General features: G+C 45.6%; 2 long non-coding RNA genes across 2 annotated transcripts; one reads left to right on the forward strand and one right to left on the reverse strand.

Annotated features, from left to right (window-relative positions):
- Window positions 1-14,073: 14,073 nt before the first annotated feature.
- LOC144824144 (uncharacterized) lies at window positions 14,074-188,070 on the reverse strand. Its single transcript, XR_013608909.1, has 3 exons — window positions 187,815-188,070; window positions 185,823-185,932; window positions 14,074-14,303 (listed from the first exon to the last, which is right to left on the reverse strand). It is a non-coding gene; the product is annotated as an uncharacterized LOC144824144 (long non-coding RNA).
- Window positions 188,071-250,647: 62,577 nt separating this feature from the next.
- LOC144825278 (uncharacterized) lies at window positions 250,648-255,333 on the forward strand. The gene is made up of 3 exons (XR_013609374.1): window positions 250,648-250,963; window positions 254,747-254,808; window positions 254,949-255,333. It is a non-coding gene; the product is annotated as an uncharacterized LOC144825278 (long non-coding RNA).
- The last annotated feature ends 33,025 nt before the right edge of the window (window positions 255,334-288,358 follow it).

Consider the following 288,358-nt stretch of genomic DNA (forward strand, 5'->3'; position numbering starts at 1 on the left):
ATACTAATTTCTTTTGTATGCTTCCTAACAACATAAGCAATATAAATATTAAGCCAAATGTACTACACATATTAATATTACCTTAATGTAAATATATAAAACACAGAAACAAATTATTATTTTACATACTACAGGTAGAAGATACAAAAACTATCTTTGTGAATGGACAAGACACAAAGATCAGAAGCATTACAATTAATGATACTACAGACTCAGTCAAAATTAGTCTCTGGAGAGAAGCCACTGACTTTACTACGGACATAGGAAGATACATACAGTTAACACACTTGTCTGTACACAAGTTCAATGGAGAAAAAATATTAAACACAACTAGACATACTACAATACAAGTAAGTAAAAATTATTTAAACAGCTATTATACTGCAAAAAAAAAAGAAATTAGTATTAAAACACTCTCTCTACAGGAAAAACAACCACCTATCGAAGACATTAACATCACATTATTTGGACTTGAAAAAACACATGAAGAAAAAAGCACAATGGCAGTGCAAATAGAAGGAAGTGACCATATCCAATCAATAGATATAAACAATACAACTTTAATGGAATTTTTAGGTATTGAAACAGATACTGAAGACTTCGAAAAAGCATTAATGCCAAATTTACCTATATCATTGAATGTATTATTTTGTAATGGATGCATTACAGATATAATTAAGCAACTGTAATGGCATTAAAATTTTTTTTACTGCACTACAAACTGTGTTTACAAAAACAAAAGAAAAAAATTATTTTATTGCATTTTCAGATACTGCTTTGCATCTGCACGTTTTATATCATAATGTTTATGCACAATTGTTTATGTTTTACTATACATTACTTTATTTGCATTGTCTACTTTTATACAAGTATTTCTGTTACAATTTATTCAAATTTTGGACATGCTTAACAAAAAGTATATTACCAAAAATAATTGCCATGTTTTATGTAAAACTAAAAATGTATTGCCTTATATCATATACATTTTTCTTCCATATTTGTTCCAAACAATTATAACTTCCTTACCATATGCATCCTACTTCTCAACAAATATTGAACAACTAAACATTAGTATTTAGCAAAAGTGCATTAACATTGTTTGTAACTTTAAAAATTGCACAATAATGCCAATTCAACAGAACTACGTATATATAGATTTCCTTACTTCATTTAAATGTATAATGTTGTAACAGGAATAATTCCAATGCTTATATATACAAATGTAACATATGCTGAACACAATATATTCTATTACTGTACATACACTTACAAATAAAAAAGTTGTTAAACTATCATTGATTTTGCCTTATATTTCCAAAAAAACATAAGCCTTGTTCCTTTCTTTGACTGTTATAAAAATACTTGCTAACTTTAATTAACTTTCAGCCATGTACAACATTAACCTTCTTATCAACAATAACAAATTCAAAACATGTTTCCTATTCTACTTTGCCTGTACACAATAAATAACACTTCTTACACATACATTTTTATGTCAGCCTTTTCATAACTACTAATAATTGCAAGACACCCTTTGCAAAAATTCACAAACTAGACAACAACTTCAATATGCATATTTTATTTACAAAAGTTGCCATTGTAAATAACACAGCTATTACTTTAAGTATTTAAAAAAAAAACATAAATAAAACATTCATCATTTACAATGCCAATTGCTCTAACTTTACTAATGCGAGACCTATTGCATTGCAAATGCTTGTTAATGAATGTAATGTATTTGCTTGCCATTAAAAACAATGTACTTATCGAACATAATAAGTCATTATATTGGTTATAGCTTTAGAAACGTTTATGATTCTTTATGTATTTATTGTCTAATTCTCCTACTTTTGTCTTGGGATGTTCCCTATTTATTTAAAGGGGAAGAAGTGAGAGGCTTGGCATCACACACAGTTGTCCACACGCAGGGGGGCAATCCGTGTCTGGTAGTTGCCGAGGTGAGATGCCGCTGGTGGGATGTGCCGGCTTAATTACCAAACTAAAATTACAATAAACAAATACTACTGCCTCGGTCTTTTTATTTATTTATTTTAAATCGTTTTTTATTTTCAAACGTTATTTTTACGTGCCTTGTTGAAAGTACTGGGTTATTGCTTTGTGACATTGAACTGTTCTTTTTTATTTTAAAGTTGAATACAAGCACTTAAATGCCACCGGGTGCTTCGGCGCTATTTCAGAAACTGAAATAGATAAATACAATGTTATCAAACAGACTTTCTCTCTCTTCAAATCGCTAGGTAGGAACAGAGAAGGCCGAGTGTTGCCAAGTTTCAATGCCGCTCCTGTGCCCTGTCCTTGATGTGCTGGTGGTTCTAGTTATTAAGACGCAGGCTGTGCTGTGCGTGCAGGATGTTCGGTTGCAGAGTCTAAGGCGCTTCAGAAGCCGAGGGCCCGTATCAGCCACTTCAGCGCGTGCTTGGCTCAATTAATCATCGTGGGATCTTTCTGGGAGCCTGCTGTGTCATTTCCTGTCCAATCTCTATGAGTCATAGCTCACTGGAGAGCTCCTTAGCTTTAGCAGCGCTGCCTTCTAATCCCAGGAGTGCACTAGTCCTGTACACATGCTCCAGTGCAGGAGGATGCAATGGAATGGGCTGGTGAGGGGTGGCAGTGTGGAATTTTTGTTGATACCTATTTTGAAGTCTGAGAGGACACAAGCTAGTAGACTCATCTTAAAAATATTCCACAGCTAGTTTTTAAATGTCTAATTTGAAAGTGTTGGCCCTTTGGAGGACTGGGAATGCACTCTCTATTCCAAATACCTCATTTGGAAATCAAATTGTAACTCAAATTTGGAGTGGTTTCAGGCAGAGGTTGTGAGCTATTTGCAGGGCCAAACTAGGAAGGAAGCCCACCCTGGCAAAAATGTTCAAAGTGCTACCTTGCACCGTACAAGTGAGAGTAGAGCCAACTTGGCCCTCTACAATGGGTTTTGTGCAGGGGTATGTCTCCAAAGAATACTTCACAAACAATGGGTCCAAGTGGTGCATGTTCATATTGGCTAAAAAGCCACTAATTCACAAGCAGTTCTGAAATTTTACTCCATTGAAACATTGAACCACCCCCCCTCAAGCAGGAAATCATGTGTGTGCCTAGGAACATGTGTGTGACTTTTACAAAAAAAGTGGATTCAAAGTAGGCACATTTTTGTGCCACAGTGGTGCCAACTGATCCAGAATGCCCTGCCATGGAGTATTCTATGCCGAGAAGATTGCCACACGTTTTCAAGTTTGCCAATGATGTGTGGATGCTCAGGTTGGCAGGCCCTGGCACCAATGAAAGCTATTTAATGCATGGGCATGTTCAGATCTTCCACATTAGAGGGGCGCATTATGTGATCGCTCCTGCCATAATATCAATGCCAGACTGTCCCTGTATGAAACACAAACAAAGAATATAGCAGTTTCCATACAACTCATGTGAAGCAGCATTGACATGTTGGTAAACCCTATGTTGTGGCAATGTAAAGCTCCACTGTGAAGCACCTTAAGTAAAACTCTTTTGTCCCTCCAGAATGCACATAGTCTAAGGCACAACTGTAATGCAGGATTCTTTATTGGTCTTGTGTACCACAGCAATGGCACAATCTGCATTCCACCCCTTTCTCTCCTCTCCTTACATTCCTGCTCACAGAGCCCCAGTCACCCTGGCGATTGAGCGCTAAAGCGACTGTAAAGGCGTAGGGGCAGTGGAGATACATTCAGGATCTTTAATGTTTAACAATATTAAATACTTCCCTTGTAGCATGGAGAGCAGTTACAATTTTATTAGCAAAATAGATTTAGTTGTAATTACTAGTTTTTTGTGACCCTTAAGGGCTGACTCCAGCATGGCTTTATGAGGGGGTCATACTACTGATGCTGTTGGCGCTCCAGTTTCTTCAGGGTTTGCTCATTTCAGTCCTGCATTGTACCATAGGAAAGAGGGGCGCGTTCTGCTTGATAGAGGACAGTGGTAGAGCACGACGTAGGCCGTGGAACCCAAATCATTCTATTTGGCCATATCACACTCTAAGGAAGGGCTATCTGAAATGCTCTTAAGGGAGGTGCTAAGGGAAGACGTCCCCTCAACCAGTAGAGCCTTTAAGAACTTTAGTCATGAAAGTCTGGACCAAACTCTTCAGTTTCACCTTCCAGAGTATTGATTAAAGGCAGTCTTGTTTCTGGAAGGACTATGCAGGGAGAAAGGAACTAAGAAGTGCTCAGTCCAAGCCTGCGGCACAGGTTGCACGCAGGCAATTAAATTATTGGGCTGGATATAAGATCTAAACAATGGCCTGCCACATGAATGTGGATTGCTGTAGGTTGAATCTGGCCAGTGAGAAAAGTATCAAGGAACTGTGGCAGTGCTTAATTTGAACTGGTGGTTTCCTGTGCTCAGCACTTAATTTACAACACTAGAGCTTGTGACAGTCGGCCACAAGGTGGTGCTGTGTGGCTAATCTAGAGAGAACTACAACAACAGTTATTTATTAATTCAATATACATAAAAATGCTATTATCTGCCGCCCAAGCCAATCTTATTGTGTTGGGTGCCTGAAATAGTCCGAATTGTCACATTTGTAGGAGTCTGATGGTTAGTAGGTGTGTTTTTACTATATATTCAGTAGTATGTGTGGAACAAGCAGCTATGGCCTCCTGAAGAGAGCCCTGGCACCTATTTCTTTGCAAATTTAGCATTGACAGTGGCGTTGCCTGACATCCAGTGCACACCTTGAAGTCACCTAGGGCTAATAATGCTTTATAGTTTAAATCAGAAGAGCAGAAAAACAACTAGCAGAATTAAGTCAAGGTAGCAGGGCACAAAAACAGAGAACCCCAACATGATAATGGTAGGGAACCAACAAATGGAGAAGCCCATTAAGTCACCGGAAAGGGTATAAGGTCTTTGCGGAAAGCTTAATGGCCTCATTGTAAATATTTAGAACCCTGGCCCTGTGTGTTAGGAAGTGGTACATGCTTAATTGTAATATCGGGTATGAAGGCAGCACTTCTATGTTCCAACGGAGTGTTAATTCATGCATCTCTAGGGGTGGGTCTGTTACTGGGCTGGCATTTGTAAATGTAAATGTAGTTGAGCTTATATAGCGCACAGCTACCCGCAGTGGGTTTCCCGGCGCTTGCTTAGGGAACCCGTCCTGATATTCCCCTGTGAGATAGCAGGGTATCCACAAGGTGAAAGTCAGGCATCCCGCCGCGAGGGGCCGTTGTGGAGATTAAGCAAGCTATTGCCCAGAGTCGCAGAGTGTGAACCCGTGAGTCGAGGAGGCACCGGGGCGAGAATTATCGAGTCCGTGGAATTTTGAGCCCAAGACCCGCCGAGGCGGGGAATTGAACCCTGGTCCAGGACCGATCTCAGCTTCCGGTCTGCTGCCTCTAACCCCTGAGCCACACTTCTCCATTTGTCACTGTGGCTTTCACAGAATGTCTCGTTGTAATTGGAGAGGTATTCATTTGTAAACTGAAAGAACTCAAGCTGGTACCTTTATATGAGGAGTTAGAGGAAGGCAGGAAGGAGTCCTACACAGAGGAATAGAAATCTCAGGAATAAATGATTCTGTGTTGTCTGTTTGCAGAGGTGCCTCACAGGAAACAAATGGGCAGAGTGGCTCGCGCTGATAGCACAGGTGTTTCTGATGGGCCTGTCCTTGGTGCTCAGGCTGCCTACAGCCACTGCACGTACACCCAGCAGCCTTCTCTTCAAACTGGCACAACAAAGTAGCAGACACTACAAGCCAGTAGAGCAGAGGTCTTCAAATTATGGGGGGGCACTCCCTGGGGGTCCGTGGTTGCATTTGCAAGAGCCACACCTGCCTCAGCAATGCTGCGATATGATGATGGCCTGGAAGCTCAAGCTTGTTTATTTATCGTGTTTCCATGTTGTCTTCATTTACCTGCAGGGTCAAAGTGCATAAAAAAGGTAGCCGTGGGAGCTAGGTCAGAGTTTGGTGACAGGATCAAAGACATGGCTATTAATCTGTAAGTTTTTTTTGTTAAATTACACACCTTCAATGAAAAATAAATCCATATTAAACAAATCTGTGGGAAATGCACTCTTTTATCTTTGAAACCTAAGTTGGTTAATGTGAGCACTGCAGATTTCTGAGTGTGTGACTAGAGGGTCACGTAATTGGATTCTGGGTGGTGCAGTGGGAAATAATGGCTTGTGTATTTGTAGTGCTATGAGGTCCCAGCCTGTGATAGAAAACACTGTGAATATGTAAGTCATTATTTTACAATAGTGTTACACACAGTATAAGGCAGGCTGCTGTGAGATGATTAGTGCTTAAGATAAAAACAAGTGCTTTAAAATATATATATATGTATATATATATAATACAATGTTTAAGATAAAATAAGTGCCTTCAAAATATATACTTTAGCAATGCTCAGACTAGTGTAAATTTTATACGAGTGTCCATTAAAAACCACACACTCCAGAACTCAGCTGGTAGCACACTTACTTAACCTCTCAAAAAGAATAAACCTTTGTCACCATACAGCTTCAAGTGACTCCGTCAGTTAAAGCCTATACTGGCTCCCAAGCAGCCTACACATTTGCTTCTTAACCAATTGCACTTATTTACATTTCTCTCAGGTAGCAGATACCCTGGTGAGAAAGCTTATCCCTTCTTTAGTTCTCCCTCCTTCCCTTGACTTCACAGCCAAGTACCCCATCCTCTCTTCAAGGTCAGCATTAACTGGCCAGCCACAGTTCTTCTTTAGCATAAGGTATGGAAACTGTTCTTATAAAACTTAAAAACCAATTAGAGTGCTGTTCCCTTAAGATCCCACTGTCTTCATTCTCTGTTTGAATGCAGTTGTCCTTTCAGGTGAATGGAGGCGGTGGCAGGGAGGAGGCCAACAGGGTCACATTCAGATACAAAGCCCTGTAGAAAAGAGCAGTAACTATGGGTAGCATCAAACAGATGGCACAGAGAAGGGATGCTATGTGGGGGCAAATTTGGACAGAGACATCTTCCTCAGAGAGGTGCTCCATGAAAGCGGACAAGATATGGGGGCTCATTGATTATTATCATTTTTTTTAAAATAGGCCATCACTTGTGTTATTGCTGCAGGCGCTATGTCACTGAGCATTGTTGCAAGGGGCCACTGCACTCCAAACACGACTGACTTACTACCAAAAAGGTGTGTGGGAGCCTATTTTCCTTGCGAGCATTAGGATTCAGGCCACCCTTGGTGAACAGGGAGAAGGTCCCAAGCAACAGGGCGTGAGATTTGGGGCTTTTTTTTCACACAAAGTGACAGGCAGTCTGCTTCAGCATGATAGCCCAGAGTGGTGGACAGAAGAGACAGCTTGCTTTGTAGGGCAATAGCTATCACAGATGCTGCAAGTGCGGTGACACTGGGGCTCAAGAGTGTGAGGGACCAGCTAAACTCCAATTATGACTGTTTTACTGTCCTTCCTTGCATTAGGCCCAAGTGGATCCTTGCTGCGCCAGTGTTGCCAGTACACAAGTAACCCAGGGCTGGTTTCAAAATGGGTCCCATGCTCACTGTGTGATAGAAACCAAGCTGTACCCAGCTGATAAGCCCATACCTAGGGTGAAACCAGTCCTGGGTTCCAGTTCAGGGAGGGCCTGGTTTGGTAGTTTAGGCTGGGTCACAGCTGATTTGCATATGGCTGGGTCCAGACTGATGTGGCATGATGAGCAAAAGAACAATGGGTGGGATACTACTTGAGCTATTGCCAGTGGTTAGACAAATTGCAAGCATTCCTCCCATCGCCTTTTGTGTTTTTCATGTACCGCCCTAAGTGACATGGGTACTGGAACCAAGCTGTACCTGGCTGATGGCCCCACAACTAACACAAAACCGGCCCTTGGTTGCTTGTGTTCTGGTTTAAGGAGCACATGGCTTGGCAGTTTGGGCTGTACTACCCCTCTGAGGAACATGGTCAAGACTGATTTGTATGTGGCTGGGTCTAAACTGAGGTGGCATGGAGAGCAAAAGAACAATAGGTTGGGATGCTATCCTGAGGGATTGCCAGGGGCTAGAGAAATTGCCAGCATTTTTCATATTACCTTTTGTGTGTTTAACTTTTTCATAGTACCCTTTAAGCATTTTAATATCAGTTGTGGCAGGTAAGTTTTGGAGGGAGGGGGGCAGACGAGCCACACTCTAACGCACACATAACACTCAAAGCAATGTGATCCCACACATACATGCACACAAACACATCCATTCACAACACTCTTCACCAAACATTCATACACACACGCACACATGCACACACATGCATCCATTCACAACATTCTTTACCAAACATTCATACATTCATGCACGCCCGCACACAAGCACATCCATTCAGGACACTCTTCACCAAACATTCATACATACACACAGGCCCTCACCAAACAGTTTCAAAGAAAAGAATCACTTACCTGCTGCCAGCTCTGCCTCTGAGGTTCCAGGAGGCTTGGGCCTGCTGCCTTCCCTCATTGGATGACCTAAGGTCAGCCAATGAGGGAAGGCAGCAGTTCCAACATCATCACAGAGTGGGATGGGGTCAGTGAGACTGCTGACCCCATCCCACTCTGTGATGAAGGGTCACTGATTGCCACTCGACCCTGGGCACTTCAGGGCATAATACTGAAGCGCCCAGGTGCGAGGCAATCAGTGACGCTACCTCTCGTCACTGAGGGGAGGGCCTCAGGGACCTTTGTTGAGCTGAGAATATCACGCCCACAGGAGCTGTGACTTTCTCAGCCCAGCAAAGTTCAGCCCAGGCAGCCAGAAGTTGCGCTAAATGTGCATGTCTGTCTCCTGGCTGCTTGAACTGAAAGGGAACAGTGTCTGTCAGGCTGACCTCTGTGCAGCCTGACAGACACTGTTCATGAGGGTCTAAAGGTGGAGGGGCGTGGCCCTTCAGCCCCAATGGACCAGCCGCTCCTGCTTAATATGAAGATATAAACTCTAGTGTACTAACAAAAAAGGTTGTGCTCCCGGTGCCATCCACAAAGAGGAAAAATAGAGGTGCTGGGCTGATCAGTACTCCTACATCTTTTCAGAAACCCAGGAAGCACAGTGCACGTGCAGTAGTCTTTAGGAATATGGTAACAAGAAACTAACCCCGAGCCTAACTAAAGAAATAAAACAAAGTGAATGTGGTCATCAAAATAGAAGAACATGACAAGGCGATAGAGCCATTTCTTACCTATATAAATTCACATAAAAGTTTATGTATAATCAGGTATAAAAATGTGATGGATAAACAGCAACAGAAATTGAAATACTACTCAAGGTCTGTTTAGCTTTTTTGACAATGATTAGTTTGGGTGCCGTTGTGTTCATTAAGCTTCACATATATTTTATTGAGAAATCTGGGTGCATATTATCAAGCCCAATTTTGCCACTATAGCAGACGTTTTCAGCCAAAAAGCGGCGATTTAAATATCGCTCTATTATCAAGGACACGCTAACGCGTGTTTCCCTGAGTTAGCAGCCGTCTTTTCTCCACTTTGTATGTCAGAAATTATTATCACTAAAGACATGCAAAGTGGGCGTTCCTCAAAGAACAACATGGGTAAACATCGCTAAAACTGCATTGTGATATTTACACATGGATGCCTCAGACCCGCGAATCGATGATCAAAGTCGCTCTAAGGCCTCTTTATCGCAGGATTTTAACCAGGCGCGCAACACCCATTGGGCTCACGGGGCTTCAGCCCCCCACCCCCGTCATGTGTGTCAGCCCGGGCTGACACAGCTTCGTGGGCTGGCGACGTCTAATTGCAGCCGCACCCGAGTACTTCACACGTCTGTTAAAGGCCATTTACTTGTAAATGAGGCTTTTATTATGTTTTCACCCCATCTTACAGCCACTCTGGTTACGGCTGGAAGAATTAGCCCCCCAAAATCTTTTTCAGCCCCCCCTCCCGAAATTTGGCTCTAGTTGCCTGCCTGATTTTAACTCCTGTTATTAATCCGATTTAGCCATCTGTAACATGGGAGGTGGATCTCAGGGCTAAGTCCACACCTGCCTATTATCAAGGTTTACATTATAGCAGGTCATTTTTTGCTGCTTTTCTCACGCTAATGTATGTTATCACCCTCTATCGCTGAATTTCACATCACCTGGGTGAAAAGCGTTAATAATACGTCGCTTACTCGGCGCTGAAATCCAGCGATAGATGGCGATAATGAAAATTGTGCATAATTATCGCATGTGCTTGATAATGTGCCCCTTAGACATTTCTGCAATCTGTGGCAGAGTGTCACAAGTGTGAATCAGAAGAAGTGCGATGAATGCAGTTTCAGGTATAAGATGCAGGTATGATTTGCAGAAGAAAGTTACAAGTGGCGCTTGGGAAGGCTCAAACCAGCAAATAGTCAGGACGTGAATGTTGAACTGATATTCATGATCGCCTTGTGCTTGCCCTTTATTGTGCCACCCTGAGGAGTGAATAGAAGGGCTTATTGGCATGATGAGACCAGCGGTGATTGCACATCAGTGGAGGCGGGCGTAGTAAAGGTGAGGTGTACCCTTCGCACATACTGGCTTTAGGGCATCAACATCGGAAGGGTTTAGAGGGGAACTCCTTACCAATGAGCAGCAGTTGAAGAGAAGAAAGACACTTGAGTAGCAATACAAGCAAAAGTAGACTGTTAAGTGCTATGTTAATAGGATATGCTGTCAAAGTGCAGAGGACATTTTTACATCTGTTGTGAACACTTGGCCAAGAGCAATGACATTATCAGCCTACTCTAGAAAGACTCTGACATGATACTTGGAGAATAACAGTGTTGTACCCCCACCATAGGCTGAGCCACACCCATCGAACTGAAAGAAGAGCTAAACCTAAACCATTATCTTTTCTTATCAGACTCAATTGGCTAAATGGTAACATTGGTCACCTGTATACTATTTATGCAATTTTGTAAAAGTCATCCATTCTTTTAAAGCAAAAATACATTATTAACTAATCCTAGACAGTTTCAAGTTACAAATGAATTTCCTTAAATATTTCTCTAATCTTTGAAAAGCGTTTTTGGCCAATGGAGTGTAGGTGTCCTGTGATAGGTGCTATTGAATATTTGTAAATCACTCCAACCATTAATTGCTGATCATTTTCGGTCACCTTTCCTTGCATAAATTGTCTAGACTGCTCTTGATTCATAACTTTTTATTCGTCATATTTTTTTACGTTTTAATATTAATTTGGTTTAGATGATGTAGTTTTGTGTGTTGATGAAAGGGAGAGGTGTCCCGGCGCTGGGGGCCATCGGGAAGATTAAGCGAGCTATTGCCCAGAGTCACACGGTACTGGGCTAACCCGCCGCTGGCGCCGAGGATCGAACCTTGAACCCCGTGGTCAAGCACCCTGGCCGCTGCGCCACACCTCTTCCACCTCTTGATGTTTTGAGATTCGTGCACAAGAGATACATTCCTCTCTTATTATCCCTCTATTTAAAAATGTGAAAACTATAAAGCATTTGTTCTGAAAGTAACGATGTTCACAAGCCCGTGTGCACATTCATCTCCTTGGGAACTTCTGTCATGTAGTCCTCCCCAGGTCTGACGAATTTCATTTGTAGACAAGAGGCAGAAAGGGAAGTTTTTTCCTAATTGCTGACAAATGAAAGGCACGAAGCAATGTTCTTTTGAGATGCATTTGTCTTAATGCCAGGACTGGATGTGACATGAGCTGTAATCTAATTTCATTTATTGGCAGTGCTTTTAGTAAAGAGTGCGCAGACTACTAGTTACTGCAATTAGGCACAATGCAAAGTGGGAGCCATGCCATACCGCTATGGTGACCTAGAACTTTCGGTGGGGGGAGATCTGTTTTGATGCATGCATGGGTAATATATGTGTGGAAAATCAGCCACATCTGTTTCTCATTTATCCAAGTCCCAGACACCAGCACAGAGGGTTTCCCATGAGTATGATTTTGGTGATGATGTCCAGGTGCTTTTTTTCTGTAACCTCGTGGGCCCCTGGGGTGTTTTCGTAGCTTTGCAATTTGCAAAACTGCTTATTTTGTTGCTGCACCCAGTATTCTCGGAATATAACTGCTGTAAAAAGTCAGCACGCAGGAATGTTTTTAGTTGGGTGGAAAATAGTTTAATATGATTGTGGGTGTATATATTATTGAGTTGGCCCAAAGGCCTGTTTTTCTAATTTGAAGCTCCAGAAAACCTGCTCTTTCTCTTCCCATGTTTACAGTAATTTGAATTAACATGTTTACTTCTGGGTTTTCCATAGTACAAACAACATATCTAGTTGCGAGTCTCCAGAGAGCTTTACAAAGGTTAGCTTGAGGAAGAGTTGGCATTGAAGGTGTAGATTTTTCTGAAGGAGACAGTGTAAGGAGACGCATTGACAAGAGCAAGAGCAAGACCAATGCCAATGGGCACTGTTGGCAGGGAATTAGGGTACCAAATTCCAGTTAATGCTTTATACAGCAGTGCATTGGTAAAGGTTACTGATTCTCATAGTACATTAGTAGAAAATGTTTGGCAAACTGCCGCATTCCAAGCATGCACTTTTTTATTGTATTGGTGTTTGAACATTACTTTCTTACTCCTTGCTAAGCTTACTTTAATTCTAGGTGGCCCTATGACATTATTTACATAGCACATCATATGCCCTAGCCTAGTCATGATGCACTCTGATTTCCCTCGGGTTTATGGCTCCATTCAGAGGCCATGATTGGAAGAATGTAGTGTGACTTATATGGACAATTGTCTGGCAATTGTGTGTCGTTTTCATGCCATTGTGAAAGCACGGTGTGTCAAATATTAACACACACAAGCATGAATTGTTAAGGAGAGTGAGAGAACAGAGGCAGTAGCGCATGCAGATTCTTACCATCTTTAGGGATGGACAGTATCATATGTAGAAAACACTGTTGATGTTCACCTGTGGGGTCCACTAAGGTACATGAAGTCAGGACAGCAGCCTCAGTAGACCCAACCCACTAGAGGCACTGTTGAACCTCCATGGAGTCCTATGCGGAGTCAACCCAGGAGTGATAGAGGGCTGACCCTACTGCTGACAAGCTGAAAGCATCACAGAATATTAAACACAGTCAACCCCGAGCAGCAGTGGACAACCTTTTGCATTGTGATTCACATGGTAATTATGCACTTGTTTGTCTTTGGTTTGGAATGTGTGATTATGGAATGCAGAGTACAAACCTTTTGAACTTTGGCTGTCTTCCTGTGAAGATTTGTTTGAGTGCTGCTAAGATTAAATTTATCATCTTACTCTCGGATGGATTCCTTTCCAACAAATGGCGACAGTGGCATAAGGATGCAGCACAGGAGCGGATTTGCCTCTGAGAACTTATTTCTTCAACTTACTTTGTGATGACGGATCAGCCCCTGAACTGTGGGCCCTTCAGCATTCAACCAATTGTACCACATTCTCCTTCAGGGAGTGTTTTGATTTTTTTGGGGAGGGCGAGCACTTGCCTTTCATGCTTCCCCTGGGGTTCAGTATTGGGAATAGAGCATGTGACTGCTCAACCCTGCCTCGCACTTCCCAGAGCATGACCCAGCATCTACAACAACTCTTAGCTCACGTCGTCGAGTCATCCTGGAAGTGGTTGCACTGGCCACATAATTCCTTCACTGCTTCAAACAGGTCCCGTGCAGTCTGCATGAGCCATAGAAAGCGCACCACACAGCATGATATAACAGAGATTTCACCCACGCGAGTTGTTGGATTTTGCATAGAGTGACACTAAAAGGATGTCACATGAGCAGTTTTTCTTTGACTTTTGCCCCGCTTGCACACACCTGGAATCAGTGGTGTAACAAAAGCCCCCGCAGCCCTTGCATTTTAGGGGGGGGGGAGATTCATGGGGCCCCATCAACTCAGTACCCTGGCCTGAGAGCTTCTGTGTAAGTACGAAAGGGGGGCCTCCATGTACTTTGCAGGGGGGCCTTTCTGTGAAAGCTGGCCTGTACACCAGGTTATGTGTATATTTCCTTAAATAACATCACACATTGTTACCTAATAGATTGACTAACACCATAGTATGTGAATTTATAAAACTTTTTTTAATTATCTTTTTCTCATAAATATAGTATAGTTTTTTTCTTTTACAGTTTGTATACTTTTTTTTAACAATAATTCATAAAATTCAAAATATATATATACAACCAGTCTATATGGCTTCTTATTTTCAATGATACATATTCTAGTACATATATCAGCAAATGATTATCATCTCCAAATACAAAACCGAATCCAACGCGTTTCGGCGAGTAGCCTTCGTCAGGAGTTCTGTATTTTCACTTCATGATTAAGTACTATAATAATAGAAAATTCTCAATTAATTTTTTTTGAAAACAAAACAATCTATATTTAACAACATGTGACATTCATTATCTATATATTTTGCTAGCATTTTTGTCTATGTAGGTTATTCATAGACACCCTCTCCTAGTGCCGACAGTTCTCTACCCTAGAAACCGTCAAACTTTATCTGTACATATTTCTATATATCACTATCTGCATATTTACATTCTACATCTACATATATTTACAGTTTTGTCTCATCTAATTCAACATTCACTCTATATACATTTCTTTCATTTTTATCACAGTTATCTTATCGAAGTCTTTATCTAATGTGGATTCAAATGTCTGTAGATTGAGTCCAAAAATGGACACCATTATATATAGCCGCTGGTCTAAATCAAGGAGAAAAAATAAAGTCTCCTCAATGATATACTGGGCAATGAAGGCCATAGTTTTATGAAGCATACCTTAAGTGTCTTGGTAGTATTTTTATCAGGGGGGCCTCCTCAAGTTTTGTTACGCCAATGATTGGAGTTAGTGTATCATGTCAGCCATCTTAATTTGGGGAAAACATAATTTAACTACATTGATCTGCATACGAAAGATTCTTTTGATTGGTTCATTCCCCTGCCTTTAAGTGAATGGTACATCGTATCACATTTTACAGCGTATTGGTTTGTATGTCCTTGATTTCGCTCTGTTGGTTGAGCAGTCCAGGAAGTGAAGGAAAATAAAGCATTTGGAGCTGTCTGTTCTGGTCAGTATCTCATTTTGATATTTATGTGGAAAGAGTACCTAATAAAGATACAATGCAGTTTGATCCTCAAACAAACATTTTATAATAATAAAATGAGAACCTACTATACCTTGGATGATGAGGTAAGAAGAATGTATCACATACATGATGGCTATTGTGGATGGTTAAGGAGACACTGATGTATGTGAGGAATCATTACTGAGAATGGAATATAGGTTTTAATTCATGACCAACATTGCTCTCAATAGGTTCAAATTCTACACAAGGGCTCAAATGGTGGAGAATTTTTTGATGAGGTTTTGACAGCTTTTTGAGAGCCAGACCCGTATCAATGACATGTAATTTTGGTCCTGTGACTGATGAAATGAATAGGGACCAAATCACGTTTATGTGAAAGACAAAAAAACTCAGGAATAATTGTGAGTCATGGGGGGATCCTACGTTGCAGGATGCCATTTCTATGTTATGTTAAAATTGTTTATATAGCGCAACGTACACAGGGTAGGTTTCTTGGCGCTTGAGGGGCAGAGCGCTACAGGATGGGATGAGTTAGTTGGAATAGGCAGACGAGAATAGCCAAGTTTTAAGCTGTTTCCTGAATTGAAGATGATTATCGATGAGTCGTATAAAAAGAGGGAGAGTGTTCCAAATTCGTTTGAATCTTGGAATGCTCGAAAGATGGTGGCCGGATGACCGGAGGATGCGGGAGGGATTATATTTCCTGATCTTATTAGATATGAACTCAGGACCGGTGTCCTGCAGAGCTTTGTGTACGATGCAGCCTAATTTGAATGCGCTGCGTTGGCTCACAGGGAGCCAGTGGAGTTGTTGCAGCAGGGGTTTGACATGATGGCGGGTGGAAAGTAGAAAAATAAGCCTAGCTGCGTGATTCTGTATCAATTGCAGGAGTTGCACTTGGTAGGCTGGGATACCGGCGTAAAGTGAGTTTGCGTAATCAAGTCTGGAAATGATTAACGCCTGGACCACCAAGATGAATGCATCCTTTGAGAGAAATCTTTTTATCTTCCTTATTTTCTTTAAAATAAAGAAGCAAACAGAAACCACTGAGTTGATTTGTGGATACATAGATAAGTCCTTACTTATCGTTATCCCCAAGCTCTTCGCCGTTGCTGCAGGAACAGGCGGAGATCCCAGTTAGGTGGGCCAAAAATTGGAGTTCCTGGGGTTGGTGTTGCCGCCTGTCAGGATCAGCTCAGTTTTGTTTGGGGTTAATTTGAGCTGGTTCAAGTTCATCCAGTTACTGATGTAGTTCATAGTATCACGCAAGTTGGTTTCTGATGAACTGGTGGGATAAAGGTTGAAGATTAATTGCAGGTCGTCTGCATAATTAGACACCAAAACATTCATCTCCCTCAGAGCAGTGATCAGAGGTTGCATGTAAAGATTGAAAAGGAGGGGGGATAAGGAGGAACCCTGTGGAACTCCACAGGGGAGTCTGCCTTTCGTCGAGCAGTAATGGCTCAGACGGACGGATTGAAACCTGTCTGACAAGAACGACTGAAGTCAAGATGTTATGGTCGACCGTGTCAAATGCGACCGACAGGTCAAGAAGAATTAGAGCCTGAGCAGTATTTTGATCTGCTCCTTTATGAAGTTCATCCATGACCGACAGAATGACCGTTTCGGTCAAATGAGCAGGTCGAAAGCCGGCCTGGTTGGTGGCTAGGTGAGAGGATGCTTCAACAAAGGAGCTCAGACATCCTGCTACATGAGCCTCCAAGATCTTGCTAAGATATGGTAGGAGGGAAATTGGACGGTAATTGCTCATTACCTGAGGGTTTGCGCCAGGTTTCTTCAGTATAGCAAGGATCTCTGCAACTTTAAAGGACTCTGGGACCGAGCCACTGCTAAGTGAAGAGTTGAGAAGGGATATAGGGGGGTTCCGGGCAGGCTGTGAAAGCTTCGCACAAAATGTGGGGGGGACCGCTGTCGAGGGGAGAGCCTGACTTGAATTTGATCATTAGTTCAGAAAAGGAGTCCAAAGTGATAGAAGAAAATTGGTTGAGAGCCATGGGGGTTTAGCTGATCGGAAAGAGTGTACTGGGAATATGAGGGATGCTCGCTTTTATTACAGTAATTTTTTCAAAAAAATAGTGATTTAATGAGTCACAGAGCTGCTGAGATTGCTCAGGCTGTGCAAACACTCTAGCCCATCCCGTGATTTCCTCTACAATTGAGAAGATCTCTTTTGATTTATTGGCTGAGTTCGTTATTTTTGCGGAGATCTCCTCAGTTTTGCATGAGAGAATAGAAGATTTATATTCTCTAAGGAGAAGTAGGTACATTAGTTTAAGTGCAGGATTGTAGTGTCTTCTCCATTTCCGTTCGGGTTGTCGGAGTTTTAATTTGGTTTCTTTCAGCTCTGGGGAAAACCACTTTTGGGCATCATGAGGTCTTCGTGATTTGATCATTTCTAGAGGGGCGTCTATATCGCATGCATTCTCTAGCCATAAGGTGAGGTTTATAGATTGGCTGGAGGTTGCGCTATCTTGAGTCTGGGGCACTGTGTTGGCTAATATAGTATGACATTTCTCAATGTTTGCTTGATTCCAGTCCCTGGCTTTCATACTGCCAGGCTTGGAAGTGACAACTGCGGTGGCACCCGAAATCGTAAATGTGATCAAATAGTGGTCGGACCACACGCAGGGAAGAATTGTTCTGGGTGAGATAACTAGGTTCTGAGTCCACACTTGATCTAAGATGTGTCCCTTGTTATGCGTGGCTGTGTGTATGTGCTGAGTGCAGTTTAGGCTGGCCAGAGTTTCAGTAAATTCCCGAGATGTCGAGTCTTCCTTGCTGTCCTCCGGCCAATAATTAAAATCGAAGACTATCAAGACCCTAGTGTGGTTAATCACAAGTTGCGCAGTCAGATTCCCAAATACTTGGGGAAATGAGGGCATGGATTGGGGTGGGCGGTACACGACCATGCATACTAAAGAAAACTGGTATGATTCCAGTTTTATTGTTAGAATTTCTGTGTGCGGAACTTGAGTGGTAAATGGCAAAAGCTTTAGAACTATCAAAAAAATAGATGTAATCTGTGAAGAATAGTAGTATGCAAGTGGGCTGTGCTGAGGATATATGTGTAGTTAATTGTCCAGATGAGTGCCGCATGAAAGTGTGCAATGTAGGAGGTCCTCGTTCAAATTATGCTAATGTGTCTAAGAAAACAGAAACATGTGGTGCATGCGACAGGTGTGGTAGCAACACACACATTGCTTCTTGTGCTTGGTGTCCTGCCTTAAGTAACGAATGCAAAAAATGTCGTTGAGTGGGACATTTTGCATGCGTTTGCATGGAGGACAAAAAGGGTACCATGCAAATGCATGGTAAAATGTCATGTTCTACAGAAGTGAAGGAAACAAAGTCCTTTTGTGAGTGTGTTAAGGTTACAGTGAATGGAAGGGGAATCATGTTGTCCATTGAGGAGAATGGGAAATGTGAATCATACCAAATGGTAAAAAGGCCACCTAAGTGTGTGGTTCATATAGTGGGTATTGAGCTGGAACTTATCGCTGATTCTGGCTCCCCGTGCACCATTATTACCAGCACAGAACGCTAAAAGGTGCATGCCTGTGCGGCCGCTCATCTTCATTCTTGATGCTGCGCAGAGATAGATTTACAGCCCGTACATTTTTCATGTAGCAGATCAGGGCTCAAGTCGGGGTACCACGCGGGTGGACGGCGACCCCCCACTTATTTTACCGGGTGGACGTCGTCCCCCCTGACAAACAGCTGGACATCACTCTTTGGCCTCTCTGGGACAAGATCGGAGCTCACAGCACGCTGCTCACACGCTGACTTCTCAGATGCAATCGCATCTAAGGGGTGAGCGAAGGGAGGCAATGAGCCCGATGGTGCAAGCCACCTTTTGTGACGTCACTTCCCGTCGTGATGTCACTTCCGGGGACAGCGTCTCCCCACTTCTGTTTTTTAGGACTTGTGCCCTGTAGCAGATGACTGATAAATGCTTCTTTATCAACATACTGTCATTTGTTTATGCGAGCTGGTAAACGGTTGCATTTTAGGCTAGCTTTCCTTTTATTGAAACTGTAAAGGTTTCAAAGGTCAGAAAGGGAAAGCAGCATGTCTAGTTTCTAACAACATGCAAAATCACGTTTTTATTTTTAAATGCACCAGTTAGATTTCGGCTTTTTCTTTGGAATGGTGATATTTCTCATTAAATAAGCTTCTCTTTAACACAAATATACATTCTCGTGTCTTCCTTTCTAGACAGAAGCATTGCTCTGTCCTTTTTAATGTTTTAAATAAAGTTATTTCAGCTTTTCAAAATAAACTGAAGAAATTGGTTGCTGATAAGAACAGACCCTTTGGCATTTTTTTTTGCTTCGGGTAAACAGACAGACAGATAGATGGATATAATAGTACAATATCCAAAATAAGATGGTTGTAACTAAGTTTGTGCTAAGTACTGCTGAAGACTCTTCGCTGCTACGTCTGTGTGGACCTGCAGCAAATCCATATTTCCCGGCACAAAAACATATGCTTTTCTGCCAATGTATCTCCGTACTGACCAGGAGGACATCTCAATCCTGACTATTGTCACACAGGCACAGACACATAGTATACTAAGAGAAGTTTTAGAACTTGATACTGGGGTCAGACTCAGCTCTCTTCTGTAGGAAAAGTATACTTAATACATTTCCATGTCAAATTTAACTCCTCATGTCTGTGATTGTCAATGTCTAGGAACTTGTTCTTTAGATGACATGGTAACTTAGATGCAGTGATGTAAAATGACTTGCCTGGGATCACACATTTCGGCGAAGAGGAGAATGTAAAACAGAAATAGTCAATTATTGAAGGCGGAAGAGTGAATATTGGTGCATCATGGCAATTAGGTATGGCTTTTAGCATTTCACTCATTTGTGTATTTTTTTCTCTACTATTTTTACTTTAATCTTCAACCATTTGTACAACACCTGCTATATTTAGGCTATGAGGTGCCTAACAAACGATAGCATTAAAAATTATGTATGTGTATTAGTGTTTTTCATGTGTGCATCAATAGGTGTTTTTGGGAAGCGCTGTGCTAATTGTGCTAGGTATGTCTACAGGCCCGATATGGCAATACCTAAACGGACTGAGGCAGCAGAAAAAATATAAATCCATGTCTCTCAACCTAGACGAGATGCTTGCTGTTTATACTGCCCAAATTTATTTCAAGAATGCTGATATGTAAAAGGGATATAAATCCACATTGTGATAAGTGATTTCAGTGGAAGAGAGCAAGAGAGACCTGAAAGAGGAAGACGATTGTAACAGTAGGATACAGAAGAGGCAGAGGAACCTAAGGTAAGGAATACAAGGCACAAAGAATAAAGAATGGGTGACAGAGAAAGAAAGGAGGGAAAGACTTAGAGAGATAAAAGGGAAATTGAGAGAGGGAAAGCCGGCAAACTGCTAAATTAGGTGAAGCAGACACAACAAGTGAGTCTATATATGAGATTTAAAGAATATAACATCTGTGCCACTATACATGGCTCACAGATTTTGCAATGAACTAATGGGAATTTATCGTAAACCATTTACTTTATAGAAAGTCCTCAAATCACTCTACAGAGTGCATTTTAAAATCCTTTCTATTGTTGGCCAATATTTATAGCACCCTATTATTTCTTTGCATCGTTTTTAATAATAGTACACCCCTTCAAGGACATGTTGACCCTGTCCTATCAAAAGGTGGTCTGCTGAGAAGTGTTAGTACTATGAAAAGTATACAAGGGCTCTTCAGCAGTGCTGCTTCCAATATGAGTTAATTTCATCTAGGCAACAGCCTTACACTGTGGAGCCTTATCCATCTAATGACCTTTAGTTTACTATAATAAATTCTCAGCGTAAATAAGCGTGAGAGAGAAAATATGTCTATTTGTATGTGCAACCAAGGTTAGCTACATGCTGAAGAGAAGGTGGTGGGTCTTCTACTAGATGTTTGGACCTTTATCACCATTTCAATTGCTATGCACTGTGCCTACTCTGCCAAATGGTATGTGCAGCGCTGGAGGAGAAGGACAAACTACAATGAACAGGTAGGCTAGAAAATAACTTCTAGATCTCTGTCAGTACTTGCTTGCATCTGTTTTTTATGATTTGAGATGAAGACAGTGCTCCCACCCTGAGCACAGTCATCCCCAAGCCACCTTTCACAAATCCTAGTGGTCTAGCCCTACTGTGACCATTTGTCATGCTGCTAGCAGTCTTTTCTAGACCTCATTGTGCAGTCCTTCCTGCAAGGACTGCTGACAGTATGAGGCAGTCCTGCCCCCATCTCTATCCATTTGTTTAGAGCTGCCTTCTAAATCTCCATTCAGTTCCAGTGGAAAATCCATATTTTCCCATAAGCTTTGCTCCACTGTAAGCTGTGCTTATTTGTGCTGATGGTTGCAGGAGTGGCCCACCAGCACTTTTGTTTGGGGACCAAAACATATTTTTAATTATCAGAATTATCAAAATAGTACAAAAGGGAGAAAGAAGGGCTGAAAAACAACATTGAATAGGGAGATAAACAGATGGGGAGAGTACTGTGGTGTATGAAGTAAGCATTAGGTCAATCAAGAGAAGAGAAACTTTGTATTCGGCAACCCCGACATTCAAAAGTGGCACTGGTGGGCTTCTGAGGAAAAGGTGGGCATAGCCCTTGTTCTTTCACAAATGAAGTAGTACTTATGAGGTAACATTGTAGCCATATAAGATCAGTGTTACCAGCTAAATATCCAATTTGTATTTCAACAATGGTCTCAGAAATAGTCCCATAACCAATGTGAAGTCCCACTGTAATTTTTCACAATAGTCACTGATCAAATATACTTCAAAACATAACTCTTATTTTCCCCAAGACCCCAGAAAGTCTCTGTAAAGTTCTTCTTAAATCTCATTAGGTTTGACCAAGGGTCATTCCTGTGTGCTTTTGCTAGTATGATTGCCAAAGATGTCCTAATTACAATGTCCAAATTCCAAGAGGAACAAACTCTATAAAGTTCTATCTAGGTTTAACCAATATTATTTCCCACTGTAATTTCAAGTAAAGGATATTAATAATAAAAAGTAACACCAGAAATATGTTTGCTTTAAAATGTTACAATTCTGTGCCACTTTATATTGTACTGATGGGAAACCCAGTCCCTGTCCCTCTCTGTGGTAACATCTGGGGACCATACACCTCAAAGCAGGTATTTATGTTACAATCTTGATTCCATACACAGTTGAATGAAGTGCGCTCACAAACACTTTGCTTCAGCACAAAAACAAAAATAATTTGAGGGAACATTGATTACCAGAGAATTATATTTCCTTGAAAAGTTTGGTGGTATGATGGACAATAAATGTTGAAAGCCTTGACAGCTCTACCATCGATATAGAAGAATATGTGAGCGTTGTATTGGAATCCAAGAGTAGGCACGCCCAGATTAAACTGTATGTGGCTGTAAGAGCTGTAAGAGCTGTAAATGTTCTAGGGTGGAGAGATCAGTGGAAGTTGGGGACAATATTAAATCCCCAAAGTAGTGAGCCTGTGTTACTGCTTGCAAGGGAAGTGATGAACAGGTACTATGCATTGACGAAGGAAATGAGGAAAAAAAAATCATGGAACAATTTCCAAATGGTTTCAGTAAGTAATTGAGTAAATTAAGAGACAGAAGATACAAATAAAGAGAACTGCAGTACCTGAGAAACATAAACTAAGGGGGTACCAATAAATATCACAGAGGAGTTAAGGGAAGAGTTGAATGAGTTGATTAGGAATGGTATAATTGAAAACGTCGAGTCATCTGAGTGGGTCCCTCCAATAGTTTGGGCTCGTGAAGGAGCTCAAATGTTAAGATTGTGTGTGGATTTGAGGGCCTTACATGCTAATATTTTAGTTGATTGCCACCCATTGCCCAATATCAACAAAGTGGTATCTATGTTAGAAGGTGCCAACATTTTCTCTCCTTCAGATATGAGGTTGGCGTACCATCAGATTGAGCTCACTGATGTTTATAAGCAATTGATAGCATTCATTACACCACAAGGATTATACCAGTTCAACAGAATGGCCTTTGGATTAGCCTCAGCAGCCTGTGTGTTTCAGAGGGCAATGTTTCATATTGTCAGGGATATTGATGGTTATGTAAAATGTTTCCAGGATTGCAGGAGATATCCTAATATTTTCAAGGAATGAAAAGTAACACCTTCATCACATTTTCTAAGTATACAGTAGGCGGGAAAAACATATGTTGACCCTTAAAGGATCAAAATACAATATGTTTATAAATTCGGTAGAGGACCTTGTTTGGTGATGGAGTGGTGCCCAAGAAATCTAATGTAGATGCTATTGTAAAAGAATCAGCACTACCAACAAGGAACAACTTTTGTCTTTGGCTGGAGTGTGTGAATATTAATGTAAATTCATTAAGGACTTTGCCACAAAAATGGAGCCAAAAATATGTCATCAATATGTCGATCACCAAGAACCTACTAGTGTCTGGATATAATGCTTGTACTTACTGCCTGATTGTTTTGTGCCTTGATTTCTTTAGAATAAAAAATCATTTTAAAAAAACGGAACCAATAAGATAGCTATTGAGGCAGAGAGTTGAGTTTGTTTGGTCTGCGAGACAGCAGCTGGCATTCAATAGCATTAAACAAGACATTGTGAGAACCCTCATGTTGAAACCTTTCTGCATGAAAAAGGAATGGGTAATCACAGTGAATAAGCAGTATGTACCGAATAGGTGGGTTTTTAACTCAGTGGTGTGGGAAAGAGCAATGAATTGTTGCTTTTGCTTAAGGTACCTTGAATGACAGTGAAAGACGGTATACCCTGACTGAGAGAGAGTTATTGATGTGTGTCTGGGTGATGGAACATTTCAGAAATTATGTGTCGGTAGCAAGTTTTTCTTGAGGAGTGGTTACTAATGGTGGAGGGTGGAACTCAAAAGCACATATTGCTTGACTTACCTCAAGATTGCAGGAGTATGCTTTCAAAGCATGCTTTGTTCTGGGGAAGAAAATGTTACAGCTGACTGTTTATCGCATTTGCCATGTCAGCAAACTGATGGAGCTGGTGCGGTAAATGATTTTGCTATTACTAACACTAACACTATTAAGGACATTGTGAAACCTGAGCTTGAGGAGATTCCTGAAGAATACTGGAATGAGTGTGAAATGAGGGGTGGGTTGTGGCAGACAGCCAAGAAATGTGTGTTAGAGGGTTGTCCCCAAAAAATGGGAGGTCAGACCTGAGTTGCTGCCATTGTATAAGGTAGCTGTTGAGTTGGAAATTAAAGGGGAACTTTCATTTAAAGAGGGAAAGTGCATTTTTCCGAGTGATATACAAGAGGTTATTTTGAAACTAGCTTATAAACAACATCCTGGGATGTCTGCAATTAAATATTTAGTGTAGACATACTTGGATAGACAAGATGGTGGACAGAACAGTGAGAGATGTGTAGTAGTGAGAAAATGTTGAAGGGCAGTCCCGTGACGTTGAAGCCTGTAACGTGGCCTGAGTTTTTCTTGGGAAATAGTAGGTTTATACATATCAGGACCGTTCAAGTTTCTTTGCAACATGACCCTACTGCAAGCAGTGTTCAACCACCAGGGAGTATTATATAGAGTCAACATAGGAATGACAGAGGACCATCCTCCCTGGAAGCACTATGAAGGAAGTATTATATAAAGTCCATTTAGAAGCAGCAGGGAACTGCCCTACTTCAGGCCCATGTAAACCAGGAATTAATTAAGTGAGTCAATCCAGAAGCAACAAAAGACCGACCTCACTGCAAGCACAGTTAAGTCATCAGGTTTACTGTATAGAGTCAGTCCACTATGTAGCGTCTTCCCAGCCTGGGTACCCACCAATGACCATGCAACACACGGAGCTTTGTATTACATGACTTTATTCTGCCTTTATTCTGCTGCGTGTAACTGCAAACTAAACATTCTAAAACTACCTTTCATGGCATTGCGCTTAGACACCTACGTCACAGCTCTACGGAATCCATTAGTAGGCAAAAGTTCACGTCATAAAATATTGCAAGACGCTACATCTCCCTCTCTGTTAAATAAAAAAATAAAAAAATGTATAAGTCAACTATATATATATATATGTATATATATATATATATATATATATATTTTTTTTTTTATTTTTTTTTTTGCAGCAAGCAAAAATAAATGATGACACAAAATCACAAATGATGACATCAAGGCCATAAATATACATAGTTGGCGAAAGGCTTTATATGGAAACTCGATAAAGGTTTTTTAGACAAAGCTAAAAGTAAACTACCCCTCCCACAATGCCTCCTAACTGGTTACATGGGTTTGAGGGTATATATAATAGAATCTAACAACGGACTTGTAACTACCGTGATCAGGAACATTTACTGTTCGAAACGCGTAGGTGAAGGAAGTTTGTTTGAGCTGGAATAAATCGCTTGAAAACAACCGAGAAGAGTGCGGCGTACTTATTTTTTGCTTGAAATATATATATATATATATATATATATATATATATATATATATATATATATATATATACACAATCACATTTCTTCAATCAACCTTCCCAGCGCTTTAATTATTCAACCTGATCTGGTTACTGGAAGCTATCATCTTCATCATCAGATATCTTTGAAGAGGGAGAAGAAGCAACATCAGTCACTGGGGTTTTGGGTTCAGTCTTTCTTTCAACATCTTGGTCAAAAGACCGATTACTCAAAAGTGAGAAGCGTCTAGGGTAATAGACTTCCCAGGACACTTGACAGTCATCATATGTCCCTTGGTGGATACAAAGTGGAAAGGTGCAGCATTATATGGAGCATCAGATTTTCTCCTTCACCGTTGGAGGGTGATCCCTACTCATGCCTTAAAACTCAATGTTCTTTGCATGTCACTTCATGTCAGCATAGGCTTTCATCTTTTTCTTGTTAATCAATATTTTCATTTGAGTTGTATTCTTGCCTCCTTCTCCTTGTTAATCAATATTTTCATTTGAGTTGTATTCTTGCCTCCTTCTCTTTTGTTGGTCCATTGAGGTCACTTGGTTGTCATTAGTCTCCCGAACATCAAAGTCACAGGACATTTGCCTGTTGTTGAGTGAAGTGTTGAACAATATGCTTGCCAGGTGGAATTCAACACCGTTTGCAAATTCAGCCTCTCAAGAGATGCACACTGTATAACTTTCTTTAGCGTATGCATAAAATACTCAACAAGTCAATTGACATGCAGCCACGAAGGAGTACTCTTCTGATGCTTTACATTCACATGCTCCACATAATCCTTGAATTCTCGACTGTTGAACAATGGGGTATTATCAGATATCAAACTGGCTGAAACGCCTATGTTGTGAAAATGCAAAAATGCCTCTCAATGACTCACTCATAAATTGTGGATGAGAGATCCTCCATTAATAGAACTCAAGAGTACTTTTCCACAATTACCTTCAGATGATGTCCATTGTCGAGTGGACAAAAGAAGCTGATGGCTATTCTCATCCATGCATGCTTAGGGAGTTCTGACATTGTAAGAGTATGTTGATCAATGACTGTGGAGAGGCACTTACATAGATGACAGGCCTTGAGTTAATTTTCAACCCCCTCATCTAAATGTGGAAACCAAACTCGATCTCAGAGAGCTCTCTTGGTGCCAACAATTCCACAATGTCCTTCGTGAGCCACTTCAATTATTTTCTGTCTTAAACTCCACGGAATTAGGATTCTCAACCCTCACAGTATAACTCCTTCCTGAGTTATAGACAATTCATCTTTGATGTTTTTTGTTCTTTTGGTATTCCACGACTGATGTGTAATTATATCTTTCAACTTCAGCATCTCACTATGATGGCTCATGGTAGTGATGGTATGGGCTAACGATATGGCAGCTGGCGTATTTGACTGTACAATAAAATTAATGAAGGCGTCAGTCGTCTTGAATAGAGTATCTTGACCCAATTTAGGCACTCTGGAAAAGTAGTCAGCAGGGTTTTGATCTATCCCTGGACGATGTACAATGGCGTAATTATACTTTTGTAACCGGATTCCCTACCGTTCAATGCAAGGAGGCATCTTGGCTTTTGGATTGCCAAAGATAGTCAATAAAGCTTGATGATTAGTTGCGATCATAACAGGCCTTCCATACAGGAATACATGGAAATGTTTACAAGCCCATAAAACAGTTAAACTTTCTTTCTCCAGTTGAGAGTTAGCACGGTCTATCTGGGACAAACTTCTGCAGGCATATGTCAGAATATGCCTTCGAGCACGGGGGGTCCATTGTGCTGTACAGGATAGTGCCTAGCCCAACAGGGCTAGCGCCAACAAACTTTGCACGATTTAATTGCGTTATCATGTCAGCAATGTGTGGATCTCGATGTTCTCATTCGATTGCCTTGTTTGCTTGGTGCATATCAATGCATATGCATACAGCTCCTTCAGTATCCTTTTTGGGAACTACAACTATGGGAAAATCCATGGCATTGGACCAGTTGAACACTCAATAATGCCATGCTTAAATAATAATTCAAGTTATTTTTTAATAGCTTCTTGTAAATGTAGAGCAACTTGTCTATGTCTCTGAGAAACAGGGACATCGTCATTAATGTGTAACTTTACTTTCATAATCTTTAGCTTTCCCAAACCGTGAAACAATTAAGGAAATTGACTCACTCTTTTGTGATGAGCATTCATATTGTAATTCACAAAACTCAGTCCCGCATCAGCAGCTGTACTGAAACTAAGCAGACAGACATTTGCAGCTGTACCTTGAAGCGCATGGATGGGTGCCTATACTTTAGTTTTCTTGTGTTTCAATGTCACTACAAAGGAAACTTCACGTTTTATAGGCATCAATGTAGTCTGAGTATACACTTTGGTTTTCAATGGTGGAAGTTGAGGCAATGGAAACAATTAATTGTTTTTCTCTTCAGGCAATATTTTTATTGATGTGCCACTGTCGATAATGAAAGGTACCGATCTTTCATTTATTTTCAATGTAATTTTTGGATAATGTTTGAATGACTTTGGTGCTTTGGCATGTCAACTTTTCTTTGACTGATATTTGTCCTCGCAAACAGCCATTTCGACATGTGCACTTTTCTCTGGGGTAAACATTGACTGGGCGCAACCGTCTTTCTCACATTCAAAGAATACGAGGTGGATCAACTGTTTGACAATGATTTTGATGACAACTGACTACGTTCTGTGTCAATTTGCCTCAACTGATGTTGCCGATTGGCCTTGTGGGGATGCCTTGAACGCTGATTCTGGAATGTTCTAGTGGCCATGACACACTTGCTTTTTTCTTCACTTTACAAGCCATCACAAAATAGTTTTCTTTCCCACAGCCTTTGCATATCTGTCCAAAGGTGAGAAATTTACCTTCATGTGTAAATGAAAATCCACATCTTAAACTTAACTTCTTTTTACTTGTAGACAGCACCTTATATCCTTCAGTCTTTTGTTTTGGCTCACTTTTTATGCTCAAGACTGATTTACTCTGGGCACCCCGGCCTCCATGTCAGCAGCTAGTCTTTCAGCATGCTCCTCAGCTCTGGCAGCCATCAACACTTGCTCCAGAATTATGGCAGATTTACAACCCCCCTGTGCCACCATAACATCACTTTTTGTGATGTACTGGAGGCGCATTTCTCTTCTCCATATTTACAAGGAGAGGAAAATCCACCCTGCGTGAATTTTCCTCTCCTTGTAAATAAGGCTCTTTCACACACATCACTTTGCGTGGAAGGGGCGTTCCATGGGTGTTGCTGTGGGTGTTCCCACGCAACACCCATTGAACAAGACACATTTCCAGATTCACGAGCAATCATAAATCTGGAAATGTGTGTCAATGCTACGCCTTCCCAGGGGAGGCGTAGCGAGGCGCAACAAGAAGAAATGTTTTCATTTCTCCTAGTTTTTTCCTCTTTCAATACCTACTGCATTCTACAGCAAGCAAAGAGAAAAATGCTTGTAGTGATTTTTCTGTGCAGGAAGGTGCCCCTTCCTGCACAAAAAAATCTTGGGTGCCTGCACCGGCGCATTGCTTGCATTTTGTGCGCCAGCACAGGGGAGAGCACAGGAATGCGACATATTATTATAAATATGTTGCATTCCTGTGCTTCGGAAGTGCTGCAGCATGATGCAGCCAAAGGGCTTGCGTTGCTGCGCTGCAGCACTTCCTTGTAGATCTGCCCCTACGAGTTTCTCTCAGCATTCGTTGTCTGAATGATTCTGACAAGCAACCATCAATAACTCTAAGTCACATAGCTTTCTCTTAATTAAATTTACAGTGTTTGATAAGCATATCAAGTTTCTCCACAAATTCATCAATGTTTTCACCAACTTTTTAGTGTTTTTGAATGAAAATGTATCTTTCGTAATCATCGTTTGGTACTGGTTTGAATTTGAGATTCAGCTTTACTTTGATCTGACAATGTGTAATTTCTTCGTCAGTTCGCTGCATTTTCTTTATGACTTCTTTCTCACCATCATCAGCAAGACTTTTGAGATACTTGATAATTATTTTTATCAGTCTCTTCAAGTGCTTCAATGAAATCATCAAATGTCTCTATCCATGCAGACTATCTATAGCCAATATTTAGTTTTTTTGGGCGTATCGAAAGGTGCTGGTGGTTTCAAGGATATAGCAGCGTTGTAGACCAGTGTGGAACTTACTGACACCTCAGGTGGATCCCTGGCACTGGGTGTCTGCAACTCATCTGTGAGACCTTGTGCTGTCCTGGCCTCTGAGTAATCTCTTATGAGAGCTAGAAACGTGACTTTCTGTGCAACCATCTGAAACATTTCACTATTCTGAGAGTCGTTCTCTGCTCCTTATTTTTTGACGACCTGTGAAGTTGTTCTGAGCCCCACTCGGCAACTTTTTGAATGGGTCGGTTCAAATATGGACGGCTCCATAAGCACAACTCAGAACGTGTCCCTTGAGCCAACTTCACTGAGTGCAGTAGTATGATGACCCCTTCAGGTCAGTAAGTCATTTACTTCTTTTTGTCTAAGTGTCAATTTGCATCTTGTAACAGCTGGTTGATCTCCACCTTGCAATGCTTCTGTTCACAGCATTATTTAGTAAATGATGATTATCGACGGCTGTGCTTCATAAACCAGGTTGAATCGGCTTTCAACATTAACACTCCATATATTGTACAATTTTATCTTGTGTGTCAGTGAAGTACATTTATGTATGAGTTGACCAGAAGGTTCATGACCATTAATCTTTAAATCCTTTGCAATGCTTCTGTTGTCTTTATTTGCTTTATAGCGGCTGGTGTTGTGCTTTGACTCCACGTGCATGAAGCAAGCAACCCCTTTCTCCTCTGTTTTTTCCATATGTTACCCAGCCACCATGTTTCCTGGCCTACAGCACTAACAACCTGCGGATAGGTAATTTACCCACAAAAAGAAGATATCTTGTCTAGCATGCCTGACACAGTGGATCCACCATCATGCCAACAAGCAGCTGCTGCAATTGACGTCACATTAGAGTGTCCAGGGAGGCTTAGTCTACTGGGCCATCTCTTCGATGCCAGAGAACAGAGTGGGTAATCAGAGTGCGGCACAATGAGTATTCACCCCTCAGTGACATACAGCTAAGTTCTTGAATATCTCCTGCATGGATGTGAGGAAAATTGAATTTTGCCTTGCCATGTGTGCCTACGTGTTCCCCATCCTATGTTATATGTACATGATCGATATGCATATATCCCCCTATGATCGATTAAAGACGCAATTATAGTTGTGTCCAACGTTAGTATGCCAGTTTCCAGTTCCTGTGAAAGCAACGAGTATTAGGCCTATGTTGCCAACGTTTTACATTGTGCACGTTATTCTATTGAATTGTCCCCGTTACTAGGCCTCAAAGGGCCCGGACACCAGATTCAAGCTCCAGTCTCCTGAACCCACTCCGAGGAGCGATGCAGCCCCCACCTGCATCCCTGACCCTTCACTTACTTCCTGCCGCGCAGCGCGGTGCCCGGCCTGGCTCTGCCTGCCTGTCTGCCAAGAATATGTTATGCCTCTAGTTATCAGTTCAGCTCTCCGTCTTCACATTCCTAAGCTAACGAACCACATAAACAGTTTCAGCTATAGTCTAGTCTTTCTGTCTCCATGCAAGAGAATTACTGTATTAATATTCATGGAAGATTCATAGCACACGCAATACATGTAGAATATATGCATGCTCCCGCCTTAGTGTCAAGTAGCCTTTGCCCTGATAACTTTTAGATTCTATCAACATGTACTCCAAACACCAGATACCAGATATGCTATAGGTACATGTCGTCCTGACACCGCAGACTTTAGTCTCCTCTTCTAGTGCAGAAGTCATAGCCCCCAGTTCTCCCCTAGTAACACGTCATTGTCCGTTTGCGCGCATCACTAGGTTAAAGGTTCCAGCTGCTCAGGTAGCCCCCTCTATGTATCCGCCCATTTTATGACACTTCTGTGACGTTCTCATCACATGTCTACGTGCACGCCTTCTTTTCACGCCCATGTGTTCTTATCTTACGCTTGTCACCAGTTACGCCTACTGTATGTAATGTAATTGCGATGTTTTACTATATATACCTTGTACTGTTGATGAAACGTTGCAGCTGCCTTCCTTGCCATTCTATTTCAGGCTGTTCTGATCCTGTCCCTTCCCTTATGCCTGAATAAAGCCCGTTCGACTCAGATTCCTCGGATCCTGCCTCTTATTTATTGAGCTATCTGTTTTATTAATGTATTCAAAAATAGTACCGGTAATTAATTATTTATTTACCACATAATGGCGCCCGAACAGGGACGAGCCCCTTCCTCACGCGCCGGCAATGTAACGCAGGCCCCCTGACCCTTCTACAGCCGTGACGGAACTCTACCGTGCACGTGCAGATATTTCTGCTTCAAGTCTCCCTCAGGCCCACGGAGGAGACGGAAACTGCGGTCCGGCATCCAGACGAGGCGGTGTGGAATGCGGTTCGTCCCGACCAGAGCCCAAGCCGAGAGAGCAAGGTCCGAGGTATCCGGAGGCCCACCTGTTCCTGAAGTCCGAAGTTCGTAGTCCGTCCGACGTCGTAGCAGTCCAGTCCAGTCCGAGGCCTTCCAGTTTCTCCTTCCCGGTGAGTACCGTTGCGGGGGAAGTATCTAGACAGGTTCATTAGGTTGTTCCTGGTCCGATGGGTTTGGGTACACAGATCCAGTCCGACGTGTCCATCTAGGTGGATACGGTATGACGTGTCTCTTTATGAGACCGGTATGTTCTGTACTGTTTTAGCAGTGCATCCAGTAATTCTAGTAAGTCCGTGCTCGAGAAATTCAAGTGTTATGTTTTCAGTGTATCAGGTAGTATTCTGTTCGAACTGTTATTTAATGTATTTCTATGTCGTGGTATGAGTGATTTGTTTGCCATTTCATTACTGTGATTATTGTGTATTGTGTTCGCAAGTATAATTCAGCCATGCCTCTGTTCTCGAAATTACGTCAGATCAGAACCAGAAAAGGGTTACTCGAAGAATCAGTTCCTGTCCCTCCTAGGGACAGTCCTGGACATTTTATGTATCACAAGCATGGTTTAAATGCCATATTATATCTAGACTTATGGGTGGATTACACAAAGGATCTTGAAGAGAAATATAGATGGCCTGTATCAGGTACCTGGGATGCCGAGTGCATCATACGAGTAGAAGAAGCATTATGGAAAAAGAAAGCCAGACAATCCCAGAAAGATGCCATCGAGTTATGGCGCAAAGAATCTCATAGAAGAACCGAAAAAGAATTCAGAAAAGCAGAGTTAAGTAGGGAATCCGCAGAAAAAGCCCAAGAAAGGGAATTAATTGAAGAAGGTGAACGAGTTAGAGCAGAACAGTCCGATAGGCAGAGAAATGCCCTTATTAAAGATATGTATCCTCTTCTTGCCGAGGGCTTGCCGAGAGCAACCCCGGAAGCACCCTGTAATTTACCGCCACCATTGGTCCCGATTAAGCTACGTCATAAACCGACTGCAGCTGAAATTTTTCTTTCGTCCTACTTGGACGACACAGTCCCAGAATATGCAAATCGTATTCCGCCTGCTCACGCTCAGCATCCTGTAAATAATGTAATTCCTGTTCCTCCAGCCACTGGTCCCGGGGACTCTGTTAATGTGCCCGTGCCCCCGGACCAGCCCACATTAAATGTACCCGTTTTGCCAGTCACTCTGCCAACACGTACAGTATTAACTGACGATTCCAGTTCAGGAGGTGCGGGGGGAGGTGCTCCTATCACCCCGCCTCAAATAAGATGACTGACGCCGCGAGACGCAGCGTTACAGCGTACGCCAAAAGTGGCTACATACGCAGACCTCAAGAGACTTCTTACCGACTGTATATATGATCCAGTCCCAGGCGAAGATCACATGGTATTATATTCAGTACGATTAAGACGGGTTGCCAATTTTTTGGTCACCCTGCCCGACATGAAGGAACATCTAGACAGAATATATCGTTTTGTCCGTACAGGAGAGAATCCAGGAAGTATTCACGAAGCTATGGCACAAAGGAAAGCCGAGATTCAACATATGATTTTACAGTTCTTGATTAACTGTTTAATAAGAGAACAAGATTATCCTGATAAAGATCAAGACGAGATGAAAGGCCTGACTAGGTGGAGTGACAATATAGCCGAGGGAAAACACAAGACACTAGGTAGTATAGAAAGTATGTACAAGAAAATTCGTAAAGAAATTATAAGTATACACCAGAAAGAGGAAGCAAAAAGAGCAACCGAGAAAGAGAATGACTCTTCCAGTGAAGAGGTAGACAGCGAGAATCCCTCCAGGATAGCGTATGTAGGTAGAACTAGACTTTCCGACCGACATTCACGTCTAGATTACAAGAAAGTTTTTCCTCCTCCCGTACCAGAACAGTGTTCTCTTGAACAAGTATTCCAGGCCACCGACCAAATTCTGAAATCACGAATAGGTTATAGCGAGCTTAGTACCATGCATGAACAAGAACTAGCCCGATCAGCAGTACGATGGACTAGTGATTCCACCACGTTTCCAGATGAAATAGTGGTCCAAACGTTTCTGAAACTGCCCCCAGCCGAGCAGCGTCTGGTGGGTACGTACATGATCCAGCACCTCATTACACTGTATGAGGATCAGCATTCTGATCCAGGTCCTTTACATGATGTACTGAACGAGTTACTCTTAAACAGATGGAAAGGTCTAGGTACCGATTTAATTAGTGTCATACTAGAACAGCGCCACAAATACAGAACGTTCTTGAATCCACATTTTGTTCCTGTCCCACCTCCAGTAAGAAAATCATTCTACATAGACAGACAGAATCCGTTAAGAGAAGTACATCCAGTTAAGGGAGAGGGGGTGGTCTAGAACGAGTGTTTGTTTACACCCCTATCACGAAAATAGAACTTCTGGAAATGAAAAAGTTAATACCCTGTCACGATAAAGATCCAGCAGGGTTCCACCGTGAATTAAAGGAAATGCACCGTATGGGAGAATACACGTATCCCGATATCATTAAAATGTTAAAGGTCCTGTTGCCTGCGGGCATATATGAAAAACTCAAAGAAAAAGAATGGGAGGTGGGAGAGAAAAAGATAGATTGGACCGCATTAGAAACTGAAGATAATACACGAGTTCCAGGTACCGGTCTTGGGGATAAAGCTAAAGCATTGCCCGAGTTACTGATACAAGTCTTGCCAAGATTACTAGCCACGAAAAAGGAAGATTGGGATGCCATCTCAGCCTGTAAACAGAAACAAGATGAAGACACTAGTGATTTTTATTCTAGATTTGAGAAATGTTTCATTATTAATAGTGGTCTGAAAACAAGTAGTGAATCGTATCCACATCTTTTTGTTACCAAGCTAGTCGAGAATTCAAGTCCACAAGTTAAGAATCGAGTACTGAAAGTCGAAAGTACCTGGCAAGCTAATACTCCGTCACAAATGCTCCAGATGCTCCAGTATCACCAGAACAGAATTAGGGAGGAGCAGGAACATGAAAGGAGACGTATGAAAGACACGAAAATGAAAGTACTAGTTGCACAGTCCGTTCCGCAAGACAGTCAGAAGAGGGGTCCGAATCAAGCCAGTCACCCTGCAACTCCCGTTAAAGGGACATGCAATTACTGTAAACAGCCAGGTCATTATATAAACGAATGTGCAGTTCTGAAACACAACATAGCTACTGGTAAGACAAAAGAGAGACCACGTCCGCCTAGACAAGAACAAGTTTCACAGACTTCCCAACCGCAGAATGCACCACAGACAGTTACAGTACCGCAGCCTATAGCTGCGACGCAACACGTTACACAGCAGATGTACCAGTACGCACAGTCAGAGTATCCAGACTATCAGCCGTATTCATGAAACAGCCTAGAGAGGGAGGTTGGCTTGCCTCTCATCGAGATACCTGTAGATCAAGAAGGTCCCTATGTAAATAGTCAAGTATTAGGGAAAGACAGAAAGTTTCTGATTGATACAGGGGCAAGTAGGACTACCATCAGTCATGACGAGGTTCCAGGGGCTCCGCTCTCAGGCTCTAGAAATGTTTCCCTTGGATTTTCAGGAAAGCCTATTGTTAATGAAATATCGAAACCAGTTACTCTAGAAGTTGGTCCATTGTCCCGAACTACAGACTTGTTACTAACGAAATCCTGTCCAGAGAACTTACTTGGTATAAAGACTCTGAAAGAATTAGGAGCAGTTATATGCTGCTCCCCAGCAGGAGTACGATTGTTTTTGCGCGATTTTAAAGGTAATTATGTATTACGTGATTTTGATCCACGATTATTGAATGTACCGCAGCATTTATGGGCGCAAGGTCTAACTGATGTAGGTTGTATGCACATTACACCCCATCGTGTTACCCTGAAGAAAGGTGTTGTATTACCACGAATCCGACAGTACAAATTACCATCTGAGGCTGTAGCAGCCTTATCCAAAATTATTGACGAGCTCATTGCTCAAGGAGTAGTTGTAGAAACTGACTCCAATGTATGTAATTCTCCTATCATTCCGATTCTGAAACGTACTGATCCCAATGCACCTCCAGTTTATCGATTAGTGATTGACCTTCGAGAACTTAATAAATGTATCATACCCCAGTACCCAGTGGTCCCAGATATTTCTTCCCTATTGACAGCCATTGATTCTGAAGCTACGTTCTTCACTGTTATCGATCTCAAGAACGCATTCTTTAGTGTCCCCATTCATCCAGATAGCCAGTTTCTTTTCGGATTCTGTTTAAATGGAAGAAGCTATAAATTCACACGAGCTCCTCAAGGCTTCACAGAAAGTCCTAGTATTTATAGTCAAGCACTTAAAAGACAACTAGACGATATTCACATGCCAACTGATACTGCTCTGCTCCAGTATGTCGATGATCTACTGATCACAGCCCGTTCTGAACGTGACTGCGAACGTGCGTCACTTACGGTCTTGTATTTCCTGGCCGAGATGGGGCACAAGGTATCCCCTTCCAAATTGCAATTCTGTGTCCAGCAAGTGGTCTACCTAGGACACTTACTGTCCAAGAGGGGTAGGCAGTTGACACCTGACCGTATCCAGTTAATAGCACATCTTCCACAGCCCAAGACTCAGAAGGAGGTACGAGCTTTTATCGGCCTCACTTCTTATTGCAGACAATGGATTCCTCAGTATGCATATCTAGCCAAGCCACTGATACAGTTAACGACACAGGAGGCAGCCGTATCGACTGTCCTCCCTTGGACCCAAGAACACACACTTGTTTTCAATGAGTTAAAGAAAGCCTTATGCCAAGCACCTGTTCTAGCAACACCGAACTACAGTAAGCCTTTTACACTTTTTGTCACTGAACGTGATGGTACTGCATTATCCGTTCTCACACAAGATCAAGCAGGACAATACAAGCCCTGTGCTTATTTTTCTAGCACATTAGATCCAGTGGCCCAGGCTCTGCCTGCGTGCCTCAAGTCAGTTGCAGCCACAGCTCTAGCTATCAGACAAAGTGATTCCATAGTGTTAGGACACTCCCTGACAGTACAAGTTCCACACTCCGTGGAAGTTCTTTTAAACCGAACACAGACTCAGCACTTGACAATTGCACGTTTAACAGGTTATGAACTGACACTGTTTCAGCCACACATAGAAATCAGACGCTGCAACATTTTAAATCCAGCTACACTGTTACCGTCAGTTACTTCAAATCCTGCCACACATGACTGTGTGGAAGTTGTTAACACCATGACAAAACCAAGACAAGACTTGACAGACATTGCATTACCTAATCCCGACCTGACACTTTATGTAGATGGTTCATGTATGAGAACAAGTACAGGAGAACTAGTAGCCGCGTATGCAGTGACTACTGAAACTGAAGTTATAGAAACACATCGTATTGACACCCTGTCTGCTCAAGCAGCAGAGCTCATCGCTCTGACCCAAGCCTGTATACGAGCCAAGAACCTGAAAGTAAACATATACACAGATTCACGTTATGCATTCGGAGTCGTACACGACTTTGGAGTGCTCTGGCAAGAAAGAGGTTTTATGACTTCTCATGGAACCAAGATTCAGCATGGCCCCCTCATTCAAGCTCTGTTAGATGCAATACATTTACCGACAGCTATCGCTATAATGAAGTGCAAGGCACATACGAAAGTCACTGACATCATTTCCCAGGGTAACGACCTAGCAGATCGAACAGCCAAGCTTACAGCTCAGACTCCAGACATTCCAGTTGACACGACACAGACAGACATTCCCGATCAGACTACTTGTATGACAGTTAAGGACCCTACACAAGACGTACTAGATATGCAGTTACATGCTACCCCAGAGGAAATCAAGAAATGGTCTGAACAAGGAGGGGTCCAGACAGATCAAGGATGGTTGACGAAGGGAAAAGCCACATGGTTCCTCCCCGACTCTATGGTTCAAGTCATTATTAACACCGCACATAGTCCGGCACATTTAGGAGAAAAAGCCATGTTAGACAGTATTCAGAACCTCTGGTTTAACAAGCATTTACGAGCAGCAGCCAAACAGAAAGTGCGTACCTGCATGATCTGTTGTCAGTTCAATCCAGGTAAAAGTGTCCCGGTGGAACAAGGTGGATTCCATCCTCCTTACCACCCTTTTGAAGTCCTCCAGATGGATTATATTCAGATGGAGCGATGTCGAGGTTTCAAGTATGTCCTCGTAGTTGTATGCGCTTTGTCCAGATGGACAGAAGCATATCCAGTCCCAGATTACACAGCTGCGACCACTGCCAGGCAGTTGGTTCGTGAGTTTTTCCCCCGCTATGGATTACCTAGGGTCGTGTATTCAGATAACGGCCAGCCATTCTCATCCGAGCTTATGAAACAAGTATCCCTTCTGTTAGGGTACCAGTGGAAATTCCATTGTGTACGACATCCTGAAGCAGCCGGTCTCGTAGAGAGACATAACCAGACTCTGAAAATCCGCATTGCCAAAGTATGCGCAGAGAAAGGCGTAGATTGGATAGTAGCACTGCCAGTTGCTCTTTTCTATATGAGAATGGTCGCTCACTCCCGTTCAGGTCTGTCCCCTTACGAGGTAGTGTTCGGTCGTCCCCCAAACATGTGGGGTACACCTAGACCACGTAAAATTACAGATGTTGACAGTAATATGCTGACAGATTACCTGGCCTCCTTGATGTCTGCACTACAATCTTGTCGTTCACAGGTTGCCGCTGCTTTTCCAGACAACACCGAAGTGAAACCGCATGAGGTCATACCAGGCGACTTCGTTTTGATTCGTAACTTTGATCGTTCAAGTCCGCTGGAGCCCCGCTGGAAGGAGCCCTGACTTGTACTACTAACAACAAGGACCGCCGTCAAGATTGAAGGAAGAAAAGGGTGGTTGCACTCCAGTCATGTAAAGAGATTTCATGGACTCTCTCCAAAGACTGTTTTCAAGGACTGCCCCGTTCTCAAGGACTGCCCAGACACTGAATCTAAACTTCCCCTGTTAGAGAAAACTCCGCAGCAGGAGTATAAAGATAAGCTACGGTCTAGTAAGTCAGCCAGTTTAATTGTCTAAGTCCCTCTCGGGTGAAACGGTTAGACAGGTTCCTGACATGTATGAGATAGACCCACACAGTGAGAGAGTTAGTCAAAACTCTAAGAGAATACGTTATCAAAAGAATCTTCGAAGTAGATGTATTATTACTCTATCTTTCATGCTATTTCTGAGTCTTATGGTTACTTGCATAAGTTATGCCTTACATTTATATTCACATGTACATATGTTTTCTAATATTACAGTAGAGCACACTTTTAGTGACCTGCCTCCTCACGAGTTATCCTATCGTCTTGCCATGCGCAATAATAAATGTATCCGAATGTTACACTATTCACACCAGACCAGCAATGCCACTAATTGTTGGGTGTGTGGTCGACTCCCCCCTTTCCAGACACCGAAGGGAGTTCTGCCACTCTTTCCTTATCCGTTTTCACATAATGGTTCGTGTGGAGCATGGTCCACGTTAACGTCATCCTCAAATGATATGTCCCTTCTGAATAGAACATGTTTCCCAGACAAGGAAGGTCTTTCCCATAGAACAGGGTTAGATCTAGAAAATGAAGTGTATGATCTAGGTAATTATTCCTCGAATTTCATGGTTTTGAATGTTCAGTCCGAAACTACTCCAGATTTGCCTGCTATTTCAGTTCTACCAGTGAAAGGCGAATTATGTGTCAGAAAGAATGGTTCCGCACATGTAGGTCATAGTGATTGTACTACTATGGTCGAGTATAGTGACAGTGGGAAATCTATTTTCAAAGCCTCACGTCATTCTTATTTTGTATGTGGTCAGACCGCATATGTTCGTCTGCCCCTAGATTGGGATGGAACATGTTACATTGCCTTCCTACTGCCACCAGTTTTTCTAGCCCCATCTGATTATCACAGAAACACGCATCTAGTACACGTTAGACATAGAAGGGAGATCGAGTCCCCAATTGTCGATCAAACTGAAACTTCCTTAGAACAGTATCAAGACTTCAATAAAGGTTTCTTTTTCTTCATAGGTCCTGTCCAGAATAGTAAGTTAATACGTAGGCTAACCAGAACCCTTGAAGCAGTAGTGAATGAGACTACTTCCGCTCTAGGTAACTTAACCGAGGAACAATCTGCTATGAGATTTGTCGTGCTCCAAAATCGTCTCGTCCTTGACGTCATACTGGCCGATAGGGGAGGAGCTTGTAGAGTCATCGGATCTAGTTGCTGCATTTTCATTCCTAATAACGCACCGTCTGTTTATTCAGCTATAACCAGACTTCATAAAATTGCCCATCAGTTACACCAGAATCCAGGCACCTGGACATGGTCCGGTTGGCTCTGGAGTATAGTATCTGCCTGGGGATGGAAAGTATTGTCATTCCTGGGTATAGCAGTAATGATCATATTCAGTTGCTGCCTCTGTTTACAATGTGGCCCTGCGATTTGCGGCTTGTGTGCTACCTCTTGTATTCCTAGTCCTAAGTCTCGTACCCAGACAATTCGAGACGAGCAAATGATGCTCTATGAACAGATAGATGGTATCATGAATATTGATGTTTCCTGATGGAAACGTAGGGCACAAGGAGGGAATGAGGAAAATTGAATTTTGCCTTGCCATGTGTGCCTACCTGTTCCCCATCCTATGTTATATGTACATGATCGATATGCATATATCCCCCTATGATCGATTAAAGACGCAATTATAGTTGTGTCCAACGTTAGTATGCCAGTTTCCAGTTCCTGTGAAAGCAACGAGTATTAGGCCTATGTTGCCAACGTTTTACATTGTGCACGTTATTCTATTGAATTGTCCCCGTTACTAGGCCTCAAAGGGCCCGGACACCAGATTCAAGCTCCAGTCTCCTGAACCCACTCCGAGGAGCGATGCAGCCCCCACCTGCATCCCTGACCCTTCACTTACTTCCTGCCGCGCAGCGCGGTGCCCGGCCTGGCTCTGCCTGCCTGTCTGCCAAGAATATGTTATGCCTCTAGTTATCAGTTCAGCTCTCCGTCTTCACATTCCTAAGCTAACGAACCACATAAACAGTTTCAGCTATAGTCTAGTCTTTCTGTCTCCATGCAAGAGAATTACTGTATTAATATTCATGGAAGATTCATAGCACACGCAATACATGTAGAATATATGCATGCTCCCGCCTTAGTGTCAAGTAGCCTTTGCCCTGATAACTTTTAGATTCTATCAACATGTACTCCAAACACCAGATACCAGATATGCTATAGGTACATGTCGTCCTGACACCGCAGACTTTAGTCTCCTCTTCTAGTGCAGAAGTCATAGCCCCCAGTTCTCCCCTAGTAACACGTCATTGTCCGTTTGCGCGCATCACTAGGTTAAAGGTTCCAGCTGCTCAGGTAGCCCCCTCTATGTATCCGCCCATTTTATGACACTTCTGTGACGTTCTCATCACATGTCTACGTGCACGCCTTCTTTTCACGCCCATGTGTTCTTATCTTACGCTTGTCACCAGTTACGCCTACTGTATGTAATGTAATTGCGATGTTTTACTATATAGTCAAGTCAAGAAATTTGTATAGCGCACTACATACCCAGAGGGTTTCAAGGCGCTTAGGAGGGGAGGAGGATTACTTGTCAAATATCCACGTTTTAAGTTGCTTCCTGAATGCTAGGTGGTTCTGGGTGAGGCGAAGGTAAGCGGGGAGTGAGTTCCATGTTTTGGCAGCTAGGTACGAAAAGGATCTGCCTCCCATGGTGGTCTTGTTGATGCGAGGTACAGTGGCGAGCGCTTGGCTGGAAGAGCGTAGTTATATACCTTGTACTGTTGATGAAACGTTGCAGCTGCCTTCCTTGCCATTCTATTTCAGGCTGTTCTGATCCTGTCCCTTCCCTTATGCCTGAATAAAGCCCGTTCGACTCAGATTCCTCGGATCCTGCCTCTTATTTATTGAGCTATCTGTTTTATTAATGTATTCAAAAATAGTACCGGTAATTAATTATTTATTTACCACAGATGCTTACTTAGAGAGTAGCATAGGCTGTGTTTGCAAAAAAAAAATAAAAAAATTGGCGGGTAAAGAATGTGTTCAATGGAATGTTTCAAGTTTGGAAAAATAGGAAGAATAAAGAGAAATGTAAAAAATCCAAATTACGGGGCTCATTAGGATGGCGGACGGACTTGCGTCCGTCCGCCACCCTAGAGTAGGAGGGACCGTCCGCATGGGCTGCGGCGGTCCCTCCGTGCAAATTAGGATGTGACCGCCACCCTGGCGGTCACATCCTGGATATTTAACATTGCGGCGGGTGCAGCTTCAAGCTGCACCCGCTGCAATGTTAAAAAAGCATACATTGCATATGTATGCAGCAAGCAGCAGGCACCGCGCGGTGCCTGCCGCTTGCTGCATACATATGCAGGGGGGTACCATAGGTACCCCCCATGTGCACCCCCCAAACCCCCCTTCACCCAGGGGGCCCGCAACGGGCCCCGCAGTGAAGCTCCGTATGCTTTTACACGGCGGAATATCCGCCGTGTAAAAGCATTTCTTTCTGTGCATCCTAATATGGTGGACGGTGTCTGAGAGACACCGTCACCATATCAGAGCTTTTCGGCCGCGGTTGTAAGCCAACCGCGGCGGAAAAGCTGCGGACGGAAACCAGGACCCACCAGCCATCCTAATGTGGCGGTGGGTCTTTGGTGGGTCCGCTGCGGTTTTTCCGCATCCTCCGGGCCGGCGGTGGATTCCGCCGGCCCAGAGGATGCGGAAAAACTGCCATCCTAATGAGCCCCTACATTTCGACTACATACTCGTGTTTGAACGCAATGATAATATGATATAAATGAATTTAAATTATTATTGATTAGACCTACTGATGCACATTATATTGGAATTAGCTTGGAAAGTGGTCACATGTTGACCCAAGTGGGGTTGTGGAAGTAGCAGACACTGTAATGATTGCACCTGTAGTGGAAACTTGAGAAACGCATTCATGGATGGACAATGGGTTGAACATTGAGTGCGGGTATATGGGAACATTAGCTGCTATTTTGAATTGTTTAGGGAGTAGCATAAGTTTGCTATTGTTCTGCACCCTCACCCACGCAGGCAGTCAGGGAATGTGCCAGAGACAGTCAAGCAAGTGAGAAACACTCTAGAAACACAGGGAGAAGCACTCTAGAAACACAGGCTTAGGTAATTGTAAAGTCAGTGATCTGTCTCCACCGGGAGACACACTCCAGAGTGCAGTTGCACCCATTACTAGCACAGTGCAACAAATGCACAGATACCCACATTACAAGATGGAACAATTCTACAGTAAGCTTCTCTTGATTTCTGCAGTAAAGGAAACTCCCATTTCATTCAAATAGAAATAGGATCAGAGGTCAAACGTAAACCACATTGATTTGTCGACGCAGCATAAATTAGTCCCTCATTGCAAAATTAATTAAATGTGCGAAGCATCTGTTTAATTAAGATCAAGGTTACCTGGTTCAAATATCTGTGAGTAACAACAATGGCTTGAGTAGCCATCGTGGCTGTTGCTCAGTAGTGCCCAAACACTTTCCTTATACATTTTACAGTCTCTGAAAGCTGATGAAATGTTATACTTATCTAATAAATATTGTTTCTGGGTTGCCTTCATAGCTGCAAAACAGTGTAAAACCATTTTAAAGGCAATATACATAATAAGAATTTGAAAATCATAGTATGTATCAGTTTACCATATAATGAAAGTTTATGGATGAACTATGCATGCTCACATCACTGTGAACATATAGGGTCTGTGTAGCATTATACATATTGTATATTGCTGTGCAACTCAAACTGTTTAATAAAGATGGAACACTCATATTTTTCACTAGCTTTCATATTTCACAACCCCAGTTCAGTTTGGTATTTAGAAAATGTACCTCTGCATTTGTTACTGGTTTTGAAATATTAAATGTCCCAGACTGATAGTCTCTCAAACAGATCAATGCAGTAATGCTTAGAAGCCTCATGTGCTCGTTCACAGTAGGGGGAACTCGAAGATCATTCAGAAGAATGATGAGGAGTTTGTCTCACTTATCTATCATCCTGTGTGTGTGTTCCTGCCCCATTCAGTCTCCCTGACCTATTTGCCTTCCCTTTCTTTGAGTCCCTTTACCATTTCCTTTCCCTTGGCTCTCCATCGTCCTCCAGGGCAGAAAACGAGTCCTCGCACCAGGTCTCGAGATTCTCCTCCTCGAACTCTGGGTATTCTCCTTGAAGACAGAATCTGCATTCCACACTGCTGGTCACCTCCTTTGCTCCAACATGTCCAAGCTGGAGCTTCTCTCCACGAGTCCCGGTTCACTCTCTGACGGTCCTGTGTCTTCTTCCATCCTGCTCGACTTCTTTTCTGGTCCAAAAACCTCCATTTTGTCCCCTAAATCTCCTACTGATTGGCCCCTTCATGCTGGAGCTCCACCTCCCTGCTTAAAGAAACATCTCTCCTTTTGAGTTCTCGCTGGTGCCGGTCTCGGAGATTTAACCCTTTCCTTTTCCTTTTGACAGTGTTCCTGAGATTGACAGGGTTCATGGCAAGGAAGGTGTGGCAAGCTGCAGGTAAAGAGGGGATTAATGGGGCTTGACATCTCACACACTTTACAAAAAATTAGTGGGGTAATGCTACATGCACTGCATTAGTCCATATATGCATTGATTACACTTGTTTTGGCATTTTTGTGCTTCAGGATATGTGAAGTTGCTTACAAACATGTGTCACTGACATGCGTACACATCTGTGCCACATACTTTACTGGCAGGGTTCTCGCTTCAAGGATGATGTGCCTTACTCCTCCTCCAGACTCCTAAGATCTCATGAAAAGGTCTTGCTTAAAGTTCCCAGGCTCAGAAAGACCAGGTCAGGTCTCAGATCGTTCTTGCCACTGTCCATTGTCCTGGCTTTACGCCGAGATATCCCTCTGGGGGGTGATTTGAGCGCTTAATAAATTAAACTAACATGACATAACATGTAGTTGAGACTGTAATGTTGGGCCTCAGGCCCACATTATGCTAATGATGGACACAGACACCAGACAAGGTAGTGCAGTAACTACCCACGAGCCCGTGCACTCCGGCTCTTTTATTGGCCGGGGCCACGTCACTTGTGACACCCGTGATGGATGCGTGTGAGGGTGTCAGTGTGCAGCCCTCAAGGGAGTGGCTGGGAGTACAGCTTCCGGCGGAGCGCTAGAACGTATCCCACAGGACACTACATTCCTCCCCAACTTTATTGAAGAACAAACAAAAACGTTAGTCCAACCTGTGGGGACAAACAAACAATTAACTAAACACCACAGGGTCCATCAGTCTTCTGAGACAGGTGGCAGGAAGACGTCAGACATGGGCTGATGACTCTGCCTGCAGCAGGACCTTCTTGGCTGGCACTCGTAGTTTAACCTGAAGGTTTCAGGACACGACCGCTGGCTTGGAGACGTCCGCTGCATACCGTCAGTTTACTTGTGACGACATGTCTTGCATGGCTTCCCCTTCGTTGACGTCGGTGATGGTCTGTGGTGAATTCTAACAGTTCTTCCAATGGGATGTGTCATGAGCATGGATGGAGTTCATGGTGACGGTTCGTGGGGGTGTTGCCTGATCAATTTTCACTGTGGAACCTTTTGGCTGCAACCGATGACCTGTCGGTGGGGCAAAGTCTCTTTCGACTCTCCCGCCTGGGGAGGCCCGTTGTCTGGGTGACTGCGGGACTGCAGGAGAGCTACGCTGGGGCCGCTTGTGTGCTGACTGGAGGCAGCTGTAGGAGCACGGAAGAGCAGTTACTTAGTCGCACGCACAACCCTCTAGGGTGGAGGTGTCTTGGCCAATACTTGCTCTCGCTGCCGCAGTTCAGGGGTATGCCCGGTTTACAGGTAGCCTCTGGCCTCTTTTCTCGGATGGTGTGGTAACAGCGTGGGACTCTATTCCATTGATACTCTGGGAGTGGTGTTTGACGCATGTGCTGATGGCTGGCGTGATGGCGGTTGCCAGCCAGGTGGTGACTCGGGATGACAGGTGGTGGTGACTTGCTGGAAGAGTTGGATGTCAGGAGGGACTTGGCAGCCATGTGACTCTGCCTTGCTGAGGTTGAGTTTCAGTGGCGGCGTGACACGTAGAGTGTGTGGATCCTCTCTTGCCTGGCTTGGGGCCACTGCCGACTTCATCTTGAGGCGGTGTGAGGAAAAACACTCGGTGTTGATCTTCACCCATGGCATCTGCAGTAAGGAGCATGGATGTCGTTTGCCTTAGACAGCTGACACTCTGGGATGTATGTTCACCTGCAAAGCGTTGTGCTGAGACTCTGTTTGCAGTTGCTGCGGCTTATGTTCGGTTCTCCCATGAGGCTATATCCAGGGACGCCGGTTGCCGTTCACCTGGGGAAGCATTGGGATGAGACTCGGTTTGCGCTTGCTACGGCTTATGTTCGGTTCTCCCGTGAGGCTATATACAGGGACGCCGGTTGAAGCTCACCTGGGGAAGCGTTGGGATAAGACTCTGTTTGCGCTTGCTGCAGCTTATGTTCGGTTCTCCCGTGAGGCTATGTCCAGGGATGCTGGTTGATGCTCACCTGGGGAAGCGTTGGTATGAGACTCGGTTTGCTCTTGCTACGGCTTATATTCGGTTCTCCCGTGAGGCTGTATCCAGGGACGCCGGTCCGCCTTGGTGGCTGTCTGGTGAGTCAGGGTGCACTCTTGGATTGCTGTGCGAGTCCTCGGTCTTCTGCCTTTGTTGATTTGTTCAGCACACATATGTTCATCCGGTTTTTGGGGTGACAGGTCTGTCACTCTTTTCTTTCTTCAAAGGCATTGTGCTTGGACCTCGAGGTGGTGCTGTTGTGGCGTCGGCTTCTGTCTTCATTCCGGCATGCTTGTCCGGACTGGTCAGTTGGGGTGACGTGCTCCTTGCTAGCTGGGCGACGTGACGTCCAGGCACGTGTTGCCAGATGCCGGAGCGCCTCCCACTGTGGCAGCCTGCCACATGGAGTGTAGGACTCCTCCCTTACCTGTCACGGGTCACTGCCGACTCCGTCCTGAGGCGGTGCGAGGGAGGACACTCTGTGTTGCTTCAGTCCACTGCGGGGCTTCGCTGAGGTGGTGGAGGTGTGGATGCTCTCCTACCTTCGTTCAACAGTGCTTCTTTGTAGAGATGTCTCTGTCTTCTGGGTGCTTGCTCGTGCGTCAGGTTCACTGGAGCTACCTTCTGCACGCTTCTGACGTGGTGCCCTCCGTCTTCTTCTGGGACGTTTTCTTCTGGCACGTGGTGTGCCTGGGGTGTAGTTTGTGGTGATGTCTGTACCCCGGGGAAAGCAGATCACGTGATTACCTCTTCTGCGGTGGCGTTGGGCTGTCACGTGTGGTGCGTGCTCTCTGCCCCAGTAGTTCTTTTCCTTGCGGCAGGAATGGCCACCGTGAGACATTGGTATCTCGTGGATCTTCTATCCTTGCTGGTGGTAGTACAATTACGCCTGGCACGGACCTACTGCTTTGCCTGCTGACATAGGTTGTGGCAGGCAGTCAGTGTGCTTGACTATGTTTGGATGTGTCAGTGTGGAGCCTCCTGCTAGGATCCCTTTGCACCTTCTGCTTGCTGATCCTGCCTTTCCCAGCAGGGTAGTGGTGCACCAGGGCCTATCTTCCGGCCTACCTTGCTGCTTGGGAAAATGGGCATGGGGTACAGCTGGCTATCTGCTCTAGCCACGCCGTACGTCCGTTCTCCAGCGTGCTCCTCCTGGTAGGCTACCTGGTAGTCCTGCAGTCATTTTGGTGGCTTGCCCTGAATGCTTCTGGTTTTGGGTGCTGGTGCAGGACTCTGTGCGGTGATGACACGTGGGGCAGCTTGTGTGCACGCGGAAATGGATTTAGCTTGCAGCGTAACCCGCCAGGTGGCGCTAATGAAAATGCCGGTAGCAGCGGCAGCGTTACCTTTGTGTGGTGGTCTTGTGCATGGGTGCGCACCGTGTTAACCAGGTTGCTTGGGGCTTCTCTGGGTTAGTGCCTCTCTGGGCTTCTGGGCGCTGGGGACTTTCCACTAAAGCCTGTGTCTAATGCCTGCATTGGTTCTCTTGATGCGGTGCAAGCACGTGCCCGCTAGGGGGTGCTGCCGGCGTCTGCAGCGTGTAGTGTAGCAGCTCTCCCTCGAAAGGCAGGCCACACGGGTCCAGCGATGCCGGCAGGAGCTTGCCTAGCAAGTGTAGGTGAGGGGCCGGGACCCTTGTGGGGAGCTGGTGGTCGCTAGCAGCTTTGGCGGAGGAAGCTATTTACCGGCAGGTAGGGACCCAGTCATATTTGCGGAGTGGGTCACAGGGCTAATTGGCTGCGGAGGCGGCCGCTAGATGGCGCTGCCTGCAGGTTTAGTCTCTTTGCCTGGTGCGGCGGCCTCCTTCAAGCTCATGGGATGATGATGCACGCCACCCGCAACCGGTACGGGGCCTTTCCTTGCGGTGGCACCGCTACGCTGGGCAGCCGCCAGTGTGGCAGGATTGTCCGCTGCTTTGGGACTGTATGGCAATAGGGAGCGGGATGGCTCCACAAGTGTTTCTCTACCACTGCCTGTTGGTGGTCAGCGCACCTTGCACTTGTGGAGGCAGCCACCTCGGTGCAGCTGTAGGCACCTTACGATCGTTGCGGGGGTTTGGCGCTCCCCCGGGACTCGGGCGGTTGCTGGGAACAGTCCCCCCACTATTTGCTTTTAGTGCAGACACAGCAGGAGCTTCGGGGCTTGCGGAGAGTTCGACAAACACAGTTGTCAGGCAGTCCGGCACTGGGGCTGCAGCATCAGCAGTGTGTTGGCACGCCATGTCTTCCTTCGTCTACAGCGGGGCCGCGGCCGGCATGCTGGCAAGGGGCCATGTGTGTGTCACTGTGTAAGCGACGCCGATCCTCCCTCTGGCCAGGACGCGTGACTGGGTGACTGGGGTACACTTCCCACCTCTGTCACAGGTGGCGTGAAAGAGGGCACCGGGGGTGTTACCTGCCATGCTCCTCTCCTCCCCCACGTGAATCGATGCAGGGCAGGCCAGTAGGCATGGGGGGTTATCGGTCCGCCTCATTGCCAGTGTAATGTTGGGCCTCAGACCCACATTATGCTAATGATGGACACAGACACCAGACGAGGTAGTGCAGTAACTAGCCACAAGCACGTGCCCCCGGGCCCTTCACTGACACCCGTGATGGATGTGTGTGGGTGTGTCAGTGTCCAGCCCTCAAGTGAGTGGCTGGGAGAACAGCTTCCTGTGGAGCACTAGAACGTGTCCCACTTATTTCAGAATTTCGAGGCTGCCAGCCTCTCTTTCTGTCTCCACATCTGCTAGGATGTTTGGCACTCTTCAGGCATGCACTGCATCATCAAGAAGCCTGGTGTGTCTTCTAGCACCCTAGATAGTTCTTCACATACACACAATAGATTTCTGTAACCCCTCACTCTTTTATTCCCATCCCATTCATGGCTGCACTTGTGCAGAAGACTAGAACAGTGGGACCTCATAGATGGCTGATGTGATATCCTTAAAGGACACATGGACATCCAGGGATAACTAAGCACCCTATGTGGATCATGCTACCTGCTCATTTCAGACAAGAGCTGCACAGGTGTGTTTCCAGCACACTAAAAGCAAAACCCCTGCTGCACCACTTCTCTGCTATATTCAAGTATGAGACCCTTGGTCTGTGTACCAACCTTTGATCTTTCGTCTTCTCTGCCTGGTTAACAGAGCTGTCATCCTGACACATAGCACTCATGTTCAGGGAAAGTCTCACAATAGGTAATCCTGCCCTTATACTTTCAACTTCGCTGGGCTGGTATGAGTCACAACAAACATCAATTAGATCACTGTCTGAATCAGCCCTAATTATGTTAATATTTAACTTAATTATATGCTTGCTTTATAATGATAGTATGCGTACACAATTATCTCACACATCGCAGTGTATGCCAACATTTCATTTGAGCCCTTCGCATCTTATTCTGACAGCCAATGTTGTGTCTGATTTGGAGTTGCTACAGTTCTGTTACCGCATTACCATTTCTCGTGTCAGTTCTCACTGTAGCAGGTGTGTCCACATCCCTCTAAGGCAGAGTTCTTCAATCTGTGGGGCGCGCCCCCCTTGGGGGGCACAACACCATCTCAGGGGGGGCGCGCACTCCACTGTAATCTGACCCTCGTTCCCTTGGAGAACTCCGGTATGGCTGGAGGGAGGAGGGAGGCGGGAGGGGAAATCGACGGGGCACTTTTGTTATGTTAACCCTCCCAGGAGGGGGTTAAGAAACGCTTCAGCTAAAGTGGGAGGCAGAATGACTCCTCTGCTAAAACTGAAAGCAAACCAACAGACAGCTTTAAGCATTTCAGCTCTTATGAATTAACCCCCTCCTGGGAGAGTTAGCTCTTCACAGAGAGGAGACAAAGTTTCCAGGGAAGTTTAAAGGCATGGGCGAGGTGGGCTCTAGGCAAGGTGGGCTCTGGCCCAGGGCCCCAGCCTTTCAAAGGGGGAGGGGTGGGTTTGGGGGGATGACTGAAAGAGCAGGCTCTGTTCTACAGAGTCTTGCCCTCATGACCTTGACATTTGTTTAAACACAATGTTGTAAATAGCGTTTTTCTATCATTCATTTTTAATGTGTAAGAGTCTATTACAATCATTTTGCAGACAAAATGTGTTTATGCATCATGCAACATCCATATAAAAAGTTTATTTCAGATCAATACAGGACCTCACATATGAGAAATGGGAGGGTGTGACAGATATCACTTGCAGTAATATTAGTGAACTGCTGTTGTGTTACATACTGAAAACACACATCACTATCCCTGAATATCAGATATACACACATTTAGTATTTGACCAAAGAAGGCATGAAAGAGCTGAGACTGGATGATAAAATCAAAGCTGGTCCAAACGTCCATGAAAGTTTCTTTTAAAATTACACAGGAAGGCTCGCAAAATGCCAACCAGCCATGTGTTGTTTAAACAGCCTGCAAATTGCCTGTCTTGACACTAAATAGTATGTATTCATGGCCGGCTTTAACGTTGGTGTCGCCTGGTGCGAGAATCGTTTTTGGTGCCCTCACACCCCATGACTGCCTCCTCAGATTCTCTCACTACCACCAGGCATATGTGCCATTCATAAGTTATTGCTAAAACAGCGCCTCCCCATGAGGTTGGCGCCCCCTCCATAGGTCAGCGCCCAGTGCGGCCGCACCTGTTGCACTGCCCTAAAGCTGGCAGCTGGCCCTGCATGTATTCATTTGAAATGTGACTTTTCTGTCTTTGTTCCCTTTTTTTATCAGTCATGGATCATTCAGGCAGCTCTAGAAAACAATTAAAAGTTATTTCTATTTATATGACTGTGCGCAGTATCAGCGATTATTGGTCATTTAGGAAGCTGATCAAAACCTGGCTTTTTTCTGTCTAGTCTCCAGCCTCCTACTTTTCGCCCCGCTAGCACTGGGACGCCCTATTGCTGGGGCAGCCATGCGCTTTACAAATTGCATAACATAACATATATTTGCTGTTCAAAGTATGCACAGACAAGTGCTGAAAATTCAGCTTTAGGTGACTGCTTATTTTTATACCATCTGTGACATCAAAATAATAAGCTGGCAACCCTAATCGTAAGATTGGAAGTTTGTTGAGGGATGAGCACATTATTTTCTTCCACCACCCTGATCCCTGGTTACTGCCATAATAGCAATAGTTTAACGCATTTGAAACCCTACACTGCCGTCAATAACATGCTGAGTTATTTCAAGTGTCTGGGATTGCACCTTGCATTCAGACAACTCACTCCTCATTCTCGCCCTTCACTTTCACCCTCACCCTGCACTTACACTGATCCTGAGACACACACCATTCTACCACTTACCCTCCATTCACAGTGATCACTCTGCACTCACAGCGATCACAATGCGCTCACACTGATCACAATGCACTCACACCATTCACCCACTTACCCTCCACTCACAGTGATCACTCTGCACTCACCCTGTACCTCACCCTGCAGTCACACGAGCACTCTACTCAACCTGCACTCGTGACACTTCACTCACCAGTCCCCTTCACTGCTCAATCTGCAATCTCACTCAAATAAGCTCACCACTAACCATACATTCATTAGTCCCACTCTGCACTAAAACGCACACCCAAATTCATATGGTCACCTCACTCACCCCTGTACACAAGTATGGGAATGTCCTGCCCCATCAAGGTGTTCATCCTAAATTACAAAAGGAGACATCTAAATGCACTTCAATCCAGCCTTCCAGGGGCCCCTTGATAGAGACAGTTCTGATTTTGCCCTGATGGCCTGGAATAATTCCTAAACAGATTCTTGCAAATACTGTTTTGTTTAATTTCTTTTTTATGTGATTGATGTGAGGGAGTCTATTACTATTTGCAGAGAAATGTGTTTGTTTCATGCAACAACCATAAAAAAGTTAACTGTAAAAAAGTTAGATCCAAGCGGGACCTCACATATGAGAAATTGGGGGATATAACAGATATTATTATCTGTAAAATTAGTGGGCTGCTGCTTTGTTACAACAGTGAAAACACATCACTAGCTCTGAATAACAGATGTAAACGCTTTTAGAATTTCGACTACAGCGCCTGTGCACCTTTAGTAGCCTGGCTAAATAGGGTATGACAGAGCTAAAAGTAAATCCTTTAAACTCAAATCTGTACTGAACAGGGGCCCTCAAAATAGTTTTTGCCCAGGGCACCCAAAATCCCTAACATGTCCATGCCATCACAAAGTATGTCAGACGACATTGCTCTGAAGTAAAATAGACAACATCATTAATTTATTATTAGTTTTATTTTTTTATACATAAGCCTGACGGGCCCTAAACCCCCATTGCTTCAGGCAAGCAACTTATCGTACCCCTTAGGAATTCTCAATTAGGTGTTCGTTCAGCGCCCTCTCTGCGGACTTTCAACTGTCTTCGGATCCATAACTGGTTGGTGGGCAATTATCCCATTATAATGCTGCCTTTACATTTGTTAATGATTTCTAGAGAAGATTTGTTTCTTGTGTATCAGCTCTGAGCTAGGGAGTGCTTGAAAAATCTTACAACACTGTCTCCCTTACAGTCCCTGTCTTGGCTGAAAATGTCTTCAGAATATTCAGCTTTGGGAGAAACTGCTATCAAAACTCTCTTGCCTTTCAGCTCGTCCTATTTATGTGAGATTGGGCTATCAGCACTTGCAATATTAAAGGCTAAGTACGGTTCAAGACTGGATGTGGAGCACAACCTGAGGATGGCTGTAGCAAAAATCCATCCACAGATTGACCATCTCTGAAAAACAGGCACACCTGTCACATTTATGTTGGTGGTGTTATTATCATTCTAGTCAAAACAATTTGCGCACATTTTATCTTGGAAAGTGGTGTTTTGAGCTGTGTAATAAGCCTCTGTCATTTCACAACACCCACTCACAAACCTGCAGTTTACTAAACACTCTTATTGTATTGAACATTATTTGCTGGATATGCCCGGAATATGCACGTGGGCGATTCCAGAAATTTCCGTCAGGTGGTTCAGCCTACAAAAGTTTGAAGACCTCTGCTCTAAGGTATCATGTGACCTTGATAAAGAAATCCACTCTCCCCTCCTCCGCTGTCGGCTACACCAAGTCCCGCCTACTGCTAGGGACTATGAAAGGAGAGGGGCACACAGGGCTGGCGGGTTTGTGTTTGCTCTTACAGTCAATTACATCCGTTCCTGGCAGGGCTGAACCCATTTTATATCTGCCTAGCTTTTATGTTTGTTACTCAGCTAAGCTTACTTGGGTGGAGAGTGGGGCTCTCTGATGCTGACCTGGGTGACCTGGGCTACCTGGTCTGTCTTTAATTTTGCTGCTTCCCACTCAGGTGATGGTCTTGGGGAAGCACCCAGACACCAATGCATTCCAGGCTCTTGTAGTCTGGTGCCATGGACAGGGTTGGATTGGGATTAAAAATCGGCACGGGCACGATAAAAAAAAAGTGGCCTTCATTTGCATATTGCCTTTGCAAATCACTGCTTCGGCGAAGTCTAATTAAAAAGGGGGTAATTAAAAAGAAAAATGAACAGATTAGTTTATACTGGTGAAGTACACCTGAAAACAAGTGAGGCCACTTCTGCTCAGGCCCGCTGCCCCGCTCAGTGTGCACACATTTGGCGGTCCAGCGAGAGAAAGGGAGTGACACCTCTGCCCTTTGATAAAAGGGAGTGATACCTCCGCCCATCTGCCCCCTGAAAGGTCACTCAGGCCCCACTGGGCTGCTGGGGGTATCCAAACAACGCAGAAACCACCCAAATCACTCCCCTAGACTGCTCAAAAAAGTAGCCCACAGCTGGAACTAGACAATGGCCCCTTGGGCATTGCCTGAGTGCCTGCGTTACGAATCCGACCCTGGTCATGGACCATGCTGGCCTTGCTTTCGCTTTGCAGGTCAAGTCGGGATAAAGGCCACTGTTGTGAGTCTCTCATGGTATTTGTGGCTTGGGTTTTTTTTTCTCCCTTTGAGGAATTATGGTTTAGTCTGATAGTTACGTTTTCCTGTGTCTGCTTGCTGATCTTTTTATTCTCTACATCTTTTCGTGTGCTTCCCTCCCGTACCTGTGCTTCCTCTGAGACCGCCTCTGATGGCCTGCTGGTTTTGGTCTCAGGCTTGCTGTGTAGGACAGCTGACTTGGATTTGGGTGGGTCTCATGGCTGCCATTATGTCACTGCTCTGTGGGTTTGTTCTCGTTGCCTTTTGGTTCCTTCGCTTTCCCTTCTGACTGTTTTGGTAGATAATTCTCCTCTGGTCCTGCCCACTTGTAGGAGGTTGAGGTGGGCTGTTAGTCTGTCTTGGTATGCCTCCTGTGTTTGATGTCCTATTTTCTCTTGGCAGGGAATCTCTGGACCGTTAGTTCAGGTACTTGTGACTCTTCTTTTTGGCTGTTTCCTCCTATGTCGATTTACCGCTGGTTCTTCGGGCATCTTACTCAGGGTTTTGTGTTGATTGCTGGGATCAGGTTATGAGCTTACTGCACTGATATATCCTTATACAGAAAGGCCTGGAATGAAAAAGGGCTGAGAAGGTCAATTATTGATTACCTAGAGGTAATCTTTATGATTTCTATTACCACTACTGGCCCCCTTCTTACAGCTCTCTCACCCTAGGCATTGTCATGACCTCTTGTGCTTGTGGGCCTCAGGTAGGGCTGTGTATCTCGTCCCCTTTTATTATTCCTGTTGTTGCGCGGTTTGAGAGGAAAGACAGAGTAGGAGTGTAGGGTGGTTTTATGTCTCTTAGCTAGGGTGTGGAAAACACCTCATATGTTAAGTACTGAGATAAGGAAGGGTAATCAATTAATAACAAATGGTAAAATAGTAAGTAATCAGCACATTCATGCACATGGTACTGAGAATGGATATATCTGAGTTCCTGCACGCATGGCCATCATTTGTGGCCAATTATTCCTGAGTGATTTACTAATTTGTGAGTGTGTAATTTGGTTGACTTCTCCTTCCCTGAAATTCATTGACAATCCAGTTTTGCAAATGTAACTTCGTTCATTTTCATGACTTACCCTTCACCCTAAAAAATGCACATTCAGAAATTAAGATTGTGCTAATATCAGTCATGCAGACATTCTGCATCCATACGTTTTTACATACTCTACTATATGAATCTGTTATCTTCGTGTACCAAATCGCTGATAGTACAGAGCTGTGTCCATGTATTTGTTGGGTTTATTTGTGGGCTTGCCTCAATTTTTTTTTTAGCGCAGACTGCAGTTAACTTGCGGTTTACAACTACTGGAAATCAGAAGGCACTTTTTATTTAGAGAAGTAACATAGAAGAGTGTCCATTCAAACTAAATGGAGCTTAAAATATATATTTAAAGTAAAAACTTAATTGAAGAATTTCAGCCTTAATGGGTAAGAACAATGTGAGTTGAGATGCCCAGCTTTCCGAGAATGTAACTAATTTAGACTGTGCTTTCAAAATGGATATTGTTATCCACTCAGAAACATCTCTCTAGTCCATTACACAACCCTTGGCATACTTAATCTCTCGGTGGCATATTTAAGCCATCAAGCATTTGCTGCCATTTGCAGTCGAAGTGTTTCTTGCTGAGAGTTTTCACAGGCAGATTAGGATGTATTGAAATTTGTGGAACAGAGATTATGTCCTAAAGTCACCAGTATAAACATTAAGAGTCTCATACCGAAATGCAGATTGAAAAGGGTGTGTAGTGGTCATTTCTTCCTTATTGCGAGATGATATGCTACGTATTGATGGTTTGAGGACTTTATTTCAGTCACATTGATCTGTGTCCTGACTTCCAAGCTGGGGTGATAACTGGTTTGCAAATGGAAGGAATCCCCTTTGTATCCTTTCCAGTTTGGAAATCAGAGGGCATCTAATTCGGTCCTGCCTTGGACCTTGTTCATGGGTGCAAAACAAGTCCCTCTTTTATTAAATAACAGTGACCACTTTCAAAACGACCAGGCTGGGTAAAAGAAATTATAAGTATTACCCATTGGAGGGATGGAAATATGATTGAGGAGTTCTAAGCCCAGCATGCATTGTTGCAAACAAAAACTAAATGGATAAATACAAATATCTGTGGTCACTAAAAATGAAAGAAGGACTTGTTTTGCATCCTTAATCAAGGTCCAAGGCAGGAAAAAACCGCATAGGATTTACTAACGCTTGTGCGAATTACAAAAAAACACTGAAGGCCATCTGCAAAGAGAGTGCATCTTCTTTTTCTCACTGCCAGTGGCGACATTTGGTGCATGTTAATGTGGTGTGGTTTTGCCACATGAGTTTGTACCACCACAACAAAGCGCGTGCTATCACGCCCAGAGAGGACCACCGTTTTGTGATGTTTAACTGGGCGAAAGATGCCGCCTCCGACTGGACATAGAGGTCAGTGGGACCTGCCTGCATTGAAAGGCATGCAGCATGGACCATTTACAACTGTTAAGATTTGTTTTATTGGCACAAAGTATGCGGCAGTTAAGAGCGCTGGACCATGGGAGAGCTGTAATTTAACACAATGCTATTCCTCACAATTGAATTAAATAACAGTGACCACTTTTAAAACGACATGACTGGTTAAAAGACTTTGGAAGCCATTGGAGGGATGGAAATGTGATTGAGGACTTCCAAGTTCAGCATGCATGGTTTCAAGCAACAACTAAATGGATAAATACAGACATATAAGCGGTCACAAAAAATTAAAGAAAGACTTATTTTGCATCCATGAACAAGGCAGGACCGAAACACGTAGGGTATACTACTGCTTTTGAAATTACAATAAAACACAGAAGGCCATCTGCAACGAGAGTGAGTCTCCTTTTGTGTCACTGCCAGTGGGGCTGTTTGGTGTATGTTAAAGTGGCGTGGTCTTGCCAAACGAGATTTCACCATCACACGCTATCACGCCTACAGAGGAACACATTTATTTAGTAAATTGTTGTTTATGGTAACTTTTTTGTCTTGTTTAAAAAAAATATTTATTTTGGTTCTTTTCCTTTGTGGATGAAAATGTGGTTAGATGTAAGGCTGCGGAAATAATGATTATGTTATTGGTTTTCATGGGTGGCTATAGAGTAATGCATTCATGCGCCATGCGCCATGAAGCCCACGGGCGTACGAGCGCTTTATAAATTGATTTTAACATAACATAACATAACATTCAATTACCTTTTTAATGTTGTTTTATCAAAGGTGTGGTGAGGGATGGCTGTGTGATTTTCTATAGTGGGCTTTCAGTAGAGATTTATCTTTTGTAAAAAAAACACAAAAACAGTGTTAAAAATCAATTTACGTAATTTTACCTGGCACAAAGCTTTATAAAATGTATCATTCTGTTACATTTTCTTCTGTTATCTGCGTATCTTTAAATTTCTGTGGAAAATCGAATTTAGACTTTTTTTCATATTTAACCAATAATCTTCGTATTTACGGATGGTTACTGTAAACCAGGGGCTAGATGTAGGTCATTCCCATTTACGGACTCTTAAATACCGAATTGTACCGATTCGGTATTTAAGAGTCTGTAAATGGGAAGGGGGTAGATTTAGGTAATTCCGAATTCAGGAATACCGAATCTGTAAGATTCGGTATTTACCGATTCGGTAAATACCGAATCAGTATTGCCCATTGATTCCTATGGGCCTTGAAGCCCATAGGAATCAATGGGCAATACCGATTCGGTATTTACCGAATCGGTAAATACCGAATCCTGCAAGGGTGCAGGGGGTGTCACTTTGACACCCTCTAGCACCCCAAGTACGGGCTTGTGTGACATGTGGCACACATACATGCCCTAAGGGCATGTCTGTGTGTCACATGGCACAGGTGTGCATGCACAGATGTGCATGCACACCTGAATTCGGTATTTTACCACACAATGGTATTGTGTGGTAAAATACCATACGGATTTACCGATTTAACAGTGTTAAAAATCAATTTACGTAATTTTACCTGGCACAAAGCTTTATAAAATGTATCATTCTGTTACATTTTCTTCTGTTATCTGCGTATCTTTAAATTTCTGTGGAAAATCGAATTTAGACTTTTTTCATATTTAACCAATAATCTTCGTATTTACGGATGGTTACTGTAAACCAGGGGCTAGATGTAGGTCATTCCCATTTACGGACTCTTAAATACCGAATTGTACCGATTCGGTATTTAAGAGTCTGTAAATGGGAAGGGGGTAGATTTAGGTAATTCCGAATTCAGGAATACCGAATCTGTAAGATTCGGTATTTACCGATTCGGTAAATACCGAATCAGTATTGCCCATTGATTCCTATGGGCCTTGAAGCCCATAGGAATCAATGGGCAATACCGATTCGGTATTTACCGAATCGGTAAATACCGAATCCTGCAAGGGTGCAGGGGGTGTCACTTTGACACCCTCTAGCACCCCAAGTACGGGCTTGTGTGACATGTGGCACACATACATGCCCTAAGGGCATGTCTGTGTGTCACATGGCACAGGTGTGCATGCACAGATGTGCATGCACACCTGAATTCGGTATTTTACCACACAATGGTATTGTGTGGTAAAATACCATATGGATTTACCGATTCGGTAAATATACCCATTCGGTATTTAATGAATCAGTATATTTACCGAATCGGTAAAATTACCAATTCTTAAAATAACATGCCCCTACATCTGAAAACCCTAATAACGCTCGGAACGTCCGAAATCGGCCGTTTTCGACCGGTATTAGGGCTCCTACATCTGGCCCCAGGTGACCAATTAGTTATTTTGTATAGCTCATGTTTCTTTTTTCTAACAGGGCGCTGCCAATTATTAGTAATAATTTAAATGAAAAGAATACATCTAATAATAATAGTATTGGTTATTGATTTAGTTAAAACAGCGCTATCACTTGTTTTAAGTAGAGGGCAGTCTTCTTTCTCTCTCTTGTTTGTGCGGTATTAAAAAGTGTGTGGTCACTTCAGAGGTTAGCATACCACTGAGCATGTGCGTTTCTTGCAAGAAATGCGCATGCGTAGGCGTGCCCACATGCGCAGTTTTCCCAAGGATCACCAATACGGCGAGGAAGAGGAGGAGGGCAGCCCGGGGAAGCCACATTACAGTTAAGTGGTTTTTAAATTATTTTTAATTAATGTTGAATTACTTGTTAATGGGCGGGGGAGGCGGAAGCTGGCCAACTCTGCTCCGTTGCGGAGTGTGCAGAGATCTGCCTTCTCCGCAGAACGCGGAAAAGGCACATCTCCGCACACTCTGCGGGGGGAGCTGAGTTCTCCACCCGGGATTAGTAAAAACATGCGTTGTAAAATGCAGTCGTGTTGTTAGCATATATATTTGCATAGTCTAAGGCATGAGCGGTAAAGGCATGTGTTGCATAGGCAATTTTTTTATGTTAGACTATATACTACAGTGATAAAGGCATACACTGTAAAATACACATGGTAAAGGCATGCATTGTAAAGGAATGCGTTCTAATGATATACAAACATTAAAACAAGTACATATGAAAGAATACTATTGCATAATGTAGAAAAAACAGCAATGGACCGCACACCGCTAGCCCCTCCTCCGGGTCGCCCCAAAGCACTGTGGTATGTGCACTGCCTGAAGTTCGAAGAATTACTGAAAGTTCGTAAGTGGTTCACCTATGTAGGTGCAAGTAGATACTTGTTGTTCCCCCGATCTCTAGACCCGGGACATGGCCCGGGTTTCGGGATATCTTCCCTCATCAGTAGAGAAAGTCAATAGGGGTGGAAGAGAACGCCGCCTCGTAACCGTCACAGGCCTCGTTGCCCAGCACGCAGGTGCGTCGTCCAGAAGCTCGTCAGCTTGGGAGGCTCAAGGGAGCCCTTATGTAGAAAAAACAGCAATGGACCGCACACCGCTAGCCCCTCCTCCGGGTCGCCGGGTAAGCACTCTGGTATGTGCAGTGCCTTCATATACCAGAGTGCTCAGGGGCGATCCGGAGGAGAGGCTAGGGGTGTGCGATCCATCGTACATTTCTGTTGAAGGGCTCCCATGAGCCCATAAGCTGACGAGCTTTTGGAGATGCACCTGCGCGCCGGAGAGGCATTGAGGCCTGTGACGGTTACTTGGCGGCCTTCTCATCCACCCCAAATCCTGTCTCTACTGATGAGGGAAACTATCCTGAAACCCGGGCCATGCCCCGGGTCTAGAGATCCTGGGAACCACAAGTACTTACTTGCACCAACTTTGGTGAACCACTCATGAACTTTTGTTTCAACTCTTCAAACTACATGCACTTCATATACCAGAGTGCTCAGGGGCGATCCGGAGGAGAGGCTAGCGGTGTGCGATCCATCGTAGATTTCTGTTAAAGGGCTCCCATGAGCCCATAAGCTGACAAGCTTTTGGAGACGCAACTGCGCGCCGGAGAGGCATCGAGGCCTGTGACGGTTACTTGGCGGGCTTCTCATCCACCCCAAATCCTGTCTCTACTGATGAGGGAAACTATCCCGAAACCCGGGCCATGCCCTGGGTCTAGAGATCCTGGGAACCACAAGTACTTACTTGCACCAACTTTGGTGAACCACTCATGAACTTTTGTTTCAACTCTTCAAACTACATGCACTTCATATACCAGAGTGCTCAGGGGCGATCCGGAGGAGAGGCTAGCGGTGTGCGATCCATCGTAGATTTCTGTTAAAGGGCTCCCATGAGCCCATAAGCTGACGAGCTTTTGGAGACGCAACTGCACGCCGGAGAGGCATCGAGGCCTGTGACGGTTACTTGGCGGCCTTCTCATCCACCCCAAATCCTGTTGATAGGTTTCAGTTTTCCATGCCCCCCCCCACTGCATATATTACGCTTATGAGTTAGCAGAATGTGTCTAACTAATGATATATTCACTTATGCATTTACGTTTATATTCCTTTATTAGTTATTCATTTATGAGTGTGACATTATTTCAGTTCCCTTAGCTTAACCTGTGTGCCACCATTTTGGAGCGCTTCTCTCTGCGTGCAAGTTGCACTTGCTCACCCCCTCCCATAGGAATAGGAATATTCCACATGTCAGCAGTTTTGTTTCTTGGCTTACTGTGACCGAAACTAATAGCAAAACCCCTTATCAAACTGTTCTCATGTGCTGGAGATGCTGAGGCTCGGCTCCGTGGCCTTGGGGGTAAATAAGAAATGTTGCTACTGCAGGTGTGGATGCCTCTTGTATGAGACCATTGTTCGCCCTCTCTGGGGTCCAGTATTTTTCCAGTATGGGCGTGTTTTACTCTGCTGCACCATGTTATAATGTATTGCTGTGATGACATGGGTCAGTCCTCTCGGCGCACTCTTAGGGGTGAGGTCAGACGGGGCCCTCTCATATGGGAGTTTGTGGCCTAATAAAATTGCTTTGCTTATTCTTCTCCACTGTCCGGCTGACTTATTATTGGGTAACTATAGGTGAGTGAGGTAAGTCACTCGGGTGGATTTGAGCCATGCTTATCAGATGGCGCCCGAATAGGGACTCCGCGATAAGGATCTTTCTCACCCGTAAGTGGGTAGTAGAAGGCCGGGGACCCTCTGGTCGGCACGGTAGGTCTGGGTACCAACTTTGATGCCGAGCTTGGTTCTCGCAGCGCTGCCCCACCCTGCTGATCGGGAGTGGTCCCGGTCCATGATCCTGCACCGGAGTCCGGAAGGCGGAACTTTGGAGCTGACCGTGTTGGTCCTGGCAGCCGGAGGTGGAGAACGGTAGAGGTCGGTACCGCGTACAGAAGGTGAGTGGTCCAACTGTTGATTGAGGGAGCCGGAGTGCTCCAAGAGACTGGTGTGTCTCTAGTGATTGGAGGAGCTGGTGTGCTCCTGGGGCTACTGTGCTCCGGGGAACTCAGAGTGCGAGTGGCGCTCTGACAGACTTGAGATTGGGTGGTCGTTGGTTTGTAATCATCCGACCGGGTGGTACTGAGGTCGAGGTGTGGTTCGCTGCGGAAGGATTCTGGAACTTACCCGAACCCCTAGGGTGGCGGTTCACGGGGACTGAGTCCCGGATCTCACGCGGTGTAGTGCGCAATGGCCTGTAGTGTCGCCCGGGAGGCGGATGTGTTTCCCAATCTCGGAACGGCGGATGTGCTGTTCGGTCTGCGGTAGAGTCCAGGTTCCCCAGGACTTGGTCGACGGGCCTTGTCCCATTCTGGTAACACGTGTTTTGGCAGGGATTTGATGCATAGGGAGTGTGAACATAGGTGTGTGTCTTTAGTAGTGATTGTGTGATCTGTTGGGAGTGAGTGGGTGAGTGCGAGTTTTTGTGTTGGTGTGTGATTGTGTGAGCGGAGATGCCATGTTTCAGTAAATTACGGTGTCTCGGGTGCTGTTGCGGTGCCTCGGACACTAGATTGGCCGAGAGCCAACCCGCCCCGGTGGAGGGCTCTCCGAATTTCGAGATGTATGTTAAACATGGCTTGCCTCCGATCTTGTTTAGTACTTTGTGGCATAAATATACAAAGGGAAATGTGGATTTGCAGTGGCTTTTGACTGGTTCTTTTGATGGAGCAAAATTAGACTATTTACAAGACAGATTGTTTGCCAGGCGCAGTCGTCAGAGTATGTTCGATTCTTTGAGGATGTGGCAGAAGGAGGTAAAGGAACGACAGCTGAGGGAGGAAAAGGTGGCTCAGAAGAGGGCGGCACAGACCATGGCGCAGAAGGCGAGAGAACACACTAAGAAAGAGAATGAGCAGCAGATTGAGCGCGCAGATAGACTTTTCAGATTACAGGATAATAAAAGTTATGTAGTGAGAGAAGAGGACCAAGATGAGAGTCATTTTACCCCATGTTGACGGATTCCGCCTCCCCGGCGGTGGTTTCAGTTCCCCAAATGGGTGCTCCTCCCTTGTCTGGCACCCCCGCTTCCTCTGTTGTTGAACAGGCTCCGTTTTCTGTCACCGCACCCTTGCTCTCTCTCTTTGCGATGAGCTCACCTGCCCCTTCTGTGCTTTCCCCTGCACTTCCCACTGTTTCTGCCAGTACTACCCCCCTAGGGCGCATTACTGACCCCGACTCGAGGTACGGGAAGTGGGCTGTTTACTCAGGTACGGAAGTTGCTTACGCGTTCTGCTGTTGGGTTGGATGAAAAGACGGTGGTGGCTAATCAAGCCTGTCAGTGGGCCAGGAATAATATTTACTCACTCGAAGACATTTGGTCCACAATGAAAGATTATGAGCCTCTGATGCAGCAGCATGCTTTATGGCATATGTCGATGACATTGATAGCGTTGTGGGAACAGGGATATGGTGGAGAGGCACCAGCGATTCTTCATGACATTAAGAACAGAGCCTATAGGGCTAACACTGGAATGAAGGATGTGTTGCGCAGTCTGAGGTCCTTGTTGGAGTATAGAAATGAGTTACCGTCAGCGGGAGAGCCCCGTTTTCCTGGGGTGCATCCAATGCGGGAGGTACATCCTATTTTCCATCCCGAAGTGCCTGAAGTGTTAGACCCGATAACGAATAATGTCACCCGAGCTCGTGTCGACGCTCATTTCCAAGAACAATGGGTATATACGCCTTGGAAGAGGAGCGAAGTATTAGCACTAAAGGCTCAGTTGCCCGACTCGAGAAAAAACCCCACTGCTTATTACAAAGAGTTAACGGAAGCAGCTTCCTCGACAGTTATGACTTTAGCAGATATAGAGTTGTTTTTTGGGTTACTAGTTCCGGTGGATGTATGGAGACAAGTAAAGGGTTCAGATCATGCAGAAGAGCTGGGTGGTACTTGGGAGGAACTTAGGGATTGGGACAAGGAGCGAAAGCCAGGGGAGAAGCCGAAGGCTGAGATTTTAGCGTTACCAGGACGTATAATAAAATATATGCACTCCCTTATCCCTCCTAAGAAGGTGGATTGGGATAAGCTGACTGCATGTAGACAGAAAAAGGATGAGGCGGTTTCAGATTTTTTCACTCGTTTTGAAGAGACCTTTATGGATTTCAGTGGTCAGGATATCTCCCAAGATGGAGGCCTGCGACTTTTCGTTAATAGATTTGTAACGAATCTGTTACTGGAAATATCAGCTCGCTTGCAGGCGTCAGAGAGTACGTGGACGACATCCACTTCTTCTGGTATTCTGAGTATGGCTCAGTATTAGGAACATAGGGAGAATCAGAATAAGGACAGACAAGAAAAGAAGGCCAAGGATTTAAAGACAAGAGTGTTATTGCAGCAGGTGGCAAGGGGTCGGGGACGTGGGGCCCCACCCATGGTAGCTGGTCGAGGAGGAAGTAGTTACGGAAGGGGAGAGAAGAGAGAACGTTTGGGACAGAATCAGTGTGCCAACTGTAAAAAGGAGGGGCACTGGTGGAGAGATTGTCCGGAACTTCGGTCCACTGCCGGACAAGGCAGGGGACGAGGTCGGGGTGAATTTCGCAGGGATGATAGACAGTCTGACGAAGGTAGGCGACCGGGAGGGAATTACTTTGATGGAGACAGGGATCGACAACACTTTCAGAGAGAGGGTGACAATGGTAGAGACAGACAGTACTACAACGATGCATATACTATGGACGACCTGACTGGATTTTCTCATAACTAGGACAGCGTAGGACAGAGCATGGGACCGGTTTCTGTGGATATTGATCAACGTGGGCCTTACGTGACTGCAGATTTGTCGGGGTCCCCTCAGAAATCTTTGGTGGATACGGGTGCTATGAAAAGTTCGGTGGCACGTTCTCAGGTCCCAGGGGCGGCTCTGTCTGGCAAGAATAATATCTCCGTAGGGTTCTCAGGTACTCCGGTGATTAGCCCCATTTCTAAACCTCTTGCTCTTACGATTGGTCCTTTCACTGTTGATTCTCCTTTCCTTTTGACTTCGAATTGTGGCGAGAATTTGCTGGGTTTCGATTTGCTGAAAAGATTGAATGCTACCATTTACTGTTCTCCAGACGGTGTGTACCTCACGTTGGGTCCTACTGTCGCGCGTGCGCAGCAGTGCTTTTCAAAAGATGAGACCCTCCCGGCTGAGTTTGAGGGGATCCCCGAGAGTCTGTGGGCTAGTAGTGACACTGATGTGGGAAAAATGGATATTGCCCCTGTGTCAATAAAGGTTACGGTGGGAGCCCGACTGCCTCGGATACCCCAGTACAAGATATCTAGGGATGGATCTAGGGATCTAGGGATGGCTTTGTTGCAAATAATACAGGACTTGATCCGGTCAGGGCTGGTGGAGGAGACGGACTCTAATAGTTGTAATAGTCCCATTCTTCCGATCCTTAAGAGACCCTCCACCGATGCCAGTGATGGTACACCTGATGTCTACCGATTTGTGACTGATTTACGCCACATTAACAAGGTGGTTGAGCCCCAATATCCGGTGGTCTCCGATATTACCACGATCTTGACAATGATCCCTCCCTCTGCCAAATATTTCTCTGTACTGGATCTGAAGAATGCATTCTTTAGTATCCCTGTGCACTCGGCTAGCCGTTACCTATTCGGATTCTCATTGGCTGGCCAAAGTTTTAGATTTTGTAGAATTCCCCAAGGTTATACGGAAAGTCCCAGCATTTATAGTCAAGCTTTGAAGGCGCAATTGGATGATTTGGAACTCCTGAAGGGTAATGTTTTATTGCAATATGTGGATGATATTCTCATAGCATCAGACACTGAGGAAGGGTGTCGAGAGTCCACTGTTAAATTGTTGCACCATTTGGCTCACAAAGGACACAAGGTGTCACTTCCTAAATTCCAATACTGCCGACAGGAGGTTACCTACTTAGGTCATCTCCTATCGAAGGAGGGGAGGAGGCTGACACCGGAGCGCATTAAGGCGATAACTAACATGGCTGTACCTAACACGCAGCGAGAGGTGCGTGCGTTTTTGGGCATAACCTCGTATTGTCGCCAGTGGATACCTAATTACGCCTTACTAACAAAACCCCTTCTGTATCTGACTACTAAAGAAGTGCGCGAACCCCTACCTTGGACTCCAGCATGTCAAGAAGCGTTTGAGTTACTAAAAACTGCTTTATGTTCTGCACCTGTTTTGGGAACACCTGATTACCAGAAGCCTTTTGTTCTTTATGTGCACGAGGCGGAAGGTTGCGCGCTGTCTGTCCTAACTCAATGTTTTGGGGGGAAACAGAGACCTTGCGCTTATTTTTCCGCTATGCTTGACAATGTGGCGAGAGCATTGCCGAGCTGTCTAAGGGCTACAGTGGCTGCTGCGGTTTCAATTAGGCAATCGGCAGGGCTCGTATTGGGTTCAGCTCTCACAGTAATGGTACCGCATGCTGTGGACATTTTATTGAACAGGACGCAGACGCAGCATTTAACTAGTGCTCGTCTTACTGGTTATGAGATGACATTATTTGCACCCCATGTTATGATCAAAAGATGTGCCACTTTGAACCCGGCTACGTTACTACCCATCCCTTCAGATGAAAAGGACGATGAAGTCCATGATTGTTTGTTTCGGACAGAGGAGGAGACGAAGGGAACCCCCCTTGATGATCCCGACGGGGAGCTGTATGTTGATGGTTCCTGTTTTAAACTTGCAGATGGCACCTCAACTGCAGCATACGCAGTCACAACATTGAAAACAGTGGTGGAGACTTCTAGGGTCCCGTACCACTCAGCCCAAGCTGCAGAAATAATAGCATTGATGTGAGCGTGTGAACTGAGTGGAGGATTGGATGTGAATATTTACACCGACAGCCAATACGCCTTTGGCGTTTCCCATAGCTATGGGCGACTGTGGGCAGAACGGGGATTTTTTACATCACACGGACAGAAGGTTCAGAATGGCCCATTGATATTACGAATATTGACAGCTTTGACACTTCCTAAACGACTGGCTGTGATCAAGTGTAGTGCACACAAGGCGGTGGTAGATGATGTAGGACGGGGAAATGCCTTTGCAGACCAAACAGCTAAAGAAACGGCTAGGACAAAACTCCCACGAATGTTTGTGGCAGGACCAGCTAGGTGGGTACCGGATGTTAATATGTTCGCGAACACTGAACAGAGTGTGCGGAACATACAAGAAAAAGTGACTGAGGATGAGTTGAAAACATGGAAGGATGGTGGGGGGCGGTTGGACTCAGATGAGTGTTGGACGGATGTGTCAGATAAAAGACGATGGCTACTCCCGAATGCATATGTCCTTCCAGTGGTGACAATGGCCCACGGGCCAGCTCATATTAGTGCAAGGGGGATACGCAAATTACTAGACCCAGTATGGAGCAATAAGAACATTTCCAAGGTGGCAACACATTTAGTGCAGCAGTGCATGGTTTGTTTAAGGCATAATCCTGGGAAGGGAACACCTGTTCCAGTTGGTAATTTTGCTCCTCCATCTTTTCCTTTTGAAGTAATACAGATGGACTATTTTGAGATGGAGAGGGTTAATAACCTCAAATACGTCCTAGTGGTGGTATGCTCATTTAGTAGATGGGTGGAGGCTTTTCCAACTAAAGATTGTACAGCCATCTCGACAGCTAAGATGCTGATTAAAGAGTACTTTTCGAGGTATGGCTTGCCCCGGGTGATCTGGAGTGACAACGGCATGTCTTTCAATGCTGAACTAATGAAGCAGATCTGTAAAGGGTTGCAAATCTCTCAAAAATTCCACGCAGCCCAACACCCCCAGGCTACGGGTCTGGTTGAGAGATTCAATGGCACTTTGAAACTCAAGATGGTCAAGATACAGGAGAGTACAGGGTTGCGCTGGCCAGATGCCCTTCCCCTGGCTTTGCTTTCCACTAGAGTGACAGTTAATTCCAGGACAGGTGTTTCCCCCCACGAAGTTATATTCGGCAGGCCTGCTAATGTCTGGGGTGTCCCTAGACCTAAATGTATCTCGGAAATTGAATATCCTTTGTTGATAGATTACCTGTCTGCTTTGACTAAAGATCTCCGTTCTATTCATCAGCAGGTAGCAGACACCCTGAAGCCGTTGCCGGAGGGGCCCGGACACAGCATCAAACCCGGAGATTGGTTTGTTGTAAAGAAGTACCAACGGAAGTCCTGCTTGGAACCCAGGTGGTCGGAGCCAAGACAAGTGCTCCTGACCACCCGCACCGCACTTCGGGTTGAAGGCCGGAAGGCATGGACCCATGCCTCACACGTCAAAAGAGTTCCATTACCACTGCCTTATGACGAATGGGTGAGAGGTGGTGTTGCTGATCACGAGTGTGAAACAATACCTCGTTACATTGCCTTCTCGGATGCTTCATTGAGGGGTGAGGAGCCAAATGAGAGTGAAAAGAGGCCGGCTCTGACTGCCAGTGGTGAGGCCTCTCCTGATCACAGTGAACAAACATCGGAGGCTGCATCTCCTGCTATTGATCTCCCCATTCTGTTCACAGATCCTGAAGTGCGAAGGAGCACTTGTTATAATCTGCGGCCCAGAAAAGAGAGGAGGAAGAACTGAGCACTGGAAGAAGGGCTGAGTTAGGGAATAGGCGTGGACAATGCTGAACAGGTTAGCTTAACCACTTGGATGCTAAGGTGTTTTATGGCTTCCCATGTAATTTCCATTGAAATCAATGGAAACTCCATGACGAGCTGGGCTCGTCATGAGCGTCGAAGGGGTTAATGGTAGGGATGGACTGCTGGTAAGAGCCCTGGTGCACTATCGAGACATTGTTGAATGAGACACTAGGATTGCGTCTGGGCCCAGGTTTAGTGCTCCTGAGTTGCTGCAGTTGTGCGACTCCGTCGAGGGATTAGGGAATAAAGGATTGAAAGCCTACCTGTGAGGCTTTAACGGGCACAGGGAGAAGATCCCTTTTGAGGGTGAACAAACCCTCTGGCCGGTTTCGGAGTGACTGGAACTTTTTAGAATATTCCCTTAGTTTAGTTTTGGACTTTTAGCTAGGTGATATGTATCCTTTTGGCCGTCCTATCCCAGAGGAAGAGCAGCCTTTTGCTGCTCCTCGCAGACCAGAACCAGATTCACCATGGCATACTCTGCCCCCGAAAAGGAAAAATTGTGGTTATTGTGATATTCATTATTATTTTTTTGATAATTCTTGGGATACTGTTCTTCCTAGATGAAGCCTACCCCGTTCATCAGTTTATCCCTACACCTTCTGTCCTACCCGAACATAATATGGTCACTGTTGATTATGGGGAACAATGTATGCGTAAGGGATATCGAGACAATGTTTTTATTAAGACGCTCCACCATGCTCATGCTGTGTATAATGTGACGGATTGTTGGGTTTGTGGGTTGCTCCCTTCAGCCGCCTGAGAGAGCGCCATTTGCAGAGAAAATTGTAGGGGTGCATCATATGTACAAGTAGTCAGCACCCAAATGTATAGAGGACTTTTAATCATGTTTAAATGCAATATGAGATAGAATATTAGAGTAATTGGTATCAGAAAACGTGCAGAATCAATGTTACAAGGTGTAAATCCACATTTGTTACTTATCTGAGAGATGGCGTTAGAATGGTATATTTCACCAATGAGAAGTGCGTTTAAATGAACACTATTGTGCATTTAGATTTGCTTATTGAAATTTACTGTGCCTTTTATAATCGATAACTAGCTTAAAGTAGAAAATGTATTTGCTGTTAAGATTGGAGGCCTAGTGAACCAAGAGAACTGCTCATGTACGATGATGGGCCTATAAATCCAGCGGAGGCCTAGTTCATAGAAAATGGTGTAGGCCTATTTCAAAATGTCTTGCTTAACATTTAAACTGTAGAAATGCTTATGAAAGAGGCTTTTAGAAAATGTTGCAACATTATTAGACTGTGAGTCTATTTGCGTATATTCTTTTGCAGGTGCATCACCAAGTAGATTGTAGAGTAGAAGGGCCCATTGTGTATGACATTTAGTAATGCTAGACTCAGACATGGAGGAGTAGACCAGGAATTTGAAGATGCAACTAGAAGCGATGAAGAGTTGGGATCCAAGGACGTCTGCACGAACAAGAATGGACCGGTGCCATACTGGAAAATTTTGTAGTTAACACCTTCGAGAGGGGTGTACCGGAAGGCGTGTCGTTCGCATTGTGGGGTTTTGTATTAGGGTCAGCGCCCCGAGGGTGGAGGCAGAGCAGATGGGCTGAGGAGCTAGAGAGAGCGGTTGGATGGTCAAGGAGCTTAGCTGCGAAGAAGGAGTCTCTAGTTAAGAGAGAATGTGGGCGAGCTTCTTTGAGAAGTCACCACAGCTGACACCTTTTGGTTAGGTTGGGCTATTGCTGAGTAGGGATGTCACTTAGCATAGTGTAGGGACAGACTAATGTGAATGAATGCCTATTAGTCCGATGAGTACCAGAACTCAGGTTATAGCTATTCTGTTCAGTCTGATGATTCTGGAATTGATTCTAGTATTATTCATTAGTCGCTTGAGACTTTTCCATAGGATTATGTTTGTATTAGTGCCTGTGTATCTTCTGAACCTCCTGCTGAGGTGTTTGTACCTGCAGTTATTTTTGGTTATGTAATAAACCTTCAAACTTAGTTTAGTCAGTGGTTCTTTGGGGGAAAGCATTTGGGAACGAATGGAATTAATTTGATATTTGTGAACAGGTTGCCTAAATCACTCTATGACAGGTAAAAAGGTCTAGTCGACCTGTGACGGGATTCTGGAGAATGGTAAGCAGACTCTAGAGCTAAAAAAAAAATCCCGCCTTTCCAGTTGGTAGCAGTGTAGGATGGTTTACCTTCTGGAGTGAGGGTAATCTAGAAGTAAGTTGAGAATTCCCCGAGGCCCATAGAGAACCAATGAAGAGAGTCCAGAAAACTGCGGATGGATGGCGCTCCATGGAAACTGACGGAGAGTGACAGAGAAAGCAGCAGGTCGAAGGAGAGTGAGTATGAAAAGGGTCTTGCGTTGCTAGATTTCGGTGTTATGTTGTATTGTCTTGCGGAGTTGAGTGCCTGTAGTGCGAAAGAGAAACAGGTTGTGAGCGCGCGCAACCAGTGAAAATCTTGGGCTCAAGGGGAGTCTAAGTGGTTCGGGTGTATCGAACACCCATAGTAATTGTCGACCAGGGTTAAGGGGGTCATGAGGTACCATTGATCGCCCGCAGGACCGAGATAGGGGGAACGGATGTGTGAGTGTGTGGGTAACGGACGCTGGTCGGAAGTTGCCGTGAGTTTGTAACCTATCAGTGAGGCGATTGTCTGGTCGTTCGCGGACAGACAGTTGCCAGTTTGGTGACAATTACAGTTAGACTGTGGCCGTACAGTCAGGGAAGTGGTTGCTTGGTCGGAAGTAATCATTTCCAGTGTATGAGTGGGACGCATGCGAGACCGCGAGAAGAACAGAGAGAGGAGGGGAACTGCTGCGAAATGGAGGCGAGTGACGTCAGAATCCGCGCTGGGATTGGTCGGCTAGAGTGGAGCCGCGCTGAGATAGGGCGGTTAGCGAGAAGCCGCGCTGAGATTGGTGGATTGTCATCAGGAAGTAAACGAGTGCAGTAAACAAGGAAAACGTTGTGGATTTTAATCATGAAAAGTTTGAAAGTATTGCGGAAATGTTTCAAGGGTGAAAACAGAATAGAACCTCGGGAAGGGGAGGAGGCTCCACCCGAGGATACTCCAGCTTATTATATGGCAACGAATGTTGGGTTACACACCATATTGTGGCTTGGTACTTGGTGTAAGATGACGGACGGAAACGAAGAACTGACGTTTCCTAAATATGGAACGTTTAGACTAGAGGTGTTGTATCAGTTGAAAGCGATTATGGCTGCGTTGCGACCCTTGCCCAGACCAACACAGTTTGAAGCACTAAATGCATGGATCAGGGCAGCCCATGAGCGGAACAGAGATAGGAGACAGGAAAGAGTGAAACGATCAGTTAGGGCGGTCCGAAATGCAAGATGGGATGCCCTCGCCAAGAGATGGAGGGTACAGACCATTGAAGGGGATAGGTTGTACCCGCTGCTGGAAAATACAGGCGATGCACAGAGGAAAAGTACGGAGGATGAGGACAGTGAGACAGACGATAGCCTGATAGAGAGGCTGTTGTCAGAAAGACCACCTCCATACAATCCCGTGTTGGGGGGCACGCCAACATCTGCCAAGGACTGGGAAGTTTCAGGAGGGGATGGTGGGGTTCAAACGGTGAGTGGTTTGAGTACCTCAGAGGAAAAGTTTTGCCAGGTGGAGGGAGAAAAGGCACCTTCACCTTCCCCAGTGACGAGAGTAGTGGGAAGGTTCACAGTACAGAAAGTCCGGGTGGAAGAGGGTGTCCACTCAAAGAAATTGCCAGATGCTCTTACGGTACCAGTTACCATAGGTCCCATAGTATCAGTGTACAACCCAGAACAGAAACAAGGCGAGAGTCCGCTGCAAATGGGGAGTGAGAGGTGTGCCAGCGAAGACAGGAGTAATGGGATGGAAGGGTGGAGACAGATGCCAAAACCTGTAGAAAGATTCACTCCTTTAGCGGCATCGGCAGACTCCTCAGAAGAGCAGATGGGTTGGAGGGGACCAATGGATCTGAGGGGACCGAGGCCGAGGTCGATGAGAGAATTGAGGCCAGACTTGAGGACATAGGAAACCATCGTGGACACTCAGAGTGATAGATCGAGGAATGTCTTTGGGTCAGAGAGTCAGGAAAATAGGATGGGGTCTCACTGCGTGCCTAGTGAAAGCCGGCAGGAATGGGAACGAGAAGGGGTGGGGAATAGGGGGGCGTCCCACCACACCTCTAACGACAGTAGACAGGAGTGGGTTCGAGAAGGCTGGGAGAACAGGAGGGTTCCCCCTAACACACCTGAAGAAAACAGACGAGAATGTCAAGACAGTAGCGGGAGGAACTCGAATGGAACTGCTAGTCAAGGTACATTGAAGGCTGCGATCAAAGCAAGAAGGTTAGACGTGCTGAGATTAAAGACAGAAGTGGAGGAGATAGTGGAAGGTACATTGCCAATAGAAAGGATCGAGCTTTACGAACCCGATGAGCTATTGTTTGTGGCGAAGGATGTTACACAGAGGGCTAGGACAGCTCATGAGAAACTCTCTGAATTGGCAAATAAGTATTCGGTAGACTTGACAAAAACAAAAGCACTGCAGAGTGGCCACCGGTTACAATATTCAGATCAAGATTTAGACGAAAAGAGGGTGATCGGATTGAAAACTCACATCAGGGAACTGATTGTGGGAATCCGAACGTGGACCCCATTGGAGAAATGGGAGGAGAGGTGGTCAAAAAGAAAGAGCGTTAGACGGAGTGTTATTGAGACACCCCCGGGGGGAGGGTTGATGCATACAGAAGCGTATCCCTTGAGGGAGGTGGCTCATGGGGGATATGTACATGTACCATGGAGTAGGGGAGACTTGGCTGCCTTTACGAACACCTTTCCAAAATTGCGTGAGAGTCCAGTGGAATGGTACAAACAGGTAGAGAGGTTTGTTAAAATCTCAAAGGTACTGTGGATTGATTTGAACACGCTGTTTGACATTGTGGTTCCAGGTGATTTGTGGATAGCATGCAAGGTTAGCGTTGAATGGCCCACAGCGGAGCCAGAGCGAGATGCTCCCACGAATGGACCATCACCCAGGGTGATGGCAAAGTACGAGCAAGCGATCACGTGGCTAAAGACCAAGGTACCACCACAGGACATTGATTGGGTGAAAATAGACCGGACTAGGCAGGAACCAAAGGAGACAGTGCATGAATATTACGAGAGGCTATTGCAGATATTTAAGCAGTATAGTGGGTTAGATGTGATGGACCCAAAGGACATGGGACAGTTCGTATCCAAATTTGTTCTGGGACTAAGGCCTGATATTTGCCTTATGATACAGCAACATTTAATCTGTTGGCAGAACAAGCCTCTGGATGAGATCTTGAGGTACGCAAGGTACTGCAGTGATGAGATAGACTCGAAGACAAGGAAGCTTAAGGACAAATTGATGTTAGTACAGATGCAATCGGGAGGACAGGGTCAGTCAGGAAATGGCACCTTGGGGAGGAAATCAGGGGGACAGAAGAGGGACAACGAGGAAGGTCCGAGACCAAGGATAGATATAGCAACCCTGAAAAAGACGACCAAGTGTCATCAATGTCATGAGGTCGGGCATTGGAGGCGCGAGTGCCCCCATAACCCAGACAATCAGGTACAGGAGGAGGAGGAGGAAGTTCAAGCCCCTCCGGTACGGAAGGTGACAGTGACCAAGTTCCAGACGACAAAAGGGGGGACGTCAGCCCCTAGGGCTCCGGTTCCCCAGCCGCCGAAGATTTCAACAGGGAACAAGGTATACGAGCAGATGCCTTTCATAGTGGAAGGGGATGAGTGTTACCAATTTGACCCAGTGACCGGACGGTACGTGGATGGGGAGAAGGGCTGTACTCTTGGAGCAGTATTGGAGGTAGATCAGAGAGGACCGTTTGTAGAGGCAGATGTCGATGGACATCCCACCACCTTTCTGGTTGACACTGGTGCCTCTCGCTCCACTGTGCGGTCTGCGGTAGTCCCAAACTTACCCCTTTCAGGACAGACCATACAGGTTATAGGAGTAGCAAACAGAAGAATGACAAACCCCCTGACTGAGCCAGTTCCGGTGAAGATCGGAAGTTTCAGAGACAGACACCAGTTCGTGGTGTGTGATTCTAGTCCTGTGTGCCTGTTAGGAAGAGACCTTTTGTGTAAACTCAATTGCACCATCTATTGTACCCCAAAGGGAGTTGAGTTACAGACAAACGACGACGATGCAGACTTTAAGATTGCAAATACGCATGTATGCATTGAATTGTACCCCGCTATAACAGTGGAGGAACTCCCCTGGGATTTGAGAGACTCTGTCTCTCCGGAGGTTTGGGACTTTACAGGGGAGGACATTGGATTGATCAAAGGAGTAGAGCCAGTCAGAATCCAAGTGAGACCGAATGCTGAATTTCCAAGAACGCCTCAGTACAAGTTGACCCCGGAGACAGTTGCAGGGATAAAACCCGTGATTGAGTCCATGATCAGACAGGGAATTCTGAAGGAGGTTATGGGCAGTCCCTGTAACTCTCCGATAATGGGGCTGCAGAAGCCAAGTGGGAAGTTTAGGATTGTGCAGGATTTACGAAAGGTTAACAACATAGTTGTTCCATGCTGTCCAGTGGTACCGAATCCGTCAGTGATACTGTTTCAGATACCGTTCCAAGCTGAATGGTTTTCTGTGATTGATTTGTGTCAGGCTTTCTTTTCCATCCCATTGCACGAGGACAGCCAATTTCTTTTCGCATTCAAAATAGAGAACCGCGTCTTAACATGGTGTCGTATCCCCCAAGGGTATACAGAGAGCCCATCGATCTTTAATCAGTTGCTGAAAAGAAATCTTGAGAGTCTGGTACTGCCGCAGAACTCTGTTCTTGTGCAGTACATAGACGACCTCCTTGTTGCGTCAGACACAGAAGATGCTTGCAGGATTGACACCATTGCCTTGCTGAACCATTTGGGAGAGAATGGACACAAGGTATCCCCAGCAAGTTACAGTACTGCCTGCAAGAAGTGCAGTATCTGGGTCACATAATAGAGAAAGGGAAGAGAAAAGTGTCGCCTGACAGGATTGAGACGATCATGAGGATGACTGTGCCCTCGACTCAAAGAGAGGTTAGGATGTTTCTAGGCATGGTTGGCTATTGCCGACAGTGGATTGCCAACTTTTCCCTGAAGGGGAAGCCATTGCAGAAACTGACGCACAAGGACGTAAGTGATCCGGTACCATGGGACACAGATTGTATGATGGCTTTTCTCGAGCTGCGAGAGGACCTGTGTCGCGCTCCAGCTCTGGGAATGCCCGATTACACCAAATCATTTGCATTGTTCTGCTGCGAGAGGGAAGGGTGTACATTGGCAGTCTTAGTGCAAGACCATGGAGGAGTCCGTAGACCAGTTGCATACTTCTCGGCTACTTTAGATCCAGTAGCTGCAGCGTTGCCCGGATGTCTCAAATCCGTTGCCGCAACAGGTGTCAGCATTGAAAGATGTGAAAGTATAGTGATGGGATATCCACTGACAGTGCATGTACCTCATTCTGTGGAATTGTTGATGACCCGGACCAAGACGCAGCACTTGACCAACAACAGACTCACACGCTACGAGCAAGTTATACTTGCTGCGGAGAATGTGACTCTCAGGAGGTGCTCTGTCTTGAATCCTGCTACTTTGTTGCCATTACCACATGATATAGAAGATGATTGGGAAGACCATGATTGTCTTGATGTGACCGAATTATGCACCAAACCTAGACCGGATATTGTTGATGTGCCATTGACAGACCCTGATGAAATTTACTTTGTGGATGGCTCATGTGTAAGAGACAATACTGGTCAGTTGAGAGCAGCGTTTGCTGTCTGTACTATTTCGGGAATAATTGAAGCAGCTTGCCTGTAAGGAGTACACTCCGCGCAGGTGGCTGAGATAATTGCGTTGACGCGTGCCTGTTTGGCAGCCAACGGGATTCGGATCACCATATTCACTGACAGCCAATATGGATATGGGGTGGTTCATGACTTCGGCCAGTTGTGGTCACAGAGGGGTTACATGACATCATCGGGCTCCCCAATCAGAAATGGCGAATTTATCAGGTTATTGCTGGAGGCCTTGCAAAGTCCTGCGGAAATAGCTGTGGTAAAGTGCACCGCCCATACTAGAGGCACAGATTTTGTGACAATGGGGAATCGCTATGCTGATGAAGTTGCACGATATTGTGCGGAACAAGGATACTCCTTTACTGAACAAACAATTGAGGGACCAAGGGAAAGAACCGAACTAAGCATGATGCTTGAGGTGGCAGACACATGGGAAGAGTTGAGAGACATGCAGGGACAAGCGTCTGATTATGAAAAAAGAGTGTGGGAGTCGGCAGGTTGTGTCAAAGGAGATTTGGACATGTGGGTTTCGGCTGATGGAAGAGCTGTATTGCCGAATGAGCTGGTGAGTGCAATGGCACGACAGATACATGGTCCTGTGCATCTGGGAAGGGATGCGATGATGCGTGTGTTCAGGCAAACGTGGTACAATCCGAAGTTTAGACAGGCTGCGGAAGCAGTATGTCAGAGATGTGTAACGTGTCAACAGATAAATGTTGGGAAAAGAACGCCAGTTACATTGAGTCACATTGGAAGGTCCGGCGGACCTTTTTACAGGATGCAGATAGATTTCATTGAAATGCCGAGGTGCAATCGCCTCAGGTATGTCTTGGTGATTGTGTGTGTGTTCTCAAGATGGGTTGAGGCATATCCCACTCGTAGTTGCGATACACTCACAGTAGCAAAGCTGTTGTTGAGGGAACTGGTGCCACGATTCGGGGTTCCGACATCTTTGGAATCGGACAGAGGGAAGCACTTTAATAGCGAAATTGTGAAGATGCTCTGCTCTGCCCTGAACATTGACCAGAGACTGCATTGTAGCTACGGTCCAGAGGCTTCTGGCATAGTGGAGCAAATAAACGGAACGCTTAAAGCCCGAATGGCAAAAGTGTGCTTATCCACATCCCTGAAGTGGCCCGATGCATTGCCATTGGTACTAATGAGTATGCGTAGTACCCCAGACAGGAGGACAGGGCTCTCACCTCATGAAGTGCTGATGGGGAGGGCTATGAGACTGCCATCTATTCCTACAACTGCGTTGCTGAATATCACTGATGACGTGATTCTTGATTACTGCAGGGGACTTTCTGATGTCATCCGTTCTGTGTCTCTTCAGGTGCAGGCTGCTGAAATCCCGGCTTCTAGCGACCTTTGTTACGACCTGTGCCCTGGTGATTGGGTCCTGGTGCGGAAGCATGTGCGGAAGAGCTGCCTGGATGTGCGTTGGAGAGGACCTTTCCAAGTGATTCTAGTCACTACTACTGCTGTGAAGTGCGGTGGATTGCCAAACTGGATCCATGCTTCTCACACCCGACGAGTCCCAGCACCCTTGGAGGGAACAGTTCCTCTCGTAGATGAAAACAATAATGAAGAAGAGGATTCATCAGAGGTGATAAGTCAAGCTGTGGGGGTGCCGGTGGAAGTTGGGGACTCCCCTGATCAGGCAGGAAACGACCACGACGACAGTGACACGGAATCTGCCTCAGAAGGAGGAAGTGGCGGAGAAGGTGATCTGAGTGCAGAGGAGGTCGACAGTGGAGACGAACAGGGTGTCCAAACGAGGAGCAGGAGAGCAAGAAGTGCAGAGGCTCATTGGCCGAGAGACGGAGGCGAATGAATGTGAGATTGGCTTCTGAAAGAGATCTTGCCCCTGTGTCCGAAGAATCAGATCTGGAAGGGGGAGAACAAGGAGCTGAGCAGAGGGGTCCGAGAAGGTCAAGGAGGGTGAGAGTACCTTGCCAAAGATACGCCACTCCACAGTGGACCTACCCTTTCACAAATGCCAGGTGTACTGAGGTCCGGGAGGGTGAGGTCAGTGGCGGTGACCAGTACGATCCCAAATGTTAAGCTGAAAGTGATACTGTTGGTGCCTGGACTTGAAATTGAAGGCGTACTGACACTCACAATTCCTAATCCCCCTCTCCTGAGCAAAATCCGCGATCTACTCCTAGATAGACTGCTTTTCTTACATTTACACTGGATACACTATCTTATGATGCAGTTGTGCTCCGCATGGAACTTTTAGACTATGTGTTGCAGGCAATTGGACCAAGTATCATCATTGATTATTAGAGACTTGTAAGAACTTTGAATAGACTTTTGTAAATAGCTGTTGAACTTAACCTAGAGCCGAGTGGAAGAAGAACAAATTTAGGGACTTTCCACAGAGGACGGAGAAGGGTTAGGGCTGTCTATTATTGCAGCAAAAGAAGAACTGAAACGGGGATTTCCGCTTTCCGAAGTGGTTCGAGAGACTCAAATAACGAAGAAAGAGACTTTGGGTGCTTTCCGAAAACGAACTACTTTGTGCTGAGACCAATGGCGCCTGGAAACCCGAATCGTAGAGCCAAGTGCATAGTAGGCACTCTTTTAGGAGGTGTGATACTCCTTATAGCTATAGTAGTTTTAGTTTCATACTTTGCACCACACGAACAGGTAGGAAATGCTGTGGGGACACCTTCACCTACTACCCCTATCCAGAAAGAAGACAGAGAGCGAAGAGAAAAAGCTTTGCTGGCTGCAGAAAGTCGTAGGTTACATACAGACTTGTCTAAAGGAAATTTTGGACAGAATGCGTATGCAAAGCTGTTGTATGAATACATTGAGGCGATGGATGCGAAAGATTGTTATGTGTGTATGCAATTGCCAGCTTCAGTAGATGAGGGCATTAGATACCATCACCTTCCATTGACATATGGAATATCCTGTAGTTTGCTAATTAGTATACTTTATGGGCGAAATCATTTTGAGTATTTCTTTTCGAATTATGATGCTGTGTTACCTGAAGTCCCGAATTACAAGCACTTGAACAAGTGGGACTATTATAAGTCAGAGGACAGACTCGGATATTTTTTCATTCCCACTGAAGAGCTAGACACCCCGTATGCACACCGACACAACTTGACCTGCTCATTATCTGATATAGAGAAGAGGTTCATTGAACAGGTGGAGGATAGGTACACGAAACAGAAAAAGTTGCGAGATTCAGGGCAAGGCAAGGTAGATTGGACCGAAGAAGAAAAGCAGCACAAGTCAAGAGGGAGTTATGGTCCGATAGCTCTAGATGAAGTGCAGAAAGGGAAGTTGTGCCTTCACCGACCACAGACGTACTATGAGAATGTGTATGTGGGTCATACTACGTGTGAACACACCTTCACATTGGAGTATTACACCAAAGATTTCTTGAAGAGCGTGGTGCAGGTGATTCCTACTGTGTATTTTGTTTGCGGAAGGAATGCGTATGTGAGATTGCCGGAGAAGTGGTATGGAACTTGCTATCTAGCAATTATCTTTCCCAAGATTTATCATACTGAAGATTTTGCACTCTTAGAGGGAGGACCTCAAAGGAGGGTGAAGCGAGGGGAAAGTGCTGGAGCAATTGTGGGAGATGTGTTTGGAGCAGCGATACCTATGTTGGGGGTCATTTTAAATGACATAAAAATACGGAGGTTGGCAACTGTAGTGGATGAATTGTCAATGAATACAGCTAAGTCATTAGTGCTGGTTGAGGGTGAGATGTTGTCGATCAGGACAATGGTTTTACAGAACCGTCTTGCCCTAGACGTCATTCTAGCAAAAGAGGGCGGGGTCTGTAAACGTTTGAAGGTTCAAGAATGTTGCACTTATATACCAGACAACTCTAAGGATCTGGTGAAATATATAAGCAACATTACTGCAATTCATTATGAAATTGAGGATTTGACCCAAGAGAATGCGTGGGAAACGGTTGGCAAAGGATTTGGGAAAGTTGGGAACTGGTTTGCCAATTTGGGAAAGAGTTTCCTTGGGTATGTACTGAAACCCCTTATCATAGCGGTGGCATGTGTGTTTGGACTGTGGGGTTTAGTGAGATTGTACAAGTGGTACAAGTCCACTAGATTGGCGAGGTTGATGAGAGCGCAAGAGATACGAATGGAGAGACTGCAGGACAGTCAATACCGCAGCTTGAGGGCGTTGGAAATGCTCAAGCGAGGGAAAATGGCCACAAGCTCAGTTTAGATTGGTTCTTACCCTGAGGGTGATGTAAGGGTGATGATGACACGGGTCATCAAAGGGGGGAACTGAGAGAGCGCCATTTGCAGAGAAAATTGTAGGGGTGCATCATATGTACAAGTAGTCAGCACCCGAATGTATAGAGGACTTTTAATCATGTTTAAATGCAATATGAGATAGAATATTAGAGTAATTGGTATCAGAAAACGTGCAGAATCAATGTTCCAAGGTGTAAATCCGCATTTGTTACTTATCTGAGAGATGGCGTTAGAATGGTATATTTCACCAATGAGAAGTGCGTTTAAACGAACACTATTGTGCATTTAGATTTGCTTATTGAAATTTACTGTGCCTTTTATAATCGATAACTAGCTTAAAGTAGAAAATGTATTTGCTGTTAAGATTGGAGGCCTAGTGAACCAAGAGAACTACTCATGTACGATGATGGGCCTATAAATCCAGCGGAGGCCTAGTTCATAGAAAATGGTGTAGGCCTATTTGAAAATGTCTTGCTTAACATTTAAACTGTAGAAATGCTTATGAAAGAGGCTTTTAGAAAATGTTGCAACATTATTAGACTGTGAGTCTATTTGTGTATATTCTTTTGCAGGTGCATCACCAAGTAGATTGTAGAGTAGAAGGGCCCATTGTGTATGACATTTAGTAATGCTAGACTCAGACATGGAGGAGTAGACCAGGAATTTGAAGATGCAACTAGAAGCGATGAAGAGTCTGGGATCCAAGGACGTCTGCACGAACAAGAATGGAACGGTGCCATACTGGAAAATTTTGTAGTTAACACCTTCGAGAGGGGCGTACCGGAAGGCGTGTCGTTCGCATTGTGGGGTTTTGTATTAGGGTCAGCGCCCCGAGGGTGGAGGCAGAGCAGATGGGCTGAGGAGCTAGAGAGAGCGGTTGGATGGTCAAGGAGCTTAGCTGCGAAGAAGGAGTCTCTAGTTAAGAGAGAATGTGGGCGAGCTTCTTTGAGAAGTCACCACAGCTGACACCTTTTGGTTAGGTTGGGCTATTGCTGAGTAGGGATGTCACTTAGCATAGTGTAGGGACAGACTAATCTGAATTAATGCCTATTAGTCCGATGAGTACCAGAAATTTATAGAGACATGTTCGAGGAAAGTGGGACGATTCATGACACCTAATGACACTGATAAAGTGAGGGAGAGTTTCCTTCAGTTGAACTCCTCTCTGACTTATAGACATCCTCCTCCGACAAATAGTAGTGGTCATTCCTTGGTACCCTTGGCGGTTGTTGGGCCTTCGCCATTTTTCTGTATTCAGGGGAGAGGTCCCATAAAGGTTGGAAAAAGTATATAATACGCCTACCCCTTAGTGCTTCCTTAGTTACTCCTCCGAACATCTACTTTGTGTGTGGGACACTGGATATCTGTGGTTGCCTGAGGGATGGGGTGGGGCTTGCTATTTGGCTTATTTACTTCCTTCTGTTTATGTAGCACCCTCGGACTATCATAAGACTCATCGACGATTTGCTATAATGCCTGGGCAGCGTAAAAGGAGGGCTCTCCAAGTTGAAGACGTAGATCAAACGGACACTTCCTTACAGCAATGGACAGACTTCTCAAAGGGTTTACTGCCGTTCAGGGGACCTACCTTTAACAGTAGAGCCATTCGGAGACTGTCAAGGGTGATGGAAAAGGTAGTGAATACGGAGGCTGATATTGCAGCCAATATGACGATTGAGATGCAGGCTATGAGATTATTTACAATTCAGAACAGGATGGTGCTTGACGTCATCCTTGCAGATAGGGGTGGAGCCTGTCGCGTCATCGGGACGCCGTGTTGTGTATACATCCCTGACTCCGCCCGACGGTTAATTTAGCTGTGCAGAAACTCCATAGGTTAGCGGCCGAACTCCATCAGGACACCGGCACTTGGTCACTACAGACATGGTTGTGGGGCATTTTCTCTTCCTGGGGTTGGAAGATTTTGATGGGGATTGTAGGGATTGTTGGTGTATTACTGACTTGCTGCCTCTGTGTTTATTGCCTTCCCCCTTGTTGTTCCATGTGTGCCAGCAATATACCAGTTTCTAAAAGACCAACACGACAATATCCTGTTTCCAATGATGTTGAGCTCCATGATATACACTGGTTGATGCTTATTGATGATGATATTTTTGATTAGTGTAGTGTTCCGTCCCTTAGCATTTTGTGTAAAGACTCTCCTTTTAGTTAATAAAGGCTGCACTCATGTTAGCCACATCCTGCTAAAAGGAGGGTCTGATAGGTTTCAGTTTTCCATGCCCCGCCCACTGCATATATTACGCTCATGAGTTAGCAGAATGTGTCTAACCAATGATATAATCACTTATGCATTTACGTTTATATTCATTTATTAGTTATTCATTTATGCGTGTGACATTATTTCAGTTCCCTTAGCTTAGCCTGTGTGCCACCATTTTTGAGCGCTTCTCTCTGCGTGCGAGTTGCACTTGCTCACCCCCCGTAGGAATAGGAATATTCCACATGTCAGCAGTTTTGTTTCTTGGCTTACTGTGACCGAAACTAATAGCAAAACCCCTTATCAAACTGTTCTCATGTGCTGGAGATGCTGAGGCTCGGCTCCGTGGCCTTGGGGGTAGATAAGAAATGTTGCTACTGCAGGTGTGGATGCCTCTTGTATGAGACCATTGTTCGCCCTCTCTGGGGTCCAGTATTTTTCCAGTATGGGCGTGTTTTACTCTGCTGCACCATGTTATAATGTATTGCTGTGATGAGATGGGTCAGTCCTCTCGGCGCACTCTTAGGGGTGAGGTCGGACGGGGCCCTCTCATATGGGAGTTTGTGGCCTAATAAAATTGCTTTGCTTATTCTTCTCCACTGTCCGGCTGACTTATTATTGGGTAACTATAGGTGAGTGAGGTAAGTCACTCAGGTGGATTTGAGCCACGCTTATCACTGTCTCTACTGATGAGGGAAACTATCCCGAAACCCGGGCCATGCCCCGGGTCTAGAGATCCTGGGAACCACAAGTACTTACTTGCACCAACTTTGGTGAACCACTCATGAACTTTTGTTTCAACTCTTCAAACTACATGCACTTCATATACCAGAGTGCTGAGGGACGATTCGGGGGAGAGGCTAGCGGTGTGCGATCCATTGTAGATTTCTGTTAAAGGGCTCCCATGAGCCCATAAGCTGACGAGCTTTTGGAGACGCACCTGCGCGCCGGAGAGGCATCAAGGCCTGTGACGCTTACTTGGCGGCCTTCTCATCCACCCCAAATCCTGTCTCTACTGATGAGGGAAACTATCCTGAAACCCGGGCCATGCCCCGGGTCTAGAGATCCTGGGAACCACAAGTACTTACTTGCACCAACTTTGGTGAACCACTTATGAACTTTTGTTTCAACTCTTCAACCTACATGCACTTCATATACCAGAGTGCTCAGGGGCGATCCGGAGGAGAGGCTAGCGGTGTGCAATCCATCGTAGATTTCTGTTAAAGGGCTCCCATGAGCCCATAAGCTGACGAGCTTTTGGAGACGCACCTGCGTGCTGGAGAGGCATCGAGGCCTGTGACGGTTACTTGGCGGCCTTCTCATCCACCCCAAATCCTGTCTCTACTGATGAGGGAAACTATCCCGAAACACGGGCCATGCCCCGGGTCTAGAGATCCTGGGAACCACAAGTACTTACTTGCACCAACTTTGGTGAACCACTCATGAACTTTTGTTTCAACTCTTCAAACTACATTCACTTCATATACCAGAGTGCTCAGGGGCGATCCGGAGGAGAGGCTAGCGGTGTGCGATCCATCGTAGATTTCTTTTAAAGGGCTCCCATGAGCCCATAAGCTGAAGAGCTTTTGGAGACGCACCTGCGCGCCGGAGAGGCATCGAGTACTGTGACGGTTACTTGGCGGCCTTCTCATCCACCCCAAATCCTGTCTCTACTGATGAGGGAAACTATCCCGAAACCCGGGCCACGAGCCGGGTCTAGAGATCCTGGGAACCACAAGTACTTACTTGCACCAACTTTGGTGAACCACTCATGAACTTTTGTTTCAACTCTTCAAACTACATGCACTTCATATACCAGAGTGCTCAGGGGCGATCCGGAGGAGAGGCTAGCGGTGTGCGATCCATCGTAGATTCTCTTAAAGGGCTCCCATGAGCCCATAAGCTGACGAGCTTTTGGAGACACACCTGTGCGCCGGAGAGGCATCGAGGCCTGTGACGGTTACTTGGCGGCCTTCTCATCCACCCCAAATCCTGTCTCTACTGATGAGGGAAACTATCCCGAAACCCGGGCCATGCCCCGGGTCTAGAGATCCTGGGAACCACAAGTACTTACTTGCACCAACTTTGGTGAACCACTCATGAACTTTTGTTTCAACTCTTCAAACTACATGCACTTCATATAGCAGAGTGCTCAGGGGCGATCCGGAGGAGAGGCTAGCGGTGTGCGATCCATCGTTGATTTCTGTTAAATGGCTCCCATGAGCCCATAAGCTGACGAGCTTTTGGAGACGCACCTGCGCACCGGAGAGGCATCGAGGCCTGTGACGGTTACTTGGCGGCCTTCTCAACCACCCCAAATCCTGTCTCTACTGATGAGGGAAACTATCCCGAAACCCGGGCCATGCCCCGGGTCTGGAGATCCTGGGAACCGCAAGTACTTACTTGCACCAACTTTGGTGAACCACTCATGAACTTTTGTTTCAACTCTTCAAACTACATGCACTTCATATACCAGAGTGCTCAGGGGCGATCCGGAGGAGCGGCTAGCGGTGTGCGATCCATCGTAGATTTCTGTTAAAGGGCGCCCATGAGCCCATAAGCTGACGAGCTTTTGGAGACGCACCTGCGCGCCGGAGAGGCATCGAGGCCTGTGACAGTTACTTGGCGGCCTTCTCATCCACCCCAAATCCTGTCTCTACTGATGAGGGAAACTATCCCGAAACCCGGGCCATGCCCCGGGTCTAGAGATCCTGGGAACCACAAGTACTCACTTGCACCAACATTGGTGAACCACTCATGAACTTTTGTTTCAACTTTCTAACTACATGCACTTCATATACCAGAGTGCTCAGGGGAGATCCGGAGGAGAGGCTAGTGGTGTGCGATCCATCGTAGATTTCTGTTAAAGGGCTCCCATGAGCCCATAAGCTGACGAGCTTTTGGAGACGCACCTCCGCGCCGGAGAGGCATCGAGGCCTGTGACGGTTACTTGGCGGCCTTCTCATCCACCCCAAATCCTGTCTCTACTGATGAGGGAAACTATCCCGAAACCCGGGCCATGCCCCGGGTCTAGAGATCCTGGGAACCACAAGTACTTACTTGCACCAACTTTGGTGAACCACTCATGAACTTTTGTTTCAACTCTTCAAACTACATACACTTCATATACCAGAGTGCTCAGGGGCGATCCGGTGGAGAAGCTAGCTGTGTGCGATCCATCGTAGATTTCTGTTAAAGGGCTCCATGAGCCCATAAGCTTACGAGCTTTTGGAGACGCACCTGCGCGCCGGAGAGGCATCAAGGCCTGTGACGGTTACTTGGCGGCCTTCTCATCCTTCCCAAATCCTGTCTCTACTGATGAGGGAAACTATCCCGAAACCCGGGCCATGCCCCGGGTCTAGAGATCCTGGGAACCACAAGTACTTACTTGCACCAACTTTGGTGAACCACTCATGAACTTTTGTTTCAACTCTTCAAACTACATGCACTTCATATACCAGAGTGCTCAGGGGCGATCCGGAGGAGAGGCTAGCAGTGTGCGATCCATCGTAGATTTCTGTTAAAGGGCTCCCATGAGCCCATAAGCTGACGAGCTTTTGGAGACGCACCTGCGCGCCGGAGAGGCATCGAGGCCTGTGACGGTTACTTGGCGGCCTTCTCATCCACCCCAAATGCTGTCTCTACTGATGAGGGAAACTATCCCGAAACCCGGGCCATGCCCCGGGTCTAGAGATCCTGGGAACCACAAGTACTTACTTGCACTAACTTTGGAGAACCACTCATGAACTTTTGTTTCAACTCTTCAAACTACATGCACTTCATATACCAGAGTGCTCAGGGGCGATCCGGAGGAGAGGCTAGCGGTGTGCGATGCATCGTAGATTTCTACTATTGCATAATATCTGCATATGTTCAAAGTGTAACATGCTATTTATTAAATTTTGTTGAGTGTGGGGAAGGGGCATAACTCACAACGGCGAATCCTCGAGGAAGTCATGATGCCACTTCCCTCTCTCAATAATATACATGTAATATGTACGTATTATATATTCCCCTTACAAAAAACAGACTCAACTACCTGACTAATTGCACATGTAATCAGGAGTCTAAGAGTGCAAACTATATCTGTAATGTATTTGCAAGCTACCTCTAGTCAGGTGTGTGTGTGTGCGTGTGTGCGTGTACGTGTGTGTGTGTGTGGAGGTAATAGTGTGGCAAGCATTTAACATGTCTTTACATAACTATGCAGGCTTTAATTAAGAGTGAGTGTGTAGTTGGCATGAATGTGTGGAATGAGTCATGAGTGTGTACTGAGTGTATTTGGGAGTATGTATAGCCAAGAGTGTGTGGGTGAGATTGTGTAAGGACTTGAGAGTGAAGTGCATTCAGGAGAGTGCGTGGAATGAGTCAGGAGTGTGTTTTTGGGAGTGTGTGTGGCCAGCAGTGTGTAGATGAGAGTGTTGAAGGAGTTAGGAGTATGTAGTTAATACACTTTCGAAAGTGTGAGGAACATATGAGATTTTTATAAACTTTATTTCTGTGTGTAATCTTTCAAAAGATTGGCTTTCAGTGACTGTGAACTTCACCAGGAACGTGCTAACTTGTGCGCATGCACAGCAACCAGCCACCAACAACACCAGTTGCTAACAATATATACATTATTTGAAAATGCATTTTGACAGTCACATTTTGCCTTATTTTGCCTTGCCTTATGCCTTTGCTGCAGTGCAATAATAATTTGTTGACAATCAATTAACCGATTTCAGCGTATGCATGGAGAAATGTTATCTAAGGAAAATCCCAACCTAAGGATGAGAGAAAAACAATTTTGAGATCTTCTTTATAACTTTTTAAGAGCTTGGCCAATTGGTACCAAATTTGACACCCTGAAATACATCTTTAGAAACATCTGACTTTATGTGAAGTGAGGTATCAACCTGAAGTACAGAGACACACGCGTGACTCTCCTTAGCCATTGAATTTTGATTGTGCCTGCGTCACTAGGGTGTCTCAGAGTCTTTTTTTAATAATTAGTAATATGCAGTTACATGTTCTCATCACGATACAATTAAACTCTTCCATGTTTATATATCTTACAATAGCGTTAAAACAGTAAACCTTCTGAAAGTATGTCTGGTTAGTGAGGATAATTTAAAAAGCGAATTCACATTTAAAGATACCATGATTAACCTATAGGTTTATCATATAATTCAAAATATTTATGACATATCCAGTTTCATCCTGTTTAAAACGTCCAATCTATTTCTTCTCGAGTACATGGCCTTCGCCATTATTGCCAGTTTAGGGATTCACTCGTCCATTTATGTTGACTTGGCCCTTCTGGCAGGTTCACCCATGAACTTTTTGCTGTTTGTATGTGATCAGGGGATGGTGATTCTTGGTTTCTGCGCACTTTCACTCTGTCCCAGTGGAAAGTGCATGCGCACTCTGAGTCCGTGTGGTGAGATAGGCCTGCCCTCCCATAGGAATGCATGGGGAATGTATGTGTCCCTGGTAGTTCCTGATGCGTGGGGCGTGCAGGCTCGAGTCTGGTATGTGCGGACTCGTGTGATTGAATGATGCGCAATGATGTGTGCAGCGTGTTTGTGTCTAATATGGAAGTGCCACTTCTAGAAGTGTGCCTGTCTGTGCAGTGAATGTGCTGGCTTGTGATTGGCTGGAGCTGGCTGGTGTGCCAGGCTCCATGAGTCATGATGGGTCTGCCCCGGTGGTGAGTGTTGAGATTAGCATGTGTGATGTGAGGGAGTGGTGCACCTGGGACCTGAATAGGGCTGGGCTTTCCCCACACAATGCTGGCTCCGCCCCCTGTGGTGTGCGTCTAATGTCCCTAGCCTGGCCAGTGAAAGGAAAGGGTGGTTGAGCACATCACAGTGCTCCAAAACCAGCTGCGACTGGTTTTTCCCCCACCCTGCACCCTGAGACAAAGGAATTCACTGTATAAAAAGGGCTGTGTCCCCTTACAAAATTTTCTTGTTTCTGACTGGAATCCACCAGGGGCGTGCTGCTGCTTGGGCCCAGGGGAAGGCTTGCCTCCCTGGGCCCTGCCCAGCCCCAGGATGCCTTGAATTGCTGGAGGAGTTCCTGTGACCCCTCTGCCTTGCCTGGGGGACTGAAAGACTTTTTATTGCCCTAGGACTGTTCCTGTGCTGTTCTTTCCCTTTGGGCTGGGGTTTCTATGCACCTCTGGCACCTGGGAGCGCTGTGCTCCTTTCTCTGGTGTCCCCCTTTGCGAGGGAATCCCCTGGGGAGGGATTCTCCCGTGACTCCTGCCCCGCTTATTAATTATTTTAATCGCAGGAGCCTACCCTGCCTTATGCCCGTATTTATATTTGATTAATTACGGGTGCCACCCCGTTTATTTGTTTTTTTTGGACTTCGAGGGTGCGCACCCCTCATTTATGCCCCGAGTTTTCACCGCCGCGGCCCTCGCGCCGCAAACAGGAAGTCAGGCACTATGGTGCCTGACGCGGGCGGGACTTCCAGTTTTGGAGGGAAGTCCCGCCCGCCGCCGCGCCACGATTGGCTGCCCGCTGCCACCGGGAAAAAGGAAAGAGAAGCGGCCGAGTAATGGCCTCCCCGCGGCCCGGGGCCCCCATGAGTTGGGGAGAGCCCCGGGGTCGCCAACAGGAAACCGCCCGAGTGTTGCGGGGCTCCCATGTGCTGGAGGGAGCCACGGAAGTGAAATCCTGCCCCCTTGCGCCGCGAAGGAGAACGCGCCCGAGCCTCGAGGGCTCGCCTCTTAGTCCTGGTCCCGAGATGGGGGACCGTGTGAACCAGGGAACTGTCGGGCGGGGATCTCATAAGCCGGGAGAGCCCCCGTGGGCCCCACCGTGCTGGAGGCATATTTCCCTTTCAAGAGCCTATGTGTGGCCTTTTTCCCAGGCACAATATTGATTTCAAGGGCCAGAGGAGCCCGTGCTGAGCCCCGTGGCTCCAACGATGGGTGCAGTTATTTCGACGGAGCCAGAGTGCTCCCATGCACACCATTATTTCCAGAGCCAGATGGCTTCCAAGTGTGGCACATGTTGTTTCAGGGCTACTGAGAGCCCATGCCCATTTGAATGATTCCCAGCTGCCCAGCAATTAGTGGGCAGCTGCACCGTTTAGGTTTTCTTTTTAGGAAACTTGTTCTTTGGACTCAGGAGTGAGTCGCACTCCTTCACCCCTACCCTTGGCCTTCCCCAGCTGCGCAGCACTTAGTGCCAGCTGCAGCGTTTAGGCCCTGTTCTGTCCCCCAGCTGCCCAGCAAGTAGTGGGCAGCTGCTACGTTTAGGTTTTGGCGCAGTGGCGCGACCTGGACTTTGATGTGAGTTATGTGCTACATGTGATTTCTGCGCTAAATGTGATTTATGTGATATCATGATTCCTGCGCGAATGCTTTGGGGGGTTAGGAAATGTACTGTGTAGTATGTTTTGCGCACCCAGTGTCCTGATACCTCTAGATATGATTTTATGCATATGAGGTTGTTTTACCCGTTTAGGTGATGTTAGGGAGATTGTACTTCCCGGTGTGATCTACGCCCCTAGTGTAAGGTTTTACTTAGGTGGTGAGGGTCTAATGTAGTTAGACTGATGGTATACTGTGTGTGATGGATTTCATGGCGCAGGCTGTTGCAAAAGTACAGCAAGCCTCAGCCAGCCGGAAATCCCATTTCTAACAATTTATCTATTCTTATATGTCTTTTACGTTTCCATTTCCTTAAAATAGGTTTCTTAGCAGTCATTAAGGACATTCTGAATCCGCATTCGGTTTTACCTGAAACTTCATTAAAAATTAACATGTTTATATTAGATGCAACGTTTCTCCTGTGGTTAAAATAATTTTTTCTTCAGGTAATTTCCAAAACTGTGCAATATTAGCACAAAATACTATCATATTATGTAGCTTTGCAAACTACTTCTAGTCAGGATATCAATTTGTGTAGATTGCAACTCCAATATGACACCTCCAGCATATGCTGGATTTTAACAGTGTTGTCCTTATCGCCTGTTTTTGTTTCGCTTCACAGATCTGGGAGTTCGTTGTGAATGTGGTGTTGTGCATTTTTCGTGTGTTTTTGCATGGGAACGCCCACTCTGCATCTCATTAGCGTTACGCAACAAATGCAGAGATAGATTTAACACCCCATTCACATGCTGGTGCAAACTGCAGACATCGCCAGTATTCCCGTGATAACTGCCCCAAAATGTATCCCCACGGTGGACACCACCAACTAACCCTAATGAGATGCAGAGTCGGTGGGGATAATTTGGAGTTGTGTCCTTGTGAATATCCCCCTACGGAGTTGTGAACTAGCTCTGAATAAAGAAAGCATACCGTACCTAGTGAAATAGCGCCTTCGAAGAATCTATTACCAGTAGCGCTAGCTGTGTTTCTACTCTTCTATCCTTAGGAAATCCACTGTCTCCATCTTTAGTGATCTATATCTTTCTGTTTCAAAGGACCGAATACAGAAATATCTCACCTGCTGTAGTGGGGAATGGGTCCTTGGGCAAAGAAAAATGAAGGCACACTTACCTGAAAGATTTTTGATCTAGGAGGAGTCGTTAACCCTGTCTTATAGAGACAGAAAAGAACAGAGTTGTGGACGGTAGCACAAGGATGTATACCCGCTCAACAGGGCCGTGTTAATAGCATGATAGGCCCCTCGGACAAAGCAGTGCACTGGGCCCTGCCTACACAACCACTCACAGGAATTAAAATGTTTAACGGAAACTGTGTGTTAAATTCTGGTCTGCCTGGGCCCCTATGCTTGTGGGCCTCCCGGGCAGCTGCCCAGCGTGGCCAGGCATTAAGATGGCACTGCTGCTCCTCACCCTTGGTGTAGTGTCTGGCCCAGTAACTCACGCAGACACAGGGTAGTAATTCAAGACCTTCTTTATTCTTGGTCCTTCCTCTGCCAAGGCTAACGGCTAACTAACCCTTTGGTCCCCGGGCTCCTCCCTTTCCGCCCGCCCTCGTCCCTCACTCGGGCCGGTCCTAGTGCCTGACCAGTTCGGTCACCAAGCACTTTACATTGACATCATTACATCTTCCCCCTCTGTGAATAAAGAAACAAAATAATATACACCACAGGAAAATAGCAAACGGTCTCTCTTTAAGGTTCTTCGATAAGGCGAGACGGTTTCGTGATCACACGTCTGGGGCGTGGCTGGCTGTTGGGCGTGTCGCGCTCATTCTCATCAGCAGTCTCCATCAATGACTGACTGTGAGTTGGCAGTGTCTCTGGGTCTCTCTGCTCCAGTTTCGGTTCAGTCAGTAGCTCTTGAACATTGGATCCGCACTTTTTGAAGTACGTCACGTTCCTGGTGAGTCTTCTTCCATCAGACTCTGCAGTGATCATAGTTCCTTTTTGTTGTATCACTTTGAGCGGAATCTCATGGTACCTGCAGTCAGTCTTCCGGTGCTGCTCTCGTCGTGCCAGCACCCAGTCTCCCTCTTTGATTTGAGGGGGAGTAGCATGACGTCGCTCATCGGCGTAGTCCTTCATTTTTTCCTTCTTCATTTTGTCTCTGGCCGCGATCTCCTCATGGTCAGAGTCGGGATATTGTTTGTTCGCTGCCGGATTCATCATTGGTAGTCTGGTGCGCACTTGGCGTCCCAGCATGAGAGTGGCAGGGCATTTGCCTGTGGTCGAATGAGGCGTATTTCGGTATGCTCGCAATACCTCATTGAGTGATGCCTGAAAGCTCTTTCCGGTGAGTTCTGCTTGTTGAAAGGCCTTCTTGATCGTGCCCATGAAACGTTCGATCATTCCGTTGGCCTGCGGCCATAATGGTGTGATCTTGCGGTGTGTGAAGTTGAAGTGCTGAGCAAAATCAGCAAAGTCATGGCTGTTGAATGGAGGCCCATTGTCTGACTTCACCACTAGGGGAATGCCCCATGCGGCAAAGACCTCCTCTAGGATCGGTATGGCACACGATGCTTTCGTGGATGCGCACAGTTGTGCATTCGGGAATCTGGAGTATTCATCCATGATGGCCAGGATGTATTGGCCCGATTTGATTGGCCCAAAGAAATCAATGGCAATGTGTTGCCAGACGCCCTCCGGTAGTGGAGACATTTGTAGTGGTGCAGGTGGATCCGGACGGCTCACCAGTTGACATTGCAGGCAGTCCTTCAGGGTTGTCTCCACCATCAGGTCTAGTGTTGGGAACCAGACTCTTTCACGGAGTGCTCTTTTTGTGGCTACTATGCCCCGGTGTCCCTCATGTGCCAAATTGATGACACCTTGTCTGAGTCGTCGTGGGATCACTATTCTGGTGTCTCGTAGGATGACGCCATTGGCTGCTATCGACAGTTCCTCGTGGACATGTTTGAATGCCACCATCTCTTGGTCGTTTTGTTCACTGCTTTGCGTGTGTCTCCAGCTGTTAGTTTGGATCAGACATTTCACCTCTTGCAGGGTGGCATCAGTTTGTGTCGCTTCACAAATGGCCTCCAGTGGAACAGCCGGAGGCCTCGCTTGGTCTATTACGAAGTGAATGTATTCGTCGGCAATTGATTGTTCTGATTTGTTAGACCTGGTGGGGTGCCGGGACATGTAGTCTGCGGGGTTTGCATCTTTTCCTGGCTTGTGAATTATGGTGTAGGTGTATTCTTGGATCTGGAGGAATGCGCCTCGGGTGGGGATCGTCTATGTCCTTGTCGAGACTGCATTCTGAATACTTGTTCCCGTCTCTCACCTTTCCCGGTTTCTATTTTCTTCGCATGTTCGTCAGCTTGTTCATCTACTCTCGTCATCTCTACGATCTCTTCCAACGCGTAGCTTCGCTTGAGCAGCTTGCGTCTCAGTGGCTCGGAGAGACAACCTTCTATGACTCTTAGTCGCAGGGCGTCCTCAGTTGAGAACTTGTCGAAATCACAGTACTTCGCCAGTCGTCTCAGACGTGTTACGAATGCCCCCATTTGTTCACCTTTCTCTTGCGCGGCCCGGTTGAAGTGTACCGCTCGAAGTCGATGTTCCTTTTGTGTAGGAACTTGCCGTCTAGTGCTTCGCGTACTTTCTTGTAGGAATCAGAGGACTCTGCTGGCAGTTCTTTTATTAGTCGTCCACCTTCCCTGCCAATCAGGTTCTTGAGAGCAAACAGTTGCTCTTTGAGGTCTGTCACCTTTGATGCTTTCATGAAGTCCTCAAAATCTTCTATCCATTCTTGCCATCGCGGGCCCATACTCCCGCTGGATTCAAGAACGAGGGGTTCGGGGCAGCGCAGGAAAGATGCTCTCATCATGCTTGCGGGGGCTGAGTCGGGCATTGTACGCCTGTGGTTCCTGACTGCTTTTACAGTCCTAATTCACTCTCTGTTCTGTTCTGTTGCACTCGCCAGTGCTTGTTTGTTGTCTTTGTTGCCCTCGCCCGTGCTTGTTTGCTGTCTTTATTGCACTCGCCAGTGCTTGTTTGTTGCTTCCGTTGCACTCGCCAGTGCTTGTTTGTTGCTTCCGTTGCACTCCCAAGTACTTGTTTGTTGTCTTTGTTGCACTCGCCAGTGCTTGTTTGCTGTCTTTGTTGCATTCGCCAGTGCTTGTTTGTTGCTTCCGTTGCACTCGCCAGTGCTTGTTTGTTAGTCCTCTTACCTTTGCCAATGCTTGTTTGTCACTCGCCAATGTTTGTTTGCTGTTTCAGTCTCTTTGCCTGACTTCAAAATGGCCTCTGACGGTCCTTTGCAGGGGATTGGCCAGTGCTGCCTGACCCTAAGATGGCCGCCCAGGAATCTCGTTTTCGGCGAGATTTCAGTCGTTTTGCTCGTTCATTCTGCCTGAGCCACTTAATTACTCGGCGCTTCCACTCCCCACTCACCTCTTGTCGGTTGCAGCCGCGATCCACTGCCTGTCAGGTCCGTGTGTCCTCAGGATCGTACGATGCTCAATGGGTTCCACCTCTAGACAGCCCCTAGGTCTGATTTACCACAGACTCAAAGGAGTGGTCCAGTGAGGGAAAAACAGGGGAGGGTAGGATGGGGAAGGCGGGGAGAGAGAGCTGTAACGAGAACAAGGCACTATAAGTCAAGCACATACAACGTGGTCCCCTTATACATAAAATACAAATGGCACACTCTAATCTTCTGTATATAAACACATATGCAGCAATACCTGTAAGGTATAATAAGTGTGCTTTGCCTGGCTATCTGGATATACTGTGAACGTCACAAGGTCTAAAATGCAAAGAACAACAGGTTAAATGTCTATCAACAAATCAGTGACATAACACCACAAACGACATTTGCAAAACACGTACCAAATGAGAATTGCAAATAGGCTTCAACAGGGGGCAATGGAAAACAGCCAGCCAGGCGAAGCTCATTAACTCCTGTTGCAAAGAAACAAAAGAATGCGCAACGAATAAGTCTTTGATCCAACTCTGGCGATTGCGCTTTGGGTTAATATCACCCTGAAGTATGCCACATGACATTAACCACTTGGATGCTAAGGCATGTTCCATGATTTACACTAAATTTCCATTGAAATCAATGGAAACTCCATGACGAGCTGGGCTCGTCATGAGCGTCGAAGGGGTTAACATCCATTGATCCGAATCAGAGACAGTTCCCAGTACTGGTTATCGAATGGACACCCAAAAGAGTCAATATGTGCTGAACTTGCACACAACAAAACAAATGAAATAATACTTCAGCTTGAAGCTCCGGCTTGGTGTTGACAACAAGGATATTGCCAAGAACAGTAAAGAAACAAAGTCATAAGAAAAACCCTGTAACGTCCCAACTCCAAGGACGACTTGTCCGGGAAGGGGGTGGGGGGGGAGGAGGACGTTACAAATGTCAAGGATACTCTCCTAAAGAAGAGAGTCACTGGAATGTTATTTCCTCAGTGCCCGAAGGCGAGCATGGTACACAAAGTCACGAGTACCCTCTACTGACGAGAGTCACACCATAAGCATAGGGAGTAAGACTCCCAACCATCACTTGTTGAAAGGAACACCTATCCGAAGTGAATCGGTGTTAAACGAAACTCAGAGAACGAACCGCTAGAGCCAGATAACTCACAGCGGAACCAAAGGCGAAACCAAATCAAGGAACAGGACTAATAGGAGCTACTAAACGGCTCTCTGAAAAGGATACGCAGGAACAGGTGCAAAACACCCCTACCGTGAACTTCACGAAGAATGCAGAATCAACGGCGGCGCTCCACAGTTCCCAGATTCCTCTTGAGACGTTGCGTGATGACGTCACCTGCTTCTTCCGCCACGCGCTTCTCCTAGGAGCCTGGGAAATGTAGTTCTGCCTGCAAAACAGGTCTCAAGGCAGTGTTCGAGCCTGCACTCCGTCATGGGACACAACAGTACATCCCATCCCCGAAGAACACTGACAGAGACATGGTTTGAGCGGGAACCTGTTATGGAATTGTCTTACATACCTGGGAGCATGTACACCAGCTGCAGGCTCCCATGAGTTCTCCTCATTGCCATACTCCTTCCAAGCCACCAAATACCACAATCTGGTGCGGTATATTTTCGAATCCACAATACCCCTTACTTCATGTTCTTCTTCTCCGTCTATCGTGACCGATGCAGGGCTGATTCTCTTATTAGAACGTGTGGGTTTGACCAGAGACACATGAAAAGCAGGGTGTATCCGCAAAGTGGAGGGGATGTCCAACTTGACCACCACAGGGTTGACAAGCTTGACTATTTTATAGGGACCTATGTATTTTGGGTTGAAGATGCTGTATCGTTTGAAACGTATGTTCTTGGTCGAGAGCCAAACATAATCCCCCTTTTTATACACCGGAGCCGGTTGTCTGTGCTTGTCAACATAGGCCTTGTACCCCGTTTTGGCTTGTCTCAGATTATCCCGGACCTTCTTCCATGTATCCTGGATAGCCTGTACCCTTTCCTGTACTTCTGGTACTGGTGTTGCCGACGCAGGGTGTTTGAAAGGTGTGAAATTGGGATGGAAACCATACGTGCTATAAAAAGGGGCATGTTTGGTGGAACTATGCACTGCGCTATTATAAGCTATTTCAGCTAACCACAACCTGTCCACCCAATCCTCCTTCGCAACATCCACATAGCATCTAAGATACTGTTTTAATGTTTGATTAACTCGTTCAGTTTGACAGTCTGATTGGGGGTGGAAGCTGGTGGAAGTGTTCGATATTATTCCTAGGGCCTTGCACCAGGTCTTCCAAAATCTAGCAGTAAATTGACTGCCCCTATCAGAGACTATCACCCTGGGTAATCCATGTAACCTCACTATGTGTGATAGAATTAAACGAGCCAATAAACTAGCAGAAGGAACCTGTTTGCATGCTACGAAGTGAGCCATTTTTGTTAAATAGTCGACAACTACCAGGATTGCAGTACACCCTTGATCGACAGGCATGCCCACCACGAAATCCATAGAGATGTTTTCCCAGGGAACCTCAGGAGTAGGAAGGGGCTGCAATAGTCCAGATTGTTTGGTATGTAGATTCTTCATTTGACTACATATATGACACTCAGCTACCCAGGCAGCAACATCTTTCTTCATATTAGGCCACCAGAATTGTCTCTGTATTCTTTCCGTTGTCTTAACTGTCCCGTTATGTCCTGCACATGGAGCACTGTGACACCACTGAACCGCTTGTTTCCTTAGCGCCTGGATGGGCAGTAGAAGTTGTTTCTGGCGCATAGGGAGTCCCTGGACCACCTTCCACTCTGTATTTTCCTTTAGCCATTTCTTCCATCCTTCCTGCAAAATGTTTCTGGCGACACTACGCAGAAACGTCTGGGTACATGTTATACCGATGACCCTATCCGGGCTGATGATAGAGTCTTCGTGTACATCTTTGAGTTTGGACAGGGTTGACTGTCTAGTCAAGGCATCGGCTTTTTTGTTCTCCTTCCCTGGTCGATATGTCACTATTAAATCGTATTCTGCAAAGAACATCAACCATCTCATCTGCCTTGGTGTTAAGTGGCGGGCCGCGGCCATGAATTGCAGGTTTCGATGGTCTGTATACACCGTTACAGTGTGTCGGGCTCCCATGAGATGATGTCTCCATTCCAAGAATGCAATTCGTATCGCCAGCAATTCCTTTTCTGAAATGATGTAATTCTGCTCCGCCTGGTTCAATTTTCTGGATAAATATGCAACGGGATGCAACTGGCCAGTATCACTATGGCGTTGAGAGAGGACTGCACTTACTGCTGAGTCGGAAGCATCAGCTTCCACTATGTATGGTTTGTCTGGGTCCGCATGCACCAAAACGGGTGCTGACACAAAGGCCTCCTTTAGATTCTCAAAACTTCTTTGGGCTTCTTCTGACCAGACAAAAGGCACCTTCTTTTTTAACAGCCTAGTTATAGGGGTAGCCAATGCTGAGAAGTTCTCAATAAACCGGCGATAAAAATTCGCAAAGCCAATGAAACACTGGATATCCCGGACTGTTTTAGGAGTTGGCCAATTCTTCACTGCCGTGATCTTCCTTTCGGACATCTCTTGACCCTTTGGGGTGAGCATGACCCCTAGAAATTCAACGGAGGTGGTATTGAACTCACACTTGCTGAGTTTGCAATAAAGTCGATGTTCCAGTAATGTTCGAAGGACGGTTTTCACGTGCTCTGAGTGTTGCTCCCTTGTGGATGAATAGACCAAAATGTCGTCTATATACACTACGACAAAACGCTCCAAATATTTTTTGAGCACGTCATCCAAGAAGAATTGAAAAGCAGCTGGCGCGTTACATAGCCCGAAGGGCATTACTAAGTACTCGTAGAGCCCGAAGCGGGTTTTGAAGGCCGTCTTCCACTCATCCCCGGGTCGCATTCTGACTATGTGGTAGGCTCCCTTCAGATCTAAACGAGTGAATATGACAGCCTTCTTCACTTGCTCCAGTAGCACGTTGATAAGGGGGAGCGGATATCTGTTTTTTATAGTGATCGCGTTCAACGCTCTATAATCCGCACAAGCACGAAGTTCTCCATTAGCCTTGGGAATAAAAAACAGAGGCGAGGCCGCCGGGGACTTGGATTCTCTGATGAACCCTAACTCCAATAACTTGTCCAAATACAACCGAAGGTGTAAAGTTTCCGGCTCAGTAAGCGCATAAACTCGCCCTGCTGGAATCTTCGCCCCTGGAATCAAATCAATTTGACAATCGTAGGGCCTGTGTGGCGGTAACACTTCAGCCATAGCCTCACTAAAGACTTCCGCTATCTCCTGATACTCAGATGGAAGCTCCACGTCCTGTTCTACAGCAGTTGCTATATGATGTATACAGGCTAGACCAGAAGCGGGACTGGGTCTAGGAGGGTAGCAGTTTTTCTGACAGTAGTCCGATGTGAATTGAAGGGTTTGGCCTTCCCAATCCACCGTGGGATTGTGTTTTCGTAACCACGGAAGCCCCAAGATCACCCCATACCGGGGGGCATGAATAATGTTAAAAAATAAGATTTCTTGATGTTCCGTACCCATGGTCATACTGAGGTCCCCTGTTTGTAACCTTATGGGTCCATCCACTGCAAATACTGCTTCTGGTACTTCCTTTGCCTGCAATAAGAGCCCTAAGTTGGTAGCCTTGGATTTGTCCATAAAACAACCCGTGGCTCCGGAATCCAACATAGCACGGATCATCAACCATTCATTCCGTACTTTCAGCTGAATGTCTACATAGAAATGTAGTCCTTCCTTTATCAATTCTCCGTCCAATGAAGGGATGAATAAACAACTTGAAGGGGTCCCTTCGTCCTCCTTCAAGTTCTCTCGTTTCCCGTCACATGGTCTGAAGCTAGAACAGACACCTTTTTATACTCGTATTTGGGCCTTGATCTCGAAGGGCATTCCCTGATAAAATGTCCCTTCTTTCCACAGTATATGCACAGTCCCTTCTTCCTTCTATATTCCCTTTCCTCGGTGGTTAAAGGAGATCTCATCGCTCCTATTTCCATGGGTTCTGCCTTTGACACGGTATTTCTCTCGGGTACTCGGGACGGTTCGTAACGTGGTGGGAGTCTTTCCTTTCTCCTGTTCTCCCCCTTCCTGTCGCTAAGGCGGTGATCCAACCTGATTACCAGGCTAATCATTTCTTCACAAGTGCTGGGCTGTGGATCAATCTGTGCCAATATGTCCTTCATCTCCTCCTTCAAACCCTTGTAAAAGACAGCAAGGCGTTTCTCTTCTGGCCATTCGGATTCGGCGATGAGCCTTCAGAAATCATTGAGATAAGCTATCAGATCTCGACTACCCTGTTTCAGCTCTAGCAGATCCCTATCGGCTGACAGAGTGGCAGCTCGACGGTTGAAAGTCTTTTCAAAGTCTAGAAGAAAAGCCTCCCAATCCCACAATATGGGGTCATCTCTCTTTACCAAAGGTACTGCCCATTGGACCGCATCCCCTGCCAAGTAAGATATAAGAAAGGCCACTCTGGAATGATTGGTGTTGAAGACCTTAGGCTTACAGGAGAAGTGGAGCAAAACCTGAGTGAGGAAAACCTGTACCTTACTGCTATCGCCATAGTATCTCTCCGGGGGGGCTAATGGTATCGGAGCGGGAACCTCCACTACCACTGAAGAAGCGTGTGGTGTACCTGCATCAAAGGGATTACGGGATATCCTATCCACCTGAGCTTGTAACGCAGCTGTCTCAGCCCTATAAGCCTGCAACTCTGATTGCACTAACGCTAGAGCTGCCATAACATCCTCTATGGTGGACATGGTATTGTGCGATCGGGAGGACTATAATTCTTGGGCCGTTGATTCTGTCAGGTCCGTGTGTACTCAGGATCGTACGATGCTCAATGGGTTCCACCTCTAGACAGCCCCTAGGTCTGAATTACCACAGACTCAAAGGAGTGGTCCAGTGAGGGAAAAACAGGGGAGGGTAGGATGGGGACGGCGGGGAGAGAGAGCTGTAACGAGAACAAGGCACTATAAGTCAAGCACATACAATGTGGTCCCCTTATACATAAGATACAAATGGCACACTCTAATCTTCTGTATATAAACACATATGCAGCAATACCTGTAAGGTATAATAAGTGTGCTTTGCCTGGCTATCTGGATATACTGTGAACGTCACAAGGTCTAAAATGCAAAGAACAACAGGTTAAATGTCTATCAACAAATCAGTGACATAACACCACAAACGACATTTACAAAACACGTACCAAATGAGAATTGCAAATAGGCTTCAACAGGGGGCAATGGAAAACAGCCAGCCAGGCGAAGCTCATTAACCCCTGTTGCAAAGAAACAAAAGAATGCGCAACGAATAAGTCTTTGATCCAACTCTGGTGATTGCGCTTTGTGTTAATATCACCCTGAAGTATGCCACATGACATTAACATCCATTGATCCGAATCAGAGACAGTTCCCAGTACTGGTTATCGAATGGACACCCAAAAGAGTCAATATGTGCTGAACTTGCACACAACAAAACAAATGAAATAATACTTCAGCTTGAAGCTCCGGCTTGGTGTTGACAACAAGGATATTGCCAAGAACAGTAAAGAAACAAAGTCATAAGAAAAACCCTGTAACGTCCCAACTCCAAGGACGACTTGTCCGGGGGGGGAGGAGGACGTTACAAATGTCAAGGATACTCTCCTAAAGAAGAGAGTCACTGGAATGTTATTTCCTCAGTGCCCGAAGGCGAGCATGGTACACAAAGTCACGAGTACCCTCTACTGACGAGAGTCACACCATAAGCATAGGGAGTAAGACTCCCAACCATCACTTGTTGAAAGGAACACCTATCCGAAGTGAATCGGTGTTAAACAAAACTCAGAGAACGAACCGCTAGAGCCAGATAACTCACAGCGGAACCAAAGGCGAAACCAAATAAAGGAACAGGACTAATAGGAGCTACTAAACGGCTCTCTGAAAAGGATACGCAGGAACAGGTGCAAAACACCCCTACCGTGAACTTCACGAAGAATGCAGAATCAACGGCGGCGCTCCACAGTTCCCGGTTCCCTCTTGAGATGTTGCGTGATGACGTCACCTGCTTCTTCCGCCGCGCGCTTCTCCTAGGAGCCTGGGAAATGTAGTTCTGCCTGCAAAACAGGTCTCAAGGCAGTGTTCGAGCCTGCACTCCGCCATGGGACACAACACTGCCAGAGTCACTGCTGCATATGAGGTTTGTTTTCTTTGTCTTTTGCCGCCGGAGTGGGCTCCCGTTTGGTACTTTTGGGCGATCCGCTCGAGCCTCACACGTGGGGCGAGCTTTGCTTCTTCCGCCGCCGGGGTGGGCTCCCGGTGGGCACTTTGCACGGCGTGCTCGAGCCTCCAGACGTGGGGCGAGCTCCGCTCTTTCCGCCACCGGGGTGGGCTCCCGGTGGGCGCTTTAATGCAGCGCGCTCGAGCCTCCACACGTGGGGCGAGCTCCGGGCCGGATATTTACCGCCTGGTTGCCGCTGTAGCCGTCTACACGCTTGGGGTCTAGTCGCCTCGTCGCCAGTTGTAGTGTCTGGCCCAGTAACTCACGCAGACACAGGGTAGTAATTCAAGACCTTCTTTATTCTTGGTCCTTCCTCTGCCAAGGCTAATGGCTAACTAACCCTTTGGTCCCCGGGCTCCTCTCTTTCCGCCCGCCCTCGTCCCTCACTCGGGCCGATCCTAGTGCCTGACCAGTCCGGTCACCAAGCACTTTACATTGACATCATTACACTTGGGTGAATGGATGACTTTGGAGATGGGAGTGAAAACTGTTTCTGTCTCTTGAGGTGGGTCATCTCAGTCATAAAGGACTGGGACGAGGACGAAGTGGTGTACCAGAAAAGTATGCCCCTCCCCCAACAGAATGCACTAAGAGGCCCCTGAGTATCAATATCTCCCTGAAGAGGGCCCGAAGGGCTGGAGGCCTCTTAAAGGGTTGGTGGGGGTGGCGGGCTCCGGCGCCGGGACCTACATTACACCCTTGTGTGGACAAGGGATGATGGTGTATTGATTGTGAGCATTTCAGGCATTTCTGTAGCAACCATTCTGTCAATCAATCAGTGTTTTTGTAGAGCGCACTATTCACCCATTAGGGTCTCAAGGCACTGGTATCAGTGAGGCGACCTTTGAACTGTAACATAGATTAGTGCAGTTATATGTTTGTTCTCTTACAGATAGGTTGTGATATCACAAGGAAACTGTAAAAGGAAATTATGTACAGGCTTTTATACAGGTTTTTGTAGCCCCACTTCCCATATATTATGTATGAGATTTGTTGAAAAATTACAAAGTTGGACCTAATTAATTCTTTTTAGGGGGGTGGGTGCTGATGAGGTCTCTTCTTGTAGAAACTCAGAATGGAGCACACTTTAAAAAATATTAAACTGCTTAATCCCTCCACCCACTTCAGCATTTTAGATCAAGTAATGTATTTTTAAAACACTAAGGTGCAAAACCTGTGTGTACAATGCTCCGGTTGTCTTAATAACAGTGTTGCATGAATGTGCCCTCCAACGAGCTGCTATAGTGACGTTGTGGTGGCGATAGGGGCCTCGCCTTATTCACAAGGCAGTGTTAAGCCACTAAACGTGGCTTAACGCTGCCTTGAAAATAGGCCCCCTATCACGCTGTGTTTAGCGTGAAAGGGGCGTGCAGTGGGTGTTATGGTGGGCGTTTCACCGCAACACCCATTGATATTTACGGTGCCCCCTATTCACAAGGGAAGCTTAAATAGGAGGCAGCGCCAAACCCTGGTCTTAAGTTGGCGATACGAGGAGAAATGCTTTATTTCTCATTGTTTTTGCATTTTCCATGTGTGCTACCTTGTGCAGCACGTAATGAAAATGCAAAATGCCATGGTTTGTTTATGTACAGGAAGGTGTCCCTTCTTGTGAATAAACAAACCTTTTTTTAAAATGCTGTTTTGTAACTTACATGCGTGCTGCATGAAGCAGCACACATGAAAGTTACAAACTGGCATTTTAGGATTGTTCATGTAGAGGAAGGGACACCTTCCTGTACATAAGCAAACCTCCCTGCTTGCAGGCACCTTTGCACTCTGGTGCAAGGGTGCCTGCGTTGGCGCTAAGTTGTGAAACTTAACGCCATCGCTGTGGGAAAAGCAAGGATGCATCACGTCTCTGTGAATATGGTGCAGCCTTGCTTTTCTGAAGTGGTGGAGAGCGGCATTAAGCCAAGAAGTTTAATGCATCTCTCCGCCACTTCCTTGTGAATATCCCCCATAGTTTATCAGTAACGCAAGAACAACAACAATCTAGTCAGCTTCAAGATGATGTCACAAATTAAAACAATACACTGTGTGCTTCAAGCTGGTGTTGCAACTCATAGATTAGTTTAAAGCTACGTTTTGGATTTTCCAAAATAGAGCATTACTGTCAGTCTTTCTAAGGTGAATCTGGATAATACTTTGAGGCTCAGCAAGGTTGTCTCAGACTTTCATCCTTTCTAGGTAAATTAAATACATTTGTCCAATTAAAGAGTTATTCTACCAGCCCACCAGCACTGGTGGCTCTGCAGGATGTATGGGTGCCGCGCGGTGGCTGATGCTACATTACAGTGGTCTGCAGTGGAGGAAAGGGGACCGAGCCCCTTTGGAGGGTTCAATCAATCAATCAATCAGAGCATTTGTATAGCGCACTACTCACCCGGAGGGTCTCAAGGCGCTGGGGGGGGGGGGGGGGTCCGCTACTGCTCGAATAGCCAGGTCTTGAGCTGCTTCCTGAAGGCGAGGTGGTCCTGGGTCAGGCGGAGGTGGGTCGGAAGGGAGTTCCAAGTCTTGGCGGCCAGGTAGGAGAAGGACCTTCCTCCTGTGGTGGCTCTTCGGATGCGGGGGACGGCGGCGAGGGCGTGGCTGGTCGATCGAAGCTGGCGCGTGGGAGCGTAGAAGTTGAGGCGGCTGTTGAGGTATCCTGGTCCTTGGTTGTGTAGGGCTTTGTGTGCGTGGGTGAGGAGCCGGAAGGTGATTCTCTTGTTGACCGGGAGCCAGTGCAGGTCTCTCAGGTGTCCGGAGATGTGGCTTCGGCGGGGGATGTCCAGGATGAGTCGTGCTGAGGTGTTCTGGATCCGCTGGAGTCTCTTCTGGAGTTTGGCGGTGGTTCCAGCGTAGAGGGAGTTGCCGTAGTCCAGACGGCTGGTAACGAGGGCCTGGGTGACCGTCTTCCTGGTCTCGGTGGGGATCCATCGGAAGATCTTGCGTAGCATTCGCAGGATGTGGAAGCACGACGAGGAGACGGCGTTGACTTGTCTGGTCATGGAGAGGGAGGAGTCCAGGATGAAGCCCAGGTTGCGTGCGTGGTCAGTTGGTTTGGGTGCGCTGCCCAGGGCGGGGGGCCACCAGGAGTCGTCCCAGGCAGAGGGTGAGGATCCCAGGATGAGGACTTCCGTCTTGTCTGAGTTCAGTTTCAGGCGGCTGTTCGACATCCATTTGGCTACTTCTGTCATCCCTTCGTGCAGGTTGGCTCTGGCGGTGGCGGGGTCGTTAGTGAGGGAGAGGATCAGCTGGGTGTCGTCGGCGTAGGAGATGATGTTCAGGTTGTGCTGGCGTGCGATGGCTGCGAGGGGGCTCATGTAGACGTTGAAGAGAGTTGGGCTGAGCGAGGAGCCTTGAGGAACGCCGCAGATGACTTCGGTGGCCTCGGATCTGAACGGGGGGAGGCGGACTCTCTGTGTCCTTCCGGTGAGGAAGGAGGTGATCCACTCCAGTGCCTTCTCCTGGATTCCGACGTTGCTGAGGCGCTGCACTAGGGTGCGGTGGCAGACAGTGTCGAAGGCCGCGGAGAGGTCCAGGAGGATGAGGGCCGCTGTTTCTCCGTTGTCGAGCAGGGCTCGGATGTCGTCTGTGGCTGCGATCAGGGCGGTCTCGGTGCTGTGGTTGGCCCGGAAGCCAGACTGCGAGAGGTCGAAGGATCCGTTCGTCTCGAGGAAGGCGGCCAGTTGCTTGTTGACGGTCTTCTCGATGACTTTGGCCGGAAACGGGAGCAGCGAGATGGGGCGGTAGTTCTTGAGGTCGGTGGGGTCTGCTGATGGTTTCTTGAGTAGAGCGCTGAATTTGGCGTGCTTCCAGCTCTCCGGGAAGGTGGCGATGTCGAAGGAGGTGTTGATGATGTCCCGCAGGTGGGGTGCGATGACAGCGTCGGCCTTGTTGAAGACGTGGTGAGGGCAGGGGTCTGTCGGAGATCCGGAGTGGATGGAGTTCATCGTGCGGATGGTGTCTTCGGTGCTGATCGGGGTCCAGGCGCGGAGGGTGGTGGTGGGGGGCGGTGGTTCGGTCGTGGCGTGCGTTGGTTGAGTGCTGAAGCTGTTGTGTATGTCCGCGATCTTGTTGTGGAAGTAGGAGGCGAGGGAGTTGCAGAGGTCTTGCGAAGGGGTGATGTCGTTGTTTCCAGCGTTGGGGTTGGAGAGCTCTTTCACGATGTTGAAGAGTTCCTTGCTGTTGTGTGCGTTGTTGTCCAGTCGTTCCTTGAATGCGGTTTTCTTGGTGGCGCGGATCAGCTGGTGGTGTTTTCGGGTGGCGAGCTTGAGGGCAGTCATGTTGTCTGGTGTTGGGTCTGTGCGCCAGGTTTTCTCGAGGGCTCTGCAGTTCTTCTTGGAGCTCTTGAGTTCGTCGTTAAACCATGGGGCTTTCTTGCTGCCGGGTCTGCTCGGCGGGGTCTTCAGCGGGGCGAGTTCGTCTGCGCAGTCGCTGATCCATTTCGTGAGGTTGGTGGCTGCTTGACTGGGGTTCGTTGTGCTGGTGGGAGGGTTCTTGCTCAAGGACGTAGTGAGCTGGTCTGCCGTGATCTTGTTCCAGCTTCTGCGGGGAGCCTGTTGCTGGTGATGGTGGAGCGTGGTCCTTCTGAAGCTGAAGTGGACGCAGCTGTGGTCCGTCCATTGGAGTCCCGTGGTGTGGCTGAAGGCGATGTCCTTGCTGGAGGAGAAGACGGGGTCGAGAGTGTGTCCGGCGTAGTGGGTGGGGGTGGTCACCAGCTGCTTGAGTCCCAGGTTTGCGAGGTTTTCCAGCAGGGTGGTGGTGTTGCGGTCGTCGTTGTTCTCCAGGTGGAAGTTGAGGTCCCCGAGGAGGATGTAGTCGGCTGAGGGGAGGGCGAGCGGGCTGATGAAGTCGGCGATGTCCTCGCTGAATTGTGTTCGTGGTCCCGGGGGTCTGTAGATGAGGGTGCCTCTGAGGGTGCTCTTGGGGTTGACGTGGATCTGGAAGTGCAGGTGTTCGGCGGGTGCGATGGTGTCGTCGGTGTTGGTCGTGATGCGGATGGTGTTCCTGTGGATGATGGCGATGCCTCCTCCTGTCTGGTTGACGCGGTCTCTCCGGATGATCTTGTAGCCGTCCGGGATGGCGATGGCGATGTCGGGCGCTGAGGAGGCGTTCATCCAGGTTTCCGTGAGGAAGGCGACGTCTGGGTCTGTGGTGTCGAGCAGGTTCCAGAGCTCGACGGCGTGTCTGTGGACGGAGCGGGTGTTGAGCAGGATGCACTTCAGGTGGTTGCTGCTGGTGTTCTGCTTGGTGGGCGCTGGTGCAGTGCAGGTCCGGATGCAGGAGAACTTGCAGGACTGGCAGATGAAGGGTCCGTGGGTGCGTCTCGGGGTGGCTCGGTAGCATCCAGGAGTTCGGCCGGCGTTGAGTGCGTTGAGGGTGGCGGCGTCGTACGTCCGGCGGGTGGGCTGGGGTCTGCGGGGGCCAGGGGTCCCGGCGCTGGGCGCGGTCCAGGCGCGGACGGGCGTAGACGGGCTTACCTTTGGCGCACCTTCGGCGCTCAATCGGTGCTCCCGCTGCGCGCGTCCGCTGCGCGGTCGCTCTGGGGGCGTCATAAGTAGGAGCCGGGTGGGCGGGTCAGCTGGGTGGCGGGAGCGGGGCGGCCAATAGGCTGGTGGTGGGCGGGGCCGCAGGGGGGCAGCGGCGGGAACCTCTGGGCGTCCGGCGGCGGCGGCGGGTCTGTCCCTGGTCAAGCGTGGGAGGCAGGGGGAGATCCGGGCGGCCCAGCGGCGGCTGGGTCGTCCTAGCAGCAGGCAGTAGTCAGGCAGCGGCAGGCGTGGGAGGCGAGGGGGTGACCCGGCCTGGTAAAGAGACAGGGAAGTGGGCATGATGGCAGGAGAGATGTAAAGAGGGGGCATGTTTGTGCTACTAGGGATCCATGAAATATTTTTATCCCGAGCCCTTCGATGGTATTGGCTAGCTGCCCTCCACTCAGGCCTCTTGCACATCTGCCACCTATTTATGGGGTATGTCGAACAAAGAGGGTATGTATTGTAATTGCTATATTAACTGCCTAAAAGCCGAAAAATAAGGTCTTCCTGATGAGCAGAACAACGTGTTCTTGAAAATAACCATATAAAATACGAGTTTATGACGCGCATACTAAAGGTACCTTTTCTGTCTTTTTTATTTACACACTTAAGGCAGACAGTTGTTTTTGTTTAAACTCAGTACTGACAAGGCTATCACACACGTGTACAATTATCTAGGAGTGAAAACATTTAACCTGCCTTCTAATTGTACAGGGGTGATGGAAACGGAGTGGGAAGCCTGCTCTGTGCTTGAATGCTAGAGACGTCAATGCAAGCAACCTTCAACTGCAGCTTCCGGTGGAGGGGGCGGGGGTTCCGGGGAGGCGCTATCCAAGGCCCTGAGTCAGCCAACGCAACAGCTTAGAAAGGAATTAGAATGAATGTGATGGCACAGTTTGTCTTCGCTGTCTGGTTACATGTTTATAAAACGTTTTGTGCCTACAGAGGAACAGTAAATCATAGAAAATATTGTAAAGGGTGTCGGATTGTGTACGGGGGCTGTTGCATTACAAAGTGAATCACTGTAGATAGCATACAACGTGGCTGAGATATAATGTCTGATGAGTTACAGGGTTCCAGCCGTGAGTCATCGAGCCTCTGGTAGCGCTGACCCGGTTTGCACCCAGAAACTGCTTACATTCGCCATCCAGGGCACACCGTGCTCTTGAATGCAGTGCAACTATTTAAAGATTAAATACTGGGGGAGCAACGGAAGATTTATAATTCTGTACTTATTAAAGCCCTTTCGCTGCAATCACTTATGGATACATATAGGTTCCAGCTACTACAGGGCCAAAGCGCTGTAGCAATTTTTAGATTTTTAGTGTACAGGCCGTCGAAACATATGATGAATCTTCCTTTCGAATTCAATGAAATGGTACCTGCTCTAAGGGTGAATCCCACTAACTTGATCCTAATTGGTGATTTTAACTATTGGGAAGATGAAGTAGCTCATACAGATAAAGAATTTTAATCTCTACTTCTTTAGTTTGATCAAATCATCCAAACACCTACATGCGTCAGGTCACATACCGGACCTCTTATTAATCAATCAATCAATCAATCAATCAGGGGTTTATAGAGCGCGCTACTCACCCGTGAGGGTCTCAAGGCGCTATTGGAGAGGGAGGGGGAGGCGCAGCTCTGGATCAGTCGAAGAGCCAGTATGGACTTTTAATCCCAACGTGGAGACCCAGCTGGACTCATCTGTGTGAGGTTTGATCACTCTTATGCAGCACCTTCTACCTAATCCACCCCAATTTAATACATGTGTTACACAAATTTAGAAATTAGGAAAATGGGGCAAGTTTAATCAGGCACTGGCATTTGAAAACATCGTCTGACACACTATGGCCTTGATTACAAGTCTAGCGGTCCATGAACCACCAGGCTCTCTGGGGCGCATCAGTGGCAGTCTCCCAACCACTCTATTGCACTATAGGTGGTCGGACTGCCATTGCCCCGCCACAGCCGCCAGGGAACCCCTGTTCCCTGGTGGTGTTGTGGTGGTCAGGAGACAGTTATATGCTTGGCGGGACCGCCGCAGTCCCGCCAAGCATATTACAAGTTTCCTCTCCACCACAGTTTTCATGGCGGTTCCACCACTTGAAAACTATGGCAGAGAGGAAACAAAGTGCCTCACACCCTGTGGATGCACACAGGGGGGGGCACAACATGTGCCCCCCTGTGTGCATGCACACCAGTTCCTGCACAGCATGGCCTTTACAGGCCATGCCATGCAGGTACAGTTTTTGTCATACCCATTGCCTTGCCCATTTTCAGGGCACCGCAGTGGGAATGTCAACAAGCATTGGCATTGCAAATAGGTCTCGCTTGTGGGACCTTATAAGTATTTAGTTTTGCAGCACAATATCCTTGGTGCAACAAGGATATTGTGCTGCAAAACTAAATACTTATAAGGTCCCACAAGCGAGACCTATTGGCAATGCCAATGCTTGTTCCTCCTGTTTTGCACCGTTTGCTCCTCTTGTATTTTGTTTGCTCACAATTGTCACTTTTGATTCATGTGACTTAACGTTTGCTTTTGTAATTTATTCACTTGTAATTTTCTCCTCATGTATCATTACTGTTCCTATTGTGAAGCGCTCTGAAGCCTTCGGGTAAAGTCCGCGCTATAAAAAAACGCATAAATAAATAAAATAAACAGTGCACAGAATGTATCCCACAGGCAGCAGCAGAGTATAGTGTGTGCACGGCGCTAGAGCGGACTCGAGTGTGCTCTGAGGCAGGACAGACTGTACCTCGCAGGCAGCAGCAGAGTACAGGGTGTGCACGGCGCTAGCGCGGACTCGAGTGTGCTCTGAGGCAGGACAGACAGACTGTACCTCGCAGGCAGCAGCAGAGTACAGCGTGTGCACGGCGCTAGCGCGGACTGGAAATCTCCAGTGCTGGAAGGATCAGATGTAATCCCTATGAAGAGGGGGGGGGGGCTACTGGGTACGGTAATAATGGGGCGGTGGGGGAAGCGTTTATACAGAAGGCACATGACAAAGGGGTTTGGGCGCAGACAAAGAAAAGTTAGAGAGAAAGGAAAATGATGAACGAACACGACAATACAGAGTGAAAGGGAAAGAGAACAAATGGAAGCTAATGGGGGGGGCCTGAAGGAGGAGGGGGTGCGAGGGATGAGGGAACACGGCCTGGGGGAAGCTGGCTGGGGAGGGGGAGGAGAAATGCAAGGAAGGCTGTGTGCCGGCAGGCCGGCCATCCAAGAATAATTAGGGGAGGAGAAGCCGAGAAGCCGCAGAGCGCACGCTGGGCGAAGCCCTTTGATGTGCTGTGCGGCAAATGCAATTACGAGGGAGGGAGGCTGATGCGCGTTCGTGTTTGATCACGTGGTTCACGTGAACTTCATGAAAACGCCAGCAAAAAGCTGGTGGTTTCATGAGGATTTTGGCTACTTGAATTCTCGCTCCGCTCGATGCGCTTGCGCGCATCGATAGGTCGCTAGACCTAAAAACAAAGCCTGCCAGACAGGAGGAAACTCCTAATCTGACGGGCGGTCTGACCAAGGCTTTGTTGGTTCGGCGGTGGGGCGGACCCGGCACCGCACCGCCAAATACGTAATCAGGCCCTCTATGAGCCTCCCACCTCAGTTCATGATATCAATATACTATTGTCTAAGTGGTTTCAGTATGTAGCAGATCAAAATATCCCACTCTCAGCTGACACGTCATGAGCTAGCAGAAAACCTGTTCTCTAGTTTAATGCTGAGCTTTCCTCCCCTATAATGCAACTATGTTATTTTAAATGAAAATGGCGGAGGTGTCACTTGACCGAGAATTGAGTATTATTTAAGCAAGGGCTTTTGGGCTATAAACAGCTATCATCTTGGTCACTCATGAACCTTAGTGTTGTTCAGTAGAGGCTGCTGCCGACCAGGGGTGGTGGGGCAAGGGATGGAAGGAGAGGAGGGAAATTATAATTTTTAAAAAAGCACTCATCTTTTCTCCGCTGACCTAAGCTGATGGCTCTTCGTTTTTAGGTCTCGCACATGGCGGGGCAGTCGCCAACGAGACCTATTGTTACCGCCTTGCCTGCCAAGTGATACAGACCGGGGCACGCGCCGATTGGGGTCTGTGTACGCGCCCGTGAACACGAGCATGTGCACATCTCCCTTCTGTCATCGCAAGCTCCACTTTCGTTTTTGTAATGCGCACGCGCGCTCCAAGCGCAGTACGCTCTGTCTTGTTAAACTCCTCGGATTATGCCGACTTCACAAAAAAATACCCTTCCTGTGACCCTGAACAGCCCGACAGTACAGTGGGTAGCGAGTAATGTGTACTGAGATACATAGAAAAACCCAATGTGGCCACTGATGGGTTCTCTCACACTCCCCAAGAGTATGGAGCTGGGAATAGGAGCCGCAAAAACGCACTTCTTGCTGCTACCGCTGTGACCATTACAACATAATATCTTCACTGAAATCACAGGCTACCCATCGCACGAGTCACAACTCACCTTCCAGTGCCTCCATGGCTCCAGCCGTTCGAGCATCCCTCCGCCCGCTGCTGTGGTAACTGAAAGTCTCAGCCTGTTGTCAGGAGGCTCCGCCCCCAGCGTCCACTGTCATCTATGCCCATTGGCCGTGTAGCACGTTGAAGGAAGGAACGCGTGCCCGCACTTCGCCCATTTAGACAGGGAACGAGCCGGAGCTGCCAAGGATCTTAAAGCAACAGCGCGGGAGCGAGCGCAGGAGAGGCAACCACTGGAACGTGCAGGGTTCGGGCCTAAGGCATTACAAAGCCTGTCGTTATTTCGGTATTTCCAAGAGTACGCCCAGTTATGACTGTAGTTGCTTATATCCAGCGTTCCTGGCTTTGCATTAGTGCATGTTCCATCACATCCTGTGCCTGAGCTCCACACCCTCATATTAATTAATCACCAAATAACGTACTGCTCAACATTAAGTAACTCAAAAGAGATAAGCTGTTTGATGTTTCAAGACCAGTGATTAACATAATGATGACATTAATAAAAGTTATATTCAATGACCTTTGGCTTCATAATGACACCACAAGAAGTTGCATTAAAAGCTTTGGCACTCATAGCCCACCTTCCTGTCAAACGTACTTGTGCAGTGATGTCAGGAAGTAACTGCAGCTGCTTGCAGGGCTTGAATTCAAGCCCGGTTCTTGACAGACCACCCAGGATATTGCTGAATATAGGTGCACATTTTGTGGCACAAAAGTGGAAATTTTGCAGCATTATTTCGGCACTTTATTTTACTTGAAATCATTCCTTTTCAGCCTTAAATTAATAGAAATTGTTTTAGAATTTTGTCACTTTGAAATCGGCGTCCTTAGTGTGTCTAAGAGTGTGTGTTTGCTACCATCTCCTTTGTGGTAACATTCTGGATCATAGGTTGCTAAGTGTTGTATTTGCATTGCATATTTTCATGTGATTTGCACTTTAAATGTAACATTCCATTTGGATCCCATGTCATGATGGTGTTCTTGTCATTGTATTCTATGATTCAGTTACCTGCTAGCTGTAATGGGATCACCAGCTATTCTCTGATGCTTAGAATAAATATATATAATTGAGTTACAAATTATATCTGGAAGCGTGTACTTCGTTTATAACACTAAGCATCTTGTTTTCTATGGCATTGTGCTGACTTGGGGATAGTGGTTCCAAGCTCTAACGCCATCTGCTGTAGGACACCACGTTTTGAAATGTAAGCAGCTTGGTTGAGGGATATCGTAATTGCTCTGTGAAACCGTCTTTGACAAAGCGAGTAGGTTTGGCTCTTGTATGAAACATGCATGAAGATGTACACAACAAACAGGTGCAAAAGAACAGATGATCATAACACGTGCACAGAGGCCAAAACTCTGCACACCTAACATAAAAGCACACAGCCAATCAGATGGCACCATTTTTTGCTGTCTGCCAGAGACCTTTTTCTGCTGGCAAAAAATAAATATTGCGGTCATCTCGCTGCTCAGCTGTTTTCGCGAAATGTCATTACCCTGAATGTTGAAAGACACACAATGAGATCTATTGAGGTCTGCCAGTGGGTGCATATACACAGGGCCACTGGAAGTATGCGATTGTGCGGCCATAGAAATATTCGCTTAGTGATGAATTTGTCACACAATCTATCGTCTGCCACGTAATCTGCAGATTATTTTTAAAAAAATCGTTTCTAGCTCAAACAGTTCAAAAGTTACTAAAAATGAATCTGCCTGTGTTGCCGCGCCGAAGAAGGCCCTTTGCAAAGCTAGACTGGTCTCCTTTCAGTTGCTTATTGCTATATTTGTAATTTAAACTGGTAGTAATGATGTGCAAACAATGCCCACAGAGTGTTACCAAGTTTAACAAGTATTGAAAATGCAATATGTCTCCCCTTTGATTAAGTTAAAGCCATTTGCTTTGCTAATGGTATTGTATAGCAAAGCAAATAGCTTTAACTTATTGAAAGGCGAGACATATTGCATTTTTAATGCTTGTATTTATATGTTTTGAAAACCTGCAGGCCATGTGTAAACGCACACTTTTTACTTATAGTCCTTGCTTACCACAAGCAAAGTAAAGCTTCTCGTATGCAACAACAAAGTGTGTGTTTACGCACCGCTTCAAGGTTTTCAAAACACAAATAAAAGGTATTGTCATTTCCATTTCCAATGCCAACAGCTCAAACTCTAACAAATGCGAGACCTATTGCATTGCAAATGCTTGTTTGTCCTCCTCTCCACTCGGCAGGAAGCACCCAGCCACCCAGAATCCCCTGACCAATCACAAAGTTACCTTAGCAGCAATGTGATTGGTCTGAGCGCCGTGATTCGTTGCTCAGACAGGGACTGGCAGGCTCTGCATCTTCTCCACCCAGGCTGTAATGTAGCCTGGGTACAGAACATGCAAAGTGCGCATGACACTTTGGCCTGCCCAAGAGAGCCGGCCAAAGCGTCATGCGCACCTTAGATGTAGCCACCACGCCTCTCCTATGACGCGCGGGGAGCCCAGCCCCAACCCCCCTCACTTCAGCTGGAAGCTGAATGCAAAAAACGAAATGATTATAGTTAATGTTATTATCATTTTAGTTTTTGCATTCAGCTTGCAGCTGAAGCAATGGGGCGATGTTCCACCGTCTTAACGGAGGAGCTGCCACAGGTGTTGATAAACGTTTCTGCAGCCTTTGACATGGCTGATCACAAGAGTGTATTGAACCGTGCCGATGCTACTTGCCTCATCCTGTTTGAAATTGTTTCTCACCGATCTCACCCAGGCAGTTCAACTTACTTCATTTTTTTCCCAACAAATGCCTGGTCAATTGCGTAGTCCCTCAGGGTTTGGGCCTGTGTCCTAATCCACTTAATATCAATATCATACCCCATATCACCCCCGAAAATGAGTTTTCATGGTAGTTCCACTATTTGGAGCAACCTTTATTGGGCACATGAGATTGGACACTTACCTACCCTCATTGTGGCTGTAAAAAGTCTAGGGGTCCTAATCGACAGCTTCTATCAATAACTCCTCATGATGCATATGTAGCAGCCAAGTGCGCTGTCCTATTGAGGCAGGTTAGGATACTGATATCTCATTGGACCCAAGGCAATGTAGATGGTGATCATAGCAGTGATTGGCTCGAGGTTATATTATTCTAACTCTCTTTTCCTCGACCTTTCTTCCACGGCTGCTCAGAAACTCCAGGTGGGCCATAAAACAGCTGCATCTAAATGAGCCCACTCCACTACTATACTAAACATCTTTATTGGCTGCCATTGACGTCTTGAATACAGTTTACATCTCTGTGCTTCATGCTCAAAGCCTTAAAAGGCCTAGCTCCCTCATTATTTCTAGGCATCTATAATTACAGACCTCCTAGGACGCTGAGATCCTCTTCCGCCACCCTCCATGAGGTGCCTAGGACCCTGAGATCCTCTTCCCCCACCCTCCAAGAGGTGCCGAGTACGCTGAGAGCCTCTCCCGCCACCCTCCATGAGGTGCCTTGGATGCTGAGATTCTCTTCCCCACCCTCCATGAGGTGCCTAGGACGCTGAGATCCTCTTCCGCCACCCTCCATGAGGTGCTAGGACGCTGATATCCTCCTCCGCCACCCTCCATGAGGGGCCTAGGACGCTGAGATCCTCTTCCACCACCCTCCACGAGGTGCTAGGAGGCTGAGATCCTCTTCCACCACCCTCCAAGAGGTGCCTACGACCCTGAGATCCTCTTCCCCCACCCTCCATGAGGTGCCGAGGACGCTGAGATCCTCTCCTGCCACCCTCCATGAGGTGCCTTGGATGCTGAGATTCTCTTCCCGCCACCCTCCATGAGGTGCCGAGGACGCTGAGATCCTCTTCCCGCCACCCTCCATGAGGGGCCGAGGACGATGAGATTCTCTTCCCCACCCTCTATGAGGTGCCTAGGACGCTGAGATCCTCTTCCGCCACCCTCCATGAGGTGCCTAGGACGCTGAGATCCTCTCCCGCCACCCTCCATGAGGTGCCTTGGATGCTGAGTTTCTCTTCCCGCCACCCTCCATGAGGTGCCAAGGACGCTGAGATCCTCTTCCCCCACCCTCCATGAGGTGCCGAGGACGCTGAGATCCTCTCCCGCCACCCTCCATGAGGTGCCTAGGACGCTGAGATCCTCTCCCGCCACCCTCCATGAGGTGCCTTGGATGCTGAGATTCTCTTCCCGCCACCCTCCATGAGGGGCCTAGGACGCTGAGATCCTCTTCCGCCACCCTCCATGAGGTGCCTTGGATGCTGAGATCCTCTTCTGCCACCCTCCATGAGGGGCCTTGGACGCTGAGATCCTCTTCCGCCACCCTCCATGAGGGGCCTAGGACGCTGAGATCCTCTTCTGCCACCCTCCATGAGGGGCCTTGGACGCTGAGATCCTCTTCCGCCACCCTCCATGAGATGCTAGGACGCTGAGATCCTCTTCCGCCACCCTCCATGAGGTGCTAGGACCCTGAGATCCTCTTCCGACACCCTCCATGAGGGGCCTAGGACGCTGAGATCCTCCTCCGCCACCCTCCATGATGTGCCTTGGATGCTGAGATCCTCTTCGGCCACCCTCCATGAGGGGCCTTGGACGCTGAGATCCTCTTCTGCCACCCTCCATGAGGGGCCTTGGACGCTAAGATCCTCTTCCGCCAACATCCATGAGGTGCTAGGACGCTGAGATCCTCTTCCGCCACCCTCCATGAGGTGCCTAGGACGCTGAGATCCTCTTCGCCACCCTCCATGAGGGGCCTAGTGATAGAGCGCGCAGGTCACCCAACCAACAAATTTACCATATACGTATCGGGCCCATATATTTCAATACACCATTATTTATGAATCGGGCGACCATACACTCTAACTACCAGTAACCCAGTTCTTTCCTATATATTTCTATTGTACCCGACTTACCAATCCACCGTCACGGGTACCTAATGACCACGATGAATCAGGGAGCTAGCTGTGAAGAAAAGGCAAACAATATACAATACCAACTTTATATCCTTCAGTATTTCATAAAGACCACAGACTCCGGGGAAGTTTTAAAGATTTATCTAGATTTCAGATTCGGACAGCATGAGATTTATAACCAGTAAACAATCAATAACCAAGATAATGAAGAGTACATATCTATAAAGGAAATATATCAGGCTGATTATTTATGAGTCTACAGTAAGGTGAGAATGAGGACACAGCTAGGCAAATAATTTCAGACTAAAGGGCGGGGAAGAATAAAGATCATACTAGAAACTTCTCAGTAAAATATTTCCCATGAAGAGGAACTACAGGTAAGGTGAAAATAGACCGTACTAATAAACTGGTGGAATTACTTGAATCAACTAAAAGATAGGTAAAACAAAGAACATTTGTATATCATGACCTGAAAAGGAAATGTACTCAAGGAATGGGTAGAAAATGGAACATGCTAGAATAACGACAATAACGTATGAGCTTTTCATTCAGTGGGTTTGCGAAAAAGCATGGAGAATCAATATATGCAAAGATATGTCTTTATTGAAGCAAAAGACAGAAAAATAGAAAGGTGCAGTATAGAGTTTTAGCATTATATTTACCTAGAATGGTGTGAAGACCAACCCTGGCCACAGGTCAGTTAAGAACAGGAGGGACCCCAAAGGAAACCCGTCATCAGCAGGACAGCAGGTGCAGAATGGACACCCCAGGACAGGACAGGAAACCCAGATTAGGATCAGGACAGGACCACCAGGATAAGACCAGCACCCGCAGTTTGGAAGCAACGCCTGCGCTCCACCCTCTCTGCAGCTATCAGTCAGTACCCCGATTGGGTTATCGAACTCCCCAGCAAAGTGCTCCGCCAGCACTTAAGGTTTCTCAACAAAACCCTTGAGTCTATGGAAATTTCGGACAGAGTGCTCCGCAGCCCTCTGTATCAAGTCACCTATTGAGTGCGTTGGGTCAGTGACAGGTCAGCTATTCGGACAAGTCGGACAATTTCTCTAGCTAAACCTAGGCTAGTTATACTGTTTTCGGGTCAGTGTACCACCCCCCAAATGTTGCAAGTGTCAGAATCCCCAATTTCGATTGGTCCCCAAGTAGGATAGGTCAACACACCAATCATATTTCATTTCTACAAGCTCACATTTACATACTCTGGAACCGCCTATTTGAATTTGGGGTTCCCATGAGATACTCTACAGAATACAATGAAACTTATACAAATGTAACTTTTACAGTACAGTTCAGCTCCATCCTGCTGGGTCGCAGGTCACTTTCTCAGGAGCATCTTGACTGTGGCTGCCAGCTGGCTGAGTTCCACTGTTCAAGGTTGTCTTCCCTCTGCCAGGGTGACATGCGCAGTAGAGATTTTCAAGATTGGGTTTTCTTCCCTCCCAGGCCCATGAGTTGCGACACATGAAAAGTAAGCAAAAACAAATTAAAACACATAAATAAATGATTACACTGTATACCATGAATAGCTACTCTATACCCCTTACTTTATATAAACTATTGGCATTAAGGTTTAGTGCAAATAAACTATAACACGAAAACATCAGTGCAAGCGTCACCATGTGAGGACACCAAGCGGCCATATTAATGCAATTGCGCAAGCGCAAAGGTTCCCACCAGAACTGCAAATACGTCACGTCACGTGAGTGTGACTAACGCATGCGCAGAAGAAAACCCGCCAAGCAGCGGCCATTTTTAGTGACAAACGTTATTAAGGTTAATACACACATATGCAAGCATCACTCGGATACCCCAAATGTCAGAATAAAAGGGAAATTAGTAAGACAAACAGGTTGGATTACTTTGTTACATATTACTCGAGGTTCATGAATTCAAGCAAGTCGCGTAATATGCGAATCCTTGCTCCATCAATCCCCTCTTTGATGATATTTACTATCATCACAAAACCAATGGAATCAGATGCCAACTTTTTCTCACACTTTGTTCATTTCAATTTCTTCTAACATTCGATTCAATTTCTCCTTCGTCTCTTTGTTAGGGTGTGAATTCTTCACCCTTTTATAAATCTGATTATTCAGTTCTTCCAAATCAAGTTCATCCACACTCCGTTTCACGCCTCTTTTGTTCACAGTATACTTCTTTTGGTGTTTGCGACATTTGCAACAGACAAATATAAGGAATATGATAAAACCTACTACTGCAATTGGCATCAGTACCTTGTACAACAAACCTTTACCTAAATTAGAAAACCAATGACCTACAGAGGAGAGACCATCAGTGAGTCTCTTCCAGGCACTATCAACCTCCAGTGGTTTGAGTTCCTTTTCCAAATTTGTAATGTTCCTTACATACCTTTTGATTTGCACACTTTTATCCGGTATGTAAGTGCAACAATGTTGCGTTTTCAACATTCGACAGACTCCGCCCTCTTTTGCTAATAAGGTGTCAAGAGCAAGTCTGTTCTGTAAAACCATAGATCTGATCGAAACCATTTCGGTATTTACCATCAGAAATCCACTAGCAGTGTCAGTAGACAACCGATCCACCATAGTTGACAATTTGCAAATTCTGTGCGTGTTCAGAACCACTCCCACTGCAGGTATCAATGCACTAAAAATACTACCCATTATTTCACCTACACTTTCTCTTTTACTACGCACTAAACTGTTAGTGTTTTCATTGCTTCCAGCAATTTCATTCACATGGTATATTTTCGGGAAGACAATGCCAAAATAGCAGCTTCCATACCAGTGATCCGGCAATTTGAAATAAGCCTTGTTTCCACATATGTAATAGATCCCATTTTTGAAACCCCAACCTCCAATTACCTTGTAATTGTGTTCACATTGACTGGAACCAATGAAAATGTTATTATAATAACTAGTCTTTTCTCGGTGAAGACAAAGCTTCCCTTTTCTCTCGAAATCCAGCAACAAAGCAGGACTAGCCCCACCATTTGAGGTGCTTCCCATGTTTTCAGCCCACTTAGGAATTCTCTGCTTTTTATCATTTGCCTTTCTTTGGAAACTTTCTCTCCTTTTCTCTGCCATGTTTAGAAACATTTTCTCTTGTTCATGTAATGAACAGGTCAAGTTATCTCTATGTGCTTCACCTAAATCTATGGTTCCTATAGTCAGAAAGTATTCTTCCATATAACGTGTCACGTCACTTTTTGTATGTACAGGGTTCAAATTTCCACATATAGGAAGTTCAGAAAATATCACGTCTGAATTAGAGTAATAGTACTGTAACGGTACTCTTTTGTAAAATAAACTAGCTAAAATGCTACAAGAAATTCCATATGTTAGTGGCAAGTGATGGTAGGTCACTCCCTCAGCTACAGAAGTAGGTAGCTTCATGCAAACATATCAGTCCTCTATTTCCATGGTCTCTACATAATGCACTAAAAGGTTAGCGAATACATTTAAATGAGTCTGGTTCTTGACTCCATGATAATGCAGTCCTTCTTTATCTGATGCTTCTAAGTCCGGTTTAGTTTGTCTAATGCTAAGTGCTTTCTCACGTCCTTCTACACTTTGTGATGTCGTTTCTCCTGCATTTTTCGTCACAGTCTCTGTGGTGTCAGTATTAGTACTTTTACTCATCATATAAGGAATAGTAATTGTTAGTCCTATCCATCATATTAACACTAAGGCTACACTACATATACATACTTTACAGCATGTTTTACAGCAACTACGTCTAGGTCTTCCATTCACATTTGAATCAGACATTTCTGCTCAAAAGAAGCTTCTCTCAACCCCTCTTTGTAACTTTGCACAGGTAGCTTACACTGAGCAACTTCAGGTTGGTTCGTCTTCTTCGGCAGACTGGTCAGTAGTCTGTTCTTCGTCACCTTCGTCACTTATCTCAAGATCCTCAAATTCCTCCAACACCAGGAAAGTCCATTCAGGATCCTGGTACTTTTCGTTCTGTCTTTTTACTCGGGCACTTCTTCGCTTAGTGTTTTCTCCAGTTGGCTATGTTTTACTTAAAGCTTGTTTCCTTTGCTCAAGTTTTTCTTCTACTGTTTTCAGTCTCAGTCTCAGTCTCTTAATGTACCTTGGTTCTGTATTTTTCTTCTTGAGTCTTTTAACTGGCACTGTGGTTGGGCTTTCGTCTAAGGCTCTTTTATTTTCGTTCAGTTGTGGCACTTCTGCTTCCGCTTCTTCCCTTCCTGTCTGACTAGTCCCAGGTCTTATCTCTGTTTCTTCTGCCTGGTCACTAAGCTGGCCTTGTTCAGGTGTAGACTGGTTTTGACTTTTGGGCGTTTCAATTTCTGTATCCTGAACACATTCGTCTATTTCTATTTGATCCTGTTCAAGCACTTCGAACCTTTGATTTTCTTCCGCTTGAACTTTCGCCCTAATTTCTGTCTGTCCCTTTTCAACTTCAGGAGTTCTTGGAGGTGTGTCAATCACCTGTTCTGTCCCTATATGATCTTCTTCTTCTTCAGATTTTACATGGATTTCGATAATCTGATTGTCTTCTCCTATTCCTGTCTCTTCCTCACTATTCCACTCTCTGTCTGAGTAGGTTTGACCTCTTGTTCTTATGGGATCATCTGTCAGGTCGATTATGGGTATCCACTCATCTCAACTGGTGCTCGGTTGTTCGTCATCAGCTACTTCAGGACCAACGTCTGGAGACCCCTCAGCTAGACAACCTTCAGCGTCAGTTTTCTCGTCTTCGGTCACCTTCTTGGTGTGGCTGGCATGGATCCACTTCGGGACACCGGCACACTTCACCGCTGTTGTGGTCACCAGAATCACTTGTCTTGGTTTTCCCCACTTCGGTGCAAGGCAGCTTGAACAAGTGTGTTTCTTGAGTACCACCCAATCACCTGGAATCAATTTATGGACTGGTGTTGCTGGACTGGCGACGGCGTCTTCCCCAATCTGGCGAGAGATAGAACGCACTTGGTCACCCAGTTGCTTGCAGTACTCAAGTACCAAATCATCAGAAATGCTTATCAGTTTGTGTCCTGGTACCCATGCTTGTCTCATCACTCTTCCCATTAGGATCTCATGGGGACTCAGGCCTGTATTTCGGTCTGGAATACTTCGGATTCCCATCAGAACAAGAGGTAAAGCCTCTATCCAGTTCATGCCAGTAGATTCACACATTTTCCCTAATCTCGACTTGATAGTGCCATTTACTTGTTCCACCACTCCAGAAGCCTCTGGACGATATGCACAGTGTAGCTTTTGTGTAATCTTGAAGGCTTTACAGAGCTGGTCAATTATTTCATTCTGGAAATGCCCACCTCTATCTGATTCAATTGTGACCGGAACCCCATACCTAGGTATTAGTTCTCGTAGTAACAACTTGGCTACAGTGATGGCATAATTCTTCTTGGCCGGGTAAGCTTCTACCCATTTTGAAAACAGGCAGACAATGACAAGGACGTATCTCATTCCTTTACAAAGGGGTAACTGAATGAAGTCAATTTGCAATCTTACAAAAGGACCTCCTGACTTTCCAATTTTACCCATTTCAACTACTGTTCTCTTCCCAGCGTTGAACTGCTGACATGTTAAGCACCTCTGGCAGAGTGACTCTGCTATCTTCCTGAACTTCGAGCTGTACCATGTCTGTTGGAAAACACAAATCATGGCATCCCTACCAATGTGTGTATCTCCATGTATCAATCTGGCCACAGAAGCAAGTAGGCTGTCAAGCAACACAGGCATACCATCAGGGCCAACAATGACACCATCCTCACCTCTTTGGCGACAATCAAATTTTCTCCATCGTTCCTTTTCCTTTGGTGTCACTGTATTCTGTAAATCTTTCAATTCTTCCCATGTAGGCACACCCTCAAACACCATAAGTTGGCAGCTGTTTCCATATCCCCCCAATTTAATATTGACAGACATTCGATGTCTGGCACAATGTTGGGCTACTTGGTCAGCATATCGATTACCTACTGTCACATGGTCTTTACCCGATTTGTGAGCAGTACACTTGACCACTGCCAATTCTTTTGGTAACTGAATTGCGTCCAGTAATTCCTGTACCACTTTTCCATTTCTGATAGGAGTACCTGAAGAAGTCAGAAACTCTCTTTGTAGCCACAATTGGCCGAAGTCATGCACAACCCCATAACCGTACTGACTGTCAGTATATACGGTTACTCTTTTATTTTTCCCAATTTTACAGGCTCTTGTCAATGCAACCAATTCGGCTACTTGTGCAGACTTTACTCCAAATAGACAGGATGCTTCTATAGTGCGTGATACCGTGACTACAGCATAAGCAGCACTTAGGCCTACAGTTTCATGCCTCAGACATGAGCCATCAACAAACAACTCGTAATCTTCTACAGGCAGGGGCATCTCCTTGATATCTGGGCGTGGTTTAGTACTGAACTCAGTTAGGTCAATGCAGTCATGCTCGACCTCTCCCTTTGCTTCTGCAATCAGTGACTCAGGTAATAAGGTTGCTGAATTCAATATGTTACACTGAGTAATGACTACCTTTGCAGCACCTACAAGAATCCTCTCATACTTAGTCAGCCGACTAGGTGTGAGATACTGGGTCTTAGTTCTGTTCAGTAAGATTACAACTGCATGTGGAACATACACAGTTACAGGATGTCCCATAATGATGGATTCACTCTGTTCAAGACTCATGCAAGTTGCAACTACTGCTTTCAGTCATCCTGGTAGACCAGCAGCCACTGGATCCAAAGTAGCAGAAAAATATGCTACTGGACGTCTAGTCAGACCATGCTCCTGAGTTAGGACCGACAGTGCACAATTATCTCGTGTGTCACAAAACAGTGCAAATTCCTTCAAATAATCCGGCATTCCCAATGCTGGAGCTGTACACAGACATTCTCGTAATTTTGTAAAGGCTGTCAAGCTTTCCTCATCCCATTCCACTGGGTCCTTTGCTCCTTTCTTTGTCATTTTTATCAATGGTTTTGCTAAGACTGCAAATCGCACAATCCTTTGCCTGCAATAACCTACGACTCCAAGGAACATTCTGACTTCTTTCTGAGTATTGGGTAATTGCATGTTTCGAATTATTCTGATTCTTTCTGAAGTAACTTTACTGACTCCCTTTTCTATCTGGTGCCCCAGATATTTTACTGAATTGGTACAGAACTGTAGTTTGTCAGGGGATACTTTATGTCCTCATTCACCTAAATGGTTCAGTAAAGCAATGGTGTCAGTCACACAGTCTTTCTGACTTTTAGACGCCACCAAGAGGTCGTCTATATATTGCACCAGAACTGATTCTCCTGGTAAGACCAAAGATTCAAGGCACTTTTTCAGAATCTGATTAAATATTGAGGGGCTTTCTGTGTACCCCTTGGGGACGCGATTCCAAACGAACACGTGACTGTCGAATGCAAACGAGAAAATAAATTTGCTGTCTGGATGCAATGGGATCGAAAAGAATGCGTGACATAAATCAATTACGGTGAACCACTCAGCATTCCATGGAATTTGATACAAGATCACTGCTGGGTTCGGAACAATAGGACAGCAAGGAACAACGATTTTGTTTACCTTTCTCAGGTCCTGCACTACCCTGTACTTGCCACTAGGTTTCTTGATTCCAATTATGGGTGAGTTACATGGACTACTCAACACTTCTTGTATGATGTTGGCTTCTAGAAATCTTTTTATTTCAATGGCCACTCCTGCTCTCACTTCTGCACTCATTTTGTATGGCTTAGTATTGGGGTAAACTGCATTTTCTTTTATGGCTATTTTAATTGGGTCTACATTTGCCATTAGTCCTACATATTTTCCAGTAAAATCCCATACTTCTGGTTTCACCGTCTGTTGGTGTTCTTCAGGTAAGTCTTGTATAGTCAGTCGTTTAAGTCAGGTCTGATTAACATTAATTTGTATATTCCATCTTCATCTGGGGTTTGAATTTCGACGCCTTTTGGTGTGCAAAAGATGGTGCAGTTCATTTTACACAACAAATCACGTCCCAATAGGTTTACAGGACTGGTATCACAGACTACAAATCTGTGCATTTCCTTGAAATTCCCTATGGTAATCTCCATGGGCTCGGTAACTGGGGTACTAATCAATAGATTAGATACACCCACTACTTGGATTGCTTCTCCCGAGAGGGGTAGGTTTGGAACGTCTGCTATTCTTACAGTAGACCGGGTAGCTCCAGTGTCCAACAGAAAGGTGACATCATTGCCTTCAACCTTTCCTTCAATGTATGGCCCTGACTGGTTTACCGGCAAGGAGGCGCCAAGTACGCACTCCTCGTCCTCCCCCCTCAGGCCCCGTCAGTAAGGTTCATCACAGAGGAAAGTGTCATCCAACAGAAATTGCGAAGTTGCTGCATTTCTATCCTCCTTTCCTCCCCAAATATCTATGTCTTCACCTTGCGGTGTCTTTCCCTTAAAATTCGGTCTAGGTGCACGAGGCAACTGACTCGCCTTTACCTGTTGCTGGTTCTTTCTTGGTTTTTCATTCTGCGTCTGTGGATTTAAATCAGGGTTTTGGGGGTTATTATCTTGTGCGTATGGACACTCGTCTCTCCAGTGCCCTATCTGTCCGCACCCGTGACAGGGGAACTTCTTTTTGTCTTCTTCTCGACTCATTTTTACTCTGGGCTTCCTCCACCCCCAGAACCTTGATTTTGGGAATTACTATTCATTTTACCCAATTGTTTTTCTTGTTGTTCAGCTAGTTTGACTTGTGCCCACATAACTTTTTCCTTCAAAGCCTTTCGCTTATCAGCCATTTCGTCTTCACAATACTTTGCGTATCGCAAGACTTCATCCATTTTCTTAGACTGCCAACAGATTTTATTGTCTTTGATCCATTGACAAATTTCAGGTCTTAAACCGTTTACAAACCTGTAAATGAAGTGGGTCATATCCTTCATCTCAATGTTATCTATGCCACTATATGTTTTAAACACCTGTAGAAATCTTTCATAAAAGGAATGCACAGTCTCATCTCTTTCCTGTGTAGTTCTATCTATTTTGGTCCAATCTGTTTCTTTTGCAGGCACCTTCCCTTTCAGATGTAACATTACCTGCTGCTATTTTTTCATTACCTCATCAGAAGGAGCTCCTGAAATAGGATCCCTCGTGTATTCCTCACTAGGCCAACCAACGGCAATTTTACATTCTGTCCACAAATCTACGGGAACAACTATATCGAAAAACCCATCCAGATCTTTCCACAGGCATTTTTGTACTTTCATAAACCTTTCTACCTGCCTGTACCAATCCACTGGTTTCTCTCGTAGCTTTGGAAAGTCATTAGTAAAGGACACAATATCCTGTCTGGACCATGGAACGTGCACATACTTCCCACCAGGCACTTCTCGCATGGGGTATAACTGTTCTGGCTTGTCAGCTTCCTTTAAAACAAACTCCGAAGTCGTCTGTTTGGATCTAACGTCTTCCTTTTTCTTTGCCCACCTGGCCTTCCACTTTTCTAAGTCTCCCCATTTTTGCAACACGGTCAACAATTCTTTGATCTGCACCTTTTTCCCTGACACATTCATATTTTCCAGATCTTTGTGTGAGAAATCAGCTCTATAGGGTTTTTGTAATGGCTTTGATTTTGAAATATATATTCCCATACTAGCTGCAGTGTCTGTTAATTTCTCATGGAGCACTCTGGTATTACGGGTAAGACTCTTGCAGATAAACAGCAGCTCTTCCTCGGAATAGGTATTTAATCTGTCTAACCCCACGTTTCCGGCCACCAGTTCTTCCATTTCAATTCTCAATTTATAAATATCTAATGGTTTTGTCTGAGGAGTTTGTCTCTCTAATTCTCGACTCCATCTCTCAATCTCTTCAGGAGTCACCTATGTGACACTCTTGGTACCTGAAGTCGATTCCATTTGAATCTCTCTCGTATTGAAAGGATATGTCTCTTCTGCAAACTCCTTCCTGAGTTCCTAATCGGCAAATCCATTAAAGAAGCTTCAGATTCACATTCACTCGTCTGATCATCTACAAATAAGGGCTCTTTTCTTGGCTGCACTACAGTTGGGGTAATAATTGGGGCTTTTGGACTCCCTTGTCTATCCCCATACAACGGAACAACTGGTCCAATAGTTACTGGGATTGTCAAGGCTTCGGGGCTTGTATTTAACTGGGAGATTTTCTGGATTATTTCGGTTCTTTGTTTGGCTAGAGCCTCTCGCTCTCTTTCCTGCAGCATTCTTTCCAGGCTTATTTCAGGTACTATTTGCGGACTCAATGTTGGGGCAGTTGGATGCGTCATACTTGGTCCTTCACCATAATTAGGTTTTGGGAACAGGCTTCCTGTGTTTAAGGATCTCGGTCCTTCCTCATAAGGAGGTCTTGGACAAAAGTCTCTTTCACCTGAATATCTTGATTCTCCACTAAATGGTGGTCTTAAACAGGTGTCTCTGGCACCTATGGGTCCTAGGCCCTCGTTATAGGAAGGTATTTGACAGCTGTCTCTTGCGTTTACAGATCTATTCCCTTCCTGACACGGGGGTCGTTGGGAAGTATCCTCTACACTAGAGGATCTGGGTCCTTCATTATAAGGAGGCGGATTTTTCATAAACATGTCATCTAATAAATCGTCATCTGAATCCCCACTGGACACCCAATGCTTGGTCTTTTCTGTCTTTTTCTCTCCCGCAGGACCACCCATTGCCATCATTGGATACAGTCCTTCTACAATCATATTCTGTCTCCACTGTTTCATCTTTTTATCTCGGGTCTCTTGCTTCAATTTCGGATACCATTTGGTTAACCCTTTATCCATTCGTGGCTTATCTCTTTCAAAAGCCTCTATCTTCCACTCCTCTAATGCTTCGTACTGTATCAATCTAGGTCTGGGATGTAAATCATTCATTCGCGTTCTCAAATTAAAAAGGATTCTTCCATTAAATGTACCTTCTAACGGAAAAGCCAAAATTCCGTCATCCTTTGTGTACTCCGCCCAATTTTCCAACCATACACATGAATGATACCCTTTATCAAACATCATGAACGACGCGGGAGTATTAGGTGGCGGAATGACAACACCTTCTCTGGTTTTGATAGGTTTGTCCTTTTTTAAATAATTCATCACTTTATTTACAAGGGACAGTTTTCTCTTATTTCCGTACAGAATGCTGGTATTATGACCCTTCCACTGATCGTTTTCAAACCCTAAATGTCTTGGATCGGGTCTAGTCACTGGCCTATACGTATGCCACATATAACTTCCTACAAGCGACTCTGTTTACAAAATCACTCCCAATCCAAAGGCGGCTTTTATTTTCGTGCAACCAATCAAATGCACGATTTCAAATAATTTCAACCAATGGGTGCGCTGCCTTTTCGCGAGACAGGTTATCACGCTTCGGCACTCACCCCTCCTTTACAATTCCAGCTCCGCTACACACCCGCGGTTTCAACCTATACCAGCGCGGCACAGAGTGACGTCAGAGCAGCTCTGCAACTGACTCCCTCCTTCACAAGGTAACGGAAACTTTTATTTCTTTCTTAAAGTGCAAGTGCGTTATTTATTTTACAACGTAGAAACATTCGCCACTGTACTAGAGTGTCTAGAAAGAAAGATTTGTTTTACTGCAAGTAAACTTCTTCTGTCTACTTTTCAAATACTACGAGTAGATCTCTTCTGCCTACCCTTCATTCAAGCATCAGAGAACCTGTTACTTCTTTGACTCATCCACTTCTTTTCGGTAGATATACTAAGTCTAAAGTTTCACCAGCGAACCCTTTTGCTATCACCTAAGCTCCTGCTACTCCTTCCGTGTGACCCTTGCTAGGTTATATCACAATGGAAGTTTTGCCAGCGAACTCTTTGCTATCATTTATTCAAACTTACATTCAGAAAAACCCTAATTAGTGCTTCCAGTTCTGCCTAACCTGCACCAATTTTCCTCTAGCCAATGACCTCAAAGCGAAGTGGATTCTCCTCACCATTCGCTATTCAATTCCCCGGGGATTCCAGACAACATATAACATTCACTAACGAGTTTTGTTAGAACATAAATCAATATAACAGCAAGAAAAACAATTTAAAACATTTCATAATTTTCAAAGCAATAAAACATTTGCAAATGCGTTTAGCAGCAAAATTTTCACAATTAGCAGCAATAACTTTTTAGCAGCATCCGACCTACCTAGCTATCTTTTTTTTTTTTTTTTTTTTTTTTTTGGTTAAAGACTTTTATTGAGCAATCAAATAAGAATTACAGAGATGGGCCTACAACCACACGGGCTGGCCGCTAATAGCAACGCACAACATAAGAAGCAAACGATCACTTCCGTGGCAAGGCACAAATCAGATACCAAGTATTGCTCAAAACATAGGACAGGACATAACAATTTTCTGTATTAGGCATAAAAAACAACAAACTCTAAAAAAGGCGAATGCACATTAATCAAGTCAGCCCAGAAGGCGGAGGGGAAAGCCACTAATCAGGAGGACGAAAGCACAATCAATGGGACTCGGCAAGGCCGGGGGGGGGGGGACAGCGGGGAGGACAGGAAAATCCTAAAACAGCATGAAAAATTTCGGGAACGCCAGCCTAGGGAGATAGGGTAACATCGGGAGTGTCAACCAAGGGAGGGGTACAAATATCTCCACGATATGCGTTCCACTGACCCCAAATCTTCGTCCACGCCCTGGGTCTGCCCCTAGCCACATAGCCGGTCTTCTCTCGGAACATGGACCAGTCCATGTTATCCTCCCACACCGAGACGTCGGGAGGTCTGGATGCGCCCCAGAGTTGCGCAATGTCCCGCTTCGCGACCATGTATCCCAAGGTCGCCCATCTGGTCTGGGCCACAGAATAGTCGGTGGGTTCCCACACATTCAACAGGCATCGTCGGGCCTCAGGCCGCAGGGTAATACCAGTCACAACAGTCATCACCGCAAGCACATTAATCCAGTAGGCTGCTACCACCGGGCACTCCCAAAGAATATGCAGAAATCTAGCACTCATCCCACAACCACGCTTGCATAAGCCATCCGGGGAAAAACCCATTACAACCAGACGCGGACCAGTTACATACACCCGGTGGAGGATCTTAAGTTGAACCAAACGGAGACGGGCGGGGATGGCGACCTCTTTCGGAGAAGAGAGTGCCGACTGCCAATCCTCGTCATCCAAGTCCAATCCGTCACCGACCGAAACCTCCCTAAGTCGGACCAATAAGTCAGCGCGATTATTAATCAGTTTCTTGTAGATAAGGGAGATAGTGCTATCGGGCAGGTGTCCATCCAGTATACGATCCTCAAGGGGGGAGGACTCGGGCAGGGTCTCATCAGGAGTCAGAACGGAGGCCAGGGCATGCCGGACCTGCAGATACCGAAAGAACTCTCTATCACTCAAGTCATATTCTGCCTTAAGGGCCTGGAAAGACTTCACTCTACCCTTCACACAGACATCACCCACTTTACAGATCCCAATCATATCCCAGCGGTCAAAGCCCTTAGTAGACCAGAGACACCCCAAACGTTCAGAAGCATAAAGCGGAGTCGCCATTGTCAGTCGATTCTCCCATCCCAAACTCACATTCGCGGCGCGCCACACATTGACTGCGGTCCTGGACGGGCCCGTAAGATGGCGCCCGGCCGATCTGGAATAAAGCGCTCTATTGAAATCCCCTCCCGGCAGCTGGAGTCTATCCATCTCAAAGGCCGGATCTCGACCTGGGGAATACATTGCGTGGTTAATGGCAGACAGCTGGGCAGCCCAATAATATCTCTTGATATCGGGGAGCGCCATGCCCCCGTCATACCAAGGGATGGTAAGTTTCGCAAGGGCGATACGTGGACGCCCGTCCCAGATCAGTTGCCTTTGAAGACTCTCGATCTCTCGGAAATAGGTAGCGGGAACGTCGTCATAAGAATTTTGAAGCGCGTATAGGAATCGCGGCAAAGACATCATTTTAAAAAGGGCAGCCCTGCCCAGAGGAGACAGGGGTAACTTACGCCAACCGGCCACATCCAGTCGCAGTCTAAGAAGCGGGGGGAGGAGATTACGCTCGAACCGGAGTGAAGAGTCCAGCGTAATAAAGATCCCCAAATACTTGAAGCCAGACTGGACAACCTGGATAGGAAATCTGTCCGGTAATGGGGGCAAAACACCCGAGAGAACATACACACAGGACTTAGCCCAATTAATAACCAGACCCGAGTTAGCACCAAACGAATTAAGAACGTCAAATAAGACATTTAAAGATTTGCGCGGGGAAGTAAGATACAGAAGAATGTCATCCGCGTAAAGCGAGACGCGGTCTTCAAAATCCGGTGACCAACGGATCCCTTTGAGTGAAGGTTCCCATCGAAGCCACGCAGCTAACGGTTCCAGGGCAAGCGCGAAAAGCAACGGAGACAAGGGGCATCCCTGACGGGTCCCCCTACCAAGACAGAAGGGGACAGAAACCCGACCGTTTACCACTACCTGTGCCAAGGGTTCGGCGTATAACAACTTCACCCAACCAATAAACTCAGGTCCAAAACCAAATTTCTCAAGAGCTGCCCAAAGATAGGGCCACTCTACCGTATCAAAGGCCATCGAGGCGTCTAGCGAAGCCAAAATGGCCGGCTCCGTCAGAAGCCCCGCCCTCGCAACAGCTCCGTGGAGACGACGTAGGTTAAGAGCCGTGTTGCGATGCGGGATAAATCCGGATTGATCCGGATGAACCAAGCCACTAATGACCGTCAAGAGGCGGGTAGCCAGGAGCTTAGCCAGGACCTTGGGTTCAACATTCAACAGGGAAATGGGCCTATAAGACGAACAAAGGTCCCGAGGTTTACCTTCTTTGGGAATAACAACTATCGTAGCCAGACGCTGATCATATGGGAGAATACCCCGCTCCCGGGATTCCAAAAACATGGTGCGAAGATAGGGCGCCACCTTGTCAGGACGTAGCTTGTACAATTCAATTGGCAATCCATTCGGGCCCAAAGCTTTGCCCGAACGGAGTGAGCGAATGGCCGTCGCTATCTCGTCCGTAGTGAAAGGGGACTCCAAAGAGACTCGGTCTAAATCGGAAACACTGGGCAGAGCTATATCACGCAACAAAAGGCGAGAGTCATCAACATCCCGTTCAGACACAGGGGTATAAACCACACGAAAATAATCCGCAAAACATTCAACTATTCCAACCGGGTCTGTCACTCTCACACCATTCGAAGTCTGAATCACAGGCACCACACGATTCGCCCTCTCCTTCTTATCCAACCACACCAGTAATTTACCCGCTTTGTCCCCCACATCATACAAACGACCCTGTTGCTCCCGAAACATCAATTTAGCCGCATCTGTGACCAAAGACCTATAAGCAAATTGTTTCAACCCAGGGCGTGGAGTTTACCAGATGTAACATCCGATTCTAGGTCAGCCTCTATCTCAGCAATCTCCCTCTCAAGGGCCACCACCTCCCGATTCCTCGCCTTTTTGGATTCAGCAATAAGGGAAAGGGCCTGCCCGCGAATCACTGTCTTAAAGGCCTCCCACAGGGATACCGCAGAGGAGACGGACCCCTCGTTGTCTAAAAAATAATTGTCCAAAGACTTAATCAAGAGATCGCGGGTCTCGGGGGAGGTGAGGTACCATGGGTTGATAGGAGCCACCCGGCCCGCCGCCTCCACCCCCACCTCAAAACAAAGCCAGAGCGGAGAATGATCAGAGATGCCCCGGGGGAGGTGTCTAATCTCACGAACCGCCGGCGACTGCGCCGCAGGCATCAGGAAATAATCCAGTCTAGACAGACTCCCATGGGCCCCAGAATGGAAAGTGTATTGAAGCCGAGTAGGATGCATAAGCCTCCAGCAATCCACCAAGCCAAACGTATCCAGAAACCCACCCAGCCACTGTTGGGCCAAAGGAGTGTCCCTAGGGGGGTGACGATCGTGTAGACCGGAGAACACAGAATTAAAGTCACCAGCTATGAAAAGAGTACTATCAGGGAGGTTCAACAACACACGGCCCAAATCGGAAAAGGTAGAGGTCTGTAGACCGGGGGGAACATAAACGGCAAACAAGGAAAGGGTCCGACCCTCATAGCGACCCACGAGGACGGCATAACGCCCCCGATCATCAAGGATCACATCATCAATAGCTAGGGGGAGGGAAGCCCGAACAAGGATCCCCACCCCCCTGGAACCCGTGGTAAACCCCGAATGTGCGACGAGGCGATAGCCCCACCTATTCATTGCACGACATGTATTGCCAACCAAATGAGTCTCCTGTAGAAAAACAATATCCGGAGACAAACGTCGTAGACATCGCAACACCACACCCCGCTTAATACGATCCCCCAGACCATTAACATTCCACGAAATAAATCTCAACCCGCTACCCCCCATCCCACACAGCAACGCCGAAACCCCCCTCCAATGAGCATGACATCAAAAACATCATTAACAAGATAGAATCGCCTTGAGAACACAAAACACAAACATCAAACTTCCCATCCACCCACCCCCCAACAATCAAGGAAACACCCCCCACCCTGCACCCCTGCAAGAAGCTAAAAAGCCACCCCAACATGCAGTGTGCCTGTCGCCCAAGAACCCCCATTCTACAAAAAGACCCCGGAGGAGGAAAGGCCCTGGCCCACCCGCCACCCCGATCAAGACAAATAACGAGGAGAACACACAGACAGTAGAGGCACTTAGGCATAGAATCCCAGAAGAAGTTACTCTACACGAGGACCCGGGCATAGACAAATAGTTCAGCTCTCTACACCACCCTCAGCACCACCCGGGTGGGCGGCGGGCTCAGTCGCAGGAGGTCGGTCCGGCAGAGAGTCCAGCCAGTCATTCACAGAATCAGGCCGATCAAAGAAAAAGGTTCGGTCATTGTACTCAACTCGCAGCCTGGTCGGAAAAATCATAGCGTAGCGCAATCCCATGTCTCGGAGACGCTTCTTGACTCCACGGAAGCCCATACGCTGCTTCTGCACCTGTTGAGAAAAGTCCGGATAAAAGTTCACCGTGGCATTCTCAAAGGCCACCGGGCCCTTCACACGTGATGCCTGCAGGATAGCGTCCCGATCCCTATAGTGGAAGAGTTTCGCAACAATAGGCCTCGGCGGGGCGCCTGGCTTACCCTGGCCTCCCGGAACACGATGGGCACGCTCCACTGCGAAGAATTTACTCAGCCCAGACGGAGAGAGGTAGTTCTGGATCAGGTCCTCGACCAGGAGATCAACAGAGTGCGGTTCTGGATTCTCCGGAACACCGACCACACGCACATTACAGCGACGTGCCCTGTTCTCAAAGTCCTCCAAGCGCTGGGTCATGAAATCGTTCACCCTACGGAGATTGCCAATCTCCGTCTGTATCTCCGAGACGTCTGCCGTGAGGCTGGATGACTTGAGATCCAATGACTTCACCTTCTCATTGGTTTTAGATAGGTCGGCCCGAATCAAGTTCACATCAATGGCCACGGTGTCGATTTTGTGGGCCAAAGCTTCATATTGTTGGCCTATCGTTTCCTTCATGCCAGAAATGGCGCCCATGATGTCCTGCAAGGACGGCTCCGTTGACGCGTCCACAATGTGGTCAACCGCACTTGGGCCAGGCAGGGCGGCTCCAGGGGACCCCTTCGAATGGGTGTAACGGTCCATAACGTTAGACTGGACCGGGCCCCCACGCAGGGGCGTCTTGGTCTTTCGTGTCTCTCGGTCCCCTCTGCCCGCCATGTCGGAAACCGCGTCACCAGGAGACTCACTCGACCCGATAGAAATGGCCACAGGAAAGTAGGGCGTCGGGACCAAAAAGCAGCTGCAAGGGTACCACTAGGAGAGGACCAGCCTGGAAGGAGAATAAGCCAGCCAAAGGCCCGACAGCCGTCTCGTGCGCCGGACCCAGCCCAGGCCAGACTCCCCTGCCAGATGTCTCAGTCTGAGGCAGAATCGAAACCGAAACTTAAGAGGGGGACCCACAAGTCAAATCCCCCTGCCGCTGTTGTTCAACTCCGAGACGGCCACAGTGCCTCACCCAGTCCCGGGCGCACCTCAAGGGCGGACCCCGAAAGTTCGAATCGTCGTATCTTCGGCGCCCCGGGTCCAAATCAAATTCCAAAAATCCCAGGAAGATCAGCCCAGCGTCCTCTACACAAATCCTCGTGAAGAATCAGGATATGTTGAGGATATCATGCCGGGAGTGGCGGGGGTCCGGAGAGCGCTGTGCTCACGCGGCCATCACGGATGCCCGCCAAGCTCCTCCTCCCTACCTAGCTATCTTAACTAATCCTGCCTAACTTTTAACTAGTCCCTAAAACCATTTCTTTAACTCGTCCCTAACCATCCTCTGGCTACCAGAAAATTACTGATAGAGCGTGCAGGTCACCCAACCAACAAATTTACCATATACGTATCGGGCCCATATATTTCAATACACTATTATTTATTAATCGGGCGACCATACACTCTAACTACCAGTAACCCAGTTCTTTCCTATATATTTCTATTGTACCCGACTTACCAATCCACCGTCACGGGTACCTAATGACCACGATGAATCAGGGAGCCAGCTGTGAAGACAAGGCAAACAATATACAATACCAACTTTATATCCTTCAGTATTTCATAAAGACCACAGACTCCGGGGAAGTTTTAAAGATTTATCTAGATTTCAGATTCGGACAGCATGAGTTTTATAACCAGTAAACAATCAATAACCAAGATAATTAAGAGTACATATCCATAAAGGAAATATATCCGACTGATCATTTATGAGTCTACAGTAAGGTGCGAATGAGGAAACAGCTAGGCAAATAATTTCAGACTAAAGGGCGGGGAAGAATAAAGATCATACTAGAAACTTCTCAGTAAAATATTTCCCATGAAGAGGAACTACAGGTAAGGTGAAAATAGATCGTACTAATAAACTGGTACAATTACTTGAATCAACTAAAAGATGGGTAAAACAAAGAACATTTGTATATCATGACCTGAAAAGGAAATGTACTCAAGGGATGGGTAGAAAATGGAACATGCTAGAATAACGACAATAACGTATGAGCTTTTCATTCAGTGGGTTTGCGAAAAAGCATGGAGAATCAATATATGCAAAGATATGTCTTTATTGAAGCAAAAGACAGAAAAATAGAAAGGTGCAGTATAGAGTTTCAGCACTATATTTACCTAGAATGGTGTGAAGACCAACCCTGGCCACAGGTCAGTTAAGAACAGGAGGGACCCCAAAGGAAACCCGTCATCAGCAGGACAGCAGGTGCAGAATGGACACCCCAGGACAGGACAAGAAACCCAGATTAGGATCAGGACAGGACCACCAGGATAAGACCAGCACCCGCAGTTTGGAAGCAACGCCTGCGCTCCACCCTCTCTGCAGCTATCAGTCAGAACCCCGATTGTGTTATCGAACTCCCCAGCAAAGTGCTCCACCAGCACTTAAGGTTTCTCAACAAAACCCTTGAGTCTATGGAAATTTCGGACAGAGTGCTCCGCAGCCCTCTGTATCAAGTCACCTATTGAGTGCGTTGGGTCAGTGGCAGGTCAGCTATTCGGACAAGTCTGACAATTTCTCTAGCTAAACCTAGGCTAGTTATACTGTTTTCGGGTCAGTGTACTACCCCCCAAATGTTGCAAGTGTCAGAATCCCCAATTTCGATTGGTCCCCAAGTAGGATAGGTCAACACACAAATCATATTTCATTTATACAAGCTCACATTTACATACTCTGGAACCGCCTATTTGAATTTGGGGTTCCCATGAGATACTCTACAGAATACAATGAAACTTATACAAATGTAACTTTTACAGTACAGTTCAGCTCCATCCTGCTGGGTCGCAGGTCACTTTCTCAGGAGCATCTTGACTGTGGCTGCCAGCTGGCTGAGTTCCACTGTTCAAGGTTGTCTTCCCTCTGCCAGGGTGACATGCGCAGTAGAGATTTTCAAGATAGGGTTTTCTTCCCTCCCAGGCCCATGAGTTGCGACACATGAAAAGTAAGCGAAAACAAATTAAAACACAGAAATAAATGATTACACTGTATACCATGAATAGCTACTCTATACCCTTACTTTATATAAACTATTGGCATTAAGGTTTAGTGCAAATAAACTATAACACGAAAACATCAGTGCAAGCGTCACCATGTGAGGACACCAAGCGGCCATATTAATGCAATTGTGCAAGCGCAAAGGTTCCCACCAGAACTGCAAATACGTCACGTCACGTGAGTGTGACTAACGCATGCGCAAAAGAAAACCCGCCAAGCAGCGGCCATTTTTACTGACAAACGTTATTAAGGTTAATACACACATATGCAAGCATCACTGGATACCCCAAATGTCAGAATAAAAGGGAAATTAGTAAGACAAACAGGTTGGATTACTTTGTTACATATTACTCGAGGTTCATGAATTCAAGCAAGTCACGTAATATGCGAATCCTTGCTCCATCACTAGGACGCTGAGATCCTCCTCCGCCACCCTCCATGATGTGCCTTGGATGCTGAGATCCTCTTCGGCCACCCTCCATGAGGTGCCTTGGACGCTGTGATCCTCTTCTGCCACCCTCCATGAAGGACGCTGTGATCCTCTTCTGCCACCCTCCATGAGTTGCAAAGAATTCCAGAATCTAGAGCGCGAGGACGGGCCTTTTCCGCATGTGGAGCTGCTCTTTGGAATTCTCTGCCTCCTTCTCTGTGACTGGAAGATACACTGACGTCATTCAAAAGCGTCATAGACTTGTCTTTCCATAAAGGCTTCGGCCTCTTTACCTAATCATTGGTAACATGGACTGCTGGTTTACAAGCACCTCTCCCAGCGCGTGTCAAAAGTCTGATCTTGGACACAGCACGACGTCACTTCTTTACGGCGGCAAGGTCATATTGCATCATCTGGCTCTATGTTAGGGAGATACGGTACCTCGTGAGTCTGAACCTTTTCTTTCATTGTAAATGGAATTTTTATTGGTTTATAGCGTAGATGAACCTTTTCTTTCATTGTAAATGGTATTTTTATTGGTTTATAACGTAGATGCTTCTATACGAATCTAAACCAGTTTTCCAAAAATAAATACTTCGGGTATTTAATTATTTCTATCCAAGTTATGGATGGCTGACAAAGACGTCACAAGTTGAAGAGGGTTCCCAACATATGTATTCCCACCTTCAGATTCAGGTCACCCATACCATATTTGATACTGCGTCTGAGGTTACTTAGACACATACCCTTTCTGGTAAGTTGTAAAAATATCTTCGGTATTTTCTTCAAAAAATCCTTGAAAAAAATGAATGCCGAAAAAGCGTAGATATGTTGCCTGTTATTCGTAGATCCATGGGATTTACATATTTGTCCCAGCATTCACATCCCAAGACTGAGTCTTTGAATGCCTAAAAAACATTCTTACGATTGCAATCTTGGATTTGTTGATCCATCGTCAAATTTGTGAAATGTCATTAAAAAAATACATACACTCACATAGCTGGCATGTTTTTGGTGCCAGGTTGTGGCTGCTAAAGCCTTCCTGTCATGCATTACCTGCACAGGGCAAAATAAAACTGCGGGCACAAAAATGTCAGCAAACCACATTTAGGCCTGTGAGCCCTAACAAGGATTCCCTGTTGCAGAATCATTCACACAAGTTAATGCTTGATTCAGCATCACAGGTTGGCATACCTGCCTCGAGGTCCACAATTCCCTGCTGTTAAATTATGCATGAAACATTCAACAGAGGTGTGTTACATTCTGGCTGTCTCTGCTTCAGCTCTACTTATATTCCTTCCTGTGCCTGTTCCTTTACCAACGACCTCCCCACCTTTTGCAAGTTTGTGAAGCTTATTCAGTAGTTACCGTTCACTTTTAGCTGTACTGAATGGTTGAGTGTACCCCCTGTTGCTTGGTTGACCTCCTCTGGTGATACCCTCTTTTCCCTACATTACCTACTTGATCACATAAATGATTTCCGCCTATACTGTTTGAAGTGAAGACAACAGTATAAGGAAATGGTCAGGATTTATGCCAAGCCATGAATGATTTCCGGGAGGACAAACTTTGTGTTGTCTGGTTTGTTGTCAAATTTCATACTATTCCTAAGGATTACCATAGAAACGTACCCCAAGGTATTAACAAGGATCCTATTAACACGGATCTACTACAGTGTCATCTGCAGTGTAACCATGGGCTGCATTGATGCCAGCAGGGTGGACTATGGCATGAAGCATGTAAATGGTGTGATCTGCGAATCATAGAGTTATTTTAGGGGTTTCATCCCTCAATCAGGGTTTATAAAGCGCAACTACTCACCCGTGAGGGTCTCGAGGCGCTGGGGCACGGAGTGGCTGCTGGTCCCTCTGGATGTGGAGGATTATTCGAAGAGCAAGGTCTTGAATTGGGTCAGCGAAACTGATTGCCTGCGGTAGAGGGGCAGGAAGTTCCAGGTCTTGGCGGTGAGGTCGAAGAATACATTCCCTCCTCCAAACTAGTCCCTTAGTGTGTCTACTGAAATCGGTTGCATTTTTTCACTGGGGGACTCATTGTGCCAGGATGCTCTGGACTCACGCTGCATAAGGGAGGAGGAGTCTCCGCTCCAGTGCCACCAAAATGCAGCCTGACTCCCACAGTGCAGGACGCCTTTAATCACGGAGGGACTCTTTGTCCAGAGCTGCCTTAGGTGGTGGTGGGGGGGGGGGCCACTGCTTCAGTGCCACAAAAATGCAGCAGGACTTCCGCAGTGTGGGACGCATACAGGGTGTGCCCGGGCAAAGGGTGGGCCAGTCTTCACTCATCATCATCTGGAAGAGGCTGGGTTGGGCCACTTCCCTAAGATCTGGGCTGAAAGCATGATATCCATTTAACCGATTATAGAGAATACAGGATCTATAATAGTGAACTTAATTGATTACTGATCCACTGCTCCTTTGTCCGTGTGTGCATATCACAGGGTTGCAGTTTGTGTCTCATCCAACCTCAATGGCTACTTTTTTAACACTAAACATTCAAACCGAAATCTTGATTCTAAGACATGCGAAAAGTGTTTGAGCCGCTTCTGGGGACAAACTGAACTCCTAAGGCCCTGGGACATGCAGCGAGGAACTGCACTTCTTATTAATTTGATGTATTATTAGAAGAGGCTGAGACGCTCCTCAGCATTGGTAATATTTCCGAAGCAACGTCAAGTCCCCAACTAAAATCCCGACTTCTTACAACACCAACAAAAAGACACCAGAGCCTATGATTAGCAGCTATAGTAAACCCTCAGTGCAATGGATGAACAGCGTCGACAGTGGAGGTTGCCGCCCCGGGGTCTTGGATCAGGCTGCGTCCATTGATAATACACAAACCATCTCTACCTCATGTTACTGTTGATATGACTGTGCACTGCAGCCACTACATATTTGAACCGGTTTGCTCCTCTTCTGACCGTGTATCCAGGGATCTTGACCTTCCATGTCTTATGCATAATATAATACATAAAGGAGAGGACGCCGGGGTCATCTCTTGTTGTGTCCTCGAGGGGTCCTGGGTGAGGGGCGAAGGACACAGTAGGAGCACGCTAAGGGGCACACTCAGGATTATACTTAAATAATCACACTGACATGGGAGTCTTGCTTAATGGTCGCCACATGAGGTTCTGTAATTCTCGAGCCTGACTCCATTTTGTGTTGCCCTCATGTAGGCCTGTGAAAGAGGCCCAGCGAACAAGTGGCCTGGCCTTCTGAGTTCATGTATACATTAACTAAGGTTTCTTTCGACTCTGAAAGAACTGCAGAGAAACTGACCTCTGCACCTGAAACTGACCTCGTAAAGCCAATTTCCCTTGGATTGATCCTTGTCTAAGATTGCCACTTAATGTTCAGGACCTCGTTAACCTTTAGGTTCCTTGCACATGTTTTAGCTTGTTCTGCATCTATTACTGTTTCCTTTATGTTCTGACATTACATGGGTTGTGCTTTTCAATTATAAATTTGTCCGGCTTGCAAAGATTGAATTTGGGACATTCGTAAAAAATAACTTTTGGGTTGGGTTACTGTAAATTGGGTTTTTGTTGATGTGATACGCAGTTAGAAAATGTGCCCTATTGGTTAGAATTTTGCGCAGTGGGTGTACATTTATAATGAGAATATGGTGTATAAAAGGAGATGTCTTGCCTTAGTAATTTGAACAGTCTCCTAGGAATATACATTGTGATGTATTGTTGGGATTTCTGTTACTAGCTGCAGCTAATAAACTTGGTCTCTGACGCCACCCAGAAGTATTCTGTGTCTCTGTATACCAAGACAGGTGGAACTCAAAAATATCAGGTGTGTCCCTGGCACCGCTGGGTTCTGACCCGGTTCTTCAACTGGCGCAGCCAACGTGGGGCGACTTCAGCTGTATCGGTCCAAGCCCGAAGATTGTGAGGAGCCCCGTGAGGAAACTCTGGAGGAGGGCCCCCACTCCATCGACCCCTGCATGTCGAAAAGTGGACCGAAGGTCTTTTCTGCGAGGCTCCCCCTTTTCCGACGGCTACGAAGGACTGCTGCCCTGACTGTCGCCCTGTCTTGGACCCTCGTGTGACGATTTGTAAGGCGAGATGTTAGACGGTCTTCTGGTGGCGTGACAGACATTTTGGTTAAGTATAAGTGGGTCGCTCCGACGACTTTGTTTTGTTTCTTGGTTTTGATTCGGATATTGCAATAGTCGAAGCCGAGGGGTTCGTATATTTACGAGTGTATCATTTTTTGATATCCTTTGAAGTTTGAAACCAGACTAGTGAGCAAGATGCCTGGTCTTGGTAAACTTGGTAAATGGTTTGTTTGTGGTCTTAATAGGGATTCCCGATTGGAGGATTCGTGTCCGATACCTCCGGTTGGAACTCCAACTTATGAGCTTTATTCGAAACATGGCGTGGGTCCCATTACCTTTAATGAGGGTTGGGTCCGCTACACTAGGAAGGACGGTGTTTTACGATGGCCCCCACATGGTAGTTTTGAAACAGAGATTTTAGATAACTTAGAAGTTGCGCTATTTAGGAAGAAAGCCCGGCCGGCGATGTTTGACTCTTTCCGCCTTTGGCATAAGGATGCCAAACAGCGAGAAATTAAGCAAGCAAAAAGAGATAGGAAAGAAAGGAATATGTCAGTAATGCAAGCCGCTACGCAGTTTAAGGACGATGAAGAAGATTGTGCGATTGAAGTGTCAGATAGACAGCATTCCATGGCCATTAACAAATGTTATCCGGTTTGCCACCTCCCCTTTCAACTGTGACTGAAGACCCTGAAAAGGATCCTTTGATGTTGCATCTACTGAGATTACCACCCCCTTATACGCAGAGTGCTACAGCACCTCCATTACCTCCAGTTGTTGCACCCCCTGTTGTTGTTCAACCCCCTGCTGTTGTTCAGCCATTTGTTGCTCCACGAGTGGTTCTTCCTCCTGCGGTGCAGCCCCCTCTAGGGCCGCCAGCTTTGTTACCAGCCTTGCCTCAAACTCCTTTGACTTACACTGCCTTATCTACGTCTTCTCTTACTTCTGTCCCTATGACTCCTATTCCTCAGACTACTTTGTCTCCTGTCCTTATGTCAGCTTCTTCTCCTTCTGCTCGACAAAGAATGACTGAAACTGTCACTAGTCTTTTGTCTCCTCTCTTTGGGTCACTGAATAGGACCCCTGTTTCTGAATGTAAGCAGAGACGTAGTCAGCTTCCTGTTCCCGAAGAGCTGGCAGTGTTAGATCTCCTTGCTCGTAGATGGGTTTCGAATGCTTCCAGGTACGGTTTACAAGCGGTTATGGATGTTTTTCTACAGTGGGAAGCACCAAAGCAAAGGTATGTTTTTGATGTCATGTGTACCTTTCTTCGTCAGGAATGGGAAGATAATGAGTTGGGTCCAATTCCGTTGGACTTGATTAATGTTTAGTCCGAATTTGCTAAGGGAACGATAGTGGGTTCAGATGTTGAGGTAGCGGTAGAGACAATACTTACTTTCAGGTCTAGACTTCCACCTTAGTCATTGTTCGAACCTGATCCTTCTGTTAGGAGAAAAATGAAGCAGTATCCTATGAGAGAGGTTCCTCCAGTATGGAGAGAGGCAGTTGAGGCTGACGTTCCTAATGGTGTTTTGGCTGCACCAGCACATTTTCAGCGAGTGTGGGTACATGTCCCTTGGAAGAGAGCAGAGGTTTTGGCACTTAAGCAGACATTGCCTGACCCCCGTAAAAATCCTGCTGGTTATTACAAGGAGTTGTCTCAGACAGTTGATGCGTGTGTTATGAATTTAGCTGACATCGATATGTTGATGGGTAATGTAGTTCCTCAACCTTTGTGGGCGAAGATCCGTCACGAGGATCATGTGCAAGAGTTAGGAGAAACATGGGTTAATATTACTGCTGCAGATGGTAGACAGGTAGGAGGTGCTAAACCTGAGCCGTTAGTTGCAGAACTACCTGGTAGGATTGTTAATTTAATGAAAACTTTGATGCCTCCTTTGCGAGTAAATTGGGACAAGTTAGCAGCATGCAAACAAAGGAAAGATGAGAGTGTGTCCGATTTCTTCACTAGGTTTGAAGAAACATTCATTGATCATAGTGGTCAGGACATGAGTACAGAAGGTGGTCAGAGGTTGTTCGTAGATAAATTTGTTTTTAATTTACTCCCCGAACTTTGTAATAAGTTAAAGGACTCTGAGAGTTCATGGGCAGTTTCTTCTTCGGCCCAGATATTGGATACTGCACAATACTATGAGAATAGAGGCAAAGATGAAAAGGATAAAGTAGAGAAGAAGACTAAAGAATTAAAAACAAAAGTTCTCTTGCAACAGGGTTATCCGCCTCGCCCTAATCAGCGTCAGTTTCAGCAACCCCCACAGTTTCAGAAACCATTGCAGACGCCTGAGACTTTTGTTCCGCGATTTCCGCTAGGCCCTAATCAGTGCGCTTATTGTAAAGAGAAAGGTCATTTCAAGAGTAGTTGTCCGGTCTTGCTACAACATGTGAATGGTATGTCTGGTCTGAGAGGTCGTGGTGGTTACCAACAAGTACCTAGGGGTAAGGGACGTGGTACGTTTCCTCAGAATGAACGTTCCTCCCCCCCCCAGAATTCTGCAAATTATTTTGACCGACAGAATGTTCCGAATGCCCAGTCTGCTCAGTACTACGTTGATGATTATTATGTTGGAAGCGAGAGTGCTGGTTTTAATGATAGCTAGGACAGCCATGGGCAAAGAGAGGGGGTAGTGTCCGTTCCAGTAGACCAGAGTGGGCCTTATGTTGAAGTGATTACATCAGGTATGGCAGAACCTTTTCTTTTGGATACTGGTGCAACAAAGAGTTCTATCATGCACTCTAAACTCCCTGGTTCACCTTTGTCTGGCTTGACGAATATTTCGGTAGGATTTTCTGGCGCCCCAGTTAGCAACCCGGTTTCTAGTCCTTTGCCCCTTCCTATTGGTCCTTGTGAATTGGAGTCTCCCCTTATTCTAACGACTGGTTGTGGTGAGAATTTGTTGGGTTTGGACTTGTTGAAAAGATTGCATGCGACATTATATTGTTCTCCGTTGGGAGTACATCTTACCTTGGGTAAGAAAGTTATCTCCCCGATGTATTTGTCTAAGGATTGCCTGCCGCTGGAATTGCGTTCTCTCCCTGATACACTTTGGGCTACGGGTCCTAATGATGTTGGTCTTTTGCAGATTCCACCCTACGTTATTACGCTTAAATCAAATGCTAAATTGCCACGCATTCCTCAGTACAAAATTTCCAGTGATGGTGAAAGAGCTCTTTTAGCGATTATTTATGATTTGGTTGAGAAAGGTGTGGTTGAAGAAACGAGAGGTAATGTGTGTAACAGTCCTGTTCTGCCTATTCTTAAGCGTACTGACTCTTCTCAGCCACCTGTGTATCGATTTGTGATCGACCTTCGAGAGGTCAATAAGATTGTTGTGCCACAGTTTCCTGTTGTTCCCGACATTACTGCTGTATTGACTATGGTACCTGCCTCAGCTGCTTGGTTTTCTGTGATTGATCTGAAGAATGCTTTCTTCAGTTTTCCGATCGCTGAGGAAAGTAGGGATATTTTCGGCTTCTCTTTAGGAGGCCGCAGCTTCCGGTTTAAGCGAGCTCCTCAAGGTTATTGTGAGAGTCCCTCCATTTATAGTCAGGCTTTGAAAACTCAACTCGATACTCTTGTGTTGCCTTCTGGTGCTACTCTTATCCAGTACGTTGATGATCTGCTAGTGGCTGCTGATAATGAGGAGATTTGTAAAGAGGTTACTCTTTCTTTGCTACGACATTTGTCTGACCTTCATCATAAAGTTTCCCCTTCCAAGTTGCACTATTGTCGACAAGAAGTGACCTACTTAGGTCATCTCTTATCGAAGGAGGGAAGACGATTGACCCCAGAGCGTATTCAAGCGATTGCTCAAATGACTGTGCCATCCACACAGAGAGAAGTGCGTGCTTTCTTGGGTATCACCTCGTATTGTCGGCAGTGGATTCCGGACTTTTCTTTGCTAGCGAAACCTTTGTTGGCACTTACTCTCAAAGATACATCACACCCTCTTCCTTGGTCTGATGAATGTCAGAAGAGTTTTTCTGAATTGCGTGATGCATTGTGTTCTGCTCCGGTGTTTGGTACCCCTGACTATAGTAAACCTTTTACACTTTATGTGCACGAGAGAGAAGGTTGTGCGTTGTCAGTGTTGACACAACAGTTTGGAGACAAGCAGCGCCCATGTGCGTATTTTTCGGCTACTTTAGATCCGGTAGCTAGGGCGTTGCCTGGTTGCCTAAGAGCTACGGCAGCAGCAGCTGTTTCTATCCGACAGTCTGCTGGTTTGGTATTGGATAATACATTTATTGTGATGGCCCCACATGCAGTGGATACCTTATTAAACAGGACGAAGACTCAGCACCTTACTAGTGCACGTCTGTCAGGTTACGAGTTGATGCTTTTGGCTAGTCATGTGCACATTAAGAGGTGCAACACATTGAATCCAGCTACATTGTTGCCGATTTGTGTAGAGACAGATGATCAAGAACGGTATGATTGTGTTCTTAGGACAGAGGAGGAAACAAAGGGTAGAATTGATTTGAAAGATACTCCTCTTTCAAACCCTGATGGTACCCTATGGGTAGATGGTTCATGCTTTAAGCTTCCGAATGGAGAGACGACTGCAGCATATGCTGTCACAACTTTGCACACGATTGTTGAAACGGCGCGTATTGCACAGAATTCAGCTCAGGCAGCTGAATTGATAGCCTTGACTAGAGCGTGTGTTGTCAAAAGGAAAGAGAGTGAATATTTTTACTGATAGCCAGTATGCATTTGGCGTTGCTCATAGCTTTGGACAATTGTGGAAAGAAAGAGGATTTCTTACTTCTCATGGTACGAAAATCGAGCATGGCCAATTAGTGAGTGAGCTTCTTGAATCGCTTACTTTGCGAACACAAATCGCCATTGTAAACTGTAGTGCGCATAAAAAGGTTACAGATGATGTGGGTCGAGGGAATGCGTTTGCGGATGAAGTAGCGAGAGAAACAGCGAGAGATTTGACGAGTCGAATGTACGTTGCAGGTCCTGCAAGATGGGTTGTGGAAAGAGGAATGTGTGGAGATACAATAGAAAGTGTGAAGATGATTCAGGCAGAAGCTACTGAGAAAGAATTGAGTACGTGGAGAGAGAGTACGGGAATGTTGGATTCGACAGGCTGTTGGGTTGAGTTGTCAGAGCATGGGGGATGGTTGTTGCCAGATGCGTATGTGCTTCCAGTGGTTACTATGGCTCATGGGATGGCTCACATCAGCTCAAAAGGGATATGCAAGTTGTTGGCTCCGGTATGGCAGAATAGTGGAATTCCCAAATGCGCTGAGAATTAGGTTAAACACTGCATGATTTGCTTGATGCATAATCCTGGCAAGGGAACCCCAACTCCAGCTGGTCATTTTGCTCCTCCAACGTATCCGTTCGAGGTGTTGCAGATAGACTATATTCATATGGAAAGATGTAATAACTTGAAGTATGTCCTTGTGGTTGTGTGTGCCTTTTCCAGATGGATAGAGGCCTACCCCCTGAAGGATAATACTGCCTTGTCTACAGCCAAGGTTTTGCTCAAAGAGTTTTTCCTGAGGTATGAATTGCCGAGGATGGTCTGGAGTGATAACGGAAGTGAATTCGTGGGTCAGATTATGCAGAAAGTGTGTGCGGGTTTGGGAATTAGACAGAAGTTCCACGCAGCGAATCACCCCCAGTCAGCAGGCCTGGTCGAGTGCTAGAACGACACTTTAAAGCTGAAGTTGGCCAAGGTACAAGCGAGCTCTGGTCTCACATGGCCCGATGCTCTATCATTGGCACCTTTGTCCACAAGAACGACAATACATTCTTGCGTGGGACTTAGCCCATACGAGATTGTTTTTGGACGCCCGGCGAAGGTTTGGGGTGTGCCGAGGCCAAGAGAATACAGCGATATTGAGTACCCTATGTTGGTTGACTATTTACATGATTTGACTGCTAAATTGCGTGTTCTTCACCAACAGGTTCTCGATACCTTACCTTTAGCTTCTGTTGACGCGGGATATGCGATCCAACCCAGCGACTGGATTCTGATCAGGAACTTCCAGAGGTCCAGGAACCTACAGCCGAGGTGGACTGGTCCTTATCAAGTGCTGCTAGCAACGAGGACCGCTGTGAAAGTCTTCGGGGAAAAAGAGTTGGGTGCATGCCACCCACACGAAAAGGATACTTCTGCCCTTACCGTATGATCAGTGGGTCCGGGAAGGTGTTGCCGATTCTGAGACTGAAAATGTCCTGAGATTTGTGCCTTTTAGTGATGCTCATTTGAAATGGACTCAGTCGGAACGTGCGGATGATGAAATTTTGCAAGAAGCTGTGGTGCCGCGTTTGAGACTGGACACTACGCATCCGGAGATTCTTTTTCAGGATCAAACTGTGCCGAATAAAGAACATTATAGTTTAAGGCCGAGGTCTAAAAAAGGACAAATAAAATACTATTTTTTTTGTATTGTGCTCTCTCAGACAAGAGACTATTTTTCTTTTTGCTTTTTCGAACCACCATCCGGGTTCAGCTGCAGGGTCGTGGTATAAGACTTAAGGGGTGAACCGCGTATTGACAAAAGGTCTGCGGTTCTAGGTTGTCTAGGACGCCTGGACGCACACTTGAGTGAAGAAGGAAAATTGCCGCGAGCAGCACGTTAGAGGATGGAGTCTTTTGTACCTGAGAGAGATGTTGAGAAAATAGACCTTAAAATGAAATTCTGTACATTGATACGTACTAAATGTTTTATAATATCATGTTTTTTAATGTTTTTAAGTATTACGATAGCTTATGTGGGATGGATTGTCTATGCTACACAACAGACGTTTGCACCCACTTCCCAACCTATGCTTTCTTACACTTCTGTTTCTTTGCATCAGCCTGAACATGAACAGACAAAGAGGTCAGAATTTGTCAACAACTCGTTCATACAGTTGTTGCATCAGCATCAGTTAGTAGTGAATACCACTAACTGTTGGGTTTGTGGTCTTATGCCGCATACGACCGATAAGGGTATGCCATATTTGGTTTTGCCTTTTTCTTTCAACGGGTCTGTGTGGGCTTTACAGACTATGTTTATCTATGCAAATGAGATACGCCCTTCACGTTCCTTTAAGGATAACTCCAGCAATAGTGCCTTGATAAAGGGAATAGTAGATATGATCCGAGATATCGATGCATATAATGCTATCCCCAAGTATGAGATGCAGGCTTATGTTGGTTGGAATTTGACCAGATATAGTATCAGCTTGACTGAGAAGGAGAGACGAAAAAGGTCTCCCCCGATTTGGATTGTGCCCCATCAAGGTTATTTTTGTTTACAAGGCACTGGTCGAAATCCGAAAGCTCAGCTAGGTAAGAGTGTGTGTGTTCACACCTATGTCTATTCGTCCCAGACTTCTCCACAGTTCGTTCCAGCTAAAGGCACATATTTTGTTTGTCACGACAGAGCCTATACATGGTTGCCACCTGATTTTTCAGGTACATGTTATGTGGCGTTTTTGCTTCCCCCTACATATACTACGGCTCCGGACTATCATAGAATGAGATATGGTAGAGGGGTCTTCGATAAGGAAGATACTGCAGGACAAGAAGCAGGAGATTTCTTCAAGGGTTTCCTGCCCTTTTGGGGTCCTATGATCAATAGTGGGCATATTCAACAGCTTGTCCGCGTTGTTGAAGCTACTATTAACGAGACAGCAGGTGCTCTTAGTAATGTTACAGCTGAGCTTCAAGCGGACCGCCTTATGACGTTGCAGAATCGTATGGTTTTAGACGTCATACTTGCAGATCGAGGTGGAGTATGCAAATTGATTGGATCTAGTTGTTGCATTTACGTACCAGATAATGCTGCTACAGTGTACCAAGCCATCTCTAGGTTACATAAGATCTCTGAGTCTATCCATGTAGACAAAGGAGACTGGTCATTGACGGGATGGTTTTGGGAATTGCTGTCTAAATGGGGATGGAAGATTTTGACATTCCTTGGTATGGTTTTAGCCATCCTTTTCTCTTGTTGTCTTTGCATTCAGTGTGGTCCCGCCATTTGTAGTCTTTGTGCTACTATGTGCGTTAGGAGACCTGTCCTGAGAGAAGTAGAGAATAATAGGATGATGCTACAGCAACACTTAGATGGCCTAATGAAGATTGATATGGACCTAGATTCAGATTAACATGAGTTTAGGTTATTGCCTACGTAATGGCAAAAGGAGGGTCTGAGGTTCTGTAATTCTCGAGCCTGACTCCATTTTGTGTTGCCCTCACATAGGCCTGTGAAAGAGGCCCGGCGAACAAGTGGCCTGGCCTTCTGAGTTCATGTATACATTAACTAAGGTTTATTTCGACTCTGAAAGAACTGCAGAGAAACTGACCTCTTCACCTGAAACTGACCTTGCAAAGCCAATTTCCCTTGGTTTGATCCTTGTCTAAGATTGCCACTTAATGTTCAGGACCTCGTTAACCTTTAGTTGCCTTGCACATGTTTTATCTTGTTCAGCATCTATTACTGTTTCCTTTATGTTCTGACATTACATGGGTTGCGCTTTTCAATTATAAATTTGTCCGGCTTGCAAAGATTGAATTTGGGACATTCCTAATAATTAACTTTTGGGTTGGGTTACTGTAAATTGGGTTTTTGTTAATGTGATACTCAGTTAGAAAATGTGCCCTATTGGTTAGAATTTTGCGCAGTGGGTGTACATTTATAATGAGAATATGGTGTATAAAAGGAGATGTCTTGCCTTAGTAATTTGAACAGTCTCCTAGGAATATACATTGTGATGTATTGTTGGGATTTCTGTTACTAGATGCAGCTAATAAACTTGGTCTCTGACGCCACCCAGAAGTATTCCGTGTCTCTGTATACCAAGACAGGTGGAACTCGAAGATATCAGGTGTGTCCCTGGCACCGCTGGGTTCTGACCCGGTTCTTCACACGCCTTCGCCAACTGGCGTACGTGCGTGCGTAGACCTCTTTTATTAGGCATGAGTCACATGACTCTTACGCTTTATGCCTGTTGCATTGCGTTGCTGTATGGGGCTCACCTTTCTCTAAGGCACACCAGCCACAGTACGAGACTGAAGGCCGCACCGCAGGCCTTCACATCGTTGCACTCATGCTAGCGGCAGGCCCCTGGAAGTGCCAACATAGGAGGTGCAGTGCAGGAGATGCGGGTGGGGTAGTGCCATATGGAATCTCACTTTGCCCCTCTAGAGCTGCCAGCATCGCAGTCCCCGCAGCCCTGGTTCTGGGACAGCATCAGTTGTGCAACAGTTCTGTAGGCTGTTTGCACTCTTGCCTAAGGGGCCCTTCCCCTGCAGCACCACGGCGGGGACATCCGTGCAGTAATCCACAACCACACTCACCTCGAGGCTGTATGCTGCCCTCTCCTTCTTGGGCCGGTCAGCGGCCGTATGAGACCAAGACCACCCCTCAAGCCCCCACACTGCCATGCTCATGCCGGCAGCAGATGCCAGGCGGCAATGACACAGCGGGTGTGGGACGGCTGGTGGAAGTGATACCGTGTTGAATAGGGACTTGCTCTGTTCCTCCTGGGCCATCAACAATGCTCTCTCTGCGGCACCAGGACCAGGATGGCGGTAGCCACGTCGCTAGGTCTCACTGCAGCCGGGATGAAAAGATGGGTGCCGATCCTCTAATTGACCCTGCTGATGTCGGCTCTTCGGTATTTACGTGCTAGCAGCTCCTGGGGGGGTGACAGCTTGGTTCAACTGCTCCCTGCACTCAGGGCTCTCAGCTGGTAGGATCATGTACACGATTCACTTCCCTTTAGTGGGAGAAGTTAAGGTGCACATGCAGAGCCTAGGGGAGACACGTCTTGCCTGCCCTCCTCCCTGGCCACGCCCCACCCCTCAGACATTATTATACTTAACCCGCACCTGTGGGCACAGACCTTGGCACCGTTGTTTAGAGAAATAATTGGTGGGTGCGAAATACCTAAATCCTGGGAAGGCATCATTAGTGTGCCTTTGTCTAAAAAGGGCAATGGGCTCTGCCTTCTAACTATGGTATGATTACCATGAATAAAATCTATGAGAAGGTATGTGTTGGGACTACTTAAAGATTGGTGAGCGCTGCCAGAATCCTACCTTTGACCCAAATAGACTTTTGGAAAGGGTACTCCACTTTCTAAAGTTAGCCAGAGAGGGTGCTGTTCGGAGGTGGAAGGGTAATACATTCTAGGACTTTTCGGCAATGTAGTAGAAGGAGTGGTCCGCTGTGGCGGATGCGGGGGTGTTGCGAGGCTGAGTGAAGCAGAGCACAGGCGTCTTGCGGGCAGATGGAAGTTCAGTCAATGTTTGATGTAGTCTCTGGTCATGTAGGGGTTTGTATGCTTACATAAGGATCTTGAACTGGCATCTCTTCTGGACGGGGAGCCAGCGGAGGTTACTGAAGTGGGGTGTGATGTGGGTCCTTTTGGGGAGGTCTAGGATAAGTCTGGCTGAGGTTTTCTATATGGTCTGGAGTTTTCTGAGGAGCTGGGTGGCAATTCCGACATAGAGGGTGTTGCTGTAGTCAAGGCGGCTGGTTATGAGGGCCTGCATGACAGTCTTTCTGGTTTTGATTGGGATCCATATGAAGATTCTGCAGAGTATGCAAAGGGTGTGGAAGCAGGAGGAGGCGACTGCATTCACTTGTTATTTCGTGGTCAGTTGGCGTTTGAGGATCAATGCCCAGGTGGCGTACATGGTCTATTAGTGTGGGTATTTGTCTTAGTTCTGCTGGCCACCAGCTGTGGTCCCCTACAAACGTGTTATTCCCAAAGATCAGTACTTTTGTTTTATCGGAGTTGAGTTTGAGCTGCTGTGGCAGCTGCAGGTAAGAGCGGTGGGGCCAGTGAGGGGGGATTTCGAGATACGACCACGAGGGGAAATTAAATAAATAATTAATTTTCGCTTGTGGTAGTCTCTTGAAATCCCCCCTCACCTGGCCCCACTGCCTTACCGCTCTTACCTGAAGCAGCCGCGGCTGAGTTTGAGAAAGTTGTCTCTCATCCAATTGGCTTCGTTGGTGATGGAGTAGCAGAAGTTGGTTTCGGCGTTGGTGGGGTTCATGGTGAGCGAGAGGATAAGTTGAGTGGTCTCTGCGTAGGAGATGATGTTGAGTCCATGGGATCCGACGACATCTGCGATAGGATCATGTAGATGTTCAACAGGGTGAGGCTGAGGGATGGTGCTTGGTGTTCGCTGCATACGATGTGCTTGGGTGCGCAGGTGAAAGTGGGCAGTTGGGTGCTAGATGTGAATCCTGTGAGAAATCAATGTGCTCCACTTGAGGAAACATCACCTCTATGTGTCATATATTGACTTGTCAACTACGTTTGACACCATAAATAGATCTCTTCTCCGGATAAAGATGGAAGGATTGAACTGCCTTCTTTTGAAGCTGTTAGTTCAATTGCATAAGGGGCTCATGGTCTAGAGTGGAACTTGGGGATAATGGGACCTTATCCAAAAAGATCAGTACCCACAAAGGGTTGAGGCAAGGTTGCATCCTGGTGCCACTTTTGTTCTCAATTTACATAGCGGATGCCATGGTAGGCTTGAATCAGGTCTGATCCTTTCCTCCTAAGTTGGGGAGGGAGACTATATCTGCTGTTTTTTGAGGGTGATACACTGTTACTAGGCCTGATGGCGGTCGGTCTGCAAAAGCAACTTGATGTTTTCTCACACCACTGCAAGGGAGATGTCCTAAGAATCAATATGACCAAAACTAAAATCATGATTTTTTCAAGAGGAAGGAGATGGTCCTTGAGTTTTAGGTGGTGGGTGAATGGTGTTCAATTGGATGTGGTTAAGCAGTATAGATACTTGGGCCTATTATATAGCCATAATCTAAATTTCAAAGTTCACGTCTCCCTTCAGGAATAACATGCCAAGTTTATTGATGGTTGCAAAAACAACAGTTGATGGACAGAATGCAGAATAATGTCATACATTCACCCCAGTACAGAGATCTAGGCCTAAATCCATCGTTTCTTTGCTCACCATGCCACTCCAGTTTGGACCCAGCCATATGCAAATCAGTCCTGACCCTGCACCCAATGGGAACATCCCAACCCGAACTGCCAGCCCAGGTCCTCCCTGGACTGGAAACAAGCATTCTAGGACCGGTTTTGGGCTTTTAGCCCTCATCAGTCAGGATAGCTTGACTCCAGTGACATGGAGAGCACGGGCCCACGTTTTGGCATACCCGAGACGTGGGTCCCGGGCTCACTACACCACTGGATTCAAGGTAGCCTGGCTTGTGAAGGGTGATGCCCTGACACGGGGCCCAAGATGCTTCTTTCCGGTCCAGGGAGGACCTGGCTTGGCTGCTCGGGCTAGACAGTTCCCATAAGGCAGTGGTTCCCAAACTTTTTCGACCTGTGGCTCCCTTGACGTAATTGACTGTTGGCTGCGGCTCCCCATCATGTCACTTTTTTTCCAGGTGGGGGGATGTAAACCCGACCTCTGGAGTACTCACATTTTTCTCCATGAAATTAGGATGAAGTCGATAAAGGTATTATAACCATTTGTGTAACAAAATTATAATATAGCAGCCGTTTAATAAAAAACTTTAATTGGTCGTGTAGGTTTGCTGTTTGCGACATGGACCTGTAGATTCTAAGTCCTTGTCCTGAGGTGCAGCTCTCCTGCGTGAAACCTGTGCCTGGAGGTTTTGAGTTACCTATAGAGAAGTATAGGAAATACACTAAATGTTAACAGTGCCAGCCGAAAGGTCCATTAGTGGATGAGTAGGGAAGCTACTGCAGCCTTTCACATTCATATCAGATTTGACATGTACTGTACGGCGTCAAAAGCTTGGACAGCACTATAAGACATTAATTAAGTGCCTGCACTCTTTATGTGGAGCCCTTACGAAATCCCCAACTTTAAAACCTTAATTACCCAGGGCTACTGCATTTGCCATATATACAGCTCAAAAACGCATGCTCACTGCTGGTCAGCATTCCATCCCCAAGGTACGCAAAATGATTTGGAAGCTGTACCCACCTAATATTTTCAGTGCTTATAAATTACAGAAGCGCTACACAAAAACAAGTTATTATGACTCAATAATAATTATGATTGTCATTGACATTCCTAACGGAAAAGGAGTAGAGACATGGTTAAGAAAAGACTCTTTTGAAGCGTGGCAACTTGGAACATGGCACTGCGACCCAATACCACCCACCTTCCTCCCTACAACCCCCAACGTGTCAGTGAGTGCCCTGTGGGTGGTAGCCATGCCTGCAAGAAAACAGAGGCCGCTTACAGGAATGTACGATTCTCTTTCCTCTGCCATGTTGTGCATGGTTTGGGCAATGGCTACAGCAAGGGACTTCCAGCTTCAATGTGTCTGAAAGCAGCCTTCCCTTTCTTCGTGGCACGTTCAGTGCAACACAGAATTTGTTACTACCAGGGGAAGAAGGTTAGACTGAGAGCTTTGGCTTTGTTAATAATGAGACACCACCTCAGTCACAAACGCCGACCAACTGCCTGAGAATAGAAGGAAAAAGACAGCAAGGGCATGTCAAAAACTTAACACCCTCCACTGCTTTCGTTTTTGAGGCACACCGTCCCTGGTACTTCTCTGGGAGTATGCATTCCTGTGAATATTTTAGGGGTAACTCGGTGCCACAAAATACTCATCATTTTTAAACTCCGCACATTACTAAAATCTTCTACAGTAGAAATCCCATTTCCACGTTCCAAAGACGTGCACGGTGCCCCTGACTAGTTGTAAAGGCACACCGGGGTCCGTGGCGCACAGTTTGCCATAAGGAACAGGCTCAAGACTGGTGTGCATATGGCTGGGTCCAAACTGGGGTGGTGTGGTGAGCAAAAGAATAACGGATTAAACCCAGATCCATGTGACTGGGGGTGAATGTTTGCATTTTCCAGCATTCCGTCCATCAATTGCTTCTTTTGCATATGTCGCCCTAAGTGGGTAGGATATAGGTATGCCCTGACGTGGGTCCCATGCTCACTACGAGGGAGAGGTGTGGCGCCGTGGCCAGGGCGACTGACGCTGGAATCTGGGGACCACGGTTCGATCCCCGGCTCCGGTGGCAGGTTAGCCCAGCACCATGTGACTCTGGGCAATAGCTCGCTTAATCTTCCCGACGGCCCCCAGCGCCTAGAGACCCTTACGGGTGATTGTGCGCTTTACAAATGTGGACTTTACTTTTACTTTACTACTCCACTGGATTCAAGCTAGCCTGGCTGATGCCCTGAAACCGGTCCCAGCATGCTTGTTTTTGGCCCAGGGAGGACCTGGCTTGACAGTTTGGGCTGGACTGTTCCCATAAGGAACAGGGTCAAGACTGATTTGCATATGGCTTGGTCCAAACTGGGGTGGTGTGGTGAGCAAAAAGAATGATGGATTAAACCCAGATCCATGTGACTGGGGGTGAATGTTTGCATTGTCCAGCATTCCGTCCAACAATTATTTCTTTTGCATATGTCGCCCTAAGTGGGAAGGGTATGCCCAGACGTGGGTTCTGTGCTCACTACACCACTGGACTCATGCTAGCCTGGCTGATGGAGGGTAATGCCCTGAAACCGGCCCCAGGTTGCTTGTTTCTGGTCCAGGGAGGACCTGGCTTGGCAGTTCGGGCTGGACTGTTCCCATAAGGAACAGGGTCAAGCCTGATTTGCATATGGCTGGGTCCAAACTGGGGTGGTGTGGTGAGCAACAGAATGATGGATTAAACCCAGATCCATGTAACTGGGGGTGAATGTTTGCATTGTCCAGCATTCCGTCCATCAATTGTTTCTTTTGCATAAGTCTATTGCTGGCGCACTACAAAGATTTGATTTAGCTTTGGGCCATAAGTCTGTAGAGGTTCTTAGAAAGGCTTCCATTGCAAAAAGTGTTAAGCTGTTAATCTATGCATGTGAGGTTTTGTTATAAACACACTTTGAAATGTCTGTAAATTATTGAAACAACCATTTGGAAAAAATAGCTGGGACTGCCCATAGGCTCAGTGAATAACGCCTCCAGGCTTGAGTTGGGCCTTACTAACATCCTTTTTAAATATAAACAGAGGTTGCCCAATTATTGGGTGAGGCTTTTGAAATCTGAAGATGACTCTTTGAGGCATTTGATTAAACTCCACTTACAAGAAAAGTGTATAGGTCAATGTCCGTTTAAATATGTCAGCGACCCAACTGAAACAAACATTGAAACGTCTAGTAAAAGAGTGTTCGCTGAATAGCGACCTTGCTCACGTCTTCGTTTTTCCAACGGCACAAACAAGCTCAGATCGGTGCAGGGGCTGAGACGAAGCATGAGGTCTTTGATGTCCCTGAGACCTCAGAGAGAACAGGGAGCAAACAGACAAGCCCTTGGAGATCCCTTTTGGGGAGAAGGCAGAGTTCAGGTCTCCTTCCACAGATTCAGGGAGTAGCAGGCAGCAGGGCAACAACCAGGAAAGTAGTCTAGTTGAGTCATTGGGGCCACCCAACAAACAGCAGGCAACAGGGCAGCACACAGGAAAGCAGTCCAGATGAGTCCATTGGGAAACATCACAGTTCTTCTGACAGAGTTTCAGTCCAAGATCCATAAGTGTCTGAGTTGATGGGTTCAGAGACCCAGTACTTGTACCCAAAGGTGCCTTTGATGTGGGGGACCTTCTCTGCATCCTACTGGGGAGACTGTGGGGTGCATCTCCCTCTGCCTGAACATTGCTGCACATGCCTGGGGGCTGTTAGAGTCCCGGCCTGACCTGGGACTCCCGAAATTCGGATACCACGTCCACCCTTGGCCCCTGTGGAACGTCTACGACTCGCGACTCCTGAGTGGCAGGGGCCGGTAGCCCACAGCTTCGAAATGGTGGCACAACACGCTAAAAAAAGGCTGCTCCCTCAAAGACATGCTCACAAAGCCCTCCACCTTATTGCCGCTGGTGCGCCCCGGCACCCCAAGCAGGCCGCCCTCTCCTGAAGATGTCGAGAGTGAGGCGCCAGTCACCCGTACTTACCTGGAAATGCTATTCTCCTCCCTCAGGGAAGACTTGAAGACATCAAGAAGGACCTGATGCAGGAACTACAAATGGTTCGTAACGGGGTCTCTGAGATCAGAGGCAGAGTTGACAACTTGGAAAATTACAAAATATCCAGATATGAGGATGTTGAACAGCTCCGGCAAAAACTAATTCAACTCACCGACCAGCAAGTCGATCACCAAGCCCCTGCTGAAGACCTTGAAAATGCATTGCAACAACAATATCAGAATAAGAGGGGCTCCCAGAGCAGTGGAGTTGAAGAACATTGGAGAATATGTAATGGTTCTCTTCAGCCAGATCTTAAGGGATACTCAGGCTGAGGACATCCGGCTAGACAGAGTACACAGAGTGGGACCTCCTAGGTCCACAAACCTGCCACCCCCGGATATCCTGGATTGCGTCCACAACTTTTTCCTGAAGGAGCGGATTCTCTGCAAAGCCAGAGATTTCAATCCAATACAATTTCGTGGCCATCCCCTTCAGCTGTTTCAAGATCTATTGACAATCACGCAGCAGAAAATACAAGAGTTTCGCCCGGTAACAACTTTCCTCAGCGACAAAAATATTACGTACGCCTGGGGCCATCCCTTTTGCCTGGTCTTCTCATGGGAGGAGAAGCTCCATCAAATTTGCTCCCTCAGAGCAGTCTGTGACTTAATGCAGATTGAGACTCCTTCTCCCACACGAAAGTGGAAGGCCCGGGAGCCATTCGATGCTCCCACTAGAAAAGGAAACTTCACGGTAAGAGGTCACGAGGCCTGACCCTGCCACGATCGCCCAAGAACGGAGGGCAGTTCTGGAGGGACTGGCTGATGAGCCAACATGACAAGATATCGCCTGAGGCGCCAAAGTAGCAAATTCACCATTTCTCCTAAGTCTCCTAAACACTGGCCAGGGCTCAGAGGGTTGGGGACCTTCACTGGGGAGACTGCCCGACCATGGACCCCACTCTGTGTCTACCTCCTGGACTGGCACTGATGTCGTTGGATGCCTTGCTCCTTCCAGGGGCTCTGTTTATGCTTTTTCTTTATTTTTCTATCACAGTTATGTTCATTGTTAGGATTGGTTATGAGGGTGCCCAGGTACTTGGCCCTTAAGCTATACATGAAGATACTCACACACTCAGATAGGTGTGCGGGAGACGCTTCTTCAGAGACAAGAAGTGGTGAGCCAGATCAATGATAACCCCAACTTTACTGCATCCATAGTCTTTGATGCCCTGAACGCAGTTATCAGAGGCAAGTTTATTGCACTCTCAGCATCAGCGATTAAATTGCAAGAGGGAAGAACTACAGAAACAGGTGAGCAAACTGGAGCATATCCATCACCGCACGGGGGCTCCGAGAATATGGCGCAGGCTGGATATGGCCAGGAAACAGCTGGGGGTTTGGACTTAGACAGGGCTGAATATTCCCTTCTTATACTAAAGCACTCCTTGTATGTTCGATGGAATACATGCAGAAGGCTCCTGGCAAACAAGCTTAGATACAATCCGCGAGGGTTGATTACCTACTGACCACCCAGGGGGCACCCGTTGAATGGGATGACCTGATATCATCCTCAGAGAGTTCTATAAAGATTTATACTCAGAGCAGCCTATCCCCCCTGAGAACCCGGCTCATTACCTCAACACCGTGACCACTACCCGACTGACCGAAGAACAGGCATCCTCGCTCGATTGTGGAGGTCATAGCTGGAGGAGGACATAGCTGTCATATCCAGACAGAAACCTCTTAAGTCACCAGACCCCGACGGCTTCCCATCAGGCTTGTATAAAACCTTCTGCCCTGAACTAGCTCTAGTCCTCACAAGGCTCTTCAATTCAACATCGGACGCAGCCACATTCCCACCCTCAATGCACGAGGCAACCATCTTCGTCATTCCTAAGCCCGGGAAAGATGGCCAGCACTGACCTATCGTAGCATCTCTCTAATAAATGTAGATGTGAAACTGTTCAACGGTGTCCTGGCAGCCCATCTCAATTGCTTTATGCAGGGTCTAGTGGCCCCTGATCAAGCGGGCTTTATTCCGCAGAGGCAGAGCGCCGATAATACCAAGCGACAAATCTAACCGTGTCACTAGGAAGGTACTTGTGGAGGCAAGATGGCGTCCACGCTGGACGCGTGAGCAAGCCGCTCCTGCCGCACCTCGCGGGGCATGCTACTGACGGAGTGAAGAGCGGAGTAAACGGGTTCGACTGAAAGCTGATTGAAAGCTGAAAAGTTACTTGTTGTCTACCCGATTGGGTGGACCAGGAAAAAGACCGGGGAAAAACTGTCGGTGTGTGCTGTAAGGCAGAACGCTGTATCCTGGACCCGGATGCTGCTGCTTCGAGTAGTCGCAGTCTCAGAAGCCTGGAGCACGCTGAGGAGCCGGTGAACGTTTCTGCTGAGGCGGTTCACCTGGCTCACCTGGGACACAGCCTGCCGCGGTGCATCCAGCGGTGGAGGAGTTGGAGACGCCTCACGGCAGCAGGCGTTTCAGAGGAGAATGGCACCAAAAGGACGGAGAGGGCGCGCACAGGGGAATGCAGCTGACCCGCAGGAAGGAGCTGAGGGGTCGAAGGAAGTACCTCTACCAAGTAAGGTGACAGAGGCTGGGTCGGGGTCAGCTGCAGCACGAACTAAGGAGGGGGCCACGGCGAGTGTTAGGAAAAAAATCCCAGAGCTGTTTTCAGCTATGAAAGCTAAAGGGGCTGAAAAACAAAATCAGCAGAACAAAAAAAACGAGGCTTTACTATCAAGCTACGGGGCTCTGGGGGCTGTGGCAGAGGACGCACAGGGGAGCGTGCCCTCCAAAACTGTTTCAGTTTCAGCAGCAGCGCCTGATATGAATGGTTTAATTGAAATCGAAATCTTTGAGGAAAACTCGGCTACAGTGACGAATTTGGTGAATAATGAGAATACTCAAGAGGCGGTAATAGTGGCTGGTGGTGAGACGGATTCTGCTGACTTTTATTCATTATCTGAACGATCAATGTCCTCCTCAGAAGATCTTGCAGAACAGTATGCCATGCGCATGAGTATGGAGGATGGCAGGATGGAGGATGGAAGTAATCATAGCAGCTTGGATGTGGATTTGGAGGAGCCGAAAGGGTCAGAGCTCTGGACTGTGCGTAGGCTTCAACTAACCGCGAATGACAATAATAGTGTGGTCAATAAGGTGCGGGAGGAAAATACAGGTGCCACAGGCGCAGCAGCCTCAGATTCTGAGTGGGAGGATATATCATTGGGTTTGATTTATCAGACTATGAGGCAACACAGAGATGAGACACAAGAAGATAGTATGAGAGTTCAAAATTCTTGTAGGAAACTACAGAACTCTGTGAGGCGTTTAGTTAAGTCACTCTCAGAGTTTTTTGCTAGGGCGAATGAAGCAGAAACACGCATCTCGACCTTAGAAGATGAGCTAGCGCAACAAAAGAAATCGATTGAACTACATGTGGCCACTAAGGAGGGCATCAACTGGAAACTTGTGGATATAGAAAATCGCTCCCGCAGAAATAACTTAAGGTTTTTGCAGATACCTGAAGGGAATGAGGGGACGGATACTCAAGGGTTCATATTTGAACTTTTAAAAAAAGCAATGCCTGAAGCCACAAAATGGGATTGGGACCGGGAGGTAGAGCGGGCTCACAGATTTCCATTTAAAATTAATCAACGTGACCAAAAGCCGAGAGCCATCTTAGTGGCTTTTAACAGATTTCTAGCTAGTGTGGAAATATTTCTGAAGGATCGACCGGATAAAAAAAATAGTGGTCTTGACTGTGAATTTTTTGAGCGGCCCGATTTATGTAAACAATCTGTTGAAATACGATGGCAGTTTTGGCAGTTAATATCTGATTTCCAAACTAAAGGGGTGCAGGCATATTTGATGTTTCCGGCCAAATTAAAAGTAATCCATAGGGAGCACATTCGATTCTTTACGACTGCCAGTGCTGCCAAAGAATTCTTGGGGTCATTATAATGTATGTGAGGTACAAGATATGGGGACATTGAGGTCGACAAGTATGATGTTAGTTATTTCTTTTTTGCTCTTAGCTTTTCACCCAGAAGAAGTGGGTGTGAGAGTGGTGAAGGCTTGATGGGTTGATGTCCCGCGAGCAAAGGCAGGGGCTTGGGGGTAAGCTCGCATCAAGAGGACCATAAGTCCTAAAGCCTCTATAAAGGGAGAAGGGAGGGGAAGGGGAGGGGGGTGGGTCTGGGGGTTCGGACTGGGGGGGTGGAGGGTGGCACTTCGGTGTGGGGTAAAAATGGGGGAAAAAACTTGTTCACAGCAATTAACACAGGAAATATATGATGGCAGTAAAAATCAATTTGAATGTTTGAGTATCTTCATTATAAGTTTTCGAATTTTAGTAAGTGGGGCGGTAGATAGCTGGACGGTTGGGAATGGGCTGGTACAATGGCGAATAAAGGTGTAAGAATTTGTTCTATGAATGTGTCCGGGCTGAATAACTCCATAAAGAGACAAAAAGTAGCTGCAGAATTGAGGTATATCCGCCCGGACATACTGTGCTTACAAGAAACTCATATTCCATGGTCAAAAAGGGGAATATTAAAGGAATTAGGGTTTACATTAGTGGCTGAGTCCGGCAAATCCAGTATGATAAAGGGAGTAGCTATTCTTGTTAAACAAAATTATGTTAATATTGGACGTAAAATAATGGATAAAAATGGACGGTGGGCTATCGTAGAGTGTAAGATCTAAGGGAGGCAGCTAACGTTATGCACAGTTTATGGAGCTAACTTGGACGATCCGGTAGCCCTGAATGAAATAAATTTAGAATTAGCTACTTTGCCGCAACCAGTAGTGGCATGTGGGGATATGAATATAAATTTTACGAATAGTGCAATACAGGACGGTTTTGATAAATATACAGGTCGGAAACCGAGAGTATATAAAGCACTTGTTAACTTATTGAAAGACCAAGGATTAGTGGATATATGGGGGCGGCTTAGGGGGCAAGATAGCGGGTTTACATTTTACTCACATCCTCACAAGAAGCTGGTCAGATTAGATTATTTTTTTGCACCGGAGGCTATACTGGGTGTGGCTACAATAAAAACTTACCCTAGGATTACATCTGACCATTCTCCCATAGTGCTGGAATTACAGGGTGGTGTGAACAGCCCTAAGTGTTTTAACTTTACGTATGACCGAAAGCTGGGTTTGAATAAGGAATATAAGGTGCATTTGGACAGCTGGATTCAGTCTTTTTTTAGTTACAACAAGGGGACGGCCAACGTCTGTACAGTATGGGACACATTTAAAGCGGGATTCCGCGGGGAATGCATGAGTTTTTCGTTCTGGCAGCAAAAGACACTCAAAAAAGAGCTTGCCATGCTATATGAGCAGAGGCAGAGACCTTATTAAGGAAGGAAGTAGTTAGTGGTCGGAAAGAGCTATGTGAGTTAGAGAACAAGGTGGCTAAGGCCAGGGCTAATGTTCTTGGGTTTTGGAGCACTGAGATTGCCAGAAAGTTCTTAACATCTAAAATGCAAAGTCATGAGTTTGGGGAAAAAATTGGGAGAAGGCTTGCGGTTCGACTGCGGATGAAGGAGTCAGCTAGGAATATTCAAGCAATGAGGGATAGCGAGGGGGTATCACATTCGGAACCGCAGCAGATTCTTAATATATTTCAGAAGTTTTACTCTGAATTATATACCCAGCAAGGTGGGGATGGTGCGGGTTCGGACTGGCACGAAATGCTGGAAGTGGAGTTGAAGGTACTCGAACCTATGCTAGTAAGTGATTTGGATTCTCCTATAACGATGTCTGAACTGGAAGTGGCAGTAAATAGTTTGGCAATTGGTAAGACGGCAGGCCCTGACAGAATTCCTGGGGAAGTATACAGACAGTTTTTTAATAATATTAAGGAAGAACTGTTAAGTGTAATGCAGATGGCCCAGCTGGGAAACCCTCCTAGTACTTGATGGGACGCTACTATTGCGGTATTTTGCAAGAAAGGCAAAGCCCCTGATTTGGTGGGATCCTATCGGCCTATCAGATAGATTCATTAAGGTGCCATTCTGCGATTAGCAAATAGCGAAAAATTGCGATTCGCATTTTGAAAATCGCAGAATGGCATTCATGTACAAATGCGATGCAAAAAAGCGATTCGCAATCGATCGCAATTGCCGATTGCGATCTTGCCACAATCGCTAATTAATCGCAGAATCGGCATTTTTCCTAGTAGAAATTACGACCTCGCTATTAGCGATATCGCAAATAGCGATCTTGCTAACTGCAAGATCGCAAAAGCGGGAAGTCGCATTTCGATCCCACTGATGACATCACAACCAGGAAGTAGGCTTACCCCACCCACAAACAGAACACAGAGCCAGAGACTGGGAGCAGGATACTGAAGAGCTCCAAACCTTAGACTGTGCAGCACCCCAGCAGGACAAAAATCACCAAGATGTCCCAGGATGCAGCAGGGAGCAGTGGGCAGGAGAGGAAGAGAAAACTCAAGTTTTCAGAACTTGAACTGGAGCATCTGATTGAGGGGGTCACAAAAGTCTATGCACGGCTCTTTGGCAAAGACTCCCGGAGGGTGCCAGAGGCAGACAAGCACAGGATCTGGCAGCGCATCCGCGCTAAAGTTAATTCGGTAGGGGTGACCCAGCGGTCAATACAAGACCTTAAAAAGCGCTAGTACGACCATAGAGGTCGGTCTAAGGAGCGTATTGCCGAGAGGCTTGGGGAGCGCCTAGCCACCGGTGGAGGGGAACCAGTAGCCACACCGAACACCCCATTGGAGGACCTGATAGAGGACACCATTGCACCAGAAGCCTGCGTGGGGGTCATGCAGCTGGGCTCGTCTCGACCCAGCCAAAAATCTGAAGGTAAGTGCCATGCGACTGCGACCCTGTCCCCCAACAATGCCCATGACTCCTGAGCTAGCAATATGACATCCCCAACAATGCAGCCCATGCACACCTGAAATTTCCCATTGCAATGTGGTAGTCGTAGTGAAATCATATCCCCCCCAGTTAGCTGAACACAGCCAGAGCTGTAAATTCAAAGTGAATCCAAAAACCAGTCAGGGAAAGCAAGCCTGCATGCATGTATCAACATTGCTTGTGCAAGATACATAAAATTAATCATACACCCTTTCACATTACAGGTGCAGTTGAGCAACCCAGCACAGATAGCGAGGCCCTGCACATCGCCGAGACCCAGGAGGACACTGAGGGTGAGGGCCAGTCCAACCAACAACCCGGTGCATCACAGCCACCAGCAGTTATTCCACCACCACCACCCTGTGTGGACAGGGCCCCCCCTGCAGCCACAGTTGTGCAGCCAACACCCCAACAAACAGCCACAGCAGTGGTACAGGCCCCACCACCAGCGCCTAGGAGGCAGACGAGGCGCACAGCTGGAGCCAGATCACACACCAGCGCACTGAGGCGCCAGCAGCGTCAGGGCTCAGCAGGCACGGGCAGGGCACTCCTACTACCAGATCCAGGCCTGGCGATTGAACGCCGCATGCTGGCGGTGCACCGTACACAGGCGCGTCACCTGGCAGCAATTCACACCCAGCTGCAGGCGACAGGCCAAAATATTGCCCAAATGACCGCTGCTGTCAGAGAGAACAGCCAGCTGCTGGTAGCCCAGCAGGACATGACCCGCCGCCGCCACCGCCAACTACTGGCCCGCCTATCGGCCTACACAAGATCAAACCATGTAGTTGGGAATGCAACATCACAGTTGGCACGCAGGTCACTTGCCATGCAGGGCCAGAGGGTGCAGTGTTGCCAAGATGTGGCCAGGTCACTAGATCTGCTTACAGCAGCAGTGCTCGGCAGCCAGTCCACTGCCCATGGAGAAGCAGAGGGGCCTGACGGCGTGAGCGAGATAGCGTCAACTAACAGCAGCGCATCCTTGCCACCGATGCTGTACGTCGCCGCAGCAGCAGGCCAACAGCTTCAACTAGGGCCAACACCGTCCATCCGGACACAGATAGACGACTTGGGGCGTCTCATCGTAACCGACAGTGAGAACTCAGACACTCTCAGGGAGGCCATGCAGTACACACCTGCAAGCCCACTACCCCAGCATGGGGAGGTATGGAGTAATACTCTCTTCATGAGACACCAATATTAGTAAAGGCCAATTTATTGTGCATGAACAATAAAGATTAATGGTCTGACTTGATTCACACTCATGTCATTATTACATTTGTCATGCATGAGTGCAGTGTTTTGTATGGGGAATGGGTGCACTAGAAACAGTTAATAGTGATGTGGTTGCGGCACCTGTGTCCTTCAGCAGGATTTGCTCCGCGTGCATGACGCACATGTGGAGGCGGGCAGTTGTCCCCTTCCGACTCACTGCCAGATATCTCCACTGGTATCCTGCGCTTGGTAGCAATGTTGTGGAGTATTGCACACACGGCCACGATGTGCAGTATGCGGAAACGGCTCTTCAATAAGCCAAATGTCCTCTCAATGCAATTTCTTGTTCGTATGTGTGCAGCATTGTAACGCCGTTGCTGTGGTGTGGCAGGGTTGAGGTATGGGGTGAGGAGGTACTCAACGTAGTCCATAGGCCCTGTCACCTGAGGGTAAGAAGCACAGGGTGAGTGCCTGTTCTGCGCAGATACATGATCACAGTGTACTATTTGGGGGCATGTGTACTTACCTAGTAGGTGTCCTTCGCCAAAGTCTCCCCTGGCCAGTCGTGTGTGAATGCCGCTGTGCCTGAAGATGAAGGAGTCATGTGTGCTGCCCGGATATTGTGCCACTATGTCCGTGATGTAATTCTTGGCGTTGCACACCATCTGGATATTGAGGGAGTGGTAGGACTTGCGGTTGCAGTACATGTATTCTGTTTGTGCTGGTGGGCAGATGTGGATGTGGGTACAGTCAATGCATCCAATTACATGCGGAAAATGTGCGATGTTGTAGAATTTCAGCTTGGTGTCATTCAAGTCCTGTTGGGTGGTGGGGAATGATATGTAGTGGTGTAGCCGGGTCAGCATTGCATCCAGGAAACTCCTTAGGCAGCGGGACATGGTGGGCTGGGATATCCCCCCTGCAACAGCAACTATCCCCCGGAAGCTTCCGGAGGCCAGTAGGTGCAGGCTGCACAATACCTGCACATGGGTGGGAACGGCATTGGTCCTCCTTGTTGGGTGCTGCATCAGGGGGTCTAGGTCCTGGATCAGCTTAATGATCATTGGCCCATTTAGGCGGTACTTAGCATAGATTTGCTCCCTGGTTTGGCCTAGAAGGGTGACCCGCTGACGGAATATCCGCTCCTGGATCCTACGTCTGTTCTGTGCTGCTCGCTGTAGCCTACGCCGCCTGACCACCATGTAGAGTCCTGGCATTGTGAGAGTCCTCAGGCTCCAGCTGCATGTCCTTAGTGTGTTTGGTCAGGCCTGCACCTGTTTGTAGTTAGCTAAAGTTATTTTTTTTTCTTTTTTTCTTAGCTGGTTACCACCTGGTTTGGGTTCTCCTTAAATTGTGTGTTGCAAATAGCGATTATCTTGTTTTTCGCTATCTGCGATTTTTCTTGAATGGCGATTGCGAATATTTTGCGAGTTCGCAAATGATTTCGCAGAATCCATGGTTTATCGCTATTTTAAAATCGCAAATGGGCTTGTTCCAGGATTCTGCGAATTTATTTGCGAACTCGCTATTTTGATTTAGCGATTTCGCTATTTTGCTATTTTCACTATCAAGAATTCCTTTTACTCAATTTGCGATCGCAATTGCTATATCGCAACTATTGCGATCGCAATTTGGCTTCATGAATCTATCTGTATATCCTTCTTAAATGCCGATAATAAAATGTATTCAAAGATTCTGGCCAACCGCTTATCTGAAGTTATGGCATCTTTAGTATCTCAGCAACAGCATGGTTTTATACCTAAAAGAGGTACGGTAGACCACATAAATAAAGTCATTACTTTATTTGATACCGCTGCTGTGAAGAATAAAGAATTAGCGCTTATTTTACTTGACGCGGAAAAAGCGTTTGACCGGGTGCACTGGAGCTATATGTGGAGACTCATGGCCAAAATGGCATTTGGTCAGAATGTATCGTATCAGTACAATCCCTTTATTCTTCACCCCATGCTAGGATATCTGTTATGGGACTACTCTCGGACTCTTTTAATATTACCCGAGGGACCCGCCAAGGCTGCCCTTGTTCCCCTTTATTATTTGCCCTGTATATTAATCCTTTTATAGAACAACTAACCCGGAACATACTTATCCCTCCGTATCATGTTTTTGATTATTTCTTTTCCGTTTTCGCGTATGCGGATGATATCGCTGTTGCAACAGGTAATCCGGGAACAGCCATTGTAGAGATTGAGAGGCTTGCTAAGGAGTTTGGATCTGTAACAGGGTACAAACTCAACGAATCAAAGAACCAGATCTTGTGTTCAGAAGCCTTAGTATGGAAAGATGATAGGGTGGTTAAAGAAGCTACTTATTTTGGGATAGTGATCAAAGTTAATATGAAGGAACTGGTTGATGCTAATTGGGACAACTTGCTTCCTATCCTAAGACATCTCTTGATAGGTGGGAACGATTGTATTTTACCATTATTGGTCGGACTAACATTATTAAAATGAATGTCCTACCTAAGGTTTTATACCTGTTTAGGTCAATACCTTTAGAATTCCCCAAACACAGGATACAGGCCCTGCAATCTTTATGTGGCAGATTCATCTGGAGTCCTGGAAAGCCAAGGCGAGCGATGAAGTATATGACGCTACCATTAGAGAGGTGGGGGTTGGCGGTTCCGGATTTTTTTCTTTATTATGTGACTTGCTTTTTATTGAAAATGAGGGTATTGTTCACAGGGGAGATAGCCGTTGATATTCCCAGCACTCCATCTATTTTTGAAATTGTACTAGGTTCATATGCGAAGCAGAGTTTATTTATTGAAGTAGACGGAAGCTATTATATACGCATGCGCTTCAAGGTTTTGCTGGGCGCATATAAGGTTTGGAGATGGCTCACCAGAACAATGGACATATGGAAAATATCGTATTATACACCTTTTAAAGCATCTAGGATATTGCCTGCGATATTCTCAGACGGAATGTCACAGAATTGGCAGAGGAAAGGGGTGAGGTGGATGGGGGATATTTGTTCGGATGATGGCACGTGTAAATCATTTGATGAGTTAAGGGAGCAGTTTTTTTTTTCCTGGAACTTATTTTTTTAAATTTCTGCAAATACGGGATTTTTTTTCCAGACGGAAGCTAACTCTGCAAATCAACAAAGCAGTAGAAGGGGTTAATAAACAGGTTAAAATAGGTTTTTTGTATCAGATAATTTTAAGGGAAAAACAGATGATCTTGAGAAAGTAAGGGCAAAGTGGGTTAATACTCTAGGAGATTCAGAAATAGTGGTGGAAGATCTACTTACGTTGTCAAAAGATGCATTAATGTCTGCGAATTTAAAAGCCCAATTTTTTAAGACGGTGTTCGATTTATACTACACACCTGAACGCATGGCCAAGTGGGGGGAGGGATATGATGGCAAATGCTTTCGATGTAAGGTTGATCACGCAGATAGTATTCATATTTTTTTCTCTTGCCCTAGGCTTCATTGTTTTATAGGAGGAATTGAAAAGTTTATTACATCAGTTATTAATATCCCTCTAATTATTACACCGACTATGATGCTTTTGGGGAAAATACCCATAAATAGTTACTTGGAGAGTTTATACCCACATCGCTATTTTTTTTTTTTGACAGTGGCACGATTATGTATAGCTAGTGAGTGGCTTCAGGAAAAGCCGCCTGACTATCAACAATGGCAAGCAAGAATGTATAGCTTATATAAACTGGAGTGGGGGCTCTTTTCAATTAGTGGATCAAGGAGAAAAAAGAAGCTGGGTATGAAAATCTGGGGTTCCTTTCTTGATTACTATGAAGATTGAGAATGGACATAAGGGGGGAGGAGCCTAGCCTGCAACCATGATGGCCGCCTGATCCTTCGGCTCCGCCGACCCGCTCGTCTCCCTCCCGTCCCGCGACCCATCCTGGTGTTGATCCTGCTTCCAAGTGTTATATTCGGGTTCGGGAGGTGACCCCGACTCCGATGGTGTGCTTCATATGGCGCTCCCGGCAGTGGAGATGATGGAGCGTCCTCGCCTTCTCCTGGACGCCGCCTGGCGCTGACGGGTCTTTGTTCTCCTGAAGTGGCTGCCATCGCCCACGACAACAGCGGCCACTGTACTCGGCTCCGAGCCTGCCGACGTAGAGCGACGGCTGGAGTCAATGTTTTATCTTGAGCCGATCTACAGTTTCCAATGGGAGTTGCATGTTGCCTGCGACCGCAACATTGTATCACCGCCCGGGATCCCTGATGCCTTTGTTTACTGCCCGACCCGCTTGATGGTGAGAAGGGGGCCATTTTGTGTACGGAGCCGTCGGAGCTCGTCTCTCGTGCGCCCGGACTGCACTTGGTACTGAGGCGGCTTCGGTTTCTGCGCTTTCACCCACTTGGGTTAACATGGTCTGTGTTCCCTTTCCACCCCCGGACAGATGGTGCTCTGCAGTGTGCCGGCGAGGTGCTCGGCTTCATGGTGGTGACGTTGATGCGCAGTCCCACGAGCTGCACCGAGCTTTTCAGCCTCGTCACTATGGACTTGATGCATCCCCCCCTCTTATGGCACCGGGGCGGATGGCGGTAGTTATGGAAGCCCTGACTACTCTTTGTGCTGAGTTCTGTGCCTATACCTGTGACCTGGGACACAAGATGGATGCGATCCTTCCTATGATGCCCCTGCATGGCCAGGCGTATTTACTCCCGAGTGACGCTGACCCTCATCCTGCGCCCGACTTTGATAGGCTGTCTGCCCAGATATGCCCGGAGGTACTGTCGGTGTGTGTTCCCGTGCTTCCCCGGCTACTGGCCGCGCCGGGGATGCAGTGGTCAGAAGTCTGTGCGCTGGTTCAGTGTGGGGGCTTTCATTCTCGGACGCCATGTTTGGTCGCTCCGTTCTGGATTGCTGGGGACACAATCGTCGCTATCCTGTGGCTGCTTCTACTCCCCGAGCCGGGTGAATTGTTCCATTGTGAGGCTGGCACTACTATTGCAGTTGCCCATGTTCCGTGGGGTTGGACAGAATTTGTTGGACAGCGTCCTGCTCGGCTGGGACCCTACGGGTGGTGTGTTCCGTTTATGATGATTGCGGTGCAACTGGACAACGTTAAGACTCTCGATCGCAGGGGCCAGGGTTGAAGATCCCCTATTACTTACTGTGGTACTGTATACTGTCGGGACTTGGGTTGATGGACGGTACTATGAATCTGGACTTTGTCTTGGCGCTGGGCGGCGGGGGGGGGGGTAATGGAGGTTTCCTTCTGGGTTACCAGTGTTCTTGCTTGTACTGCCGAGATGTAGATGTATAGTTCGGGGTGTTCTGACTCCTCTTGTAGCGATGGCGGGGTCCGGGGATGGGCGGCCGAATATAGTCTCCCGGGTACGGGTTGTTTCTCTCCTCCTCCACTCTTTTCTTCTTTTATATCTTTCCCTACTGTGGGGCAGTTCCGGGGCGACAGGCACGCTGTTAGTGGGTTTGGCCGTAGCCATTACAGGGGTGCTGGGTGGAGGGTGCGGGGAGGGTTTGTTATTTTAGTTTGTTTTGTTCTATGGTCTCTTTTGCTCTTTTCAGGCTTTGGGAGGGTTCTTTCCTCTTTGCGGGGTGGGGTGGCTCGGGGTTTTGCACCCTCCTTCTTGTCTGGATTTCGATGACTCTTTGTATCCTGTTCTGGGGGTGGGCCTTCTACGAGTCCGCCGCTAACTGTGAATTTGTGCAGGGCTGCCTATTGTTTGGTTCATTGCTGCGGTGGTTTAGTCTACACAGTTGGATGTATATTGCCCACTTCGTCTCTATGTGGGGTACGCCCCTCTTGCTGCGTTTCCTTTGTGTCCCTTATTGCAGGATGTGCATCCCCCTGTCGCAGCCCCCTCGCTTCCTTTAGAAGTTAAGCTTAAAATGACAACCACCTTTTTTGTGTTGCGCGCCCCGTCGTCGCGGCTGGCGTATTTTGTATTATCCTGCCTGTACCCATTTTTGCGGCCGGCCGTGATGGTTGTGGGCCTGCGCATGTATCTCCTGTTTTTATCTCAATAAAGGTTTTAAAAAAAAAAAAAAGAGAATGGACATAAGAACGAACTGTATTTGCTAATAATGGAATTATATTATATTTGTTATCGATAGAGCTATGTATTATAATAATATAACTATATGTATCAAGCTGTCTAATTAGCTAATGTGTACACTGCTCATATACTACCATGTAAAGAAACTTCTTTTTTGGCTTCAACTCTTATGCTGTATTACTGTGTTGCTGTGAACATATAAATAAAATAAAAAAATAAAAAAATCTAACCGCGTCAAGAGCGAAACAATGCTACTATCGGTAGATGCTGAGAAAACATTTGACCACGTGCAATGGGCCTATCTGTAGACAACATTGGCCCACTTTGGATGGGGGTGCGGTTCCACTCCTGGGTCTTAAGCAACTACGGGATCCCAAAAGCCTCAGTGAGAGTCAATGGGCAAAGCTCCACGAGCTTTCGATAAGAAGGGGCAAGCGGTGGTTGGCCCCTTGTCACTCCTCTTATTTGCGCTCTATATGGAGCCACTTGCGCAGAGGGTGAGGGACCAACCTCAAATCAAGGGAGTTCTCTTTGGAGGGGAGGAACACTTTATCAGTTTATACACAGACGATGTCATGGTGATGTTGGACAACCCCCCGGTGACTCTGCCTCACTTACTGGAAGAGATGAAGGAGTTTGGAGAGGCCTCTGGATTTTGCATGAACTTCCATAAGTTGTAGGCCCTTACCTTATCAGTCTTGCCAACTATGCTGGCTTCCTTAAACCGGGCTTACCCGCTACAATGGGCGACAGACTCCATCCCCTACCTAGGAGTGCAGTTGGCCTCGACACTGGAGAAAACAAAAACTCTTCATTATTGGGATCTGCTGAAGCGTGTGCGGGCCGATCAGGCCCACTGGAGACTACCAGTTGTATTGTTGGGCTGCAGAGCGGCATTTAAGATGATGATCCTCCCTGGGATACTCTTCCTCTTTAAGATCCTCCCTTTGACTCCCCTGACAGGCATGATTCCAGCCTTACAGGCGTTGCTCCATCATTTTATCTGGGCTGGCAAGCGCCCCCGAATGCGGAAGGAAATGAGCTGGCACCCACCTGCTGAAGTCTGGCTAGTAGTGCCCGAGCCTACTTCATTATGACCTGGCGGCACAGCACCGCTACCTGGTTGAGTGGTCCAGGGCAGAGTCCGAAAAGCTGTGGCTGTTCATGGGCCAGGCACTCGCTGGGACCTCATTGGGGAAAGTCCTATTTCTCCCTTGTGTGCTTAGAGTCCCCAGTCTCTAATATCCCCTGTCACTAACTCCTTGTTGATGGTGTGGGACACTCAAACTCTATGCCTCAGGTGCATCTCTGGTCGGATTGACTTTGATGCTTCTCGCGCTACATTCTTCTCCGCGGCAACAAATCCTTTTCAGCTGAACTGTCTTCAGCTATAGTCCTCTGCCTCGTCCCCCTGGAGATTTTCAACTTCCAAAAAAAAGTCTAACCCAGAACATAGAATTTTTACACTGCCACTTCGACCAAAGGCTCCCCATCGATGATGCTCCCTCCTCAGACACCGACTGCAGCCTTGCCCCTCTGAACCTTAACTTCTCAGAACTTTTTTCTCGAAATTTCTTCAAAGTCCAAAGGTAAGGGCTGACCGGGCCAACTCCACTTCTTGGATCTGAACCGTGCCCCATTGAGGTCAGTCATATTTTTTTACTTTGATCCGGTTTCGTGCTACTAGATGTCTGTGGTTAGAGCTTTGATCTTTTAGGCACTTGTTTTAACTAAAAACTTTAAAAACTCATAACTCTGGCTCTACTGATTGGATTTTTGTACTTTTGGTTTAAAAAAATTTAATAAAATGTACTCTAGTTTCCTAAGTTGGTGAGGTATTTTTCTTGTGTGCTTTCACTATTACTATTTCTGTGCTGCATAACTGCTGTACACATTTGGGGTGGGCGGAACTCACAGAGTTTTACTTTACAGAATGCGCAGGGTTACATAAAAACTCTGCGAGATTTCACGGAGTTCCGCCCACCCATAAATTATGTCAGGGCCCAACTTTAAGGCAGCAATAAGTGTTGCAATCTATGAGTCAGCAGCTTTCCTCGTTCTCTCCCGCTAATGGACCATAAGGGTCTGGCTCCTACTGAACGCGGGCTAAGCCTTAATTGTCCAACAAAAGCTTAACATCTAATCTTATAGTATAAATACCATCAGCTGGAATACACATGCCCAGCACCCTCTCAGATACGCTGTGCAATGAATGTCTGACAAAATATAGAAAGACATAATATCGAGGTACAAAAATATCAGAGCATTAATATCAATGTCAACAATATCAACATCCTATCTACAACAAGGTAAGTACAAAAATATCGAAAAAAATCATCGATGTCAAAAATACAGTTTAAAAAAATTGTTTTTTTAATTAAAAAAATATGTAAAATAAATTAAATAATACTTAAAAATATAATAAACATAGTTAAAAATATTTTATAATATTTAAAATTAATAAGTAATATACGTAATTTAATAAAAAAATAAACATATACATATAATATATAATATATATACTTATTTAATAATCATTTTTAATAATTATTTCCAGTCCCCTCCCCACAAGCAAATCATCAAAAAAATCTATTGGGATTGGGTACAGGAGGAAGAAATAAAACATGCAAAGTGGGGGGCACTTACAACCCATTTTATGGAATTTAAACCCAGTAAAAAACTTGAGCCCTTCCTAGATTTTATTCAAAACCCAAGCGATAGGTCTCTCTTCCTGAAAATGAAATATGGGATCCTACCCTTGAAGAACTTCATTGAGGGATGGAAAGGAAGAGGGGCACATGTCCATCCTCTTAGCTGCCCAGGGTGCCCATGCACAAGCGAATCTCTTCCCCACTTTTTGTTTGCTTGTAGGGCTTATAAAAGACCTAGATCAAAATGGTTAAAACCGGTATATAGAGAGTTGGGTGTCAGAGAGTCCAGAACTGCCTTGCGCATTCTCTTGTCAGATGTTACATCTATGTTAGTTGTATGTGGGGTCGCTAAATATCTAGCCAGTGCGTGGTTTATCCACGCCAGACTGTTGGTCGAGGACAAGAGATAGGCTCGGGCAGCCAAATGGATGTTTATACCCACTGCTGCTAATGTATCATTGAATTTATTCTGTTTTAATTGTAAATATTTTGAATTTTATCTTTTTATACTATGGCAAGAAAGGTATTGAATATTAGATTTTTTAAATATGTGTTTTTTATGTTTGTACTGTTTGTACTTTTATGATATGCAAATATCGAATAAGTAGTACAACAACAACAACAACAACATAATTATTTCAACAAATTATAAATAATTAAAAATATTATAAATTACAAATGTATCTAATACCCATAAATTATTAATAGAAATAAAAATTATATAATAATGCAAAACAAATTAAAAAAATTAAATTTACTTTTAATATTTTTAAAATGATATACTACATTAGCGAAATCTATACAAAATATATTAAATAATAGAGGGAATAAAATACTATTATCACTCCAAAAAAAACAACAGTAAGTAAAATGTTGGATAGCGTAGAGGTAAAAATTACTATTCCCACTCCAAAGAGTGCAACAGTAGGGAAAGTGTTGGATAGCGTAGGGGTAAAAATTACAATTCCCACTCCAAAGAGTGCAACAGTAGGGAAAGTGTTGGATAGTGTAGGGGTGAAAAATACAATTCCAACGCAAAAGAAGTGCAACAGTAGGGAAAGTGTTGGATAGCGTAGGGGTAAAAATTACTATTCCCACTCCAAAGAGTGCAACAGTGCAAACGGTGGGGGCCCTGGGCCAGAGCCCACTTTGCCCATGTCCTATAACGCCTCTGCCTCTGCAGCCTGAGTGGCTAGTGGAATCTACTGTCTGATGCCCGGTTGAGCTGCTCTGTTCAGCTAATGAGGAGATCGGCCTTGGTTCATCCCCTGACCATCACCTACCCAGCCGGACCTTGGGCACAGTGTCTCCCCTTCTCCCTTTCTCGCCCACCCCCCCCCCCCCACCCATCGTATTTCTGCAATTCTGCTTTTTCCTTGTCTCCTTTCTATCTATCTTTCCAACCAATGCCCGTTGGAGCTACCTTGAGAGCTATAGGGGAGACTGGCTATGGATTACCTCCTCAGCCGTCACATACCCATTCGGTCTTTGGGATGACTTTCCCTTTGTCTCTCATTCATCTCCCCCCTCGTCCTCTCCCTTCTCACTCCCCCTCTCCCCCTTTCTCTACTTGTCTCTCCTTCTCTCCCTTTAATGTGTCGAATATATTTGATGTAACGTGTAATTGCTATCATTGTTGTAACATTGCTGACCTTATGTATGCAATGATTCTGTCACCTTCCATTTCCCTATTTTGATAATGAATTCTGCTAAAACTTGAGAAATTTGGTTAGGGCACTATTTTCAACTCAGATCAAAATAGAGGAGGGAGTTGCCGCTTGTAAAAATAAGGGGATAGGCTTTGTTCCTAGATCAAGAAATTGCATTTACAAGTTAGTACACAAGTTAACTCTCCTTAAAATGTTACCCTCAGCAGATGCGGGTCAATTCCCGGAGTTGAGGCCAGGGAGGGTGGCCCTGCCCTGCCTGTTCCTGGCAATGACGGCGAAGGCAGGTCCTCCTTTCGCCCAGGCACAGCCAGTGAACAATCCATGCAGCGTGGACACAGCCTGTACTTTATAGCCTGATGGTGATGGGAAGGACCCGCCTCCTCACCCCTTCCTTACTGCAGTGATTCCTTGGTCAAGTAGTTTCCTGCTCCTGCACACAGAGTGCATATAAAAGTATAATGGGAGAGCGAAGCATGAGCTATTTAAACATATTGTGCGAAACTAAAGTTGGCAGACTGCAGTCTTTATGGCACCAAGTACTAAAATATACATGTATTAGCAAAGCACTATCATATCATGAAACAAAACAAAAACTACCCTGCAAAATTGCTTTCCCAGGGACAAAAATCAACTAAAAACGAGTAATCGGACCATCTTCACCTAAATACAGGGGCCTAGGAGACAATAAATTTCTGTGGGGGACAGGGACAACCTTGCAGTGACTCTATACAAATTGCCCGTTGTGTGAGAACCATACACCCTGTTAAATTAATACAATTGCAAAGTTTTGGAGTGTAATATTGAGAAAGGCTGGCATGTAGTCATAGTTTGCAAGTATGCTATATTGTTATTTGCATTCACAAAGCAATAAGTCCAAATGTGGAGAAAACACTGTTTATGAATCTTGCATCTTCATGCCCCAAGCGAACAACAGGGGACAAAAAAAAAGGAAGAACAAACTGAATGCTCTTAGCGACATTTGTAAACCTCAAAATGCAGTTGGATTAATTAGAAACTGTATTATCTTGCTGCACGAATCTATATTAAAAGTATGAACTTTAATTTGAAAAGCCAAATCATTTCTTGCGATGTTCAGTGCAGAGGAAAAACTATTTCGCTATTGTCTGTAGGTCCAGGGCCGGCTCTAGGCTCATGGTGGCCCTGGGCAAGGAGCGTAGGTAGGGGGCCCGGAAGAGGGGGTCCGGGCGGGGCGGAGCGCGCAGGCCAGTAAAGAGGGGAGGGGGTCAGGGTGTTTGGAAGTGGAACAGAGCCGGAGGCCGCCAAATCCCTGCCAGGGGCCACCACGCAAATATGTATCCATCCTCAGAGGATTAATATATTAAGGATATATATTGGCGTGGTGGCCCCTGGGGTTTGGTGGCCCTGTGCAGGTGCACAGCTTGCACATGCCTAAAGCCGGCCCTGGTAGGTCAACTGAGTTCATCATTTCTTTAAGTATGTTGCATATAGCAACAAAATTCATTCTTTTCTAGGACATAGTTGATCTTAGCCAAGTTTTAAGTCGACTGAGACCAATGGAACTTCTCTTAGCCTCACAAGAAGATACTGGAACACCCAAAAGAATCTGTAGTAGCTTCTCAACCTGTGGAAAGAATGCTCTATCTCTTGGAAGCATTTTTCAGGGTTTTTCTGCCAGTTCCGGGACTGCAGAGTACTTGAACAGACTTGACAATATAGGTAATTGACACGACAGCATCAAAGGGTTAGTTTCATTGTACTGAGCAGGAGAGTGAATGCCATTGGACTCTGGTATGTAAATGGAATACAATTGTTAAGTATTTAAACACCAGTAATATACATTAGTATCTACCATGCATACTGTCTAGTAGGTACCCATTGCCACAGGCCTTGTCCACTTGGCAAATTCTAGCCATGGAACTAGAATATTTGACATCTAATCTCAGATTTACCATTTCACCTAAATATGATGGAAATAAATACTATGACTAGAATGATATTTCTCTGGGAAGAAAAGCCCTTTGGCATTGAAAAAAGTTTGACACTCAAGTTGTGTTCTAGTTGACTAGTTGGAAATGTGGAACGAGTAGACACTTTTCATTAATGCTGGCCTCCCATTTGGCCATAATGTGTGCTCTTGGACATTCACTTTTCTGGACTTATTCCTTTTTTTGGCAATATTTGGAGTATTTTGAATCCATGTAAAAACTGGTAGGAAATGTCTGATTACAAAATAGGTGCCCAGTTGCATGGTAAATGTACCAAAACACAATGCAGTGGTAATAGTATAGCGAGAGCCACAAGAATTATGCGATTGTTTACTTTGTTTCCCCTGAGGCGTGAGCCGGGGGTTCTAGGCTGCCATTCAGAAATTTTAAAAATTGTATTTTGTTGGAAATTTGTATGTGTTCTTTTATACACTGTAGCTGCAGAATTTAACATTTTAGCTCACCGCTCGATTTGCCTTGAAGCCCTGATCCCCAAGAGCAATTTCTATTGACGCGCACCCAGAGACGGTACCGCCATCTTGGGTGGACACCAGGGTTGCGCTCTACTTGTTTTTTGATCCTGCCCACAGCGGTATTTAAATCGTGCACTTTCCCGAGCGCTCAGCTTTAGTTGTACTTTGTTTCCCCTGAGGCGTGAGCCGGGGGTTCTAGGCTGCCATTCAGAAATTTTAAAAATTGTATTTTGTTGGAAATGTGTATGTGTTCTTTTATACACTGTAGCTGCAGAATTTAACATTTTAGCTCACCGCTCGATTTGCCTTGAAGCCCTGATCCCCAAGAGCAATCTCTATTGACGCGCACCCAGAGACGGTACCGCCATCTTGGGTGGACACCAGGGTTGCGCTCTAGTTGTTTTTTGATCCTACTTCCCTAACACTAACACTATAAATATGTATTGGGCCCCGAAGGCCCAGCGGGCGGGCGCAGCGGGCGCGCCGGCGACGCGCCGAAGGCGCGCCAAAGGCAAGCCCGTCTGCGCCCGTCATCGCCAGTCCATCGCCGCTCGCCAGTCCCCCTGGCCGGAGCCGGCTGGCCCCCTGTAAATATGATAGAGAGGTACTTATGAACTTGAGGCCTACGAACGTGGCATGTGAAGAGTTGCGGTTCCAGCTCGGTGAGTCCAGTCTGACCTTCCAGACCTGTCCCTTCTCTACAGGTGCACCCTCCCAGGTGCGCCAGTCTCCAGTCCTAGGTAAACAAACTTCGTTCACCATTCTCCAGCCAAATTTGCGCTCGCTCGCCAAGCACCATATGGAAGTACACACGCTCATTATTGATGAGACTCCTGATGTTCTTTTCATTTGTGAAACCTGGCTGCGAGACGATATGCAGGGGATACTTGGACTGTCTCTTCCGGAAGGGTACCTGATCAAGACCCTTAACAGGGATGCAAGGGGAGGTGGTATAGCAGCCATATATAAAGCGCAGTATCCTTGCTCTTTTGTAGCAGAGAATGTCTGTGGTAGCGAATGTGCCCGTTTTAGGATTGAAATAAGTCCACAGTTTACCTTCACTGGGCTCTATATCTATCGACCTCCGGGCCCTGCATCCAGGTTCTGTGAAGCTTTGTTAGAAGTGGTCAGTTCATTAGTGGTGAAGTCCGCCAATTTCTCCATTTTGGGAGATTTGAATCTCCACTTCGACCAGACTTTGGAGCCGGCTATCCGTAATCTGCTGGCGGACTTAGCAGTCTTTCAGCTTGATCTAGTAGTCCACGATGCTACCCACTCAGCAGGACACATATTAGATCCTATATTTACTAATCTTCTTGCAATACATATAGCCCAGCCTGTGCCTATGGGATGGACAGATCACTACCTGATTAAAGCTGGCTTGAAAATCGCTGAACCTTTTAGGGCTGACGGAACTAGTTTGGTTCTTAAGAGGCCAAGGCACAAACTTAAATTAAAGGACTTTCATGCCCTTCTGTTAACCTCTTCTCTGGGGCATTCAGTTGATCCTGAGGCGGCATATACCTCCTTTTGTGACTGGATTACGGGAGGTCTTGATGCCCTTATTCCAGCTAAATGGGTTAAAGGGCGTGAGTCTGTTTCTAATCCATTGTACAGTGAGACTTTGAGAGCCCTTAGAAAGGATTGTAAAAGAGCGGAACGGGCATGGAGAAGAATTTATAATGATGGGGAGAAAGCTACCTATTTGTTGAAACTAAAACACTATCATAGAATGATCTGTTCCACACGCGCAAAGTTCTATGCCGAAGAAATTAAGGCTAGTTCCAACCCTACGAAATGCATCTTTAAAATTGTCCAGGAGCTGAAGAGTAATAAAGCCTATGGATCATGCATCAAATCAATACAGCAATGCGAAGAGCTCACATCTTTCTTTGTGAATAAAGTGCAAAAGATCTACGAAACCTTTTCGCAATACTCCCCAGCTCCGAGTCCCATTAGTGTTAGAGAAGGGGTCTCCATCTTGACACTCATCCCAGAGATCCCCTGTGAAGAACTTGTCAAACTTTGAAGAAAGGTTAATTCGGGATCTCCATCAGACCCCATGAGACCGGCGCAATTTATGGAGTCACTGGCGCTTTTTCATCAGCCATTGTGTCGTATACTTAATCTTTCTTTTGCGACTGCCAGAGTTCCGATGGCCTGGAAACAGGCGCGGGTCTCCCCTATTATTAAGAAGCCCTCCCTGGACCCATCTTTACCGGATAGCTTTAGGCCAATCTCCTTGCTCCCTTGGGCAGCTAAGTTGGCTGAGGCACACGTGAACAAGGTACTTTCTCAGTACATGAGCCTTAACGATATCCTGGATCCATCACAGAATGGCTTTAGGCCGGGACATAGTACCGAGTCTGCCCTATTGGCCACTACTGAACATCTCCGAGCGATCCTTGACGCCGGTCAGAGTGCAGCGCTTATTTTATTAAATCTTAGTGCTGCCTTTGATACGGTGTCTCATGACATCCTATTGTATCGCTTGGAAGCCATTGGGATTACAGGTAGGGCCTTGGAATGGTTTAGAGCATTTCTTACGGACAGATCCTTCCGGGTATCGGCACCACCGTTCTTATCTCAGGCCCATTCCATAGGCCAGGGGGTTCCGCAGGGCTCTGCGTTGAGCCCTTCCTTGTTCAATCTTTATGTGCAACCTCTTGTGATGGTGGCCAAGGAGTGGGGCCTAACGCTGGTATCGTACACTGACGATACTCAGCTGGTTATCACTTTAGCGGAAGGACCTTCTATATCAGCCACCAGATTCAGAGATGGGATGGCAGCAGTTGCTCAGTGGATGGCTGACAACTGTTTGCAGGTGAATGCTAGCAAAACGGAGGTGATGCTGGTAGGGAAGAACACCTCTCTCTGGAACGAGCACTGGTGGCCGGTTTCGTTAGGTATCATACCAATTCCAAAACCAGTGGTTAAGAACCTGGAAGTGTGGATGAATGAGGCCCTCAATTCTCAGACCCACACTAAGAAGGTGGCGGCGACTTGTGTGGGCCTGTTGAGAGGTCTCCATCCCATCCTGAAGTTCTTTAATGCGCCAGTTCGGCAGCTCATTGTCCAGGTTTCGATATTATCGCGCCTGGACTATGCGAGTGTGCTGCTTCTGGGCGCTAATAAAGCCAAGGTTTTGCGACTCCAACGAGTCCAAAACTCGGCAGCCACTAGGACTTCCTCGTAGATGCTCTGCCAAGCTACCATTTGAGGCCCACACTGGCTCCCGATTGGCGCACGGATCCAGTTTAAAGCACTTTGTGTGGCGTTTAAAATCTTGAAATGCAATAGCCCTGTGCTGTTGTGGCCTCTCTTAACCCCATACACTCCCCAACGCAGTCTGCAGTCACTGGGACAACATCTGGCGATTGTACCCAGGACGAAACTCTGTCGTGCCGGAGGCCGCTCCTTTCGGCTCCCAGCAGCAAAATTGTGGAATTCCTTGCCACCCTCTATCCGCGGGATTGAGGACACACTTACTTTTCACAAAGCTATTAAGACCTTCCCTTTTCCACTGTCCTAGGGTTTGTGATTTCTGTGGTCAGCTCTATGTGTAATCTGTATAACGAGCCCACCAGCGCCGGGACGCCTCTTTGCTGGGGTAGCTGTGCGCTTAACAAAATGTTAACATAACATAACATAACATGGTGTTTTTCCGTATCATTATAAATTTGATTCATTTGCCATATTAACCATCATCTGCCGCACAATCTACAGATTTTAACTCCCAAAAAATTGTTTCTAGCTCAAACGGTTCAAAAGTTACCAAAAGCACAGCGACACATGTTGCTGCCCAGTAAAATGCCATTTGCAAAGATTGATTGGTCATCTTTCTGTTACTTATTGCTATATTTGGGTGTTAAACATGTGTGAATGAGAGCCACTCAATTCCCAGACAGTGTTAACAAGTGTAAAAATGAGAAACTAAGTAATACTATCACAAAAAGTGCCACACTACGAGATGGGCATAGTACTGCATTCTGTGGATGCAGAATATCAGCTGTCTACTGTAAATGCAATGATAATTAGGCAACTACTGGGAAGGCAGAGTCAGAAGACTAGAAGCACCGGGGCCCGCAACCAACATATAATAATTTTGGAACTTTTGGGTGAAAAGTATGCTGGGCCCTCCGGAGCTGGAGAGGGGAGCGTCTCAGCGCTTGAAGAGGGACAAGGAAGTATCTGCCTCGAGTTTGAAGGATGAACAGCAGTGCCAGGATTGGAATTTGTGACCTGCAAATTATCGCACTACCGCTACCGTGTCGATGGAAATCGCAGATACCCTACCAAGACGTGAGCCTAGTTTAAGAAGCTCTAGAGTTCCATAATGATTATAGAAGGCGCTATACAGATGCAAATGCCATAACAACAGAAAACAAATTGATTTTTTATACAGCGCTTCATACACCATCACTAGTTTCTAAGTGCTGTGAATACTAGCCCTTAACATTAGCGTTTCAAAGAGTACTCAATGTGCTGACCTCAGAGTGGAGTCACACTTCAGAGTGCCTGTATGTGAACCTCAAACTTGCAGATGAGCACAGACGTTAGAAGAGAATGTTTAGCTCGCTGAGCCACTGTACCGACTTGATGGTGCAAATGGATAAAATGCTGACTTCAGAAGTTATTTTTACAGATTTTTTTTTAAATGTTCAAGTCTGAAAACGTTAGCATTTTTTATGTTACAAATGCAAAATTTCATCTGGAGAGATTGATTTCCTAAGAAATGTGCCATTAAGTAATATTTTTTTCTGCACACTGGAAATATTTGTGTCTGTGTGTCATGAGTCAGCTGCGTCTGCTGCCAATCCGAGGTAGGAAAATAATAAATAATAATAAAAATATAAATGTACCTTTCCTGCCGGCTCCTGTAATCTTTGCTCCATTGCCGTGCTGATCCTCACTGCTCTTCTGCTCCCGTCCCGGCAGGCTCCCAGGCCCCATGCAATTCCAGTGATTCTCTCATACTATTACTCCCAGCATGAGAGAAGCGCTGGGATTGGGTGCGCAGAGCGGCCGGGTTATAGCTCAAGCAGGGACTGAGAGCCTGTGCCTTTGAGCATGAGGAGATCTCCAAAGAACAGCATGGAGACATCCAAGTGAGCAAGTCGGGTTGGCCATCCTAAGATGGCTGGCCAAACCGACATGCGCACTTTAAGTGCCTACCACTTCTCCTCCCCCTGATGTGTGATGCTGCGGCCTGGCCCCACCCCATCCCAGACTTTGTGAATTGGAAGTAAAAAATAAAATGACAATAAAATTGTATTATTGCCATTTTTTTTTCTGTCTGCTGCATTTTCAGCAGTGGGTCGATACTCCTCCGCCTTAGCGGAGATGCCGGGCATCTTTTGAGTGGTGATCAGTGGTCACTAAGGTCGTGGTAAGGTGGGGATGCTCTCTACGTGAGTGGTGAAGCACCTAGGAAAATACTGTATTTTCCCATATCTCCTTACCTTACTTCTTCCAATCTTCCTGCTGCCTTCATGGCTCGGTCTTCAAGGCAGCAGGTAGGGTAGGGGTGATGAGGTGCAGGATCAGAGTGCAATCAACAAAGGACCTCTCTCCCTTTGTCCTTAGAAGTTCAGACTGCAGGCAGCTGTGGTGGAGAGGGGATAAAAAATTGCTGGAGGATTGCCGCACAACAAAAGGGTAGAAGGCGGGTGGCCTCTGTGACTGTCAGATTGGCCACAGGTAACGGAAGGCAGGTCACAGGTCAAGTGCAGGGCCATTATAAACAGCTCTTTTACGCACTCACGGCCCTGTGAATCAAAGAAGGGAGACGGGAAATGATTTATCCCGTTGGTACCGTTCACCAGGCACCGCCCCGCGGTGCTGGTCTGACCAGGAACTGCACCCTGTACATCCTCTGGCCAGGCATGGCCAGAGGCTATGTATTAAACGAGCATGGACCAAACCGGTCTTTTGGCGCAAACCATAGTACTGTGTGATCCTATTGCTGCTGCAGCATGACAGGCCCAAGCGTAGGGCCTCTAGGCAAGGCCCAGTACACCCTCGCCCCACTCCCCCACCCTTATCTCCCATGTCCCCCCCAATCTAAAATCGCGGAGGGATTTATCCCCGTGTACCCCACAGTTCTTACGCCCATGCTTAAATCTGTCAGAAAGGTCAAACCGAAGTTATATTAGAATACAGAGTTTCTGTCAATTTCCACTGCAAACCTATTGCCTTTTTACAAGTCGAAATATTTGCAGGAAATAAATAAGTCATTGAAATACCATGAACTCACCTGTCCTATTCAGAAACTAATATAGCCTACATGTGTATTTTAGAAGGAAATCAGTGCGTGTTTTCTTTGTTGATTTAATCGTTATTTTCAACAAGAATTGGCATAGCCAATAGGTCTCGCCTTTGGGAACTTAGAAGTGTTTAGCTTATGCAACAGTTGATGTTGTTGCACCAAGGATATTGTGCTGGATAACTAAACACTTGTAAGGTCCCAAAGGAGAGACCTATTGGCTATGCCAATGCTTGTTTAGATCTGGCTTGAGAGCCCAGCTGACGGGAAGTTACAATTCTTTAAAATATACGTAAAGTGGGCTCTAAACTTTGTGCAATTGGCTTTTTGGTGTGTCATTCTGCCTTACATAAAGTACTTTCATTTGCAATCATAAGGGACTATTTTATATCTGCAAAGCACACTCAAACATTACATTGTTTCTCACATTCATTTGTTTATCTTCTATATGCATTATACACATAAAGCAAACGTTCTACTACTTATTCCCCAGCACTGACAAAGCCAATAAGTCTGGCTTTCATCTTATAAACAGCATTTGTTCATGCGATTCATGAAAGAAGTCTTCATAAACGCCTGTGTTTACATATGGCCCTACAAGGCATAAAAAGGTGTAATTATTTTAATATTCTCCCAAAATTGCCCCCCTGCATCTAAGCACACAATGCTTTATGAAAGGTTGCGATTTGTAAATGTGGCCTATTTTCACTGTGGGTGCCTGGGCATATTTTCAATTTCAATTTGACTCTGCAGACATATCGCGAGATTTTTTCGTGATGCAAAGGAGGGCATTCTCACCTCAAGTGTATTGTGGCTCCTCATGCCAAGCCCAGGTGGTGCCTCCAGAAACTGGATTGGTGCTGCAGCATGGGGAAGCTTGCATTCAGTTTGACTACCCTGAACCCGACCTATGGAGAAATGCAATGTTCCAGTACTCTTGTTCTCTTTCTCAAACAAAAACAAGCATAAAGAGAAAGTGAAAGGAAAGAGAGAAAAAGATAAGAGACGAGAGAGAGGAACAGGCAGAAGAAAGAGACAGATGCGCGAGAGGAGTGAAAATGAAGCTGACGAGGAGGGAAGGGGCAGGGGAGGGTAGGGGATTCACGCGCTGTAAGGCTGTACGGCTTAATGAGCCATTACAAAAAGCCAGATGGCCTGTGCAGGTTCACACACACGTGCCCGCAAGCTTGAGGCCAGCAAAAACCTCTCTGGTAGACTTTGAAAACCCGCTTTCTAAAGGTCTCGCCTGAGGTAGCTGTTATGTTTACTGTCACTTTAAGAGTCACATTGTTGATTACATCATTAATGGAATGATTACATTCCAATTGCTAAGAGTTCAGTTGCTGTATCTCTGATGTTGATGGTTGTGCATTAAAGCGAGCTCTTCAACACCTACTTGATTGAGTGCTTTTATCAGTAGCGCATGACTAGCTCAGGCGAGACCTAAAAAGGGCTGATACGCCCATTTAAAACATATCATCGTCTGATTTTTTTGCACAATATTTGTAAGATTTTTGCGACAATGCTACAAGGGTGAGCAGCTTCGCCAGGTCCCAGGCCCCAGGCACGCTCTTCCAGATGCCTCCCGCTGGCACTACCTAATGTCGCCATAATGCGGCAGATAAGGGTGGCCACTGCTAGGGAGCGCCCTGAGCTCCCTCTAAATGTGTCCCATGACATTGTTTCTATTCAGAACGAGGTGCTTGTGCTACCACAAAGAGGCCCTGCAGCTGCTTGAGCTGACTAGTGCCCCACTAAGGCTTCTGCAGGCTGCCCGGGGTGTGCGAAGAGGGCGGCCGCCTTAGTGCCACAAGAGGCACAGGAGACAGCCTCCCAGTGTTTGGGAACCTCAGGGGTTCGGTGTGCCACGTCACTTCTAGGTAGAGGGGGTGAGGGTTGAGGTGCATATACCTCTCCCCGCCCCCTGTGCACCTTCTTTGCCCACTACCCCGATGCCGGCCCGTTAGTCATACGGGCGGTTGTGGACCTGAGCAACCGGGGGTTGCCTGGCAGGCTCCACCCCATTATGGGGCGTGAGAAAAGGGGTGGGCTGTTTGTCCACCGGTGGGAGGGGTCTTCCCTCTTCAAAAATATAGCAAACACTGATGGGCACGGCCACAGTGTTCACCAGGTTACAGGCGGCGAGGGGCTGCCTACCTTGGGATCGCCCGTAAGATAGCCCACCAATGTTGCCATATTTGTAATGCTAATAAACCTGCAGCAGTTTTCTCCTCAAAGAAGGTGTCTTGTCATTTCTCTAGGAGATTGCTGTATGGGGGGATGGTGAGTGTTGCCGTTATTGGCACTATGTCAGGTCCTTTTTAAGATACAGAATGGTGGGGCCTACGCTTGCCTGGAAGCCTTAAGTTCCACTCAAGTAAAGTTTGCATGCATCTTGGGGTGTGTTTGTGTTTCTATATTACCACTAAAAAAGAGAATATATTTACCGCGGATTCAAAATCATTCACAACATACGGCGAAAAGATATATGAAACAGCCTGTGTTAAACTGTTACAGTGCCTTTTCCACACATTGGCACCCACAGGCCTTTCTGTAAATCTATCAGCCAGAGACTCAATGAAAGGTATGGGTGGTGTACCTTTAACCTATTACCTTTGATGTGCAAGGGGATGAAATGTCACAGATAGTTCAACAAAGGCATTCAAAGTTGTCACATAGACGAGTCCTTCAGCGTTCTTGCAGCTACTTTCGAAGAGTTGCCCTTTAACGTTTAATTGTGCACTGAGTGTATATCCAGCATAACTGACAGCCCCCGGAGGCGAGCTTTACCTTTAATTGTAGTACGGAGCAAGGCAGCAAGCCCAAGCCCGCGAGGGCGGCAAGGAGCCAATGGGTCCATTCTGAAGGCTGGGCCGCTGCCATCCGATGTGACGCACAACGTGCACTAGAAACAGCTGATTGATGTACAATGGAGAATGGCTGCCAGCAGCTGCAGAATGGAGCCTAGAGATAAGACCCAGGGGGGAAATAGCTTCTCCAGAATGTATTTTTTAGAGCAGCCGTTGAGTGGTGCGTGTGCATAGAAGCTGCGTCTATGAGCTGAGGCTCACTGTGTGTACTTACGTGTGCTTTATAGATCTGAAGGAGCCTTGGGCAGAGGCCAAACTGTAAATTAGCATGCTATTTGAACAAGCATTTCTTGCGTGTGCCGCCTTCAATGGGACCCGTAAGCTTAGTGACAACTGCAGCGCAGAGATTGGGGAATGAGATTTTTGAACCAATAGTATCTGAAAATAATTTCAGCAGCATGTATGTGGAAGGCAACAGGGAGTCACGGAGAAGAAGCTGAAGGGGCGTTTCTGTGCCGAGTAAGGAAGGGCATAGCACGTGTCCAGGGACAATTAAACACCTGTTTTCAGTTAGTACATTTGTTTTCCCTTTATTATTTAAATTGTACAAACTTTCGCCCCATGTAACCTTTCTGCCACGTACCGCCTCCCATTTTACCCATAAAATAAATTAAAGCATGACATTCTCAACTCAGTGGTGTAACGAAACTTGAGGGGACCCCCCTGCAAACTACATGGAGGCCCTCCCCCCATTCTCCGTGCCAGTCTAGAGCTCTCAGGCCAGCGACCCGCCATGCTGCAGGGAAAGCGGGGCTATTGTTACGCCACTGTCACCAATCCAGTCTTTATAAGTAACACTGGATGGTGGAGTTAAAGGTTGGGCTTAGTCTGCCAGCAGGCTATCATAGGTGGTTGTTAATTCATTACAGGGTCCCTGCCATCAGTAGGTCGGGGAAGTTTGCCCAATTTTAGGTGGATTTCCTGATGCAGACTCATGATATACAACATCGGGCCCACTCATCGTTCAGTTTTGACAAAAGTGCATCCACTGCTCCTTCTCGTTTCCATTTTAAAACATTAGACAAAGCGACAATGCAGTATTTCAAAAGCAGATGTAAATACAAAGAGCACATGTTGATAATACATTTTTATTAGTAGACAATAGCAATCTTAAGAGGCATTGCATAGCTTCATACACACTTTGACCCCAATTCCATCACAGTCTCTCTCTCTCTCTCTCAGTCAGTCAGTCTCTCTCTTTCAGTCAATGAGTCTCTCTCTCTCAGTCAGTCTATCTCTCTCTGTCATTCAGTCTCTCTCCGTCATTCAGTCTCTCAGTCAGTCAGTCTGTCAGTCAGTCAGCCTCTCTCTCTCTCTCTGTCAATCAGTCTCTCCCTTTCTGTCAGTCAGTCTCTAACAGACTCTCTCTGTCAGTCTCTCTCTGTCAATCAGTCTCTATCTCAGTCAGTCTCTCTCAAAGGCAGTCTCTCTCTCAATCAGTCTCTCTCAGTCAGTCAGTCTCTCTCTCTTAGTCAGTCAGTCTCTCTCTTAGTCAGTCCCTCTCTCTGTCAGTCCATCTCTCTGTCAGTCTCTCTCTCTATCAGTCAGTTTCTCGCTGTCAGTCTCTCTCTCCCTCTCTTATTCTCTCTCTCTCCCAGTCAGTCTCTCTCTCTGCCAGTCAGTCTCTCTCTCTCTGTCAGAGTCCCAGTCTCTCTCTCTCTGTCAGTCAGTCTCTCTCTGTCAGTCAGTCTCTCTCTCAGTCAGTCTCTCTCTCAGGCAGTCTCTCTCTCTCAATCAGTCTCTCTCAGTCAGTCAGTCTCTCTCTCTTAGTTAGTCAGTCTCTCTATTAGTCAGTCCCTCTCTCTGTCAGTCCATCTCTCTGTCAGTCTCTCTCTCTCAGTCAGTCTCTCTCCCTGTCAGTCCCTCTCTCTGTCCGTCTCTCTGTCAGTCTCTCTCTCTCAGTCAGTCAGTCTTCCAGACAGTCTCTCTCGCCCTCTGTCAGTGTCTCTCAGTCAGTCATTCTCTCTCTCCCGCAGTCAGCCAGTCTCTCTCAGTCAGTCTCTCTCTCTCAGTCAGTGACTCTCTCTGTCAGTCTCTCTCTCTGTCAGTCAGTCTCTTTCTCTCTCTATCAGTCAGTCTCTCTCTGTGAGTCTCTCTCTCTCTGTCAGTCAGACTCTCTCTCTCTATCGGTCAGTCTCTCTTTCTCTGTCAGTCTCTCAGTCTCTCTCATTCTCTGTCAGTCTCTGTCAGTCAGTCTCTCTCTCAGTCAGTCTCTCTCTCTGCCAGTCTCTCTCTCTGTCAGTCAGTCTCTCTCTCTCCCAGTCAGTCTCTCTCTCTCCCAGTCAGTCAGTCTCTCTCTGTCAGTCATTCTCTCTCTACCTCAGTCAGTCTCTCTCTCACTCTCTCTCTCTCTCTCCACTCTCTCTCCATTGTCTCCCTCCACTGTCTCCCTCCACTCTCTCTCTACTCTCTCCCTACTCTCTCTCTCCACCCTCTCTCCCTTCTCTCTCTCTCTACTCTCTCTCCACTCTCTCACTCTCTCTCCACTCTCTCTCCACTCTCTCCACTCGCTCTCTCCACTGTCTCCCTCCACTCTCTCTCTATTCTCCCTCCGCTCACTCTCTCTCCACTCTTTCTCTCTTCTCTCTCTACTCTCTCTCTCTCCACTCTCTCCACTCTCCCCCACTATCTCTCACAAAGCAGTGTGCGTTCCATGGGCGTCGGCAGAAATGGTTCCGGGGGGGGGGGCTAATTTTCAACTTCATCACCATCCCCCTTGCACCCTTCTCCCCTCTGCCTTGCACCCTTCTCGCCCTCCCCCTTGCACCCTTCTCCCCCTCCCCCTTGCACCCTTCCCCCCTCCCCCTTGTACCCTACTCCACCTCCGCCTTGCACCCTTATCTACCTTGCGCCATTCTCCCCTCTGCCTTGCACCATTCTCCCCTCTGCCTTGCACCCTTCTCCCCTCTGCCTTGCACCCTTTTCCTGTCTGCCTTGCACTCTTCTCACCTCTGCCTTGCACTCTTCTCCCCTCTGCCTTGCACCCTTTTCCTACTCTGCCTTGCACCCTTCTCACCTCTGCCTTGCAACCTTCTCCCTTCTGCCTTGCACCCTTCTCCCCCTCCGCCTTGCACCCTTCTCTACCTGGCACCCTTCTCCTCTCTGCCTTGCACCTTTCTCCTCTCTGCCTTGCACCCTTCTCTACCTTGCACCCTTCTCCTCTCTGCCTTACACCCTTCTCCCCTCTGCCTTGCACCCTTCTCCTCTCTCCCTTGCACCCTTCTACCCTCTGCCTTGCACCCTTCTCCCCTCTGCCTTGCACCCTCTCCCCTCCCCATTGCAACCTTCTCCCCTCTGCCTTGCACCATTCTCCCCTCTGCCTTGCACCATTCTCCCCTCTGCCTTGCACCCTTCTCCCCTCCCCATTGCACCCTTCTCCCCTCTGCCTTGCACCCTTCTCCTCTCTGCCTTGCACCCTTCTCCCCTCTGCCTTGCACCCTTCTCCCCTCTGCCTTGCACCCTTGTCCTCTCTGCCTTGCACCCTTCCTCCCTCTGCCTTGCACTCTTCTCCCCCTCTGCCTTGTACCCTTCTCCCCTCTGCCTTGCTCCCTTCTCCCCTCTGCCTTGCACCCTTCTCCCCTCTGCCTTGCACCCTTCTCCCCTTCTCCCCTCTGCCTTTCACCCTTCTCTTCCTCCGCCTTGCACCCTTCTCTACCTTGCACCCTTCTCCCCTCTGCCTTGCACCCTTCTCCCCTCCACCTTGCACCCTTCTCCTCTCTGCCTTGCACCCTTCTCCTCTCTACCTTGCACCCTTCTCCCCTCTGTCTTGCACCTTTCTCCTCTGTACCTTACACACTTCTCCCCTCTGCCTTGCACCCTTCTCCCCTCTGGCTTGCACCCTACTCCACCCCCGCCTTGCACCCTTTTCTACCTTGCACCATTCTCCCCTCTGCCTTGCACCCATCTCCCTTTTGCCTTGCACCCTTCTCCCCTCTGCCTTGCACCCTTCTTCCCTCTGCCTTGCACCCTTCTCCTCTCTGCCTTGCACCTTTCTCCCCTCTGCCTTGCTCCCTTCTCCCCTCTGCCTTGCACCCTTCTCCTCTCTGCCTTGCACCCTTCTCCCCTCTGCCTTGCACCCTTCTCCCCCTCCCCGTTGCACCCTTCTCCCCTCTGCCTTGCACCCTTCTCCCCTCTGCCTTGCACTCTTCTCCCCTCTGCCTTGCATCCTTCTCCCCCTCCCCATTGCACCCTTCTCCCTCTGCCTTGCACCCTTCTCCCATCTGCCTTGCACCCTTCTCCCCTCCGCCTTGCACCCTTCTCTACCTTGCACCCTTCTCCTCTCTGCCTTGCGCCCTTCTCCTCTCTGCCTTGCACCCTTCTCCCCTCTGCCTGACACCCTTCTCCCTTCTCCCCTCTGCCTTGCACCCTTCTCCCTTCTGCCTTGCACCCTTCTCCCCTCTGCCTTGCACCCTTCTCCTCTCTGCCTTGCACCCTTCTCCCCTCTGCCTTGCACCCTTCTCCCCCTCCCCGTTGCACCCTTCTCCCCTCTGCCTTGCACCCTTCTCCCCTCTGCCTTGCACTCTTCTCCCCTCTGCCTTGCATCCTTCTCCCCCTCCCCATTGCACCCTTCTCCCTCTGCCTTGCACCCTTCTCCCATCTGCCTTGCACCCTTCTCCCCTCCGCCTTGCACCCTTCTCTACCTTGCACCCTTCTCCTCTCTGCCTTGCGCCCTTCTCCTCTCTGCCTTGCACCCTTCTCCCCTCTGCCTGACACCCTTCTCCCTTCTCCCCTCTGCCTTGCACCCTTCTCCCTTCTGCCTTGCACCCTTCTCCCCCTATGCCTTGCACCCTTCTCTACCTTGCACCCTTCTCCCCTCTGTCTGCCTTGCACCTTTCTCCCCTCCACGCTGCAACCTTCTCCCCTCTGCCTTGCACCCTTCTCCTCTCTACCTTGCACCCTTTCCCCCCTTTACCTTGCACCCTTCTCCTCTCTGCCTTGCACCCTTCTCCTCTCTACCTTGCACCCTTCTCCCCTCTGCCTTGCACCCTTCTCCCCTCCGCCTTGCACCCTTCTCCCCTCTGCCTTTCACCCTACTCCCCTCTGCCTTGCACCCTTCTCGGCCACCCCCTTGCACTCTTCCCACCCAATGGAGGCGACTGCCACCTGGAACAATGGCACCATTTCAAAAGCCTGATGGACTAGGGCCGGTTGACTAGGCCCACACCAGATGCACTGGCAATCCAGGGGGGGGCAAGTGCCCCCCTTAACCCTCCTGCAGACGCCCATGGTGCGTTCTAACAAGAGTGCTTACCTGAGGGCACCATTTTGCTGCCTCATCCCTTCTCATATGAGCATTGCCCTAGAGAATGCTGTCTCTGGGGCCCCTACCCCATCCTTGTCCTTGTCTCTTCTCAGAGGAGCAGAGACCTGTGGGGAATGCTGTCTCTGGGCCCCCACCCCCATCCTTTTTCCGGGCGGGCTCTGACTGAAGAGAAACAATGTAAGTTGTTACATTGTTTCTCTTCAGTCAGCGGGAGGGGCTCAGAGCAGGCTGCAGATAGCCTGCACCTGCTTTAGAGGGAGAGAGGCTTGCTTTAGCGCAAGCCTCTCTCACAGCTCACACTGAAGAGCTGAGGGGGCCCCCTTCATTTACTGAAGAGAGTGGGGCCCCCTCACACCGCGGAGGCGTTTGTTACGCCCCTGTCTCAACTCCCATTTCTTATATATTTTTAGGTCTCGCCTGAGATCATGCATGCACTCTGTATTGCGAGACATTTTGTTAACTTACAAAGGGTTTAGGGCACACCCATTGCTTACCATTGGTTGGCTTCATCCTCACTCACAATTCCTTGCTTCTCTTTGGTTAGCGCATGCCAACTTCACTTCCAATTAGTGTGTATGTCACTCCTCTGGAGCATTGCCAAAGTGTTGCTGCCTTATGGCAAGCCATGACCTTCCACTGCGTGCACGTGTGCTTTTCGAGGGACTTTTAAAATTTTTTAGTTGCAGCACTCCATTGGAGTGCATGTGTTTGCAGGCCATCTCTCCCCCCTCATATTCCACTACTCATTGTTGCTTGCCCCCTTGCACGCTCCAATCCTGTCCCTTTCCGTGTTGTATGAAATGGGTGTGGAAAGAATTCACCCCAAGTCATTCATGTACCTCTGTCTGTAGCTGCCAAGCGGGTACATAACATGTGGACCCTTGAGAAAGTCCTGCGCTTTTTGTAAGCAGCGCTTTGTACTCACGAATGTGGAGTTGATCATTGAAAAGGCACAAGCAACACCACAAGGGTATACACCCGTTACGACGCAACTTTTACTCCGCACTACCATTACAACGCGGGCATTACAACGCATGACATTACAACGCATTGCGCTGGGGGGCGCTCTAGGATAAGAGGTAAGTTTAATTTACTATCCAACACCTTCCCTAGGGTCCACGGGGACTGGAGTTAGAATAGTAAATTATACTTACCACTATCCAGCACCCCAAAGCGCTATGCGTTGTAACGGTATTCGTTGTAAATACCGCGTTGTAATGGTATGCGGAGTAAAAGTATGCGTTGTAACGTCATACATCCCACCACAAGTCCCACAATGAAACGTGCTGCTGATACTAACCACCACTACCACTTATCCTATCTGCACTTACCACACCCACTCTAACCACCACCGCCTGACTCTAACCTCCACCATCCTAACCAACCATCACCACTACCACTGTACACTAACCGCTATCACCACCCTAACCACGGCCACCCTCCTAACCTTGTTCACCCTATCCTAACAGCCACCACTGCCACCCTAACCTCCACCACCCTGACCACCACCACCACTCTCACCACCATACCACAACCCATATCACCCCCGGAACCCCTGCCATCACTATCACCACCATCCTAACCACCACCCCGTGAGGGCGATAGATAGATAGAGTGAGAGCGATAGATAGATAGATAGATAGAGGGCGATAGATAGAGTGAGGATGATAGATAGATAGAGTGAGGGCGATAGATAGAGTGAGGGTGATAGATAGATAGATAGAGTGAGGGCGATAGATAGATAGAGTGAGGGCGATAGATAGATAGAGTGAGGGAGATAGATAGATAGAGTGAAGGCAATAGATAGATAGATAGATAGAGTGAGGGCGATAGATAGATAGATAGAGTGAGGGCGATAGATAGATAGAGTGAGGGCGATAGACAGAGTGAGGGAGATAGATAGATAGAGTGAGGGCGATAGATAGATAGAGTGAGGGCGATAGATAGATAGAGTGAGGGAGATAGATAGATAGAGTGAAGGCGATAGATAGATAGATAGATAGAGTGAGGGCGATAGATAGATAGAGTGAGGGCGATAGATAGATAGAGTGGGGGCGATAGATAGAGTGAGGGAGATAGGTAGATAGATAGATAGATAGATAGATAGATAGATAGAGTGAGGGCGATAGATAGATAGTTAGAGTGAGGGCATAGATAGAGTGAGGGCGATCAATAGATAGATAGATAGATAGATAGATAGATAGAGTGAGGGCGATAGACAGATAGATAGAGTGAGGGCAATAGAAAGATAGAGTGAGGGCAATAGATGGATAGATAGAGTGAGGGCGATAGATGGATAGATAGAGTGAGGGCGATAGATAGATAGATAGATAGATAGATAGATAGATAGATAGATAGATAGATAGATAGATAGATAGATAGATAGATAGATAGAGTGAGGGCAATAGATAGATAGATAGATAGATAGATAGATAGATAGATAGATAGATAGATAGATAGATAGATAGGTAGATAGATAGATAGATAGATAGATAGATACAAGGAGTAATTACGATGCGTGTAATTATGTGGCACTGAGTGGTAATGAAGTGTATGTTGCATTAAGTGCAGTGTAATTATGTGGTGTGTAATGATGTGGCACTGAGTGGTATTTGGAGTGTATGTTGTGTTGAGCGCAGTGTAATTATGTAGCATATAATTATGTGGCACTGAGTGGTATTATGAGGAGTGTATGTTGTATTCAGTAGAGTGTAATTGTGTGGCGTGTAATTATGTGGCACTGAGAGGAATTGTTTGTAGTGTATGTTGCATTGTAATTATGTAGCATATAATGTGACACTGAGTGGTATTGTGTGGAGTGTGTGTTGCATTCAGTAGAGTGGAATTATGTGGTGTGTAATTATGTGGCACTGAGTGGTATTTGGAGTGCATGTTGCGTTGAGCACAGTGTAATTATGTAGCATATAATTATGTGGCACTGAGTGGTATTGTGTGGAGTGTATGTTGTATTCAGTAGAGTGTAATTGTGTGGCGTGTAATTATGTGGCACTGAATGGTATTGTTTGGAGTTTATGTTGCATTGAGTGCAGTGTAATTATGTTGCATATAACTATGTGGCACTGAGTGGTATTTGGAGTGTATGTTGCATTGAGAGCTCTGTAATTATGTGGTCTGTAATTATGTGGAACAGAGTGGTATTTGGAGTGTATGTTGCATTGAGTGCAGTGTAATTATGTGGCGTGTAATTATGTGGCACTGAGTGGTATTTGGAGTGTATGTTGAGTTGAGCACAGTGTAATTATGTAGCATATAATTATGTGGTACTGAGTGGTATTGTCTGGAATGTATGTTGTATTCAGTAGAGTGTAAATATGTGGCATGTAATTATGTGGCACTGAGTGGTACTGTTTGGAGTATATGTTGCATTGAGTGCAGTGTAATTATGTAGCATACAATTATGTGGCACTGAGTGGTATTGTGTGGAGTGTGTGTTGCATTCAGTAGAGCGTAATTATGTGGCATGTAATTATGTGGCATTGAGTGGTATTATGAGGAGTGTATGTTGTATTCAGTAGAGTGTAATTGTGTGCAGTGTGTGAGGGTGCAGAGTGTGTGAGGGCGCAGAGTGGGTGAGGGTGCAGTGAGTGAGGGTGCAGAGTGTGTGAGGGTGCAGTGTGTGTGGGTGCAGTGTGTGTGTGAGTGCAGTGTGTGTGTGGGTGCAGAGTGTGTGTGGGTGCGGAGTGTGTGTGGGTGCAGAGTATGTGAGGGTGCAGAGTATGTGAGGGTGCAGAGTGTGTGAGGGTGCAGTGTGTGAGGGCGCAGTGTGTGATGGCGCAGTGTGTGTGGCCTAAAGTAGTGTGAGGGCACTGTGTGTGTGGCCTAAAGTAGTGTGAGGGTGCAGTGTGTGTGTGTCCTAAAGTAGTGGAGGGTGCTGTGTGTGTGGACTAAAGTAGTGTTAGGGTGCAGTGTGTGTGGCCTAAAGTAGTGTGTAGGCTCAATGTGTCTGGCCTAAAGTAGTGTGAGTGCCAGTGTGTGAGTGCGCAGTGTGTGAGTGCACAGTGTGTGTGGCCTAAAGTAGTATGAGGGCGCAGTGTGTGTGTGTCCTAAAGTAGTGTGAGGGCGCAGTGTGTGTGGACTAAAGTAGTGTGAGGGCCCAGTGTGTGTGGCCTAAAGTAGTGTGTGGGCTCAGTGTGTCTGGCCTAAAGTAGTGTGAGTGCGCAGTGTGTGAGTGCCCAGTGTGTGAGTGTGCAGTGTGTGTGGCCTAAAGTAGCGTGAGGGCACAGTGTGTGAGTGCGCAGTGTGTGTGGCCTAAGGAAGTGTGCGGGCGCAGTGTTTGAGTGCGCAGTGTGTGAGTGCACAGTGTGTGAGTGCGCAGTGTTTTTAAGTGTCAGTATAATGTACATGGTGCTCATGTAAATCACTCCAGTGCCTTCAGGTACACAAGTGAGGGCGCAGGACATGGCTGAAGCAGAGAGCTGAGTAAAACAGAGCACGGAAAGGGACGTGGTGGGTTAAAGACGTGTGTGCCCCACAGGTAGAATTCAACTGAGGACGAAGAGATGAGCGGTGAGAGAGACATTTAAATACTTCAGTGGTATAAAAACAGCAGAGGAGGGAGAACGAGACATTTGTCTGCTTCAGGGATATAAATATAGCAATGGCTGGGGGAGCTGTGCCAGAGGCATTTAATTACCTCAGGGTATAAATATAGCTGATTATGGATTGAGGCGCTGTAAGGGAGTCTTCTGAATACTCCCAAGCAGTATAATTGCAGCACTAGACGTGGAGGTAATACATGAGGGGAGCATTTTTAAATACATCTGGGTGTAAAATCAGCAGAAAGGTGAGAGAGACGCCGTGAGAGAGACATCTGAATACAAGCAGGAAGAGGGATAAGGGAGGGGGTGGCAAATGGTGAGCATTTCGCGGCCCCATTGATGTTCTCAGTGGCCATGCGGCTCACTGACAACATCAAATCGGCCACGAAAATGCTCCCAAAGGTTGTAGGCGGACAAATGGTGCATGCCTGCAGACTTTGGGAGCATTTTTGAAAGCCCCCTTACTATAACTCTCGCAGAACAACGCATGCGTGTTGGTTCAGCGAGACCTAAAAATGAGGTCAACGCCTGCATAGGCTTTAGAGTCCCTGTTAGAGGGCCAAGTGTTGCAAAGATCAACAAGAGAAAACAATCAGAGCCTCGAGGGGCTGTACTCACATTTTACAGGTGCATGAAGTACCCGGGACCTACCCTCCCATGCTCTCCAGGATCGAGACAGAGCAGAGGAGGTGGTCCAGGTTTTAAGGTGATCAGCTAGGTGAAACGCTTGCAGGTATGCTGTGGGATCTGAAATCTGAATCAAGTGCCAGCCACGGGAAGCAGTAACATGTGAAGCTTGGGCAGCCTGGGAATGTCCTGGCCTCCGGCGGCACTAGACAGAGAACCATCCCGAATTCCAGAAATCATGGCAGACATCTTGGAACTGGCATCCATGTGATGAGCCCGTTAGTGCGCAAATGATATTTGGGCAGAATGTGCACATAAGGTAGAAATGCTGCGCAGCAGCCGCCCATCTCTTCCAGCCCCCCGGCCTGTATCACCCAGGGGAGGCCCCCCCCCCACCCCTCTCTTGGATCTGCCTCTCCGGCGCCTCGCCATCTACGCATCCGCAACCTTCGACCGGCTCACCCACAACTCGAATCCGGCCCCCTTCTCGTTGAGCTTTCTGTTCGGCCTGGCTGGTTGCGGTCACAAGGCTAGTGGTCAGCCTCACCCTGTTTATGTGCACACACATTGGTCAGCGAGCAGCCGGCTCGGCCATGGTTCTGCATGGACTATGTTAGGTTCTGTGTGGGGGCGGTTGGCTATAGCTCACCGTCACATGGCTTACATTTCAATCCGTGTGTATGTGGGGGTAGGTTGTTTAAGTTTACTTCTTCAAGTCAGTAAATATGTGTGTACTGCTGAGAATATGTATGCCATTCCGGCTAAAAGCATGCACCCTTCAGGTGGCTGGTAAACGTTCATTACCTGTAGTGCCTGGAGCCTAACAAGGCACATGGGTTATCCCGCCTCCTTAAGGCCACAGGCGCCTTGACATTTAAAGATAGCTTAAAGGTCAATATGCCTGCTGCTACGATGTGTGTGAGGATGCGGGCCATTGGTTCCAATGCAGAAATACATCTCAAAAGGCTAACGCGCCAGCTGCTGCAATGCGGCTGTGTAACTAATAATGGGTTGAAGTCCTACAGGACAGACCCCTCCTTTAACCCGACCGTAAAAAATCGCTTTATCGCCGATTATTTAATTGCAAAGAGACAATTCATTCAATGGGGTGCGCCGTGGCACTATTTATCATTAAGACTGCCCTAGAGCTGCCCTGGGTGTCCTCTTGATTCGGATTTTCGATATTGCCAAACTGCCACTTTGGCATTATATTTGTGAGCTCGGGCTGGCCGGGGCATTAGACGTGCGTGAAATGGCTGCCACAGGGTCAGTTCGCGCAAGCTTGAAAAAGAACAATCGCATATTCCCCCGGTCACTTGATTGTATAGCGCCAAAACGACGCCGGGTACGAGAGGAGCACTAGATGATATCAGACAGGCCAGGCTCTCTCGACAGTGGCGGACATGGGTGCCCTGCCGCTAATGTGGCACCAGGCTTACTATTGGTTGGTTTTGTGCCTACTGCCACCCAAGGTTTTTTTTCCAGTGTAATCTGTTTCCAGGTTGAGGCCGATGACTGACAGATGGACATCTTGGAATAAAGTCAATGTCTGACCGGGGTAACCTTTTTCCTCCCCCCCCCCCCCCCCCGGCATTAGAGGCTTTAGAGGCTTATAATGTTAAAGGCAAATATAAATGTCCTGATCATGGTCCCCATGACTAAGTAGTGGGACCGAAACGCCGTCGACTCATTGTACACCATATACAAATGCTTGATTTATATGTTATATGTAATGGTGTTTAACTGATATTTCTGTACACCCAATACTTTACAGAAATCGCTGCTTTTGCCTTGAAAAGCCCTGCTCTTTTCCTCTGTTTACCTTTTGTACTGATCTGACTGTGTTTGGGTACAGGCTTGTGCCCCACACTGGTGATTTGTTGAAGGTATTCCTGTGTATGAAAAATGTCAATTGAGTAAAAAATTGAAGACCTCTGTCCAGCTGGACATGTTGCCCCAAATATAGAACTGATTCAGTCTATATTCATTGCTTTGCATATAATTCTTTTGCATGGACCGTTGTTGTTTCACAAAATATGCTCCCCGAGGTACGATGCTAATTCACTTGGGGCCCCTTGTTGTCCTTAACACAATGATGAAGCATGACATTCTTAGGGATGTGTGAGGGCAACAAGAAATAATCCATAGGATTCCCCCTCATGCTCTTATATGTATATTTTTTGAGAATGGTCCTTCTTTCTCTTTGGCCTCTCTTTCTTTAGGAAATGTACCTTCATGGTTGACATTACAATTACCCTCTGAACCTGGGTACTGGACCTTTATTGGCTTCTAGCACCCCTCTTCTCTTTGCTTTGTGTGAAAGTAACTTGACCCGTGACCAAGAAGCCTGTCAGCTCTGAAACTCGTTGGGCTATTGTCTACCATGGCTTAAAGAAAAATAAAGGCACACTGATTACTACGTCCTAGTGGAGACCTGTTTCCTTTGTACCCTGTGAAAGCAGGGGGATCAGGGGTGTGGATTTTGTGGAATACATATACATACATACATATATATATATATATATGTATATATTACCTACTGGCGGTCGCCAGTAGGTATATATAGTTAGGATTTTTTCTCTATGGGATTTTTGAAAATTCTATGTCTAATAACTTTGGCGTTTGTGGACGGAATTGGCTGAAATTTTCAGGAAAATGACACATTTTGTTTCTGAGCAGCCCTTGAAAATTTGGGGGGGGTTCGTCAAGGGGGGGCCGAGAAAAAAGGGGGGTCCCAAAACGTGTTTTTAACATTGAGTTTTCCATAGGGCGGTTGGCCTCACTTTTAGCCCGAACGGCTGAATGGATTTGCACGAAACTTGGCAAAATTGTAGGGACTGGTAGCCCGATGTGCCTTTTGTAGGTCTCAATATATGTGCTCCAGTGGATTTTGAGAAATTAACGTTTAAAAAAAGATATATATCTGTAACAGCGGACCGGGCAGCGTCCCAGGACGCGTACTTTTCGCGCAACGGAGCTTTGTGAAGCGAAGCTGATTGGTTCTCTGGCGTCTGTCAACATTCCAAAAAGTCTGTAGCGGCCGCCATCTTGTCTCTCGGTAGGATCGAGAGACAAGAGGAGGCCAAAACAAAGGGGGAAATAACCATAAGGGGGCATAGTAGATCCTCGCTGACCCCCTAGGTTTGATGTGGAGGTTTTAAAAGGGCCCCGCGGGGCAAAAAAAATAATAATAATAATAATCGAACGGCTGAATGGATTTGCACGAAACTTGGCAAAATATTAGGGACTGGTAGCCCGATGTGCCTTTGCTAGGTCTCAATATATGTGCTCCAGTGGATTTTGAGAAATTAACGTTCAAAAAAAGATATATATCTGTAACAGCGCTCCGCTTCGCGTAACGGAGGTTTGCGAAGCTGATTGGTCATTCTGTCACTGGGCTATAGTTGGGCTACATCTGGCTGATATTTGGGCTACATTTTTTTTTTGTGTGTCTGGCGGCCATCTTTGGGCTACATTGGGCTACATTGGGCTTCATTGGGCTACATTGGGCTACATTTGGGCTCCAACATATATATAGGCCAATGTAGCCCAATATATATTTTTCAAAGTTAATTTTCGTAAAAACCACTGGAGCATATATCTTGAGACATAGCAAAGGCACATCGGGCTACCAGTCCCTACAATTTTGCCAAGTTTCGTGGAAATCCATTCAGCCGTTCGAGCTAAAAGTGAGTCCAACCGCCCTATGGAAATGAAGGAAATGAATGGGTAATTTGTAATTAGCAAATAGCTAATCGCAAACTAGGAATGGTAAAGAATCGCTATTTATTCCTTAAAGTTCGCTATTTAGGAAATGCAAAAAACTTTGATGATACATATGGCGGTTCATCTCTAACAAGATAAGAAGCATAGGGATACATTTATGATGACTGGCGCATCACCAGGGATGTGTTAGTCATTCTGTGCCGCTGTTCCGTCACCTATGGTGTGCTGCATTTACAATGCGGCGCATCATGGGGCAAAAACAGCACAGATGCGTGATGTATCTGTGCCGTAAAGGTGGCGCATTGCTGGAGTTGTATCGCAAGTGTGATGAAGCTCCAGCAAGGGTCGGGGGTGCCCCTGTCGCAGGGTTTCTGTTCTCACACAGAACTGTGGACAGAGGATTGGAACCTCGGCGAATTAGGGTGTCCCAAAACTCACGTTAGTAATCAAAAACTCCTTAGCAAGCTAGGTACAGTGTCACATTGGATATAACAAACTCTCAATGTTTAGACAATCCAGAATATGAACTTATAGTACCTCAGGATACGTGGAACTCATGAACAGTCGGTCGTTATATATTTCTTAGAAACCAGAACATGGAGTTAAGAAGAACACATGTGTATTTGAAATGTTTATTTACTAATGCCGTCTTCTCAGGCGTAGTATCTTAGATAATACAAGTACACATATTATCAGTAGCAAAATTACCAGCATAGTTACTAGTACATACAAAGCGAATGGTGATAGTATGTTAACATGCTGTAAATGAATAAGAGTTAGCAACACTTATAAGCAGCCGCGGGCCGTGGAGGGAGTTACGGTGAGGCAGGGAGGCGGGGAGGGGGAGAAGCAGGGTGGAGAATACAAGTACACATATTATCAGTAGCAAAATTACCAGCATAGTTACTAGTACATAAAAAGCGAATGGTGACAGTATGTTAACATGCTGTAAATGAATAAGAGTTAGCAACACTTATAAGCAGCCGCGGGCCGTGGAGGGAGTTACGGTGGGGCAGGGAGGCGGGGAGGGGGAGGGGCAGGGTAGAGAGGGCTCCACCCTGCTTCTCCCCCTCCCCGCCTCCCTGCCTCACCGTAACTCCCTCCACGGCCCGCGGCTGCTTATATCTCACCCTCCCTAATACACATATTATATTATTTGCTAAGAAGGTCTCTTTGTGTTGGTTTAGGGCGTGCCCATACTTTAGTGTCTTAGATTTGAAGGAATCACATCAGCATACACCAGCTCTCTCTTCATGTGAACCGCATCAACTGTTGTGTATGTGTGTTCGGCAAAGCAATATAAAACCCGCCTCATGCCCAGAATTGGCAGAAGTTGCACTTATGTTATGAGTATGAAGTCGTGGAGATCAGACCTCATAACAATTCTGTATCGTGTTGTTCTTGAAACTTTAGCACTCGCTGTACAGATATAGTTTAACAAGCAAAGCAGATAGTAGAGCAATAACATATTATTCTCATGTAAACCACGATGAACTACTAGGTGGAAAGCTAAAGCAACAACTAAGTGTCGTGTGCAGAAGTTGCAAAAAAGGAAAAATGGCGTTTAAACCGGTAATGAGCCCATGCTAACTTAACACGGTGTAAAGATATCCAGGACCTAGATGACACCTCCCCATGATCCGGAAACAAACTGAATAAGATAATAGAAGTGCCATCTCATGAAAGCAGATTGCAAGTTTATATGTGGACGGTCCGCAAGGTAAAGCATTAAAAACTAGGAAAATTTAATGCTAAAGAAAAATAAAACAGCCAAGTACTTTATCGAGTCTTAAGCCAATAGGCAAGGTAAATAATAAAAACTTGACAAATAAGTCAATGAATTGTCAATGAAATGCTAGTACTCAGCATATCAAACATGAAAAAGGTCTATGACATAACTGTGTATGCAAAATAAGCTGCAACAGCCTCCAATAGGAAGTCACCGTCTTCATCCGAAAACAGTTCAGCCATCCAATTTAAAAGCGGAAAAGAACATACGTGCTCTCCCAGCACCGGATCCTCTATCACCATCAGAGGACAGCTCGGTGGGTTTTCAAGAAAGCTCTGTTCCAAGAAAGACTGTGCTGCCGCCAATAAATTCCAGGGACCAATTAGTCCATGCATCAATGCCACAGCCATAATCCTTTCGCCAGGACAAACCAACTCGTGAGTAATGATAGGAGTCATCAGCTGATTAAAGTCGACGTCAGGAGAAACCGGTCCGCAGAGACACAAATCAATGGCCCAATCGAAATCACAGGTCAGGCAGTGAAATACAGGCTGGACACAGGTGAAGTAGGAGAATCGAAAAGATAATCCATATGCCGTGCTTAATATCGCCAACGGCATTGTGCCATAATATTCTAGCATGCGATTGCGGAACAGTGTCAGCAGCTGCAGGGTGGGAGGTTGCATAGGAGGGACATCCATATTTAAAAATGTAAAAAAGCACAAGAGCGTCCGCTGGTAATGCAAGTAAAAATGCCAATCCACGAAGCAGAGTGGAGAAAATAGAATGAAAGAAAGCAGGGATGACTCCAAAGATTTTCTCAAATGAAGTCACGAGACCACTGGTAACAACTTTAAAAAAGTGCGCCAGGGCCTTTGTGGAGGATGCGTTAAAGATAGTCCGAACCATCTTGCTGAAATTGAAAGGCAAATCTGAATTGAAAAGGGTCTGCACCTCTGTACGGGTGTTCGCTATGTGAAGCACGAAAGTTTCACGGGCCGAACTCAAGGCCACCTCTCTCTGAGACAAAAGAGCTCTTATTCTTGCCATGCCGTTGAAATCTCTCCCAAGGTTGGTATTTGTGGCCAGATTGAAAACTCCCTATGTTCATGTGTGGGAGAAAATAGAACATTTCTGCAGCAAATAACCCGTTCACTTACTGTTACGATAAAAGGAATACTTTTAATGAACTCAGAACAATCTTCATTATTGAGCATCAAATAACTACCATTTTCCAACAACTTGAACGTGGGGATGATAGCAGGAACTGGCGTGCCTTGCAACACGCAAGCCATATTTGGTCGGTGTTTGTTGCATGAACCGTGTAACTGTATGTGCCTACACATTAGTGAATGATCTGGCGTCTCAGTGCATTCCTCTCCATTCAGATAAACTTCTTGATCATCTTTGAAACATCTGTATGTGTATGGAAGTGACCAGACCTCATGAAGAAAAGCACTACCTAAAGGTTCATAACGACCTATTGGTATATATTTCATACAATTTGAAAACTTATATAAAGCAAAAGGCAGCGTTATTAAACCGTGGATAAGGCACGTTGCCAAAAAACCCGCAATCCTCTGCTGATGATGTCACTGAGCATGTCATGAATGATGTAATATGTGACATCATCAGCAGTGGATTACGGGTAATAGTATCTCTAGTTTACTCCCCTATAGCTGTCTTTCTTTTAACATAAGTGTCTGTTTCCTTCCCTTATACTTACTGTTTTTGGTTCGCTTCCGGTTCGCGTACCGGCGAGCGAACTGGGAAGCGAACTAAGAGAAATAGAGGTTGGCACAGTTCCAAATATTGTACCAATTTTTTAATAACGGGGAGGTAGTTCTGAAAAGAACTTTTTTTTTATTGTTTTTGTTGTTTTATATTTTTTTTATTATTTTTCAGAATTTTTTTTTACTTTTTTTGAATTTTTCTGAACAGTTTTATATTTTTTGGGGTTTTTCTTGGAGGGGGCAATGAAAACGATTCATTGTAAAGGGCTCAACAGGAGCAACAAAACAAAAAAAAAGTATTTATTATTTTGGGCGTTTCGTACAAACTTGCATATGATAGTCAATAGCTCTGTTGATCAGAGTGATGCTTCTTTCTCCGTAGCAAATGAATCCATCGCAAAATACGCAGATGTGTTTTACTTCACCAAATCTCATTTGTATATTTGGCACCATCTCCCTGCCCTCTGGTCCCGTTACTTCCGGTACAACAGATCTTCTGGCCATAATAGGGAGATTATCTAGGTCGTTCCGAAACTGTGCAGCACTGTAGTTGTTAGGATGCCACCTAGTCATATGGCGATGCATTGTGTAGTTTCCGAAACTGTATTTTTTCTCGGTTCCTCTGGACAGTCTATCTTGACATATAAGGCAAGTTACGTATCTTGCATTTACTTTTTTCTGACCTTTGGGAATTTAAAAAAATTGCCAAATGAAGTTTTCTTTCCGGTGAGACGTCCTGGGTTCCTCAGGCAAAAACTGCCTCTCTTCCTGCTCTTCCTCGTCTTCCTCTTCTTCCTCTTCTTGCTGAATTATAACTTGAGCAGGTGGTCCACTCTTCCTTGGATGTGGTGGAGGTGGTGGGGAAGCACCAGCTGAAGCTACTAAAGAAGCCATTGCTCAGTGATCACAAAGGGTCTTTCTCTCACAATGATGAAAGTCAGAGTGAGGAAAGAAGGAGGGATTTTCATCATTTGGGAAAAACAAGAGTTCTCAACCAATCAAAAGTGTTCATTTTAGATTATATGACCTAGTCTTACATCATTAGGAAACCAAAAGTGAAATGAACCAATGAAAAGTGTTATTACCAAGTCACATGACTTGCTGTGTTTACGTTAAGCGCTTTGCAGGGCCTCCCGGTTTGCTTCCAGAAACCTGCGCTTTGCGACTCGCTTCGCGTACCAGTTCGCTAACGTAGCACGTCATATGACGTATCACGCGACAACGTGAAACGTCATGCGGACGGGAGGCGTCACGATGTTGTTTTCCAACGCGGCACTTGCGGTAAAGAAACGTTTACCGGCTCGCGGTCTATTTCGCGGCATCAAGGTCAGCTAACGGGAAGCTTCCCGATTCGCGAAGCGGGAACGAAGAAAAAAAAATATTTAAAAAAAAAATTATTCATAAACATATAAAATATATTTTTGGATTTAAAGAAGAATACATTTTACAGCTACAGATATTAGCTGTTAAAAAACCAATGAAATTCACTGAAAAAACCATAGGTTATAGACCATATATAGTTAGGAATTAGCATTTACAAAACCTTGAAAATTCACTGAAAAAACCATAGGTTATAGACCATATATAGTTAGGAATTAGCATTTAGAAAACCTTATTTTACTCACACAAAACCATTGAAATTCCATATATAGTTAGTTGCACTAACTATATATCGCGCACCCGCAATCCACTGCTGATGATGTCACATATTACATCATTCATGACATGGTCAGTGACATCACTGATGACATCACTGATGACATCTCAAATGACATCACTGATGACATCACTGATGACATCTCAAATGACATCACTGATGACATCATGACACACCAATACCAGTTACTACATACGCACTCACTGATTCCTACGTCTACACACACATTCACTCATTCACCCATACAATAACTCATACATACAGTCACTTATTATTACAACACTATCATATGCACTCATACACCTATGCAGACAGTCACACACTGCCACTCATCCATGGAGTTACTCACACACCAAGTCAGTCCTGTAAAGAATCAATCACACTTCCATTTCTTCATCTATACAGTTAAACACAGAACACCATACTTCAGTGACATCACTGATGACATCACTAATGACATCTGAAATGACATCACTGATGACATCTCAAATGACATCACTGATGACATCATGACACACCAATACCAGTTACTACATACGCACTCACTGATTCGTACGTCTACACACACATTCACTCATTCACCCATACAATTACTCATACATACAGTCAGTTATTATTAGAACACTATCATATGCACTCATACACCTAGTCAGTCCTGTGAAGAATCAATCACACTTCGATTTCCTCATCTATAGTTAAACACAGAACACCATACTTTTCACACATATACTAACACATACTTACTCTCTTATACAATCACTGATACAAGTACACATTGATATGCACAGAGTCACACACCTCCCAGCCAGCCACACACACACTCAGTCTTCCATACATCCAGTCATTCTTCAATATGTAAAACGTATTTAAACTTTACAAAAACACACAGACACTAGATGATGTCATCAGTGATGTCATTTGAGATGTCATCAGTGATGTCATCAGTGATGTCACTGACCATGTCATGAATGATGTAATATGTGACATCATCAGCAGTGGATTGCGGGTGCGCGATATATAGTTAGTGCAACTAACTATATATGGAATTTCAATGGTTTTGTGTGAGTAAAATAAGGTTTTCTAAATGCTAATTCCTAACTATATATGGTCTATAACCTATGGTTTTTTCAGTGAATTTTCAAGGTTTTGTAAATGCTAATTCCTAACTATATATGGTCTATAACCTATGGTTTTTTCAGTGAATATATATATATATGTATATGTATATATATATATAGATATATATATGAGCAGCTACCTCCTCCAAAGAAAAAGGCCGTGACCCAAAGGGAGACAATCAGGAGCACTTTATTGAACAGATGGTTTAGGCGAATGCATTTCGGCAATACCAGCCTTCCTCAGCGCCCCTCTCCAACTGTTCCTAGTGCTGCGAAATGAAAAACAGTCCTTCCCCTCTGTTGTTTAAACTTCTATACTCCGCCCCCTTGGTGTGGTCAGCATCCTGGTGTAGTGTAGTTCCTATTATCCCAATAGGCTCTGCGCATTGGAATAATACCTTCAATAGTATAGGCCTAGACCAGACGTTAACTAGGTTTCCTACTGTCGATATTAGACTTAAAGTTTTGGGTTTGCCAGCTAGCTCAGAGTTCACTAGAAACTTTCTCGAATAGGCAAGGAGGAGTTGAACCTCCCTGGATAGACAAGAAGGGATTTAGTTTCTGACAACCATAGAACATGACAACTTTGCTCTTCCCTAATCAAGAGTGTATCTCGAGAGTCGTGTGAACAAAAGGCAATTTATTTTACTCAGTCAGTACGTGCATTCTTAGTCTCATCAGATTGTAGAGAAAAGGAAGAGACGGGCGTGTTCAATAAAAGATGTTATTTATTGATCAGTCTCTTTTCTCATACAAGAGAAATGGATCGATATTATTGCAATACTTATGGTTAAGTAAAGTGCATACAATAAAAGCAGAAGTATAAAATAATACTGTAAAAACATTGATATGGTTTCTAAGCCATATGAAGGTTTAAAATGAATAAAATATATTACATACACATATACATTTGACTAATCGTACTCAACTGGTGTTTCTAGCTACGCCTACCCCGTGTACCTGACCTAAGCCTAATACGTGGGCAGGGATAGAAAGTTACAGTTTAAGTTAAGTTTGTTTTGCCAAGTGACTGACTAAAGAATTCTCTGCGAGGGGTTATTCAGTTCTGTACCTGGAATCTAGGATGGATGAGGGATGGTATCTCTTGTCTCTGGTCTCGATATTCCAGGCTGCCTGCGAGGGCTACCCGGAAGCGCCGGAGCTGGATTTCTCGGCAGGAGAAAAGCAGCGTGTCGGTCTCAGCGCGTCAAGAAGGCGGGGCTGCGCCAGCGGGGTCTGCTCTGCTCTGGGCTTCGGCAAGTCTGGCTGCTCCGTCCTCGTCACCACCGCGTGTGTTTGCATAGGGCAATATCGGTAATATTTATACCTTTAAGGTGCCGAGATTGACGTAAGGATGGACATAGATACGTCAATAAGGATGTCATACGACTTGGTCGTTAGCACATTCTTTTGCTGAAGTTCTCGATGAAATCAAAACAATGGCCGCAGGGTTTTTCCCAGGTTGTCATAGGTTTGATTTGTTTTGAGAACTCCGTATGCCTTATCAGGGGCTGGAGGATTATCGCTTGTCTAATTAGATGGCAAGCGTTATGACCTAATCAGATAACACGTTCCTGTGCCGTAGTGTGGCTTTATCAGATAACGGTTCCTGCATCATGGGGGTTTTCTGCCTCATGGGCTGACTGCTAGTTAACTTGTTAACCAGAATAGGGTCAGGAATAGGGGGATCGATACAGAACCTATAGGAATACATCACACCCACTCCACGCTAACTATGGACATATTTACTAATCTAGGCATAGTAAAACATAGTACAACATACTATAGAGTATTGTGTATACCTTACCACCCCAAAATACATAAATGCATTTTGAAATTATCAAATATACGGAAAAAATGCAGTCATATGTATAGTATGCACTCAAGCTGTAGAATAATGCTAAAGTAAGCACGCATTTGTATACATTATTGCTATTCGGTATATGAAAATTTACACATGAAATGGCTCTTAATACAGAAAAAAAGTTCGAGACCATTTCATCACAGAATAAGAATAATTATGAACATACCAGCGGGCAGCTAATGTCTATAAAGTATCTAAAATAGAAATTTTAGTTCTCTAAGAATAGTTCTTACTTTAAGCAGAAGATAAGTGTCCCGAAAAATTGTAAAAAATATTTTGGGGCTGCTGAAAAAATTGCTGTCCGTGAACTGGAGGGAAAATTGTTCATGTGACTTTATTATTAAAGTTGAAGGCCAAATTCAGGGAACGCCGTGTGCGAGCTTGCTCAAAAGTCTCTATTTCTGCTCTGGTGAGAACATCATATCATTTAGACTGTCGAAAAAGCTGTCAACAGCTTCCTGGGAAAGTTCCACTAACTCGGAAAAAGGTGTAACCATGCATTCGTGCGCATGATTGTCTCCATTGACGTTCTGATTTGGATTGCTGACAGAAGGTCGTACCTGATCGATGCTGCTTTCATCTTGAACTTCACTACCCCTTAATCGTAGTGGTGAAGCTTCCACGAATGCCGTCATCAGGATTGGTAGCCGTTGAGGGCAGCACAAAGCATGAGCCTTTGTTGGACTCAACAATGTTTCTGCATCCATTGGCGCATCCGATTGTAGCGTCAGACAGGTGTCTAACACGCATTCTTCTCCGCATAGCAGGCACCTTAATACAGGTAAAACACATCGTTGCCACATTGGTCGAAATGATAGAAACCAAGTCATGTTCAGGTCTCTAAGCCGGGATAGTCCCAGGATTTTTGATATCCGGTCCCGGTATCCAATGGCTAGGATTGTTTCTTCCCTTGTCGCAGGTGTTCTGTCTGTGACATGGTTTGCCATAACGAAATATAAGGACTAGGAATAGGATTCCTGCAATCAGTCCTAAAATGAGGGGAAGTCCGCCAAAAATCGAGTGGACGAAATCTGGAAAAATACCCAGTATGGCTTTGAATGGTGTTAATGCCATCGAAAATACTGTCTTAAATACTTGTGAGACTCCACTGGTATCAGAAATATTTAAGATTTCATTCAGGATTTCTGCGAAATGTATGGGGGAATTAGTTGATAATAAGGAGTGTATCTCTGCAGTCGTCCTTGCGACTTGGAGATCATACGTTTCTTTTGATGACGTGAGCCTGGTCGGCGTCTGAAGAAGCACTGTTTTCATTCTGCTTAAAGTATCTATTCGAATAGAAGTAATTTTCAAGTTGGGCCATGCCCTTGCCTCCCTGTCTGGAAAGGAGCTGGGGAACAATGAGTGTCCACAGCACTTGACCTTCGCAGTCGTAGTTACGAGATAAGGAGTCCCGGGCATAAGACTACAACATCTGCGATCTACAATTAGAATGTAACTCCCATTATAGAGTCTTTGAAAGAATGGTTCTATCTCTGTTGCAGGTGCGCCTTGCTGGTGACATGAAAGGTTATTTGAGTTCCCTTCACAGGCTCCATGCAAACTAATTCCATTACACAGAATTGTACCGCTTAGTGACATCGCACAATTATTGCCACTAAGAAACACTTTCTGTCCTTTATTACTGACACATGCATGTGAATAGGGCAAGTTCCATGTTGTTTTAATGTACCCTTTCCCCAATTTTTCGTACATGCCAGCCTGTATATATTTTTGGCAGTATTGAAACCTGAAGGTTGATATTGGAATATTAATTATCCCATGTATTATCCATTCACTGACAGGTCGTTCTGACATTGTCACTGGTAATCTCTCGAGTTTCTCAATGCTCAGGATTGTATAATCAGCACCCTTTTGTGCCATACTGATTTGTCTATCAGTAAGGTTAAAGATATTGAATAGTGACGTTGTGTTGATTAAACGCCAAGGCACATAGCTTGAACGCAGATTTTGTAACGTCCAGCCAAGCTGTACAATAGAACGCAATTGAGACTGACCGTGTTGTAACAACAGTAAGTCTTGCGATATTATGTCGATTGCTGAAGACACAATGCTGTCCAGAGAAAAAATTCTGGAGGACAGAGTCATTAACCCATTGTCCACTACAGAAAGTGATTTTTCCAAATTAATACGGTCAATTTCCCGTATTCTTTCTGCTGTTTCAATTTGAGTAACCTTCCAGGCCTCGTTGTATGCTGCATATACAGTGGCTGCTATGAAACGTTTCTGACGCTGTTTGCGCGGTCCCATAATGAAATCACGCAAGTCAGCACCATCCGTAAGTAAAGTTAGGTGTTGCTTAATTTCTGCCAGTGTGGAAGTTTGTAGCCATTGAAGGCATAATTTGCCCACACTGTAGGTGGTTATTATCCCTGGGTGTTGTCTTTGAGGATCAATTTCGTGTTTGTTATCATGGTCTTTGTCCCTGTCTTATCTGACAATTTGAAATAAAATGTTTCAGCATTACTTATGTTAAAACCTGAAAAGTATGAATATTTGTCGTAAACGGTTCTTGAGCTTCCTTTTGGAGGGGTTGCACAATGTTCCCATTGATTATAATTTAAAACATTTCTAGGTTGTGCAGATCTATGTAAAAAATGGTTACCATAGTGGTTGTAGCAATACATACTATCATAATTTGTAGAACCCTGCAAATAATCATGTTTGGTCAATTTAGCAGACATCACTAAGTCAGACATCATATTATTAATGCTTTCGAAGTCCCAATCATCAGCAAATGAGCTTGGTTTTACAAAGTCACTCAATGAGATCTTAATTTGGTGTGGATATTTCAGGATTTCAACCGGACCATAGATTTCGTAGTCAGTGTTGTCCCATGCTACCCCACCCGGTATAGGATTGGCTGTGAAGTTGACTGAAGAAAGTTCTCTTTTCTTGACGTGTGAAGATGTGTGTGGTTTGAGGATCAAGTTGATTTTCTGACTTGCTGTGTCCATTTTAGCATATTTTCCCTCAATGAAGCGTCCCAAAGTTAGTATCATGATGAGCCAAAGTATGAGGATAAATGCACCAAAACCCACCCAAAATTCAATCCATGGAGAAATTAGATATGTTTCTTTCAGTTGTTTCAAAAGTTCTTTAGCTTTATCTTTAAAGGTTTTTGATGATGGCTGTGTCTTTGATTCACTGAAGCCTTCAGAGGAATCATCGAAGTTTATGAAGTAGCCCGATGCAGTTCTGTCAATTGTTCCAATTGCTTCAGGATTACTGTTTCTTGCATATTCATTTGGTACTTCATTGTAGATTGGTGTGTCTCTGCTAAATGTTTTTATTTGGGTTTTCAGAGGTCTAAGTTCCATTGCATTGTTGCATAGTCCTTGTTGTTCTTCTGTAGGCGTTTCAAATGTGATTAGCCTCTTTGTTAGGACCTCTGTACTGGTAGCAAACCTTGGTGTTCTGCTACTTATTGGGAGTCCACTTGGCCTACTGTTTGTTATCGGCCACATGATTGTGGTTTTACCAGGTCGATGGATACAACTCGGTTCTCCTTTTTACCAGCAAGCGGCGGTAGTACAACTGATCTTGTCCCGTTGACAGACAAGACAGGAACTGTTTTTCTGTAAGAAGGCCCAAATTCCTTCTTTACCGCGATCTTTTCTCTGACTAGATCCCCGACTTTTGGAATCCAGACAGGTCTTGCTGGGACAGGTGGTGGTTCTTCAGTGGTTGTTGGCTGTTGTTTCAACTTTATGTTGCTCAGGTCTTTTCTTGTTTCATTTAAGTCCTGCAAAATAGCCAAACGGTCTTTGATATCAAAGCTTTTTTCCTTCACCACTGAAGTCTGACTGTCAAGGTCAGAGATTAACATCCTAGTTCCAAATAATAATTCGTACGGACTGAATCCCTTCAGAGAATTTCTTGGCAGGTTATTTAGACTACGTTGGACACTTATTAGATGTTTGACCCACCCAGCTCCCGAACCTAATATCCTTTCCGTTATAGATTGCTTTATGCCTTGGTTTTTTCTTTACACCATCCCGTATCCCTCAGGAAGGAAGTGAGAAGATTCCCGCTGTGCTATGCTCATTTGGCCATGTTTCCCATCAGGCTGGAGGGCTAGAGTGAAAACAATGGTCAAACGTAGCATGCTCTTAGCATATATGCCATTTAGACTCGCAAATCTTGTATAACAGTCCAGATGTCAGCCGAGTGCTGGTGATCTACATTATAAGTGGAAACTAGCCTGTATATGTTAATCGCAAGCCTTGCTTTTTACTGTTGATTTTTTCTGGAGTGAAACGACACGGTATTACACCGTTTCTCTCACCACTGCGATTCCTGTTGCAGTTTGGGCAGTTTTTTACAAACATGGAATGATGCAGGCTCATGCCTGGCCACCAGTACCTTGATTGTAATTCTTCCAGAGAATCTTTTAGTTTGAGGTGTCTGAGACCCTCGCCCATATGTGCGTCTGCGATTAACAAGTTTCTCCTGTCCATGTTTGGAATTACTCTTTCCCCCACTCCAGGGATTCGAGCAAAAGGGACGGAGTTTGCATCGATTATGTATGTATAATTGAGTGGATAGTTGATCGGTAGCGCTGAGCAGTCGCCTTTTGATGACGTTTTCACCGCCAGTACTGTTTCACCGTCAATATATTTTAATGTACGCTTTTTTCGAACTACGGAAGCCGATTTAGTTGCTACCGCTGTGGCTGTCTCAGCCAATGAATTCCCTGCAACGTGAACGCCATCACGCTGATGACTCAGTGAGTGTGTCACGTGAGTCTTTGGTAGTTCTTTTTGTAAAAGAGCTATTTGTTCCCAAAGCAGTTTCTGCTTTATTGTTGCATCTGTGTCATCTTTGTAACCGTTTTGAATCCATGTCTGCAAATCGTTGTTATATGATTTGACGCAGTAATATGAATCGGACACTATAAGAGTCGGGAATTCGCGATCCGCATTATCTAGCGCCATTTTCAATGCCATTATTTCAGTCTGTTGTTCTGAATTAGTTTCTACTGAGTGTGTTTTTGTTAATAGAGGTCTTAGTTTACCTCCGCGCCACACTTCTTTGGTAATCCCACATGTCGGGTTGTATGCTTGTTCTCCCCAAACGGAGGGTTGAGCATGTCCGTCTGTATAGATTACACAAGCGTAGTGTCGTAAGGGCAGAATGTCGATTGGCAGAGGGAATGTTCTTTCATATTCTAGATTTTTTAATTCCTCTAGTTTTGGATCAAAGTAGTAGTATACTTTGTCCGTTGTGATTGAATTCACCCATTGTATCCATTCCGGATTCAATGTTGTTGTTGGTAAATTACACGGTGTTGTTAATGCCTCAAAGGCTGATTCTGCTGTTCTGACTGTGATGTGTCTACCGTCCGCTTGATCTTTTTCTGTAGCTATTGCGGTTTGAACTGCATGAACAATTTTTTCTTTAATACTGAACTTCTTTTCAGCCTCTGTGTACAAGTGTGATTTGAATGCAATTGGTACCTTTTCTCCCTCATTAGAGGTCAGGTATGTGAATCCGCATCTCCCTGGGATGACTCGAATCACAAGATTGCGTGTGTTATCACGTTTTTCTAATTTTGTTTTAATTAGCATGTCTGTTTGTAAGGATCTCAGAATTTCTGTGTGTATTTGAGTCCAATTGGTTCTTTTAAAATCCGGTTTTATTAGATCATAAAGGGGTTTGACCCTTTCTGCGTAATTTGCAATGTATGTTCTTCCGAAATTTAGGAAGCCTAGAATTGACTGTAGGTTTTTTAGTGTTCTAGGTGCTTGGAGTACGGCACATTTTTCTAGAAAATTGTCAGCCAGGCTTTTGCCTTCACTTGATAATTCATATCCTAAGAACAGGACTGTCAGATGGGCAATTCTGGATTTTTTAAAGTTGAATTTGTAACCCTCTGCTGCGAACCCAAGTATTATGGTGTTCACTCTCTTCAAGTGAGTCTCCAAGTCATCATCTGTTAAGTATATGTCGTCGACATAAGATAATGCTTCGTCGTCATATGTTTGTAGTAATTCTGTTACTCTCGCTGAGAATACTCCCGGGCTGTTTTTGTACCCTTGGGCTAACCGACAGAATTGTTTTTGAGTGCCATTTATGGAGAACGCAGACAAATATCTGCTCTCTGGTGCTATGTTTTGACAAAAGAATCCATTAGAGATGTCTAATGTTGTTTTGTATTTTTTGCGCACTATGTTATTCATTAGTGCAGCACTATGCGAGTTTTGCACTGCAAAAGTTTTGCAACATGAGTTAAGGTGTCGGTAATCCAAAACTAGACGGTATGAATTGTCTGGTTTGGAGACCGGAAACAAAGGGTTGTTCATTTGTGAGGTGCAAGTTTCAATCACCCCCTGGTATTCTAGCTGATCTAGTATTTCTTTTACCTGTTTTTTAGCTTTTTGCTTAATTGGGTACTGCCTTTGTGCAGTAGGTTGTGATTTTAACTGGATTTTGTGAGGAGGAGAGTCCTCATCCTATCCTACGTGATTTTTATATAAAGCAGGAGCTTGAGCTACTGCCCACTTTCTAGCAAGTGTGTATTTTTTATGAATTGGGATATGATTTGAGAAGGCAGGCATAATTATTTCTTCGCCATGAGGGCAATCCCTGAAAAACTCTGGTGGCCAGTCTTTTTCAGCTAGAAGGATGTCATAGCCCTTGGAGAGATTATCCCAAAATAGTCCCCTTATTTTTCTAGTCTTATCCCCCTCTATACGTAATGTTATTTCATATATTTTGTGAGGTTTGCTAACTCTGGTGTCTGCAGTTTCCACTTGAAGATATTCATTCGTGTCCACTGTCTCCAGATGATTCATAAGGACTTTGCGAGCTATGCTCACTTCTGCTGCGCTGTCTAGCATTGTCTAAGCCCATTCTCCGTTTTTCAGTTGTGTCCTCAGTATTCTCGGCATTGTTAACTACTTTAATACTGGCTACCTTCTTTTTTGGAAATTGTAATTTCTTTTTTAGCTGAGCAGATTCCTTGTCTTTGGACTTGGCGTGCTCTTCTCTTTGTTCTGATCGTCCTCTTCTTTCCGATTTCTGCGAGGAAGTCTGAAAAGATTGAGAGGGACGTGTATCAATGTCTTGATATCTATCAGGCTTCTTTATATTATCCCTATTTCTAAGGTTATATCTTTTCCCAGAGGGGTCACTCTGGGGTGACCTGTGTCTTTGGTTCGGAGATTTTTCTCTTCTTTTCTTTAGGATTGGATTGTTTGTTTCCATCCCAGCTCTTTTTTTGTGATGTTGAATTATTATTAAAAAATATTTTTTCGGGACTTTCAATCAGTTGTGGTTTTACTGGTATTTCACCTAAACTATCTCTACCTAGTTCCTCATAGGATTTTTCTATGATTCTGGCAATTTCAGCTGGTTGGTCTGCTATATCTGTCTCTTTTAACCTCTGGCGGATCGCCACGTTTGCTGCTTCTCCCTTTATGTTGGCTAGTAATATAGCCGAGACCTGCTTGAAGTCTTTCAGTAATTTCATACCAAGAGTTAAAGCGGGTTCTGGACCATATTCGCCTCGAATTTGTTTTAGCACATCTGGTATTACCGAAATGGATGGAACACCGTGCGTTTTTGTGTAGATGGAAGCAAAGACTGTACCCCAAGTGTCACAGTCCTCAATGTGTGGTGCGATTCCCATTGGAAGACAGATAGTCAGAATCCTGTGTTTTTCTAACGGGGTGGTGTCTGGAAACACCGCCTCTCTTTGGGTAATTTTCTGTGCTAGCCAGAATGGTATTTGTTCCCGTTTAGTCGGTACTTTACCTAGGCAGGACTGTATGTTCTGTGGTGTAATTTTATTTGTGTTCCCCTGGTGAGGGGTCAGCTGTGGAATTTTAATTGCTGGCTGAATTGTTGAAGTCCGCATCACATACTGGACTAATTGTCTGTGTATTTTTATTAGTTGTTTTAGCTGTGTTAAAAGGTTTGCTGCAGACATCCCGTCGATGTCTGGATGTGGTGTGTATCCGGCTAGGACCGGCCACGTTGCTCCTGGTCTACCTAAAGGACCGAGCCTGGTGATGTGATTATTATGTTTTAGGGCGCCATCAAATAAGAGCAGGTGCTCTTGAAATTTGAGTGGTACTTCCACCTCCTCGAAAGGAGTGTACATTTCAGGAGGTTCCTCTATTTTGTAATAGTGGAAGTACTTTGTTACAGCATTTGCTGCTGGAAAATGTATCCATGAATAGTATACCTCTGTCTGCCGATATTCGTGTGCCTCAATTACGAATATGACTGTACCACCTCTAGGTGTCAGTCCGTTTTCTATAAGTTTTAAGGTTATAGATTTCCTTTTGATGACCGGGATGAGTATTATATCCTGGTCTGCTTCTTGCAGTGCAGTATCAGCTGCTGCTATTTCAGCTGCTAATCTAACTGCCTCTCTTTCATCATCACTGTCTACCATTTTACCGACAGGATGGTTATTTCTTTTGTTTGCAGATTAGGTTTCTTATGGAAACAAAGATTAGATGCACAATATTTCGGAACGGTGTATCCTTCAACGTTGACTAATACCAAGAACCATACATAGGAGTTTCCTCCTGCGAGGTTTGGCGTATATTACCTTTCACCCACTCCAGACGTCTTTGGAGTATTATGGGAAAAAAGGGGTCTGAGTGAGAAAGCACGACTGAGTTACTCTAAATGTCTTACGTTAGTTTTATCGCCCTTTCCAAACACGTTGGGCGCCATGTAGTGTAGTTCCTATTATCCCAATAGGCTCTGCGCATTGGAATAATACCTTCAATAGTATAGGCCTAGACCAGACGTTAACTAGGTCTCCTACTGTCGATATTAGACTTAAAGTTTTGGGTTTGCCAGCTAGCTCAGAGTTCACTAGAAACTTTCTCGAATAGGCAAGGAGAAGTTGAACCTCCCTGGATAGACAAGAAGGGATTTAGTTTCTGACAACCATAGAACATGACAACTTTGCTCTCCCCTAATCAAGAGTGTATCTCGAGAGTCGTGTGAACAAAAGGCAATTTATTTTACTCAGTCAGTACGTGCATTCTTAGTCTCATCAGATTGTAGAGAAAAGGAAGAGACGGGCGTGTTCAATAAAAGATGTTATTTATTGATCAGTCTCTTTTCTCATACAAGAGAAATGGATCGATATTATTGCAATACTTATGGTTAAGTAAAGTGCATACAATAAAAGCAGAAGTATAAAATAATACTGTAAAAAGATTGATATGGTTTCTAAGCCATATGAAGGTTTAAAATTAATAAAATATATTACATACACATATACATTTGACTAATCGTACTCAACTGGTGTTTCTAGCTACGCCTACCCCGTTTACCTGACCTAAGCCTAATACGTGGGCAGGGATAGAAAGTTACAGTTTAAGTTAAGTTTGTTTTGCCAAGTGACTGACTAAAGAATTCTCTGCGAGGGGTTATTCAGTTCTGTACCTGGAATCTAGGATGGATGAGGGATGGTATCTCTCGTCTCTGGTCTCGATATTCCAGGCTGCCTGCGAGGGCTACCCGGAAGCGCCGGAGCTGGATTTCTCGGCAGGAGAAAAGCAGCGTGTCGGTCTCAGCGCGTCAAGAAGGCGGGGCTGCGCCAGCGGGGTCTGCTCTGCTCTGGGCTTCGGCAAGTCTGGCTGCTCCGTCCTCGTCACCACCGCGTGTGTTTGCATAGGGCAATATCGGTAATATTTATACCTTTAAGGTGCCGAGATTGACGTAAGGATGGACATAGATACGTCACTAAGGATGTCATACGACTTGGTCGTTAGCACATTCTTTTGCTGAAGTTCTCGATGAAATCAAAACAATGGCCGCAGGGTTTTTCCCAGGTTGTCATAGGTTTGATTTGTTTTGAGAACTCCGTATGCCTTATCAGGGGCTGGAGGATTATCGCTTGTCTAATTAGATGGCAAGCGTTATGACCTAATCAGATAACACGTTCCTGTGCCGTAGTGTGGCTTTATCAGATAACGGTTCCTGCATCATGGGGGTTTTCTGCCTCATGGGCTGACTGCTAGTTAACTTGTTAACCAGAATAGGGTCAGGAATAGGGGGATCGATACAGAACCTATAGGAATACATCACACTGGTGTAGTCCCGTGTAGTGGAACTGCACATCCCACAATGCCCCAATGTTCAGCATAGTGGAACTGGATGCCAGCTGAATGGGGTGATATTTTTCAGAGAGAGAGTCCGTGGGAGGCACAGCTGTAGGAATTCTTTGGGAGGTAAGCCATGTGAAACAACTCCGTGCTCCCTCGAGTCCCCCTTCTTTACCGCTGCTACCCTTCTGCCTGGAATTCTTCGCGGGGGTGAACACAGAGTCCTGGTTACCCAATTATAGGATAGGATATCCCCTGCCGCTTTCTCTGCCAAGCGTCGTGGTGGGTACTGGAACTTATTGCTACCGCAATGGAGGAAAAACAGCTCAGCCGAGCTTGCCAGAAAGTCCAGACCAACTTTTGCCGCGGGGGTACACGTAGATGCGCACTGGCTTAGCGCATAAATGTCTGAGCAGCTACCTCCTCCAAAGAAAAAGGCCGTGACCCAAAGGGAGACAATCAGGAGCACTTTATTGAACAGATGGTTTAGGCGAATGCATTTCGGCAATACCAGCCTTCCTCAGCGCCCCTCTCCAACTGTTCCTAGCGCTGCGAAATGAAAAACAGTCCTTCCCCGCTGTTGTTTAAACTTCTATACTCAGCCCCCTTGGTGTGGTCAGCATCCTGGTGTAGTCCCGTGTAGTGGAACTGCACATCCCACAATGCCCCAATGTTCAGCATAGTGGTACTGGATGCCAGCTGAATGGGATGATATTTTTCAGAGAGAGAGTCCGTGGGAGGCACAGCTGTAGGAATTCGTTGGGCGGTAAGCCATGTGAAACAACTCCGTGCTCCCTCGAGTCCCCCTTCTTTACCGCTGCTACCCTTCTGCCTGGAATCCTTCGCGGGGGTGAACACAGAGTCCTGGTTACCAAATTAGAGGATAGGATATCCCCTGCCGCTGTCTCCGCCAAGCGTCGTGGTGGGTACTGGAAGTTATTGCTACCGCAATGGAGGAAAAACAGCTCAGCCGAGCTTGCCAGAAAGTCCAGACCAACTTTTGCCGCAGGGGTACACGTAGAAGCGCACTGGCTTAGCGCATAAATGTCTGAGCAGCTACCTCCTCCAAAGAAAAAGGCTGTGACCCAAAGGGAGACAATCAGGAGCACTTTATTGAACAGATGGTTTACGCGAATGCATTTCGGCAATACCAGCCTTCCTCAGCGCCCCTCTCCAACTGTTCCTAGCGCTGCGAAATGAAAAACAGTCCTTCCCCTCTGTTGTTTAAACTTCTCTACTCTGCCCCCTTGGTGTGGTCAGCATCCTGGTGTACTCCCGTGTAGTGGAACTGCACATCCCACAATGCCCCAATGTTTAGCATAGTGGAACTGGATGCCAGCTGAATGGGGTGATATTTTTCAGAGAGAGAGTCCGTGGGAGGCACATCTGTAGGAATTCGTTGGGCGGTAAGCCATGTGAAACAACTCCGTGCTCCCTCGAGTCCCCCTTCTTTACCGCTGCTACCCTTCTGCCTGGAATCCTTCGCGGGGGTGAACACAGAGTCCTGGTTACCCAATTAGAGGATAGGATATCCCCTGCCGCTGTCTCCGCCAAGCGTCGTGGTGGGTACTGGAACTTATTGCTACCGCAATGGAGGAAAAACATATATATATATATATATATATTCACGCTCCGTTTGCCCAACAAATTGAGTTGCACTCTGACACAGGCGAAAGGTGGCAAACCTTTATTTCCAGTATGAGCTGACATCTGCCTGCTGTTTCCAAATCCAGTCTCTCCCGTTCGTAATGCCTGACGCGTTTCTGGAAGATACGACTTCCTTCATCAGAGGCTTTTACAGGATTGATGTGTGCTTTAGGACTCTGTTCCTCTTAATCCAATGCGACTTTACACGCCCCCAGATGGGCGGGTTCCTTAACCAGCAAGGCATTGTGGTATACAGAGTCCTGGCATTTCACGCACTATTTCTGGAGAAAACAGTTCGCGCCCTCAGATGGGCCCCCAACCAACAGTGCCAGCTCTCATCCCTAGCCGGTGTCCCACAGTGCGATTCGGCAACTTCCTGGTCGCGTGGTCCCCACCGTTAGTAGGGGTGGTGCAACTCGGCGACTTGGGCAGCCGCCTAGTATTCACGCTCCGTTTGCCCAACAAATTGAGTTGCACTCTGACACAGGCGAAAGGTGGCAAACCTTTATTTCCAGTATGAGCTGACATCTGCCTGCTGTTTCCAAATCCAGTCTCTCCCGTTCGTAATGCCTGACGCGTTTCTGGAAGATACGACTTCCTTCATCAGAGGCTTTTACAGGATTGATGTGTGCTTTAGGACTCTGTTCCTCTTAATCCAATGCGACTTTACACGCCCCCAGATGGGCGGGTTCCTTAACCAGCAAGGCATTGTGGTATACAGAGTCCTGGCATTTCACGCACTATTTCTGGAGAAAACAGTTCGCGCCCTCAGATGGGCCCCCAACCAACAGTGCCAGCTCTCATCCCTAGCCGGTGTCCCACAGTGCGATTCAGCAACTTCCTGGTCGCGTGGTCCCCACCGTTAGTAGGGGTGGTGCAACTCGGCGACTTGGGCAGCCGCCTAGTATTCACGCTCCGTTTGCCCAACAAATTGAGTTGCACTCTGACACAGGCGAAAGGTGGCAAACCTTTATTTCCAGTATGAGCTGACATCTGCCTGCTGTTTCCAAATCCAGTCTCTCCCGTTCGTAATGCCTGACGCGTTTCTGGAAGATACGACTTCCTTCATCAGAGGCTTTTACAGGATTGATGTGTGCTTTAGGACTCTGTTCCTCTTAATCCAATGCGACTTTACACGCCCCCAGATGGGCGGGTTCCTTAACCAGCAAGGCATTGTGGTATACAGAGTCCTGGCATTTCACGCACTATTTCTGGAGAAAACAGTTCGCGCCCTCAGATGGGCCCCCAACCAACAGTGCCAGCTCTCATCCCTAGCCGGTGTCCCACAGTGCGATTCGGCAACTTCCTGGTCGCGTGGTCCCCACCGTTAGTAGGGGTGGTGCAACTCGGCGACTTGGGCAGCCGCCTAGTATTCACGCTCCGTTTGCCCAACAAATTGAGTTGCACTCTGACACAGGCGAAAGGTGGCAAACCTTTATTTCCAGTATGAGCTGACATCTGCCTGCTGTTTCCAAATCCAGTCTCTCCCGTTCGTAATGCCTGACGCGTTTCTGGAAGATACGACTTCCTTCATCAGAGGCTTTTTTATATGAACGAAGAACTCCCAACAGCAAGAAGAGAGCAGAGGCCCAGGGGGAGGTTCAGGAAACATCTTTATTGAAGCGGTTCTCTGTAAATGGCGGATGCATTTCGGCATAGGTTGTGCCTTCCTCAGCGCCCTGAGAGATGTATGGGGATGTGGGTGGGAGCTGTAGTGATGAAGTGCCCAGCCGCTCACCGATAGGGTGTCATCCAACTCCGCCCCCGCAGCTCACCTGACGACTGGAAACCTGCCTAGTGGACTACAGGACCCAGCATGCCGTGTAGTGGCTAGGTGAAAGCTGCTGGATGAGATGGATGTGAGTGCGGCCGTGTGGATTTCGAGCTGCCACGCACAGGTGTGTCCCAAAATTTTTGCGGCAACAAAGTAGTCTCCTTGTGTCCCCTTGACCGCATCAACCCCCAAGATGCCGGGATTCCAATGGCGGGGGCGAGTCCGGAAGTCCAGTTTCACCCAAAGTGCAGCGCCGTGGCTGCAACACCGCGGCATCATAGTCCCGAAAAATGGAGGTGGACCTGGGTGAGTATCAGTAGCCTGATGAGAAAAAGTCCGCCGAAGCAGCAGCCAGCAGAACCCAGGCCAGCTTGAAGATGCGGGGGCCCCTGTAGCGCGATTCTGGCCTGCGCGCATAACATGAACGAAGAACTCCCAACAGCAAGAAGAGAGCAGAGGCCCAGGGGGAGGTTCAGGAAACATCTTTATTGAAGCGGTTCTCTGTAAATGGCGGATGCATTTCGGCATAGGTTGTGCCTTCCTCAGCGCCCAGAGAGATGTTTGGGGATGTGGGTGGGAGCTGTAGTGATGAAGTGCCCAGCCGCTCACCGATAGGGTGTCATCCAACTCCGCCCCCGCAGCTCACCTGACGACTGGAAACCTGCCTAGTGGACTACAGGACCCAGCATGCCGTGTAGTGGCTAGGTGAAAGCTATATATATATATATATTCACTGAAAAAACATAGGTTTTACAGACGTTATAGTTAGGAATTAGCATTTAAAAAACCTTAGAAATTCGCAGAAAAAACCATAGGTTTCAGGGACTTTATAGTTAGTTGGACATTTGACTCATATAAGACCAAAGAAATTTGCCAGTTATAGTTAGTTGAGCTAACTGTAACTCGCACACCTGCAATGCACTGCTGATGACGTCACATAATACATCACTCATGACATGGTCAGTGACATCACTGATGACATCACTGATGCCATCTCAAATGACATCATTGATGACATCATCCAGTGAATGTGGTTTCTGTAAAGTTTAAATATTTTTTTATATATATCTATGCCAAGGTGTATTGAAGAATGAGTGGATTTACAAGTGCCTGAATGGATTATTTAGCAGGTGCGTGACTGACCTTATAAGTGAGTGATTGATCGTGTCTTACTGAATACATGGGTTAGTGACTAAACTGTGTGAAACTCTGTATTAGTCTCTCAGTTGGTGTGTAAGCAGCTGCATGGGTTGGTGAGCGGCTACATGATTGTCTATATGGGTTATTGATTTGTTGTTTGAGTATCTGTATGGGTGTCTGAGCGTCTATGTGGGTCGTGGGGGGGGACTCTGTGCACAGATGTCCGAGTGGGTGATTCACTGGTTGTATGGATTCAAAAGTGCATCTGGGAAGAGCTGTATGGGTGAGTTAGTGTGTGTATGTGTGTGTTGGTGAGTGAATCAATGTCTCAGTGGTATATGTGTGAGTAACTACATATGTTTTAAAGCAGTATATGTGAGTGTTGGAGTATATAAATGACTATATGTGAGAGTAAGTTATTTGAAGAGTGGGTGTATAAATGAGTGTCTGCTTGTATCAGTGATTGTATAAGACAGTAAGTATGTGTTAGTATCTGCATAAATAAGTGATTTGGTGTGTTTATAAATAACTCGGTGTGTATAACTGTATACAAGAGTAAATGAGTATGTAATTTATTCTTTGCGTGACTGACTAGGTGTGTGAGTAACTCTATGGATGAGTGGTAGAGTGTGACTGTATGTATAGGTGTAGGAGTACATATTATAGTACTGTATTGATGAGTAACTGCATGTATAAGTCACTGGATGTGTGTATAGATTGAGGAAATAGTCAGTGGTATGTTATATGTGGCATTGTTGTGTGTATGGTTTCAAAAATAGTAGTCTGTATTTTAGAGTGGTTGTATCAAAGTTTTTATTAGAACATCAGTATGTGCATCAGATTATCATGTGGATGATGTCATCAATGATGTGATTTGAGATGTCATCAGTGATGTCATCAGTGATGTCACTGACCATGTCATGAGTGATGTAATATGTGACGTCATCACCAGTGCATTGCGGGCGCGGGAGTTATAGTTAGCTCAACTAACTATAACTGGCGAATTTCTCTGGTTTTATGAGTCAAATATCCAACTAACTATAATGTCCCTGAAACCTATGGTTTTTTCAGTGAATTTCTAAGTTTTTTTAAATGCTAATTCCTAACTATAACGTCTGTAAAACCTATGTTTTTTCAATGAATTTCAAAGGTTTTTTAAATGTTAATTTCATATTTTAATATTTATAAAACCTATATTTTTTCTAATAGTTTTTTAATATTTTGCAACTCTATTATCCTTTTTGTAACTTTAAAAATGATGTAATGTTTTATATCTACCCCCAAAAATATGTATATCATTTATTTAATTTTTTTGAGAAAACAACAGTCCCATACCGGTAGTCTACCAAACTCGATCAGCACGCGAATCCTATCCACCACATTTAAATGATGCGCATTTCGTATCCGACAGGTTTGTGGCACCACGTTCCGCGTAACAACATATACATATAAGGTCGCGCCAGCTGCTACTTTAGTATGCGACGGGTACGCACTACCAAGCCACATGTTATGTCATGTACGTATGGGGTCGCGCCCGCTGCGCGGTGCGTATACGATGAGTGCACGCTGCCACGCCCTGTGTTATGTCATAGACGTACGGTGTCGCGCCGCGTACGCCATTCCCTCATTTTTTGGTCTCAAAACTATATCTAAATAACTTTAAAGTGTATATGAGAACATGCGATAATCAAAAATATTTTAAACATTTATATATTTCTAACTGTAATAAACTTATATTATAGTAAATATATTTTCTCAAAATCACGTCAGGTGCGGTCTCCTTACGCGCTGGGTGCGTGATTGCCATGTGCCCATAAAAAAAAGCATTTAATTAGTTCATAGCATTTTCCATTGCAACAGTTGGAAAACGCCACCCATTTTAGTCAATCTCTGTACTGCATTTGATGAGACACACCTCTTCTGCTTTTTTCTAAACTTTTTGCTATGTACACATATCTTACACTACACACAACATGCAACCATCATCTTCATCAATATTCATACTTTGTAAAGTAGCCTTCCACTTGTGATAGCCATACACCTAAAAGTAACATAAACAAAGTTTTCTCCACTACCAGAGGTAACATGGTTTCATAATCTGTCCATAGCACAATGTAATGTGGTAGGGCCCAGGGGCAGTATCATGCATAGATAATGAACACAATGACACGACTAGATAGTGGGAGTGGGTACGGGCACGTGCGCGCGACACCTTTTTATTGCCAGGGTCACATATCCAGTGACATCTGTGCTGGATGCGTGTGGGGTGAGTGTAAAGCAGCCCTCAGGGAATGGTTGCTGCTAGCATCAACTACAACAGTAATCATTGGATCACACACCGAAATTCAATATTAAAAGAATCGATAATTTGTGCTGCAGTAAGGTAGGGACAGTAGATGTGAAATAATACAGAAAAAGTTCTATCGTAAAAGAACCACAACTTGTGGTATACTGAGACACAATCAATAGATCTAAAATAATACACAAAAAGATTATATCATAAACGCTCCATCAGTTCTAGTGCACTCACATAGCCACATCAAAAGCATTCAGCATGTGCACAGCCAGTGATGATGCGTGCTGCGAGCGGGTCGTACCAGGAGCAATATCTGTTGCCATCAACCTGCATCATCTGCAATAGCGACTCGATCTGAATTGTGAACACTGCTGTCTGCAGTGTAGGCCAGACAGAGCGGTCAGCAAAGGCCCACAGCCACATGGCATTGACTTGAGCTCCACAATTGCAATACGCGAAGCAACAAAAAAGCATGTGCAGAGCCTGCAATCATGCGTATGATTGGTGCAGACAGAGCGCACTGGAGCAATGTCTTTTTCTACAGGACTACGTCATCTATAATACCGACTCAATCTCAAATGTGAACACTGCTGTCTGCAGTGTAGGCCACAGAGAGCGTTCAGCAAGGGCCCACAGCCACGTGGCATTGACTTGAGCTCCACAGTTTTTAATCCGCGAAGCCACAAAGACCGTGTGCGGAGCCTGCAATGATGCGTATGAGTGGTGCAGACAGAGCGCACTAGAGCAATGTCTTTTCCTACAGAACTGCGTCACCTACAATAGCGTCTCGATCTGAATTGTGAACACTGCTGTCTGCAGTGTTAACTGAAGTCAGTACTCACACACACAACCACGAATACTTTTTCTCACTGCCTCTTCACAAAATACAACAACATAAATTACAGAAAACTCTGAAATAAATAAATCAAAACAATTCGAATTGTGATTTCATCTGTCCACAGCCTACACTATTCACTGTTACTTTTGACTTGCAAGATGAATTTGGTCACTTTACTAAACCTATAACTCATCTAAAAAAAGTTCTTCAAGCAAGTATACTAAAACAATATTGTGTATATTTCAATAGACGTTGTAGATATTTGACTACTGGATTCTGTAATTAAACAATCACCACTCGATCTAAATTGTGAACCCTGCTAACCGCAGTGTAGGCCAGAGGCAGTGGTCATTAACACCTCACAGACACGTACCGTTGGATTCGAAAGCACAAAGTTGGTTGCACCTGATCGGAGGGGGTACACAGAAATCAACACAGACTTTAACTTATTACATCCTCAATCATAGAATCAAGACCCCATTTCACTGTTCTGACCTGCTGTACCGCGGTGTACTCCACCAACTGGTGTCAACCAAGCACAATAATCATGTGCAGCAGTTAGCTATGCAAGCACAGAGTCTGTTGCACCTCAACGGAGGCAGTTCTGTGACAACCAAGCAGTAAGTAATATCAGACATCTTCCATTGTGGGATCAAGACACCGTTCCACTGTTGGGACCTAGAGATGGTTGCACGTGGTCGAAGGGAGTACCTTCATCTTCACTCTCAGATGCAGTTCTAACATCGTCCATTGTGGGATCAAGACACCGTTCCACTGTTGGGACCTAGAGTTGGTTGCATCTGGTCGAAGGGAGTACCTTCATCTCCACTCTCAGATGCAGTTCTAACATCGTCCATTGTGGGATCAAGGCACCGTTCCACTGTTGGGACCTAGAGTTGGTTGCACCTGATAGGAGGGGGGCCACATAAATCATCACAGACTTTAACTTCTGACATCCTCAATCATACAATCAAGACCCCGTTTCACTGTTCAGACCTGCTGTACCGTGGTGTAGTTCAGCGACTACAGTCAACCAAGCCCAATAATCCTGTACAGCAGTTAGCTACGGAATCACAGAGTGTGATGCACCTCAACGGACGGAGGTTCTATCAAAACCAAGCTGCAGATAATATTGGACATTGTCCATTGTGGGATTAAGACACCGTTCCACTGTTGGGACCTAGAGTTGGGTGCACCTGATCGGAGGGGGTTCACAGAAATCAGCGCAGACTTTAACTTCTGACATCCTCAATCATAGAATCAAGACCCCTTTTCACAGTTCGGACTTGCTGTACCGCAGTGTACTGCACCGACTGGTGTCAACCAAGCACAATAATCATGTGCAACAGTTAGCTACGCAAATACAGAGTCTGATGCACCTCAACAGAGGGAGTTCTGTGAAAACCATGCAACAGGTAATATCGGACATCTTCCATTGTGGGATCAAGACACTGTTCCACTGTTGGGACCTAGAGTTAGTTGCACCTGGTCGAAGGGAGTATCTTCATCTCCACTCTCAGATACCGTTCCAACATTGTCAACTATGGTATCAAAACACCGTTCCACTGTTGGTACCTGTTGGACTACTGTGTTAGTAGTATACAGAGCACTCCACGCTGCAGGGCCTCAGGCTGGGCGCTATGTGCCTGTGTCGCGTTAGCCAGCGTTAATCTCAGGAGCCTTCCGAGCTCGCAGACCTCGGCCCAGGAGCTTCCACCGGCACGTGGTGGGCCCTCTTTCACATACGGCGATGTCAAAAAGTGAACTGTGGAGAATATGTGTGTCACAGCGGCCATGGCGGTTTCTGGATATCAGCACACTGAGAGCATCATTCACGTAGCCACCTTTGCTCTCGGTGTCAGCCTCGTGGCGGTGTAACCGGCACAGACCTGGCAGACACGTTCGCCATTCTGGAACAAAACCACACCCAGAGAAACCTCTTCTTCATACCCCGATGCTACCCTTGCGCAAGCCAAGCCCGCCCACTACGATAAACATTTGGGGGGGGAGGCACGTACGCGCTACCTTTCCGTAATCTTCCCTACTGACTGTACTATCATGGTTGCGTCCACTGTCTACTTCACACAATAGACCATCAGTGTATGTTGACATGTACACGTCTGTGCTCTTCATACTCAAGTCTGTCCGGCACATCCCCTCAACACTGTGCATTGTATACTTTTATAATCGAGAATTACTTGCCACCTTCGCACATACTTTGCTCCCATCCCTCCCTGCATTCTGCATTGTGTGGCAGACGTACCATGCCATGTTTGGTTTGTATACATAGCTAACCACGGTTCCCACAGTACATAGTGTTGTTGTGTCTGTTAGGTGTAAATGTTGTTTGTCAAGTTGTATGTGATTATATAACGTAGCACGTTTATTCACGAGCAGTGGTTTCTCCCATTTACATATTGCTGCCTTAAAGAGCATACAGAAGTTTTTGTCATAGGTGAAAAGTGCAACCACAATGGCAGTCATTCATTACTATCTAAGAATGTCCAACTACATGGCGTTTCTAAGCTTACAGCCCCCAATCTTGGGTCCTTTCTTAAAAGGACACCAACTCCCACAATCAGACCACCATTCACACAGCTTTTTAATGGCAGTTATCTGCTTCTCAATAGCATGCACTCCTACGGAATGTGAGCTGGTGTCAAGAAGTGAACATGGGTTAACTAACCTCCAAAGACGGATACAGCAGGAGCGATGACCGATGCTTGTTCTCCTTCCTCCCCTATGTGGAACCTCCTGTGAGTAAACGTGAAACTCATACAGAGGGCACCACACCAGGGGAAGGGGAAAAATCGATAAATAAAAAATAAAGTTGCAGCAGATTGAATCAGCAAATCTGGACTGGTTGGAAGCTGCTGGGAATCACTCCTCACTAGCCATAAACCCTGTACGGGAGAGAGGAAACGTCATACATACCATACACACCACTGCGGGGTTATCAATATGACTATGTGTGAACATAAACTTACAGTTATAACTGCCGCAAGTATCTTTCAAGAAAAAGGTACAAAAGAGAAAAATAAAGCAAGAAAAATAACTGAAAGGTCCACAGGCGATAATTACTAAATCAGAATGTCGATAGTAATCAACTGTACTTGATTGGATGTTGCCTCACACCCAACAATTGTACTTATCTGCAACCAGAGGAGCTTCTGGACGAAGATGCTTGTGTCTGAATGCTCAGACAACTCTTCTGAGCATTATATCCAAAAAAAGGAATCAACTCAGCAACAGTCTCGAACGGTGTTAAACACCTCCACCCTCCTCCAGGGTTAACAACAGAGAATTCTTCTGCTCGTCTGCTCCCAGAACCAAATGTAAAAGGCGTCCCATCCAGCGCGGCACGCGCTAAAACTAATAACTGAAATGGATCCAGGAATGAGCGCGACTGAGCGCTAAACTAAAAAAACAAATCCTCGCGCTCCACTTTCAGCGCGTCTCGGTGTTCAGAGGCTCAGCGCTTCATGCGCTGATCTAAACAAACAATTCCTCGCACTCAGCTTCCAACGTGTCACGGGGTTCTGAGGGTCAGCGCGACAGAGCGTTGAACAATCAATAAAGTCTTGCGGTTTGCAGGAGATCCAGCGCGGCTATGCGCTACCGCTTCGATGCCAAAACAAGCAAGGTTAATCCAACACAGGCTTCACGACGATATCAGGTGACAAGCACCTGAGTCAGAGACAGGAAGTGTATAAGTAGGCAGAGTGAAGTAGGAGAAAGAGAGAAGGAGACTCGCAGTCCCTGGAATTCTGGGACATGTAGTTTTGCACACATACCACAATCATTTTACCCATTTTCAGGGCTGGGATGTGACAGCTGGCATACCAAATGTCCTTACTGTTTCAAACTGAGTAACTTCCTGTGGCAATGTCTATTCCCACCCACACAAACTAACTCCCAAACTTCAACTTGGCCTTCAATCCCTACTTTAAAAAAAAAAGATTTCATTAAACAAACCAAACTGAAAGCGCTTTTGCCTACAACAGACGTGTCCCTCACTTCTGCAAAAGAAATTTATCGACTGCAGATATCACGAACTTCAAGTAAAATACACTCCCTTTTAAATACGAACCTCCCATTACACTTTGTGAATTGTTACACAATTTTCAACACATCTCACACTCAAGGTCTGGCACACTTTTTTAGCACGGTCTCCTCCGGGCTTCTCACACACTTTCAAAAGTTTTTTCTTTTAATACCAGACTTCATTCATTCGATCATCTCTGGAATAACAGGAGCAGTGCCCATAATTCTCGCTCTCTTTGTGGCCATCCTACTACTAAATTTGCTTGTAAAAAATGGCTGCGCTCTCTGTGGTAACAACCATGTCCAACAGAATACGCCTCTACGCAAAGCTACATCAATACTGTAAAAAAATGGAAAAACTTTTCGGCTGCCTGCCTCTATCTATTATCGGAGCCAGCTACAATATAACATGTATTTACACATATGCAATCTGCATACAACCATCTTTTTATTGCAAAACATGCCTATTCGACAGGCAAATGTATCTATGTCTTGCCAACATCCAGTATCTTGAAAACCATGAACTTGATTGTTCAGGCAGTGGAGCATTGGCGAATGCAATGCAAAAAGGTATTGTGGCGCAATGGGTTTTCTGCGTAGCCAAGAAAGGTCTCCTGCAATGTGCAAACTTTCACAAAACTGCAGATTGCCTGCCAATTCAAATTGCCGCTCCAACGTTCGAGGAATATTACAGTCCCTTCGAGGGTATGAATTGGATCGCTTCGCTTTTCTCACACAATGGCAACAATAGCCTTTTGGAACATTACGCATCTCAAGCCGCTGAAGAACTTTTGGACTGGAATCTCCAAGACTTGTAAGAAACTCATGTTATTCTTAGATGGATTTTTTCCATCTTTTTTTACTTTTCCTATAAAAAAATTTAATACACTCAATTGTACTACTTTGATATAATAACTTTTTAAATATACTCAGACATTTGAACTCTGTCTTCATTACTGCCCCTTACGTCTCCACTCTAACCAGGGATCGGTGATGTATGGCCTTTGCAAATACGCAATTAACTTGCTAAATTTTCCTCAACTCGACATCCATTTAGAAACCACGTCTATTCTTTGTGCACACATCTCTCTGCCTGCCTCTTATCCACAAAGACTTTTCACACAAATTCACTCATCCTCAGCCTCTGCACACAACCTGGCAATCAAAATGAAAAAAGATGCCATTGATAAGGAACTGGTTGGCACAGTGTGGTAATCGTATCCTACCTTTATTTTCATTATACAATTTAGTCATTCATGTCTAATAGCTATTGTTTATGTAACATAGAACTGTAACATGTAATGTGGAATTCACTGATGCAGGAGCTTCGGTTTGAATACAGCAGAAGCGGTTGGAGTTTGCCTCAGCTGGATGCCTTAGCTCTCTGCGCAAGAATGTTTTTTTTAAACAGCTGAAGACAATAATGTATGGTTTGACCAGAAAGGTACCGAATGTGCTTCTCAGAAGCACAATGTTTGTGTTCCTCCTCCAAGTTCCGATGTGGGTAGAACTATTACCAATGCTCACACACATCACATTGAATCTACTGTACAAGAGATTGCTGACTGTTCTACTGTTGATACCAGGTTACATAAGAAGTTTGATAATTACATTTTACAATTTTTTTTTTTAAAGGATACATGTGGTAATAGTATCCTACCTTTATTTACATTATAAAATTCAGAGTCATTGAAGTGTAATTGGTATTGTTTATGTCAGATGGAACTCTAACATGTAATGTGGAATTAAATTAGAAAAGCAACAGTGGCAATGTGGTAAGCCAAACAACAATCAGCACCTCTGTCTTCAAGTTGGCAACAATGTATTTGCCAAACTTTTTTTCTTAAGAGCATGCTCTATGTCTGATACCGTGCCACCCACAGTATCACTTAATACAATCGGAAAACGTCCGAATGTTTCAACAATTCAAAAACAAAGACCGAGCAGAGCAAACAACCAAGTAGATACCTGATTGAGCCCAACCAGCAAACGTATTTAATATAGAAAATGAAACAAGTAAAGTCTGTTCAGCAAATCAATCTTAGTTTGCAACATGGATCCAGGTACAGCCGACACGTGTTTCGTCGTCATAAAATAATTTTTTTGCGACTTTTTCAAGGCTTTTGCAAAGTTCTCATGTGACTTCTGGGGATTCAGTACAAGCCAGAAGAATCCATATGTTTCGCAACCGGATAGAATAGTCCAGGCAAGTGAACGGCAAAGTAACCTGAATGTATGGGTCACTTTAAAAACGGCAACAATGTCTTTTAATTTTACAATGGGTGCTATAATGACTGCATTCGAGTCTTCAGACCGGCAGGGGTGAGTAGTTCGCTTCCCACTCCCTGTAGAGTATAAATGCATACTAACACTACTTACCCAGGTATGCTATAGTGGCCAATATCCTACAGCGCCCATAGCACATCACTTTACAGCAATCAGCTCACGACTTAGACTCACAGTTTCATCCCCGCGTCTTCAGAGCGGTACCAGTGAGTAGTTTCCTTCCCACTCCCGCTATAGTCTAAACCCATACTAGCACCACCTGCACAGCTATGCTACAGCAGCCAGTATGCTACAGCACACAGAGCACATCAGTTTACAGCCCTCTGCTTACAGTTTCATCCCCGAGTTTACCGGTACCTCACCTCAGCACCATCTCACTCTAGGCAAAACAGCACTTTCACACCGGTAAGGGTAAATACTTTGCTTTGGCCAATATGCTACAGCGCCCACAGCACATCAGTTTATAGCACTCAGCTCACGGTTTAGGCGCACGCTTTCATCCCCGAGTTTACCAGCACCTCACCACCATCTCACTCTGGGCAAAACACCACTTTCACACCGGTAAGGGTAAATACTTCGCTTCACACTCCCTCTATAGCACACCCTAACCACCCTACAGAGCTCACAGCGCTCCTACCCTCCTCTTTCCTACTCTTTTTGCCCTTTTTTCCCCTTACCCGCTCCAACGGAATCACAAAATGGCGGCCAACACTTCCTAGTTGCAACCGCTCGCACAGCTCTCAGCCAATAAGCAGCAAGCTCGTGCTCATAACGCCTCAGCCAATCAGATGACAGATTTCCCAAATATCGATATCTGTAAATTTCGATATTTCTCCAAAACTACTGAACGAATTTACACCAAATAAACAAAAGTGTGCTTTCTAGACCAAGACCCTTCTCATTGCCAAATTTGGGGTAATTCCGTTCACCCATTCGACCTGCAGCCTTGTCTAAATTTTCCTATGGAAATTAACATGGAAAAAACACGTTTTGGGACCCTCCTTTTTTCACGCCCCCCCTTGACGAATCACCCCCAAACTTTCAACATAGGAGCTGATACAAACAAAGAATTAGTTTTGAAAATGTCCTGAATATTCAGCAAACGATGCCAAAGTAATAAGCAAAACAAAAAATGCTCTTTCTATGGAAACTTGGTCCTAACTATAACTACCTACTGGCGACCGCCAGCAGTTAATATATATATATATATATATATATATATATATATATATATATATATATATATATATATATATATATATATATATATATATATCTCGAAGAGCAAATTGCGCAAGCGCTTTGGCAAGGGCTCACCACATCCTCCAAACCATCCGGTTTCTTTTAGGCTCCCAAAGCGATGGTTAGGGATTCCCTCTTATTTAAATTGAACGTCCGACGCGTTTCAGGGCCAAAACCTGCCCCTTATTCATGGAATGTGGAAGGTAAACGCCAAACTCAGCTCACATTTCCCAAATGCTTTATTATTTGAGAGGGGCGTCGTCCGCCCTAAGTGGATGGAGTCACGATGCCGGGGCTTCTGGATATTGCAGTCCTGTGAGTTGAGTAGTCATTGAAGCCCTTGAGTAGGGTGGTGCTTCCTATACTCATTAATGTCATTAAAATCCTTAGGTTTAAGGCAAGGGTAAACCTTAGACATCGCTGAATTAAAGTTGGATTCTGTGCTGTCAGGCGATAGCGATTTCTTTCGCCTCAGACTTCTGCTGCCTGGATACTCGTTCCACGTTAGAAGTGGAGCCCCTTGCCACGACAAAGGCATGCCGTGAGGAAATTCGAAGAGCAAATTGCACAAGCTCTTTGGCAAGGGCTCACCACATCCTCCAAACCAAACCTCCGGTTTCTTTTAGGCTCCCAAAGCGATGGTTAGGGATTCCCTCTTATTTAAATTGAACGTCCGACGCGTTTCGGGGCCAAAACCCGCCCCTTATTCATGGACTGTGGAAGGAAAACGCCAAACTCAGCTCACACTTCCCAAATGCTTTATTATTTGAGAGGGGCGTCGTCCGCCCTAAGTGGGTGGAGTCACCATGCCGGGGCCGGGGCTTCTTGATATTGCAGTCCTGTGAGTTGAGTAGTCATTGAAGCCCTTGAGTAGGGTGGTGCTTCCTATACTCATTAATGTCATTAAAATCCTTAGGTTTAAGGCGAGGGTAAACCTTAGACATCGCTGAATTAAAGTTGGATTCTGTGCTGTCTGGCGCCTTGCTTTTATATATATATATATATATATATATATGACAAAGAAGAGACCAGACTTGGGAGGCCACGCACTTGGTAGGGCTCTTTACTCCAATAAGGCAACAAAGCTCGAACACTGTAAAAGCACAAATGTTTATCATGCCGGTGAGTTTCTCCTTACGCGTTTCGGGCGTCCCTGCGCCCTTGATCACAGGACTCTGGCAAAGTGGAGGGCAGAATGCCGTTCCTCCAGCTAATAAATTTTCTACCCCGCCCGGGGGCGTGGCTGCAGTTTGCATGCTGGTAGTTGGAGTTCTACTGGTAGTATAGTACTTGCATAAAAACGGCTGCTTGCTCCACAGTAAAACAGTATATTCACCTTGGTAGGTATTTGTTAATTCTGCAGTTGTGGCAATGTTCGTAATCCCGGAGGCAAGAGGGATCCAGCCAAGCTCCATGCTGCGCTATAAGGTGAGGCGCTGGACACCGCTGTGTGCGCGGGGGGGCCTCCCGCGACCCTGGCAGGCCGCAATTCAATATGACAAAGAAGAGACCAGACTTGGGAGGCCACGCACTTGGTAGGGCTCTTTACTCCAATAAGGCAACAAAGCTCGAACACTGTAAAAGCACAAATGTTTATCATGCCGGTGAGTTTCTCCTTACGCGTTTCGGGCGTCCCTGCGCCCTTGATCACAGGACTCTGGCAAAGTGGAGGGCAGAATGCCGTTCCTCCAGCTAATAAATTTTCTACCCCGCCCGGGGGCGTGGCTGCAGTTTGCATGCTGGTAGTTGGAGTTCTACTGGTAGTATAGTACTTGCATAAAAACGGCTGCTTGCTCCACAGTAAAACAGTATATTCACCTTGGTAGGTATTTGTTAATTCTGCAGTTGTGGCAATGTTCGTAATCCCGGAGGCAAGAGGGATCCAGCCAAGCTCCATGCTGCGCTGTAAGGTGAGGCGCTGGACACCGCTGTGTGCGCGGGGGGCCTCCCGCGACCCTGGCAGGCCGCAATTCAATATGACAAAGAAGAGACCAGACTTGGGAGGCCACGCACTTGGTAGGGCTCTTTACTCCAATAAGGCAACAAAGCTCGAACACTGTAAAAGCACAAATGTTTATCATGCCGGTGAGTTTCTCCTTACGCGTTTCGGGCGTCCCTGCGCCCTTGATCACAGGACTCTGGCAAAGTGGAGGGCAGAATGCCGTTCCTCCAGCTAATAAATTTTCTACCCCGCCCGGGGGCGTGGCTGCAGTTTGCATGCTGGTAGTTGGAGTTCTACTGGTAGTATAGTACTTGCATAAAAACGGCTGCTTGCTCCACAGTAAAACAGTATATTCACCTTGGTAGGTATTTGTTAATTCTGCAGTTGTGGCAATGTTCGTAATCCCGGAGGCAAGAGGGATCCAGCCAAGCTCCATGCTGCGCTGTAAGGTGAGGCGCTGGACACCGCTGTGTGCGCGGGGGGCCTCCCGCGACCCTGGCAGGCCGCAATTCAATATGACAAAGAAGAGACCAGACTTGGGAGGCCACGCACTTGGTAGGGCTCTTTACTCCAATAAGGCAACAAAGCTCGAACACTGTAAAAGCACAAATGTTTATCATGCCGGTGAGTTTCTCCTTACGCGTTTCGGGCGTCCCTGCGCCCTTGATCACAGGACTCTGGCAAAGTGGAGGGCAGAATGCCGTTCCTCCAGCTAATAAATTTTCTACCCCGCCCGGGGGCGTGGCTGCAGTTTGCATGCTGGTAGTTGGAGTTCTACTGGTAGTATAGTACTTGCATAAAAACGGCTGCTTGCTCCACAGTAAAACAGTATATTCACCTTGGTAGGTATTTGTTAATTCTGCAGTTGTGGCAATGTTCGTAATCCCGGAGGCAAGAGGGATCCAGCCAAGCTCCATGCTGCGCTGTAAGGTGAGGCGCTGGACACCGCTGTGTGCGCGGGGGGGCCTCCCGCGACCCTGGCAGGCCGCAATTCAATATGACAAAGAAGAGACCAGACTTGGGAGGCCACGCACTTGGTAGGGCTCTTTACTCCAATAAGGCAACAAAGCTCGAACACTGTAAAAGCACAAATGTTTATCATGCCGGTGAGTTTCTCCTTACGCGTTTCGGGCGTCCCTGCGCCCTTGATCACAGGACTCTGGCAAAGTGGAGGGCAGAATGCCGTTCCTCCAGCTAATAAATTTTCTACCCCGCCCGGGGGCGTGGCTGCAGTTTGCATGCTGGTAGTTGGAGTTCTACTGGTAGTATAGTACTTGCATAAAAACGGCTGCTTGCTCCACAGTAAAACAGTATATTCACCTTGGTAGGTATTTGTTAATTCTGCAGTTGTGGCAATGTTCGTAATCCCGGAGGCAAGAGGGATCCAGCCAAGCTCCATGCTGCGCTGTAAGGTGAGGCGCTGGACACCGCTGTGTGCGCGGGGGGGCCTCCCGCGACCCTGGCAGGCCGCAATTCAATATGACAAAGAAGAGACCAGACTTGGGAGGCCACGCACTTGGTAGGGCTCTTTACTCCAATAAGGCAACAAAGCTCGAACACTGTAAAAGCACAAATGTTTATCATGCCGGTGAGTTTCTCCTTACGCGTTTCGGGCGTCCCTGCGCCCTTGATCACAGGACTCTGGCAAAGTGGAGGGCAGAATGCCGTTCCTCCAGCTAATAAATTTTCTACCCCGCCCGGGGGCGTGGCTGCAGTTTGCATGCTGGTAGTTGGAGTTCTACTGGTAGTATAGTACTTGCATAAAAACGGCTGCTTGCTCCACAGTAAAACAGTATATTCACCTTGGTAGGTATTTGTTAATTCTGCAGTTGTGGCAATGTTCGTAATCCCGGAGGCAAGAGGGATCCAGCCAAGCTCCATGCTGCGCTGTAAGGTGAGGCGCTGGACACCGCTGTGTGCGCGGGGGGGCCTCCCGCGACCCTGGCAGGCCGCAATTCAATATGACAAAGAAGAGACCAGACTTGGGAGGCCACGCACTTGGTAGGGCTCTTTACTCCAATAAGGCAACAAAGCTCGAACACTGTAAAAGCACAAATGTTTATCATGCCGGTGAGTTTCTCCTTACGCGTTTCGGGCGTCCCTGTGCCCTTGATCACAGGACTCTGGCAAAGTGGAGGGCAACACTGTAAAAGCACAAATGTTTATCATGCCGGTGAGTTTCTCCTTACGCGTTTCGGGCGTCCCTGCGCCCTTGATCACAGGACTCTGGCAAAGTGGAGGGCAGAATGCCGTTCCTCCAGCTAATAAATTTTCTACCCCGCCCGGGGGCGTGGCTGCAGTTTGCATGCTGGTAGTTGGAGTTCTACTGGTCTACGAACATTGCCACAACTGCAGAATTAACAAATACCTACCAAGGTGAATATACTGTTTTACTGTGGAGCAAGCAGCCGTTTTTATGCAAGTACTATACTACCAGTAGAACTCCAACTACCAGCATGCAAACTGCAGCCACGCCCCCGGGCGGGGTAGAAAATTTATTAGCTGGAGGAACGGCATTCTGCCCTCCACTTTGCCAGAGTCCTGTGATCAAGGGCGCAGGGACGCCCGAAACGCGTAAGGAGAAACTCACCGGCATGATAAACATTTGTGCTTTTACAGTGTTCGAGCTTTGTTGCCTTATTGGAGTAAAGAGCCCTACCAAGTGCGTGGCCTCCCAAGTCTGGTCTCTTCTTTGTCATATTGAATTGCGGCCTGCCAGGGTCGCGGGAGGCCCCCCCGCGCACACAGCGGTGTCCAGCGCCTCACCTTACAGCGCAGCATGGAGCTTGGCTGGATCCCTCTTGCCTCCGGGATTACGAACATTGCCACAACTGCAGAATTAACAAATACCTACCAAGGTGAATATACTGTTTTACTGTGGAGCAAGCAGCCGTTTTTATGCAAGTACTATACTACCAGTAGAACTCCAACTACCAGCATGCAAACTGCAGCCACGCCCCCGGGCGGGGTAGAAAATTTATTAGCTGGAGGAACGGCATTCTGCCCTCCACTTTGCCAGAGTCCTGTGATCAAGGGCGCAGGGACGCCCGAAACGCGTAAGGAGAAACTCACCGGCATGATAAACATTTGTGCTTTTACAGTGTTCGAGCTTTGTTGCCTTATTGGAGTAAAGAGCCCTACCAAGTGCGTGGCCTCCCAAGTCTGGTCTCTTCTTTGTCATATATATATATATATATATATATATATATATATATATATATATATCATGGAATGCTCTTATTTGTCTCTGGAGTTTTAATGCTCTGTTGAAATACATTGCTCCTTGACATGGCCTGAGGCAGTTTTACTTCCATTTTTAATATCCTAAGGAAAACATAACACCACAAATTGGTCTGTACTCCAGTACATCTCTGGCCTTGTTTTCCAACAACAAACTCCCCCGATTTGTCCCTTCGGTATCACTATTTGACATCCTATTCGCTTGCACGATAATGTACCTACAGATTTCATGGTACTCATGTTTATAGCGTTTTATCAGCTCCCTGATAGATCACCATTCATTAGGTCACTTTTTATTTGTTTTGTGAGGGTTTGATGGGATCAACCTACAGGAGCACTTCTCTGAGGATAAGACCTTCTATTGGGGTCTTCATATGTTGCTGCATTCACCTATGGAAATATGAGAAATGTATCTTCCACTTCAACACCAAGTAATGGTCCGTTCTGCCGAGCGATTCTTTCTTTGCTGGTGGTCTTTACCTAGCTTTTGAAGCTCTGCAATGACTGTTTGTTCCAATGATGTAACGCTGTAAAGGTATAGACCAGCAGAACATTGCAAAGCTTTTGCCTTCCAGGTGGCACATTGTATTGGTAGAGAATGGGCTTGGTTCTGGAGAGTGAGCAGGTTATTTGTGGACTACACTTCACTGGACATGAGGTGTGCAAGTGTGCTCTCAGTAGGTCCAGCAGAATGGCGGCTTTTAGTTGTAATATATGCAGCTGTGCTATTTGATTAGCATAGGTGGAATGCAATTATAGATTTCTTTTACACTTTACAATATCCTCCAGAACTTGAGCTCTTTGTGATGGCTTGTGTGTGCGGGGGACTTGGAGGGGGCTTTATGTTATGAACCCTGTGGGAGTTTCACACAAATATCCCTGCACCTGATTGTAATGTTATGATATGTGCTGGGTGCTAGGACCAGCACATGAGGTTGAGAGGTGGGAGGAGAGCTGGGTGGCGTAAGTGGAGGAGGGAGGAATGGGCAGAGCAGTGCAGGAACAGGAGCGTAGTAGTTGCACAAGAATAAAGCTCCCATTACTAAGAATAGTGTCTGTGTCATTTGTACTGGCCCAGCAACACTACAACTGGCGACGACGGTGGTCGTAAACTTTGCCTGCCTACCTGTATCCGGCGTGTGCTCCGCTGCCTCGGAGCTGTGCTGAGTCGCGGACCGGGTGCCCAACCCGGTCATGTTGTGCCTCGCTGTGTTTGCTGTCCGCTCCGCTGCCTCGGAGCTGTGAAGTCCGCCGCCGCACCCTGGGAGTCCACCCGTCGCGTGTGTCTTCGTAGGGGATTCTGCATTGCCGCGACCCGGGAGCCAACTCCGGTTTCATGTGTAGAGGAAGCGGCGCATTCTGTTGATCGCGATGCCGGAGCCCACCCCGGTCGTGTGCTCTGGGCTGCAAGCGCCCGTGTGCAAGTGATGCCAGTGGAGGAGTGCGGGGTCCGATGCTGTGCCCGGTGACTGAAGTCGTCACCTCCAAGGTCTGTGCCCGAGCTGCTGCTCCCACTGAGTGAATCAGGCCTGATAATCTCGCGAGGAGAGAGATTTCACCGGCAGCCATCTTTAAGTCAGACGCCTCAACCAATCCCCTGCGAGGAGTGCCCAGTGGCTATTTTGAGGTCAGGCAACTGCTGAAAATCTCAACAAGCATTGGTAAATGACTGCCTGACAAAGGGGCCTCATCATACATTAAAAGGCGATTTCAATGAACTTATTGGACTGCAAGTTCGTCCTGTTGCCTGTCCTTGATATTCATTGATGCGAGTGGCAGTACTTACATAGCAAGAGCTGGTGGACTGCTCTTTTCATAGGCGCCCTGCTATTGACCTTACATTATAAGACAATTGAAGATTGGCGCTAAATGGGGCATTTTGAACCGAGTGGCAGGCGCTGTGAGGGTTCCTGTGGTTTGGCTATTCACCACAAAGCATTTGCTCCACCATATTTATACTTGACGTCTGATCGCCACGTCAAGACAAAGTCAAGCCAAAGTCTGCTAGCGCCAGCACCAGGCTGGAGTCACCTACGTCCACAGCGCAAATGGGTGGACACAGATTTGGCTTGCTCGGAGTCCCTTTTCTATGCCAGCCGGAACCCTTGGTACTCATATCGGAGGGAGATTTTTCAGGAGGCCATTAGAAAGGTAATTCATCACATACCCAACACTCTAAATTACAGTGACGACATCCTCTTCTATGGAGCAACAAAGCAAGACCACGACACAGCCCTAGACCGAATCAGTCATGCTCTGTTGGATGCCAATCACACTTTAAATAAAGACAAATGCGAATTCCACAAATCCACATTAAAATTCTTCAGACACATCTTCTCAGGCTCAGAATGAAACCTGATCCAGAAAATATCGCGCTCTGAATGACACCCCCAGGCTGCGAGACGCGGGGGATGTATGTTCCTTCTTAGGCATGGCGAGCTACTGTGCACGCTATATCAAGGACTATGCCGCTATCAGTTACCCTCTGAGAAAGCTGACCAAACAAGGACACCTATTTCAATGGACCACAAGATGTGATCAAGCCTTTCATGTAATCAAAGCTGCGGTTGAATCTGCCAACAATCTTTCATATTTCAATCCAAGAAGAAAAACTGGAATCACTGTGGATGCGCGTCCCATGGGACTGGGAGCGATATTAGCTCAAAATGACAGGGAGAGTGATCAGCGGTATATTGTGGCATATGCCAGTCGAAGTCTCACGGACACAGAGAGAGCATATTCCCAGCCTGAAAAGGAAAGCCTTGCGATAGTCTGGGCCTGCGAACATTTTCACATCTTCATCCCTAGAAAACACTTCACACTTATCACGGATCACCAGGCCCTGATAACCATCTTCGAAAATCCCGAGCCAAAATGCCAGCCAGAATAGAGCGCTGGGGCATCCGCCTTCAAGAGTATACTTATACTATCATCCACAAGCCGGGAAAAGCTGCAAATCCAGCTGACTATATGTCCTGACATCCCAAGGCAACGTCCAAATCCAATCCATCATTAGCTGAGGAATACATCCATTTTGTAGTGGCTCAAGCCAAACCACCCGCAGTCCCTCTGGAGGCCATTCTTGATGCTACCAATGAAGATGCCACACTACAAAATGTAAAACATGGCATTCAGACAAATAGTTGGAGGCATTTGCATGAATCCGGACAGACTGTACAGATTGACAGTCAGGAACTGTTCTCTTTCATACATGTGAAGGATGAACTGTCCATCACCTCAGATGGTCTTGTACTAAGGGACAAACGGATCATCATTCCGAAACAGTTGCGCCAAGGAGTCATCAACCTAGTGCATGAAGGGCACAGAGGTATTGTAGCCACGAATAGAGCGCTGCGGGAACGGGTCTGGTTTCCTGTGCTTGATCAGATGGTGGAACTTACACTGAAACACTGCCCACAGTGTCAGCTAGTAAGTTGAGAGAATCCACCTGCGCCTCTCCAAATGTCTGAACTGCCGGATGGCGTTTGGCATCATGTTTGCAGTGGACTTCTGTGGACCACTATAATCTGGCAAGTATATCCTGGTCATAATAGACAAATACTCACGCTTTCCAATTGCGCACCTCATAACGTCAACCAAAGCTGCCACCACTATACCTGTACTTAATGAGGTTTTCGCAGCATGGGGCATACCGAAGGTAGTAAAAACAGATAATGGCCCACTATTCAATGGGCAAGAATTTGCTTCATTTGCCCAGCATCTCAACTTCAGACACCGGAAGATTACTCCTTTGTGGCCTCAGGCCAATGGAATAGTGGAAAGATTTATGGCCACTCTAAAGAAGACCATCCAGCAGGCATAACTCTCAAAGTGTGATGTGCAAGTGGCTCTAAATGAAGTATTACGCACACATCGAACCATAATGCATACTGCCACAGGCAGATGTCCCACAACATTAATGTTGGGTCGCACTGTGCGCACCAGAATACCAGCTTGGGAAGATACAGCTAGTGGTATTTCTCAAGACTCTGAGCACGAAGAATTAGCAGCTGGAGACAAACTGAAGAAGGAGAAGATGAAGGAATATGCAGACCGACGGAGAAAAGCTGCACATCCATCCATCCATGAGGGAGACTGGGTATTGGTGCGATAAGAACAACAGAGAAAAGCAGACTGTCAATAACATGCATGCCCACTGCTGGTGACAAAACAAAAAGGGACCATGATTACAGCTGCGTCGGAGGACAAGAGGATCACAAGGAATCTGACGCATTTTCAGAAATGCACGCCCAATGTCAGAGAATCGTTATTTGCACCCCACAGTGTGGCAAAAGGAGATGCACCTGAGTCAGTAAGTGATCATCGATCTTCCACGTCTCCTGACGAATGGGAACGGGCAGCTCAAGAGGCCCATCTCCGGCCGCAACAAACTCATCGAAGACCAGTTTGCATGATTGAAGAATTGTAACTATGTTGTTTTCTATTATCATTTAATCTGGCATGCACGGACACATCTAAGATAGCTAAATTTGTTTAAGAAGAGGGAAGATGTAATGTGATATGTGCTGGGCGCTAGGACCAGCACATGAGGTTGAGAGGTGGGAGGAGAGCTGGGTGGCGGAAGAGGAGGAGCGAGGAATGGGCAGAGCAGTGCAGGAACAGGAGCGTAGTAGTTGCACGAGAATAAAGCTCCCATTATTAAGAATAGTGTCTGTGTCATTTGTACTGACGCAGCGACACTACACTGATGCAACTCAAATTATTCATGAAATGGAAAATCTGATATTAATCTGGCTATGGTTAAAAGAAATGGAATAGAGTTAACTGATGGGCCAGCAATTCCTAAGATGGTTGCCAACATCAACTAAAAAGAAAGACTAACTTGAGGTGCTTGCTTCTCCCACTGATGCTGCCCAACTTTAAGATGGCCGCCATGGATGCGGGACAGGAGTGTCAACCTCCCATGTCGCAGTTGCAGCAAGATATTAAAGGCCGTGACAACTTACTTTGATAGAAACGAGGGTCTGCACATTTGGCATGGCCTTTGTGCTACAGTGGTCTGCTTCTTGCCTTGTCAAGTTGGAGCCTTGGGTCACTCTGCTATGTAGGCCTTAGAAGTTATCTCCAGCACTTTGAGCTAATGTGGAGGTAGACGATGGCAGTCTGTGCACCTACGCTGCTGGCATAGAAGAGGGTTTTCTCACACATTATTGCGGGATTTCATGAGCTTGTTCCTAAAAAAGAGAGCAGCAGAGAGATAGAGTGGCATTCCAGCTGAACACCACCACCATATGACCTCGTTACCAGTTGTTCAGTTCCTACTTGTTTGAGGCAGAGCGAAGCCTCACAGTATGATGACAATATACCTTCTATATTGTCCTCTATAAACTACATGCAGTCTACTTTCTGGGGAGAGCTAATGTTTTCCAATGTCAGGAAATGTTGTTCCTTCCTGTTGTTCTCTTCCATCTCCTTTATATTGTTGATGTGCTGTGTGTGCCTTTAGTGACTGTTACTGTCATATTAATATGACATACACCGACAGGTGCTAAACTTGTGGGTGGAAGTGTCTCTTCGGTAGAATGCAGCAGGCATAGTTAGCTATAGTCAGCTGGTAGCAATAAGGAAGCATAACATAGAGGCAGATTTAGAGGTCACATGTGACGAGTATATTTACATAGGTTCTGGGGGGAACGTGTACCAAAAAAAGGATGGATAAACAGGTCATGGTTAAGACTACTTGGTGTATAGTAGGATATGTGCCTTACCAGCTTCAGAGGACCCTGTGCCATACCGAGAAAGTACACGACGATCTGTGCTATTCTGCTCCTCAATTCCAACACCTTCCCTACTGTATGTAGACTGGAGTTGGAGTAGTACTTACTCTTTTTCTAAGTCCATCGCCCCTCCAGCACAAGTCGATGTAACTACTTGCGTTGTGAAAACCGCGATCTAACAGATCGCGTTGAAATGGCCCTCGTTGTATCGTCATAAATCCGTCTGTTCTATTATGGGATCCTGGAAGCGAATAAAAATAACTAATAATTGTGGTGTTTGCTGACGTTGAAAGGGCACCTTCTCGCTAAGAGGCACATGCCCTGCATTAAAAAAAAGTACCTCAACTTCGTTTTGTAGTATTTTTTCAAACAGAAATATACCTCCTAGTTAAGAGCGCAGCTGTAGGGCAGCTTTGGCCATACCCACACTCATGCCCTTTTCTTATATCAGTCTTTGAAGGAGTCCCTTATCCGCGTTTATAACTAATGCAAATACCGCAGGTGAGTTTGTGCAGGTGCTGTAACTTCATGTACAGGTTAAAAGATTTAAAACCGCACAGGGAATCACAACCCAGCTGCTACCTGTTATCACATGTGAGGGTGCGCTGATGTACAACATAGTGTTTTTTTATTTGAAGAAGGACACGACGAGCAGGGAGGAGAATGGCCAGGCAGGTGAGGCGGCAGACAAGCAGGGAAGTGCCTTCCTATTTCATTTTTAAATCATTTGGGAGGGGGGAGGAGGGGAGCAGAGCGACACCGTTTTTTAGGTTTTGCTGGCAATGCGTACGAAGTACGCATGCGCTAGCAAAATCCTTATGTTTCTCTGTTTGGGTCGGGTATCCCGCCCCCTCCTCGCCCCCTCCTCCCATTGGCTAGCTCCATAAATGGAGGCTAGCCATTGGGAGCCGGATCTGTCCGTCAAAGGCCGGACCAGATTCGGGGGCGTTCCCGCTATTTTTTCCCTCTCCGCCTCTGCGATGTCGTCATCGCGGCGGTGGGCGGAGTTTCGTTTTGTTTTTTTCTTCTGTGTTTGTTTGTCATTCTATGGCGACCACAGCCGCTGGAGGAAGCCCAGGTGAGTGTTCTTCGTCCCGGTCCCGCTCCCCCCCCTCCCCTCCGCCCGCAGCTCCTTCCGTCCTGCTCTTCCCCCCTCCCTCCGCCCGCAGTCCTTCTTCGTCCCGGTCCCGCTCCTTGCTTTGGCTGGTTTTCCTTTTGATGGAGGACGCGCCCCGAAGCCAAGAAAGCATTGACAAGCCTGGTGCCAAAGCATTTACCACAGTTGGAAACAGCAAATGGTTTCGTTAGAACAAAGGGATCGACTGGTCATGATTAGCAGTAGAGATGTTTGGCAGGAGAGGAGAAAAGTTTGAAATATTTCTCGGATCCTGGCAAGGATTCCTTGGCAATGTGTTGTAATGTAAGGCAGCTCCAGTAAAGTCGTGCTTCGCCAATTACTTGCTCTCTTCGTGTTTTGGTGCAGTGCTTGTCTACGAGCTCTGTGGAGGGATACTGTTGGGCCTGCTCCGGACTAGTAAAGCAAAGTAGTGTGGGAACGGCCATAGATTTATCCCTCTGGGCCAGTTACACAGGTTGATGGGCTTGGTGATCTGGCATCCACCTCAGTGTGAGGGTGGTAGGTGGGTAATCCCTGCTTCATTTGTGGTCAGTGCTCTGCATTTTTATTTGATATCCCGCCCCCCTCCCGCTGCCCGTGTGTGCCCCGTTCCCGCCCCTCCCCCCCGTGTTTCCGGCCCTCCCCCCCCCCCGTGTTTCCGGCCGTAAATGCTTCCGCTGCCCGTGGCCAGGTCCCGCTGTATGCACTCGTCACTCCTCTATCCGTCAGGAGTTGTTTTTTTTTGTCAGGGCGTGCCCGTTCCCGCCCCCCCTCCCCTTTCACTCTCCGTTGTCTTTCTTGAAACCACAGGTCGGAGCGGTGCACGGGTGTCCCGGAGCTGCGCCTCTCCCATGCCATGGAGTTGGAGGGGCAATGGTGGAAGGGGCAGCTGGCTCCCACGAGGCAATCAGGTAAGTTTATGTATTTTGTCCGCCGTCCCCCCCCCCCTGTCCGTGTGTCCGATCCGCCCCCCTCCCGTGTGCCCGTTCCCGCCCCCCCTCCCCTTTCACTTTTAATTTTAGGACGGGGTACATCCATCAGCATGTGATTAGAGAGGGGCAGCAGTGCCTTGAAACGCTACTTGTGTGTTGAGGTGCTGTGTTTATGGTATGTGTTGGTTTATGGGACTTTTGCTGCTGGAATTTACTTGGTCATAAGAGATGTCATGTGCATTTCGACTCGTAGGATTAGCCAACGCTTTTTTATAATTATTTTTTTGTCATCATATATAATTAAATATGCTTTAAATTCAATGCCAATGCTTGTAGTTTGTAAATTGTGCTGTTGGGGGTTCTGCGTGTAGGATCGCATGCTGGCTGCAAAGGCAAAACCGTTGCATTGTAAATGCTTGTTTCAAACTCTGTGGAGCTCGACGTAGAGGCACTACACCAGCTCCGCCAACCCTTACTTTTTATGACTATAACCCTCCAAAAATTTCTATACCAGTGGCTAAACTGCTGACTTTAAATCTGCAGATCCAAGTAATGGCTTCAGAACTGGACTGGAGATTGTGATTCAGGACAAATCAGTTAGCCTTCCTGGGACCGAAAGTAAAAATATGAGTGAAATGCTGTTATGTAAAATGTAAATCCTCATTTGAGGCTCACAATTTAGCATTATCTCTTCACCCACTATAATGTACAGTGCCCTGTTGCACCCCAGCTTGGTTGCACTGTAGAAATGCCAATATATATGGGATAGAGTACCCCTGCTGTATATTATAAGAATATTGTAAGTCACTAAGGAGTTCAATGACACTATACAGGAACCTGAGAGGAAGGTTTTGGAACTCCAAGGTGACTTGCAATATCCTTATCATGTATGGCAGGGGTTACTTGATTCCTTATAACACATGGTCACACGATCACCTTTCTAACGAAGTACGGGGCATATTATCAACGTCTAGCGATAATTATCGCTGGCTGCTCTTAGCATTAAAATGTTTAACGCTGGCTATTTCAGACAATTATCGCCATGCTAGCTCTGTATTAATAATGCTTAGCGAAATGGCGATAATTATCCTAGCAATAGCGATGTTTTCCATGGAACATCGCTGGTTTTCCAGCAATGTTCCAGGAAAAACAGCGATATCCTTGAGGATAGGGCCTGTGGTCTTAGCCACACAATCCACCCCCCCATGTTAGGTATGCCTTAGTCAGGAATTTAACAGACGTTAAATTCCTGCGTTAAGGCATACTTAACGCGATTTCAAATATCGCTACCCTTCCTTGATAATATCGTGAAGCTGCCTTTGCGATATTTTCCCTGATTGGTTTTACAGCCACGCCTACTTTGCATCTCATTAGCGATGCAAAGTTAGGCGTGTTGGAAACGGGGGCTAAGTCAGCAAAACACGCGCTAGCGTGTCCTTGTTGATTAAGGGATAAAGTAATCGCCGCTTTATGTCCGGAAACAGACGCTAAAGCGGCGATAAGTTTATCGCCTTGCCTTGATAATATGCCCCTACATAATTCCTTGGGTTCATATGAAAAAGAGAGCATGTTTGTAAACTTGAAGAATACAAATAGAACCTCTAGTGTAAAATTAAATACTTCCAAAAAAGCTGCCAGAAATTTGTTGCAAAAAGATTTTAGAATTGGATTAAATCAAGTCAGTTTCAAAAAGAAAAAAGCGCAGTAGCTCAGAATGTGTAGAAACATGCAGAAATATTCTAACTTTTCTATAATTATCTAGGAGGGCAAAAAATAACACATTGATGTAAATATATCCTTTGCTAGAAAAAGAGAGCAGAAGAAAGAAAAGCAACGTTTAATGTTTTGCTCTTTAATTTGTGAGCTGACCTGCCTTTCCCCTTGGCTGCTGGCTCCAGCAGCAGGCATTGTGACTTCCGCTTTTATAGCCGAGTGGCTACCTCATTTCTTTATAACTAATTGGTGACTTTGTGCGTCACAAGTCGCCTATTATAAAGATATTCGAGACAGGTGTTTTAATACAGGGATTGTATGAATCCCATATATTATACACATTCAAAACGGAATAAATAAACACACGAGTGCATTGGTTTACCTTGTACCTCGCGACACTTGCCAGGCTGCTTTAGGAAGCACCCGCTGACACAAACTCATCAGACCATACAGTACATCCAGTAGTACGTCATTACTTCTTATTCTGCACATCTATTCAGAAATGTAAATGGATAGCTCAGAAATTCATTTGCAGGAATCAGCAGAGCAGCTCAAGGAAAGAGGATGAAGCAGAACGTAAAGATATCCACTTTACTTAAGGAGCAGGACAGCTGGAAGACAAATGCGAGCCTGGGGGATAAAAGTGAAGAAAAAGATAATGAAAGACCCGGTGAGCGCGAGCACGTGGCACCCACAGGGAATTACCGAGAAGTGGCCCAGTTTATACCCGCAACGACAGTGACAGAGGTATAGTTACTTCACATGCTTTAAAAATAAGCATTTGCAAAGCCAATAGGTTGAGTCTTTGAAGTCCTTTTGGGAGTTCTATACAGCATCAGAAAAAATGCCAATGGTGTACAGCATGAACAAAAGGGGAAGAAAAGCATGATGATGCAGTCATGCCATATTGTAACATATGTGCTCAACATGGGCGCCATTTTTTATTTACAGATCAGATGTGTGTATGTAAACATAAAAAAATATGAAAATGAAAGCCGCTTTTATTTATAATGCCGAAGAGCTGGAAGCAATTTGCTGACTGACCCTAGAAAAAAAGATTAAAAAAAAGATAAAATAAAAGACATTTTAACATTAGGGGAGAGGGCAACAGGGGAGCGGGCTGGGGTAGTGGGTAAGAGGAAGGAAGGGAAAAGAAGCACATGGGGTAGGGAATAACAAGGAGGGCAGAGGCAGACACACATGGGTAGAGAGCAATACAGGTGCAAAAGGAAAACATAAGTGAGCGCAACACGGGTCATGGGGAGGAGAGATGAACAAGGAGGAGAAAAGTATGGAGAGTGGGAGAGAGAAGTACAATGACGAGAAGAAAAAATAAGTTTATTGTAGGATTAATTAAAATCTTAACAATATAGCAGATTGGACCTGCATAAAAAATCGATTGTAGTTATCTCATTATTAATACAATTGTTTAAAATCGACTGCCATTGAGTCAAAGTGCACTGTGCATTGAAATTAGTAGAACGTAAGTACCATATGTCCAACGCGATCTTGTGATACAAAAGAAAGCAAAATGCATGTTTTACAGTCAGCAGTCATTTAATAGAGGTTCAATTTCCATTGAGTGATAGTGTGCAGTGCATTGAGATTAATAGGGCGTGAGTACAAGTACAAGAGACAGCGACATATGCAGGTGGCAGAGAAAAGCATACGAGGGTCACGGATGGGAAACACAGACACTCTCATGGAGTGCTTAAACACATAGAAAAAAAGTAATTCCCTAAAAGTGATCAGTGGAAGGACAAAAGAATATACACTATGCCCCAGGGTAACGACAAACATAAGATGGACAAAGCAAGCCCTTGAAAAAAAGCAAGCAAATGAGAGTGACAATGAAGCCAAACAATGGGCGTTGCTTAAACCTAGCATAAATTCTTGGAAGGGCCACTGGAATTTTGCGGCAGGGTGGGACCAAATTATACAGCAGAGTTGACTAAATTATGCACAAAGAAAAGGAAAATATGCAGTATAATGCAGCACTTTTTGTGATAGTGCTGCTACATAATTTTTGGTTTTTTACGAATGGTTACACCTTTTGGGCGAAGATTTTACCTCTTTATTTCCACTTTAACAAGCAAATAGTGTAATAAATGACTAAAATATGACCAGTAAACCTTTACTAAGGGCCTTTCTCTGTGCAGGAACATGTATCACCACATTTTTTGTAACTTTTTAAAATCTGATTGAGCTAGAAACAAATATATCTTTGTTTAAATCTGCAGATTATGCTGCAGATTATGGAGTATGTAACAAATGCGACTAATCTATCGTTATGTAGAAAATGCCACAGAAATGCATAATTCTAGTGCCCTGGTTATTGGTAAATTGACAATAGGTCTTTTGAAGCCAGAGTTTTTGCTGTGTAGTAGATTCAGCGTAAAATGCATTGGCAAAGTGAATAGGCATTTCCTTCTCAAGCCTATTTTTTTTAGAAAATGCTTAATCTTTTTTGCAAACATATGCAATTGGCATTAAAATGTGTAACAGTAAGAAGTACAAATACTGCCCTATAAAGTTAATATGTATATTTAGGTTTAGCAAAAGCAAAATATGACACACTAGAAACATAAATGAAAAATACATTAAATTAAAGCATAAATAAAAGCAGAGACTCACCTACCAGCCATGTCACTGAAGTGAACTACTTTTGCTGTGTAGTAGATTCAAGATGAAATGCATTGACAAAGTGAATAGGCAATGCCTTCGCAAGCCTATGTTTTTTTAGAAAATGCTTAATCTTTATAGCAAACACATGCAATTGGCATTAAAATGTGCAACAGTAAGAAGTACAAATACTGCCCTATAAAGTTAATATGTATATGTAGGCTTAGCAAAAGCAAAACATGACACACTAGAAACATACATTAAAAATACATTAAATTAAAGCATAAATAAAAGCAGAGACTCACCTACCAGCCATGTCACTGAAGTGAACTACTTTTGAAGTATGTGCCCAAGCAAAATGTTGTCACTCACAGTAAGGAGAGCCAATGGCTGTAGCAGACTGACCTGCTGTTCCATGTTGTATGCTGAGGTGGGTGAAGCAAACTATGAATGACAATTGAACAGAAGAAAAGATTAAGAGGGCTGACTGAAAACCCTCTATGTTTGGGAAACATCCTTTACAACGCAAATTTTACCACGCAGTGCCTTTACGACGCAACTTTTACAACGCAAACCATTACAACACATTGCGCTGGGGGGCGCTCTAGGATAGGGAATACGTTTAATTTACTGTCCAAGACCTTCCCTAGTGTCCACGGGGACTGGAGTTGGAATAGTAAATTAAACTATTCACTATCCAGCACCCCAAAGCGCTATGCGTTGTAAAGGTATGCAATGTAAAAACCGCGTTGTAAAGGCATGCGATGTAAAAGCATGCGTTGTAATGTCATACATCCCTATGTTTATATGGGTATATATTTTAGCTTTTTCTTTAGAAAACACAAAACTGATGGGAAAGGTAAAGTTGTTGTTATACTAGACCTAAAACGACACAAAGCATCCCAGCTCCCTGGTTTGTTACACCGATTGCCTTCACAGTACCACAGTTGAAGTTACCATCTCAAAGCATATTTTTTTTTATAGCATAAACAAAAGAAGCTTTTGGAATGTATTTTTTCTGTGACCGTTTCTAGAAAACTTAGCCTGATGGCATCAGCATGATTGCTTGCCACATAAGTGAGTTAGGAGACGGACAAGCACAGTGTAGTGAAATAATTGCACACAAATCAATCATTGGGGTAGAAAAAGTGACATCACCTGTCCATGTAACCCAATGAAATCAAAAGGAGTAAAACCATATGAACTTGGATTTTTGTGAAATAATGTACTCTCTGTATCGATGAGAGAATCTCAGCAGCACATATTTGTCGTATGTACAATCTATCTATTCTTGGGGTATAGATTGTACATGCAGCATATATGAGCTGCTGAGATTCTCTCATCGATATAGAGAGTACATTATATCACGATGTACCCTGAGCCATACGTACTTTTGTCTGTGAGGGAACATTGTCATTTAAATCTAACCGACATGTCCCCGTTTTGAGTTTATTCTGAATAACTTAATGTTTTGTTTTCTTGGAAACTACGTTCGAGAAACACATGAGACTCTAGCCCTAGGTGCAATACATCCGTTTTTGACAATAAGTGGGGCTTTAATTTATGAAAGATAATACATTAATTTGCTCTTAAACTATCATAGGGGATGTTGTGTAGATCGTGATCGCAGAAGATGTTGCCTGTTGACAGCAAATCTTACTAATGCGGTCATGTTTACTAATACGCAACTATAACGCTGACAACAGTGCCCCCTTTTTGTCGCTTCTCTGTCGCATTTCTGAACTACCAACTGTATACATTTAAAACTATGCTTTTATCCATTTATAATCTCGGCCACTCATTGCCCTTACCCAGGTGCGTGGTTAAAAGAGGGTTGGTGAGAAACATAAAGATAAAGGCTTGTTGTCTGCCTTTGATTGTTCGTCTTTTCTCCCTCTTGTTCCACAGAGCGGGCCCCTTTTTCCTGAGCTGTTGCCAGGTGAAGTGAGGTCCGGTCCTCGAAATCACGGGTGAGCAACTATAATTCAAAACATTTATCCAGGAATCAGCTAGACGCAAATGGAACGATGACAGTATGCATAGCACGTTCCAATTAAGCAGTTTTATATGTCAATAGTAGGATTGTTTCTCATAGATATTCTCTTTACAGGTGCCAACAGCATCCAGTGGCTTTTGGAGGATCTCTACGCCTGTAAATTCAGGTTACCTGGTTGTATTTATTCCAACCTAGATTGTATTTGCATTTTTACATTTTTGTTTTTGTTCTGTTGATACTACACTTAAGTTCATATATGCAGTAGCACTTGTACATACAGTGGTCCTGAAGAAGGCCTATCTAACGTCCGCTGGCGGAAACATGTAGACCCAATAATTCCAGCAGTTATTTTGTTAAAACTGCTTTTGCACTGTGTTGTGTCCTATGAGGATAGACACCAGGAGCGAGGATGTATATTTAAGTCTTCTTTAATAAGTCTTCAGTTCAGGTTTCATCAGTCTTGACTCCAGCCAGCCTAGTGTGGTACCAGCCGCCAGGAGCCAGGATGTATATTTAAGTCTTCTTTAATAAGTCTTCAGTTCAGGTTTCATCAGTCTTGACTCCAGCCAGCCTAGTGTGGTACCAGCCCCACCAGGAGCAGCCTGCCTAGCTGCTAAGCCCATCTCTAACTCCCACCACTCATCCCATTCAGACACCCAGGCATTCCACACATCACAGGCACACCAAAATTCTATGACCAACTCACACTCCGGCTGAGCAGCTAAAGACAGCAGGGCTGGAATACATGTTATACAAATAAGTAAGATATAACACACTGTTTTTAGTTTGTATATCAAAGGATGCTCAATAAACATATTTTTCTTTTGATGTTCAATTTTAATCTGCACATATCACTTTTTGATATTTAGTTTTGCACTGCGCCTATCAATCAGCTACTTTAGCTCTTCATCCTGGAGAGGTGCTCCATAGCTCCCTATAGTAGATTGTGAACTAAAAAACATCCTTGAGCTCCCTTCTATTAGATAGAAGGTCGCAGCCCTTGGTTACCCTAGTGAGTAACCAGGAGGATATCCCAGATGATGAAGCATGTCACCTCGGGGAGTGATGGCAATTCGTCCTCCTTTTAGGATTTCCCTTGTTTTTTATTCTTTGACACTGGTCTAGTTCCTTCATAAACATAGGTCTATGAGTTCACTACTACCTGACTTTTAATTTGCATTTAGGAGGGGGTTCCTGGGTCCTGTAGACCTGTGGATCTTTCATAGTGTTATGCATTATATAGATGGGGAACAGGTCCACGCCTAAACATTCCCTTAGACCCTCCCTCTTGTAGTTTTGTATTTGATCCACATTCAAACGCAGCACCCTTGGAGGAGTAACTTGATGGAGCATTTCTAAGAAATCTATTCTGAAACCCAGAACAGTTTGTAAGACCCATAGATCAATGGTTTCCCACACATGGGAAAAATGCTTGAGGCGGGCCCCCACTCTAACCTGGGAAGAAGAAGCAGGTGAAGACATTGTACTCACCCTGGTATAAAGAGGGACCCTGGCATCAAAGTTTATTTCATCTCGCACATTGGAAACAGCCTCTTTGGGGCTAGAAGGTCAGTCCTGCACCAGCTTGAAAGCCTCTGCCATAGCCTCTTTGTCAATAGTTAGAGAACTGGGACCTTTGGAAGCCCTGGCCAGCAGAAAGTCCCCTTCAAGCATTCCGGCTATAAGAAACCTGCGCTGAAGGCCAGACGCATATTGTTATGGGCTGGGTCAAGGGCAGTAAAAGTTGTGACGTATGTGCCCAGACTCTTGACCATATCTTCTCTGAAGAGTAGGCCCATGGGTTTTTTTAGGCTTCTTTCTCTGCTAGGCCCCGAGCAAGAGGTTGATTTTCATGAGGACTGCCTTACGTCTCTCAGCATTTAGTCCTGCATTTGTGTTCCCGAGGAGAACAATAGCTTGCTGGCTACAGCCTCCTAGGAGGTCTAGATCTAACGGGAGCCCTCTTAATATATGCCTCTTCGCACAAGTCAATAATCCTTGCCATAGGGCGGGCATCATCAAGGAGGCAATCCTGGCATAATTTGAGGGACCTCACAAGTCCCCTCCTGGCCATGGTGAAGTGAAAAGGAGTTAACTAGGGTTCAAGTTCGGAGTAAGGCACACTTCGACATGAATGACAGGACTGGAAACATCAGCCTTGGGGACATTCCTCACTTCCTTTTCCAGTGGATTCCTTATCCATCTCTTGAAGAAATTTTCCACATGGTCATGGGGCCATCACTCGGCACTTCTGGGATGCTTAATATTGCATGGCAAGAACATCTCCTATCCTAGAGGCTTCTTGGCTACATCCTTAGCGGTATAAGGAGTCGCATCCTAAGTAAAGAGGTCATCCCACCAATATCTTCCTGATCGAGATCAAGTACATATATGTCAAATTGTTCTTTGTCATCACCCTGTAATGCCTCCTCCACAAACTCAACTTCTTGCGTGTCCTAGACTTTTGTGCCATCAGGGTCACCCAATTCCATTATGCTGCATCGGACACCTCTAACTTTCGTGCTGCATAGGCAAGGCTACTGGAATTATGCAGCAGAGGAGGGTCAAATTATGCCACACGGTTGAGTAATGTATGCAGCAAGAAAAGGCAAATAATGTGGCACATTTTGTGATACTATTACTTCATCATGCAGCCATTTTTAAACGTGTTAATACTGTCTGGGCATTAGTTGTACCTTATTAGTACCAGTTTAACACACAAATATAGCAATAAGCTATTGAACGACCAGTCAACCTCTGCAAAGGTCCTTCTACTGCGCGGCAACACATGTCACTGTGTTTTTGCTAACTTTTGAACCATTTGAGCTAGAACCAAATTTTGTTTGCGTTAAAATCTGCAGATTATGCAGAAGTTGATGGATTATGTGGCCAATATACAATTATGCAAAAAATGCCGTGGCTGCACAATCACATAATTTCAGTGGCCCTGCACACAGGATACCAATCCCTTTTGAGGTGCTTGGACCTCCCGTCCTCTATAAGGGCATGGACCCTTTCTCAATATGTTTGCACTTCCTTTTTTCTTTACCTCCTTTAACCCCAGTCTTGGAGTCTCCCTCCGGAATAGACTAGTACTAATTTTCAGAGCCCCTATAATTTCCTTTCTTACTCATGATCTGGTCAATGGTTTTGCATGTGCAGGCACCCATGTTGTGCAGTATGAATTTTTTTATGATATCCTCATTAAATTTCCCATCTGGGATCTCTGGAGATTCTTCTTTTCATGAGGCATGATGTAAAGCAGTGGGGGGTCGGGGGGCACAATGAGTAATAGTGCAAGCTCTCAAAAGGGCTTTTATGATAAAAAAAAGTGAAAAAGTTCTGGTTAAAGGGCTATTAAAATAAACTAATCCCTAGGATCAACTATGGAAACTTGGCAAGCCAACAGCTAAACGCTAGTTAGGAACAGACAAGGACAGTGTCAAAAGCGCCGACCGATCAGCTATTCTTGGAGATACTGTAACTGTCAACTGCCAACATGATACATGACAGTATCTCCCAATAGCAACCTAGAATAATGTTATACAATGGGACTCAGTCCAAACAAACATGGCGCCATGTATTCTTGTGTTGAGACGGCATAGCCATTGCTCAATGCATCCTCAGGTTCCTGCTCGGCACGTCACACTCTCCTAGCTGTGATTGGCGGTGCAGCCTAGAGGGGAAGCGTTGATAGCAGCTGGCTGCACGCCTGCGAACAATGCAGACCATGAAACAGCAACCACACATGCCACAACCATGTGGTGGGGCACACGGAAAGTGGTCGCGGCAGCCGACAGCACCGACATTGAGAACCGCAGTCCACAATCAAGGTGGCAAGGGAGCAGTGCGGCGGATTCAAAGGAGGCGCTGCACCCCAAAAAGTAAAGGTATGAAAAGCGAGAGTGCGCTTCAAGGGGGGGGGTCTTAAAAACCTGCATTAAGGGCACAGAAAGTAATGAAAAATAATGAAAGATCACTTAAAATAATGCCAAGAGGGGAGGAGGTTCCATTGATTGGAAGCCAAACTAAAAGAAAACCAGTATCAGTAACAAAGAGAATAAGAAATAGAGAGCTACTTAGTCTGCAAGGAGCAGCATTTAAAAGAGGAGGAACGTTCTGTGCATGAACTGCTTATATGCTGCAAACGTTCTGTTCTAGATTGCTTTTAGTTCTATGATGTAATGTTCTCTGAGGTGCTGTGTGCAGTGGCATTAAAAGAATAATGCATAATGGTCGCCTCTGGTCTTGTAATTAAATAATCCTGCAGAAACACGAGAGGAGGGTGTTTTCCTTTGAGGCAAGCATGTCTATCGTTAGAGACCCAAATCTCCTCTGCAATTGAAGGAACACATCCCTCATCAAGGACAACAAACTAATTGGAGGGAACAGCCTGCTCAAGTTGTCTGCTGCCCAATTTCCTCCTAAGAGGTAAACTGTCCTGGACTCTGCCCAGGAACAGATCTCTGGAGCAAAAAGGATGAGGCTCTGAATTCTACATTATAGTTGTTTATATATTTTAGCAAGGGGTACATGTGAAGACATGGTCATGGGAGAACTGTAAGAGTTGATGCCATGAGACTTAGAAGCTTCAACCATTGTCTCACTGGAGGAGTCTTGTCTTTCAGCAATGTATCAATTTCTGAGTTCTGCTTGTGTTGTATTTTCTCTCCATTGGTAGGAACACCTATTCCACATCTGTTATGAAGTGTTCTCCAATGAAACGCAAGCCCTGTGTTGGTGTTAGGAAAGCCTTCTTGTGATTTAATAAAAATCTGTCATCTTGCACTGCATAGCCCAACTCCTGAAGGAGAGCCTTAGGGAGGGAAGAACAATATATAAGGCAGTTATCTAAATATGGGAATACTTCAAGGGAATACTTAAATGTCTTTATTATGAATGACTTTTACCAAAGGTACCAAAAACCGCATACCAACCTTAGTAAACATTCTTGATAAGGAAGATAGGCGAACTGGAAGTTCCTGAAACTGGTAATGCTGTTCCTGTACACAGAAACCTCTGTGCCCTGGGATGGATCGATACATGGAGATTTGCATTTAAGAGATCCATTGATGCTAAGGAATCTTCCTGATTGATTAATGGAAGGATTTCCCGAAGCGTCAACATTTTGAATTTTGCATCCAGAATATACCCTCCTTAAGTGCTAGTTTCTTCACTGGATTTGCTGGTACAGGGGTTTGGCAGGAAAAAATTCAGAGGACGGGAAGATAAAACAATATGAATCTCTCTTCTATTATTTGCAAGACCCATTGATCTGTTATCTAATGCTTCCATAGCTCTGCAAAATGAGCGATCTTAACTCCAGCTGGCAGATGGTTCCTGGCCACAGAGCCAGGAATTTGCTGGAGGTTGAGCTGGTGTCTCCCAACTGCTGAGCCCAGTATGTATCTGAGGGAGGGACTCCTTGGCCTTGTCCCCTCCCCAAAAATGGCTGTTTTAATTTATCTTGAACTGCCGGACCAAAGGCTCTCTCTCTGCCTCTCGAAGATCTGGCTGGGGCCATCAGTTTCCTGTCCTCTGCAGATTTCTTTATCATTTCCTCAAGTTGTGTACTAAATACCTTAGTGCCTAAAAAAATAGGTTTTAATTGGTAAAACCTTGTGTGCTGAATGTGCCTACAAAGAACTGAGCCATATTTGATGTCTTGCTGCTATGGAAGAATCAGCAGTGGAAGGCACCACACTTAAAGAGTCATAGGAAATGTTCGATAGCCGACTGCTGTTCCATCAGTAAGGTCGGCTTAAAATCCGCACCGCGCTCCATCAATTCCGCTAGACTGTGAAAGTCCTTCATGAGCGACTGGATTGTATAAAAGGACTAAGTTGCTGCTCTGATTGCAAAATTGAATGCCGCATTAGGTGCATTTCATCGTCAGATGAACTCTTTTATCTACTGGATCTGTCTGCGTGGCTTCTTTCATGATTATGGTGCCCGCCATCAACAATTCCACTTTCACCAGGGAAGTGAAGCCATCCCCAAAATTCTTTTTGAAATAAACCTGGAGAAAGAATACTAAGGGCCAGATGTAGGTCGGTCGGTAACGGCCGAAAATCGGTATTTTCGGCCGTTACCGACCGGAAAATCAGAATTGGTATGTAGGGCCCAGAATTTTACAGATTCGGTAAATTTACCGATCGGTAAATTTACCGAATCTGTAAAATACCGAATCGGTATTTATACCTATTCTGTATTTTTGATATGTAGGTGGGACTCTTCTGAGTCCCACAACCCTTACCGATTCTGTATTTTACCATCAAATATATTTGATGGTAAAATACCGATTCAGGTGTGCATGCACATGTGTGCATGCACACCTGTGCCATATGACAGGCAGACCTGCCCTTAGGGCAGGTATGCCTGCCACATGGCCCCCGAATCTTTTTTGGGGGTGCTAGAGGGTGTCAAAGTGACACCCCCTGCACCCTTGTCAAAATCTGTATTTACCGATTCGGTAAATACCGACCGGTAATGCCCCATTCATTCCTATGGGCTTCAAAGCCCATAGGAATGAATGGGCCATTACCGGTCGGTATTTACCGAATCGGTAAATACAGATATTTACCGATTCGGTAGAAGGAACATCTGGATGTTCCTACATCTCCACCCCTTAGATTTACCGATTTTTAATTACCGAATCGGTATGATTCGGTAATTAAAAATCGGTAAATCTATTTTACCTACATCGGGCCCTAAGTCTCTTTCCGTTCAATCCCCATTACCTTCTTAATTTGTGCATGAAGTGGGAAGGTCTCTGGCTCTTTTGTTTGATACAGGAAGAACAAGTAATAACTTTCCTCTACTTCAGAGGTTTCTTGAAAGGCCATAATATTCCTCACATGTTGTAGGACGTCCTTTAGTTCTGGGTCTTGCACATATCTCCTTCTGACATCTCCCTCTTGATCATCATAAACTGAATTTTCAAAATACAGACTCTTTGGGAAAGGAGAGCTGTCGCTCTCAGCCGCCATTCAGATAATTTACTGGATGGCAGCCATGGAGGGAACTTGCAAATACTCTGCTGTGTCCTTCTCCACATTTTGGGACTTATGTTTGCATGTGCCCATACTCTTCATAGCTTTTGCCCTTATCAAAAACGAGTAAAAATCAGGAAGTGCCCCTTCTTATAGTTATTAACAAACAAATTGTGGCATGTCAAGGCTCAAGTCATTATTTCCCAGCAACTATAAAACAAGCATTGGCTAAACCAATCGGTCTTGTCTATGCATGAGCTATAGGTTTTGCCATTGTGGTTTAGGCATGTTGCACCCCAGCGTGGCTGTTGTTCAGCATGGCTAACAGTTAGTGACGTAAAGGAGAGTAGCGTGAAGTGTCGCAGAGTGGAATGGCGAAGAGTGGAATAGAGTTCTGTAGAGTGAAGTGGCATAGAGTGTTGTGTATTGGAGTAGCATAGAGTGGAGTCACGTAGAGTGGTGTACAGTGGAGTAGAATGGAGTAGAGTGCACTGGTGTATAGTGCATTGGTGGTGAGTGTTGCAGAGTATGGTGGCTTAGAGTGCTGTGGCATAGAACTCAGCAGCGAACAATGCAGTGATGTAGATTAGTGTGTTACATAGAGTTCAGAGGTGTAGAGTGCTGTGGCACAGAGTGGAGTGGTGCAGAGTACAATGGCGTAGAGTACAGTGGCGTAGAGTGCAGTGGTGCAGAGTAGAGTGGCACAAAGTGCAGTGGCGTAGAGTGATGCAGAATAGAGTGGTGCAGAGTAGAATATAGTGCCTCAGAGTACAGTGGCGTAGAGTGGAGTGATGGAGAGTTCGATGTCATAGATTCGAGTGATGCAGAGTAGAATGGTGTTGAATACATTGGCATAGAATGCAGTGTTGCAGAGTAGAGTGTTATAGAGTGCAGTGGTGTTGAGCGGTGTATAGTGCAGTGGCGTTGAGTGCAGTGATGCAGAGTAGAATGAAGTGGCATAGACTGCAGTGGCGTTGAGTGCAGTGATGCAGAGTAGAATGCAGTGGCATAGAGTGCAGTGGCGTAGAGTGCAGTTGTGTAGAGTAGAGAGCATTGGAGTGACATAGAGTGCCAGGTGTAGAGTGCTTTGGGGCATAGTGTCATAGAGTGTAATGGCGTAGAGTGCAGCAGCATAGAATTCAGCAGCATACAATGCAGTGTCATAGATTAGAGTGTTACCTAGTAGAGTGCAGTGGCATAGAGGCAGTGGTGCAGAGTGGAGTGGTGTAGAATACAATGACATAAAGTACAGTGGTGTAGAATGCAGTGGTGCAGAGTAAACGGGCACAGAGTGCAGTGGTGTAGAGTGATGCAGAGCAGACTAGCTTTGAGTGGTGAATGGTGGAATATAGTGCTGCAGAATGGAGTGGCGTTGAGTGGAGTGATGCAGAGTGCAGTGGCATAGAGCTGAGTGGTGCACAGTAGAGTGTTGTAGAGCGCAGTGGTATTGAGTGGGGTTGAGTAGAGTGGCATAGAGAAGAGTGGCAGAATGCAGTGGGGTAGAGTGGTGCAGAGAGAAGTGGAGTAGAGTGCAGAGGAGTGGAGTGATGTAGAGTGCAGTGGTGTAGAGTGGAGTGATTCAGAGTTAAGTTGCATAGAGTGCATTGGCATAGAGTGCAGTAACGCAGAGTAGAGTGGTGTAGAGTTCAGTGGCAGAGAGTGCAGTGTTGCAGAGTAGAGTGTCACAGTGTGTAGAGTGCAGTAACGCAGAGTACTGTGGTGCAAAGGAGAGTTCAGTGGTGTTGAATGTGGTTACGTAGAGTGCAGTTGTGTACAGTGCATTTGCATAGAGTGCAGTGATGTGGGGTGTAGAGTGCATTGGCATAGAGTGGCGTGTCGCAGAGTGAGTAGAGTGCTGTGTCATAGAGTAGATTGTTTCAGAGTAGAGTGAAGTGACGTAGGTGCAGGGTAGAGTGCAGTGGCATTGAGGAGTGTGGAGTGAAATGGCATAGAGTAAAGTGGCATAGAGTGCAGTGGAGTAGAGTTCAGTCGTGCAGAGTAGATAAGTGGTGTACAGGGGATTGATGTAGAGAGCTGGGGCGTCGATTTGAGTGTTAGAGAGTAAAGTGCATTGGCGTAGAGTGCAGTGGTGTAGAGTGTAGTGTTTCAGAGTGGAGTAGCGTGGATTCATGCAGAGTAGACTGGAGTGGCGTAGAGTGCAGTGGCAAAGAGTGCAGTACTGTAGAGTAGAGTAGCATAGAGTACTTTGGCACAGAGTACAGTAGAGAGTCGTAGAATGTAGTTGTGTAGAGTGCAGTGGTGCAGAGTGAAGTAGAGTGCAGTGGCACAGAGTGCAGTGGCGAGGAGCTGTGCAGAGTAGAGTGGAATGGCGTAGAGTAGAGTAAGCTTGGTGGGGTAGCACACTGCCATTACTGATAACACATTGTCAATTGAAATGACCATTACATTTACACAGACATATATTTTACTAATAAAACTATAGAGCGCACAAATGAAATGGCATTATGGAGTATATTGATTTGTTTTGATCATACTGAAATCTTTGTTTCCAACACAGTTCAGGATTAAAAAAAAATGTGCTTCATTTATGTGTTCATAATTCTGATATATTATGAAATACGTCTACAGGTTATTTACATGTTGTGCGCTAGAAAAAAACCTCTTTTCTACCGCCTGTATCCAGTAAGATTGTCACATAACACCTCTCACTTTGAAGTTCGAGAAAGAAAAGTAAACACCAAGCTCCCTCAGAAGACAGAGCCTGATATTTGAACTCTGCCTTTGAAAGCACAGCAAATGTGACAAGTTAACAACAAGATTTACAGGCCTGTTTACAGAAAGGAGCACTCGTGGAAGAATACAATGAGAGGTAGTGGGAAAAAGCTTTTCTCCTTGGGAGGGACAAACTCAACCTGGACAGCATAAAACAAATAAAGCCAGCAAACGCAAAGCCAGAAAATGTGAGTTACAAACTACAAAGCCAATGGTAAACAACGGGAGGAATGCATTACTCACTTTGTGGGTTTGCTTCGCATGACCTCGTAAATAACCCCAAAGCCCACCTGTGAAGGGCCTTCATTTCAGTTATTACATAATCCACTGAATCGGGAATTATCATTCATTATTGAAGGAGTTCCACATACAAGTTCTGTGTCCACTTACCAGCACCTCAGCCAAAACGTTTTGTGGCACCTTCATTTAAATTATAAGTCTTACCTTACCTGTTTGGAGGCACTGTTCAACACAGAAATACAAAAAACAGGAAGTGAACGGGCGCAACTTATTTTTTATCATGATAGATAGGAAGAGGAAGTCGGCCATCTTGAAGGGATGGGAAACTAGGCTGTTTACTTTTTTTGCTTAACTTTAGAGCTTTCAGTTTATGGAAGCGAAGTTCATTAGTGATGACTTTGGCGAGGAAGACGAACAAGGAGGTAATAAACCTGCCCCTGATAAAAGGGTCTGCCTCCATTGGAGAAACAGAACAAGAAGCAGAGAACTCCTGTTGGCACTTGTGATTTTGCTTTCATCCCTTCTCAATGCTTTGCCTGCTGCCAGCATCTTAGCCATGACCTCACCCACTAAGTGCTGCAAATCTGCCTCTTTCTACATACCTGGGGATGGGTAACTAGTACAGAGGAAGATGAATGTCTAGATCTGCTAATTTTCCTCTTCTTCCTCCACCTATCACCGTCTGAAGAGATGCCAGCCGCAGTTTGCTCTTGCTAGTTCCCTTGACTTCATTTGTGCACTCAAGAGAACCCTTGATGTTTTACCCTTTATCAGCTAACAATGGGCTGCAGATGCTCAGGACACTGCCTTTATCACTGCATGGCCTCGCCCTTTTTTTAAATTTCAAAAACGTTATTTGTTTTTATGACAAAGGACAAACAGAACGGTTGCATGTTACAATAATACATAACACATGTAGGACAGGCAGGTAGAGTGTACTATACATGTGTTTTGATATACATGGCACATTATGAAACGTACGAAAATCAGAACGAACAAAATATGGTCATGAGGTGCATCAGGTCCTGAATGACGAGCAAACAGCAAAATATAATGTATCAAATCAGGCAACTGATATGACATTATGAGAGATAACACAAGGCATGACAGTTCTGGAGATAGGATCACGTTTTAATCTGGTAATGAGCCTATGAGGCTAATGTTTCAAACCCTTGTAATAGTTCTGTAATAAAAGAGCGTATCCTGGCCCCCACTGCACACAACAATCGTTTTACAGGCAGTTTTGGCCATAAGCAGTGTAAACCTCACCCCAGAGTGCAGTGTTCCCTCTGCTTTCAGGTGTCCACCGCCTGGGCATACAGCACGGTGGAGCAGTGGGGGTCGAACCCCCTCCCTAAGGCCGCGGTCCCGCTTCGCTGACTGCTCTGGTGGTATGCCAGGGTCCTCGTGGCCAACCTGTCCTGCGGCGCCCACGCTGTGTGCCCCCCTGAACATGGATAATCTCCCCGCTGTAAGCACAGCGAATTATCCATTTTTAGGTCGAGCCTATCCCACTCCGCAGGAATGGATAGGGGAGAATTTTAGTGTTGCATCAGGAAAGCTAAACCAGCCGGCGGATTTCCACAAGTGCATGTGGTCTCGTGAACGCGCTCCCATCCGCCTGCTGGTTTCGCTTTCCTGATGCTCTCCACATCAAAGCAATCAGCCTCCCTCCCACAGGCTTCCCCATCGTTCGCAGTGCGCGCTGGCCTCACTTCTCCTCCCCCCTAATTGCTCTCACTTTTTCCACTTCTGTTGTATTTCTCTCCCGCCCATACAAATTATGTTGGTCCTCTCACTGGAGGGCGTTCGCTTTGATGCTTTCGTACTGTATTGTAGCTTCATTCGTATAGCTTTAATTCACAGTGCCGGGCATCTAAGCGCATTAAAGCGCATTATCTGGAGCTACACTGTGGAGGCGCTCTTGGCTGAAAGGTTGTTGAGCCTGGTACTTATTTGCGTTGTAACTTTGGCGTTTGCATGGATGCCTGTCGCACTCACTTCTTTCTCCTCTTGTACATCAACTCCTCACACCCCGGACTTTACTGCCCCGCCCGCTCAACATTCTTCTACCCGCCTCATCACATCTTCGCTAAAAGCCGTGATCTTTCCACAGTGAGGGAAAGCTAATATCAAATCTTAAGGGACATTGATTTATTTTCACGTCAGAGGCGTCTGCGCATCGTTCATTCACCGCACGGGGCGGACACACTCCAGGCACCCGCTGTGTTTGTACCGATTCTCGCCGCACTGGCGAGAACAGCAGCGAACTGAACAAAAGCTTTGACATATTGGTAAAGCATCGCCGCCTACGTCAGAGTCGTGTGACGTCACAACACATTAGACTGATGGTGATTAACCAAACAGTTTGGAAACGATTGGCATTTCGAATACATTCCCGTAAAAATGCCTACCGATGCCCAGTATTTTAACAAGCAGTTCTATCTGCTGCTAGTTGAAAGGGCGGTTCCCACCCGGCGACGGGTTATCACCACAGGTTCTTTTTTAACAATGAATGCAGTGCTGCCGACTAAGGAGGGAGCATAGTTTTGTAATCCAGCCGTACCTCTTTCTTCCATCGCCCGACAGCTCCTGTCTATATTCCACTTGTGCAGGTTCATCTCAACCCCGAGTTTAACCTTCGTTGCAGCGTTCCCGCCTTTCTCTCCATCCTACCTACCCCTTCTGAGGTGCTCTCTCCTGCTGCGGGTCAAAGTTCGATCAGGAAAAGTAAGTCTGAGTCCCAACAAACTGCAAGCAACCACCGGCACAAATTAAGCACTGGGTGTCACCAAACTACTAAAAGCGGCGGTGCCAGTGCTTTCAATGGGCAGATACTTTCCGGTACTTCTTACTTTGAAAGGGAGAGTACCTGCTCTTCTCAGCACTGTCTGCTCCAATACTTTTAACGGGAGAGTGCTGGCATTTCTCAAGGGCAAACAGGTACTCACTCTTAAGTTGAGAGAACACGCACCTCCATATTTCCATTTAAAGTCGTATACTACCATTTGACACATCCTGCAAATATATAAAAACGCATAAAAAAAAAAAATAATAATAAATAAACGCGGGACTCCCCGCCTCGCTCCACTTTCAATGCTATCTTCACACCTCTCGGGAACATTTCTCTTGTCACCCCAACCCCGCAGCTCCCCTCCCGACAGCCAAGGCGCTAGCATTGGCGCTGCTTACTGGTTGGTGTTTGCATTCCTAACAAAGAGGAGAGAGCCGTTCAATTAGGAAGGGCCTGTTGTTTAAAGGCACAAAAATGTGGAAAACAGTACTTCCCTTTATATTAGTTTTAAAGGCAACTTCCCACACAATGCTTGCTTGTTTGTTGTATGTGAGTTAATGCACATGAAAACGTGAGACAATTACTACTCGCGTGTATATTCATTTTAAAGGCAACTTCCCACACAATGCACGTGTGAAGAGTAGGCTGCAGTTACTTGTTGTTTAGTGGTGACCTTTGTTGCCTTAACAACTTTAGCATCCAGCTGTCATTGATTTGCATCACACAGATGCGCAGACGGATAGATTAGAATCTTTATCGCTCGGCTTCTTTACTGTTAATTAGCCTGTACTGGTTTCCTTGCTCAAGTGTACGGAATTTCACACAAATTCACCCTACAGCAGAGTTTTAGGCAGCCTTTTTTCACAAACCATATCTTGATCCATTCCATTCCATTAATACAGTTAGAAAATCAACCTGGGAACAATTTTTAGGAAGGGTTGCAGCGTATTTTAACTAATTGATTTTGTTTTTATTTATGCCACTAAATTTCTTTATGTCTGGCTGCAAGCATGTAGCTACAGTTGTCCTGTAAAATACGTAGCTACCGCCGCGTTCCTAGTGCTTAATTAGCAGCTCTATGCTTAATATTTAATTTAATACTTTTGGGAACAGAAAACAGATACATTAACATGTAATATGGGCTTGTTTACAACCGCTTTCACAGTGCTTTATTTGATTGTACACTGCACGCGTGTCTGCCGTCTGTGCGTGCGATTTACTCTTCATAAATACCCTTGTTGTGCATTTATATACATTATACAACACATTAGGAAATGTTGGTCTCTATAGGTACCTTATTACTCCTGTCTGTCTTACAACTCATACATCCATTATCTTCTACATGTACCTTTTATGCCCATCCATATGTAACCCCAATGCCCATATGTACTTTGTATATTCTTTTACATTCCCCTCTCAATGAGTGCTTTTTACTTCCCACACAATGCACGTGTGCCCAGCCATCTGCAGTTCCTTGTAGCTTGTTGTCTGTAAGTCAATGTATGTTAAAACGTAACACAATCAGCACTCGCGTTTATTTTACTATTAAAGGCAACTTCCCACATCAGCGTCTGTTTCGCCTTTCCACTTTACTATCACATTATATGTGGCATTTTATATAGCGCAAACTAGACTCCAATGTATGAGAGCGCTTTACACCAGCACTAGTTACGTTACATACACACGCATTCATTTTTGTTAGGCACAGGGGATATTAAGTGATTTTCCCAAAATCACACAATCTTGGGCGTCCCTGCCGAGACTCGAACCCAGTTCCCCAGCTCCTAGGTCAACCGCCCTAGCCGTTATGCCACAATCCCTCCACATTGTGCCTTTGTGTACTATCTCAGCTATTCAAGTTTCCGGCGTGCCATTTAAACTATATATGGCACTTTTATTACCTCCTACATTGTAGTTACATTGCAGGTCCTTTTCGCACCTCGTTTGGATTTTTAGGTCTCCCTGAGCCATCGCGTTAGCGATGCTCTGTGAGAGTTAAGTAAGGGCTCTCAAAAATGCTCCCAAAGTCTGCAGGCGGATAGGGTACAGTGCATGTGTGCCGGGCACGTGCACCATTTGTCCGCCTGCAGCCTTTGGGAGCAATTTCGTGGCCGCTTTGATGTTCTCAGTGAGCCACTTGGCCACAGAGAACATCTAAGCGGCCGCAAATTGCTCACCACTTGCCACCCCCTCCCTTATCCCACTTCCTGCTTGTTTCTGTCTTCTGTCTCTTTTTATCTTGTGCTGTCTTTTCTGGCCTCTCTCTGTGTCTTATCTCTAGCCCTCTCTCTTCTGCATTCCCTCCTGCTCTCTTGCTTCTTCATTCTCTCACTAGCCCTCTCTATCCTTTCCTGCCCCTCTCACCTCTCTTCTGCGCTGTCCTTTTTTCTGCTGTCACTCCTCTGTTTCTCTCCTTCTCTTCATTCTCCTGTTGTTTCTTTCTCTTTATATTCTGTTCTCCATTTGTCCCTCAAGTTCGTTCTCTCAGTCTAGCGTTGTCAGTGTGCTCTGCGGTCTTTTTTTGTCTACCCCCCAGCTTTTTCTGGCTTTTGCCCTCTCCCTCCTTCCATCTAACTATAGCTCTACGCCGGTCTTTTCCTCCTTTTTTTATTCTCTTCTTCCATCGTCTCTGTCTCTATCTCGGTGCCTCTATCCCTCCCTTCTTCCTTTCGTCCCCTCTCCACCTGCTCTCTCCTTCATGCCTTACTTATAGTCTCTCTCTCGTGCCCTATCTTTTGCGTGTTTTAATTTCGCCTCTCTCGTGCTTTCTTACCGCATCCCCCAACGATCTCTCTGTTTGTTCCACGTTCATAGTTTTGGAGGCCAGTACTCCCACTTCGGGGCATTTCCTGAAACGAGAATATAATTTGCGTGTCCCCCACTGAGAGCCTCACAAGTGCGGGCGCCTGGACAGTCACAGAGACAAGAATGAGACGGAAAAGGAATATCCCATTAGCAACTCGGGAGTGCAGGAATGCGGACTCCTGTCTGAGGCCAGCAGCTGATGAATAGCTCGTCCAGTGGTCTCCACCATCAGTCACAAAAGAGCAATCTGCTGTTTTTTCTCATCATACACACACAACCGTTCACACACACACACCTCCACACACACACAACCCACCACACACACAACACCCCCACACACACAACCCCACACACACAACACCACACACATACAACCCCACACACAACCCCCCCACACACACAACCCCCCACACACACACAACCCCACACACACACAAACCCACACACACACAACCCTGCGCACACACAACCTCACACACACACAACCCCACACAAACACAACCCCACACACACACAACCCCCCACACACACAACCCCACACACACAACCCCACACACACAACCCCCCACACACAACCCCCCGCACACAACCCCCTGCACACAACCCTACACACACAACCCCACACACACAACCCCCCACACACAACCCCCCGCACACAACCCCCTGCACACAACCCTACACACACAACCCCACACACACACAACCCCCCACACATGCACAACCCCACACACACACAACCCCACACACACACAACCACAAGCACACACACAAGCACACACAACCATCTATCTATCTATCTATCTATCTATCTATCTATCTATCTATCTATCTATCTATCGCCCTCACTCTATCTATCTGTCTATCCATCGCCCTCACTCTATCTATCGCCCTCACTCTATCTATCCTATCTATCTATCGCCCTCACTCTATCTATCCTATCTGTCTATCCATCGCCCTCACTCTATTTATCGCCCTCACTCTATCTATCCTATCTATCTATCTATCGCCCTCACTCTATCTATCTATCGCCCTCACTCTATCTATCTATCGCCCTCACTCAATCCATCTATCGCCCTCACTCTATCTATCTATCGCCCTCAGTCTATCTATCTATCGCCCTCACTCTATCTAGATATCGCCCTTACTCACTCTATCTATCTATCTATCTATCTATCTGACTCACTCTATCTGTCGCCCTCACTCGATCTATCTATCGCCCTCACTCTATCTTTCTATCTATCTATCTATCTATCTATCTATCTATCTATCTATCGCCCTCACTCTATCTATCTATCGCCCTCACTCTATCTTTCTATCGCCCTCACTCTATCTATCTATCTATCTATCTATCTATCTATCTATCTATCTATCTATCTATCTATCTATCTATCTATCTATCTATCTATATCTATCTATCTCCCTCACTCTATCTATCGCCCTCACTCTATCGCCCTCACTCTATCGCCCTCACTCTTTCTATCTATCGCCCTCACTCTATCTATCGCCCTCACTCTATCACCCTCACTCTATCTATCACCCTCACTCTATCACCCTCACTCTATCTATCTATCGCCCTCACTCTATAAATCGCCCTCACTCTATCTATCGCCCTCACTCTATACATCCCCCTCACTCTATCTATCTGTCTATCTATCACCCTCACTCTATCTATCTATCGCCATCACTTTGTCTATCTATCTATCTATCTATCTATCTATCTATCTATCTATCTATCTATCTATCTATCTATCTATCTATCTATCTATCTATCTATCTATCTATCTATCTATCTATCTATCTATCTATCGCCCTCAGTCTATCTGTCTATTTATCTATCTATCGCCTTCACTCTATCTATCTATCACACACAACCCCACACAAACACAACCCCACACACACACAACTCCCACACACACAACCCCACACACACAAGCCCACACACACAAACCCCCACACACAACCCCCCGCACACAACCCCCCGCACACAACCCTACACACACAACCCCACACACACACAACCCCCCACACATGCACAACCCCACACACACACAACCCCACACACACACAACCACAAGCACACACACAAGCACACACAACCATCTATCTATCTATCTATCTATCTATCTATCTATCTATCTATCTATCTATCTATCTATCTATCTATCTATCTATCTATCTATCTATCTATCTATCGCCCTCACTCTATCTATCTGTCTATCCATCGCCCTCACTCTATCTATCGCCCTCACTCTATCTATCCAATCTATCTATCGCCCTCACTCTATCTATCCTATCTGTCTATCCATCGCCCTCGCTCTATTTATCGCCCTCACTCTATCTATCCTATCTATCTATCTATCGCCCTCACTCTATCTATCTATCGCCCTCACTCTATCTATCTATCGCCCTCACTCTGTCTATCTATCGCCCTCACTCTATCTATCTATCGCCCTCAGTCTATCTATCTATCGCCCTCACTCTATCTATATATCGCCCTTACTCACTCTATCTATCTATCTATCTATCTATCTATCTATCTATCTATCTATCTATCTATCTATCTATCTATCTATCTATCTGACTCACTCTATCTGTCGCCCTCACTCGATCTATCTATCGCCCTCACTCTATCTTTCTATCTATCTATCTATCTATCTATCTATCTATCTATCTATCTATCTATCTATCTATCTATCTATCTATCTATCTATCTATCTATCACCCTCGCTCTATCTATCTATCGCCCTCACTCTATCTTTCTATCGCCCTCACTCTATCTATCTATCTATCTATCTATCTATCTATCTATATCTGTCTATCTCCCTCACTCTATCTATCGCCCTCACTCTATCGCCCTCACTCTATCGCCCTCACTCTATCTATCGCCCTCACTCTATCTATCGCCCTCACTCTATCTATCACCCTCACTCTATCTATCACCCTCACTCTATCACCCTCACTCTATCTATCTATCGCCCTCACTCTATCAATCGCCCTCACTCTATCTATCGCCCTCACTCTATCTATCCCCCTCACTCTATCTATCTGTCTATCTATCTATCACCCTCACTCTATCTATCTATCGCCATCACTTTGTCTGTCTATCTATCTATCTATCTATCTATCTATCTATCTATCTATCTATCTATCTATCTATCTATCTATCTATCTATCTATCTATCTATCTATCTATCTATCGCCCTCAGTCTATCTGTCTATTTATCTATCTATCGCCGTCACTCTATCTATCTATCGCCATCACTCTATCTATCGCCCTCACTCTATCTATCTATCGCACTCACTCTATCTATCTATCGCATCACTCAGCACCACCACAGCATCAATCTGTGCAACCATTCAACAACAACTGGTTCAAATATGTTCTCTCAATGTTTCAAGCTTTATTACAAATGTCACAAAAAGATGTTAATATTTCACTTCTGTTCTTGGATTTTTGTCACAATAAAATACACTGAACATAATCTTTAAGCATGGGCGGATTTTGCGTATCGGCAATCCGCGGATTTGCGGATTTGCGTATTTGCGTATTTCGAAAATACGCAAAATCCGCGGATCCTAGCGTATTTTTTTTTTTGTGTTCGCACGGGTTTCTGCACGTTCGCGAGGGTTTTATTGTACAAAACGCTCGCGAACGGGCAGAAACCCGTGCGAACACAAATGCATAGGCCTCTATCCAGCATCACAGCTGATTTTCGACGGTAGATTTGGGAAGAAGGCACATCTGCCCAGCCTTGACAACGCTCACGATTGTTTTTGGGCTGATGAATGAGTCACTGAATTTAAGCTTCAACTAGGGCACATGCTTTATTGATATCTGTAAGTGCTTCCTGTTGAGGTTTAATTTTTGTGACAGGACAACCGTGCCAGAATGAACCCTGCCCTTCATATTTATTCAAGAAGACGCCACAGTTTTGTGCCATACCTCTACTCAACTGGAGGACTTTCTACTGGATAATCAGTATGTGCTACCTCGTTGGGTAAATGTATAGTGCGTTTACTACACTACAGCTGCCTAAAGTGCCAGAGAGTTGTCTACAGCGACCAGGTGTGTGTTACTATGCAATGGCGCCGAAGGGCGCAGGGGTCCCTTGAGTGAGCTGTCCATCATAGTGGGTAAATGGCGGGAAGACGGTGCCCACCGCAAGTGTGTGGGCGGGGCCAAACGGGCGGGCTCCCATGCGAGTGCACATGCCTCTTGTGTGTATAAAAGGTCCGAGACCGATCAGACCAGCAGATGAAGATACAGAACCTCCTGGTCACAGGAACAGCACGGGGATTGCGCTCGTGAAAGGCAAGGATGCAAAGGCCTCTATCCAGCATCTCAGCTGATTTTCGATGGTAGATTTGGGAAGAAGGCACATCTGCCCAGCCTCCACGACGCTCACGATTGTTTCTGGGCTGATGAATGAGTCACTGCATTTGAGCTTCAACTAGTTCCAGCGACCATGTGTGTGTTACTATGCAATCGCGCCGAAGGGCGCAGGGGTCACTGTCTATTTTACAATGGCGCCAGCAAGCTGCCAGCGCCGTTGTAAAATAGTTACAAAGTTAGCTTGCACAGGAAGCATTTAGATAAAATAAAGCAGGTGCTGCTTTATTTTATCTAAGTGCTTCCTGTGCAAGCTAACTTTGTAACTATTTTACAACGGCGCTGGCAGCTTGCTGGCGCCATTGTATACACGAGTTTGAACCCGTTACGTCCGCGGATTTTTTTTTTCGGATTTTGTGGGAAATCCGCAAAATACGCGGATTGCGGATTTCCCAAAAATACGCAAATCCGCGGGCGTAGCGGATTTTACGCCCACGCTTACTAATCTTCACAAAAGTCATTTACAAAAGTTTAAGCTATTGCCATTATAAATTACAATAACTTTCATTTAAGTATTAATTATTTAAAAAAATTAAAAGCCATTGGTATTTGTAATATCAATACATCTAAGTCACGTAAATACAACACGTATTGCACTACAAATGCTATAGGTGTCACATTTGCGAAAGTTAAAACAATTGGCATTGTCAATGACAAAGCTATTAATTTAGCTATTTTCAAAACCAACACAATAATTAAAAAATTGTCATTTACAATACCAATAGCTCAAACTTTCCTAATATGAGACCTATTGCATTGCAAATGCTTGTTTTTAAAGCTTAGTCTGAGAAAAAAATAATGACTGGAAAAAGAAAAATTAAATTGGTGAGCAGAACTTCACCTGACTATGGGCCATATGTAGGAAGCCTAATTGCACTCGCAAATGCTGAAATTCACAGAATTTCAGCATTTGCGATTGCAATTAGGGCATTGTACTAAGTAGCACACAAAAACCCACATGCAAAATAAGGAATCGCAAAATTTGCGATTCCTTATTTTGCTATTGCATTTAAGGAATCGCAAATTGCGATTCCTTAAATGCAATGTAGGAAGCACCCAAGTTGTGCAAATGTTTGCTTAAGGAATCGCAAAATACCACCAACTTCAGGTTGGTGGTATTTTACGATTTCTTTGAAAAATGCACATTTTTGGCATTTTTCAAAGTGCCATGAGGGTCACATACATGCCCATAGGGCACGTATGTGGGCCACATGTGCACACATGTTAATTTCAGGGGTGCAAAAGAGTGTCCTATTGACACCTTTACAACCCTGAAATTGCATTCTCAATTTGCGATTCTCTAATTGAGAATCACAAATTGAGAATGTCTTCCCATTCATTCCTATGGGCCTTCTAGCCCTTAGGAATGAATGAGAAGGTATGCCTTATTTGCGAATCTCAATTTGCGATTCGCAAATAAGGAATAAGTGGGATTCGCAAAAAATGTTGCTAATCCTACCTACATTGCGTTTTGCGATTCTCTAATTGCGATTCCCTAATTTCAAAATCGCAAAACACAAATTGCAAAATGGTATGTACGTAAAAATTCGCTATTTTTTAGCGATTTCTTAAAATTCCTTAATTGCGATTAGCAAATTGCTAATCGCAATTAAGGAATAATTTCCCATTCATTTCTATGGGCCAGGACCATAGGAATGAATGTGAAATTATTCTTAATTTGCAATTCGCAATTTGCTAATCGCAAATTAAAAATAATTTCAAAGGTGCAAGGGTGTCTTAAGGACACCCTGCTGCACCCCTGAAATTGACATGTGTGTGCATATGGCGTACATACATGCCCTGAGGGCATGTATGAGCGTCACATGCCACCTTTGCAAATTGCAAAAAGTGCATTTGTAGAAGAATTCGCAAATTACCACCAACTACATCGCATTTCCTGTTTTTTTTGTCGCAAACGCTGCTATTTTGCAATTCGCAGCGTTTGCGACAAAAAAAAACGCTTGATACATCTGCCCCATAGTAGATTGCCCTAGTTGCAATCGCAAATGCTGAAATTCTCCGAATTTCAGCATTTGCGAGCGCAATTAATCTCCCTACATATGGCCCATAGACATTCCAAACTAAACTATTTATTTTGAATAAACTTCGGAATAAAAGATAACACAAAAATAGGCCAGTCTGACTGAGAAAGACGCACTCAGAAACTGACATTTCTTTTTCGTGGATATTTTAAACAGCACTGTGGTTTTTAAACAGCTGTGCGTTCTTCAAGAAATGTGCCGTTCGTCGCACGTCTCTATTTCAGGAACCGCTCCTCAGCGGAGCGCGCCTTCAAGGTGCTGCTGCTGGGAGCAGCCGGTATAATTGCCTTGAAACTCGTCAGGCTCCGGTTGAAAATATGCGGAAAAGGGTACATTTCTGAAGGGAACGCTTGACGCCGGCGCTTCAGCAGAGGGGTAGGCGGGCTGGGGGGCGAACTTCACTTTTCATTGACACTTGAAGATGAGAACCGTGCTGAAATGGAATAAAATCAATCAGCAAGGAGACAGAACTGTGGTAACCATAGGAAAATAGCAAACTCACCCTGTTTTTTTTGTATTTTTTTTATAACTAAGAGTTCTTTTCAAAAAGGACTTTTGCTTGCGGAAGAAGGTGGGGTGGAGGGGTGGGGTTGTAGCAGTAGTCGAATGCTTTTAAGTGCTCCTGCTCGGATGCATTTTAATGTATTGTACAGAATACATTATGTACCAGAAGGAAGAGATAAAAATAACCTGTTGGAATGTCTTCAGCCTGATGGCGAGACAAAAGAGGGCATTTCGAACACACGAAGCACTTTAGTTGTTCACATTTATCAACCGCCTGAAATCTGAGCTACTCTGAGCAGAGACGGATGGAAAATCAGCTTTGCGAAGCTTCGACGCCTCGTCAGGGGTAGTAAGCGCTATATAAATGCAATTACAATACAATACAATACAATACAATACAATATGTCGCTGAGGGCAGTTTCAGGAGCGTCCCCCAGCTGGGCTATTTACTAGGGTGGCCATAAAAGAAGACGTCACTAAACTGTCTCACGCCATTTCCATCCACAAGAAGGGAGAGGGAGTTATCACAAGACGGGCGTGAACACGGGTGTCCGGCGTCCCCTTGCTATTTTCAGAACGAGGACTCCGTTCCCTTTAGCCCTAACCTGAGACGTGTGACCGTGTGCCCCAGCACAGTAGATGCATGTATGTGCAAACCATGTAAGCGTTTAACCTAGCCTCAATATGTTTGTAAACCTCCATCCCACCGGCACCGCCCCTTTCATTTGTGAGAATGGCACAAGTGGTGATTATGTTTTAACCTCTGATCTGAGAAACGGACTGTTAACCCTTCTATTGCTCAATGAATTGCAAATGTAAAGGATTGCTGTACTTAGAAGGATGAAATAACACCACCAGGAAACAAAACACACATCCTAATGTTTAAAAAAATACACTCGCACATTTAGCTTACTTAACTAAACGAAGTGTATACATGTAAATACCAAGTGTCTCTTTGAAAGCATTGTTAATTGGAACTATTTTCGAGCTCAGTTACACATTAAATATGTGGAAAAAAATACATATGATTTATAAAAAAGTAAAACCCCAAATGCTCTTTGTGATTGTTATATTGTATTATTCTAGAACATTTTTTCATCTTTCAAGTGATGAGGACTATAAGGACATGACACCACTCCCCGTGATGTCACTTCCTGTGATACCATTGTGAATTTAATATGATAATTAGGCCCTGCTCTGTTTTTCTAGGGTCTTGTGCCTTGCTTATCATTTTGCCTCTGATGAGCACCTAGCATGGCACTGGCCCCAAGCTTAAATTATTATATAAACACTGTAACATACAAACGTTGTCGCTAATGATATAAACAGAGAGATAATCGTTGTTGGTGATTCCATTGTTTGGTTTGCCCATCACACTTGTGACCTAAGTCTCTGTAGGAGGGTGTTGTGTCTGCTAACAGCAGTCCTGCTGGACTCCTTCTGGATACCTTTATTGTTGCATTGTAACCGTTGAGCTGATGATTTCCATGAAGTCAGTCTGAGCCAGACCTAGCGGTCTAAGGGGCTCATTATGATGGCGGGTTGACATCAGTCCGCTCGCCATCATAACAGTGATGGGACCACCTGCCAGACGTTCAGCGGTCCCACCAGCCCAATTACAATGCGCCCGCCAGACTGGTGGGCGCATCCTGGGTTTTCAACATTGCGGGCGTCGTTGCTGGCTGCAGCGCCGTCCGCAATGTTGAAAGTGCTTGCACCGCATTTCCCTGCACCCCGGGGCAGGCACCACGCGGTGCCTGCCACTTGTTGCATGGAAATGCAGGGGGGTACCATGGGTACCCCCCAGTGCAGTGACACACCCCGCAAACAAGGGGGGCCCGCAGCGGGCCCCCAAACCAAATCCCTGCCAGCCTTTCCATATCGGCATTGCCGCCATGGAAAGGCCTCTCCAATACCCACATCCTAATATGGCAGACCCTGCCTGCTAGGCACCAACATCATATTAGTGGCCATGTTCTGCCCGCCAGGCAATCGTTACGATTGACACCAGTGGAAAAGCGGAGGACGGACTTTGCTTCCGCCACAATACCCATCGCCATCCTAATGTGGCGGTGGGTAAATCTCATTGTGATGGCGGAACGATCACCACCGCCGGCCCGGCGATGGCGATTGTTCTGCCATTGTAATGAGCCCCTAAGTACCGTAGATATTTGTATCCAAGGAATATCAGCTCCTATCTATCGGAATGGATGGGTCTAATGGCACTGTCCTCCGACCCCAGTCTGATCTCGGGGAGATGCATCTCCCAGGGCATACTTATTTTTTGTTCCTTGTATTTTTGTCTGGCAGTGCCTGGCTCCACAAAACATTAAAACCTTCATCAATATCAATGTCTTAAAAAAGTTTATGACGTGAAAGCCTAAGTAAGTGACCACAATCTGTCTGTCTTTCAATATCAGGGCGTCCGCAGCCAACTGTAGCACTTATAAGCAGTCATAATATTACGTTTTAAAGCAAACAATGACACTCTCCTAGAGAATCTGGGCCTCTATGTTTTGCTGCTATTTTTCTAATCTTCTAATAACCCCTTGATTGGATCTTAAATCAAAACTCTCTTCATGAAATAGATTGTAACATAACAGCTGTCTGAGAACAATTCTTCTGCATTGGTTTAGTTTTGAGTCCCGTCTGAATGTATGCATCTGTTGCTCAAAATTGGTGCCATAAAAATAAATGTAATATATGGTCACCACGATAAAGCAACATACATGACTGCTAAAGAGTAAAAAAACAGATGTAATAAGACATGATAAAAAAATGCTATCTCATATATTTGAGTTCTGAAGCTTCCCCATGCGAATGCCTTCATAAACAAAACAATAAACCAATGTATTTCAAGTTAGTGCAGGAGGAGTATTATGTCATTCCACAGCTGAGCTATCTGATCAACACCATATATATTTTGGCCAATGCATTTCCCAGCAGACAGGTGTATCACACTTCAAGTTAACGTTTCCACCTTCATTTATTTCATGAGAGGCTGAGTCCTATTAACACTTTACCTACTGTCAGAGTCCCCACAGTAACATTTGACAGGACCCATTTACCACCCCCAATCCTCTGACTCCTTTTTTTAAATATATAGATGTATATATATGTTATACATGTTAGCATCATCACAGTTCATCATTTCTTGTCTTGACTCCATGAAAATAAAAACAAACCTTAAATACATTTGCCTGATGTTCATTCTTAAGAAGCCCACATTGTTTATTTTGACCATCACAAACTTAGCAAATGGTTTCAGAATCTCAAGCAGTTGGCTCACTGACCTTTTTTAGGTCTCGCCTTGGCAGTGCTTGTGCTGTCTCTTTGAAACATGCTGTAGTCAGGCATGGACTTTAAGCTCTGCCCATTTTCTGCCGATCTTTTCAAGTAGCTCCTGTTACTGTCCTTTGTAAATGATGGCTTTTGATTTGTCAATAGGCTTAATGGTTCCTCCTTAGTACATCCTTTCTTCCTGTTGTGACCTCCCACGAGGACTGCACCTGTTAAATGTGTTGTTACTCTGGATGCTTTAATTACAGTGTATGAGCACTATTGTCTTAAATGACTTTCTTGCAGGCAGGACACTCTCTTCCACAACTGCACCACTTAGTCTCATGGTTCTATAAATTAAAATAATGACACGGTGCGCAGCATTTCCCTGACATGACCATATTTACTTTAATCGCATTGCTACAAAAATAAATAACTAGAAAAAAAAGGGCACCCACCGCTTTTCTTTTTATTTATTTACTTAATTTGCAAGCATTTGCTTTTAGGCTTTTGTAGCCTTTTCTGTGTGCCGCAATTTAACTTTAAATGCCATAAAAATAAATAAATACGGTATAGAGTCAAAATATCGAGTTTTTAATATCGACTAGACATAATATCGAGTAAAAAATATAGAATGGACATAATATCGACTAGACATAATATAGACTACCAAAATATCGACTAGAAAATTTTAATAACGAATAAAATGGACATAATATCGAATCAAAAATAAAGAATGGACATAATATCGACTAGACATAATATAGACAACAAAAATATCGAATTTTAGGTAAGTTAATATTAATTTATCTTTTTGTGTAATATAATTCTGTAGCGGGTTGTGGGTTTATAGAGGAATAGGGTGGGAAGTAATTTAATTATAATTAATTAAATATGTAATTTTATTTTTTGTTATTTAATTGGAATTAATTGTTAATTAATTATTAATTGGTAATTAATTAAAATATAATTGGTAATTAATTTTAATTGATTAATTGATAAATATTTTAATTTTAGTAATTTATTTTCTGTAGCGGGTTGTGGGTTTATAGGGGAATAGGGTGGGAAGTAATTTAATTATAATTAATTAAATATGTTAATTAATTAATTGGTATTTATTTAGAATTAATTGTTAATTAATTTTTAATTGATAAATAATTAATTCTTAATTGATAATTAATTGTATTTAATTGTTTATTGATAATTATGTGAATAATATTATTTTATTTTCTGTAGTGGGTTGTGGGTTTATAGGGGAATAGGGTGGGTAGTAATTTAAATTTAATCAATTAAATATGTTAATTAATTAATTGATTGGTATTTAATTTGAATAAATTGTCAATGAATTTTTAATTGGTAATTAATTAATTAATTGTTAATTGATAGTTATTTTTATTAATTGATTAAATAATTATGTGAATAATATTATTTTATTTGTAGTAGCGGGTTGTGGGTTTATAGGGGAATAGGGTGGGAAGTAATTTAATATAATTAATGAAACATGATAATTAATTAATTGGTATTTATTTTAAATAAATTGTTAATTATTTTTTAATTGGTAATTAATTAATTCTTAATCGGTAATTAAAATGTATTAATTGATACATTTATAATAATGTGACTTAGATTAATTTATTTTCACTAGAGTGGGGATATTAAAATTTACCCCTATGCTATCCAACGCTTTCCTTACTGTTGCACTCTCAGGAGTGGGAATAGTAATTTTTACCCCTACGCTATCCAACGTCTTCCCTACTGTTGTACTCTCTGGAGTGGGAATAGTAATTTTTATCCCTACGCTATCCAACGCTTTCCCTACTGTTGCACTCTCTGGAGTGGGAATAGTAATTTTTACCCCTACGCTATCCAACGATTTCCCTACCGTTGCACTCGCTGGAGTTGGAATAGTTATTTTTACCCCTACGCCATCCAACGCTTTCTCTACTGTTGCACTCTCTGGAGTGGGATTAGTAATTTTTACCCCTACGCTATCCAACGCTTTCCCTACTGTTGCACACGCTGGAGTGGGAATAGTAATTTTTACCCCTACGCTATCCAACGCTTTCCCTACTGTTGCAATCGCTGGAGTTGGAATAGTAATTTTTACCCCTACGCTATCCAACGTCTTCCCTACTGTTGCACTCTCTGGAGTGGGAATAGTAATTTTTACCCCTACGCTATCCAACGCTTTCCCTACTGTTGCAATCGCTGGAGTTGGAATAGTAATTTTTACCCCTACGCTATCCAACGCTTTTCCTGATGTTGCACTCTCTGGAGTGGGAATAGTAATTTTTACCCCTACGCTATCCAACGCTTTCCCTACTATTGCACTCTCTGGAATGGGAATAGTAATTTTTACCCCTACGCTATCCAACGCTTTCCCTACTGTTGCACTGTTTGGAGTGGGAATAGTAATTTTTACTCCTACGCTATCCAACGCTTTCCCTACTGTTGCACTCGCTGGAGTTGGAATAGTAATTTTTACCCCTACACCATCCAACGCTTTCCCTACTGTTGCACTCTCTGGAGTGGGAATAGTAATTTTTACCCCTACGCTATCCAACGCTTTCCCTACTGTTGCACTCTCTGGAGTGGGAATGGTAATATTTACCCCTATGCTATCCAACGCTTTCTCTCCTGTTGCACTCTCTGGAGTGGGAATAGTAATTTTTACCCCTACGCTATCCAACGCTTTCCCTACTGTTGCACTTACTGGAGTGGGAATAGTAATTTTTACCCCTACGCTATCCAACGTCTTCCCTACTGTTGCACTCTCTGGAGTGGGAATAGTAATTTATATCACTACGCTATCCAACGCTTTCCCTACTGTTGCTCTCTCTGGAGTGGGAATAGTAACTTTTACCCCTACGCTATCCAACGCTTTCCCTACTGTTGCACTCGCTGGAGTTGGAATAGTATTTTTTACCCCTACGCTATCCAATGCTTTCCCTACTGTTGCACTCGCTGGAGTTGGAATAGTAATTTTTACCCCTACGCTATCCAACGTCTTCCCTACTGTTGCACTCTCTGGAGTAGGAATAGTAATTTTTACCCCTACGCTATCCAATGCTTTCCCTACTGTTGCACTCTCTGGAGTGGGAATAGTAATGTTCACCCCTACGCTATCCAACGCTTTCCCTACTGTTGCACTTGCTGGAGTTGGAATAGTTATTATTACCCCTACGCCATCCTATGCTTTCCCTACTGTTGCACTCTCTGGAGTGGGGATAGTAATTCTTACCCCTACGCTATCCAACGCTTTCCCTACTGTTGCACTCTCTGGAGTGGGAATAGTAATTTTTACCCCTACGCTATCCAACGCTTTCCCTACTGTTGCACTCGCTGGAGTGGGAATAGTAATTTTTACCCCTACGCTATCCAACGATTTCCCTACCGTTAATTAATTAATTAATGAAACATGATAATTAATTAATTGGTATTTATTTTAAATAAATTGTTAATTATTTTTTAATTGGTAATTAATTAATTCTTAATCGGTAATTAAAATGTATTAATTGATACATTTATAATAATGTGACTTAGATTAATTTATTTTCACTAGAGTGGGGATATTAAAATTTACCCCTATGCTATCCAACGCTTTCCTTACTGTTGCACTCTCAGGAGTGGGAATAGTAATTTTTACCCCTACGCTATCCAACGTCTTCCCTACTGTTGTACTCTCTGGAGTGGGAATAGTAATTTTTATCCCTACGCTATCCAACGCTTTCCCTACTGTTGCACTCTCTGGAGTGGGAATAGTAATTTTTACCCCTACGCTATCCAACGATTTCCCTACCGTTGCACTCGCTGGAGTTGGAATAGTTATTTTTACCCCTACGCCATCCAACGCTTTCTCTACTGTTGCACTCTCTGGAGTGGGATTAGTAATTTTTACCCCTACGCTATCCAACGCTTTCCCTACTGTTGCACACGCTGGAGTGGGAATAGTAATTTTTACCCCTACGCTATCCAACGCTTTCCCTACTGTTGCAATCGCTGGAGTTGGAATAGTAATTTTTACCCCTACGCTATCCAACGTCTTCCCTACTGTTGCACTCTCTGGAGTGGGAATAGTAATTTTTACCCCTACGCTATCCAACGCTTTCCCTACTGTTGCAATCGCTGGAGTTGGAATAGTAATTTTTACCCCTACGCTATCCAACGCTTTTCCTGATGTTGCACTCTCTGGAGTGGGAATAGTAATTTTTACCCCTACGCTATCCAACGCTTTCCCTACTATTGCACTCTCTGGAATGGGAATAGTAATTTTTACCCCTACGCTATCCAACGCTTTCCCTACTGTTGCACTGTTTGGAGTGGGAATAGTAATTTTTACTCCTACGCTATCCAACGCTTTCCCTACTGTTGCACTCGCTGGAGTTGGAATAGTAATTTTTACCCCTACACCATCCAACGCTTTCCCTACTGTTGCACTCTCTGGAGGGGGAATAGTAATGTTTACCCCTACGCTATCCAACGCTTTCCCTACTGTTGCACTCTCTGGAGTGGGAATGGTAATATTTACCCCTATGCTATCCAACGCTTTCTCTCCTGTTGCACTCTCTGGAGTGGGAATAGTAATTTTTACCCCTACGCTATCCAACGCTTTCCCTACTGTTGCACTTACTGGAGTGGGAATAGTAATTTTCACCCCTACGCTATCCAACGTCTTCCCTACTGTTGCACTCTCTGGAGTGGGAATAGTAATTTATATCACTACGCTATCCAACGCTTTCCCTACTGTTGCTCTCTCTGGAGTGGGAATAGTAACTTTTACCCCTACGCTATCCAACGCTTTCCCTACTGTTGCACTCGCTGGAGTTGGAATAGTATTTTTTACCCCTACGCTATCCAATGCTTTCCCTACTGTTGCACTCGCTGGAGTTGGAATAGTAATTTTTACCCCTACGCTATCCAACGTCTTCCCTACTGTTGCACTCTCTGGAGTAGGAATAGTAATTTTTACCCCTACGCTATCCAATGCTTTCCCTACTGTTGCACTCTCTGGAGTGGGAATAGTAATGTTCACCCCTACGCTATCCAACGCTTTCCCTACTGTTGCACTTGCTGGAGTTGGAATAGTTATTTTTACCCCTACGCCATCCTATGCTTTCCCTACTGTTGCACTCTCTGGAGTGGGGATAGTAATTCTTACCCCTACGCTATCCAACGCTTTCCCTACTGTTGCACTCTCTGGAGTGGGAATAGTAATTTTTACCCCTACGCTATCCAACGCTTTCCCTACTGTTGCACTCGCTGGAGTGGGAATAGTAATTTTTACCCCTACGCTATCCAACGCTTTCTCTACTGTTGCACACGCTGGAGTTGGAATAGTAAATTTTACCCCTACGCTATCCAACGCTTTCCCTACTGTTGCACTCTTTGGAGTGGGAATAGTAATTTTTACCCCTACGCTATCCAACGCTTTCCCTACTGTTGCACTCGCTGGAGTGGGAATAGTAATTTTTACCCCTGCGCTATCCAACGCTTTCCCTACAGTTGCACTCGCTGGAGTTGGAATAGTAATTTTCACCCCTACGCTATCTAACGCTTTCCCTACTGTTGCACTTTTTGGAGTGGGAATAGTAATTTTTACCCCTACGCTATCCAACGCTTTCCCTACTGTTCCACTCACTGGAGTTGGAATAGTAAATTTAAACCTCTCGCTATCTTACAGAAAAAATATTGTATATGTTTTGTTAATAATATGTATATATATATCTATACTACTATTATAAAAGAAGAACTTTGAACCTTTGAGGCGGGTAAACTCGGGAACCACAGCGCCAATCCACACACCCGATACATCATTGTAATTGTCAGGGTGTGCAGATGGACATAGGCTATATAAATTAAAAAAATAGAAGTTATTTAAAAAATTTACGAGAAAAAAAAAGTAGTCCCATGGAAGTGGCGCCGGCCGCGACGTGCGTGCTGACATCAGGAGCGCGGGGAGGAGCGGCGTCCTGGAGCGCGAGGAGGAGCGGCGGACATGAGCGCGAGGAGGAGCGGCAGACAGGCGGGGAGGAGCGGTGAGGAGCTGCGGACAGGCTGGGAGGAGCGGAGAGGAGCGGCAGGCAGGCGGGGAGGAGCGGCGGACCGGTGAACTCAGGAGCGCAGGGAGGTGCGGTGGGTGAGGTAAGGCACCGGGGGACCCACGGACAATGTCGGGGCGGGCGGGGGCCCTGAAGCCAAGGTCGGGACGGGCTGCTACTCCGGGGGACCAACGGACAATGTTGGGGCGGGTGGGGGCCGGGGCGGGCGGGGGCCCTGAAGCCTTATTGCTAGCGGCGGACCGGTGAACTCAGGAGCACGGGGAGGTGCGGCGGATGAGGTAAGGCCCTGGGGGACCCACGGACAATGTCGGGGCGGGCGGGGGCCCTGAAGCCAATGTCGGGACGGGCTGCTACTCCGGGGGACCCACGGACAATGTCGGGGCAGGCGTGGGCCGGGGCGGGCGGGGGCCCTGAAGCCTGATTGCTCCCGGACAAGGTCGGGACGGGCTGCTAGTATATATATATATATGTTTGATTTATTTTTTATTTTTTAAGTTACAATAATTATTTATTAATTTTAAGTTTATTTAAGTATTTTAAGTATGTTTAAAATAGTTATATTTATTATTATAGTACTTTAAAATTACTTTTAACATTTTTTTAAAAATCGATATTTTGACTGTCTATATTTTTTCCTATCGATATTTTGGAGTCAATATTTTTGTACTTACCTGGTTGTAGATAGGAGGTCGATATTCTGGCATTCTATATTTTACCTCGATATTTTGACTGTCGATATTTTGACTGTCGATATTCTGTCAGTGATCCAATAAATACACAACAAAGGCGGGCTGCCGCCTCTACATCATTGTCGGGATTACCTTTTAACATGGCGGCCACACGCCTTTAATTTCTATTATTGACTATTCTAGCATTGACGGCACGGCGCCCTTTATCTTTAAACATAGTAAGTGAAGAGCGGCATATCGCAAAGGCTATTAGGTCTTAAGGAAAGGGTGCACCCTTTTCTTCATACCCTCCGAAAAGGTGGACTGAGTATTGGGATTAGTTTTATCAAAGGAATGTAGGAGCTGAGTATCATCAGCATAGGAGATTAGAATGAATCCTAGATTCCTCAGTAATCCAGCCAAAGAAGTAACATAAATGTTGAATAAAGTAGGGCTCAAGCAAGAGCCCTGAGGTACTCCCTTGGTCATTGTTGTGATCTTAGAACGAAAAGAGCCCAGATTAATCATCTGGGTTCTATCAGACAGAAAGTTTGACAACTATTTCAGCGCATTCCCTTGGAGGCCGATGTCACAGAGTCTCCTAAGAAGGGTCTGGTGGGAAATGGTTTTGAAGGCCACAGATAGGTCAAGCTGCACCAACAGTACTGCTTGACCATTGTCCAAAGACATTCTGATGTTGTCAGTTACTGCTACCAGGGCAGACTGCGTACTCTGTCTAGTCCGAAAGCCCGATTGAGAGACATCTCGACAGTTCAAGGCTTCAACAAATTTGGATAGTTGTTTGTTAATGTGCTTTTCCAGAAGCCTGCTCTGAAGAGGGTGCAGAGAAATGGGGCGATAGTTGGACATCATCCATGGGAGCTTTAAGATTTTTCTGGATGGGAATAATCTGTGCTACTTTCCATTCAAGGAGGAGCCTAACTTCCTTCATAGAGCTGTTGAGAATGGAGCAAATAGGGACAGCAAGTTACTTGGAGAGCAGGGAGGTGGTCCTAGC

Source organism: Lissotriton helveticus, chromosome 3_1, assembly GCF_964261635.1.
Source record: "Lissotriton helveticus chromosome 3_1, aLisHel1.1, whole genome shotgun sequence".
Taxonomy (NCBI): domain Eukaryota; kingdom Metazoa; phylum Chordata; class Amphibia; order Caudata; family Salamandridae; genus Lissotriton; species Lissotriton helveticus.